Consider the following 251,059-nt stretch of genomic DNA (forward strand, 5'->3'; position numbering starts at 1 on the left):
TTTGGGGACAATGTTACTTGCTGTCTTCTACCAAATGTAAAATGCTGTGATCCCAAACCACTCAGCACAAATCCTATCTGATTAGAGCTGTGCAAATAATGGATTTTGCTGTTCGCTGGCTGGCTATTCTGAGAAATTGAAAAAAAATAGTTTTGAATCAAACTGGAAATGAATTTCTTTGAAATTTTTGATGAATCAAAGTTAAAAAAATTGTTTCAGACTGAACTAAATGTTTCATTTTGATTTTGAGCTTTTATAACGTATTTAATTTATAAAATAAAATTAAAGAAAATTTTGAAACAAAAAGCCATTTAGAACTAAAAAATCAAAATGTCAGGAAAGCTCCAAAATGAAATGTGTCCATTTTTCAGAAATTTTTAAACTTTTTTACCAAAACAATTAGACAATATCGACAAGCATTCGCAAAATGTTTCTGGTCCATTATATCATGGAATCAAAGAATATCAGGGTTGGAAGGGACCTCAGGAGGTCATCTAGTCCAACCTCCTGCTCAAAACAGGACCAATCCCCAGCTAAATCATCCCAGACAGGGCTTTGTCAAGCCTGACTGTATCTGCATTTGTTGCAGGAAAAAAGTTTTAGCTGAAAGTCTTTGCAAGCTCTACTTGGATTGAAGGCTCTATAGAAGATCAAAGTACAGAAGTCAGGAACTGGAGCTGAGATTTCCAAAGTTGACTAGAGAATTTAGCCAGGCAACTCCCATTTTCAAGCTGGATTCTTAATAATTCATTTGAAGTCATCTTATCAGGCTTGCCGTTTGGGGTCAGATAAAACACGATCTTAACCCAGTGTTGTGAACTGCCTCTGAACATGCTGTACCATTCACATGCCAGCTTTGCCTCCTTAAATCTTCCATTGGAACAGTTGCACATTTCTCAAGCAGTGTTGCATCAGAGAAGTTCAGCTCTCATCTGAGCTGCCCTGGGGGCTAGAAATGCCTGACCTATTCAACCCATTTGGTACTTGAACAGTAAATTAAAGATCTTCATTATCTTATTGGATACTTGAATAAAACACTTTGAAACACTGGCATATTAGCAGCAATCAAGTTTTGAAAGGTCTCGTGTTGCTACAAGGAAATTAGCCTGATAAATGGCTCTTTTCAATTAAATAGCTATTTTTTCACAGGCAAGCCCAGAACCTATCATTTGGGGAAGATTTTTGAGTTTTTATGGAAGGTTTTTCTTAAAGGATTGATTTATTTAAAGAGGCTAATTGTAATTGTAGCACAACATTGCAGCTCATAAACTGTCCCAAATTCATTTGCCTGAGAGACATCTTCACTGAGGCCCTATCACCTAGTGGGTAGGGCAGTGGCCCATGAAATCTGTTCCCAGAGTAAGAAAGAACTCACTGTGTGACTTTGATGTGTCATTTACCACTCAGAGTGTCAGTTTACCCATCTGTAAAATGGGCACAATCATACTTGGATATTAAGGGGCTTGTTTAATTTTTGTAAAGTGTTCCACAGTAATGAGAGAGTACCTTTCATCTGAGAATAAACTAATTAATGCTATTAAACCACTTCGACAATAGCTTGATGGCTTCCATCTTGGCAAACATTAGGGAGTCACCTGGGGAGACCTCCTGAGCTAAAAGCATGTATCTCCATTGCCTAGCTAAAGAGCCAGGCTCTGTAGCAGGGGACTGTTACACACTTGTGTTTCCTCTAGACTGGGACATGTAAACACACACTTACCCAGGGGTTATAATTGCACTATAGAAATGTGAAGTATTTTTTCATATGCAGAGTGTATCTCCTGTACCAGTGCACAGTCTATGCATTTACCATGAAAAGTACACACTAGTACAAAGGAGCGAATAATAATACTACTTATATGTTTGTCAGTAGATCTCAAAGCCCTTTACAAAACCTGATAAAACTTGCTTTGAGCATATTTAATCCAAGATAGTAAAATTGTCATTGCATTGTCCATATTAAGATTCATATTGTTTATACTAATTTTAGATCTCAGAAGCTGATAAGCCTCCTGATTAGAAGTCAAGACATTGTTGGAGAGATCAAAACAACACTGTTCTGATATCTGCAGAATGAGAATGAAGTGGACACATGTTTGCAGCAATATGCTATCGGACAAATCATGTGAAATAATGCTTGACTTATTTCCCGAAAACAGGATTGTACTGGCTATGAATTTGGATATCGTATACTGAAATCTGTCCTTAAACGGTGACAGATAACTGTATCTCTGCTTATTAAGCAGGCTAACTTTGGTAGTTTATGACATCAAAGGGACTTCAAAGGATTCAAGTCTCTACATAAAATAATAATATATCCTGCAGTATTCTGGAGTAGGGGGTAGCTCATGTGCTAAAAAATATTTCATTTTTAAAGAACATAGTGTTAAACCTGGGGAACTTTCATTTTGGGTAATTGCATCCTGCTTAAGAGAATTCCTTTTTTTGCAGATTTGTGCAGGGTTGTGCCTCAACTTCCCCATTTGTGGTCCGCACAGTGCTTGGGGATGGAAGTTTCTGTGTCTTCCTTTTTTTACTTTTGTAAACCAAGATTGTAAGCTATTTGGAGCAGGAAGCTGCACAATGGAAAGAAGTGAAATTCTGCTCCAGGGAGAACTAAAGGGTGACTTAATTTGATTGATCCAGGATTTAGAGCCTTATCTCGCACAATCGATCTCAGTAGGAGTTTTGCCATGGGAGTACAGTCAGACCTTTAATGTTTAATTCATTCCAGTCTTCCTATGACTTCTGCACAGGTAGACTTCCTGTATCCATGTGTGAATAGAGCACCAGACTGGGACTTAGGAGAGCTGGCTTCCATTGCTATGGGCCTGCTTGGTGACCTTGGGCAAGTCGCTTCATCTCTCCATGCCTCAGTTTCTCTATTTGTAAAATTGGGTTAATGAGCTTCAGATCGGTCTTTGAGGCCCAGATCCCGTGCTGAGAACAGTGCAGGGCAGACCCACTCTGGGCTCTGTGTGGGCAGACTTCAGTGGTACTCTGGGCAGGCACAGGAGTCCAGTGAGTGCACTGAAATGCAACCACAATGCCCTCTGTGCAGTATGGCTTGTGAAGTGGTGCATGTGGACGTGCACTGTCTGTTTCAAGGGTCCAGTCCTTCAACTTCTTCCCTCCTTGTGCTAAGGACTGACTTACCTGAGTAGTCCCATTGATTTTAATGGGGCAGTCTGCAGGATCTAGCTGAGGGGATAATGCCATGTTTTTTTATGTTACATATGTATGAACTGTAACATATGAAAGGGGCCACTTCCACAAAGGTTTATATGATTGATTACATGGTTTGAAATCCAGTGTGTAAAACAATTGCCGCATCCACAGTATCTGTACACAAATCACATTTTTGTCTCTATGTAGGAGCAGGTAAGTGACTCACATTAAACATGATTGTGAGAATAAGCTATTGAGATTTGAAATGTCATCATAACTTCTTATTTAGAGCTTCCAAATTCTTCCCACCGCTGGCTTTTCTGGTTCGTGGCATCTTCTAGCAGTCTTTCAGGCCCTGTCTGTCTTTACATCAGTGGTTCTCAACCTGTTTACCATTGTGGGCTGCATATATAGCTCTCTGAGAGTTACGTGAGCTGCACCCACACAATATATATACTACCTGTATGTCCCTGAGGATATCATATGTGCTGTTTGGGCCACAGGTTGAGCACCACTACGTTACATACAAGCTTAACTTTACATAAGGGAGTTGCCCCATTGCAGTCCATAGAACCACTTGTGTATTTTTTGTTGTTGTTGGATCCGGGCAATTTAGAGTGACCAGATGACCTGATTTTATAGGGACAGTCCCGACTTTTGGACTCTTTCTTATATAGGTGCCTATTACCCCCCACCCCATCCTGATTTTTCACATTTGCTGTCTGGTCCCCCTAGAAGCAGTGTTTGCAAGAACTGCCTGTGTGTGTGGTGAAAGAGGGTGAGGGGATATGCACATGCATTGTCAGCCAGCTGAAAAGTACAGCAAAACCTAGGGGAAGATGCTTCCAAAACTGCCACAGAATAAAACTCAAACACACTTCCCGCGGTAACTCCGTTGGGAGGTCTGAAAAAAACCATGAGACCTCTTCGCGCTTGGTCCGTATTAAACCCATGGAAGCCCGAGGCTACAGGTCCCTCCCCCAATGGACTACAACTCCCAGCATGCACCAACCGGAGAGCGCATGCCCAGTGGAGGTCAATTTGAGTGGCAAGTTGTTTGTTACACTGTAACACCAGCTGCTTTCTGCACTCTGGAGCTTTTGCTGCCTCTGAGCTCCCTTAACTCCTTTTGCCTCTAGTCCCTTGCTTAGCTTCCCCCTCTCCCCGTTTTCTCTCGCTTTAGATCTCTTTCTAACTTTCACATCGGTTTCTCCCACCCCCCCCCCGCTCCCTCCCCTTTCCTGGAGTCTTAAAGGGGGAGAAGAAGAAAATTAATTTTTAAAAAAACCTCCAATTAAAAAAAAATTATTAATAATAAAAAAAATTACCCCCAACATAGATGAACTACAAATGAGAAAAAGGAAAAGATGGAGCTGCACATTTTAGAGCACAGGCTCAAAGTAGCCAGCATAGCCAAGGAGAGCATCCAGTTGTTTACCTATGGATTAATCAAACTTGCTTTCCTTTCCTCCAAGACCAGGTAAGTGCCAGATAAATAAGGGGAGCAAAATGAAAGATAAAAGAGGCTGCAAGTGAGATCACATTCCCGTGGCTAATTCCATTGCAGAAGCCAGGCTAGCGAGGGGAGGAGGGAGGTGGAAAACAACTTGGTTCCTTTGCATTTTTTTTTCTTCCTTGTCTCCAAACGTTGGGGGGGGTGTTTTATTTTATTTTTTCTTTGCTTTTTTTTAATATATCTTTTGAAAGAAAACCTCAGTCTGTCTGTCCCCTTGTTTTGTTCTTTTAACATGCATATGTCGCCTGGGAGCTGCTCCTTCTAAATGAATGGATGAATGAAAACAGGTGTGGGGAATGTGCGGGGGGAGGAGAGAGGCCATGGAAAGTTTGTTTTTTAATTTAAAGAAAAGTAAATTTTAAAAAAGCAATCGGTCTGGACGACAAAGACGAGAGCAGAAGCAGGAGGAGTGGAGTGGGATTTTTTTTGTTTTTTGTTTTCCCCAGCACTTACTTAAAACAAACACCCCTTACACGATTTGCTCTTTTAAGGGTGCTTTTAAATACTGAGTACTCTGGAGAAAGAAGAGATTGAAGAGCATGCATTGTTGCAATATTACAGTCTTGTATTTTATTATTTATTTGTTAAGCATTGTGGTTTGTGAGAGGTATCTTAAGGGGAAAAAATGCAGTGGCAGGCAGTGTGTGAGAATATTTTTTTCTTATTATTTTGGCCAGTCTATAAAAATGCATGTGTATTCTGCCAAGGTGCCTCAGAGGAAAAACAATTTGAATTTCAAATGCATACTATATCTATATAAAAATATAGTCAGGTTGTTGACATTTGTTGGTTTACATGGATAGAATGGGAGGTAAATAACCCAAACTCTTTTTCAGTTTTCTGAGCCTGATAATTTGTTTCACTTCTCTTCACTGAATCATCCCAAATAGCATTTATATTTAAAGACAGGGGACTTTTGCAGGCAAGAGGAGAGAGAATAAGTTAGCATTATTTTTCTAAATGGTTTCGTTCCGTTCTGTAATGCAATCTGCTCTCTTCAGTAATGCTTAGGGATAAATGGATCTGTTTGTGGTGTAATTTGATTGCAGTCCCTTATCTCTTACAGTTAAACTTCTTGCATTGAAATTTCACTCTGATTTGTGGCTCATCCCAATTGGCTCAACCCTGGCATTGTTTGCAGTGTAATGTATACCAGCACCTTGTTTACTGCTGCCTCTGAATACTCAACAGGGTATTAAAGGCTGAAATCTTAAATGTCTTTTTTAATGTACAGTTTCATTACTAATTAAAAGGGACTGCTAACCTTTGTTCCATTTAATTGCTAATCAAGTCACTGTTTTCTGATGCTTCATGTCAGCATTAAAGTCTTCCATTGTTGTATGCAGTGTTGTTGTAGCCCTGTTAGTCCCAGAGATTAGATAGAAAAGGTGAGTGAGGTATTATTATTATTAATTCCTTTATGTTATGTTAAAGTCAACATTTTGAACCTTTAAATCTGTGGCTCCTAACAAACAGATTCTTTTTCAAGTTCAAAGATTGTCCAGTTGTCTTCCAGCTTGAAGTTACATTTCTTGTCCACAAAATTTGGCAACCATGAATAGATCTAGGGTTGCAATATATGTCTCTTGCATGTGTGTGCAGTACTGTATCTTGCATTTGGGTTGTACTTTATCAGCCTGCAGGTTTCATACTGTTGCCCATCACTATGGTATTGGAGCACCTTCCAAGTATAATTAGAAGCAATAGCAAAGTCCCTAAGAATCTTGATGGAGTCTCTGGCACGTGTTACTTCTCAGGGTCAAAACTCTGCTTGAGGAGGATTTTATGCTTTGTTTTTTAAAAGATTTCATTTATTCCCTCTTTTTTTAATACACATATTGCTGCTGTTGGTAGGGATTTAGGAATAGAAGGTGGCGGCAGTGTAATGTCAATCTTCTGGTGACGCACTCCTTAAGTAGTGTTTTCTGTATACTGTTACCATGCTTCACAGGTGCTTAGGAAACCACGGTCCTTGCCACAAGGAGCTTCTGTTCTTATGGAGGTAGCCCTCACAATGAAGGATCAGGCATGAAAGTGGGAGCAGATAACTGGGTTGATCTATCAACACACTTCCTCTCCCTGTTCTGATCTTCTTGAAGGTGAACATGATGGTGGCTTGATGATTATGAGCCCAAAGCTCTCTACTTACCCACAGGACAGAGTTCCTACTTCTTCCTATTAGTGTTACTGAACCTCATTTTGGAGCGACCAATCTGGAGGATGAGTAGGGAATTGAACCTCCACACCCATTAAGTCTTTGTGCAGAGATATTAAAGGTGCCAGTTGCTGTGGTAGCCTTTGCTATCTGTGTATGTGTCCATTGAGACTTCAGAGTCTTCACCTTTGCTGCTATATTGCTGTTAAGCGGTGATGACTTTTGGTACACATTGGTCTGGGATGGATTTGAGCCAGGGACCTTGTATGAAATGATCAATATCCTGAGATCAGTAGTTTTGAGTTCTTCAGACTGCCTCTCAGTTAGATTCTCATTCTGGGGGAAGATGAGTGAACGGTGGTGAATTCTGAAGCATACATCTGACCCACTTGTAGCCCATCCTAGTTCTCATGCCTTCATCCATTATTCTTTTACTTGAGCTCACATTACAGTAAACACATTTATTTTTAAAAAGAAGTAACCGTGGAAGTAATCTGACGGCTATGAGTAAGAAGGCAGTTAATGAAAGGAAAGAGTGAGACCCAGTCTGAACATGGGATTAACTGAGGCAGGCCTTTTTTTTTTTTTTTTTTTTTTTTTTAGTAAGTTGTTTTAAAATTAGCAAATGTTAATTTTGAAATGGCAGATGGGCAAAGGATAAATAACAGCAAAACTCTCAGATAAAATACAGTGTGAAAATATTTCTAAGAGCCAGGTCCTCAGTTGATATTAATCTCCTTAGGCCTGCTGTCTTCAATGGAGCTACATTGAAATATGAGCCAGATTTGTAATTGGTATAAATCGGTGCACTGCAATGAAGTTGGTAGACTTACAGGGATTCACACCAGCTGAAGATATGGATCATGTATTTTTAATGGCACAGTTGAGATCTGCACATACCAGAACTGAGATCATCACAATTTTCTCCCATTGTTTGCTGTTCTCTTTTTTGCATCAGGTCTAGGCTTGGAAGAATTAGGTTTTTTGTTGGTAAACATTAATTGCACCGTACACACACACACCAATGAAAAAAATATTTCTATCAATGATTATCAGAATTTGCAGATAGGTAAAGTAAGAAAAATGCTGCTTGAAAATTTCTTAGTTTGCTTTCAGAGTATTTACTTGTGTAGTTGACAATTTCTGTGTTAATGGTTATAAAAGTTGAACTGTTTGAATCTGTGTCTACTGTATTTAAATAATTATTTTCTGATCTTTCCTATTGTCTGATCTCCCGCCAGTAATTTTCCACAACTCTGAAAATGTAAATTGCTAAAAATTAAAAAATGTTTAAAAGCCATACTTTTGTGCAACTGTGAAAATTTCTATCAAGACAAATCTTTTTTTTAAAAAGCTTAATAATAAACATCAATATTATTCATCAAAATTATAAAACCAAAAAAACCTGAAGTCTCCCAAGCCCAATTGTGTCTAAATTTCTCTTGTAAACTTCTCGAAGGCAGGAACTTTCTCTGTTTGTACTCTGTAAAGCACACAACATGCTTTTGGGTGCTGCAAAAATCACCACCACCATTGCTAAATCACTTAGTTTTAATATTGCACCCTTTCCCCCTCTTTCTTTTTGTGCATGTTGTCTTTTTCAAGTGCGAACTCTTTGGGGAGCTGGTTTCTTGTATGTCTGCAAAGCACCATGCACGTTTACCTGTGTGGTGCTGTATAAAGAGCAGCTCCTATTCCACCAGCACCAAAATACACCCCACCTCCATCTCCTATTCCTGCTGCGGTGGTAAAAATTAAACTGTTCCTTACAATGAGGTGATGCACCATGAGTGACTTATAGGAGGGCTTTCAGTTTAATAAATCCTATTCACTGGCTGATACGTTGCCCCGTTCTTCACCTTCGCTTTCCTCTTGATTCAGATGTTCTAATTACATCCTCCTCTCCTGTCCAGGAGTTAGAATCTAAATACCCACTCTAAGCGCTAGCAAGGAAGGTAATGTCTTTTGAATGAGTTTTAAAAATAGAATCACAGAGTTGAGTTTGAGTCCTGTGAGACATCTAGGAATGAGGGCCGTGGTGGTGGGTGTCTCCCAAACCTTTTGAGCAAAGATTCATCCTGGAATCATGATGATTAGTCTGATAAGTCCTTCCCTTCTTATCATTCATGATCCAATGCAATTTTACCATGTCTTGAGAGTTTATATATAATGTGTGTGTACTATACGTATGTGTCTACATATCTTTTATTGCTCTTGATATTTGTGGCTTCTGACCAGTGTTTCACGCTATCAACTTTCTGGGGTCAATAGGTCAACATGTACCTCATCCCTTCGGAGTTGTCAAACGGCTAATTAAAAAGATGATTCACGGGTGCTGGTTTTTCAGGAGGGGTGAAGTAAGCATAAGATGATCTTTTACCCTGCCAAACCCCTCATCTGAGACATTGGCCATGCAAGACAGCTCCCAAATGCAAAAATGAGAGAGACCAGAAGAAAAATGAGTTTGAGATGAGGTAGGTAACATTGATGGGATTAATTTTATTGAGTCTCTGTAAAGATTTCTAAACCCATCAGTTGCCTGATTTTCTACTGCCAAGGTTAAGTAGTGAAGAGTGAAATAAACCAGTCTGTGGGTACAAGAAACATTAAACCTTTACAATCTGCTTATGACAGGTGTGTGTGTTTGTGCGTGTGTGTAAATGAAGAAAAATATAATCTCTTCTGATTTCTAGCTGCTCCCTCTGCTGATTGGATGTCTGAGTCTTCAGCAACAGAACAACAATATTGTATAACTTATCGTGGACTGAAAAGAGATGCTGGATTTATGACTTATTGCAACAATCTGTAACCCACTAATAACCCCTTCTTTCAGCTGCTCCCTCCCCTTTCCTTTCCTTCCTGTGACTGGAGGGATGTTAACAGGACACTTCACCTTGAAATGTCTCTTAAAATGTATGTTAACTACTTATGCTAAATAATCTGTTCCACCTTGTATTTAGCAGTGACATTCTGGGTTAAGCCATGTCTACCTGTACAGCGTTGAAGTGGCACAGCTGTGCTGATACAGCTACGCCATTGCAACACATCTGGTGAAGACACTCTATAGCGATGCAGCATAAGCTATGTCTGCGAGAGAAGCTCGCCGGCTGACATAGCACTGTGTACACGACTGCCTATGTCGGTGTAACTTATGTCGCTCCGGGATGGTGCAATATTCACACCCTTGAATGAGATACGTTTTGCCGACATAGGCAGTAATGTAGACATGGCCTTAGTTTCCCAGACTGGAAGAAGAGCTGGGTGTAAGCTCAAAAGTGTGTTTCTCTCACCAACAGAAGTTGGTCCAATAAAAGATACTACCTCACCCATCCTGTCTCTTACATGAACTGTGACTGTCGTGTTTTTATCACGACTTCTTAGTGACAATGTTGTCAAGTTGTTTGTTTTTTAGAATCAACAGGATATTCCCTCAATGTATTGTAGTTTTGATTAGGTCCGGTTTTTAAGGCCTAGACCTATTTGACAATATCCCATTTCTGTTTTATAAAAATATAAACCATTCTGTTTTTTTACAGTGGAATTACCTGCTGGGCATACTAATACATTTATTTAATGCCTCATTTCCTACTAATCTTGATTGCCTCAGTGTTACTGTTTTAATACCTTTGGACAAACATTGCCATTTCTTTTTTCAGAGGAAACACAGCACAGATTTGTTCTTTTACTAATGTTGGCAATAAACAAACTCCAGCTCTGATCTGCTGATAATTGAATGCTGGTAAAGGAAGAATTACACAACAAGAATGTTAGTGACAAAATAACTCTATTCATTTCAGTTTAAAATCAACAGAGCAAAGCTTGTAAGTAGCAGTTATCATTTCTAAGTAGAAAGATCTTTCTTTTCCAGAGCTCAGCTCGCTTTTGTGTAACTAATTAGAAGATATCGTTATTAAGAGAGAAAACAATTGACAAACATGTTTCATTATAGCATAAAGGCACTAAAGATTGTTTGGTTGCAAAAGAGATCTAATTTCCTGTTCGTTCCAGATCTTCTATGCAAAACTTAGTGTACTGGCTATGGCAACTAAGTTCACTTTTGAGGTTTGATGTATGTATAATCATCTTGTACTGCTTGATACAAAGATTTATTCTGCCATCCAAATAAAGCCATTAATGCCTTACAGGCCAGAATTCACTTCCTCACTTTCATCTGTTAAATATATGTAACTAAATATTAAATTAAAGCTTGCAGTTTAGAAGCAGTCCATCTTAGAAGGCTTGTGCTGATAATGTTGAGGTGTCAAAAGTGCTGTTTAGCTCAAGCTGGTAGAATCTAGAAATGATGAAGTCTAGATTCATGCAGTAGTCAAACTATTTGGAACCATTTTTGGGATGTCTTTGGTGAACTAACTTACGGTATTATAGAAATCTCTAAGGACCTGCCTGTCTTGATGGGCAGAAAGCCAGCATGCTTCAGTCATGACAGACCAATTGAGTAAGCTTAACATGACTGCAAAGCTCCATTTAAGATGCAGACTAATATGAAACACTATATAACTGCAGGGAGATGTCGGGAGGGACCGAGGAATTGCAGGCTGTCATTGTCAGTGAACTCCACAATCAATCTGTACTGAGGTGTCAAGGAAGATAAGAAAAAGCTGCTTATATATGTGTAGATTTGTTTTTTAATAAATGTAATTCCAAATGCATTGTGGGTATTTTTCTCGTTGCAAAGTTTGGGCACCTCTGCTAGAGATTTTCTGTAACTGTGTATCCAAAATAGTGCCAGCTAAGTTATAAAATGTAACTTTAAAGTCTTCCTTATAAAGTACTGAAATAGGTGGGTTGATTTTTTTTTATTTGTTTTTAAATTGGTTTACTTGCTCTCAGTGGAATTTCAGAACCTAGAGGTTCTTGCTGGTTCTATCAGTCTCGGGATTCACAGGTATTAATACTAAAAATAGGAACATTTACAAGTTGGGAGGTGGGTAAGCCAGTTAAAACTCAGGTGTGGCTGTCTGTCTCTGAATGTAACAAGTTGTAAAGAATGTATAGGCTTTATAAAACTGTATCTGGGGCAATGTCACTGTCTTTTCTGACCCAGGGTTTTTCAAAATAGCAGCATGTGCCAAAGGATCTTGGTCACAGAGACACCTGAATATTCCTCCCAGTTTTAGGTGGAGGAAGGACTGTCCATTGGTCAGGGTATCAATTTAGAACCCAGCTTCAGTCTTCTATTCTGCCACAGACTTCTGCGTGACCTCGGGCAACTAACCTAGTGCCAGATTTTTCAAGGTATTTAGGCATCTAAAATTCATTTGAAATCAATGGAAGTTCAGCACCGAGGCACTTTGGAAAATCCCACTAAGTGACTGTATGAACTTTCAGATGATTTAGAAGTCTGGTCTTCAGTCTCTCTGGGCCTTAGTCCGCCATCTGTAAAATGGGACTGATAGCACAGGAGTGCTGTGAAGATGAATACATTAAAGACTGAGATGTGCTTAGATTCTATGGGGAGGGAGCCATATGACTATTTAAGGTAGAGAGGAACTCTTGTCCCCTGGTCTTGTTCACAAGCCAGACCATGTCTTAAACAGCGTTTCTGGCTCGCTTATGTGTGAAGTTGTGCACACTTAGCTAGTTCTCTCCTAAAGCTGCGTACGGTTATACTGTGGGTGAGAGTTAGAGGCAAGGCCTTTAAAAATACTTACTTAGCTGTCTGTGGACCAAAGAAAGATACATTGAAACGTCAGTACATTTTGTATTTGTATTTCTAGACAGGCCTAAATTTGGGGGCAAAAGTTAGCAGTATCAGCGGAGACTGAAAATGCTTCCCTGTGCATAAAATTGACACATTCTTCTGGATTTCTGCAGTGCAGTGTGGAGCTGGGATTAACTACATTGTGTGTAGGAAGATGGTAGTTAGTAATGGGATAGAAAAATGAGAATCCTGATGACCATCTACCTGCAAAGGCAGCACATGATTCCCAGAACAAAGGATGAATCAGAGAGGCCTAGTAATTCACAAAGTGTAGTTGTTTCATTGAATCTATACTTACACCTTTTCATATGATGTAGGAAATATTTTTTCTTTTTGCTTTGTATCTGACTGACATGCAGATGTCATAATATTCTGATGGCTTGATGACTGCCATGAACAAATCTCTCTGAAAGTACTGAGCAGAGTCATATCAATTGACTGCCGAGGAGGTTAGAGAGAATGTGGGTTGACCTGGCACCTGACTTGATTGTTTTCCTGGAAAAAACAGTGACGAGGTACAGGTTTAGCCAAATTGATCAGCATAAACGTCTCAGAACCACTTAGTCTCAACTCAGGACTTTGAAAGTGAATCCCGTAGTGGAATCTTGATACCTTGGGATCTAGTGCTGTTGTACCAGCTCCAGGTCTGGAGTCTGACTTTCTCCATACAAAATGCTATTCGAAAAAGTAGAAGTTAACTTTAATGTAACTTTGAGCTGTGTGTGGTTCCCTGTTATCACACAGGCATATTGAGATGTTCTTGTTATCACTGGATGTTTGTTTCACTTGGTGTTACTTTCCATCCAGTATCATTAAGTATGACTGTTAATCTCCATTAAAAATGCAAAAATATTTTACAGCTGAGATTACACAACTTAACCGTTGACTTTGGAAATGGAATATCAAAGCAAGGCTGGAGGTATAAGAATGGGGAGGGGAAGCTGCCTTCTTCATAGTTTTTCGGGCCTTTGAGTTTCCTTATGATGGTTTTGCATGACTCTAGTTCCTAAGCTGTTGAAAAACTAGCATATGCTACAGAGTATTTTCAAGGCTGCTGTCTTAAACCAGAGGTCAGCTCAGGCCTTAGCTTCTTGGGCATTGGACTAGTATAAAGGAGCTTTGGGACAGAGCTCTGGTGCAGAGGGTCTGTGTCTGTTTCCGTACCTGTGAAATAGGGGTAAATGTTATCTCTGTCTCACTCATATTATGCAGATTGATTGATTACAACTTGGAAAGGGTCTATACTGTTTTTTTCTTACTGCAGTTGACCACAATATTAGCCAAACTAACTAGTTAACCCTTCCTTGGAAGTTCTATTTATGTATTTGATGTAATTTAGCAGCAAATATGATGTCTGCACTACGTCCTATTCTATCTTGGTTTGGCTCTGCAATGGTATGCCCATCATTAATAATTATCCTTTGGTTAATGCAAACTACTTGAAACCCTGTCCCTACTACGCTAACAGTCAAGTGTTGAAACTACACTTCACAGAGAATGCTCTCCTTAGTTTTTCTATTGGAAACAAGCTACTCCATGTTCACATGTTTCTTGGTGGTTATTGTACTTCTTGTGTAGGCATTCGGTCTCCTTGAGGTGAATCACAAGCTAAATGAGAGTAATCAATGTAACACTGTTGCAAAAAACACGAATATCCTTCTGGGATGTATCAGCAGGAGTTGGTAAACAGGACAAGAAGTAATTCTTCCACTTTACTCTGCACTAATTAGGACTCAAGTGGACTATTGTCTCCAGTTCTGGGCACCACATTTCAAGAAAGATGTGGACAAATTTGGACAAAGTCCAGAGAAGAGCAACAAAAATGATTAAAGGTCTAGAAAACATGAGCTCTGAGGGAAGATTAAAAAAACTGGGTTTGTTTAGTCTGGAGAAGACTGAGAAGGGACAGAACAGTTTTCAAGTACATAAAAGGTTGTTACAAGGAGGAAGGTGAAGATTTTTTCTCCATAACCTCTGAGGCTAGGACAAGAAGCAATGGGCTTAATTGGCAGCAAGGACTGTTTAGGTTGGACTTTAAGAAAATCTTCCCAACTGTCAGGGTAGTTAAAAACTAGAACAAATTGCCTCCAGAAGTTGTGGAACCTCCATCATTGGGTTCTTTTAAGAACAGGTTAGACAAACACCCGTCGGGGTGGTCTAGTTATTATTGAATCCTGTCATGAGTGCAGAGGACTGCACTAGAAATCAGTGTTTCCCCCATAGCCAGTCTGTGAGATCACCCTGACAGTTTAGGAAGGCAGCAAGCCAGTCCCTGCTGTCAGAAAGGTTGAAAAACACTGGTCTAGATGATCTAGTGAGATCCCTTCCAGTTCTGCACTTCTGTAATTCTATGGCTGGGAAAGCCTTGTGCCAAACAAAGGATAAGATTCTTTAAGGAAAGGGTTTGAATATTATTGTCACTCTACAAATCAGTAGTTCAGAAGCTGTCACAGCTCAGTAAAACTCTGCTTGCATCCCCTTTGTGCAATTATTGGAAAGGGGCCTGGAATGAATGATGCACAAGGAGTCTTCCAGCCCTACAATTTAGGAACTCATGTTGGTTCATTAAAGGCCTGAGCCTGCGCTCATTGAAAAGACTCCTGTTAATTTTGGTGGAGGTCAGATCCATCCATTAGACAATAATTTAAATATGAAAAGGTCCCCAAACTATATGATCAGTGACGGATCACTTATTACTTGATTTTAATGGTCCCATGAAGCAAAGTGGCTATTTGAATGGGCTTCAGATTGTGAATGTGATCAATGGCCTTTAGAGAGAGGCTATTAAAGAAAGCCATGAATGGGAAAAATAGTGCCAAATGCGAGGCATAATAAATGCAGAACACTGTGCATGGTGTGTATACGTACTTGAGCATAAGCTTTAACTTTGATTTTTCCTCATTGTTTATAGTAGTTTGAGGTGTCAAACCACATTTGACAGTGTTTTATGGCACATCACTATTCATCTGCTTTCCAGTTAAATCATTCCCAGTGATTAGAACAGTACTGCAATGTTTTTTTTTTAAAACTCTACTAAAATGGCATAAGTGGGTTTCTAGATGTTCACAGTTGTTAGCTGTCCTAGGCTACAACCTCGTTTGCCTGTGTTGCTGATTAGGCTCTACCGCATATGTTGATAGAGGTTGTGCTTTGCTAGAATTGTAAGAAGGATGTTTTCTTGACACCTACCTACATACCTGTCAGTGTTACTAGTATTATGATTTGAGTATTGCGTTTCTTCACTACTTTCTTGTTTAAAAAAAAAAAATCCAGTAGAGACAAATAGTGCAATCTTAAAAGAGAAAGAAAACCTATTTGGCAAACTCACCAAGAGAGCTACAAAATACACTGGATCAGTACTTGGGTGTGTTTTTTTTTTTGTTTTTTTTTTGTGTTTAAACAAACTCTTGATGATACATTTTGTGCAGGACGAACATAAGGAAAAGGACAATGAAAGGATTTTGTTCTGCTACTTAAATGACTCTTGTACAAAATAAAGTTTAAAATGTGCTTTAAGCACTTGTCAAATCTTTAGTGGGAAGAAAACCTGGTATTGATAACATTTTAATGTTCATTTTATATCAAACTAACTGAGAGGCATAAGGCAAAATTTTCAATAACAACCAGGTCCCATTTCAAAAAGACACTTGACCCTAAGATTCCTTGAAAGGCAGTGGGACTTAGGCTCCAATGTGCCTGTCACTTTTGAAAAATGGACTTAGACTCCTAAATCACTTAAATATGTTGAAAATGTTGCCTGCTGGCTAAAGAATACTTCTCAACCTGCAACATGCAATGCAATGAATGATGAAGACCCAGAATGAGGAACACTCACACAGTTGTCGATGAAGGAAACTGCAAAGATGATATTTTCTGCAGCCTCTTGTAGGAGTAACTTAAAAGTGGGAGGAAAGCTTAAATAATAATGCTTTTAAACCTATGTGTTTGTACAGAACCCATACAATGAGACCCTGATTGGGACCTCTGGATACCACTATGATATACTATAATAAACGTTTGCACTTCTCTGCCCACCCCACCTCTTTGATGATCTCATGGTACATCACAAATATATGTTTCGCTGTGCCTCGGAGAGGTAAGGAAATACTGCTGTCCTTTACAGAGGAGGAAACTGAGGCATAAAGGAGGTTATTGACCTCCCAAAACTCTCTGAACAACTCTGTGGTAGAGACAAGAATAGAACAGAGTTGTCCTGTCTCCAGCTCCTACACTTTCTCTAACAGAATATTATTTTCGTGGGGGGTGGGAACAGCTTCTCTATTTTCTGTTGTACCATCCATCTGAGGTTCTAACGCTTGCCTCTTTTTGTCCTCTTTCACATTCCTAATTCTTCCAGTTTCATTAGTGAAGTACTGTGTTCTTCTTTGCTTGCACCTTGAGAGATACTCAGGTAGAGTTGAAAGATGTTGCTAGAAACCCTAATGGACAACAGAAACTTTCCCAACAGTCATAAAAAACAAAGCTACAAACACACCCATGCAGTGTGTCTCTTTCCAAAGTCAGAATGGTCTTGAAATGGAAATTGATTCATCTAGAAATGAGAGGTGGTGACCAATGACAAACAAAAACATGTGTTTGTAGGGGCGCTAATAGCTGTGCTTCAGGACAGAGAATGTTTCATTTCCCAGTATCAGATGACAGCTGCCATCACATGTACTGAATATGAAGAACACATTTTCAGGCTGCTTTATATAAAATGCTATTAAGACTGTAGTGCTCAGAACAATAACAGAATACTGAACTACCAGCAGGGAGTCTCCAAGTGGACAAGTGTAATCATGCACTGCTCAGCTTTCAAAGGAAATTGCAGTTAGTGCATTTGACTTGCTCATAATAGTGATGCATTGTTTAGCCTAATAACTAAGCAGCTCTCCAGGACCCGGCTGCTCAGCATTGCCATCTCACACTACTAATCATTCTGTTCTCATGTCATCCCAGAGATGAACTAATCACCTGCCACATAACCTTGTCAAACTGGCAGATTGAGTGCACTGTAATTTTTTTTAAAACTAAAGAAACAATATTTCCACCCTTTTTTGATCAACTGGTTCATTTATACACCTTTGTCTTACCATGTGTGGCTTTGCATTAATGCGTAAAAATGTATTTTTAATATAGAGTTGAGCATGGCCTAAAAAGGACTCTGTCAAACTTATTTTTTTCACTATGCACAAAATCTTTCTTAAATCACAGTTGCTTCTAATAGCCATGTGGGAATTGAAACAGGCATCTGTTTTTTTTATGACTGTTTTCCCTCCATAACACATGCTTTTTTTTTAATTGTTTTTTATTAACATTTCTGTGGTGCTCAGTGTTGGATCTCGGCTTCTCTCAAACATTCATGGATTTAACGTCACAGCATTCCTCTGAAGCACAGAAGAATTCCTATTGCTGTTATATACACGTGGAACTTGGAAGCACAGGGAGAGTAAATGACTTGTCCAAGGGCCCACAGAGAATCTGTGGCAGAATGAAGAACAGAACCAGAATAATTCTGAGTTCCAGTCCAATGCCTGATCCCCAAGGCCATCCTTCCATGTTGTATGTACAGTGGCTCCTCATTGAAGGTTTGTTTGTGAGAGAGAGCTGCCAGTATTGAAAGAGCACTCAAGCATTTGTTGTGAGGGAAAGGCTCCACCACCATATAAATGGGGTTTGCCCACACACAAAAAGGGGGAGGGGGAAAGGGCGTGATTTGAACTTGTGATGCTTTGGAGCCATTGAGCTTGACTCTTATTAATGTTCAATCTTTCATTAGCTGGTGCGGATTTAGGCCAGGGGTACCCTGTAGACTTCTGCTGCCATTGCTGTGTTGGTGAGAGTTGTGAAAAAGTGTGATCCCTGACAGCTATAGCTGTGCTAACAGAAGTCTGCAGTGTAGATGCAGTTATACTGGCAAAGTTGTGCTTTCACATTTTGTTCCTAGGAGGTAGTTTCGCTATCCTGGTAAGAAGCGCAGCATTGTCGGCATAGCTCCATCATCACAAGGGGCATTTTGCCAGGAGGGTACTGGTATTCCTGTAGGGTTGAAGTGCTCCTACTGAAGGCATGGCCTTTAATTCTCACCCCATACCCTAGTCCATTATGATCTTTCCACGTTGGAAGGAATGTTGTCTTCTGCCTAGAAGTGTGGGTCTCAATCAGTTGCAACAGAGAATTAAAATAGGAATTCTGTTCCAAGGCTTTATTTTTTCACTCACCATCTTAGCCTGATACGGCTGGGGACATGTGTATTGAACATCTGACTATCATTGAGACATCTTTTCGTATTGTATAAGAAGGTATGGTGTTAGTTGACCATAGTATTTCCAAATAACACAAGAAAATTGTATGGCCATGTCACACACTGACTATGTTGTGCCCAGAGCTTAAGAGTCTACTACTGTTCACAGCTACTGGAGTTACTCCTCTAGCTCAAATGGTAGAGGCCTGTGCTTCTGTTGCTGAAGAACTGAGGCCCAGTTTCTGCTGATAAACCATGGGAGGTCAGGTTCAGTACAAAGTGGTATTTGAACCACTGTGTGCCGCAGATGGCCAAGCTTCCAGCAGTGGGGAGCGTGTAGCATCCTGAATAAGTATGTTTTACCCCAGCTTTCATGAAAGATGAAGGAATACCTGAAACTTTCATCATCCTGTAAAATGGTCAATAGGTTTGTGGTTTTCATTGGAAAGTTCCATATTGTCTCTCAGGGAGAGTTTTATTCTTTTAATATTTGTTTTACTTTTGAAACACACAAACGCACAGTTTTCTACAGTGATAGAGGCTATCAAGCCACCACATAGTATTAGGACCCAGACCCAAGGGTTACATCAGTTAATTATCATTTCTTGGCACTGATCAGAAATAGGGTTCCAAGTAGAAGAGTAATCAACACCCTGAGTGGGTGAGTTACAGGCTAGAGTATGGTCGCACCAAGGAGTTATATTTGTATGACTGCTCATATTGAAATGTTACCAGTTTATGTTAGCAGAGGGTCACAACTTCAAGCTTATACTAACTTCCATATTCATAGACAATCAGGGTTGGAAGGGACCTCAGGAGGTCATCTAGTCCAACCCCCTGCTCAAAGCAGGGCCAATCCCCAGACAGATTTTCTTTGCCCCAGATCCTTAAATGGCCCCTTCAAGGACTGAACTCAACCATGGGTTTAGCAGGCCAGTGCTCAAACCACTGAGCTATTGCTCCCCGCCTCACCCTGCAAAGACACCTGTTTAGTTTAGTATCAGAGGGTAGCCGTGTTAGTCTGGATCTGTAAAAGCAGCAAAGAATCCTGTGGCACCTTATAGACTAACAGACGTTTTGGAGCATGAGCTTTCGTGGGTGAATACCCACTTCCTCAGATGCATGCATCTGAGGAAGTGGGTATTCACCCACAAAAGCTCATGCTCCAAAACGTCTGTTAGTCTATAAGGTGCCACAGGATTCTCTGTTTAGTTTACCCACTCTACGGAAGCAGGAGTGGTAATGTCAGAATAAACGTAGCCAACAGGTCCCTAAATACCTGATGCTGAGTGCACTGGAGACAGTGAGAGTCTTACCCTTGACTTCTGTGGGATGTAGATCAGGCTCTAACTGTCAGTTTAGGTGGAACACTTTGCTCCCACGAAGTGGGCATTAGTAGACTAGAGTTTTCTGTAAGGTCCCTTGGAACAGGTTTACATTGTGCTGGTTAGCACTGCTCCCAGCAAGTAGTTCAGCTGGCTCCAGAATGATTTGATAACTGCCTACACCCAGGGGTACAGTAGGAAGATACTGGTAATCTGCAAAATGGTACAGAAGTTACTTGTCTCCTCGATGCTCTTCTAACTCTGTTTGTAACTCTCTTTGTGGCTGCAGGATTGGATGTTTGTTCTCAGGCTATTTATACACTTAAAAAGCTAGAGCGGCATAGCTATACCACCGTAGCCCTTCAGTGTAGACGCTCGCTGCAGCGATTGGAAAGGTTCTCCCATGCCTATACTTAATCCCCTCCTTCAAAGGCACAGGCTGTCTACCTTGAGCGTTAGGTTGATTTCTTCGCACCCCTGAGCGACATAGCTGGATTGACCTAACTTTTCAGTGTAGAGCAGTCCTTAGTGTGTATTAATGAAATAACATCCATAGTGGAACTATGTCATATTTTCAGAGCGCGACTCCCCACCAGTCTCTGAGACAAAGTGGTCAAATACACAGGTAGACTTCTTGGGCTTGTATAGGCCAGATAAAAACACTACCAATACTGGGGCATAGGAGTGCCTTTGATTTCAATCTTTGGTCTCTGTTTAAGACTCTACTTCTCAGCACCCAGGTTAGTCATCCCCAAAGACATGTTGTTTTTAGTCATCACTCACAGGTAGGGGGGCAGCACCTGTTGCCCAGCAGGGGGAAGAGTGCACAGGGCTTTAGAACATCTCCAAAGGTGAAAGACAAAAGCACTCATGCAACAGTCTGCTGCCACAGGAGGTAGGGATGGGGAGGGTACTTGGAGGGGAGGATGGATGCCAACTGTAGAGCTACTAAAAAGCTTCAGGTTAGCAGGGTATGCATTGCCCAGCTATATGGGGAAAGGGAGGGAGATACCTCTTAGTTTTAAATCCATTATTGGGTTTAGTTAAGGAAGCTTATTAGTCCATAACCAGTTGTGAGCATGGTACTGTTGATTATCATAAATTACCTTTGTGTTTGATCAGGAAAGATCGTGGTTTGAAAACACTCTAATAGCAGGTAAAAACAGCATGCTGTTATTTTGTTTATCCTTTAGGAGGCACATTCAATCCTTCTATCAAGGTTGAATTACCTTGTGTCGGTAGTATTTGAGCTGGCACTGAAACAAGCTGATTTGTGTGATTTGAATAAGGGTAATTCAAGAAGGGGATTAAAGGAGCCTGGCTTGGTATCAGATGGTTTTGCTTGACAATGATGAGACCAGGCCTGTATTACAATAAGAAGAATCTTGATCCCATTGAAATTAATGGGAGTTCTGCCATTGACTTAATTAGGAAAAATGGGGTTGGCCTAATCCGTTGATTGTTCCATACATTATTTCTCCTACACTTAGCACACCTAGTCAAGTTATTTATGGCTTCCTCTTCAGGTAGGCATAGTGGTTTGTGTGGGTGCTGCCTGTTGGTTAGCTATTTCCAAAAGTACAGAAATGGAGATGAAAGATACACCATAGATTTGTGCACAGCATTGAAGCACTGTAGCAATTATAATTTGCTCACTGCAGCATTATTAAGTGAAACTGAGATTTTGTTTTTACAGAGATCCATTGAAAAGTGGTTTGGCTCCACTTTGCTCATCTTGGCAGTGATCAGCTCTGGAACCTTGATACTCTGTGTTAAATTTTGGATGAACGGAAGCTTGTTTATGACTTAGGAGCATATTTTAAAGGGTATTTAGGCACCTGGTGGGATTTCAAAAACATCTAAGTACCTAAAACCCATTTAAATTAATGGCTGTTAGGCACCTAGATGCTTTTGAAAATCCCACTAAACACTTAAATACCTTCTAAAAATCTGGCCTTGATAACATGTCCGCTATACTACTGAAAATTAGTTTTAGCCCAGTAGAAGAATGATGCCTTCCTTCTTCAATGCGTACATCATTGCTAATAAATGTACAGGGGAAAATCACAACTGAGCTTTATCTTCTAGATCTGCTAGCTTCGTAGCCTGTTGTTAGTGAGTTCACCTCAAGTAACATCTCTACAAGGTGGGCTTCAGTATTTTTACCTGTCGATTCATATAGCAATGTGGTCTCTCCCACATTGAGAAGTTTTAAATCTGTGGAGCCTTGTGGAATGGATTCTTCTTATTTCTCTGCAAGTGGAATCATAGAATCATAGAATATCAGCGTTGGAAGGGATCTCAGGAGGTCATCTAGTCCCACCCCCTGCTCAAAGCAGGACCAATCCCCAGACAGATTTTTACCCCAGTTCCCTAAATGGCCCCCTCACAACCCTGGGTTTAGCAGGCCAATGCTCAAACCACTGAGCTATCCCAAGGAATGTTATCCTTATAATGCCATGTAGAGAACTAGTGTGCCCTATTTGTTACATCTCCTCTCCTAAATAATCCTTGACAAATCAGCACACCTGGTGAATATATTTTGAAACGTCCAACAGGAAAACAGGACTTCTCCTTGTGTTTGTTTTTTTCCTAGAAATTTCCAGTCCTTCAGGTTATCTAAAGTTCATCACTGTGCCAAGAACTCTGCCATCCTTATTTTGACCATTTATTTTAATGGTATCTCTCTCTTTCATTAAAGCAGTTTATTCATCTTGAGACCATAGCAGATCTTATGAAAATAGTTTTTTCCACCTTGGATAAGAGAAGCCACTGATGAGTTATTATCTGAGTCTGTTCTGCTTTGGATAGTACCTCTGTAGGGTCAGTCTCTTATTAAAAATCCATTCTTCTCTGGGATTGGGGCTTAGGGATTTGTTTTGCAACAGAAGGGTTCACTTCCTCAACTGGCAAGTATTTTTCAACTTGCTGCAGTTTGATTGGCTGAAAATTTTTCTGTACTGACAATATATCAGTCTGATATGCAAGATGTTAAATAAGAGAGGTTACCTGTTTCAACATATTTTAAAACATTTCATGTGCTCTCTGATGCCCTGGTAAAGGAGGGCTATGTCGATATTAATTTTTATATTTTCTGCATGGGGGTACTTTTTGGACCATACCTCCTTTATTATTCATGGCTTTGAGGCTTTTTGTTCTTGCAGCTAGACCCAAAGACAGATGCTTCAGAGAGAGAAACGCTGCTTATGTTTATCTGGGTAAAGCGATCAGCTGCTGTTCCTGGGATTCTATAGCTCAGGTGAGACAGCTAGCAAGTATAGTGCTTATAAAATGCTTCATCTGGATTGTAAGATCTTTGAGGCAGGGATTTGCTTTTTGTTCTGTGCTTGTACAATGGGGTCCAGAGTATAAGCACTACTGTAATGCAAATACTAAATAACAATTGTATAGTGGGCAGCATGGATGTTGTAGCTCAAATAGAAGTTATGGGTTTGGTGCAAGAATTTCAGGGAGTTCTTTGTTCATGAAGGAAATGATCACAATGTCCCTACTGATCTTAAAATATAGGAATCTATGGAGCCCACACACACACACACACACACTCTCTCTCTCTCCCTCTCCCTCTCCCTCTCCCTCTCCCTCTCCTGACTATTTTTCTTAGTCTGTAGTCGGGGCAGCAGAAATGAAATTCCTGCAGAGAGATGCTTAGCATAAAAACCATGAGACTCATCACACTGGCACATGGTACTGAAGTATGAGCTGAATCTAGAACTGCTTAATAGTTTCCATGGCAGGGCACTTGGACATGTGGGCCACGTTTTTTATGGAAGGTTCTTGAGTTCAGACTTTCAAGGGTACAATGTCCTTTGCTGATTTTTTTCAGCCACATTTGCGAGAAAAGATCAGTTGTCTGTGTGAAGAGCATAGTAGAATCCAAAGGGGGAAGTGTAGAAATTTTGCTTACTGGTAGCAGGCTCTGATCATGACGCCCTTTGGCAGTATTGTCTAGTGAGCACAGGTTTGAGAACTAGGAGCTCTATGAAGTTCTAATCCTGGCACTCTCACTCATGCTTCATAAGTAGGGCCCTACCAAATTCATGGCCATGAAAAACATGTCATGGACTGTGAAATCTGGACTCCACCCTGAAATCGGGCTATTGTAGGGCAGGCCACGGTATGGCCCACCTTACTTCTGCGCTGCCTTCAGAGCTGGGCAGCTGGAAACCGGCTGCTGCTGGGCACCCATTTCTGAAGACAGCACCGCTGCCATCAGCAGCACAGAAGTAAGGGTGGCAATACCATGATTGCAAGGACTTTCCCTTGCAACACCCCACTCCCCACCCCACACACACAACCTCCTTTTGGGTCAGGAGCCCCATGGTTACAATACTGTGCCATTTCAGATTTAAATATGTGAAACTGTGACATTTCAGATTTTTAAAATCCTATGGCCATGAAATTTACCAAAATGAACCATGAACTTGTTATGTCCCTAGGTTCCTTATGGCCTGATATTGTGCCAGTTGAAGCAAAGCTCCCACTGATTTCAGTGGTGTTGCGGGATCAACCTTTTAGACTCCGTTTAGGCTCCCTTAGCTGTGGAACTGGGATATTGAAACACCTCTGCTTTGCAGAGGAGTTGTGAGGCTTGATTAGTTAATGTTTGTGAAGCGGTGAGTATTCATTTCTGTATTACTGTTAAAAACAACAAGGTACTTGCAGAGAGGCCACTAAGTAGGCTATTCCTAGGCCACAGGGGGTAGAAAAATTTAGGAAGTGCATTAAAATATTAACTACAACAACATTAGGGGACTAACAGATTTATTTGGGCATAAGCTTTCCTGGGTAAAAAAAACTCCCTTCTTCAGATGCAACTAACACGGCTACCCCCGATACCTGTATTACTGTTATTTCTTGAGGACTGGCATCAGTAAAGGGAAGTGATTGATTGCAGTAGTCAGTTGGGTCCTTGGAACAGGGGATTGTTGGCTCATCTCATCAGAATACAATTTTACTTGATTATAGAGGATAATGCTGGAAATGCCTCTGCTCTGGGATGGCCACATGTCCAGATGATGAGGTCAGCATTGTATGGACCCTGCTCAATTACTTTGTATGCTGGGATAAACGCTGCTATTTAATTTTTATTTTTTTTCCTCTGGGCTCAGTGATCACTGAATACCACTGTTGTCTGTAAATATAGGGAGTGGGAAAAAAAATAATAGGCTGCATTACTTTTCTATTTTAATTGGAAGTAATCGGTTCATTTCCCACCCTTTCTGTAAACACAGACGTAAATTGAGTGGGAGCAACAATCTTGTCGTGGTTCTTCGAGTGTTGTCCCTGCGGGTGCTCCACTTTAGGTATTCATGCCCCCCTGTGCTCATAATCAGAGATTTGTGGTAGCAGTGCTCAATTGGGTCGCACATGCGCGGTACCCATCTCTTGCCTCTTCAGGCGGGTAAGTGGCGCTGTGTGACCAACCCCCCCTCAGTTCCTTCTCTACTGCCTTTGGCTTTGAGTTGGAGCACTTAGCGGCACCTTTCTATTTAGTTAATTTTGGCGTATTTACTACTGTTATTTAGTTAGGATAGTTGGTTAGTTTTTTCTTTGTCCTCGTCATCTCATTTAATTTTTTTTATTATTATTAATCTCCTTGTTAGAAATTAGGTTTCTGTTGACCCTTTAGAATAGCCAGCCTCTCTGGGGGCAAAAGCATTTCCTGACAGGAATACCTGGTTCTCTGTGTTTAAATGTTGCCTCACCTGTGGGCTCTCCATACCGGTTTCAGATGGACATGCTCAGTCTGTTTGTTGCCTCGGCAAAACACATATAACGCAGAAGCGTCCTCATTGCCACAAGTTAACTGCTCCAACAAGAAATACTAGAAACTCACAACTAAAACTCCTTCTCATGGAGAAGTCTCTCAGACCGGCATTTGAACCTGAGGCCCAGACCCCGCCTGGACAAGCCTCACCAACCATGGCTTCTGACAAGGGTCCCTCCTCCAGCACCCAGGCTTCTGGTCACCCCACTAAAAAAGTGTCCAAAAAGCAGGTAACCATGTCTACAATGCAGGAATCAGCCAAGAAATGCCGTTCCATGAACGGGCACACAGCCTTGGCACCGACCGCACCAGCCGTTCTAGACACCGAGACAGTGAGACCATCCAGCACGGTACCATGAGAGCTAATCACTTTAAAAGAGTCAGCTCAGACACAGACACTGAGGGGAAATGAAAACACCATCCTCAGCAGCAACTCAGGCAGAGCTGCGATCAACACGCAGCGGCACGGCACCGGTCCAGAGTATGCCTCACTCTTGGACCTCCACTGAATTCTCAGCCTCCTAAAATAATATTGTTACTTTCTCAAGTCTGTCATAAGCCAGTAGAGCAGAATTAACAAGGTTTGATAACGTGCAGAAAATAACTATAAAATTAGCATCATCTAATCCTGCCCTTTGGTAACTGTTGATTTAAAAGTGAGATTTTACTCCTGTTTGGTACAGGAGAGAGTTGAATTCTATTCAGGCTCATGCATCATCTACAGAATCGTTAAGTAAATTCCTTTCATTATTACTGGTGATGCACAAACCAGCAGGAACCTAGCGTGACTCAGTATGTCTGCACTGCAATATGTGTGACGACAACACCTGTCAGCATGTAGGTTTGATCTCACTAGGTCAGGTAACTATAGCAGTGAAGCTGCAGCAGCCCAGGCAGCAATAGTTTCTCAAGTGCATACCCAGGATACTGGGAAGGCTTATACAGCATGTGGTACTGCAGCTTCACTGCTGCTGTTACTCATATTGGCTAGATCAAAGATAGCTCAGATATGTCAATACCTGCAGCAGTCACCTCAGGCTAGGTCTACACTGCGCGTAGCTGAAGTTGGCATATTTAGGTTGATTTACCTGGTTGTGAGGACAGTGGCGAGTTGACTGTTGCTGCTCCCCCGTCGACTCCGCTTCCGCCTCGCGCCACGGTGGAGTACTGGAGTTGATGGCATAGTGATCAGGGATTGATTTTATCGCGTCTGCACTAGACACAATAAATTGGTCCCCGATAGATCCATCACCACCCGCCGATCCAGGAGACGGGCGATCCGATCTGCCCTGCCTGACACCCCACCCCACGACACTCCCACCCGGAGAAAATCTTGCGCTGTCCTCTGCAGCCGTCTGAGAGTATGATGGCTCAAAGGGCACTGGCAGCCTCTCTGTTCGAATCTTGGAAGTAAGTTTGCTTTGTTGTGAGCCGGATGATATACAGTTAAATACACTTACAGATCAATTTGTCTTTTGCCATTAGGCAATTTCTTGTTTTATTGGGGCGAGAGGGAAGAGATGGGTTGAAAACATGATGTTATGGGTAGGGGATATTGCCACACTGGTAATTCCCAGACCCTGTAGCATATCCCAGCATGGTGCTCTTGTCCTCACAAAGTTCTGGAACTGCAGGAGCATCGTCTTTCCCTTGTGAGCCCTAACGGAACCCCACTTGATGTGCTAGGATTGCTATTCTAGCTTTGATAAGGTGCCTATTAACCTAGTTTTATATAATGTAAAAAGTCCCCTAATGCTGTTGTAGTTAATATTTTAATGCACTTCCTAAGTTTTTCTACCCCTGTGGCCTAGGAATAGCCTACTTATTGGCCACTCTGCAAGTCCCATCTTGTTCTCTTCCTCCCATACAGCTAGGCATGGAAGGATTAGATTTTTATCGGTAAATGTTGGTTTCAGCCTACATACACAAACCAACAAAAAGATATTTCCATTGATGATTGAAAAACATTGAATCAATTTGTTTAGATAATGCTGAAACAATACAATATAATTAAAATGTGCTAAATACAACATGCACCATATGAAATATGTCAAAATGAAATGAAATAAGTCAAAATGCAACATTTTTATCTTCTCAAAAGAAAATGTTTCACCCTATTGAAATCAGAAGTTAAAGTGATTCGTTTAGGCACTTTTCCTTTAGAAATGTCACTGAAATTGTTGTGTTCCCATAAAACGTTTAGTTTTCAACAAAATTGCCTTTTCTGACAGAAAACCATTCTTTTAACAGACTTTCAACCAGCCCCACAAAACAGTGAATGGCAGATGAGATTGAGTTTTCACATAGTTAAAAGGTTTTTAACAATGAAGATGAAAGGCAGGAACAGTCTTTGTTCTGAGTTTGTACAGTGCCTAGCACAATGGGGTTCTGGTCCATGACTGGGCCTCTGATGTGCTAAAATAACCTTTACTTATTATTGTTATTTTGTATTATCTCAGCAGTGTCCCTTTAATATCTTGATTTATGGAATGGGTACAGATCTGGTCCAGGGTGGTTGAGCAATTTATGAGCACATACAAGGCTTCTTGTTTGACTCATCTTGCTGATGATCTTTTATTAAAGCTCTCTAGGAGCTGTTTTTGAAGACTAAGGCCTCCCCGAATTCCCAGAAAGGGGTTAGTTCTGCTGAAACTGGTTGTGTTTAACAAGTGGTGGTGACCTCACAGGTGGGTCTGTAGAGTGTAAATTGTAGGTTGTGTTCGAGACAGCATTTTACGGCAGGACTGTGTGTAGGGAGCTGGATGGAAAACTTTGTTGTGGTTTAATGTTTAACCATCTTTTGCCTTGGGTGAGCTTGCAGGTTACAATAGCTGGTTTGTTCTTCTAGGCAGAACAGGGCTGGGAATAGCTGGAAAAAAAACAGCTTGATACATTATGGAATGATGGTTGCTCAGGCAGACAGAGGGATTTGCTAGGCCATAGGAAAAGAATGATGCCATGTGCTTGTGCAGCAGGAAGTGTCATTGATACATGGAAGGATCCTAAGGTGATTTCCCCCCCCCCCTCCTCACTTCTTATTGTGTGCAACATGAGTATGAAGAGTCCCTGGATGGCTGAGTCAGCCTGTAGTACCTTGGCTTTTGTTCTTCGCATCCCAGTTCAGCCTGGGGCTCAAAGGAGTGTTGCTGAAAGGGGACCTCTCATTGGCAAGTGCTTTATTTTAGAAACAGCATCCCCAAAGGCTCTGAACAGTAGTAGTAGTTATATTCATCCTAGGACACCAAGATACTTCATAAATGTTGGTTAAGCCACAAAACACCTGTTTGAAGTAGGTGAGGTAGGGTTGCCAATTTTGGTTGTATGTATTCCTGCAGGTTTCTTCACGGGACATAATCTTTAATTAAAGATGAATTTTTAATTTCTGGAGACTCCAGAACAGTCCTGGAGGGGGTCGGCAATCCTAAGGGGAGGGCATACTGTTTTCAAGGTTGCCAACCCTAAATCTTCAAAAATGAGTCAGGCCCTGAAAAATCATGAGGTTATTTTAAAAAATAGTGAATTGTTTCTGAGTTTTCAAGAGGGCTTTCGGTTCACAATTTCAGGCTTGTCTCTGCAATCATAAGGGCTAGTGACTTTAATATAAAATAAAATAAGAAGAAAATTCAGATTTCTACATAATCACCTGACTCCAGGAACACAGGCTTTTAGGAAGATCACCAAATATCACAATAGAATTGCTAGAGTTGGCAACACTGCATTTTGCGGCTGGCAAAATGAGAGGGGGTGACATTCAGGGTCACAGACTGAGTCAGTGAAAGAGCCAATAATAATATTGTCATTATTATTATTTGTATTATCGTAGTACCTAGAAGCCCCAGTCATGGACCAGAATATTCTCATGCAAGGTGTCCTGGGCCAAATTCATCCCTGGTGTAATCTCCATTGAGATCATTAATCGGAGTTTGGCCCGCTGCTTTCACAGAAGTGTGTTCCATCCAGTCATTGGCAATGGGTACTGGAGGCCATGGTGTGGATACCGTGTGCTAATATGGTTTAGGGGAAATCAAGTGGGAAGCCCAAGGATTCTATAGGAAAAGGGGCAGGTGAAATGACTCCCAGACCGGAAATGATTATCATCATGGTCTGTGAGTAATGGAGAACGAAGGTTGATGCACATAGCTGAGAGGGTAACCATGTTCAGGATGCTTTATGTGCTGCCTGAACTCAAAAGTTTTAGGTTTCCTATCTCAGGCTCTGTGTGAGCAAGGTTGGGACGCTTCCTTTATTTGGGATTGGAAGGATTAGATTTTTGTTGATAAATGTCAATTTCATGCATGCAAACCAACTAAAAAATATTTCCATCAATGATGATCTAAACTGACAGATGGGCAAAGTTGGGAGAATGCTGCTTGAGAAGTTGGTTTGATTTAAGGCTGTTTACTCGGTATAGACTGACACATGATGTTGACAGTTTGTGTTTTAATGGTTGTGAAGCTTTAACTTTTGGAATCCCAATGTCTGCTGCCAAATCTCTATCACCATTAGGTTCAGATTCTTTACCACTAAGAAATGTAATTATTTCTGCTGTGGTGGCTAGTGCTTGGATGGATAATATGACTTCACACCTTGGACTGTGGATGGTCAATACCACTTCCACTTTACTGTGGTAGCTTTTGGGAAATCCCTGTTTGTGAGTCTTCAGACTTGATAAATGTTCAGTGCAGTGGACAGGGCAATTCAGGGCTCAGATTCTGTAACCGCTGGTGCCGAATGCATGACGGAGTCCTCCACCCTCGTGACTGCCATCAGGTTTTCAGTCATCCTGCAGGGTGATGCAGGTGCATTACCTGCCATCCTGCCACATTATCCTGAACACTGTCTGAGTGTTGCATTCTCTCCTTGAGCTCTCAGTTCCCCAGACTCTTAACAGGATCTGTGGGATCCTTGTGGGTTTCACACTTGCTGATCCTCTGCACTTTCAGCAAACTTATAGAGCTCCGTGTGGGATTTTCTCTCTTCCCATTGCCTTGTTCTCTTCTCCCACTATTGCTCTGCAGAACTCCTGCACCTTATAGGTGGTTCTGCTCTGCAGGGCCAAGAGCCACTGAAAACTTGTCCTACTCAAGCATCTGGAGGTAAGTAGCAATGTACTTTCATCTATGGTAGGGTGACCAGTTCCTCAGCCTGGTCTCCTTGGAGACATCAGGCTGCTACACCTCTGTCAAAATACGGAATACAGAGCATGTTTAAGCTCCAGCTATTGGCAGGAAAAATAATGCATGGGGTTGGGTGTGGGGATAAGGGAGTACAGCTGCAGAAGTCAGAATACTTCAGTAATTGCAATGGGCTGGTACTGAGTGTGATGGGTTGCCCCCGGAGTGCCACCTGGAACTTGTGTATCACTGAGCCCCCCGACCCACCAGCCTGGGCTCCCTTTACACTGTACTGCTGTGACAAGCTGCCTAGCCCACAGACAGGGAGGGACCGACCCAGCTGCAGTTATCAGTCCTGTATGGGAAGGCTCCAGCGAGCAAACTTCCCAGCTACTCAGGCACGCACCTTCCTCTGGAGTGTAAACCCAAAATGTATACCGTCTTGTGCTGCACAGGGAACTGTACTGCGTAAGCTCATGAAATTTGCCCCCTCCCTCAGTGTGGAGAGGATTACACAACAGATTTCTGCCCCAAGTTAGGACTCTTCCACACTGGTTTTAAACAAAGCAAAACCAAGTTTATTAACTATAAAAGTTAGATTTGAAGTGATTATAAGGGATAACAAAAGGATCAAAGTAGATTACCTAGCAAATAAACAAAAATGGAAACTAAGCTTAATATACTAAAGGGATTGGATATGAAGAGCAGATCCTCACCCTAGGTGATACTAGCAGGCTGCAGATTCTTAAGGGGCAAGCTGCACTTGCTTACAGCTTGGAATCCTCAGGTGTTCCATTCACAGGCTAAAAATCCCTTTAGCCTGGGTCCAGCACTTCCCCCCGTTCAGTCTTTGTTCCTCAGGTGTTTCCAGGAGTCATCTTGGGTTGGGAGTAGGGTGACCAGACAACAAGTGTGAAAAATCAGGATGGGGGTGGGGGGCAATAGGAACCTATATAAGAAAAAGACCCAAAACTTGGGACTGTCCCTATAAAATCGGGACATCTGGTCACCCTAGTTGGAAGTCAGTGAAGAACCATGATGATGTTACTCCCCTGCCTTATATAGCTTTTGCATATGACAGGAGCCCTTTGTTTCACAGCTTGGTTCCCAATCATTGGAAAAATACTAACATCCCAAGATGGAGTCCAGCATCAGGTGACCTGGTCACATGTCCCTGTAGCAGGTTGTCTGCAATGTCCTCAGGAAGGCTCCCCAAGTGGGAAATAAGCTTTTTTTAAGGCTATTGTTCTCCCTAATAGTTCATTAACTTGAATGGGCCCTTCCCAGCCAGCCATCTAGACTGAGACCCTTTTGTCTAATGGGCGTTCCCCATGTATAAACACATTTTTTAATACAGATTCATAGTCAATATTCCTGACTTCAAAAATGATACAAAAATGATACATGCATAGATATAGGATTACCATAACCTTTTCAATATCATCTCCATGACCTATCTTGCATAAAATACATCATAATTATGCCATAATCATATCATATATATATCTTTATGTAGAATATGGAGTGCAGTGTCACATCACTAAAATAAAAAGGCAATGAATAAAAATTAATACTTGGGGAAGGAGGGGCAATGTGAGCCTGAGGCAGAGTTGTCTGGCACTAGTTCTTTGCAGTTCACGGGCCTCTGACTTTGCTGCCACAGTGGTATTTGTGTAGACCCTCTGTGGCACATGAACTGCATGTAAATGTGACAGTTACCAATGGAGCACTACACTCGGATGCAGCAGGTGCAGTGGCAGTAGGTTGGCTAGGTTATTTTATTTTGCAGTTGCTTTGCTTGCGCAGTCCATCATTTATTTTAAGGTGTAACCCGATCCCTTTCGCAACTTTCACAACACTTTTTTATGAGAACATGAACTTTTGTGGGTGTTCACTGTAAGTGGGAGTGGACCAGAGCATCGGACCTTTTTGTTTCACTCTGCTGCATGTGAGCGTTGTTTTGGCACCTGATCCAGTTGTGGATCAGAATGTCATGACTTGGGCCCAGCATTATCAAGTTTGCCTCTTACTCTTTTTGACAGGTGGTTGCAGGCGGAAGCAAGAAGGGAGGCTAACTGAAGATCTGAACATAATTTTGTGTTTAGCTCTTAAAGACGCTCTTCTTGTAGATTCGTATTTCCTCTGGGATCTTCAATTTCTTCTGCAGAGTGCATTTGAATTTTTAACCACATTATGAGCATAAGTGTATATAATCAACCCCCCTACGTACTGTATGAACTTTGTATCAACTTGTTTGAGATTATAGCCTTAGATGCCAGATAGTCTCCTTTTTAAAATTCTCACCTTTATAAATAGTATTTATTTATACAGTACACAGATGTGTGAAGGCACAGATCCCCACCTGAAAGATCTCACAGAACAGTGAAACCTGTCTTAAAACTTCATTTTCGTGTCTGATAAAAATCTGGAACAGAAGAGATTTTCTGTTAGGTTGTACTTGTCACGTATGGGGATTTTTGAAGGAGGAGATGAATTTGGGGAAATAGTCTCTTAAAATAGTTGGAATTTTTACTTTTTGGTTAAATCATCAGGACACTTTGGAAGGGGAGGGAGGGATGAAAGACCTGCATTTCTCTGTAACTTGATATGTGACTATGAGGTATATGCAAAGCAATTTAAAGAGCATCCACACGGCAATAATTCCCCATCTTCCCTGGTAAATCCAGCCGTCTGTTCTGTAGATCTGGATGGAGCTGCTGATGTGTGAATAGTGATTTATGGCAACTTACCCTTGGATTGAAACATGCAGACTTAGTCCAGGTATCCGGGCATTAATTCTGCAGATGCATGAGTTCACTCACATGCAACAAGTTGCAGGATCAGGGCCTTAATGCCCGTTTGAAAAGTAGCCTCCGTTCCTATGTGCTTCCAGAGAGAACATGCCATCTCCTCCGCTAGCACAAGAAATCTGCAGCCAGAACTGTAGGGAAACTGCCAATGGTAGTGAAGTACAGAGAGACTCCAGCACAGATACTGGGAAACAAGCTTAAAAGGAAACTGTCCCATTTGCTGAATAAGGCCTTGATCCTACAGCTGAATCTATAAAATGATTTCATGGGGATTCCCCACACGGTGGATGCCTGTACCCATGAGGCAGGCTTTTGAAATCATTGCAGGTCTGCAGGTGCAGATCAGATTGCAGGAGCAGAGCCTAACTGGTTACAGTGGAAGTTTGGGCAATGGGACTGTTAGGCTGTATCCCACCTCTGCTACTAACTTTCTCTGTAACCTTGGACGTCTCCTGTAAATTCTCTGGGCCTCCATTTTTTGTTCCTTCGGGGATAATTTCCCTACCTCCACAGTGGGGTTGTGAGGGTTCCCTGAAATGTCTCTGAAGTACTTCGGAGATCTACCAGGGAAAGGTGCAGTAAAGCCGCCCAGACTCCTGCTCCAGTGGAAAGCCTCATTGACTTCACTTGGTCTCTACATCAGCCCAGCTGTCTGCCCACATGGGACAGTTTGCGGAATCCAGGCCTAAGTGCTTCTTAAATAGCCGCAGAGATCAGTGTTGCTAATGCGATTAGGTGAAGGGAATAAAATTATATCCTGATAACATGAGTGCTGAGAAACAGAACGTATGAGAGACAGCATCTATTAATTTCTGTTCCTAAGGAATCCGGCATCGCCACATGTGGCTCCTTTCCATCTACCACGTCAGTGAAGTCCGGTCTGCCCTTCGCACAAACAGATGAATACACATAGCAGTCACAGTACTGTCAGTAGTTGGCCTGGGCAGAAAGTGTACCATCTAAGATGGAAACAAAAAAGGTTCATTCGGTTGAAAAGAATGTTTTAGGGTTGTTGGGGTTTTTCTGACAAAACTAAGCAAAAAGCACATTTGGTGGCTTCAGTTCTCTTCCCCCCTCCTTTTTTATCCCCCACTGTTGAAACCAAAAAGATTTGACCAAAATGAAAAATTTCCAGAGAGACCATTTTTGTCCCGTCCCACCCCCTCCCTCCCCAAAAATTGCTCATGGGGGTAGCTGTGGACCGCCACATTTCTAAGGTCTGGATTGTGCCATTTATGGCGTGCAGGCAAACTGCTGTCATTGCTTCACTGGGGCTGAGGGTAGTCTCAGCTGCATGTTTTAAATGGCAATATCAGCACCAAAGAGTGGATCCATTCAGCGTTCAGAGACGGAGAGCCTTGTAAATATTTAGCTGAATGAGTTGTAGAGCTGGTTGAAGATCTAAGTGGGGGAAAAAACTGCAATTTCCCTCCCTTGCTTTTTCATCAAAATTTTGAGGACAAATTTCAGCAGATGTGAATTTCAAAATCATTTCTGCTACCTCTAGAAGCAAGTTTTCATCATAGGGTAATGGAAAAGCTTATTAATGCTTTAAAGGGCAAGTCAAATTATTTTTTTAAAAAAGCAAAACAAAACCTTTTTGCCCTCTTAATGTGCTTTGAGAAATATGTAGTGCTCCCATAGTCTTTAGTAGCTGCTCAGTCTTATTTTTCAATATTGAAACCAAAACAGTGGACTATTTTTCCTTCCATGTATGTAGTAAAAATCCAGAGTCCTAATAAGTGCATTATTTTTATTTAAATAAAGTATTTTTCAAATTCCTTTAATGTATTGTAATGTTTCACTCAGCAAACCTGTGCAACATCTTGTGGACACAGGGCTGAGTTCTGACACAAGATAAACTATATGTCTTCATTTATCTCAGAGTTTTAGCTTCGTGTGCAAACTGGAAAGAAGGGATTCCAGGCCAAGTATATCTCGGGTGACTCAGCGCGAATCCGTGTGTGTGTGTGTGTGTGTGTGTGTGTAATCCAGAGGGATTACAGCATGCACAGATTAAATGCCATGATATGGGGTTGTGAAATTGGAGCAGTTAGTCTGGGTAAATAACATGAAAAGCAAAGTACGTATTTAACCAAGTCAGTAACAAACTGTTGCTGCTCCCTAGTGCACGCTTAACCTGTTCTTAAAACTAAATTTCCGCAAGCCTAAATACGTATTTACCTGAGAAACCACACCATAAATAAAAAAATGATTCTGGTCTTTCTGGTAAAAACAAAATAACATTGCACAGATTGTTCCTTCCCTTTCTGTTTAAAAGCAAGTTATTCAGTAATGAGCCAGATTTTCAAGTGCCCAGCATCCATAAGCGGGGGTCAGGTTTTCATACCATGCTTTTAAAAATGTGGTCACTTATTTCAGTGCTCGAGTGGGATCAGAGGTCTGAAACTTTGGTTATTTTCTGTCTCAGTTCCCCGTCTATAAACTGGAGATGATAATCCTTGCTTTCTCCCACTCTCTTTCTCTTTTGTCTGTCTCAGACTGTAAGCTCTTCAGGGCAGGGACTGTCTCTTATCCTGTGTATGTGCAGCCCCCAGCACAATGGAGCTCTGATGTCCACTGAAGGCTCTCTAGGCCGCACCAGAAAACCAACAACACAGTAATCACTTCAGAACCTGTTTCTCCCAGCTAGCAATGCTGCTGGTGTCGCCTGCTCTGTTATATTTAGTTGTGTTTTTTCCCATCTTTCTAATTATGCTGACACTTACTACCCGACAGCTGTAATCTGGGAAGGAAAGCGGCAGGCTCTGCAGCTGACAACCATGTTGTGCCTTGGCTGCTTGTCAGCCAAGGGCCACAGCTGATCCACTTCCCTCTGGAGACAGGCTTGAATGCCATGGGGGCTGCAGCCCGCGCTTCTCCAGCGCCCATGTTTGCAGGGCTTGTCTTGGAGCTCACCGTCCACCAGTCTTTACACCTTGGGGGTGTATCTCTCTGTGTGGATGCAGTGTAGATCTCTTCAGTGGTGGTAATGTATTTTGTGGGACACGCAAGTAGCTGGTTCGTGTCTCTGCTGTTCTGTAAAGGGCAGTTTCATTTTCTTCAATGGCAGTAGCTCCTCGCTGACCTGGTAGCTGGCTGAGAAGGTGTTACAGGGAGGGAATGAGTGTCATCCCCTTCCTATGTGTAGGTGTATAGTGGCGGGATGGGGGAAGGAGAAAGCGGGTTGCTTTGAAGAAACACCACTGACATGACCGTGCATTGGCATTTCCCCATCAAGGCCAGACTTGATGAGTTTCCATGTAGGTGAGGTTTTGTCTTGAATGTATGAACTCCCAATCCATTTATTGCTGATCCAGGTTCATTTGTGGCTGATCCAGGTTCATTGCTTTATCCTGCGTGAGGGTGTATTGAGTTATGACAATGCCCGCTGTTTTCCTACCACACCCTTTCTGCTGCTTTCCTGGTCTAGAAGATAATCGGAAACCCAAGCACCATGGTCCATCCTTGAACAACTTCCTGTTCAGTGTGTTTCACTCTGTTAGCTAAACCACAAAGCTTGCCAATTTCTCAAGGGCTTTGAGATCCTGCAATAAATGATGCTGTATCTTTTAAATCACATTTCCCATACCACTGCTCTTGCCGCTGGACTGTATTGTAGATGTCGTCTTACTTTTGGGGCTATACAGAGTTGCTATGCCGTTCTAGAGGAACCAGAGTTCAATAGCTAACTGTAGTGCTCTGATATTTCTAGACCATGCATGCTTAGCAGGATGTTTACAGCCTGTATGAGAGAGGTAGAACTATAGCACTGCAGGGGCCTGAGATGGCCCGAGTACATGATTGAGGTCCAGAAGCTCCTAAATTTGAATCCTGGCTCTGATCTATGGCCTTGAGCAAACAGTGTATCCTTCATTTTTCAGTTCCCATATAGAATGATGATATTTACTCACCTGCTTCAGAGAAGAGATGTGAGGTTTAAGTATTCTTTGTCAAGTGCTTTTACAAATGGGAAATGTTCTGTACTGCTGATTGGTAGGAGGTATGATTTAACTGGTCATTTCAAGAGGGTCATGTTGAGTCATGTTGGACATTCCCTTTATTCTCTTCCATTTTGTGAGTGCCTTGCTTCCCCTCCTTTCCTTATGAGCAGGAGACTGGGGTAGCTCTTGCTGCAGCAGGCACATCCCTTTCTGTAGTGTAGTGCAGAGTCCTACCACTGGATCTCTGGGCTGGCAGGCAGTAGTATATTTATCTCTTCCCCTTTTTCAACCAGGACTTCTAATGCTACAGCTCTGCCACAGGGGTATAATTACGTAAACCATGGATGTGTACTTTGGTGCCCAAGCAAATGATGTTGATTTTGCCAATAGTTGAAACCTCTCATTTATTCTACTGTTGAAGTAATATAATTAAAAATGGGACAGGGAGTTAAATTTTGTTTTGCCCAAGCCAATTATAACTCTGGGCTGGTCCAGACTAGGGGGGGGAAATCGATCTTAGATACGCAACTTCAGCTACGTGAATAACATAGCTGAAGTCGAATATCTAAGATCTGATTACTCACCCGTCCAGACGGCGCGGGATCGATGTTCGCGGCTCTCCGTGTCGATTCCGGGACTCCGTTGGGGTTGATGGAGTTCCGGAATCAATATAAGCACGCTCGGGGATCGATATATCGCATCTAGATTAGACGCGATATATCGATCCCTGAGCAATCGATTTTAACCCGCCGATACGGCGGGTAGTCTGGACGTGGCCTCAGTGTTTCTGTCTGTCTGTCTTAAAGTGCCCTATAAATGGCTTGTTTGTTCTATAATGGACAAGGCACTGCAGTGCTGATATGATAAACAACCTCCAGCCCCAAACCCTGTGCTATTTAAAATGCACAGTTATTGGCATAAACATGTGCAGAGGTAATTGGAACCCTGTGTTAAAACAGAGCAAGCCTATGTGGTCTTGACTGGTGGAAAGGTTTTCCTTCTTATTCATGTCCCAGTAGTGCTTTGTCTTGTTCTTTTTACTGGGTATAAATAAAGACTCTGGTAATTCAGCAGAATAAAAAAGCATTCAATGACTGCTCCAAGAATGTTGCTCTAACGCTGGGTGTCGCTGGCCAACATTTACAGTATTGGAATGGAAAATTGTTTTCTTGTGCTGTGTGGAATTGAAAAGGAGGAGCGGGGGGTGTATGATCCTCTGGGCATGGAAATTTTTTTTTCCTTTTTGGATTGCTAAAAGAAGAAAATCTGGAGGAGTTACTTTGCTTGACTGATCTCAGGATTTGTGTGAATTAATAGGAAGCTTCTTCATTAGTTCCTGCAGTGCAGAAAGTGCTGTGCACCGCGGTATTGGTCTGCCGCTGTTGTTTTGTTTGCCTTTCTGGCTTTCAGGTGCTTGTGGCTGTTCTGCTGTCTGTGCAATCAGTGTTCCACTCATGCACGAGGGCTTTTCGTTTTACAGCTGCTAAATATGTAATCACTGCCATCCCCATGGAAACACAGGGACTACATTTTTGACATGATTCTGATTTTGAAGCTTTGCTTACACCAGTAAGCTTGGCCATGAAGGTGAGCTACAGGGCAAGCATCTCGTTAGAGAGCTAAGTGGCAGCTATTGTTTTCAACGCTCTTTGACAGGGTTCAGGGATGGTACCACTTCCCCTTCCCTTTGTACATAGGAGGGGGATATGAAAAAAGGCAAACAAGGAGTTCTCAGAGAGCAGAATGCCTGTGGAAAAGGCTCATCTCCACACCTAGGTTCTAAGCTTTGGTTTGGGGGATGGTTTTGCAGTGTCGCATTTGTTTGTGGCATACATTGACTTGTTCTTCTTTGTGATTGTACATATTTGTTTTTGAGGAACAGCCCTTGTTGGTTCTTTCTCTTTCTTATTTCTGCTCAGTCAGGTTTTTTTCATGTTTCTAAAGGAAATGGTAAGTATCTTTAGGCGCATGGATGCCCAAGAGTACTGGTACTCCTTAGTCGTGCCATTTCCAAGACTCGCTCTTCAGTTTTGAATGTTAACTACCCAGTCTGCTAATTGCTTTCTAGTTGTGAGACTGCCATTCAACCCCACTTCCTTAAATCCTTTCTGGAGTGGGCTTGATTTACCCAGTTGGCTCTAAAGAACGCGTCTGGCATCGGCTAGGCCGGCAGCCTCTTAAGATTACTTTGGCCAATGAGGTTCCTTGCTTACACAGAGAGAAGTAAATCAGGAGTCGCTCCAAGAAGTCAATGGAGTGAAACCAGTGTGAGTGAAGAATCAGACCTTTAGTCTCTGTGGAGTATTTCCTGTTGTTCATATGCTCTCCCGAATACATTTTTTTAATTATCATCTTTGTCCACAGGTCAGGTTTTCTGAGATCAGCGTTGCGTTCTACGTCTTAAACTAATCTTCAAAATTCTACACATGTTTTCCAAGCAGTAAGAATTATTTGCTTACACACAAGATTTTATGCCTCTATTTTTCCTTTCAGAGTGTGTTTGTGAAAGGTGCCGATTGACAGCACAGGTGACTATGAATTCTTCTGGGGTTTTTAATGCCCCAACAGTGGCAAGGTGAGCTTCCCCGTAACTCTGTACTGGAGTGTCTATCTCTTCAGAGTCCATGACTCACTCATTCCGTGCTCTCTTTATTGAGACTGATGGCAACAAGGGGGTGAAGTAGTAGAATTTGTCATCTGGACACTAAACTACAAACACCAATTTATTTTACGTAGGACAATAGCAGGTCTTACATGGCAAAGAATGTTCATTTATTGCCAGCCTGATCCAGATTTGAACTCATGTCCCAAGGGGAAACCTATCCATTCCATAAGCTATTCTCCAGGCCATCCAGCCCCCTTTGCTTTACATGTCATCAGGCTTGGAAAGTTTTTTGTTTTTTGTTTTTTTTTTTTTTTGTAAGTTACAAGCAACTGAGTCACAAGAAACAACGTTTCAGACTGTTTTACAGTTCTGTTTGTTTAGAAGTGGACAAGAAAAGGGATTTAGTGTTGGTTTTGCTGAGAACAAGAGATGTCTTCTTTTAAACCCAGAGGTTACACTTCCAATAATTTATTAAAGTTTAACCACTTTAGAGATGAGTATGTGCTTCAACTGAGATTCATTTTTATGTTGTGTGTACCAGCTATAAAGCAAAAGTAGGGTGCTTTGATGATCTGTTGTTTTTTAACTCCATTAGCAGATTATTAATCTGTCCAGAATCACTAGACAGAAGAGCAATATACAAAATCATCAGAAGAGGCATCTCATGAAATGTATTCTTGATATGGATCATTAATATGTTTTATTGGATGGATTTCTCCCTGTTGGATAGATCTACTGTCCATTATCTAGCATCAGGGTTTTGTGAAATTATTGTTCAGAAGGATCTAGCAAGACTTGTATTGGGCGGAAGGAATGTAAAAGGTTTAGATTTATAGAATTAATGGCTCAGAGAGCTGGAAATGTTAGGAGAAATACTGCAAGTCCTACAGAGGATTTGTATGTTTTTGAAATGGTTTTGTTCCCTGATTTTTCTTTTGGTTGAATGTATATCTCCCCTCTCTCTGGGGCCATCATTATAGATCAAGACATCTTGTAATCAATAGCCTGTCTTTTCCACCAGCCTTTTTGGCTAAAGCCATTCCATGAAACTCTAAAAAGACAGTGTTTTGATAACCACATTCATGCTATTTAACATCAAATCCTAAATGGCTTGAGATCAGGTTACCTGAGAAACAGTCTTTCTCCTCATGATACATTTCTACAGCTGAAATCAGATGTTCTCCAGCTAGAGTCGCCTTGATCTCAGTGGGGTATGACCATTGGCAGGAAGGGGGAGGTAATAGTAGTGCCCTACCTCACAGGACTGATATGAGGATAAATACATTGAGATGCTAAAATACTGTGGGAACAAGGGCCATATAAATATCTAAATTAGATACACAGATGTGCCATCATTTTGGTAAGATGTTAAGCCAACGGTCTCTTTTGTCACTAGATAATAAGGATAATGGTCTTAAACTGTAAACTCTTTGAGGTAGGAACTACAGTCTTTTGAGCAGCGCATATATATATATATATATATATATATATATATATATATATATATATATATATATATATATATATATATATATATATATAATCACAGTGGGGCCCCAATCCCGATTCAGGCTTTGGAGTGCTACTGTCACAAAAATAATATACTTCTCTAGTATCTGTCACCCCAAAGAATCCAAAAGTGCTTTATAAACTGTATACCTACAGCACGACTGAAATGCAGCTGACCCGTAGGCTGCGTGTGGAAGCTAACCAATGGACACCACTCTTCAGTGGGATCAAGAGGGGAAGTTTTCATTAAGGACACTAGTATCAACTCCTATGCTTTTGAAACGTCCTGTAGGGATGTTAATGTGTACACAGAGCAGATAGGAGCTCAGTTTTTAATCCCACACTTCCTAAACCCTGGGGAGTTCCCTATATGGAGTCAGGGGGCAGGTGATAACTTTCAACATCCTGGCCAGCAGCCCCTATTTCTGTAAAATCAGAGCCAATGCCCATAGTGAGTGAGAGCTATTGCTGAGCACATAATGGTGCTACATCTAAATGAGTCCTCTGTAAAGTGTCTTGGGATACACAGAGCTACTGTATTTTAGAATCCGGCTCTGTTCCCCTCGGTGTAGACAGTTATTTGAGAATACAACTAGCAACGAGAATCCCAGGCCAGAGAATGTTACTGTTGCAATAGATTTTCGTTGGTTTGTTTTACAACTACCAAGTACTTGGGCAGAATATTAAAAACTGGGACCAAATTTTTCCAAAGACAATGCTTAAATCAATATTGAGGCAAGTGGTCTAATTTTTTTCCCCCAGGGATGCTGAGCACCTGCAGTTCCAGCTGACATCAGGGGCTTTGTTGACTGCTCTGCACCTCTGAAAAACCAAGCTATTGATCAAAAAACAAGGAGGAATCCTGGTGGCACCTTAGAGACTGACAAATTTATTTGGGCATAAGCTTTCGTGGGCTAGAACCCACTTCATCAGATGCATGGAATGAAAAAAAGTAGGCAGGTATAAATATACATGACATGAAAAGATGGGAGTTGCCTTACCAAGTTGGGGGGTCAGTGCTAACGAGGCCAGTTCAGTTAGGGTGGATGTGACCCATTCCCAAGAGTTGACAAGAAGGAGTGAGTCTCAACAGAGGGGAAATTATTTTTTGTAGTGACCCAGCCACTCCCAGTCTTTATTCAGGCCTAATTTGATGGTGTCAAGTTTGCAAATTAATTCCAGTTCTGCAGTTTCTCGTTGAAGTCTGTTTTTGAAGTTTTGTTGAAGAATGGCCACTTTCAAGTCTGTTGTTGAGTGTCCAGGGAGGTTGAAGTGGTTTTTTTAATGTTACAATTCTTGATCTCAGATTTATGTCCTGTATATTTATACCTGCCTACTTTTTTTCACTCCGTTCATCTGATGAAGCGGGTTTTAGCCCACGAAAGTTTATGCCCAAATACATGTGTTCGTCTTTAAGGTGCCACAAGGACTCCTTGATGTTTTTGCTGATACAGACTAAGGGCTTGGCTACACTCACACTTTACAGCGCTGCAACTGGGGTGTGAAAAAACACCCCCCTGAGCTCTGCAAGATACAGCGCTGTAAAGCGTCAGTGTAATCAGGGCAGCAGCGCTGGGAGCGCGGCTCCCAGCGCTGCACGCTACACCAGTAAGGGATGTGGTTTACATGCAGCGCTGGGAGAGCTCTCTCCCAGCGCTGCCGCTCTGACTACACTCACACTTCAAAGCACTGCCGCGGCAGCGCTTTGAAATTCCAAATGTAGCCATACCCTAACACAGCTACCCCTCTGCAAGCTTTTTATGTGCCTGAATGCAGATCTAGGGGCCTCACTAGGCACACAGGTTTGCCAGTGCTGGTCTGAATTACCAAAGTAGATGCATGTGGATAAATGTGCATAGGGAATAGCCAGCATGGATTTGTAAAGAACAAATCGTGTCAGACTAATCTGATAGCGTTCTTTGATAGGATAACGAGCCTTGTGGATAAGGGAGAAGTGGTGAATGTGATATACCTAGACTTTAGTAAGGCATTTGATACGGTCTCGCATGATATTCTTATAGACAAACTAGGAAAGTACAATTTAGATGGGGCCACTATAAGGTGGGTGCATAACTAGCTGGATAACCGTACTCAGAGAGTAGTTATTAATGGCTCCCAATCCTGCTGGAAAGGTATAACAAGTGGGGTTCCGCAGGGGTCTGTTTTGGGACCGGCTCTGTTGAATATCTTCATCAACGATTTAGATGTTGGCATAGAAAGTACGCTTATTAAGTTTGCGGACGATACCAAACTGGGAGGGATTGCAACTGCTTTGAAGGACAGGGTCAAAATTCAAAATGATCTGAACAAATTGGAGAAATGGTCTGAGGTAAACAGGATGAAGTTCAATAAAGATAAATGCAAAGTGCTCCACTTAGGAAGGAACAATCGGTTTCACACATACAGAATGGGAAGAGACTGTTTAGGAAGGAGTATGGCAGAAAGAGATCTAGGGGTCATAGTGGACCACAAGCTTAGTATGAGTCAACAGTGTGATACTGTTGCAAAAAAAGCAAACGTGATTCTGGGATGCATTAACAGGTGTGTTGTAAACAAGACACGAGAAGTCATTCTTCCGCTTTACTCTGCGCTGGTTAGGCCTCAACTGGAGTATTGTGTCCCCTTCTGGGCACCGCATTTCAAGAAAGATGTGGAGAAATTGGAGAGGGTCCAGAGAAGAGCAACAAGAATGCTGAAAGGTCTTGAGAACATGACCTATGAAGGAAGGCTGAAGGAATTGGGTTTGTTTAGTTTGGAAAAGAGAAGACTGAGAGGGGACATGATAGCAGTTTTCAGGTATCTAAAAGGGTGTCATCAGGAGGAGGGAGAAAACTTGTTCACCTTAGCCTCCAATGATAGAACAAGAAGCAATGGGCTTAAACTGCAGCAAGGGAGATTTAGGTTGGACATTAGGAAAAAGTTCCTAACTGTTAGGGTAGTTAAACACTGGAATAGATTGCCTAGGGAAGTTGTGGAATCTCCATATCTGGAGATATTTAAGGGTAGGTTAGATAAATGTCTTTTAGGGATGGTCTAGACAGTATTTGGTCCTGCCATGAGGGCAGGGGACTGGACTCAATGACTCTTGAGGTCCCTTCCAGTCCTAGAGTCTATGAGTCTATAAATAGGAAGGAGAAGGCAAATAGGATGAGGAAGGGAGAGAGCTGTTCCATCTATTGTTTCTTCATTTAAAAAAACCCCCACGCTAGAATTAAATTTGTAACTAGGATTCATTAATTGTTTCCCTTTTGGGCTGCAGCTCAGCCGGTGTGAACTCCAGCTATATTAAACTGATGTGTAATATTTAGCTCAGGAGTTAAAAGGACATAGCTCACTAACAGCTCTACTGCATTGATCTAATTTGATCTGATTGTTCCAGATCCATTAGTAGCAAACTTTGACTTCTGGTTCCTCCCCATATAGCCTGCTCCCGCTCCCATTGAAGTTCATGGCAAAATTCCCAATGACTTTATGGGCTTGATCTTGTGTCCAATAAAGATGTATATTTTCCTGCCACTGTGCTCTCCCCCCCCGAGTCCTTGCGCTGTTCTGCTCGGGTCCTGAGGAGAGAGAAGGGCACTGCCATGGAGATAGGGAGGGAATTGGACCTTTGGGGGGAGTTTTTAATGAGGTGCACTCGTTATTCTCCTCAGACTATAAATCTGAGCAAAACTTTGTTGTGTTTCTGTGCAGAGGCTTCAGTGGGGGTTAGCCAGAAACAGGGCAATTGTAGCCGGTTAGCTTGTCACGTGTGAGGGCTAATTGCTTTAAAGAAGAGGAACAGGAAAAAGCAGAGGTAAGAGGGGTTAGGCAGAATCTGCAGTTCTCCTCTCTTTTGCACCATCTTCATCTTGGCTTATACATTTAAGACTGTCATGCTGACTAAGGTAATAGCAGAGTATTGTGCATATAAATACAAGGTAAAAAGCGATGAGTAGGATGAACTCAATTCTGCATTGAGAGTGCTGCTATGTCGCCATCAAATTCCTCCTGCCTGATCGCAAGAGAGCGACCTATGAGGGGAGGTGCATAGCTAGCCACTTCATTAGCAGGATGAGCCTCATGCCAAGCACCAGTCCCCGGCTCTTTCTGCTATACCCTGTCCTTGTTTTTTCACTGCAAGTTTACAGTAAAGAGCAGACCTGCAGGGGGATTATGGGTTACCACTGCCTAGTGCAGAGGAATATGCCTAGCAATTAATTGTACTTTAGCACGAGTTTGCACTTGAGCGCAACATCCTTGCATGCTCTGTCATGCACCTGGCACGTCCATAGCCCAGGATAGTGACGTTCTCCCTTGGTCTCCTTCTCTTTAATCAGAATGCAAGAAGCACCACTTTCCATTCTTCTCGTTAACCTGCAACGGCTCCTTATCAGAGAACCAAGGGTGAAGACAAAGGATTCTTCTGAGAATTTTGCAGCAGCCTTTGCACCTATTGGTGGGTCCAGACTCAGCATAGACTTCATAATTGGAGCTTTTTGATTAAATCCCCTAGTCAGCTTTGAAAATGTCAATCCACATCTGCAGAGTGTAAGTTTCATGCTGTACACATGGCAACCTTACGGCCCTCCGATTCCATTAGCATAGACCAAAATGTAATGGACTGCCAGCCCATCTATTGTTTTGTTGCAAAATAAAAAAAAAAATGCAGCGGCTTTTTAATAAAGTAACGTACTGAATGTGCTTGGGGATTTTTTGATCAGCCCAAGAAACCTCTTGGTTATTTTTGGCAACTGCTCTGACTTCACATATGCATCTACTGAATTCAGCCTGCAGACTGTTTCGGTGTGCACAGCTGAGTTAGTCTTTGAACAGACGTCTCGGTCTTTTTGCTTGTAGGTTGCGCCGCTTCCATGGATATTTTGCTGCTCTTCAAATCATCTTCAGATCACTTAAAATAAAGAGAGATGCAGAAGCACATACACAAATGCCTATCACCAAATAAACATTGACCTGGCAAATTTTCCATTAAAAGAAAGTTAGGGCTCCATTAGCTAATGACCAAGACAAAGGAAAATGCTACAGGACTCTCCAGTACCCAGGTGCAGACAGGACATTTGATACTGCTTATTTGTTCTGCCTAGAGTCTTCAGAATTGGCTTTCTCCCCCACCCTGTCACCTCTTCCATAGCTGTGGAATATGGGCCAGTGCTGCTCAGCTGCAGGTTTTTATTGCTGGGGAGCAGAAACAGCAATTTCTATTAGAAGTTGGATCAAAACTTCAGGGATGTTGGGATTCTCTTTCACATCATAAAAGGAGTCATTTTCAGAATTAGCATCTGGTTCCCATTTTGGATTTCAGATACTTTCCAAATGTTGGTATATTCACATGTTTGTTTTGGGTCTCTCTCTCTCTCTTTTTCCTATCCATATGTTAACTGGAAAAGTGCAACATTACAAATCATACCACCTAACTGTTCTATAGGACTTTTCGTCCATAGATCTCAAAAGTACTTTACCAAGGAGATCGGTATCATGATCCTCATTTCAGAGATGGAGAAACTGAGGCACAAGATGGTAAAGTGACTTCCTTAAAGTCACTCAGCAGGCCACCACCTGGAATGGAATCTGGGTCTCCTGAGTCCTGGTCCAGTGCTGTATCCACTAGGCTATACAAAATGGATACATCTGTAGATATTTTCATAAACACAGCATGGTGGCTGAGTGGTTAAGGTGCTGGCTCAACTGCCGTGACTGATGGTCGTGGGTTTGAGTCTCACTCTATCTTATACTGAAAAGCCACCTCTTGTTCACCCAGCTGCCAAATCAGTACCTGATCCATATGGTTAGGGCTGTCAAATGCAGTTGGAAATGATGCTGGTCCCATCACAGTCTTGTGTACCATTGGCTATAAAACTTAAGTGCCTTAACAGTGTCAGCCCAATGAGCCATTGAGGGAACTTTGACTTTAGACTTTGCCAACCCCAAGTATTCAAAAAGCATGAGTCAGGTCTCGAAAAATCATGAGTATTTTTTTTTTAAATAATTTTTTTCTTCTCTTTATTTGTATCCTGGTTTTTAAGCCTTCAGGATTTGTGCTTCAAGGCTTTTCACCTCAAACATGGGAGCTAGAAATGTGCTGTGGATGGTGTTTTTGTTTTTAAAACGAAAGCTGGGAGTCTCTCATCATCACATGCCTCCAGGAGCTGGGACTTTAAAAACAAAACATGGCAAGACTTGAGAGAAAACCGTAAGAGTTCGCAACAGTGAAAACATGCAAGTTGGGCAAGCCCTATTGGAGTTGCAACAAATTGCGGTAACATGGCAAACAAAAGTGACAATGTTCCTCGCTCTGGTTTTCATATTTCTTCACTCTTATCCTATGGTATCGAGAATTCTTGGAATGTTACTGTTCGTGTGTGTGTGTGTGTGTGTGTGTGTGTGTGTGTTCAGAAGTACAAAGAAAATGAGGTTTCTGAAACCATGGTGATCTGTTAGATTACAGAGACTTTAAGGCTAGAAGGGACCATCATGATCATTTAGTCATTTCCCATAGAGTCTGGTTCTGGTTTACTAGTGCATGGTAAATTGCTCTCCACTGTCTGTCTTGGTTGGCTACTGTCCTTGGGACAACTTTTGATACATAATCCAGTTCTTGATTTCTTCACAGAAGAAGCTGACTGGGTAGGAAGTAGCAAGGGGGTAGAGGGTTAGGGGGAGGACATTCTTTGGACCAAACTGCAGACTCCTCAGACTCATGTCAGCAAAGGCTTTTGGCTGACCACAAAGGAAGCTGATTTTATTTAGGTTGCTAATAACTTCTGGAACATTATTGGAAACATCTGATAAGTTACTTCATTCTTTTTATATCATATCAGGGCAGAGAAAAAGTTAGTATAAAGCTTTGCTATATGACCGAGCACAATTGGTCTCCTCACTTCACGGCAGTTGAGCCAGAATTCAGCATTCTTTATCAGTTTGGGGGAATGGCATTACCAAAGAACAACTTGTCTTTACAGTTAGAAAAAGATCAACTTGTTGATTTTGTGTGTGTGTGTGTGTCTCTCTCTGTCTCTCCAATGGGCATCCAGGTTTGCTTGCTCTTTCTCTTTGGTCAGGTGGGTGGTACATATACAGTTCTGGAATGATATATACAGCACTCCCACCTTTACGTGTTTCTGAAAATTCCTGTAGATTAGCAAGGAACACGCACACTCATTTCAAGAATACAACAGCATGCTGTCAGCACTAGTGTTTTGTAATATGGATTGGAAACTGTTAATGTTTGAAACTGAAACACTCTAAATTAACATGATAAAATTACAACAATCTAACCCGAAGAAGTTTTATCTTTAGGAACTAGTGTATAAACACACATACAGAATGTGTGTTTATATATGTGTATATATAATATGTTTATATAAATACTGGAAGGGCCCTCAGATATTCCCATTCATAAATTTACCAAGATCCATCTTAAACTAGTTAGGTTCTTTGCCCTGCTGCTCTTTATTGGAAGGCTGTTCCAGACTAGGGTGACCAGACAGCAAATGTGAAAAATTGGGACAGGGGGTGTAGGGTTATAGGAGCCTATATAAGAAAAAATCTGTCTGGGGATTGGTCCTGCTTTGAGCAGAGGGTTGGACTAGATGACCTCCTGAGGTCCCTTCCAACCCTGATATTCTATGAACCAGATGGCAACCTCAGTTTTCACCCATTTTCTCTGGCACTTTTTTTTTTTCTGGACAAAAATCAAGGGTTAGCAATTTGCCTTCTCTTGGACTTAAAAGAGGAGGGAAAAAAACCTTCACCAACAGATCAAAGAGAAAGGAAGGGGAGAGTGTGTGGGATCTGAACATCCCATTCTCATCTCATTAGGGATTTCTTCTCAAAGTAGAAGAGCTGGTATTTTTCCTAAGGGAATTAGACTCTCCTTAGTACCTTTTTGGTGGAGAACAAGAGCTCACCTTTCACTTGCACTACAACAAGACTGAGCATCTTAAAAAGGAAGAGCATCTTTTGTTCAATTATCTGTCCCTTAAATCCATGGGACCATGATTTTTCAGAGGGGCTGAACACCCACAGATCCGGTTGACTTGAAGTTTGATGTGTTCTAGCTCAACCAGATGGTATGGGCTTGATGTGAAATTCAATGGCCTGTGTTATGCCAGAGGTCAGACTAGGTGATCATTTCTTCTGGTCTTAAAAATCTGTGGCTCTACTATTTCCACAGGGTGCCCAATGCCTCTGAAATCAAATCCAGCATGCGTGGTTTTATTTTTATTACATTTGGCTTGAGAACTAAGGGAAGAAGCTGTAAATAAAACCAAAATAAATATGGATGATCACATTGTGTAAAAATAGATACCGTGTTACATCAACAAAGGAGACTGGACATGTGATATATAGGGTGAATTACAAGTATTGCCATGTCAAAACCTCTTAAATTCTGCCTTTTATTCTCTTGTTTCTGGTAAGCGTTACTATTGTTCTCCTAAACAAATTGCTGCACATTTCATAGAATGGAATTGATTTTTATGTAGCACCGTTCGTTCACTGCATACCACTGATTTGCTATTCAGGGGTCTCCTTTCTGGTCCAGCATTGTAATGAGAGATTAGCAAAGCAATAAGGCTGATGTAGCCAATTCCCTGAGATCAGTCACACGAGGAATTAATCTTGCTCCTAGTCTGCGATGATGCCCATCGGTAGTCGCTTGGGATGCTACGCTGACTTTAGGAACTTAGCTTTCTGGACTTCATTAAACCACTGATTGGACTTAGGGATGTTGAAAGCATTATAAAAGGAAGGAAAAATACAGAGCAAGAGTCTTAACTGAATCACGTGTTAGTATGTATTTATGTGTATGTAGTTATACAAATATGTGTGTTTCAGAGTAGCAGCCATGTTAGTCTGTATCCACAAAGAGAACAGGAGTACTCGTGGCATCTCAGAGATTACCAAATTTTATTTGAGCATAAGCTTTCGTGGGCTACAGCCCACATCATCAGATGCATAGGTAATAGCTCATTTTAAGTAATTAGCCTCTTACAGTTGGTATGGCTACTTTCACTTTTTCATGCTCTCTCTGTGTGTAATATATGTATATCTTACTATGTGTTCCATTCTATGCGTCTGATGAATTGGGCTGTAGCCCACAACGGCTTATGCTCAAATAAATTTGTTAGTCTCTAAGGTGCCACATGTATTCCTGTTCTTTTTGCAAATATATGTGTATTTATTTAGATGTTAAGTCCTATATAATTTATGCAAGAGGGAACTAAGTCCCTTTACTGGGAAAAGAAGTCTGAAATGTTTCCCCACAGTTGTTTTGTCTGGAATAATATAGAAGAGCTGAGCAGAATTTCAAGTAAGAAATTTGGATTCAGATTAATCTGGTGACTCCAGATGCAGCTAACTATTCGTAAATCTAAAACAGATTTTGTTGGTCACCTCTCTTGCTTGTATTTAGTGTCTGCGAAAGAACTGCAGTTTGAGTATATCTGAAATTCATGCAGATTAGAGAAAAACTGCTAAAGGAGAGGATTGTGAAAATTAACCAAAAACTAAACTCTTCTTCCTTGCCTATCCCTATAATCGCCATCCACAGCATGAAAGGCTTTTGGCATCATGTATTAACTTTGTTACTCTTCGCTCTTTTTGCCTCCTCCCAGCCTTCAGCAGAGCAAGAACTGTGTGTACCTGAGTGTAACAACAACAAGAAAGCTTTCTGTTCAGCTGAGAGTATGGCAACACTGAACAATTCAAAGGTAGAATGAGCATTTGGGAAAAAGTTAAATTGTCTTGATGTTAGGGACCCAACTTTTGTGTCAACCAGAATTATATTTTGTGGGGCCTCCCCAGTTTGACGCTCACACTTGGTAATGCTACAAAGATGTTCTTAGAAACCTCATTGTTAACAGTGTGACTGACACATCATTAATGAAAATCCATGTACACCTCCCAGGATAGAAAACTGGAGCAGTGGAGTAAGTCAATTCCACTCAGTTGGGAGTTTGGTGCCTAATCTGCACCAGCGCTGTTGTAAATCTTACTTGGCACTTAGCTGCATTTTGGGTGCCTAAGCGCCTGTCTGAATCTGGCCCTTGGTCTTTATGGTTAAAGTTATTCATCTCACAGGTAATGGTTGTCTGACCAAGTCAGTCAAGGATGTAGAGACAATTCTAAGCTGGCTTCACTTCTCTATCACTGGCTGAATCAAAATCCTCAATCCAAACAGCCCCTCAACATTCTGGAAATTGATGTCCAGATCCAGGGTTAGTCAATTTCTTTGGGTCAAGGTCCAGATTTCTTGGTCAAGGTATTGGCAAGGTCCAGACTCTAGAGAAAATAATACAAAAACAATAACAATAATGATAACGATGATAATAAGTCAATAAAAAGATGTCACGGTCCATTTAAAAGCATCTGGTGGTCTGGATTTGGCCCACAGTCCACCTGTTGACTACCTCTATTTTGTAGCTTGGACCCAAGTGTACTATATAGTAAGGAAATCCTGAAACTTACCACCCAGGCTGCTGGGTGGCCATTTCTATAGGGAGGATACTAAGAAGCCTTTCAGGGGTTTATAACAGTGTTATAATCCAGATGGAAACAGCTGAAAGTGAAATCTAAATAATACTGCATTTCACTGTCATGAGCGCTTAGGTCCTATTGCTTATGCGCCTGAGGATGGTCAAGAGTTTCCTCATGACCACCTAGCATGGCCCATCCTCTGCTCCCCCGTGCTTGCCCATAGGCTGGTCCTGCTCCTCTTTGCTGGTGGATGCCCCTCTTGTTGTGTTTTTTAAGCTTGCTGGGTCTGGACAGAGTCCTATCACTGTCTCAAGCTCTGGGCCTCTAGGCACACTCCCAAGGTGCAGATCCTCTGCCTAGCGCCCCTTCCTGAGAGATGGGGACTCTGTAATCCAGCCACCCTGAGGCTAGTGCAGGTTATCCCAAGCCCCCTCAATGGCTACCCAGAGTTCCACTAAAGCATTGGACCCTCTGGATTATGTGTTTTACCCCTTCGGGGACACATGGCAGTTAAAGCAAGGAAATGCACACATTGTGCATAGGAGTTCTATCTTTTTAATGGCTGGTAACCGAATCCTGAGACCCTGCTCCGCCTCTTCCACCAAGCCCTGTCCTCTGCTCCGCCTCTCCCCCACCAGATTAAAAAAAACTGGACACCAGGGCTTGTTAGATGGCACCTGGGCACACAAGGTGAAACCTGGACTATCAGGGTGATAACCGAATGGGTGACAATCCTAGTGCTCTTCCCCGCCCCCCCCAGTTTCTGCTCACCCCTTGTGTGCGTTGTTAGCCACCGTCTATGTGTGAGGTGGGTAGGCCCCTCTTTCTGTTACCTCCTGCACAGCTGGTGGTTAATAAAGTCCAGTCCTCTCTGTTAGGTGGCCCATCCTGAGCAGGTTCGAGTCCCTTGTCGGGTGATTTGTTGCCTGGGCCCACTCCACCTGAAATCCCAACTGCCACTGGCTCCCTTCGGCCACAGCAACTCGTTGTTTTAGGGGGTTCTGTCTGAATGGAAGACCAGCCAGGCTGACAATTCTTGATTGCTCTTCGCTATTGGTCCCCTGCAGGTGGTCCCACAGATTGTCTTCTAAAAACGCATGGGTAGTTCAGTCTAATACGGAGCGTAAAAGGGGTAATTCTAGAAATGAGGGTATAAGGAGGATTACTATCAAAACAAAATAGGATTGTAGTTTGAGACACACATTGTTCTGTCACAGGAGCTACTTAGAAAATGTGCTCTCAAGCCCCTCCTCTAGATTTCTAGCCCAGGATCTGAGCTGATCCAACCCTGCGCAGTGAGACTTGATTGCTCTAACCTTGTCCCCTACTATCTGAACTAACCAGCATCTCCATTGGCTGTTAGCAGTATGGGACCTAAGATATGCAATTGGCCAGTTGTGATTCAGTCCAGTAGAGGGCGGTGGTGCGCATCTGTAGTAGCCAACTCATTACAATGCTAAGAGCCATATTCATATTCTCTTACACTGAGTAGCACCTAACTCTGCAAATAGCCACTGCTTGTGAAGTAGAGTGCTATTCAGTAAAAAGGGTTAGGATCAGGCTCTAAATATGTTTAATTTTCTTTTGCCTTTTGTGTTTCATGGAACTAGGGTTTTCAACAAGAAGCGCAAAGGGAAAGCTGAAAGGGTCCTGCTGCTGAATAAATTAATGACATGTCCTTTCTGTGGGATTTATTCAATTAAATGCATTGCGGAGAGGGGAGAGGCAAATCCATCAATCTGTAGTCAGAATTTTGATGTGTTCAAAAGTGTTTATGAAAGGCTGTAAATGGATCTTGAAACTGCCCACCAGTTTGCATCCTAAATTAAGTGCTTGAATATTCAATAAAGGGTTTTTTATAATTGTTTTTATTATAGGTTAACCAAACTTTAAACATATATTTTATGTTTTATATGTAAAATGAATAAAGACCATTTTGGTCATTTTTTTACTTCCAAGTCAGTGCAAGTACAATAACCACCCAATGAATGTGTCTTCTTGACCTCTGCCACCTCTCGGTTGTAATCATTGTTTTGGTACATTCAGCAATGCTGTCATTTATTGATACGGTGGTACCAGTGGGCTTCAGCTATGGGTCAGGACCCCATTGGGTTAGGCCAGGGATCCCCAACGCATTATCTAAATGCGCCTGCATCCTGGCCAGCGGTGGAGCATCCGCTGAAATGCCGCCGACAAGTGACGGCATCGAGAGGCGCCGCCACCGAAATGCCACAGAAATTCGGCGGATGCTCCACCTCCGCCACGGTCCTTCATCTGGCACCCGCCAGACGAAAAGGTTGGGGACCACAGGGTTAGCTGTTGTACAGACACAGAACAAAAAGACGGTCCCTGCTCCAAGGTATTTGCAATCCTAGTACAAGGGTTATCATCATTTCCCATGATGGTAACCATGCAGTAGGCAACAATTGATTGCTCCAGTGTGGTGATCACCCAGCAGGGGTTGCTGCATCATGAAAATTTGAGCAGTTGGAGGACTTGAATTGGAATGGCATGCGGTAGAGTAGGCCAGAATTGTGTGTTGGCAGATCAGGGATGGGATTCATGATCCAAAATAGCAGTGAGTGCTGCAGATCTGGACTGAGGTGCACTGGCAGAATTGAATGTCTCCCTGGACTGCTGCAGGTTTGGGGTTGAGCTCTGAGGGGCCGTGGACTGGAACAGCATGAGGGTGTGACAGGTTGAGAGTCAGGTCATTGCTGTAGAAGAAAGGGTTGCGCTGTGCTTGCTCAAATGTACTCAGTGTTTTTTAAAAGGATTGAAAAGCCTGCAAAGCATTTCTAATGATAGTTGAAGGAAGATAATACACTTGGGTTTCTGACCTTCTGATAGGTTTTGAACCTGGGTATCTTGTGATGAAGTAACCAGTCAATGTGTCACCTAGTTCCTTATCTGCCTTTCCCCTCCTTGTCTTGTAGCCAGTGCTGAGATCAAAGGTCCATTTCTGATTTTAACTTGTTTCTGTTCTTTGAGCTGCTTCCTCAGTTTAGCTCTCTGAGTCTGCTTGAAAAACATACTGTTTACTTGCTGCCACAGGTCAATGGCAGCAGGGGAAAAAAATTGGTGACTAAGCCAGTTAACTTGCTGCCAGAACAAAGCCTGCAGACCATATCTCGGAGCACTGGCTTTATGCAAACCTTTGGGCTCAGCATAACTTTAGAAATCTATTATTGAAGCATAGACAGATCTATCCTGCCCGTATTGTCTCTGCCCCCCCCTTTCCCTACCCAAAACAAGTGGGGACTAAGGAGTCATATTTCTAAAACATTTTTACTCATCTATAAAGGTTTTTTATGCCTGCACTGAAAGGATGCTTGGGCAGGTGGTATGCAGCAGCTTTGGAATCTGTTCTTTACCCAGGGGAGTGATGTAGAAAAGAAAAGATGGTGGCATCAGTGCATAGTGCAAATACCCCATCTGGAACTGGATTATTGATCAGTTCATGATTTTTAAGGCCAGAAAGGACCATTCTGATCATCTAGTCTGACCTCCTGCATAACGCAGGCCATAAAATTTCACCTGGTATCATGTGAGGGAAATGTCACTGTTATGTTAGGTATTGACTCAGAAAAAAGGACTGAATCTAGATATAGTATGACTCTGTGGGAATGTGGATTTTAGATATACACCTCTACCCCAATATAACCCGGTCCTTGGGAGACGACAAATCTCACCGCGTTATAGGTGAGACTGTGTTATATCGAACTTGCTTTGGTTCCCCCCTGTTCTTTGTTCCCTGACGGTTCCCTCCAGAGACCCCTGTCCCTAATCACCCCCAGAACCCCACCCCCTACCCAGTCCTCGTGCTCCCTGTCCCCTGAGTGCTCTGACCCCTATCCGCACCCCCGCCCCAACAGGCACTCACTGGCATCGGCAGGAAGCGGAGCAACATGGCCCCAGCCCGCTGCACTCCGCCACCTCCCAGCTGTGGCACTCCACTTCCTGCTGCCGGTGAATGTGGGGAGGTTGGGGAAAGGACACCCCCCATACTCACCTGCAGTGGGAAGTGGAGTGACACGGCCCCAGCCCACTCCACTTTCCTTGCCCCAGCCCCAGCTGTGTCGCTGTGGGAGAGGGAAGGGGAAGGTCCTGCACTTGCCAGCGGTGGGAAGCGGAGTACGGCGGGCTGGAGTCGGGCTGCTCCACTTCCCACTGCTGCTGAGTGTGGGGAAGTTGGGGAAAGGATCCCCTCTGCACTCACCTGCCTGACGGGAAGCAGAGCGATGTGGCCCCAGCCATGTTGCTGGGAAGGGGGTTGGGGAAAGGTCCCGCACTCACTTGCAGCAGGAAGCAGGGTGTCAGAGCTTTACCGCCTTGTATGTGAACCCGTGTTATGTCGGGTTGCATTATATTGGGGTACAGGTGTATTGGGAAATGAGTTTATTAGAGAGATACTTGGTTCAGAACACCCCCAAACTGTGGGAAAGATTCAGACCTGGATCTGAACTTACCATTGGCTTCTATTTGCAAAATTGGCTCGACTGAAATCTTGGATCTGGATCTGGATCCAGACCCACGCTATGCTGCCCGTCTTAGCAGTGAACGTATTTAATTTGTGTTTTCTATTTACATTGAACTAGTTGGAGAAGAAGTGTGAATTGGGTATGCTGTTGAAAATAAGGGAGTCAAAGTACTGGCTCAGACAATTGGGGCACATGCTTCTACATTTTGGCCACATTCCTGCCTCTAGCTTCCTTGAACATGGTGTACCTATTGGATCAGGTTCAGCCACAGGGCATCTCCCATTCAAGTCAAGCATGAATTTGTCCTGTGGGGCCCAATTTTGGATAACAATCTTGTGACGTGGCCTAAAGCTTTCAGAGGCTAGAGTGGGACCACCAAACTGATTCTACTTCTGACACAGTCTAGGCACTTGAGGGTAAAATTCTGTGTGAGGCCTATGTACCACTTGAGTCTCAATAAAGCCTTCTTTACCCCTGTTTTGAGGACTTAAGTGGTGCGTCCTCTGTACAAGGCTGAATTTAATCTTAGTGAATGGTTCTCAGTATTTTTTTTCATTTGTGGACTCCTAGAAAATTTCGAATAGAGATGCAGACCCTCTTGGAAATCTATTGTCTGTGTATATATAGTTGAATTCTGTTCAGTAAGTTTTCAGTCTGAGTCTTTTGCAGACCTGTAGAGTCTGCAGACCACAGGTTGAGAACAACTGTCTTAGCGCATTACCCTTTTATCCAGCATTTACTGTTGTTTAAGTTTGTCTTTGTGCTTATGTAGGGAGTTGAGAAATTAAGTGCTTTTGTCTTGATTATGCTTGCAGTTATTATCGTATCTGATTGTCTGTCTGGGTCAGTGACTCTCAACCTTTCCAGACTATTGTACCGCTTTCAGAAGTCTGATCTGTCTTGTGTACCCCTAAAATCAGACACAAAAATACAAAAGTGACAGTGTGCTATTATTGAAACATTGTTTACTTGCTCATTTTTACCATATAATTATAAAATAAATCCATTGGAACATAAATATTTTACTTACATTTCTGTGTATAATATATAGAGAGGAGTATAAAGAAGCCGCATGAAATTTTAGTTTGCACTGACTTCACTAGAGCATTTTCTGTCACCTGTTGTAAAATTAGGCAAATATCTCGATGAGTTGACGTGCCCCCTGGAAGATCTCTGCGTGTCCCCAGGGTGTTGCACTAGTTTCTAAACCAGCGGTCTTTCTGACATACCAGCGCTCTACTGTTCTGTCTCCATTCCTTTCTGGCTATAAAAATGCAAATGTTGAGCTAAAAGCAAAGTAAAAGCCTCATAAATCATCAAAGGGATCCGCTCCATTCATACGATCTCACCCTCCGCATATTCAAACAGTATCTAGCATTTAAAGAAGACTTTTGTTCCATGAGCATACTTGGTGGAAGAGCACTGAGAATTCAGATTTACATGGGACATGCTAGGCTGGGAAGAATTACTACTTTACACTTCTCGTTCTTCAAAGCAGGGATGCCATAAAGTGGAGATAATGGTATTTACCGTGTTATCTTACTTTGAAACCTGTTCACAAAAAGCAGTAGGTACTGTTCTCCCTCTCAGAGATTATTTTGCCTTTGTTCGTGAAAAACTCTATTTTATTGCTCTCCTAACCAGGGTTCACGTCTTCCTTTTTTTTCCTCTCTAGTTTTAACATTGTCTCCCATTCTTTCCACTTGTGGTGGTCTTAGCACAAGATTTTGCTTATGCTTCTTAAGGACATTTTCATGTCTTCTGTCAGCTGAATACATTTTAAAAACAGAATGCTTTCCAGTACTGCTAATCACTCTTGTTTGCTAGCTCTGGAGAAGAGGGTACGATGTGAGTCGTTCTACCCTCTTCAGTGCCCTACTGGCTTGTATTGTTTCCCAGAGCTCAGCAGTGCTGCTTCCTCCATATTCCTTTGTCATTACTCTGAATGCTGATTTCCCCAGCAGAACAGATTAGTCATGAGGATTTCAGGAAACCTAAAATAAAATGTGGAGCACAGATGAACAAACAATGCTCTTTCCCATGATAATTCTAGTTAATGTACTGAAATGCAGTACACAGAAGAATTTGCATAGACTATGAAAGAAATTGCTTATTTGTATGATAAAGCATGTTGTTTTAAACCCTGTCTTGAGAAGAACCCAACTGTTCCTATACCTTTAAAGTATGCCACGTTTTAAGGGACATTGCTCGTGTCAGTCTCATCCTTACGTATGTTCCACCCATATTTGGTGTCGTCCTCAATTTTGTTGCTAAAAATTTATTTAAACCAGAAATACAGAATCACAAATCTTAGGCTATGGAAAAAACTTATTACACTAAAGGAAGGAATTCCACTGCATGTTAAGGTTCCTGCCTGAATAATTGTGTGTCTTGTGTCTTTGTCATCATGGCACCCCAGCAGTTGTCCTTGGCAGGGTAAGAGGTCTGATTGTTACAGGAGAGAGTCATTATTATCTTCTGGTGGTGGATAATACAATCTCCTATACAAGATTTACTGATGAAAAGCACTTGTGACAGACCCAGACCAATGGGGTACAGGAGTCTGGTAGAGGGCAAATCAGCCAATAAGCCCAAGACCCACCAAAGTAAAGGAGAAACTTTGTCACACACTATGTAGGAGCTGGGTATTGTTACAGCAGAACCCCTATTTTACAAACTGATGGAGGAGTTTATAGAATCGAAAAGTTGATAAAACTGAACATTTCAACATTACAGTAGGCCCGATGCATGTGTCGCAGTGCACTGCATCGCACTGCTTTCTTTTTGTCCTTCAGACAATTGCAAAATGATTTCCAGTGCACTGAAGGCATCAAAATATGAAGGATGTCAGCTTGTTCTTCATCTACATCACTTTCATTATGCTGTTGGTTTTTTTTCTCCCCCCTCCTCCCCACCTCCCGATCAGGTATCTTAAGACCAGACTGCAAGCTATACAGCATGCTTGGTGGTATGCCACCTTGGCTGATGCGAATGGTTGGTGGTTGCACCTTCTCTCCTAATGGCAGGTAACTGCAACCGATAAATATTTTTATACTTCCTGAGGTGTCCGGCCCATCTTTCACTTTGAACTATTGAGAGAAAAAATTGATTTGAAAAGGGATGAAAAAATGACATTTGGAACATTCACTGCTTTCCAGTTAGGATAGAGGCTGTATTATCAACCCCCCCTACTCCACATGCCTTGTGTTGTGCACGTCTCGTCCGATCCTCATGTAGGCTTGTATGTAGGGATACAAATAGAAAGGTCGAGGCCATTATTGGCTAATTTTTTAGCCCCCGAGGTGTTTGGTGATCAGTATACTTGAATTTCTCTAGTGATTTTATTGTCTAAATCCTTATGCTTAACAGGAGGATTATGTGGCGTTGCAGCATTTTGTTTGTTTGCTTTAAAGAGAGATCACAATCCTGTCTGCATTGCACTGATACTAGGTAGATCGGGGTTCTCAAACTGGGGGTCGGGACCCCTCAGGTGGTCGTGAGGTTATTACATGGGGGGGGATCGTGGGCTGTCACCCTCCACCCCAAACCCACTTTGCCTCCCGCATTTATAGTGGTGTTAAATATATTTAAAAGTGTTTTTAATGTATAAGGGGGGGATTGCACTCAGAGGCTTGCTGTGTGAAAGGGGTCACCAGTACAAAAGTCTGAGAACTCCTGATAGATGGTTTGTCCATTGACATTTCATAAGGCCTGAACATGTCGCAGTCTATGGTTGACTGTTTTCTTGGAATATATGGACTTTGCCAATTACAAAGAGAAGAACGTTCTCTCTCTCAAAAAGGAAATGGATAATGCAATAAAATATTAACTGAAAGGGATTTTTGAATTTTTCATGTCAATTCATCTAAATTTCAAAGTAAAGTAGGGAGGGTGGGAAATCTTTTCAGGTACTAAAATATGCCTGCAGCACAGCATCTCTTTTCATTTCCAAAATGCTTGTCCTGTTGGAGAAAATTGAAGATGGAAAGATGTCTGTGCCCGGAGGCGATTACTCTTCGAACTACTTTACCTGCTCCCTCCCTCTTTTTGTTGGGAAGGTTTTCCCAATAGTAAGTACACTTTATTTGTTCCAGCTAAAATCTAAAACCTTACTTAAGGTGTGCACAGACTGCTACTATATGAATGCTTTTTAATTTGACTGAGAAAACAGCCTACATTCATATGTGGTGGCTAGAGGCACTGAACTCTTACTAAAATGCCAGCTTTCCTCTTGGATTAGTTTCAGCTAGAATCATAGGCATGTGGGGCTGGAAGGAACCTCAGCTGACAAGTCACAGCCCAGCAAATACCTTCAGTGCAAAATAAATAAATAAATATTGAGTTTACCAAATATTTCTTACCCAAGATATCTGATATACACATTACGATTATAAGTATGAAATAAGTACACCATGTGGACTATAGTGACTGCCCTTTCCTGCAGGGCTGGCTGAACTCAGCTCCCTGCTCCCAGCTTGTAACCTCCAGGCTTGCAGCATTGCTCAGGTTTGACCCTTCCATTGAGAAACTCTGACCAAGACCACCCGACTGGTGTTTTGTCTAACCCAGTGGTCCCTAACCTGGTGCCCGTGGGCACCATGGCGCCCGCTGGGACATTTATGTGTGCCTGCCTTGTGCCCAGCAGGGAAGAGAAGCTGGGGTCCCACGCCTGCTGGAGATAGAGTACTCCAGGGCTGCAGGCTGTGGGCGCCAGCTTTCTCTGTCCCTAGCAGGCGCGGGGCTATGGCTTCTCTCCGGCTTCTCTGGGGCTGCTGGCTGCAGGCGCCGGTGTTCTTGGTCCCCGGTAGGCGTGGGGCCATGGCTTAAGCTGGAGGGAAGCTGTGGCCCCGCACCTGCTGGGGACAGAGAACTCCAGGGCTGCAGACTTCATTCTATGTTAAAGTAAGAATAATAAATATATTTGGACCAGCAGTTCAACAATGTTTTACTTTTTTTAAATTAAATAAGATGAAAACTGTTTATGATATTTATTTTGTAAAAACTCCTTAATTTTTCTTACAGGTAGATTAAAAAAAAAGAGCAAATTCACATGGTAAGGTGAAAGAGTAATTGCCAAATAATTAAATTTAATACCTTTTACATGTAAAATTACCCTTTTTATCTTGGCGATTCATATATTATGTAATATTAAATATGATGTTTTAGCATATTATTTAATGTACAAATATAAAATAAGCCTTGAAAAATTGCTGGCACCTGCCACACTCTTCTGAAAACATGAATGTGCTACTGGCCACAAAAAGGTTGGGGACCTCTGGTCTAACCTGTTCTTAAAAAACCTCCAGTGATGGGGATTCCACAACCTTCCCTGGAAGCCTGTTCCAGTGCTTAATTACCTTATAGTTAGAAAGTTTTCCTAATATCTAACCTAAGTCTCCCTTGATGTGTATTAAGCCAACTACTTCTTGTCCTACTTTGTGGTCATGAAGAACAATTTATAACAGTCCTTAACATATTTGAAAACTGTTTTCGGGTCGCCCCTCAGTCATCTTTCCTCAAGACTAAATATGCCCATTTTTTTTAACCTTTCCTCATAAGGTCAGGTTTTTAAAACCTTTTATCATGTTTGTTGCTCTCCTCTGGATTTTCTCTAGTTAGTTCACATCTTTCTTAAATATGTGGTGCCTAAAACTGGACCCACTATTCCAGTTGAGGCCTCACCAGTGCCGAGTAGAGCAGGAGAGTTACTTTCCATATCTTACATATAACACCCCTATTAATACACCCAAGAATGATATTTGCCTTTTTTGCAACTGCATCATATTTTTGGCTCATATTAAATTTGTGATCCGCTGTAACCTCCAGATCCTTTTCCTGTAGTACCACTACCTATTTCCCATTTTGTATTTGTGCATTTGTTGTTGTTTTGTTTTCCCCTTCCTAAGTGTGGTACTTGTCTCTCTTGAATTTCATCTTGTTGATTTAAGACCAGTTTTCCAATTTGTCAAGTTTGTTTCAAATTCTAATCCTGTCTTCCAAAGAACTTGAAACCTCTGCTGGCTTTGTGTTATCCACACACTTTATAAGCTTATTCTTCAATCCGTTATCCAAGTAATTACTGAAAATATTGACTAGTAATGGACACAAGACAGACCTTTGCAGGACTCCACTAGATACACCCTCCCAATTGGACACTGAACCATTGATAATTACTCCTTGAGTATGTTTTTTCAACAACTTGTGCATCCACTTTATAGTAATTTCATCAATACCACAGTGTGTTACGTGGAACTGTGTCAAGATACATCATGTCAATGCTTCCCCTCCACCCACTAGGCCAGTAACCTTGCCAAAGAAAGAAATAAGCCTAGTTTGGCCTAATTTGTTTTTGACGTATCCATGTTGGCGATTTCTTTCACCCCGTTATCCTTTAGGTGCTTACAATTTGATTTAACAGTTTGCTCCAGCATCCTTCCAGGTATCGAAGTTAGGATGACTGATCTGTAAATTCCCAAGTCTTTTTTGTTCCCCCTTTCAAAGGTAGGTACAATGTTTGCCCTTCTCCAGTTCTCCCTGTGCTTAAAATTTGTTTTAACTGTCATTGGAATGAGGCACTTTTAGCGGTGGTAAAAGCCAAGCGCATTGTAGGCAGAAATTGTGTATCATCCACCAAGGCACTATGTTAATGAAGAGCTCCAGTCCTGGGGATTTCTTCAACAGAGATGGACAGCATGATGGAGAAATACAAATAGAGAAATATCCACCTGAAGCTCAATTACATTTTTTTTATCTCAACCACAGTTTGAATCCTGCTTTCCCAACTCCATAGCAGCAGGCAGTTGTCGTTCCTTTACTCAGGGAAATTCTTAACCTGGAGAGACCTACATACACTTGTATTTTAGCAGTGCCTAGAGTCCCAGCAAACATTGGAGCCTCATTGTGTTAGGTGCTGTACATTATAAGAAGAGATGGTTGATGTACTGAAGAGTCGACAGTCTAAAGAGACAAAGGATGAGAATGGAGACAGCGGCACAGAGTGGTGTGATTTTTCCCAAGATCTCAGAGCAGTTCAGCAGAAGAGCTGGGAGTAGAACCCATATCTCCTAGCTCACAGCCCCGTTCCCTGTCTGTTAACCAGGGGTGCCCTCCTAAGTACCCAGGAAGGGATGCTGCCTATTAAAGTAACCAACAAATAAATCCATGATCCCAGAATAAAGAAGAGAATGAGTAACTCCTTGAAATTTTGGAAGCATCTAGAATAGTGTTTCTCAACAAGCGATCTGTGGACCAGAGCCGATCCCCAAGATCTCCCTGCCACAGTTTGCTTCCCTGTCAGAAAGTCAGGGAAGCGAAGAAATCTGCAGGGAAAAATAAATCCTGTACATGTGCAGTGGCACAGAATTCCCTTGGGAGTAGTAAATGCACTCATCGGTAGCCATTCTAGTCCACAGTCGTTTTGCCATGTCTTCCGCATAGCTTTACATCTCTGACCAATATTGAGAACTTCTTGCACCCAAATGGCAAGCTTTAGTTTCTCCCATCCTAGAAACAAAAAGCACATGCTATGAACTGTCAGTGTTTTCAGTGTTTCCCACACAATGATTTTTGGTTGAGCACAATAATATCAACTACATACCTAGAATGTTTGGCTTCATCTACTAACGTCATTCCTAACGTGTAGTAGCACAGTACTTATGAATATTCAATTACATTTTATTGCTGGTAGGATTTCAGTCATTTTTTGCAGCAGAAGGTGTTAAAGGAATACCAGAAGAGGAAGAACAGAACACTTTAATACTGATGTGTATTACCTTATTGGGCAGGGGAGAGGAGAGGAAATGTTGTTTACTTGTTTCTGCATTGCATTGTCTGTACAAGATAATCCTCCTGGATCTCGTCAGTAAATACTAAATTTGTTTGTGACTTCGTTAGATATTAGATTGTCTTTTGTGCTGTAAGCCTTAAATCCCACAGCCATGTCTATGATGTATTTCTCATCCCTTTTCTAATTTGTTGAGGATATTTATGTGGTTTGGATAAATCCCATATCTCACTCCACCACCTCTTGTTTTGCACTGAGTTAACGCTCCTGTGGCTTTTATCCTGAAGACGGCTCAGAGGATGCCATTTTCTGAGTTACAGAGAGGAAGCTGTTAAAATATGATCTTCCCCACAGAGAAATGGAGAAGAGTATTGCAGTGGAAAGGAATTCAGGAGCCCCACCGCATCTTTTTTGTGGACATGGTGCATCTGAGTTGATGGGCTCTTTAAAATATCCGTGTAAGGGCGGGGAAAGATGTGCCTGCATCAACTGTATGAGTCTGTTAACTTCGGTGAGAAATGAATTGTCTCCCAATGCGGATGCAAATTGTTTCCTTGCCATTAATAATTCCCTAACTATTGCACCTTTGGAGATTTCGTTACAATCCTCTTGGCAGAGCAAGGATAAATTGACATTTTCGTATAACCATTTGTTGTTCCTCTATAGAGATTTGAAAAACTGACTTTATGGGCACCTCCCAGTCATTAGCGGCGATACAAATGTAAACAATATATTTAAAGAGGCGTTAGGGGAAAAATCCAGCCAGAAGGAACAAATGAAAATCCTTGGATCAGAAGTGATGCATGATTTTACAGTTATCCGCAGGGAAGGATATTAACATCAGACAGTATTTTGCTGCACATTAAAAGGTAGTTTTGCTTTGCAAATAATTTTGATGTTTTTTGCAACTTCTCAGACTGAAATATTCAGCTGTTTTTCTGTGGTGTTTTGGAGTCGGACACAGTTCCAAAATTAGAAATAGAAACAATAAAAGACACTGAGTGGATTGTGTAGACTTTCTGTCTAAGGATTTTTATATAACCTCCATAACCATAGCATCTGAGCACTTCACTTTTTTTGTTTTTGTTTTATTTAATCTTCCCAACACCCCTGTGATAGAGCCCAGTGCTATTATCCTTCTGTTACAGATGGGGAACTGAGGCACAGAGAGACAAAGTGTCTTGCTCAAGGTCACAAAAGAAACTTGTGGTAGAGCAGGGGAATTGAACTTCGGTCTCCTAAGTTTCAGGCTAGCAACATAGCCACTGGGCCATTCTTTCGCTTTGGACCAGATTCTGCTGTCCCGTCCTGCTGCGTAGCTCCATTAAAGTCAGTGGACCAAATTCATCACTGATGTAACTCCACTGACTTGAATGGTGTTTTGACAGGAATGCACTAGTGAAAATGCAGTCAGGCTGTGGGCAAATGAGTTTTGCTTATACAAACAAAGAGCATCTCATTTGTGTGTGTTTACTCCTTCATAGCCTCTGTTCTTATTAGCCACGTGTAACTTGGCATTTATGATAGAGGGAGGAAAATAGATGGTGTTTTATCTAAATATCCTTTCTTTTCTGAACGTTTCTGTGACAGGCCATTGTTGGGAGTTGGCCTTTCAGAGAACTGGGTATTGTAACATCGCTTGTTATGCTATTATGAGGTCCGCCCTGCAGCCAGGAACAGAGACGATGTGGGGGAGAGGAGGCACGTGGGGGTCATGTGTCCCCCCCCCGATTTCTGCCAGGGTTTATTTATATATATAAAAATATCTCACACACACACACACACACACACACACACACACACACACAGCAACCCACACACACACACACACACACACACACAACCACAACCACACACACCAACACACACTCAACAGTTACGCAATGCTTCTGCCCAGGAAATCAATGAGAATTTTGCAGTTGGTTTAGACTGGATTCTCTTTGGGGCAGATAGCTGTCACCTGCTTGGCTCATCTGTCCTACAGCACTGGGATCCCTAGCATTCTGTGAAGAAGGACAGGATGAGGATATCTCTTACTGGTTGCTGACCCCCTTCATCTTTTCCGTAGTGAGATGAGACTAGCAGCAATTTCATCGTTCTAGTCTGAAGCATAGGGCTTAGAACCTAGCTTCTGTTGCTTCATTGAATGTAAATGTTTTAGGAAACATTCCAAGGAGCATTCTTTTTCATTCCATCTGTTTAATTTGGTTGTTGGCTTTTTGTCTGTTTACCTTCCAGCTGTAATGTGCACAGACGCAAACAGTTCCCCGTGAAGCCCCCAAATATATAAAGGATGCTGATGATTTATGAGTAACTATAGAAGGCATCTTTATTTCATGGCAGAAGGATAGTGGAATAAGGCAGCAATTATAATTAGTTACATATGGATTGAGAAGGGCTGGTTTGGCCTGTTTAGAATTCATGTATGGAGAAGTGGATTTTTGTCATATTATTCCTAAAAACGCTTCTCCCAAACACAGCATGTTTTGGGCCTGACTCTACAAGCTGCAGCTGACCTCCTGGGCATAGAAGTCAGTGGGAGTTCAGGATTGAGCCCAGGGCAGTCATGTCAGTTGGGGAAGTTCAGTCCAGGGTGTGAGTATTTGACAAATGAAGGTCTAGGGCTGTGATTTTCAGAGGGACTTAGGTGTCCAGCCTTAGAGTCCGTATTTACTATTTGCATCAGCTGGTGGTGAGGGCATTTAATGTGCAACACTGTTTAGTTTTTATTGAAAGTTCCCCCTTTCCCCCGATGGCTTGTTTCTTGAAAAAGTCTGGAGGTGTGTATGTGTACATCTAGATAAATTAAGGTATGTACATATATGTGCACAGAGCAAGTCTAGCTGATGCAGTGGTTAACATCCATGGCCTGTCTCCCTTCAGGTACCAATGTCTCTAACATCAGTGGGACAGAATGGATGTTAGCAGCGGGTGGGACATCTGCTGCTGTAGGCAAAGCTGTAGGTCCAGTATTTTCAATTGTACTGTGGATCTTCTGACTTTAGAAACTGAGCAGTTAGTTGCTCTGATTGGGTTTTGGTGTGGCCATGTGCAGTGCCAGGTATTTCATTTTAAAGTGAATGCACAGCTGTAATATCCCAGTAGTGTTGCGCTGGATTACAAAACTCGTTGACATTTCTTAATCACCTCTGCAAAAAAAACTGACCTGTAACAACTATGGCAGCCAGTTATATAAGGTGTGGAGCCTCCACAGTGGAGGGTGCTCTTGAGCAGAAGGTTAAGATAGAACAAATGGGAGGGGCGTAATTCACATTTCATATAATTCAGAGGCATGCTAGTAGTATTGTTTCCAGTGCTCATATTAAAGGCACAAATCTGTAAAAGAAATCACCAGTTGCTCGTGCCCTTTACTCATTTATGTTGGATAAAGGTCGTCTCAGATTTGTTATTTTGTTTTGTTAGGGAATTGTTTTATGATGGGATTCGGAGCAAACTGTAACACAAGTGTTGTGTTCAGCGATCGGACAGCCTTTCAGAACTGCCTGTGAAATGGCTAATGAAACCACATTTAAAATACCTAGGATTGTTCTTTCTCAAAATCTGGTATATTTGCTGTGTGCTTGAAACTTGATTTTATATCATTTTGTTGCTTATTGGTTTAAGTTTTTATATTAGTATTGCGTGCTTGCGCGCTCTCTCTCTCTCTCTCTCTCTCGGTAAATTGAGTTACTGTAACACATCATCCAAGTCTATCTAATGTGGTGACAGTGGAGAATTCCACCAACTGTTGGAAAGCTCAAAATAAAAACATGTTGTTTGCGTTCTGCTTAGCCTTCGCAGAATATAGCTCTGTGGCCTGGCATTGTCCAAAAGCTGAAATTAGTATAAGCACGTTCCGTTCCCTCAGAGCCTGTAACTTGGCAAACACAAATCTGTCAAGGTTCCCCTTATGCTTCCCGTTGACCCAGAGAGACAAGTGAATTGATGATGACGGGGTTTGCTAAACTGCTTGACTTTGAATTCACTTCATTTTTTGCTGTAGCTTCATGAGTGTGAAAGTGAAGCAAAGCTGCCGAAGTAGCAGATGCAGTGTAGATGAGCCAAGGGAGTTTTCTTCTGGAGGAAGCTCAACAGTAGTGTCCATGATTTGTGTTTAGCAGTTTGTAAAATACAAAGAGATACAGAAAGTGTTCTTAAGCCTCCAAGTTGGCTTCTTGGATCTACTGTGGTTAGCATTGCTATGCATCATATGCAGTGTCCTGAACAAATTCTAATTTTAAGACCAATTCATTTTACACAGCCAAATGTCCTTTGTTTGACAGAGAAGGAAAAGCTCTGGAAGCTTCCACATATTAGGAGACCTCTTTTTCACATGTAGGGTTTGTTACAAAGCACAAGATGAACTCTGTGTGTATAACAGCGCCTGCACAAACTGAAGTGCTCCCAGGATGAATTCCCATATTCCATATCTGGGCCAGTTGCTGGAAATGTTGCAGCCAGATGTGCCTGTGTCAACTCTGGTTGCTTTGGATGGCATGTTTATTAAATACTTAACTGAGACTGGACAGCATTCAGCTTTTCTTTCCTTTCTTTTGAACGTTATCTAAATGCAGAGCGATACAATGGAACACAATCTAGCATCTGCTCAGTAGAACCAGAATGGCAAAAATGCTTCTGTCAGACAGGCTGAAATTATACAACATTTCAGTGGGAGTCTTAGGAGTCTTGCCAGATAGACAATGTGCCTTCTCCATAGCTGAGCTACCTGCTCCAGTTCTCAGGTAACTTCGCCTCTCTCTGCCACCTCCCACTTCTTAATAGCAACAGTCACGGACTCGGCAGCGAGAGGAAAGGAGGAAACCTTTTACCTCTGCAACAAACTCCTCTTGAGTTTCCCCTTTCTTCGCTCTACAGCCCACATCTCTAATTCCTCAACTCCGCTGACTCTGACCATGATGCTAGGTAGAAGAGTGCATTGTATCCTTTCCAAGTGAAAGGTGTGTCTCCGTAACATGCCCTCTTCCTGCAGATAAGGTTGCGCATTTGTAGGGGGGTCCTGAGAAACCAACGTATTGATTGTGGATAGTTGTATGTTGGCATTGAAAGGGAGGTGGTTATGGAGCTGAGGAGGCTAGGATGGATCTCAGTGTTACCATCAGGATGCTATGGAATGTGAGCTAAGGCTGGGGCAGATGTGAGCGGTGCCTTTACTGCTTTCTTTTTTTCTTTTTCTTCCCCATTCTGTGTGTTGAGGGAAATTACTTGGGCAACATTGACTCAAAACAGATGAACTGATTTTTATGGGAAAATGTGTAGAGAGAGAGACTCACACATTCCAATGTTCTTGAAGGCAAGAGTCTTATTTCCTATTGCCTAGCTTGAGCTAGCAAGCTAACTGTGTAAGCTTCCCCTGCCTACTTTAATTTACCTCAATCAAGACCTAAAGCTGTCCTTAATTTTCCAGACCTAGGCTTCCCCTCTGCAGTAGCTGCCAATCATATCAGCTTGTGTGCTGTGGTTTTGTATTATGCGCTGATTGAACCAAGAAATGCAGAGGTGTGAGAGAAGCTTGTATGCCTTCTCCTTTAATCAAAGCTCTGCACACATTTTGATTCCTAGGCAGTTAGGAGCTCAGCTAACAATTATTCCCACCATATAACTCAGAGGTGCCAAATTTGTGTTGTGACCAAAATAAGAAATCAAGCTGTTGGAGCAGAAGGGAGAGTTTATTATTTACCCTCAGGATTTCCTGTTTGCCTGCAAACACTCAATCCTGTACTCCCCGTATAGTTTAGTGGACTCAGCTGTATGGTTCATTGAGGTTTTTGCTAACTCATCGACTTGATGAAGTGAGTCTAAAATTACTGCAGAACCACCTCAAAAGACACTAATGTCTTTCAGCATGTAGTAGCTCTCGAAGCTTGTGGGGCCAGTGGAAGATGAATGGCTTTGTAATTCTCTTCCATTTTGTGTTCCTTGCCTTTGGAGCATTCAGCAATCTGCTTTTAAACACACAATAAAGAAAGCAGTTGGTTGTATTCACAGCAACATAGGTCATAGAGTGGGAAGCAGTGGCAGCACTGGGCACCTGCAACCCATGCTATCAAAGGGCACCTCAAGGCTGCAAGGGGGGCCCCCTAATACAGTGACATGATGTACTGGAGCTGGAACATGCCCTACCTCTGCGCTACAAAATGACGTTCTCCATGTGGCATGACCTCACATGCACTGTACGTGCGAGGTCACACCGCATGGAGTACTCAATAGTGTAGATCAAAATGGTGTCCTCCGCACAGTTAGGGGTCCCAGAATTGAGCTTTGGAGGTGGGGAGGCCCACATGACAAACACGGCCATCAACTGGATGGAACCTCTTGGACCATCAAGTCCAGTCCTCTGCTATCTCAAGCAACCCCGCTCAATTTATATTCTAAAATTGTTTACACCTAATTAAACTAGTACATTAAAGTGTGGTCAGGAAAGTGTACCTTATTCAACAATTCCCCACCACCCCCCACCACTGACGCGTATTCAGTGTTGTCTGCTTGTGTCAGAGACAAAGCGAGTTTGGCCCCGTTTTTACTGGTCTGAGCAATGCAGTTCCCAAATGGCTGTGGGACAGTGACCCTGGGCTCTAATATGGCTCTCAGAGCATCAACAGAAGTGTTAAAATCCGTCCAACTGCAGAATCATTAATGCTGGTGACGTGTAAGCCAGCAAGATAACTTTTTGATACCAGGTTAAGTTTAGCAGGTGCTAGGGGTTAAGAAAACCTGTACACTGAATGGATGTACATGGATGTCACTGATATAATCATTGTGAACTCAAGAGTGATGTTTTCATGGTCCTAAAATGAGAATAGAAACACACTCTCTGACCTCCCTCCACCTTGAGCAAATTCTTACCCAAATGCAATATGTTCTTTCAGTAATTCTTGCTTTACAACTAGTGGAAGAATTCACTGCCATCTGAGATTCTGACACATGATCTCTGCAATGTTTTCCTGTTGTAGGTTACAACTGAGATGAACGTGCATTTCTGAACAATAAGGATTGAGCATTGAGGCTTCACCCTCGGGTTAGTTGATCCTCCAAAGTCCTGAGTGTTTCCATTAGAGCTGGCTGAAAAACAATAAATATCTTCCATGAGCATTTTTTAAAGAAATAGAAAAACATTCCCAGACACTTGCTGATTTTGGGGTTAAGTGAAAAATGTTATTTCAATTAAAAAAAAAAGTTTCAAATGTAATATTTTTTTTTCTGATTTTGGCTTATTGGGGTTTTGTTTCCCCCTTTTTCCTCACCCTCTCTGGCCCTCCCACCCCATCCCTGGGGAAGGGAGAAACCTTCCTTCCTCCCCAAAATTTTACTTCATTTGAGTCAGTTGAAATGAAAATTTATTTTGTTTCAACTACTTTTTAATTTAAAACCAAATGTTTTTCCCTCAGAAATAAACTTTTCTAAAGCCAACACTTCACCCAGCTGTATTTTCTGTACCCGTAGTGGGAGCCTTCGACTCCTATTGACTAGAATAGTATCCTTGAGAATCAGACCCTGAATAGCAAATGAGACCACAGGAGTGACATGGCTACACTACTGTGGTCTGTCTCATACAGTGTTGAAGAAGGCTGCCAGGCAACTCGCCCTAAGAAACAATGGAGAAATGTCCGATCCGTGAAGTTCAGATGTTGAGTTTTGATTCTGGCCCATCTCTAGCAGATCTAGTCTAGGTGATAAGTGGTGGTGTTCCCAGCAGAAACCACATAGCAAGCTTATGTGAAATAGTGTATGTGATGGGGGGTCAGCGGGAAGGTGGGGAAAGCTTTCAGGTCAATAAATTCTACTTGCAGGTCCATGCCCATGACAAGACATGATAAGAAGATGTGTTGCCTCCAGTATGTCCATGTCTAATCACCACTACCACTTATACATTGTTTTCATTTACTACGTGGGCAAATTGTGTACATTTAGCTCCTTCAATAGTCTATGGATAAATGCTAGATTGAATGCAGTAACACCTAGGATGCAATGCATTTGTCCCTGCAGAGTGTGCCACGGTAAGTACTGCAGGTATTTTGCCTGTTGACAGATATATTGTGGTGGGAGACTTTTTTTTGCTCAGACTATGCCTAATGGATTTATTTAAAACTAAGGAAGCCAGCACTGGTGGACCCTTAGACCTTCTCATCCTTTCTTTGTGTGTCATTAAAGTTCTTAGTACATACAATGTTGTCATGCTCCAGGAGTTAGCAAATGCCTTTCCTTTAATAGGTGAGCTTTATATGTGTTTCCCTTAGAGCGTGCTGAAAAGTTATTTTTTCACTTAAGGTATTCATTTACTAGATATTTGTTAGCACTTGACTTTGATTTGGGCTTCCGATTTTCTCGTCTCAAATGCTGCAAGAATATTTCCCTCTCCTCTCCCCCAAGTGATTTTAGGAAAGGTAGATTTTCTGGCAGAAAGGAAGATGGAGGAAGCCTGTAAAAGCCAAAGTGGCATGTTCAAACTCTCCCTGCTAATTGCTTTTAGTGGGTATGTGTAAAAAATCTGGTGTGGTGAGTGAAACAAAGATCACGTTGTTGGCTTCACGTCAGGGGCAAAGATCTGGAAAATAACACAACAGATCTTCTGCTTTGAGAGGCGAAACCACCATAATTTTGTCATGACACCATAAGTGTCATGACTTAAACTGAATACACATGTTGTTATGACTAAGAAAAGATTGTTTGGTACTTAGGTTGCAAAATAGATGTTGAACTCTTCCACCATTGTAGGTTGTACTTGTCCAACTTTGGAAGTCTAGGTTGACTATGTCTGGCTACAAAATAAGCAAAGGAAATTTATCACAGTTACCAGTCATCATCATTTCAGGCTACTATTAATCTTTCATTTGAATAAGTATTTTGATTTGCCTGGGCTTGCGAGATCCATACCAGAAGGGAAGTTGATGTAATGTTTCTTTTGATGGATGATCCTTTTAACAGAGTAGCAGGCTTCTAGTACAGCAGCGTAAGTTTTGGGGATCAGTAACTAAACCTGGTAAGATGTGAACCTGCAACCTTGAGGCGCCAGACTAAGTGTGCTCCCAATTGACACCTCCATGAAGGGTCCTCTTTTGCCTTTGGAGTTAGTTGAGCTGCACATTTTCTTTGTTATTCTAGCCAACAAGGCAGATAAGTGTTTTGACTAGCAAATAAAGACGGCATTTAGAGACCGCTAATCAATTCGCTCTTTGCAATTTTTCTTTGACTGTACAATATAGTATTAGATGGTGTAAAGTACTTAACATGTTACACAAATGTGTCAAAATGTATTAACAGCATAAGTGTTCTTTGCTGCTCTAAATAAGTTTCACAGTACGTCATGCTAGAATGCAAGTCCTGTCGTCATTCTAAAAGCAGTGAAAAGATTGAGATTGCCAAGAGGGTTAGCATGAGACTCTCTTCTTGCAGGAAAAGATGTATTCTTATCATAATGTAAAGACAGATGCCTATAAATCCCCTGTTGCAAATACGTGAAGACAGACTGGAAGTTGCTACAAACAACACTCTTTTGATTGTTCAGCTCAGATCTTCTTCCTTGCTCTTCCATTCCTATTCAGATCAGCCACGCCTGGGCCTGCTGTCTTCCATATGTGGAGATGCTGGCAGCTCACTTAATCCTGTGAATGCTGTTTTCCACGGACCAAACTGCTTGTCTCTCCTTTTCACGCTTCCCAGACAACAAACGTGCAGCATCATTTCTTTTCGGTCAAGAAGGCTGGACTTATGACTTCCTCTTACAGCCATCTTCTGTGCTGATCTTTTGACTGCCCCACTGCTTCCAAAGCAGTGCCCCTAAGCAGGCTTGACCCCAGAGCCCACTGGTGTCCTGTAGAATTCAGTGGACTTCGGGTCATGTTCTAATTCCTACTAGCCAAGTCGTACTTACTCTGTTTTGGATCTGGGCAGGCCGGGAGAGCAAGTATCTTGGGGATGCCTCCCAAACCTAAGACTCCCAATCCAAACCTGTTAGTTAGGCTGAAAATAAACATGAATGCTTGGTTTGATTTTTCTTTCTCCTCACAAAGGCTAAGTGCTGTTTGAGAACCAAAATTATGTTTCTGCGACCCTAGGTGCGCTTTTCTAAAGCTTCAGTATTGCTTCAGCTTCCACACACAGTAAGTTGGACAGATTCAGCGATGTAATCTAATAATAGATTGGTCTACATGTACTGTGTTGCCAGAAAAAGACACATGTTGTCAAGCAGTCAGAGCCAGCAACAGTGCTGAAGTGGAAAAGTGCTGAAACATGAAGAAGGCAAAAATCCAGAAGAATCCATATATGGTTTGTTTATTAGTGTACTAAAAATATTCCCTCTGAAATGTTTTCTCTCCACACTCACTTAGAGATACTGATGACCTGATGTCTCCTGTCTTCCTCTCCTTGATTGGCTTCAGTGTGATGTTTAGGGATGCTGCTGCTATTCAGTTCTTCCTGAATTGGTATAAGGTGAAAGAAAGATCCTCTGTATATATTGGGTGGAGGATGTATGATGTACAACACAGCATGTGTCACTGTGCAGGAGAGGAATCCAATGTAGGGGTTCATTGTATCACTGATGAGTCTCAAAATGAAGCAAAGTCAGTCAGATGAGACTTCTGAGGGGTAAAAATGCTTACATCACACTCAAAATTAATGTAGATCCTAGTTGTAGAGTATCTAATTTAAGCAGAGCTTTTTGGTTTCTTTTGCCACTGTGATGGTAAAAGTTTTCTCTGTGCAGTATTTATCATGCAGAGTTTTCAGTTCACAAGTTTCCTTTTCCCTTTGTACCAGCGGAGAAGGTATTGTACCTTGAGCTTCGTGGATGTGCACCGTACACCACAAGACTAGTAATATCTTTGATAGAAGTAAAAAAATGATCCATGTTTTAATTGTGACTGCTGTATGCTGCTGACTCTTCGAGGCTTTGCTGGGAGGGGCAGTTTGGGCTTAGGATATGGTATATGGAAATGTCAGTTTGTGAATCACAGGAAGAATGATGTAAGGGCCAGCAACGGTCAGGTTTCAACTAGACCCGTTCTTTGAATGTCATCACTTTATTTAGACGTGTGCAGAGAAAAATGGCATCTGCCATGTGTCAGTGCAATTTCTGGTGGAGCAGTCAATATTTGTGTGCTTGCATTAAAGAGAACTCGAGCAAAACTCCCCCAGAAAGGACTTCCACTGTAAGAAACTTTTCCTGCTTTATGACCATCTCTTCTCTGTATTCAACACGCACATGCCAAGGAGGGCTGTGAGGTAGCAAAGCACCAGCAAATGTTAATCTGCACTAGCATGTAGAACTGGCCTGTGTGGACCCTGAGGATACTCACTCAAAGTTCCCTAGTTAAGGTGGTAGTCCCTGTAACAGGACTATGTTAACGTGCACTAGAGAACTTTTAGAATGTGCCAGCAGGGTCCATGCAGGCTAGTTAGCATGTGACACGCTGGCATGGCTAAAATTTATGCCCCTCTAGTGCAGGCTAAAGCACTGTGTAGAGGATCCCTAAGAAAGTTTGGAATTTGAACTTTTTTGGAACAGACTTTATTTTCACGTAACGTTACTTCTTTGCTTTATGGCTCTTGCCTTTTTCCTCCTTTCCTCCCTCTCCCGCCCCCACCTCATTCTCCTTTTGTCTCACTCTCGTCACCCTGTATTGCCCTTTGCCAAGAAGTCACCAGGAGACTGGAATAACTCAAATGGTAATGACAACTATTGATATCACAGATATAGGGCATGGTTCTGATGTTCTGCCCAGGTAGAACTGGGAGCATACAATTAATAGAGACGGAACCAAAACAAAGCAAAAGTGGTCTGGTCTGATCTGAATAGAGACTTGCAGGTATGTTATTTGGTCACCAAATTCTTCTCTTGATCTGGTGTCAGTCCAGTCAAGAAGCTAGCCATGTTGCAATTGACACGAATTGGCAATCTCTGTGAAGGACTAAATAGAAAATGGAAACTGAATTAGTATCTTCCCATCCCAGGTCTTTTCCTCCAGATCATGGTTGAGGCACACAGGCAGGAGGAAGGCAAAGGAAGTTTGTTCTCTGCCTATGTTACCTCCATCCTGTTGATAAACAGAAAACTGATCTCCAATCAGTTGTTCCAGACATTTTATCCATATCAAATTCATACAGTGAATATAAGCTGAACATTTATTTAAGCTTTAGATGTAAAGTACTGTATGAATGAACCAAAAAAAATGTATACATCCAAGCTGCTGTAAAGTGAATCCAACAAGAACATCCCTTACCTGCAAAGTGTGTGTGTGTGTGTGTGTACCTGTATCTATGTATGTATTTATAGTACGTTGAGTGTGTATATACACTTTTCAGTTTTGCTTGGTGGCGTCATAATGCATTGTAACTTGTTTTATGCATCATAATAAATTTACTTGGCCAGAAATCAAAAGTTTCCTTTATAAGCAAGATTAAAAAATCCTTTTGAGATGTTAATTCATAGATATCCAATGTTGTGTGACAACTCTTTCCCTTAGGACAATAAATCTAGTCTGGGTGATACAAAGGAGAGCACGAGGTCTCATAGGCAGGTTCAAGATTACTAATTATAGAGGAAGCTGTTAACAGCACCTACAGTTAGGCTGTCTAACACTTTCCATTTATAAAACATTATTTTTATACTCTCTTTTATTAGATATTCTATCGCCTCCATTGTTGCAGTAGATAGACCTTTCAAATTTGGCAGAAGGAAAGCCATAGGGCTAGAGAAGTGCCTTTTCTTTGTCCCTCATAATTCCTTTCAAGTTTTGCTGAGCTATTTATCTGTTGAAAATCACCATTTCCTTTCGGTTGCTTGCATTTCTCAGGAAACGTTTTGGCAGCCTGTCAGAATAATCACTGACCATGAACATTCTAAGGCTGAACACTTGCCACCCAAAGCAGCAGCTGCAGATGCTCCCCTGGAAATGTCCAGGAATTGCCAGAGCAGATGTTGCATGGGAAAACTGGGCCAGGATACCCAAACCAAAATCAGCACATGCCTTCAGTGAGCCATCCCTCCATCTGGGTGCACCACATGGGGAAGTGGGGAGAGAGTGGTTGGGCCTAGATCCCCCTGACCACTCAGCAACCCATCCCTATCCTGGGATAAGAGTGTCTTGTCTGACAGCTGATGTAGTTAGTCCTGCAGCTCAAGTGGTAGCTATCAGTGCTGAAGATTCATGATTCAGATCTTTGCTCATGAGAGTACAGGATGATATGGTTCTACATAAAAAAAAAAATTGTACCTTTTTCCTAGGAAATTACATACAAAAAACTATGTTAAAAGAATATTATTGAAGAACTAGAAGTCAAGCACATGAAATTTAGAAAATGCCCAATTTAAGGTTGCTTGTGCATCCTTAACTCTGTCACCTTCTGCCTATGTACTATGACACAGTCATTAATTACATGATCACATATTTTTTTCCCCAAAGGATCCTGCGTTCTCCAGTGCAGATGTTGGATGATTTAGGGGTTAGAAATAACTTGGCCAAACTTAATGAACATGGTCAATCTTAAATCTAGCATTTCCTAGCTTTTGAGTATTTAACCTTGCAACCTAAACAATGTTTATAATAGGATTTTTTGTATGTAGTATGTGTATCTTATGCCTAAATTGTTTAAGATTATGATGATTAAAATCTACTTCAAAAAATATAATGTGGGACAATTCAAACTAAAACATTAGTCTAGATTCTGATCTGAATTTATGCCATCATAAACTGGATTAACTACTTTTTTTCAGTGGACAGTGAAACCAAAGGAGTTACTTGAGGTTTACACTAGTGTTACTGAGATCAGAATCTGGCACTGTATTTGCCAAAGTTAGCAAAACCGGCACTCTAGTTTTTGTTAAGGCTGTATAGAATAGTCCATGAGAAATTAAAATTACTCAGAATTTGCAGTATTTTTGATTACTGGCAGTGTTCACAAATATTCATACCTGGCTATATTGAAGTCTGTGAAAATATTGGGACAGTTTTTTTCATATCATAGAGCGGGCTGAAAAAATTTTTTATATTTCCATGAAAAATGCGAACCAATATTTCCCCCCATGTTTGGGGTCAAGAAGGGACAGATTGGCAGAGACCCTGGGGGTTTTTTTTTGCCTTCCTCTGCAGCATGGGGCATGGGTCACTTGCAGGTTTAAACCAGTGTAAACGATGAATTCTCTGTAACTTGAGGCCTTTAACGCATGATTTGAGGAAGTCAATAACTTAGCTAGAGGAGTGGGTGAAGTCCTGTGGCCTGCAATGTGCAAGAAGTCAGACTAGATGATCGTGATGGTCCTTTCTGACCTTAAAGTCTGAGTCTACGAGTGACGGTGTAGTGAGAGAGAATTGTATTGCTGCTCCACACTGTGATTCCTATGGGAGGTGAGCCCATATTTGAATGATGCAGCGTAATATGACGTGTTTCTGCGATTGCTGGGAAACAACCAGATAACATCTGGATTAATTCATTGAGTCTGGAGACCATTACACGCAGGCGTGTGTGTGTGTGTGAGAGAGCGAGAAAGAGAGATCTCATGGCACGCTGTTAATTGTTTTTCATTTACGTATCCAGAATGCAGATCCTAAAGTTCTGTTTATTTAATATACTATGCTAGGGATGACAATGTGTTTGGTGCTGCACAAAATGGAGAGGCTGTGCATCAGATGACTCTCAGTGTCAAGAGAGGCACAGAGAAGATAGGGTCCTTTTATTTGATTTAATGCTGCTGTTGTTGACTCAGCTTTGCTGAGAATCATAGATGAAGAGCAAATCATCAGGAGGTCCTGGAATGAGGGAAAGGAAAGTGGCTTGGCAGATGGAGTTGCCCCATGCAGAATGCCCTCCCAATGTGGAAAAGGGCTCTGAGATGGGAGGAGAAGGAGCTGTCAGGGCATCATTAGCAGAGTGGAGAGGTTCAAAGGTTCGTTTCAGGACCTTGAAGCTTCAGACAAGAAATTTCAAACGTGATGCCATGGACAAGGGGGAACCATTGGTTTTAAAGAGGGGAGTTACATAGTCAGATCAATGGACAAAGAAAAAGAAGATAGTTTTAGCTGCTATATCTTGGCTGGCTGGCTGGCTGATGGGTCACTTGGCAGGTAAGTGGAAGATCCAGGAATAGAACCCCTAGCCATATAGGCCGGGCACACTGACTCCTTACAAAGAGAGCAGGCAGTTTTGTGGGTACCGTCTCCAACAAACATAAATAACTCCACTCAGTCCATTGGCTAATAGAGTGCTGTCCTGTTCCCCTATGCAGATGCAAGTTCTTCAGTCTCACGGAAACGCCAGAGGATTATACGATCATTGTGGATGAGGAGGGGTTTCTAGGTAAGTCGCAGCACCTGCTGCTTTCTACTCCAAGCTGGGGGCAGAAAGATGCATGTTCACTGTTTTGTCATTCTCCTGATCAGACCATAAACTGAAATGTTTGTACAACGGTTCTGTTTGTAAATACCAGAAACACAGTTATGAAAGATGCTTTGATCATTTAAGCAGCCTGTCTCTGCTGCTTCGCTGTAAAAGACATTTAACATATGGAATGTGAATAATTTGTAGTGCAAGTTGCCAACTTAAAAAAAAAAAAAAAAGAAAGCTGCATATTGGAGAGCTTTTTTGAGGGAAGGGTGTTAATCACCTCATACAAAGTGGTGGTGGACTTCTGGAAATGTAGCAGTCAGTCTTTAACCGACCCAGAGCACCCCCTCCTGCTGTGCCATGGCATTTCTGCCCCCCTCTTCTGCTTGATTCTTCTGTTGTCTGGTACAGTGGTGGCTTGGCTCTGCAGCCAGGTCACATTCTAGTTCCACCCCTTCGGGGGTATCTGTGTCCCAAACAAATAATGTCCGACAAAACAGTGGGAATCAGCACACTGTCTTCTGCCCTTCCTGGGCTCCTCTTGAGTCTCACTCTTCTTCTACAGCAGTGGCTCATAGGGCTCCTCCCAGGAGTAAACCAAATGAAAATGCAAATGAAGCCAATTTCCTCACCCCAGGCTTGAGCGTTTAAGGTATCCCTACAAAGTGTTTTGAGGTGAGCCACCCACACACCAGTTGACAGTCAGACTAGCAGGGCTCGCATTAGCGCTGTAAAAACAACTGTGTAGACAGTGCTCTGAAGTTCTCAGGCTGGAACTCGAGCTCTGAAAACCACTCCCCTGCTTTGGCTTTAGAGCGCAAGCCGCAACGTCAAAGCACTGTGTACACAGCTATTTTGAGAGTGCTAGTGTGAGCCCTGCTAGCCTAAGTCTGTCAACCTGGGCTGGGAGGCTTGCTCCCATTCACTCCAAAATGCTGTGTAGATGTGCCCCATGTCCATATTAACTTCTCCCTCTATCTGGCTTCTCTCAGGCCCTTCCCACAGAGAGAGAACTATGGACCCATCTCACTCCTGGGACGACTCCTCCCAGTTTCACTGACTGGATTGCTTCCTTTGAACTCCCTGAGCCTGAGGCATCCTGAAGGTGTAACAAGGCGGAGCTAATGCAGCTCTCAGGCTCTAGTTAACCCTGCCTCAATTGATACGGGGTTTATACACCTCATCACAGAAGACTACAGTTACCTGCATGTTACCTACTGAACTAGTTCATCATCAGCTCCCCATGAGCATATCAGATCTTGCGCCTCCTTATCGCCCTGAGCCCCCCAATCAAAAGAAGTACTCAAAGATAAATATTTTATAGCCTCCACACCTATAAAAAGCCAAGAAATAGCTACTTAACTCCTCATCCAACCCTTGCAATCATGTCACCTTCTCCATCTCTGCCATCCATAACACACACGCTACCTCCTTTCACGCAAAATGTGCTGCCTTCCACTTGACTATGTGCACTGGGCAGAAGTGCATGTTTTCTCACTGGAATGTTTCATCAACCCTGTGTTGCCAAAAGTGTGTTTGTGAGCTGTAGTTGTTTATTTTAAACGTGTGGGGTTGGACAGTTGCTTAATGGAGGGAACGGTTTGGCTTTGTAAGTGGAAATAATTTGTAATGGTGTTTATCATTTTGAGACGTTTTTATTTGCAGCAGTGTTATTTAGGTGATAGAATGAGGAAGTGTAACACTGCTATTATTAATATTTTTAACAGCTGCTCTTTGCGGTTGCACTTAAAGGTTACACAGTTTGCAAGTTTGAAGACAAAATTCAGTCATTAAAGTCTGAAACAGGAATTTATTCTCTATAAAACTTATAACTATGGAATTGCTACAAATGCCGCCATAATATTTAGGAGTTTTTGTGAGTGCTTATGGCTTAAGAATCAAAGCATTAGGAGGAAAAATTAAATTGCATGCCATCGTTATTAGTGGTAGATTAATAATGTGTAGCAAATGATTATTTCCATGAATTACACCCTTTTTATAAAAGCAGTCATGAACAGATCACAGTTTTCTTGATTGTGAATTGTTGGTTTAAATAATTTCATTAAGTATTCCCTGGTCTGTAAAGTGTTCACGAGAGATGTTGGTTTTGATGGAAGATGCAGGTTACACGGCACTGTTCTGTTCCCCGATAGGAAGAGTGTAATGCCTCTGTTTGTGTTTCTAGAGCAGATGTTCACTGTAACTGATTCAGAACATGTTTCCTGTGAACGTTCTGTAGTGTTTGTATTGTGGTGATCCCCAACTGAGATTTAACCCTCAGCAGAGTAGCATATAGTCCTTGTCCCTGAGAAACTTAGTCTAATGGGAGAGACAGACAAAAGGTGAGGCGGGGAAGAGATGTGCTAAAGATCATAGAGCGCCTCGGTGTCCGGAGCCCCAGTCTAGAGCCATAATCACTAAACCATGCAGGATTTTTAAATCTGCTGCAGTCGATGACATGGCCATCGCCAGGGCTGCATATGTGGCAGTAATATCCATATGGGAATGGTTCTTTGGCCTGGTCTATACTGAGGATTTGCCCCAATTCTAGCCATTGGTGGCCACAGCCCAGGCGCTATAATTGCCCCAGTGCAACCCCTAGTCTAGGTGGGGAAAGTTTCTGTTTGCACTAGTGAAAATTACCCTTGCTTGAAACTGGAGTAAATGCAAAATAGCAGTTTTGCCTGTCTACAATAGGAGTTGCACTGGAGTAATTATACCAATGATGTAATCAGAGCAAATCCTCAGTCTAGACAGACCCTTGTCTTTAGGTAGCTTTGTGAGTCAGTGTTGCCCCAGGACACCTCGGTGAGTCAGACAGTGCCACCACATTCAAGTAGCAGTTCTTTCTGGTATGATGATTTGAACTTAATTTCCCCTTCACAGGCATGTTGGTGCTTTCCTGGTTTCCATACATGAGCATATCTGCTGATGACTGTCCTACTAACACTGCATCCTCTATAACGTTTTGGGTTCAATTACAATGGATTAAGTGATGGTGGTGGTATCAAGAGGATAATTATAGTGGCATTTTAGTCTAGACAATCTTGCATGCATCCATCCATCCATCCACACATACATTTGCTCTTTCTCTATATTTGAATATGTTGTCTGTGGCTAGCTTCTCCAAGCAGGTGGGTAACTGCATTCTGTATCATCCATTACATCTAAATGGTATTTAAGGAGAGCCATAATGCAATAATCCACAAAGCATGACTCACTCCCAGGTAAATTGCTGTGGATGTGTCACCAGTCGGAGACTGAGGAAAGGTGTTTTGGCCCCTGATTGCCCCTGCAATTCCAGAAGCAACTGTGAATGCAAAAGTATCCCCACCATACAATCTGTTGGATGAAAGGGGGAGACAAATGCCCTAATTTCTTCCTGCCTTACTCACAACTTCTGTCCCCCAGCTCATTAATATCACCACTGTCTTGTTTGAATTGAGTTCAAATACTTTGTCCTCAACCGTATTCCAATCTCAGCCAGGCACGGTGACAACAAAGACACTGCACTATCTGGGCCTGATGAAAATGAGACCAAGCTGCAGGTAGTCATTGTATGGATGGCAATTCATGCTGAACCGTGTCCATCTCTCCCCCATCAAACACACAGCAAACAGGTGAGATCATGAAACAGGGCCTCGCAAAACCCAGTGGGACAGAACTCACCTTCTGCATCTCTGATAGTAATGAAAGGGAAGCACTCCAAAGCAATACTGCCTACCCCAACTGGGAACTGGGTGCCAGTTACTAAAAACAGTATCGGCAACGGAATCCAGGGCTACTGACAGCTTGGCTGAATCGCTCCTATGCCTAGCTAGTAATTGTCTACATGCTGTCAAAAGTCGGCAAGTTTCTGGCCAGCTCTCAACCCAGCACACAAACACATTGGGCTAGTGTCTGAAACTCAGGCCTCCTTCCTGAGGTTTTCCCATTATTCTCAAAGAATAACAATAACATCTCAGCCTAAGTTTCCTCTTGAGCTTACCTCTTTTACCATTGTCCCAGCTGAGTCCCTGTCCTTGGTCCCAGTTCCCTTGGTCGGGTTCAAAGCCTTTAATGTACCTGGGTTGGGGTAGCACCTATCTAGGATGGCTGTAAGGTTAAGCTGGCAGAAGAGCTCTACTTTTCTTTGCAGGGTCTTAGTGCTACACTGATACAGCCTGATCAAGGATACGTGAGGACTTCAATTTGTCTCACCATCACCTTCAAAGGGAAGATCAAAGACTAAAGACTTTTTTTTTTTTTTTTTTGAATAGGGGACTAACTTTCATTCATCTGGGAGATGTTTGCACTCTACCTTCCTGTAGAGGGGCATTAACAGTCTCAGCCTAAAATGGGCCTGCTACATCTCATTTTGATTTAAGTACCTGTGACATGCCTGGATCCAACTCAAAGTTGATAGGTGAAATCTTTTCCCTTGGTGAGCAGTGCTAGCAGGAACTCGCCAAAGAGGAGACGTCACGGGTTTTTTCCACAGGTGGACCAACCTGCCTCCAATCCCTGCTGCTGTTCTCCACAAAGTGGGGGATCTGACTCTGTCAACTGCCCTGGGAGAGATTTTGCAGATACAACAGCAAGGAGGATGTCCCATCATCCAACACCCTTTTGAGCCATCCAGACCTCTTCCACTGCTAACAGCAATCAAGAAAAAATTAGGCTGGAAAAATATTAGCAGTTTCAGCTTTGCTTTAGGTTAAGATTTTTGTAGGCTGTCATGTTTGTTAGCACTCCACACTTAATGATGTGCTATAATCACTGTTAACTGCACTGACTAAAAAAGGCATCTCAGGAGTTCATTTGCCTGGGAATAGGAAGAGAGGCAGGCTAGTAAAGATGTCATCGGCATCTCTCCACCTCAAAAAATGACTGTCATTCAAAGCCCTAACCTCCTTAAGCGTTCATTATGATGGAATGAAACCACTCTAGCCTACTTCTTAGCTTTAATTCCCTGGTGGTGGTGTGGGGGTTATATAAACACTGATCCTGATTGGTTCCAGTGGTGATTTCTTGGGTGGTTTCTTTTTACTGGGGAAAGTCCTTGCGCTAGACTGGTAACGCAGGGAGATAATGCAGAGAAAACTCTGTGCCCGAGTTGCTGCTGAGTCATATTAGCAAAAAGCGTTTGGTCATGAGCTTGTCCTGTGTGAAAACAGGTTGACTGGTGCCATCATGTAAAAGAAACAAGGAACAATTTCAACCTGAAAAAACTCCAATTATTGTGGCCTCATTTATGAACTTTCTAATCATGAATTTTGGAGTAAGAGGTGCACCAGTGGCAAAAACCCCAGCGTGTTGGCATACTTCTGCCAGATTACCAAATAAGTGAGTGCTGCTGCATAGTCAGTTCTTTTTATGGACCTGGGATTCACTGACAATAAAATCTTAACATTCCTATCTGGTTCAAGTGATGACTAACCTGGGCTTGATAGGGGGATTATTGGAAAATATCAGTATTATGGTAGAGAAATCCTTAACACCATCTTTCAAGATGTTTAAATTTCAGGAATCTCCAATTTTCAATTGTAGACATGGGAAGAAACTTGGAAGTGTGGTTAAGGGAAGATACTGGGAACCAGGAAACCAGGTTCCTATGTCCAGTGTGACACAGAATTCTTGCGTGACCCGTGGCAAGTCATTTAGTCTCCTCATACATAAAATGGGAAAATGAATTCCTACCTCACAGGGACATTACAAGACAGTCAATGTGTAGGCTTGTAAAGTGCTCTGAAGATGACTCACGTATCATCATTGTATTTGGCCAAAAAAGTGGAATACAGACAAAGCGTATAACAGAGTAGTTGCTATGTTTGTCCGCAGTGGGGAAAAAATGGAGCTTTGCACCCTGCAAGAACAGTGAAGACAGACAAGTCCAGGCCATGCTATACAGGCTGCTCTCGCCTTTCTTAAAAGAACTTAATCATAATGTATCACTGCTAACAATTAAACCTGAAAAATCTGAATCTGAGCCACAACTACAGTTACTTAGATCATTTCCTAGGCCAGGACCCCGCCACACACACACGTGCTCTCCTGGACATTGCGACATTTCTTCCCTCAGCTTTATGAGTAAAAAGACAGACAGTTTGACAACTCCATTTTTGTGAAAACATTCAGAAGGTTTTTGTTTTCATTCCATTGCAGAATGAAAACAAATTTCGAAACCTCCGAAGTTGCCAGCAAATGGAATTGTCATCCTCCAGGTAACTGTAGCCACAGCTGCAGGACAGACTTTGATCCAGAAAAGAATGTCTCCCCTTTGATTATAAGTACTGGAAGGCCTCCTTTGAGACTCGCACATGGACGATGTATATGTGTGTGTGTGCACAATAAGTACAACACCCTCTCTGAAATGCCCACTCCATCCAGTACAGTGATCAAATACCAATTCCTTCCCAAGCTATTGTCTGTTGCTATTTGCTTTTAGACAGGAAAGCCCTGTTCAATAGTTTTTCAACATCAGAGTCAGCAGCCAGCCCTCAATGACCCATTTAGTGCCTCACCAATGAATGGTTTTTCACAGTCTAAAAGGATTAAGTATGTTGTTTATGGTAATTAGGGTACGCAAATTGCAAAAAATCAGCAGATTTCCCACCTCCTGACATAACTTTCTCTACATATCTTGGCAAGGGCTTTGCTCACGGAGTTTGCAGCACCAGTGAATGAACAAGCCCAGATTTTAGTGGGACAGCGTGGGATGGGACACTGAGGACATATATTCTTGGGTTATAGCTGGAAAAAAAAAGTACATAATGAGTTTCTAGCAAACAAATGAAAAGAAAAAGAAAGAAGTAGATACAGTCTGACTCTTAAAAATTACCGTTCTATCAGCTTCTATTTTCCTATTAAATACTTTGCAATAAGAAAAATTATTCGTTTAAAAAAATAAATGGCATTTCAGACAAAATGTTGCTGGACTGGCACAAAGATTCTGTAAGTCTAGACTGTTTCTAAGAATTAGCCAATACATTCCTGGCAGGGTGGGGTTTAACATTTGTGTGGCTTGAACCTTGCAGACTGTGTGGTTGAATCCCACATAAGACTTATACAAGTATTAAAACTTATGAGATTATAAAAATCAAAAGAAATGCTGCAATTATTTTCTTAAAGCAGAGTTCCCCACCCTCCTCAAATTGTTTCAACTTTGCCCAGGGTCAGACAGAGAAGTCAGTGATAGATCTGAATCCAAGAACTCTGGTTCCTTTTCTGACGGGTGGATAACACTATCTTCTTCAGTCATTAAATCAATAATGCTGTTTGCAGGGCAATGTTTTCAAGGAAGACTTAGTTATCCAGGTAACTGATCCAGCCCAAACCAAAACAGTACAGTAGAACCTCAGAGCTAAAAACACATCAGGAATGGAGGTTGTTTGTAACTCTGAACAAAATGTTATGGTTGTTCTTTCAAAAGTTTCAAATGAACATTGACTTAACACAGATTCGAAACTTTACTACGCGGAAGAAAAATAATGCTTTTAACTAACTTAATTTATACAAAACGAGCAAAGAAACAGTTTCCTTCCCTCGTCAAATCTTTTTTTAAAACACTTTCCCATTATTTTTTTAGTTGTTTACATTTAACATGGTACTTTTTTGGGGGGTCTCTTGCTGCCTGATTGTGTACTTCCGGTTCTAAATGTGTGGCTGACAGGTCAGTTTGTAACTCTGGTGTTTGTAACTCACTCTGCGGTTCTACTGTATTTTCTAAGACCACTGAAGCCAAAGCCTGAGGGGACAGCTGGTCAGCCCAAGGGACAACATACTGCCATCATGCAATCAGTGCATGGGAAGGAGAACATTTCCCCCCACCCCAATCTGTTCTTTTATTATACAAGAATTGGCTCATGCTGATGGCCTTTGCACAGGCTACCTGCTGTTAGCCTGAACTTCAAAATTCATCGAGCATAGTCCTCTGCATTTCTGAAGTCAAAAACACCCAAATAATTAAACTGCTGACTCTATTGTAAGACTAGATGGAACCTGCTGTGCTAGAAGGGTGGCCCTGGGATAATCAGATGGAGCTAAGAAGCTCTCAGTCACACGGAAGGGAAAGGCAAACTCTAGGCTGAGGAAAAAGTGCTGAAAAAATACCTCACTGCAGCAAGAAAGTCAGTGTAAGTTTATAATAAAACTCTGCGTGAATGTGCTGAGTTTTATCACCTCAGAAATTCCGGAAATGCAGGTGCTGCTAGGGTCCATCCACCTGCAGACAGAAGGGAGGACTGGCCTATGAGGGTTCCCAAGTCTGCCAGCAGTGGATGGTTTTTTGTCACTTTCACCAAAGCATGCTGATCCTTAGCAAGCCCAAGGCCTGGAAGCTCCCTTCATATCCAAGACTGCTCTCCTAAAGAACAGGCCAGTAAATAAATTAGGGAAGGTGCTGTGTGCCCTCAACTCCCACAGAGCAATTGCCATAGTCGCACAACCCCTGTCTGTGCAAGAGGGCAGAGGGCAGAGCCTCTTGCCAGTCCGCCCTTTGGCAGAAGGATGCTCTAGCAGCTATGTGGCTAGCTCAATACTTTGGAGACCGAAATGTAATTCTCATACAAGCTTCCTGTGTGATTTTGGGCAAGTCACTTAGCCTCTGTGTGCAGGTGTGCTGGAGCAATCAGTACAATGGGGGTGCTGAGAACATTGAACCAAACTGTAAACACTCTATGTGATGGAAACCAGTCCAAGCCAGGGGGTGTGGCAACTCCTAGTTCCAGCACCTATGTCTGTGTGCCTCAGTTCCCCTCTGTATAAAGGGGAACAGCTCACTAATCATGAGGAGTTATCCAATGTTGCAAGAGAACATTCAAGGAAGAGTGGTTAATTAAAGATTGTAAGGCACTCAGATACCAAAGTAATGGGGGCCATATAAATACACTATGGAGACAGATATTACAAAAGGTCTTTAAAACGCTACCTGCTTCCGTTCCTAGTCATCAAGAGTATAATCCTCTTAGACTGGCTCATTTCCATCAGGCTGGCAGACTGGTGAGCCATAGCCTCTTTACTGATAGCAAATATAAACAAAAGGATCCACTCTCCTCTAAATCCCTGCCTAGAAAAATCCGCCAATGGAGCAGCACACAAATGGCCAACCACTACCCGAACTAGGTGAACATGCAGGATTGTCTCTCTCTTTTTCTCTCCCGGAAACATATCTAAATTCTCAATGAATCATTCCACCATTTCAGTTCTAACAAGTTTTTTAAAGTCCTTCATTCCTAAGAGTGAATAGATGAGCAGATACACATGGCATCTATTTATCTTAAGCTTTGAAAAGAGTATGGAAACTGCAGAGATTTGGAGGAAGTCGTGGCCAGCCAAGTGCTTCAGGAAGAGATGTCTGGCTTTTTCATTGGGGTTGGGAAATAAAAATAGATATCAGCACACGCCCGTCTGCTGGAGGAAACAGTGAAAATATCTATTATTTGTACAGTATTTCTTTAAATAGAGGCAAGGAGTGGAAATGGGTCAAAAGACTTTATGAAGAAGGTAACAGGCATAATATATAATCTTGGCAAACATTAATTAAGCACCACAATCCCACTGTGAGGTAGGATAGTTTATCTCAGTTTTACAGGCAGGATAAATTGAGGAAGGGTGAAGTTGTCTTCTCCCAAGCTGACACAGGACAAAATGTAATCCATATTATCCTGATTCGCCACTGGGCTTTAACTGCTAGATCATGATGCCTCCTGCAGAACACATACAAATATCAGGGGAGGAAAGTAAATTTCCAGACAAACAAACATTTCTGAGTAGTCACTTGTCAGTTCCCAAGATGTTTAATTTGCATTTATACCATTACCACCACATCATTTCAAAAGTACACACACACACACATTAGGTCAGTGAAAAGACCAGAGAGATAGAGAGTGTAAGTGAGAAAATATATTCTGCCTAGCAATTTACAGACACTCCTAATGGCCAGAATGTGGTGAACAGGGAAAGGAATTCGTGGTTAGAAATATCAGGTGGCAAATTAATCAACTGTGTCTGAGATACAAAGGGCTAGTTACTGGGCAAAAAGAAAGAAGGAAGAAAAAAAGATAACAGATTTTTTTAAAATCTCTTCATCTACTAGCTTGTTTCCCGCTTGTGAAGATTTTTTTTTTTTTAAACAATATGAACTGAACTAATAATGCTTACTGCTTGTACTAATTTGCAGGCCTGGTTTTCTGTCCATTTTCTACTAGTGGACTGAAAAGGATGTGAAAGCAACACAATGTTTTTCTGTTACTGAATTAGCCACTGGAAGCAAAATAGAAAAACCAGACAGATCATGACTCCAAGGTCACCTGGGACAGAGTATGTCTGAAGAGAACTGGTAACCAGGTAGAGTGATTTCCATATTGAGGACATGTATTGGGACTTGTGAATGTCAAGAACACCTCCCCCTGCCCCCCGCTTCTCCAAAATTTGTAGGATTTTTCAGCCACCAGCTTTATAGCTGTTTTGTTGTTGGTTTGTTTTAACTTGTATATGGTAGTGCCTCAAGGCTCTAACAGAGTGGGACCCCATTGTGTCAGGTGCTGTACAAACACATAGTGAGAGACCTGCCCCTGAAGCATTTACTATCTCAACATGGCAGGAAAAGGGAGGGAGAAAATGAGGATTATCATCTCCATTTCAGGTGGGAAAATAAGGTATAGGGGAGATTAACTGACTTCCCCAAGGTCACACAGAAAATCTGGGGGAAGAGCCAGGAACTGAACTCAGATCTTCCCAGTCCCAGTCCAGTGTCTCAACCACGAGATCCTTTTCCCTCTCTTGTTCAAATCCAGACCAGGCCAGCAGAGTGATTATACTTTAGTGACCTACATGAAATGAGTTTGGTGGTCTCAGTCTAGTACCCAGGAGCACATGAACTGACCCCAAATTGGCATTCACTATTACCCTTCACCTCTGGTGAGCTACGAGCACTCCCCGCACCAGCTCTTTGCTTTAATTCTCACGTCCACCTGCAACACTCCCTCGAGGTCAAAGCCACTGCCCATCACTTCAGCAGGTGAGGATCACACTCAAAGGCCATCCACCTTTGCTGTGGAAACAGCATCTCATCATGAAAATGATGAATGTGGTTCTCCAGATCTCAAACTGCATCACCCAGGTGATCGACCATCACAGTCCCTGTTGATACAGGTGTTGAACAACCGTGATGCAAGCGGAGGTTAAGTGTCCTGTTCAAGATCACATAGCAAGGCTAAGTTGGAGGCAGGGGGTATAAACTCAGGTCTCCCATCTCCCAGTCTCGTATGCTATCCACTGGGCCAAAGCAGCTTTGCATCATCACGATCATTCCACCCAAATTACACAGTGATGCTAACAAGCCCTGAGAAGGAATCTTGTCCATTCCACTTGTGGTGAAAGCCCAGGTGGCACTTGTGGCCTATACGCAGACAGGCTTTATGTCAAGGTGACTATACCAGTGGTATTCCACCTGTGATCCACAGACCCATTAGGATCCACAGACTATGCCTAAGATTTCCAAATGGGTCTGCACCTCCATATGAAATTTTTTAGGAGTCTGCGAGTCAAAAAAGGTTGAAAGCCAATAGACTATATGATGTAAAACCCACCACTTAGTGGGAAGTTATATACCAATTCCTCTGATTCTTAGCCAGCCCCTTTGTACGGTTTTCAGCTGGACAGCCCTCTTTTTTGAGTGGTTTGTTCCCCCATATGGTACTGTGACAAAACCGTGCATGGGCCCACACCATTCCCGGAAGTATCAAATGTCCAGTATTCTGGAAATGTGTGAGTGGTCACCATACTGACCCTATAAGTACCACTGTGAAAACTGTTGGGAAGGGCCAGCAAAAGTTAGTTCCTTGTAAAACTGACTGGCCATATGCCATCCCTTCTCCTTGTCAGCGTGAAGGGGGAAGTCAGAGAGATATTTGGACTTAAAGAGAACTGAGAGAAACCCTCCATGAAGAAATGCAACAGGGAGAAACTTTAGATCCTCTCTTCTCCATACCGTGGTTTCTAGTTATACAAGCCCCGTCAGTTACTGCCATTCTTTAGTTATGCTCAAGCATCTAGGAGAGAAGGCAGATCAGGTAGTGACTCAGGTCTTCATTTCACATCATGCTGTGCAATGATAAAGGAGCACTGTCAAACTGGAGGCTAGATGGATGGCATTTCATTCAAAGCTACCTAAGGAGAACCATCACTAAACCTAATAGTGGACTCCCAAGTGAAAAAGGATGAGCAGAACTGCAGACAAGCCAGCTGGTATTAGATATGGAGAAGTAAAAAGCAGATAGGCTGTCTAAAAGCTGCAGCATAAATGCCAACTGGAAATTCCATTTCAGGAAACACAGCCTCCCCCCTGACCCTAACCCTACCAAAACCACCATTATTTTATTTTGATGGTATCTCCGGGACAAGAACGCAACATTAGCAACTCATTTCCAGGATGTCAAAGAGTGCTGCTACCTCCAGATGTGCAGTTGTGTGTTTCCATTTTAGAGAACATGAAAGCTAAAATGCTTGAAGAAAAAAACATAAGGATGTAAAGACAGCATAGGCTACACACTCAGCTAGCGTAGATCTCTGCAGCTCCATTGGAGATGAAGCAGCAGTGGAGAATCTGGCCTTAGTGTGCGTGTTTGAGGGAGACAGGAATTTGTACCAACCTCAGGAAGCTTCCAGCCAAACCTTTACAAAAATGGAAAGCACAGTAACGGTGTATGTATATTCCCAAGCATAGCACCTCCTCTTCCACCAGGTGCTGAATATGCTATAGGTGACGTGCATGAGCCCCTGACATAAACAACATACTTTGTTGTTTCCGACATGGAAAAGAAGATCTTCATGACAGATGTCATGGTGCGATTCGAAAACAGGTCACCAGCCTTCCACGAGGCCCAAGCTCGGAAGGTGCTGAAATACAACCTGCCGGCCGACACCCTGAGAGCCCAGGGCTATGAGATCAAAATCCACGCCCTGGTTGTGGGAGCCTGGGGCACATGAGACCCCCACAACGAGCCAGTGCTCAGAGCGTGCAGAGTCGGTTGACACTATGCCTGGCTCGTGAGACAGCTCATGGTGTCCGACACCATCAGGTGGTCCAGAGACATGTACACAGAGCACATCACAGGACACCGTCAGTATCAGGTCAAGTAATCGAGAACGCCGGTCAGGGAAATAACCCACTTCCTTCCGTGACGAACCAAGGGACGCACCCCACCCATGTACTTATTCACTACATCAATACTGACTTGGACTCTAAATACATTCCATGGGTGACATACCCGAGATCACTTATCCACTGATGTTTTAAAAACTCCCACACCCCAGTCTGGGTCTATGCTGGTTATGTGCTATGTGTATATTTTATTAACCTTGTAATCGATACTTGTAATCCCTCATAACCCAGGCCTGACCCCAGATGTACAATACCTTCCTTCTTAACTTGTGTGAATTTAATTTTCAATATTAACTTTAATAAAATTTTTACTCCCATTGTGACTGTACTTACAGAGCCCGAACTGAAGAATACTTGTGAAAACCTGGTTCTTGCGGCTATTTCGCTCCCAAGCTGGTGCACATTCCTTACTTGTCTTCAGGGCCGGCTCCAGGCATCAGCTCAGCAAGCAGGTGCTTGGGTCAGCCAACGGGAAGGGGCAGCACATCCGGCTCTTTGGCGGCAATTCGGCAGCGGGTCACTCAGTCCCTCTCGGAAGTAAGGACCTGCCGCTGAATTGCTGTTGAAGAATAGAATGAAGTGGCAGCGGTTGAGCTCCCGCCGAAGTGCTGCTGATCACAGCCTTTTTTTTTTGTGTGTGTGTGTGGCTGCTTGGGGTGGCAAAAACGCTGGAACTGACCCTGCTAGTCTTACAGCTTTCTCCTTAGGAAACATCTTCATGTCTTAAGATACAGTCACGGTTGTATAAGTGTCATGTTCCTGTATAAAAGTCATGAAAACTGAATTAGACACTTGTTTGCTAACTTAAGGCTGCACTATGATTAGAATAGTTGCAGTGGCCAAAGGGCTGCTTGCATGATTAAAGATTGCAACGCTGGAGTTCCTGTTTGGCACCCATGATAGCTGTGTAAAGGGATGGAAAGATCCTTGCACTTTCCCTTTTCCCCAACCCCGCCCCCCCCATGCACTGTGCAGCATGCAAGCAGAACCCTGGCCCTGAGCATCTTGCAATAGACGTTTACTATTTTGCATAAGCCTGAGCTTTGCTAATTTTCTGCTGGGCTTGTTTTCAGCAGGGTTTGCATAATTACACTTTGTAGGGTTTGTTTAAGATTGGCTGATTCGTCTTCAGCTGAAGCTGCCTTGCTCCATCCTCCGATTTAAACTATTGGTCAGTTATCTAATTTCTGCAGCAATAATTACCTGTGACATTGGAATACGAAATATAACGTGTGTAGCTCTTGGAATGTAAATGTATAAATTAAACAGTTCCATAAACCTGGGTTCAAGTCCTCTTCTCAATGGGCTAAAGGGGTTGCTAATAACAGCTATGTGGACTGTAGGTCCCTTTCAGGGACCCCGTCACCCTGAGTTCTAGTCCAGGGGTTCTCAACCTTTTTCTTTCTGAGTAGGGTGACCAGACAGCAACTATGAAAAAAGGGGACAAGGGATGGGGGGCAACAGGTGAGTATATAAGAAAAAGTCCCCTAAAAGGGACGGTCCCTTTAAAAATGGGACATTTGGTCACCCTATTCTGAGGCCCCCCTCCCGACGTGCTATAAAAACTCCACGGCTCACCTGTGCCACAGCATCTGCTTTTCCTTATAAAAGCCAGGGCCAGCATTAAGAGATAGCAAGCAGGGCAGTTGCCCAGGGTACCAAACCACAGGGAGCAACAAGAAACTAAGGCCATGTCTACATCTAAAATTTTGCAGCGCTGGTTGTTACAGCTGTATTAGTACAGCTGTATAGGGCCAGCGCTGCAGAGTGGCCACACTTACAGCAACCAGCGCTGCAAGTGGTGTTAGATGTGGCCACACTGCAGCGCTGTTGGGCGGCTTCAAGGGGGGTTCCGGGAACGCGAGAGCAAACCGGGAAAGGCGACCAGCTTCGCCGCGGTTTGCTCTCGCGTTCCCCGAACCCCTCTGCAAACCGCAGGGAAGGAGACCTGCTTGCTCGGGGGTTCGGGGAACGAGAGAGCAAACCGGGAAAGGAGACCAGCTTCGCCGCGGTTTGCTCTCGCGTTCCCGGAGCCACCCAGCAAACCGCAGGGAAGGAGACCTGCTTGCTCGGGGTTCCGGGAACAAGAGAGCAAACCGGGGAAGGAGACCAGCTTCGCCGCGGTTTGCTCTCGCGTTCCCGGAGCCACCCAGCAAACCGCAGGGATGGAGACCTGCTTGCTCGGGGTTCCGGGAACGAGAGAGCAAACCGGGGAAGGAGACCAGCTTCGCCGCGGTTTGCTCTCGCGTTCCCGGAGCCACCCAGCAAACCGCAGGGAAGGAGACCTGCTTGCTCGGGGTTCCGGGAACGAGAGAGCAAACCGGGGAAGGAGACCAGCCTCGCCGCGGTTTGCTCTCGCGTTCCCGGAGCCACCCAGCAAACCGCAGAGAAGGAGACCTGCTTGCTCGGGGTTCCGGGAACGAGAGAGCAAACCGGGAAAGGAGACCAGCTTGATTACCAGAGGCTTCCTCCTTCCACGGAGGTCAAGAAAAGCGCTGGTAAGTGTCTACATTGGATTACCAGCGCTGGATCACCAGCGCTGGATCCTCTACACCCGAGACAAAACGGGAGTACGGCCAGCGCTGCAAACAGGGAGTTGCAGCGCTGGTGATGCCCTGCAGATGTGTACACCTTCAAAGTTGCAGCGCTGTAACTCCCTCACCAGCGCTGCAACTTTCTGATGTAGACAAGCCCTAAGTTTCTTAGGCTTCTGCTTCAGCCCCAGCTGGCAGGGCTCTGGGCTTCAGCCCCATGCAGTGGGGCTCTGGCTTTCAGCCCTGGGCCCCAGCAAGTCTAACGCTGGTCCTGTTTGGCGACCCCCCTGAAACCCGCCCGCGGCCCCGCAGGGGGTCCCATACCCCTGGTTGAGAACCACTGCTCTAAGCATGTCTTGCACAGCACCCAGCAGATTGTTGGCACTAATAAGTAATAATCTCTCTGGGCCGGGCAAAATGAGTCTGCTAGATCTTCATTTCATATTTGTGTTTCTTTTCTGCTTTTTTTCCCGCTTCGGAGGGGTTGTAGAAAGAGTGGTGATTGATGGAAAAACAAAAGGTTTTAGGCTGAAGATGGAGGTGGAACCAGCAAAAGACGGGGGGGGGGGGGGAAAGAAGGGGTCAAGAGAACACCCAGCAGCAGGAGTCAGAGGACAGAGCATAATGACAAAAGGAGCAAGTAATAGTGTGCTACTTGGAGGTTTAGAAAATGACTGAAAAGGAGCTGGGCCTGTTTGAATGGGGCTGAAATATGCAGCAGAGAGGATCCAGCTGGGATGTATGGGGGTGGATGTGTCTTCTGTGCTGTTTTCTTCCTCTGCCTTTTGCTGTTGTGTTTTTGGTTTGAAAGCACTGCCACCTCCCTCAGAGCAGCTGGAGGGTGTATTTGGGTCACCTTGGTGGAAAGGTCTCTGGCAATATTTGTTCTGGCACCTTCTGCCAATGGAAGTGGGGAAAAATCAAAACAACCTCCTCACACACACACATTCTCTGCTGTTTGGAGTGGGCAGAAGTGCCTGTTCTGAGGATGTTTATGGTGCCTCCCCATGCTCTAAACAGGGAAAAGATATTTTTCCTTCCAACCAAATTTGTTTTTGGAATTTGTATAAACAAATTTTGACTTGTATGCATGCACTAACATGCTGCAGTGCTTCTTGTTCTTAGTGGTTTGTATGTACTTTTATTGCCCTCAGAGCCTCAAACTGGGACATGTATTTATGTATTCAAGAAACCCAAGGCAATCTGTCAGCTACTCAGGTTGTCTCACAATGGAGTAGAAGAAAACTAGTCAGAAAACAGCTTAGTTTTAAAAGCACAGTCTGTGCTGTTTAAGGACAGAGTTTGAAGGAGCTACAGAACATACTTACCAACTAGAAAGAGAAACACCCAGAAGATTGGAGGATTAATAGTAATGTTTCTTACATAGCAATTGCTTTACAAGCTGTGGGCTCCTATCCTGCAAAGACCTGTGAGCCTGTCTAATTTGAAGCATGTGAGTAATCCTATTGAGGCCAGTGAACAACTTGAATGTAAGTCAAGACATCGTTACATACAGCCCCATTGAAATGCAGCTGCCTCTGGGGTGGATGGAGGCAGCCAAGGGAAACAAAGCAAGACTCCTTAGAGTTGAGAGGAGGGAAAGTTAAACAAGGAAACTGAGGCAAAGCCTTGCTCTTATAAAAAGTGCCAGTGGAGTGTTTAATGTCCCTGCTGAGCAGGCAGCTTTGGTTTGTCAGCTCTCTCTTAAACCCTTGCACAGATAAAGACCAAGAACAGGCAAATACTTAAGTACCTTCCAAAGTGGGATTTCCTGAATTGGCACCATGGGGGGAAGCGTGACACCAGTTGATGCTCTCTGGTAAGCATGACGGGCTGTCTGGATTTAGGGCAGGGATTTCAACATTTAAATAAAAACAAGGAGTCCTTGTGGCACATTAGAGACTAACAAATGCAAGGACTCCTCGTTGTTTTTGCTGATACAGACTAACACGGCTACCACTCTGAAACATATCAACATTTAAATGTTTACTTTGCGGCAAATGATTTTTTTCATTAAATTTTGAGGGTTTTTTCCTCCATAAAACAGAATTTCAGCCTGTTCTATAAAGTAGCTGGATGAAGATGGCTTTTTAATTAGCTGTAATTTTATTTCCCCCCCCCCCCGTTTTTCAATTAGCTCATGACAATGGAGTCCTGGTCCATGAGAGGGATTCCTACTCAGTACAAATAGTATTTATTATTTATTAACTTGTTCCAAATACAGTTCTTCCAGTCTGTTTCTCGGCTGTCTTCCTTTGGAGTTGGTAAGTGTGTTCTGTAGCTCCTTCAAACCCTGTATTTAAACAACACTGTGCTCTTAAAACTAAATAGATTGTCTATTTAAATATGTTGGCGAGTTCTGCCTCTAAAGCAGCCATTGCAACTGGTGTGTTCTAGGTGGCAGGAAAGGTATTAAAAAGAGCACATAACAAGGCATCTTATTTCAAAGGTAACCACAAGGAAAAGAGGCTTAATATACGAGTTTGTTATGCACAAAGGTGCAGGCTTAAAGGATTGCTTTATAATGAGCACACAGGATAGCCCATTGAATAGTTACTAGAAATGGTATAATTTCTGTGATGATTAGATAGGGTAATAAATCTGTTGTTTTCCCTGCTTATGTTTGCAGCTTTTAAATGGTTTGGCTAAAGAGAGAAAGAAACTCTGTGGGTTCACAAAATAAAATTAATGCAGCCTTTTTCCATTGAGGGGACAAAAACAAGGCAGTCTATTGTTAATGTAAGTTTGCTGTGACCTGCTGTTCTTTCAGGTTTTGCAAGGTATTGGAATAAGAGCCCAAATCACTGAAGCTCATTAAATGAGATGCCTAAGCCACTCTGCCTAAAAACTGTACCACTTTAGCAGAATGAGAAAGCACGTGATAAAAAGAAGGCCCTTGTACTTATAAAATGCCAGAGATAAATTGTGTGGAAAATTCTTTCAACTAATGGTCTGAGAAATATTCTGCAAAGGCTATTTTCTACCCTTAGTTCTAATTGCATCTTAAACATTCATAGCCCGAGCAACCGGAGAATCACGCACGCTAGTGTCATGGTTCACTTGGAGCAATTTGTTTTATAAGATAATGAACTGTATCAGCAGAAGTTTAAGACAGATGATTATAGTTGAGGCTTGTAGCACTGCCTATTGTTAAGGTTGTCTGACACTTGCCTGTTTTTTTTCCAGTTGCTTATAACTTTGTCAGACTTTAACTGATGTCTCTGCTGGATGTCTGCCTCTGGCTGAATTGTTGTGGAAGTTTGGGGCAGGAATCTGGCGACCTTTTCTTTGAAGTGTTCTAGTGGCCCCGTGCATGGTTGGCGTGTGAACCGCCAACTAGGGCCACCACATAAGGGGACTGGAGCCGCACACACAGTGGGAAGCGATGGGGGGGGGGGGAGCATGGGCGGGGCCACAACTGCCTGTTTGGGGAGGCACAGCCTCCCCCAGGCTATAGTACCCATGCTCTGGAGAAACGACTTGAAATCTGGCTGAAAGGTGGCCTTTGCCATGCCTGTGAAAATCCACCCAAACTCGGCAAGTTTAAAAGCTTTTTGAAAAATCGAAGTTAGCACATGCTGAGTAGAGACCTGCAAGAACTTAACAGCTGAAATCTCTGAGGATTCCATGCTCCATCCTCTCTCAGCTCCTCCTGCTGGCCAGACTGTGCATTTAACATCCTATAGCTCAGGTCTACGGGGCTCCAAAAGACTTTCCAGGTAGTGACTGCTCTGGGGTTGGGGCGAAGCCAGGAACTGTGAATGAAAGCAGAAAGCATGTCTGTCATGAGTTCTCTGTAGCCCTCGCCCTGCCCCCCTGCTGCCACTTAAGCAGCGTGGAGCAGGAAGCAGTGTAGTTTGAATGCAGAGGGGACAAAAGCTGGACCAGAGGAAAAGGAAAGTAGTAGATGAGGACAAGCAGTTCAGTGAGACTGGGATTGGGGAAGGGGGCAGGGAGAGAGAAACGGGACTGGGAGCTAGGAGGGTAGAGACTAGGAGTCAGTGAAGAAAACACAGGGCCCGCGGGTGAACTAGTTGTCTGATCTCAACTGCCCCGCTCAGCTGAGGAGCCGGGGGGAACGGAAATAGGCTGGGACTGGCTGGACAAGGAGACTGGGCTTAGGAGCAAGTGAGGTGGGAATATAGAGCAGGGTGTGGAGAGGAGAGAGAGAGAGATCTGACGAGCCGAGGTGCAGGAGGAGAATGGGAACTGTGACCTGGAGCCAAGGACTGAGGTGGGGGAAGGACTGAGGTTGGATGAGGAGCCCAAGGAGGGAGACTAGAACTGGGGAGCTATTTAATTAGTGCCTGGAATGGCCCCCAGAAGAGCAGTACCCTCTTCCTTCTCCTCGTCTGCCTAGCTTCGTCTCAGAAGAGTCAGTTGCCATGTGGAAAATGACTATGCAAAAAGGCAGGTCTTCCAGCATGCCCTGAAAGTAGCAAAACTTGGGTCTGGCCTCCCCTTGCACTGATGTTCCATAGCCTTGGGTCCTCCACCGGGAGGACACCTATCCTGGGCCACGCTGGCAGCTGGAGTATCCCAGTTACTTAAACACAGCCTCTTGAGGAGCCATCCTGGAGACAGGTGGGCGCCAGCACAGTTAGGGCTTTGTGAAGCTGGGGCTCTTGGTACGTCCTTCAGGAGGAAAAGTCTTGCAGAAGTGGAGAATGACCAAAATGTGACAATCCAGTTCAGGAGGCATCCAGACTCGTTTACCCTAACCAAGAGATTGTGTGAATCCAATGGCAGACACAATGGCTTTGTTCATCAGCACACATCATTTCTGTACTCCCTTTCATGCCATGTGTCGCATGGAGCTTCACAGCAACACTGGGATACAATAGAGTGGAAGTAGTTAGCTCTCCCCCCGCCCCAGTGCTCAGGATTGGTGTCATTTTGTGCAAGTTAAAGCTTCTGCTGGCCCTGTATATTATTTGAAATAGGACAGAGAAGGATGTCTCTGGAAACCCAGGCTCCGCGCATCCTAGCTAGGACACCAAGCAGAATGGAACCGTGCAGGTGGGCAGCAAAATGGTCATTTGTGATAGGTTCATACCTGTTTCATGCCAGACACATCCATCGCTCTGGCTGATGGTGCTCTCTTGCCTTCCTTTGGAAGGGGTGAAACTAATCTCAAGGCAACACTTTGGTGCTAATAGTGGCTCTTGTTCTGCACCCCCTTTCTCTCCAGTCTCCATTCTTCCTCTGTAGAATCCTCACCGTCAGTGAGTTCTAATCTTGCTGTTGATGTCCAAAGAGCACATGTCCGTTTCTCTTCCCTGTTCCTGAGCTAGCCTTGAAGACTTGCAAAATCCGATTGTGGGACACTTTAACTCTTGGTTCCCTGAAGCACTCTGGAAGTAGGTGATTTTCCCCTCCACATTTAATCTTTTAAGATGAATTTAATCCATTCTTGTCTGCAAGAGTCTCAGTAGTGACCTAAAATTCCATTTCATTCTTATTTGCTTTGGGAGTAAAATGTTCTCGTCCATACTGTCCTGCTGTGTCAGATTAGCTTTTAAGAGTTCTGGGGACATGGACCATGTGTTTGTTGTCTTTTCACAGTGTCTAGGGCAGTGGGGTTCCAGCCACGGTTGGGGCTCCGAGATGCAACCACAATACATAGAATACATAATAATACATCTACCTGGCTGCATCTTGTGGAGTAGCCTTGGAGTGAGCTGCTCAAGTCTCTGCTTGAGGAAAATCTGTCTTCCCATCTAGGCTTTGAGGCATCTCATGTCTTGCGTGTGCTCAATGACTGGCATGTGGGCACAACTCAGGAATGTTCACGTGCACACAGGGCTATGCATGTGTACCTTCCTGGAATGGGCTTACACCTTTGTGGTTGGGCCCACGCTCAGTTTGGGGGCACATGCTTAGACAAACATGGGCCCCCTGGTACTGACAGCAAGGAGATAACGGAGTGCTCCTGAATCAGTCTGAGGGAGCCCTGTGCCAAATCTCTCCTTTGGAGTAGACCCATTTTTGGACAGGCCCACTAGGACAGGCACACACCCTCGATGTCTTGACAAATGAGAATTTGAGGCTGTGGAAATTAAAGTAACAAAAGGCTGCTCTGCTTTAGAACACTGACGTTTTTCTCACTTTTAAAGACTTTTGGTTACATATAAATAATTGGAAAAAAGCTTATGTCGGGCAAATAGTACAGGTGATACAATCCAAGTATCAAATCAAATGACTCCAGTCTGGTTTGGCAGGCAGCAATCTGTGCCTTCGGCTTTTCTGCTAACACAGTTCATTTGATTGCTACCTCCCACCCTATCCAGTACCTTTCTGTACCTGTCTGACATGTAGAGTGTAAGCTCCTGGGGCAGGAACTAACCTCTTAACTGACTATACTGTCATTTGCACAATAAGGCCCTGATTGGGCTTCCTAGGTATTATTTTAATGCCAGTAATTAACAGCAGCCATCCTGATTGTTTGCTGTATTCAAAATCTCTAGCAGTTGGGAAAGAGAGTAGGTTTCTATCTGATATTTCTGGGTGTCCTTTGTACACAAGAATCACAATTATCCAAACATTCCTTGCTAAAATATTTGGCACTCCAGATTATGTCATGATATATGATTCAGTAGATGAGTGGATCTGTCTCTGTCTTTAGATTCCAGATTATTTGAATGTATTCAGTGTTCTCCAGAAGTTTGGATACTCAGACTGTAGTAAATAATGCTGATTTGTGTAAGCCCTTTAATCTGAGGATCTCATGGAGCTATTCAAATATATTAGTGAGTTTGATCTCCTAAAACCCCTGTGAAATAGGGGAAGTAGTATCTCCATTTTACAGATGGAGAAACTGAGGCGTGGCGGTTTAGTAGTTTGCCCGAAGTCATACAGTGATTCAAGACCAGAACTGGAACTGGTATGCAGGAAGTCTGATTCCCAGTTCCATTCCATTCCACTCTAATCACCAGTACACACTACCTTTGAACCTGTTAAATGGTTATAACTATATTGTATGCAAGCGTTGCTGAAACTGTGTCAGTCCCTAGATATTGGAGAGACAAGGTGGGTGAGGTAAAATCATCTATTGACCCAACTTCTGGGTCAAAGAAGAAGAGCTCTGTGTAAGCGCAAAAGCTTGTCTCTGTCACCAACAGAAGTTGGTCCAATAAGAGATTACCTCACACACCTTATCTCTCTGCTGCTATATTGGCATTAGATGAGCGCTATTTACCAGTTTACTTTTATCAATAGATAATTTTTCAGACAGACACATTTTAAACCCTTTTAGCAGCTTAGTTTTCCAAACAGTTACATTTTACTCCCACTTAAAACATTTGCTCTTCTGTTGCCTCCAGTGATAATGCTCCATAGCAATACAAATAGCATGCACAGCATGGCAGGAGAGAGTAAACACTGTTTTTTTGGAGAAGGCATTTTATTCTGCACTATATTTGTGTTGTGAATATAGAGCACATTTTTAGTAATGACTTCAAACTGTCAAGTTAATTCTATATAGCTTTGCCACTAGACAGGGTAACATTTTGTCTCTGAAACGTGCCCGGCAATTTGCTAATTATGAAAGAAATTAAGCACATATTTCTCCCAGCCAAATTAGCAACGGGCCACTGTTTGGAAGGATACATAGACTGTCTTAGTCTACCTGTGCAGGTAGGTCTTAGATCGAGTTTGATGGACTGATTCTAGAGTGTAAGTCACATGCATTGTTTGTTCAAATTGTGGGAGCATGTGGAGGCCTCCAGGAAGATTGGGGCGCATTGTGCTAGGCTTGGTATGAACACTTAGGCTATTCTGACACTAGAAACACTGCAGCTGCACTATTATAGCGCTGCTTTTGTAATAAACAGCGTTGGGAAGGGCTCTTCGACCGTTGTAGTAAATCCACCTCTCCAAAAGGCAGGAGCTGGGCCGACAAGAGGTGGGGAAGCTGATACAAATTACTGGGGCCCAGCAGTCTGGAAGGGGGCCCTGCTTTGTTGGCCCTGTTTAGCCAGTCCGCCCTTGCTGCTGATACCCCTCCCTTGAGTTCAGTTAGTTCATTCAGCCCGTGTATTCTTTTATTCCCTTTTCAATTACACATCCTTTTTCAATAACTCCCTACAGCAGGGAGACAGACAAACTGCTCTTTGTTGTTCCTGTGTGGTTCACAGCGGGCGGTTTGCTGCGGACCAAAATAGAGAAGCATTGCAATACCAGCTGCAATCTTCTGTTCGATAAACAGCACCCAGACCATTTGTTTGCTGTTGATTTCCAAGGATGCCTTTTCCATTTGACGTGCACGCACATGAGCAGATATTGATACAGATCCACAGCTACATAGTCAGGTTCATTAAGAGGGGACATAGGGGTTGCGCTGCTTTGTGCGCTTGCCTGGAAAGTAAGAGCTTTGTAGAGAGCTTTGATCCCTACAGCAGAAGAAACCGTCCATCGCAAGCTTTGTCAAATTCCTTTGTCACTGCACCTGGGGCTGTTCCCTTGCAGGTTTGAAATGACCTGTGAATATTTGTTGGTCCTCAGAACCAGAAACCTTTTGTGTCTGTTGAGGTGGGTTTTTCTTTTTCATCTCTCAGTGCTGTGGGTGATCAGATATTTAAAAATCCATTAGTGGCTTTTATAGAGGAGAAGACTACCACAGCAAATGCGACAAAAATACTGGCCTCTTCTTATTTTGAGAGGTGCCTCTCTAATATTTGTCAGTCTCTAACAATAAACTACCTCCTGATTTCACTCGTCAGCACAGACCAAGTGTAGAGTACTGTGGAATGGAGATATCTTGCTATAATCTGTGTGTGTGTGTGTGTTACATATTTAGGTAGATAAAACCTGAGCAACTTTTGTACCAGCTTTTGTCAAATCCTTTTACTCTCTGTTGTTGTTAATTACTCAAGATCATAGTTAGGGCCCTGCCAAATTCACAGCCATGAAAAACGCATCACAGCCCGTGAAATCTGGTCTCTTGTGTGCTTTTACCCTATACTATACAGGTTTCATGGAGGGAGACCAGCGTTTCTTAAATTGGGGGTCCTGACCCAAAGAGTGGGTACAGGGGGGTCGCAAGGTTATTTTAGGGGGGGTCATGGTATTGCCGCCGTCACTTCTGTGCTGCCTTCAGAGCTGGGCAGCTGGAGAGCAGCGGCTGTTGGCCAAGCACCCAGCTCTGAAGGCAGCACCCTGCCAGCTGCAGTGCAGAAATGAGGGTGACAATGCCATGCCATGCCACGCCACGCTTGCTTCTGCACTGCTTCCTTCAGAGTTGGGCAATCAGAGAGTGGTGGCAGCTGAGTGAGGGCTCAGCTCTGCAGGCAACAGCGCAGAAGTAAGGGTGGCAATACCATACCATGCTGTCCTTACTTCAGTGGTGCTGCCGGCGGCGGATCTGCCTTCAGAACTGCACTCCCAGCTGGCAGCTGCTTTTCTCCAGCTGCCCAGCTCTGAAGGTAGCGCTGCGGCTAGCAGCAGCAGCGCAGAAGTAAGGGTGGCAATACCATACCATGCTGTCCTTACTTCAATGCTGCTGCCGGCGGTGGTACTGCCTTCAGAACTGCGCTCCCAGCTGGCAGCCGCTTTTGTCCAGCTGCCCAGCTCTGAAGGTAAAGCTGCGGCTAGCAGCAGCAGCGCAGAAGTAAGGGGAGCAGTTCTGCGACACCCCCTCCACACACGCACACTCACCTCCTTTTTGGGTCAAGACCCCTACAATTACAAAACCATGAAATTTCAGATTTAAATAGTAAATTTAATGATTTCAGCTATTTTTAAAATCCTGTGACCGTGAAATTGACCAAAATGGACCATGAATTTGGTAGGGCCCTAATCATGGCGGTTGGAACTGGCAGAGGCCTATTGGGCATGTCAAGTTATTGTTCCTCCTATAGTAATGTACCTCAATGCTTTTGATCTTCCTCTTCCCCGTAATTTGGACCAACCCTGTAATTTTGTGCACATTTCTGCTGGACTAGGGGACTCCTTCTCTGTACACACAATGCTGCTGTCTTTGTCCTGTTCTCCTGTGCTGTTCCTTACAGGTTCAGCTGTACAATTCTTGCTTATATAAATGACCCTACAGGATATTCCTCCTGGCAATGGCTCCCCTAACAGTGTCTTCCCTGGGCAATGATAGCTTTTAATGCCAAACAGCTTCCCTTTGGCTTTGCTCAGTGTTTGCCGAGCAATGGCATCGATATTGCTCTCTCTGCTCAAAGTTAGGTTTTTCAGACTGTGTGGTAGGGGCGGCTCCAAGTCCCAGCACGCCAAGTGCATGCTTGGGGCAGCATGCCGCAAGGGACACTTTGCCAGTCACTGGGAGGGCGGCAGGCAGCTCCAGTGGACCTTCCGCAGGCCCCGTGGCTTCGGTGGAGCCGTGGGACCAGCAGACCCTCCGCAGGCACGCCTGCGGGAGGTCCACCGAAGCTGCGGGACCAGCGAGTGGCAGAGCGCCCCCCACGGCATGCCGCCATGCTTGGGAAGGCGAAATGTCTAGAGCAGCCCCTGCTGTGTGACAACCTGCATTGTGCCTGTCTGGTCTCCTTCACATGTAGCTATCGGAGGGTTGGTTTTTATTTATAAACCTTGGGCCAGTCATTGAAGCATCAAAGCAGAAGCACTGCAAGACTCTGGATGCAGGGAGAAGTGGGATTTGGAGGATGGAGCAGTAGAAAGAAGAATCCTTAGCAGCTTGCTAGTTAACGACCAGTTATTTGTCATACAATTTTCTTTCAGTCTTTCTTGGAACCAGCTCATTTATTTGAAATAGGACTTGACCCTAAAAGGGCAGAGTTACTCTCACTGCTGTGATTGTCAGAGAGAGAGGCTCTGTCATGTTCAGATAAAGGAAAAAAAAAAAAAAAACCACCCTCACACAAATCAGTGGTGTGATGTGAGCACACGTGTCATGCTAGTGGGCTGATTTTTATTTTTACATTCAGAGGCTGAGTTTAGCACCTGATGCTGCAGTTTTTAGGTGCAGAGATGTGAAATGATGGATAGGGAAGGGAATATCTGTGGCTTTGAAAAGCTTTATTTCTTTCTTTTGGTGTGGTGGGTTTTTTTTGTTTGTTTTTAAATAACACTTATTTTTTTGCAGACCTAGTCCCTGTTGCTCAGCCCATTCAGCTGTTAGGAAGAATGATAAAAACTGTGCCGAGGGAACTTTTTAAAGAACAATTTGAGGAGTACAGATTTGAGATGATCTTGTGAACAGACAAAGAAGCTTCCTTCAGTAGCAATTTTTCCTCAGCTCCTTTTAAAAATAACTTTTTTGTGCCATCATCAGGAGATTTAAAAACCTTTGTGTATTGAGAATTTTGGTTTATGCACAAAATCCCAGCATGTGGCTTTAAACTATAGATAAGCTTTAGTGGAATTTCTATTTTAGGACTGGTTAATTCTTTTTGAGTTTGGCTGAGAGAGGGAAGTACTAGCAAGCTTAGCAACAATATTTTTACTCCATTTGATTTTCTTATAAGGATTTGCCTCCCTTATTTGATGGAAAATGCACTTATTGATCGACTCTCCAGTAAGGAGATTTTCTTTTTTAAGCCATGCTTGGAGGAATTCTGTTTGGACAACTACATGTTATGCTTTACCAAACTAAACAGAATATTTGTGTCTGTAGTGCTGTTATATAATAGCTCTTATATAATGGCTGTTGGTGCCAACTAAAAATATACTCCAAGGTAACTTCCAATTCAATGAAGCATTTAACTAGTGTCCTCTCAAGGTTTCTCCTTCCAGATAAAGGTTCTTTTGCAGACTTTGAGGAATATGTATGTGATGCATGTTGGATCTCAGAGAAAGGCACGTGTAAAACATCACGTGGCATGGACTTTGCAAATTAGACCACTTTCTGTGCAATATTTTAGAGTAGATTTTCCTCCTGTATCAGAGCGAGAGTTAAAAGGATGGTGGCTTTTTCATTAGGAGCTCCTCTTTTCACGACTGTTTTAAGCTATATAGAGCTGAAATTTGGTGCGCACAGGCTTAACACCAATGCAGCTTTTTTGTTGATGGTTTTCTAAACAAGTGAAAATGTAACACTGCCATTTTTAAGCATTAGAGAATTGAAGATCTATTCCAGATTGCTTGTCCCCCTCTTCAAGTCCATGAAGCTAAAAATGAGTGATGGTTAGAAGCTGAAGCTTTGTGTACTCTTCAAGCTCCATTCATCCGTGACTCATACCTGCCTTCAGTGTAGCAGCCCAGGGTGCTGTGGGAAGAATTTGCCCTTTGTTATTTTTTTTTAATCTTAACATCTGAATTATTTAACCTGTTTAAAAGTGGCACTATGCTTTGGTGGCAGCAATCTTTCATCTTCTTTATTTATTCACTCCACTATTTACACACACTGTGAAATCCTTGCCCAAAACTCCCATTGGCTTAAATGGGGCAAAGATTTCACTCCTTGGATGAAAATTTATAGCACTGCCTTGCACTGATGTAGCAGCTGCTCTCTAAGAGTCTTATGCATGTCCTCTTAAGTCATTTCTAGTGCCCCTGGGTAAGTGGTAGTTGGAGAAACTGAGACGCAAAGACATGAAGCAATTTACTTGAGATCATTGTGATTCAAGGAATAGAACCCTGATTCCCATAGTCTTGCTGTAGTCAATAGATTGTGTGCGCAGTTTCATAACCAGACATTAAGGCCAAAATTTTCAGAGTTGGGTGATTAACCTTAGCTGCCTACAATCAGTATTTAGGCATCTTAACATTAGGCACCCAAGTTTGAAAATGTTGCCTTGAATAGGAATTATAGGTGTCAATAGGCATTTCTACAGTAAGATCTATGTCCTCCCGTTTCCACAGAAGGAACCGAGGGAGATGCATCTTGATGGTCTAAGGATCAGGTCTGAAATATCCAACGCCCCTGGAACCATGGGTGCAGAGTCAGCCCAGCCTTTATCCTTCCAAGGTGGATAAGCCGAGTTCACAAGAATAGTCTCCTTGACCAAAATGTCCCCTTCCAAACACAGTTGTTCAGCATGTTGTAGTGGCTGCATTTCAGCAAGTACTTAGGGTGACCATATGTCCAGTTTTGGCCAGGACAATCCCCTTTTTTAAGCCCTGTCCTGGCCGTCCCAACTTTTTTGGCAAAACTCGGCATTTGTCCTATTTACTCTTGCCAACTGATCACAGTGGTGTGCGACCCCTAATGGGGTGCGGAGGAACGTGCGGGAGTGTGTCAATGGCAATGCCAGCCCTACGCGGGAGAGAGGCGTGGTTTGGGCTGGCCCCGTGCACGGGGGAAAGGGAGGCCATGGGCAGTCCCACTTGTAGTGCGGGGGGGTGGGGAGCCTCAGGCCAGCCCTGTCTGGTGCTCCATTTTCTCTTTGGGAAAATATGGTCACCATACGTACTGTATGTGGTGTTGGTGAAGCATTTTGTTATTAAAAGTGCTTTTGAAATGTAGGTTATTACTGTTTGTCATAATCATTATTGCTGCTGTCACTGCTCTGTGGTAGAAGTATAATGCGGTATGGCTAGAGAGAAGTTCTGTGTGAACTTTGTCACCTCTGGAAGAGCAGAAGGTTCAATAAAATGACGCAGAAAACGAATAGCTTCTTATGCTCACCTTGGTTCTGTGTTGGCTCCGATGGCAAGTGCTTTTACAGAGTGCCTGAGAATGTGTTCTGTTTTCAGAAACAACAATAATAATAATAATTCCAGATAAATACGTGAAAATAGGATTTTGTGAAGTATTAAAATGAAGCTTTGAGTGAAACCACCTTCACTCTGCCACTTCAGGCTTCACGCACTCAGCACTCTGGCTGCAGGGTAGGCACAGAGAAGCCCAGTCATTCTTGGAAGACAAGTGTGCAATCAGGAAAGGTGGGCTTGTGATTAAGGCACTGGGCTGGGACTCGGGAGAACTCTGTTCAGTTCCCAGCTCTTCCACAGACCCTGTGAGTGTGTCTACACAGCAAAAAACAGCCCCTGCAGCAGCAAGCATCAGAGCCCAACTGTCTCAGGCTCATGGTGCAGAGCTCAATACAGCAGTGTAGGTATTCAGAGCCTGGAGCCTGATCTCTGAGACCCTCCCACCTTGGCAGTAGTCACAGCCCGAACATCTACATTGCTATTTTTAGCCCTGCAGCATGAGCCCAAGTCAACTGACCTGGAATTGGTATGGGGGGTTGTTGTGTAGCTGTACCCTGTGTGAGTACAGGCAAGTCACTTGTTCTCTGTGTTCCAATCTTTCTTTGGGGCAGTTGGGGGCTAGCGTAATATAAATGCTTATGAATAATGAGGATTATGATGATGATAATTGGCAAATAATTGCATAGGGCTTTGGGAGTTGGCTTCAGGATCATGTAACCTGAAGCTTGTATTCTTGTACTTTGTTGGCGGAGTAGGATGTTGTCTTCAACCACTTGTGCCCATTACCTTTTCTTTAAAATAAAAAGAGAGCAAGAGAGAAATGAGTTCCGGGCCAAGTGATTTCTGCTGGTGTGTCTGTTTGCAGAGGCCACTAACAATTATCCTGCCTGTGTGCGTTAAAGACCAGGTGGCAGATGGTTCTAGAAGTGAAATACAAAATCTATCCAGGGGGAAAAGACATCACCATTAACAATGCCGAGCCGATCCAGCCATGCAGAGTAACAGCTCTATCCTTGCTGTGGGCTCTTTTCCCTGGGTGACGCCCCAGTGCACTAATTTAAGTCGTGGCCATGAATTTTTAGTGCCAGCAAAGACCTGAAATACTGAAACGTTAGCTCCCAGAAGTCCTACAAGTGGACCCCAGAAGTCAGCAGATCTCCTGCCCTTTCTAGTTTATTAAACAAAAGTCCTATAGGTTGAGTGATAGCAAGTAGAAGGAATAAAGAAGGTTTGAAAGAGTTACAAACAAAAGTAAGAGTACCCTTCTGAGACTAAAACTTAATTTCAGCCAGTTACAACTGTTCGATTAGGCAGGTTTCTCGCCTATAATCAATTTCCAGAGACTGTGTTGCCAACTCTCATGATTTTGTCATAAGTGTCATGATAATTATTATTTTGCATAAAGCCCCAGCTCCTAGAGTCAAGTGGATATGTGAGGATTTCAGCCTTCATTCTTAGAAAAAACCCATAAATTTCTTGCCCTGGTGGCTGTGGAGGAAGCATCAGAATGTGATCCCGATGCACCCTAAAGGCTCAAAAAGCAGACAGCAAATAAGAACAGCAAATTTATTTTTGTTACATAATCTCATGATTTTTGGTGAACCTGACTCATGATTTTTTAACATTTGGGGTTTGCAATACTGGAGACTTCAGCCCTCTTGGTTGAAGGACCCATTGTTCTACCGTCTCAAGGGCCTCTTAGTCCCTCAGGTGATGGATAACTTAGGGGTTCTCTGCCCCTCCCTTTATAGTCCAGTAAACCCTTGAAAAGCATCTCTCAAAGTGCACCGACCTTGCTTCAAGAGGCAGAAAGTCTTTCTGGAGCTGCCATCTCCGTCCCCTGGCGAGATTAAGTGGTTGTTTTCTCCACTCGCTCTCATGATGGCTTTTTTTTTAACCTGGCATGTAAATTTTCCTTCATTGTCAAATAGACATTGCTTTGTGATCTAGACAGGCTGCCTCCCCAGCGATCTTGAGAACTTCGATGGTTCTGTTTGCTGCATATGTAAATTGCATTGCCATGGTCTCTGGCTGCCCTGCTTTTCTTTTTTGAGCTGGACAGACGTATTTTCTACTTCATTCAAATACAGAGAACATCCATAACTCGACATAGGGTGTCAGTACATACATTTCACAATGAGATTAGTCACCAGTGTGTCTTTAGTTTTCCAGGGATATAGTACATGACACCTTTTAGATACAGATCATGATGCCAAAGCGTCGGGTGTACTGGTCAAGCCAGTTGAAGCTTTCTGTCAGAGGGAGCCCCTTGGGATGCTCTTAAATTCACACCTCCCACTTTATAAAACTTCAGGCAAATTAGCCACTAGCAGGTCAGAACCCTCTTTCCGGGCTAGGCGTCAGCCACCATATTTTCTTTCCCCTCTATATAAATGGAACCAGTTTTGCTTTGTTTGTCTCTTTACAGTCTCCAGGACGTACCACAGAATACACATAATTTCACCTAAGAATTGTTAAAAGCATTTCACAGTGGCATTAGTGACCAGTATGTTGTTAGATTTCAAATGATATATTGCATGTCCCCTTTTAAATAAATATCACGACAGCAGTGTGTGAAATGTAGTGAGTATCTCAGGCCTGACAAGAATTGCTGACAGAGTAGTGAACTGCAAAGGGGCCTCTGTGTCACACCTGCATATCTTTAAGTATTCACATGAGTTCTCCAAATTAATCTTTTAGAATTAGTCATTTTAGATGTGCAGCATCGTTGATGGGTTGCCAAGGACCCGAGTTTTGTCACCATGACTACTAAAACAGTGTTATTGAGACATACAAACTGTGCTAAAGTTTATTAAACAGAAAATTCACACGGCAGAAATTGAGTGGGTGGATGCTGAAGGTGCATCTGTTGTAGCTGATGGAATTCTTCGGGGTTAATGCTAAAAATTCATCCAGCCATCAAAAGCGGGGCTTCTGAAGAGGGAAAAACACATTCCTATTTTGCATCAAAGAGGCAAAGAGTATTATTTTGTAAATGTCATGTACTACATCTTTCCTTTTCAGTAGATGATGTGTTTGGATTTGAAAAACACTACACAGAATCAAATTGGGAGACTGTGTTTTAGTTCCCCAAGGAGTACTATATGTTTTATCACTCCTTAAGAAAACTCATCCCCAGGGAGGCTGTAGGTTATTGGAATGCAGCTGAACTTTTTGGGATTTGCTGCTATGATGAAGCAGTTGTAATTATAGCAACAATTTGTTGCACTGCAATTAATTGATGTGTCATGAGAACCGCGTATGAGAACCAGGAAGACTTGCTTTTTTCCAACCAGGGAGATGATCTCTTTGGATTGAAGAGTCGTGTTCGGGCCATTTGTTTTCATTGTTGTATACAACACAACACAACACACCACACAGCAACACAAATGTTCCTTTTTGTAATCTTGCTTCACCTTGATGCACACCTAGATCAAGAAACCAGCCCCCTGAGTGCTCCATCTCCTGGCTGGAATTCTACCCTCTGTCTTTCTTTATCGTATGTGATGGAGACGTAAAAACTTTAGAGGTGGAATCCTCAGAAGCACCCAATTGATTTAGGAGCACAGGTCCTAGTGACTTTCCTTGTGATTTGAGCTCCTAAATGACTTAGGTGCTTTTGAAAATTCAACCCATCATCATCTTCTCATTCCCTTGGTGTTGGTCCTCTGACTCCATGTTTCTCCCTTTGGTTAATTGAATAAATATTTACACATTATCATTTGTAGGCTTGGGATTTTACAGACAAGAAAGGAGGCAAGTCCCCTTGCTTGAAAAGCATAAAATCTAATGTCTAGTCTACACTCGAAGCGCTCCAGCTGCACTGATGCAATTGTGCTGCTCTAGCACATCTGATGAAGATGCTCTGTGCCGACGGGAGAGCACTCTCCTATTGGCATAACAAATTACCTCCCGAGAGGCCGTTGCTGTGTTGGCAGGAGAAGCTCTCCTGCCGTCATAGCACAGTCCACACCGGAACTTAGCTTGGTGTAACTCATGTTGCTCGGGAGGTGGCTTAATCACGCCCCTGAGCAACATAAGTGACAGTGTGTACAAGCCATGCGCAAGATGGGTAATAGAAGGGGAAATATCAACATGCCCTAGTGTATGTGAGGTGTTAGCTTCAACCCAAGATGTTCTTTCTGAGTTGATGACATACCTGGCTACGTCTCTGAAATTGTTGTCTCCTGTCCATTTGCTGGACTTGACTCTATCAAATACAGGCGACACATTAACTTCCTATTCCAAGACAGACGCCCTCTTCTTGGGTGAAATGTCCTCTTTGTCACGTGTCAATCGCTCTCCTTAACTTCACCCTTAACACTAGAAATCTTGATGTTCTCCTTGGCCCGAGAGAAGTTTTCCCGCCACATCTCTAATGCTTAGCCACGCTGTGCCAGAATTTGACCTTGGGCAGTCTGCCAAAATTTGTATCTGTGTTTTAATCATTTCCTGTCAGCAGTACAGAACTTTCTAGCCTACAGGTCAGGTGGGCTATGATGCTAAGTTTTTTCACACTAAGAAGTAGGACAACTGTCACCTCATTTTCCTGTACATTTCCAAATTCAACTGAAAATCTCCTTGCATATTTTCAGAACTCCCCATTGATTTGCCCCACTATAATTTCCTGGTCTCATTTCCTGCCCGCGGCTCATCTCTCTTTTATTCATTTCATGTACAAGCATATAGGTGGGGCATCTGGCAGGATATTCTCAGGGGGAGGAGGGCTCCCGGGCTGTGGATCTTACTGTGCACATCCATAACATTGTGAGCTTGCTGAAAAAGACCTCTGTTTGATAGGGGTTTTGGAGAGGGCTGAGCATGCGATTCCGGAAACAATGAAGAGCTGGAAAGGAGTCTCTGTAGATGGCTGGCTAGTTGAGTTCCTGTTGAAATGATGAATGCTCCTGGGATTTTATTGTGTTCGCTAACGATATTAGTGTGCCTGGGGGCTGGGAATCTTTTTATTATTGTACATCCAAATAAACAATTGTTTTAAAAAATTGAAGGCTTCTTTATTTTTGGATTAATCCATTTAAGGCCAAAATCTCATGAAGATGGCTTACTTTTTGAACTCAAATCCAGCCTCAGGTGCTAATACTAACCCCAGATGTAGCCCAGTCGGCATCAGAACATTGCTTCCTTGGTTGCTCTGTAGTACAGTTATATTCCATCCCTTTCTCCACCTCCCACACGTGCATGTGGGTTAGCTACCACATTGTCAGTGCTTCCTCATTTGGAGGTTTCCCATTTAAGCCATTTTGGTTTCCCTCATGTTTTGTTTATACCTCTAAATTTCCCACAAATGGGCAGGCAGGGAACTCCCTCTACCACACTGCACAAGATTCACTTCTCCTGCAGGGGACTTGTATTTCTGCAGCGCAGAGCTCGCCAGAGGTCTGTTTGGGTGAGTAGATCCTATTTATTTTCCAGTTTTCGTGCTGCTCCTTATCTATATGTGTCTTGGGTTGTTTTGAATGTTGTAGGGAATAAAGAATATGCTTTAGGATCAAACCTATCACAGTGAAAATGAATTGTGCTGATTTTTTTCGGAGGCTGGCTATGTCGATCTAATGGTTAAGAGGGCGGGGAAAAAAATGAAGAAGCCTGGCCTACTGTAATTTTGTTTGGGTGAACTGGGTGCCTCCAAGGCATCCAGCAAGATCTTTGGAATCTCATTTTTAATTACGAGTAGTGCTGCTGCTTCTGTGGCACTTAATGTTGGATTACCTCAAAGCTTGACTTTATTTCCATGCTGGAGGTCATAAATACTCCCTCTCTTAATTTCTTCTATACATACCCATACATCAGAGAAGATCAAAGATGGCTTGGAAATGAAGAACAGAAAGGGAGATCCAGAGGATAAAGCACTGGGCAGGACTGAATAGCAGTTCAGTTCCAGCCTCGGCCATTGATATTCTGTGAGGCATTGGGCAAGTCATTTCACTTGCATCCCTCCTCCTGCTCTTGCAGTATGTCTATCCTACAATCACAGGGCATGATTGGCCGGCTTAACTAGACATATCTGAGCTAGTTTTACTCTTGCAAGCTTGGGTTGCAGAGCAGGGAAGCTGTGGTAGCATGTACTTCAGTGCGGGCTGTGCAAACTGGACCAGAACCAAATTAATCACAGTACCCATCTGCACTGAAGTGGCTCTGGGATCCAAGTTCACTAGATTAACCCAAGCTAGCTAGAAGAGCTGCAATCACACCCTATTGATTACACTGGACACCTCATAGACTTACAGGGACTTTAATGGCCAGAAGGGACCGTGTGATAATCTTCTAGGCTGACCTCCTACATATTGCAGGCCACAGAACCTCACCCACCCACTCCTGTAATAGACCCATCACCTCTGCTGAGTTACTGAAGTCCTCAAATCATGGTTTAAAGACTTCTCTGTATCTGTCTTGTCTATTTAGAGCAGCAGGGCCTGTCACTCACTAGTGTATTTGCGGCACATAGCACAATGGGGCTCAGGTCCAGTAGGGGCTTCTAGGTGCTGTTGTAATAGTTACAAGTCATAGTTTTTTTTTAAAAAAGAGATCAAGGAACTAAAATGTTGCTGAAAGTTGCAGCAGCTTTTCGCAGCCTAGGCCAGTGAACTTCACCCTTCTTGCATGGAATCACTCTGATGTTTTAGAGACCAGGTGGGTGAGGGGTAATATTTTTTTATTGAACCAACTTCTTTCAGTTGGTGAGAGAGAGACGCTTTTGAGCTACAGCCCAGACCTGAAGAAGAGCTTTGTAGCTCAAAAGCTTGTCTTTCTCACTCTGCTTGTCTCTCTAATATATTCTTTACTGCTAACTGGTGGTAATATTTAGATGGGCCATTTCATCTTCAGTGTTAGTCAGTCCTCACAGCATTCCTAGGGGGGAGGTAGGCAGCAATTCAGGGGCACTTTAAAAGTGGGAGGGCACTTTTACTGGCCATCAGGATGAGCGATGTGGGGGGAGGTGAGGGGTGGGGTAAGGGGCAGCATGGAGAGTGAGGCCACGGTTTGGGGGCCCCCCCACTCTTGGGAAGCTTCTGCCGCCCCTGCAGCAATTACATCCCAGTTATACACATGGGGAAATTTGAAGGAGAGAAGTTAGAGACTAAGTTTTTGAAAAGCGTCCACTGACTTGGGGTGTTTTCGTTTTTGGAAGCCCAGTTTACAGCCTGATTTTTCAGAGGTGCTGAGCCACCCAGAACTCCCAGTGATGTCAGGTCAGTTTCAGCATCTCTGATAAATCAGGCCATAAGTGTCTTACGTGGGGCATCTCAAATTAGTGGACACATTAGCTAAGGGCTTACTTCAGTATAACTTAAGTTGCTCAGGGGTGTGGAAAAGCCACCCCCCCACCCCGAGCTACCTAAGTTATACTCACCTAAGCATGGATGTGGACAGTGCTTTGTCGGTGGGAGCCACTCCCACTATATAGCTACCACGGCTCAGGGAGGTGGAGTAATTATGCCGAGGGGAGAGCCCGTCTGCATAGAGCATCTGCACTAGCAGTGCTGCAGCTACATCAGCACCACTATGCCACAGCAGCGATTCTAGTGGAGACCTGCCCTCAGTCTTCTGGAGAAAAGTTCTCCCCAGGGAAATGACAGACAAACTCACAGGAAGTGGTAGCTGTGTGTGTGTGTGTAGAGGGGTGTCAGTCTTGCTGGATGCCTGCCACAAAACGGAGCCATCTACCCAGGCTGGATTGGTGGCTCATCTTCTGCTAAGTGCTAACCAAATGCTACAAGAAAGAAAAACAGACTTCTGTCTAAATTTCCTTCCTAAATCCCCCATTGGTTACAGGCATCTCTTCCTTCCTGGGACAATCTCCCCCTGCCCCCCCTATATAATGTGTCTGTCTTTTTATCTATGTCTGGGGGGCAGGAAATATTGTAATAAAATGTTAACACTTGGGCGAGCCTAGCTGTGAGCAGGTGTTTCATTTTTCTTGTCGCAGGCTACATCAAACAGTGGTCAAGGCTGTATCTGGCTTCCCCCTTGCTGAAGGCAGCCAAATCCCCTGCCAGAGTTTCTCTGGCACAACATGGGTAGGGAACAATGTAAACCATTATTGCTGCTTCCTCCCAGAGAGAGCTAAATATATGGAATGCCCTATCTCTAATACTCCTTATCAGGAACCAGCTTTGTTACCTGCTAATTTCCTGAGTGACTTATCAGATCAGCGTGATTTCAAAGTGTTAAGAACATCTGTGCTTGCAACAATTTTGCACTTGGCTGGCCTGGGCCCTCCCTGTGTTCAGATTAGATACAAACACATTCCTGACATTGGACAACCACATGGGCAAAGGAGATGTGCTTCCAACATAGCCTAATAATAGAAGTGTGGGGACCTGTCAGAGGAGTCGGGCTTAACTCTGCAGTTACTGAAGCCTTGTACATCTTTGATATCTAACCCTGCCGGAGTGAGAAGGAAAGTGCACACCTGACATGGATTCACGGGGTCTGATCTATGCCCCAGCCTGCAAACAGGCCCTTAGGAGTGCTTCCCGCAGTGTGCTGGACCTCAGGCATCCACACAGTTCCACAGGAGCAGGCCCATGGCTTCCATCGCCCCGAAACTGGGCCTTGGGGCACCAGCGATGCCTGTCTCTTTCCATGGCCCCACGCAGCAGAGTCCTGCCAAGCCTGACTCCAGTGGGAGGCTTGTCCTTTCCCCTTTCAGGGCGCAATGCTCCCAGTGAGTATTTGCAGTGACACTGGGCAGCCTTTCCAAAACAAGGTGACGATTTATTAGTTACCTGGTGTGCAGCAGGGGAAAGTCCTTAGGTCAGCATAGAGAAACAAAGGCAAAGACCACGTTCAGACTGGCCAGCCAAGTGCAAAATTCTTGCAAGCACAGATGCCCTGTTCCTTTCTCTCTGTCGCAGGTGAGAACCTCCTTTGTCTGTGTGGTATGTCTACACTGATTAAAAACCCACAGCTGCTTGGGCTGCGGGGCTGTTTAGTTGCAGCATAGACATCTGGGCCCTAGCCCGAGCTCAGGTGTCCTCCCACCTTGCGGGATCCTAGAGCCCTGGCTGCAGCCGGAGCCAAAACATTGACACCAGAGTTAAACAGCCCCACAGCCAGAGCCGTGGCAGGCAGGTGTCTAATTGCTGTGCAGACGTACTCTGTGAGATCAGCTCTTATCACGGCCACTTGACACGGGTTCCCTTTGTTCTCCTGCTCATGTCCTGTACCCTGCTCCCGTGCTGACAGATGGAGGAAATCTCTTTCCTCTTGGCTGTTGGTCACTAGGTGTGAATGTCACGACCATTTAGCAAAAAGAGCAAGAAGTACTTGTGGCACCTTAAAGACAAACATTTATTTGAGCATAAGCTTTAGTGGGCTAAAACCCACTTCATCGGATGCATGGAGTGGAAAATACAGTAGGAAGATATATATACACAGAGAACATGAAAAAAATGGGTATTGCCATACCAGCTATAACGAGACTAATCAATTAAGGTGGGCTGTTATCAGCAGGAGAAAAAAAAACTTTTGTAGTGATAATCAGGATGACCCATTTCCAACAGTTGACAAGAACTTGTGAGTAACAGTAGGGGGAAAATTTAGCATGGGGAAATAGTTTTACTGGCTTCCTGGATGATCCACCATTTATATAGGTTGGTTTCAGCCAGTTCTTAAAACCTATTCATATCTCTCCAGACACTTCTATGGGACACACATGCTCAGGCCTCCTGCTCTGCCCTAGGATGAGCATGCTAAGCCTTCCACGCCCTCTGAATAGCAATACCCTGTCACATCAGTCACTGCCACACTTGTCCTTCATAAAAATGTTACAGAAAATTCCCACTCTGGTCACGACACACAGTGAAGCCTTCTTCAATGGCATAGTAAAAGTTGAGCTTAGTCCACGGGCTTGATCCAAGGCCAGGGATTTCAGCAGTCTTGGGATAAGGCCCCAGGGGGGCAAAGCGAATTGTTGGCTCTTGGTAAGTTTGGGGATTTGATGTGACTTGTTTTAAGGGATGCCTCTGACACCTCTAATTTAGATGCTGACCTCAGGGTTATTCCCCACCCTACCTTGGAAGCGAAAGATGAAATATGTTACATGTGTACAGACGTAAGAGGAATGTGTGTAATAACCACACACAGCAGTTTAACTTATTTGCCATTAATATTCTAACCATTTTCCAAAGCAAAGTTGGACTAGCCAGACACCTCTGTAGCACCCAGTAAAGTTAACATTACAGGTTGTATGCTGTGTTACGAGAATAATTTAATAAAAAGAGAGAGAGAATTTGATGTCAGTGGGACTTCAGCACCCACTTGAGGTGTGACCCTGGGTGAGGTTGCTTTCCTCAATTAGAGCTCAGCTGGTTGTAGACGTGGGCAAAGCTCTAATCAAAATGAACTGACTTGCTGCTGTACAGGTTTTTGATGGGTCCAGCTTGCCTTCCATACCCCTGATACAACCAAGTCCTATTTACAACCCAGCTTTACCCTGACCTGATTGCAGTTTGTTATATAGTCAGGATGGTCCCCTGCTTGGAATGTGGTCCCCTGACTTGCTTATATATAGATGATATGGGGTATCCTTAGTACCTCATAGTCATCACCTTGAAAACTTCCTCTGCTTTCCAAGTTTGTGTGCTTCCTTCTCTCTTTTCCTTCCCTTACCTCCCTACACTTGTAGCAGCACCTTTAACAGCCTCCTCTCCCTGTACCACATCGTTTCTGTATATTAGCAGCCCCCCACCTCTGCATTCCATCTTTTTTCCATCTTGCTCGCCAACTTGCAAGGACGTCAGATGACAAGTTTCCTGCAATGGCTTGGGTTATTACTCATATTCAACTGAGATTTCTAGAGTCAAGTATTGACTTTCATAACTGTGACAGTCTATTATTATTATTATTCTCCTCTCCATCATCCCCTCATCTTGCTGAATAATTGCAAGGTGTTAATTGCCTGCCCCAGCAATCAGTCCATTGATCTGGAACACAAACATTCTTGAAATAATTTTTTGTGTGAGCTGGTCTGTGGCTTTCGCAAGTGCCAGTGTTTGTTTCCTTGTTTTTCATTTCCTGCAGAGAAAAGCTTTTGTATTGTTCTTGACAAGATGCCTGTGACTCTTTCAGCTGTCACTCCTTCAGGCCATGTGGTTTTCACGGAAGTCTGCCACTAGTAGTATCCACTTCTTGTATAATTTAAGTGCGTGGGTGGGAATTACAAGTTCTGCTCAATTGTGTTCTTTCTTAGAGATTGCTGCGCTGTGTTTATCGTATGCAGTAACTGCTAGTGGCTCTTACTCACCTAGAAACCTTAGATTTGGGTCAGGTTGGGAGGGGAATTAGGCAGTTTTTGCTGTAGGTCTCTTGAAGTGCCAAGATTTCTTCTTGTAAGTGTAGTACTTCCTTCCTGTAATGTACATACCATAAAAAAAGAAATGAAGGATAATTGCTGCAGCAGTTTAAAAATGTGGCATGCATCACCTGCATCAAAAGGATGGTTTTTATAAGGCTAATAGTTCCGCAAGCAACCTGCAGAAATGTTATGCTTTCACAGTTTGATCAGTCTGTGCTGTGGGGTGGGGGTGCTTTCTGCAGCTTACTTGCGTAGTTTCAGTTAAGCTAGAGGAATTGCTCTTTTCCCTTTTCAAGCAAATACTTTGTTATTTTCTGAACTTCCACCCGGGATGTTCAGTACCGTTACTCCAAACGTAGCGCACGCAGTTCGGGCTTGTCGCCCATTTGAAGTAACTGAGATCAGATGCACACCTGTTTGTTGTGATGGCCAAGGGGGATGGATACAAATTTCAGTAATCAAAGCAAAATGGAAAGCAGGTGAATGTGCCTGTCTTTGTGTTTAAAATAGAGGAATTGATGACTCGAAGGAGAGATGGCTCATAGGACAGAGGAGATCTTTTCTGGGGGTCGTCGCATAACTGGACAGTGTAGCGTGTGTGTGTGTGTGTGTGTGTGTTTACATGGGTTTGCATTTATAGTGTATATAAAATAAAAATCCAGTTCTCTTCACTAGACCTTTTAAAAGTATAGTATCCCATCCTAAAGGCAGCCTGTATTTTAAAGACACAGTACCATGGACAAGCGTGGCATTGGATCTTAGCAGTGAGCTGCTGTGCTAACTCAGATGAGAGACAGCGGTGAAACTAGATAGATGTTAAGGATGGCTCTGAGGTGTACATCCGTGGATGTAACTGTGTAGGAGGGAGGGGAGATGTTTGTGTCATTTCCAATTCCAGCCTTCTTCCACGCTTGGTGGTAAAATACTATTTGGTTTGGCAGATGTCTCTCTTATGGGTTTCCATTCTCTGCCCTTGGCTTGTGTAATACTGTTTCTGGGATTTGGGCACTACTGCAGTAAGTCTGTGAACAAGCAGTTTTTAAGTGAGGAGAAACTTGAGGGTATGCAAGACCAATCAGACTCCCGAAAGGGGTACAGTAGTCTGAAAAGGTCGAAAGCCACTGATCTAGTGGTTCTGATTTGTGTTTTTGCAGCACCTGGGAATCCCATCATGCACACGGACCCTCTTGTAGTAGATGCTGTACAAGCACAGAATACAGAGCCATACTAAGTAACCTCTTTCTGCTTCCCTTTATGATGACCTCACATGAGCGTCATGAAGTTCAATCATGGTTTGTGAAGGACACTGGAGGAAAAATCTCGCTTGCTGTGATGCCTTCAAAACTCTCACCAGTGGTTTGGCAGTTGGCAATTGGTGACTGTAACTCATCCTGCTGACCAGTTTTGTCTCATTGCTACCTTGTGCATCCCAGGCTGTTTGTGACAAACCTGTTGTCTCTTGCCTTGTACTTGGGTTGGAAGCGCCGTGGGGTGGATAGGAGCTGTCTTTTTGTTCTGTGTTTGCACGGCACCGAGGGCCATCAGGTCTTGCTCTATGGCTGGAGATCCTAGGTGTCACGGTAATACAGATGAATAATGATGATTATAAAGAAGGTGACACGGAAGTGTGCAGATTGGTGATATTGGTCATGCACAAAGCTTTAATGTCTGAGCGTAGCCATATGTGGGAGGATGCAAAACATTGTCCTATGGAAAAATGGTGTATAACTGAGCTCACTTGGACCATTTGCGGTTTGAACTCAGCACGTGCAGACTGAGCTTTTGGTGTTTGAGCTGAAAGACTAGTTCCACCAGACGCATGAGTAACTGAGTGAAATTTAGGGGCTTGTTATATGCAGGAGGTCAGCCTAGATGATCTAATGATTCCTTCTGTCCTTAGCAGCTATAGTAGACTCCTCTCCTCTTATGTGGACTTGCTAGTAGAGTGGGACAAAGACCTATCCTCTCCTAGTGTGGGCTACGCATCCAGGAGTTTGGCCATCCTGCATATTTTCCAGGCCACGCAGTTTTGGTGTGTGTGTGACGCAGTCCCATGGTAAGAGCGCTCTATGGAGACGCGTTAATTCCCTAATTCCAAGTCATTCGGGTTGCCTCTGCTCGCAGGTGCTGGGAGGGAGGAGTTGGGATAAACAATGGTGTAATTTGTGAGGTTCCGCCCTCCATCAGGAGAGCTGAACAGTGGCTTTTAAACTCCTTCCTGAGATTGAAAATGGGGGTGGAGATGGGGAAGGAGGAGCTATTTGCAGGTGGATGAGATACTGTAGCTTGCCTCACATGGCTTGAGACCATTTTCCTGTGAGCGGAACTCATTCACGTTGCAAATAGGCTCTTCCCCCAGGGAAATCCTGGCCTTTAATGAAACTTGGGTATCCAGCTGTTGATTCCAGGAGGCTCAGGAGCCATTTATTCTGGTGGTAGATTGAAGAGCTAGAGCTGGGGGCGGGGGGGGAACAGGACTGATTGGATTTTTGCAGCAGCTGCTGTTTTTCTGCCTTCAAGGAGATGGAAAGGGCATGGAGACCCTCACCTTAATGGAGGTGTTGTCCTGTATTAGCTGAGTATGTCTCAGCTAATCCCCTGACTGCGCCAGCACAGACAGCTGTTCAGAAGCTGCAGGGATGGGAAGCATCAGGAAAAATATAACAGAGTTGTAACTTGGAAGTGTACTTGGTCAGATGTACCCTTCCCCTTTGTCAACTGAGTTCTCTGATACAAACCCTTTTCTGAGTGCGCTTGCGTACTTCTGCTGTTCACAACTGCCGGGGTATCCTACCAGGAGAAGGGTGATCTCTTAAGTAACCAGGGCCCCCAAACCTTTACAGGCCAAATCCAGCTTGTTAAAGTTCCCCAGGAAGCCAGTTGTCAGGCAGCCCTGATCACGGAGCATCGGTACACTGCACTCCCTATGCAAAACCCATTGATTAAGTAGGCAGCTGCAGTCCATACTAGCTGCAATTTCTAAATTGGTTTAAAGGGTCATCTCCATGTGGAGCATGCTGTAGAAATCCAGCCTGAGGTGACATATGCCAGGATAACAGCAGCAAGGGCCTGCCCCGCTAGAAAATAGCAAATTGTTAAAATCAGTTTTAGCAGCCCCCGTTATGTAGATGTACAGAAGCAGCTGGGGATCCAGCAAGAGATTGCTAAGCTGCGTAATGAATGGTGGGCAGACACTCCCAGTCAAGAATGTAGATTGTTGTCTCCTCCATTTCTTCTGGTGGTTTGTTTGTTTACTGTTATAAGCAATATCTCTGTCTCTTCTGGCTTAAGGCAGCCCGCTCTTTCTCAGCAATGTCCCATTCTCCATTAGACACCAGGAAAGTCATGCCATCGCTCATTTTAAGAGATGGAAACCTAGAACTGGGCATCCTCATTATACTGAGTGATATCCTCATTTCAGACCAGGTCTGCTCGCTAATGGCCCCATATGCATACTGAGCAGGAAGGGCAGCAACACAGTTGTATGGACCCCTACACGAGAACCCTTCATCAGTTGCCTAGTGTTATCATCTGGGATCTCCAAGAAAGAAAGGAAAAGAGCAGTTCCATTATTATTGATTTTGGTATTGGAGTCCAACCACAAACGCGACCCCATTATTCTAGGCATTGTACAAACACAGAACAAAAAGATCTCCCCTTCCCGGAGGAGCTTACAGTCTAAGCAGAAATCTATGGGCTGCTGCTTACGTCCTTCAGTAGTCAATAATATCGATAAGAGGTGAAAGAACCTGATCTTTCTCCATTGCTGTAAAGAGGTCATCGTCCAGTGGAGCTGCTGCTTGACCATGTGAAAGGTCATTTATAAAAGTTGATATTGGCCAATAACAGTTAGTTCTTCGTGTGCTTGCTCATGTCCGTTCCAAGTAGGTGTGTGCGCATCGCATGCACAGTCATCAGAAGATTTTTCCCCTAGCGACCTGTTGGGTCAGCTGTGGAGCCCCCTGGAGTCGCACCTTCATGGCGGTTGTCATAAACAGATAGCTAAGGGTTAATGTCTCTTTCACCTGAAGCACCTGACCAGAGGACCAATCAGGAAACCGGATTTTTTCAACTTTGGGTGGAGGGAATTTTGTGTCTGAGTCTTTGTTGTCTGTCTGCCTGCTTTCTCTGAGCTTTGGAGAAGTAGTTTCTACTTTCTAGTCTTCTGTTTCTAAAGTAAGGACAAAGAGATCGGTGTATACAGATCCCTCCCGACCCGCCGTCCCTTCAGTTCCTTCTTACCGCCTGCGACGGTCGTTGGAGCTGCTGCCTCTCTCCCTTGTTACGACAAGTGATCCTCTAGTGGATTTTTCCTATTTGTACCTGTAAATAGCTTTTACTGAGTTGGCTAGTGTTTCAGTATTTTATAGTTAGATATGTTTCTTTTGGGGTTTTCCCCCACCACGTTCTTTCCCTCCCAAGGACCGGGGCATGCCTTGGTCTGAAGGTCAGAAGCCTATGCCCAGGGATGACCCTCACAACTCCTGCTTAAAGTGCTTTGAGAAGCCCACCACACTGACAAGTGTAAAATCTGTAGAGGCTTCTGCCCAAGAACCAAGGAGGAGAGGGACTTTAGATTAAAACTTTTTTCCTAATGGTGTCAGCTCTCCGTCCCCAACTGACACAGTCCATGTCGGACCCAAAGCCCAGCACTTTGGTGCAGAGTACACCAGCCTCAGTAAGGGAGGCTGTGGCACCAACAAAGGACTCAAGGTCTAGAGACCCATGGCACAGCCCCTCTCCGGCACCGAAGACAAGCTCTGCGGCTTCCTGACACTGCTCACACTCACTGGTGCCACAGGAACCATAAGAGAGCCAAGAGGGGGCATTCGCCCACCGTTAGAGCAGTCGAGCGCAAATGTGCCCACCAAGTGCGTCCTGTGCCAGGACACCCAGCCCCTCCTCTGGCAGAACTGGCACCATTGACTCTGGCCTTGCAAGGAGGGCTGTTGAGTCCAGTCTTGTTAGACTCCCCTGCACAGGAGAACCAGATGGGGGAGCTGGATCTTGCATCCACCCTGGACACGTTTGAGGCCTTTGGAGCCTGTAGCAGCAGCATCCAGGTTAAACAGCAGCCCCTGTGTAGTTCTTTATTTGGACTAGGTTTCTCAGTTTGTTTTGTTAGTGTGTTTTTCATACATCTAAAAGAGCTGGGTAGTTTATAGTGGGTTAAAGTTGTTGGTTGTTCTCTCCAGTCCCAGTGATGTGCCAGACACATTTGTTTGCTGGAACCAGTCCAAATTCCTGTTGGCGCCTTTAATTGGAAAACAAGGACTGGGATAAACAGGAGACTCCAGAGCTGTAAATAGGTCAAGTGGCCACATGGCACCATCTCTGCTCTATACAAATGCAGCCGAAGACGCGGCGTTGACCAGAGATGGCCATTTTAAGAAGCTTTTCCTCCCACCGCCCCCAAGCATGAATTCATTGCCACCTCTGCTTCCACTAATCAACCCATTAGCAAAAGCTCTCAGTGGAGGAGCGGCTTTTTCCCCAATCTGTATGCCGTGCATCCGTTTAAACAGACAGGTCTGAAACGAGGAGCTCCGCTGGAAGGGAAATCAGTTGGAAAACGGAAGCTGGATAAGCCAAAGAGAAGCAGACTGTTAGTGCAGAGGAAAGCTGTGCTCCTCCTAGAGGTGCTGAGATGAAATGTCTTACACCAGGCACAAAAACGTTGTGTACTAGAAATAGTCTAGGGAATGACTGCTGCCTCCTCTTTTGTAACACTTCCAGCAAACAGTCATACCCAGAAGGCTGGGATTGCTCCTGACTTTACATTTCCTACTGGCAGAGCAAACACCAAGTACATTAGAGCATACTGTTCTGGCTTCTCAGGGAAAATGTATTGTAGTTCTTCGCCAAGACCTTTTGACATGACCTCTCTAGATATCTATGGTTAACTGCAGCTTCTGTATTAGTGATTGTAGTGTACATTATGGTTGGTAGAGCTCATCAGAAAATAGAAAGTATTTTCCTGGAATAAATGTTCAGTTTTATTTTCAAAATGTGGTTTAGTTGTTTCAAAACCCAAAAATTTGTACAGGAAAATGCCAAATTGCTTATGGGGCCATTGAAACTTCAGCAAGTCACACTGCACCAATACCATGTTCTTCTAGCAACTCTCTAGGCTGCTGGTGGTTTTTGTTAACCTACTTGATAATACTGGTTATGAGACACTTCTCTCTGTTTGACATCACAGCCGGGTGGAATGTTTTGATTGATCAGAGTGGTTTGGAATCAGCTTTCTTCATCTCCTAGTTTTTATGAAATAAAGGTTGGACTAATGAGTTTATGATTCACTCAAGGGAAGGGTGTAAATAGCTCCCACGTTTGTGAAATAATAAATGCTCTTGCAGTCAGATGAAGATAGTAACTTGGGGTCATGGTGTGAATTTCTCTATGCGTGTAATCTGTAGTATCCACGTGAATGGTGTGAAATCCAAACCCGTTATTAGGTGGAATGTTGTTTGAATCAGACTGTCACTAAAGAATGAGACTATTAAACTGGATATAGTTACTCACTTTAATGTAGCCCTTCAAATAGCTTTTTCGGATGAGTTAATCCTTGGTGTACAAAAGCCTGAAACAGCATTTGGGGATCTTGAGACAAATTTCGCTTGAAAAATGTATCGATGCACCACAGACCACTAAAAATACAGACATAGTTGTTCCTTATTGTCACGGGCCAAGGCATGAGTGGTCAGGCCTAGTGGCAGTCAGTCAGAGCCAGAGGTCGGGAACCAGGAGTCAAGCCAAGAGCTAGAGTCAAGAACCAGGAGGAGGGCTGGAACAGAGTGAAGGCAGAGCTGGAGCACGGCTGGAGATGAGGCAGACACAGGAGAGACTGCAGCTGCCGATGAGTGCGCTGATCAGCTGTTGGCCAAATGCTACTGCTGGGCTTAAGAGCAGTCCTGGCAATGCTGCTTAGCCACTTAGGGGTTTCAGCTGTGGTTAACTAGCTGATCCCAGGTCTAGCTGCAGGCCGTCATTCCTGACACTGATTATATGTATTAGGGTAGCACCTAGGGGCCACAGGCATGGACCAGGATAGCATTGTGCTGTGCCCTGCACAAGCAGTTCCAAGAAAGAGTCCCTGCCCCAAGGAACTTGGGAAGGGAGATGGCTGGTCATGTTTCTCATCTGTGTTTTTCCTTCATTTAAAAGTAAAGCTTCTTTCCACCTCTTATGGGCTGACAGTCGTGTGTTTATTACACTCCATCTTCTCTGTCTCTGATGCAAAGTTATGGGACTTTCCTTCCTGGTCTCATTATAACACTCAGAACGCACATCTCCCAAGGAAAACGTTAGGCAAGTGAAGTGCATGTTATAGGTGCGGCTGGTGGTACTGCCCATTAGGAAGGTTGCCAGACATTTCCCATTGTAAGACCCTGTTTCAGTTGCTTACAACTTTGTCAGACCTTCACAGTCAGGACTGAAATTTTCCATGCTGGAAGTCTGTCTCAAACTGAATGTGTGGGGGCGGATTTCAGTTAAAATGTTCTCCAAAATGGCTGAACCAAGGGTAGGGGAAAATAAGTTTTACCCATGTTAAAAAACACTAGTAACTATTAAAAGAACCACCACCGCCCTCTGGTGCCTCCACTTTCAAGAGGAGTGGCCTTTGCATCAGGAATGAGACATTTCCTAACTTTTGCGTGCTTGACTTTGCAATCTTAATAATGTTCTTTTTAACATGTCTCTGTGTGTGTGTTCAAGTGTGCAATAATATCTAAATATGTTGATGAGAATAAAGATTTCACAGCTTGCTTTGGGGCGGGAGAGTTGGAATGAAAATTTCAATTTTCTGTGCTACTTTAAAAAGAGAGTATTTAAAGCACAGTGACACACACACTTAAAGTTGTTATGGTTTTAAGGGGTGTGGTGCCACCTGAAGTTCTCCCAGGAATGAAAGTGGAAGATGCACAGAGGTAAGGGAGTGTCTGTGTCTGTGCGCAAACACGTACAATATAAAACTGAAATTTATATTCCACCAGGACCCCTGATTAACCTGTAGTCTCATTTGCAAATAGTCCTGGTTCTAACACATGCTTTCTCTCTACCTAATGCTTTAAAAATGCCTAATGAGTTATATCTCGCTCAAAATTCCTAATGAGCGAGATATAACTAGTGACCTGCCAAGTGCCACCTGTGTATGACTATATGTCTTTGTTCCCATTTGTGAAACTGGAGTGCCCACCACTGTGCAGAAATGTAATTCCAAGACTGTGTTTCTTGAACAGCGAAAGGGGCCTTTCACATCATTACTTTCATGGCTCACACTCGAGGTGCTATCTCCTAGAATTGATTGTGATTCATGCTGTCTTGACTGTTGCCATTAGAAGAGCAGCAAGGGTGACAGATGACCAAAACGCCAGAATAAATTTTTGTGGTTCGCTTTAATAGAAAAAAATGCAGAACCTGCCTGGTTGTGTAAGAATTGATGCATAGCAGTGGAATACAGAAATCTTTTCCCAGAACAAGCCACTGATGAAATCAGAATTAGAACAGGACTGACAGGGGATAAGGTGATTTTTAGTTGATCAAAGTTGTTGAGGGTTTTTTGTTTTCCTTCCTCTTTCCTTCATGCACAGACATGTTTATTCTTTGGATATAATCACTTTATTTTCTAGCCCTAGATCAAATTAAGTCCTTTCATCCATTCGAGCTATTGTGTTCGGGTAAGACACTCGCTAGAGGAGCTAAATACAACACTCAACTCAAACTGAAGCCAAGGACTTTTCTGCCTAGCAACCGATTTGCAACACACTGATGCCTGGAAATTGCCAACTGTGTTCATGTATAGTTTGTCTGGCAAGTAAAATGTCTTTGGTGACCAATTATTAAGCTAGAGGCAAGCAGACATTAAAAATAAAGAAGGGAGGAGAGCTTTGCTTCCCCAAAAAGGTTATTATTTGAATTTTAAAATCCCTGAGGTACTTAATCTGCTGTTAGATGTTGTACAGCTGCCCCGGTGGTGTCCCTGAGAAGTGAGCTGTAGCCCATGAAAGCTTATGCTGAAATAGGCTAGCTCAGAATCCCGGCTGTGAACGTCCTTCTGTGTACAGTATAGAAAGCTTTCTTCACTTCCCTTGCCCCATAGAACCTTTTGCATCCCTTTTATGGCAAGGGGAGAAGCAAGCTGCTTCATTTCCTAGGTCAAAGTAATAATTGGGTTTTTTTCTCCCCTTGTTGTGCATTCTTCACAATTGTACCACGTTGCAACCTAACAGGCCTTTCTCAGTATAGGCCTTATCCAACACCCATTGAAGTCAATGGAAAGACTGCTGGGTGTTGAATCAGGCCTTAGAACCAAAGATAATCCCTCACTTCATTATGAGCCAGGATTTAAAACTGCAGAAGGATGAAAATCTTCCTTTTTTTTAAAAAAGAGCCTTTTTATTGAAATCTGCAACAAAAAATTGTGCTTTCAAATAAAATCCATGGGAGCAGTCCACATTTTGTATCATGAGTCTTGCAATTATTAATGCTTTTCTTAAAGCTCCAGCTACCGGAGTTATGATGATGCATGAGAATCTGAACATTCATGGTTTAAAAAGGTAGGTTTCTAGCCCTTGTGATTGCAGAGAGAAGCTTGAAAACGATGCAATTGTGCCCTAAAGGCTCGAAAAACAGAAGGCATTTAAAAGGAGCACAAAAATTATTTTAAAAAACTCATGATTTTGGAGGGCCAGACTCATGATTTTTGAAGATTTAGAGTCTGCAGTACTGCAAATAAGCATTCAACCGTATAATGAGGAATCAGTTGAGCAGTCGTTTACTATTGGGTAATATCATATAACATATGCAGTTCATCAATGTAATAAAAATTATTCATACACTAAATTAAGATTTGACTCTCACTGCTAGTACTTGTGAGATGAGCCAGTGTATTAACCCAAATTAAAAAATTATTTATGTATAAACAAACAAAGCATCTTTGCTTCTCTCCCTTCACCAATACAAATCTGTCACACGTACATTTTCATCACTAACTAATATGACTCCTAAATGGGTATCTAACTGAAGAAAGATTGAAACCAATGCCATATAAACCAGCCCACAATTTACTCTTTCTAACAAGGGAACATTTTCCTGTGTGGCTGTATCCAACACAGACTCATCCAATTTTCTGTGTAAGTAGATGATATGTACAAAACTATTTATTTTCCAACTACCATTGTTGCCCCTTAATTGTAACCCTTTCATAGAACATTTGGAACAATTTACATCTTAACTATAGGAAGAAAAATTGATGCATTGATATTATATTCCACTTTCTAATATTTTGTATGTGTACAGTGGCTTTGCTGGAGGGACAGTAGTGTGCAGGTGTTTTCCAAACATGAAGTAAGCCCTGCAAGTTTCTCTTTGGGGTAGGCAACAATTTATTATGTCCATTTTCCAAATTGGGGACACCGGGGGAATTAAAGTACAGAAAGATTGACTTGGCCAGGGTCACAAAGGAAAGCCATGAGAGTGTGACGAAGAACTTTGGTGTCTGTGTAATGAACTGCAGTAACTTATTTCCTGGCAATGAATACTTGAAAGTAATTGTCATGGTTGTCTGAAATTGTCCCAAACATATTTCGGAAGAGTATCATTCCATCTATGAATACGTGCTGCAAGAAGAAGCAATTTTCACTCATGCTTCTAAGCCAGTCCATCAAAATTGGTAGTAAGTTATTCATTTTTTGTCTCTGTGTGGTCAACATCTGGTGTTCCTTTAACATCCTGCTGAGGGGAAATCATGTATTCTGTGTTTAATCTGTCTGTACTCGGTGGCGGTTGCAGATTTCAGAAGATCTGGTGAGGGTTAAAGGAGAGAGACATAGGAGTCTGTTATACCAGAACAGAACATAGATCTGTCTAGTCCTATATCCTGACCTCAACAGTGGGTCATAACTAGTGCTTCAAAGGGAGATGGAAAATGGTGCTGTGTTCTGCTGAATGACCACGTGGGTGGTGAGTTCTTGAAAGCGCATTATTTTCCACAGCAGTTCACTTAACATGAATGAAAGTGACGATGTGAACCCTTTGGCTCATCCACGCGTGCCAACAATTAGTGGGTTACCCAGTGAGCTTTGTTTAATGGGGACATGGGCAGCTGAACTGAAAGACTGTGCCTTGCCCAGAGAGCATGCCCTGCCCTGCAGAATGTTACGCTATACAAACCTTCACACACAATTCAAACCTTATTGGGAGCTTCATTTAAAAAAAAAAAATCCAGCCATTACCAAACTTTTCTAAAAATTATTAATTGTCACATTCCTTACTCATCCTTGTTCCGGTCGGGAGTGGTAAGAGAGGTCATTGTTTTGATTAGATGTAGGAAGCATGGGACATCTGGTAGGAGCAAAGGAAATATGATTGAGATTTCCATGCCAGTTCTGCAAACTTGAGAACTTGGAGGTAGCTTCTGAATTCCTAGGTGTTGTTCCTGTCTGCGCTTGCCAGGCATTCACTAGTGAAATGCTGTTGCTCACCTCTATTCAAAGCTTTGCAGGTTATCATTTGGGATTTCTCCATAGAATCATAGAATATCAGGGTTGGAAGGGACCTCAGGAGGTCATCTAGTCCAACCACCTGCTCCAAGCAGGACCAATCTCCAACCAATCCATCCTTGTTCCTGTGTGGGGAGAGGCATGATTAGGGTGACCAGATGTCCGGTTTTTAAAGGGACAGTCCCGTTTTTGGGGACTTTTTCTTATATAGGCACCTATTACCACCCACCCCATCCTGTATTTTTCACAGTTGCTGTCTGGTCACCCTAGGTATGGTTGGTTGCTGACTTTCCACTGGTGGTGAAACACCAGCACTGCTTACTTCCTTTTTCACTTATTAGCTTATTCTGCCTCATTGAGTCTGTGTTACTGTTGCATTTGGTGTTTCCAGCAGCCTTTGGACCTCGCACATTTTACAGCTCTTTGGGCCAGGCACTTCTCTCCACACACCCCCACCCACACCCCCAGCTTATTTGATGCTATTTAGAAGAAATTGTCAAGCCTTCCATCTGTTTGTTTCATTCAAACTGGGGTTGCACTTTTAATTCCAGCTGCCCAGAAGTGGTCATTTAGTCATTTTCCATACTCATTTTTTTAATGTTAATTTAATTAGCAGATGCAGGTTACTTAGGCAAAGAAAATGACTGTACGGCACGCTTCATAGAGTTTGTTAAACCCAATTAAACTAACATCATAAACACTTCACAGTAATTACAAACATAAATGGCCCTCTTCCACCCTCAAGGAAAAGGTTGTAGAGGGATAAGAGGTTCCGTCTTCCCCACTGCAGCCCTCTGGTTCACCTTCCCTGGTGACTTGCAATATGCTTTTCAGATTCATTTCACATAACTCAAAGCTCTTAGATCCATAGAGTTTAAGGTCAAAAGGGACCACCAGATTCTCAAGTGTGATCCCTTGTATGTCACAGGCCATGAACGCCACACAGCACCTGTACGTTAAACCCAGCAACCAAAATTAGACCACCGTGTTACAGCCTTAGGGATCCCAATCCCAGAGTGTGTCTGGCCTGGCTCAGCTCTGTCCCAGCAACCCATTCAGTCCATCAGTGCAAGATGCGCGGCATGATTTCTTTATGGTCCAAGTGTTTGCATGGGACTGGAGACTTTGGGAAAGAGGTGGGAATAGCTTGACTTTTCCATGGTTTAGTGAGATCCAGGGGGACGTCTCTGCTTTAATAGCTTGGTGATGTCAGAGCAGAGATGTGAATATGCATGACATGCAGGTGGCCTTAGTGTGAGCTTGTCTGCTTTGTGTTACGAAGAAGTAAATACATGTCCTAGAAGGAGCACTTTGTTTCTGGAGAGCGGAGCAGGGGTGGGAATAGAGGAAGAAAATCAGTGGCTTATTAAGTCAGACCGGATAATTTTGGGACCTGGTTTCTCCCTGTCAATTGATGTTGTGTTGGGATTTGTTTTGTTTTGCTCTGTGATGCAAAGCGTTGTCTGATCAGAAAACAAGCTCGGATACGTGGCTGAAATAATTTTCCATATGCGGCTGGTGCTGGGGTCTGAAAAGCGATTGGTTGATATGCCAACTTATCCATCTTCTCTGGTGCCTAGTTTTGATGTTGTGCAGCCAGCCTTAAACTCTGCTGTCTCAGTAATTGGCCTATGAAGCTAAATAGCAAAACACAAGAGCAGAGCTCTCTGTGCCTTGTTTGTCATTTGTTTGTTCAGGGTTGTTTTTTATGTTACGTACAATTGTGGCTGTTCAGGGAAGCGAAGTTAACACGGGATTTGTCGATCAGGCTATTAAAGATTTGCAAAACTCTCCCTTACTTATCACGGTAGTACTGTGTATTTATTGCATTACAGTGGCCCTTTTGGGCTAGGTGCTGTGCAAACACACAGTAAGAAACAGGCCCTGCCCTAAAAGAACATACAATCTGAAAAGAAAAGACGGACACTAAGTGGGATGGGAAACTAAGGCATGGGGTGAAGGAACTTGACCAAGGTCACACAGCAAGGTCAGTAGCAGAGCTAGGAATAATAGAGTTCCAGCCCTGTGCCCCTAGCCATTAGACAGTGCTGCCTCTCAGACGAGTGATTGGTCTTTGGAAGGTATCCAAATGAAGTAGATGATTTTGCATTTTGCCAAGGACACTGTAAGAAGGCTATGAGCCTTCACTGCTACTGTTTCTAAAAACACTGCCGTTAACAGAGCTGAAAATGTTGGCCAGCTGGGACCACTTCTACTGGCCACCTTATTTGTCACCTTTGACAACAAAACAAATACTCCTAAGGCTGAGAATTTCAGAATAGCCTGAGATTGAATTGCTCAGTTGCCATTGAAATGAAGGGGAATGGAGTGTCCGAAGCCTGTTGGCATCTTTGAAAATTCTACCTTCTACTTACACATTCTGCAAGGCTCTAGAAAACATGCATGTATGCCTGTTACCTTGCCATCCTCTCTTCGTTTGCTTCACTCACGTGTTACATCTTGTCTTAAATGAAGACTGTAAGCTCTGTGGGGCAGGGCCTGTCTTTCACTGCATGTCTGTATGGTGCCTCGCGCAGCACGGCCCTGGCTTCTTTTGCGGCATCTGGGTGCTGTTGTGATCCAAATAATCTGAATCCCAGATACAAACACAACTCAGCTTTGGGTCCAGGTCTGAACACTGCAGCAGACCCTTTTATCCCTCTGACTGCTCGAACTGAAATCCTGAATCTGAGCATTCCAGGATTACGGAGAAGTTCACAACTCGGTTGCTGAATCTTTCCCTAGTCGTCTGAAATATTAAATTTTTTGGAAAATGAATGAATTAAAAAAACCTATTAATTAAAAAACTTCACCATGAATTAAAAAACACTATTAATGAATTTTAAAAAATGTAAACTCACCAACTTAGAGGTAAATAAAAGGAATAAATATGAGAGTTCTCTGTCTGTCTTAGGTACTTGTATGGCATCTATTACTGTAATATCTGAGTGCCTCAATCTTTAATGTATTTATCCTCACAACAGCCCTGTGAGGTAGGGCAGTGGTTTTCAATCTGTGGTCCGTGGACCCCTGGGGTCTGCGGATTATGGCTAGGATTTCCAAAGAGGTCCACAGCTCTATTTGAAAAATTTTTAGGGGTCTGCAAATGAAAAAAGATTGAAAACCACTGAGGTAGGGAAATTCAATTACCCCTATTTTATAGGTGATGATAATACCTGGTTCTTATATAGCCATTTTCATCAGTAGATCTGAAAGCACTTTACAAAGGTGGTCAACTCTCATCATATCCCCATTTTACAGATGGAGAAATGGAGCACAGGCAAATGAAGTAACTTGGCCAGGTCACTCAGGCCAATGGCAGAGCTGGGAGTAGAACCCAGGTCTCCTGAGTCCCAATCTAGTGTTTTATCTGCTAGGCTATACTGAGGCAGAAAAAAAGCCAACTCACTTGCTCAAAGACACACAGGAAGTCTGTGATAGATCAGGGAGTTGGACCCAGGTCTCCTAGTTTCTGGGCTAGTGTCCAAACCACTGGATCATCCTTCCCCTCTAGTTAGGGGTCGTTATGTATAGAAAGAACTCGAGACAACTGCAAAAAAAAACAAGGGAAAGAGAAATTAGCTGAAAGAGATCAGAGAGAGAACCCAGTAATATTACAGGGAATTGATGCCACCTTTTATGTCACAGCATCAGTGTTGCATCCCACCAGTGCTTTAGCATACGTCTTAGGCTCATAATAAACTTTCTCCACATCATTCCATATGGATTCAGAAATGGAAATGGATCTGATGGTCACATAGTGACCTAGGTTTCTCTGGCGCTGAAATTTACGTCTGTTTTCTCTCCATCTCTTTTCAGAGCTCCCTTCATCAGAACACTTGAGTGTGGCAGATGCTACCTGGCTGGCTCTCAATGTGGTTTCAGGCGGAGGCAGCTTCTCCAGCTCCCAGCCCATCGGGGTGACCAAGATTGCCAAGTCAGTAATAGCGCCCCTGGCTGACCAAAACATTTCTGTGTTCATGCTGTCCACCTATCAGACCGACTTCATCCTGGTAAGACCAAATAAGATGGCCAGGGCTGCTTGTGATTCTGCATTCCCCAGCAGAATTTGCTGGAATGGGGGCAGAGGAGAGGTTCCAACTACACCTTAAAAAAAAAAAAAAAAGGGGCAAGTCATTAAATAATTGAAGTAATGCTAAATTGGGGGTTCACCGCTTTATTGTTGGCAACGTCCTTGGACGCCTACAGCCTGATGTGAATGCCGCTGAAGTCGATAGGAGTCTTCCTGTTGATTCCAGCATCAGGCCCACCGGTAGTTGGACGGAGGCCACCAGGTTCATTTAACCCAACGCCCATCGGATTGCGACAACCTCCAGGCCTTGTTGTTCTGAGCCTGTGTTGTGTGTACATTTTCCTACGGCTCAGCAGTGCATAAGGACACCTGTGATCTGATCCTTTCTCCAATTCAGACAGTGGGAGAGTGGGTGCGTTTTCACACCCCCGTCTCTGTCCCTGTCCTCAGATACGTGAGCGGGACCTGCCCTTCGTGATGCATACGCTGGCTGCTGAGTTCACCATCCTTAGGGTCGTGAATGGGGAGACAGTGGCTGCTGACGACTTCGGGATAACGAATGGGTTTGTCAAGCCGAAAATGGGTAAGGACCTGCATGGGCCGTGCTCATCACTGCTTTTGTGGCGGTGTCAGTAGGCTCCAGAGCTACTGCGGGTTGGGAGCATGGGGGGGCATTTTCTGTATTTCTCAAACTTCCTATGGAATGTTCATGCTATTTCAGGCCATTAATCCTCTTTTCAGCATGTAAGAACACAAATAAAAAGTAAAATCTAAAAATGCATATTCCACATTCTGGAGAAAGCAATTTAGCCTATTTTCATTAGGTCACTTTGGAGCATGGGGGGAGGGCAAACTTTTTGCATACAAATAGGATAATCATATTCAGAAAACCATGACTTTTCCAATGACACCTCACATGACCCCATCTTGTGCAAAATGCATCCTAATTATGCCATAATTACATCATCATGTCACTGTGAAGATTTGGGGTGCAGTGTTACATCATCTGTGATCCACGGAGCTGTCAGTTTACCCTCAAAATGGCATTTTTCATTTTCATCATGAGAACGTTTTAGTTTGATTGGAGTTTGGGTTCCAAGGCCTGTGAACACTCATCAGTCAAATGTCATTTGCACCCCAGGATTACGAAAGATCAGAGAACACCACTTTTTTTTACAGTATTACCATTTTCAGTTGTCACCCCCTCTGACTGCCTCTTACCTCATTTGAATCCATCTGATAGATAGTATGTGCCTCAGGGAATGGGACTGTCCTGGTGTCTCATACAAGGGGAAGCACTTACACAGGGCTTATGTGGCCCCCCCCCCGTGTGGTGTTCTCTCACCTTCTTGTGGTGTCTGGGCCACACAGAGAGATCAGTTACCCAAGGGTTTAGCTGAATGAGTCGTGATGCTGAGCAAATGAATACTGATGATATAGTGACATCATCATCTAAATAGTCCCACAGCCCTAGGAAACCCTTGCTACCCGTCTTGCAATTTGAGATTCCTGTAACTGTCGAAATTTACACACTGACCAGAAGTCCCCACTTGTTTCCAATGTGCCCAGTGCTGAAGGAGGTGTTAATATTCAGATGACCTTGTCATTCTCCCGCTGCTACCTAACCCTAGCAACTGATTACTCTCAGTGGCTGTCTGTCAAGAGGAATATTGCCAAGACCTTGTTGATGTGGGGATGCCTGACTGAAGAAAGCAGCTATCTTTGGGCCTTACCTGTTCCTCGGTTTACCCTGATTTCTAGTGGTAGGCAGTGCAGCAGCCAAGGGCCTTCCACCAAGAAGACAGTGTCCTCCCCTTCCTGAGGGTCATCCTGTTGACCTTACAAAGACTGGAAGTCTGGTCTGTGGCACTGAGGATAACAACAGTGTCTGAGTGGATGTGACCTTGATACCAACTTGGCTTTATATCTCTGTGTGTGTGGTGTGTCTCTCTCTCTTTCAGTTCAGAGGCCTGTTATCCATCCTCTTTCCAGTCCCAGTAATATGTTCTGTGTCACCAGCCTGGATCCAGATACCCTTCCAACTGTCGCTACACTCCTAATGGATGTCATGTTTTACTCCAATGGGTACGTTTACACCAGGAGCCGGGGCACACAACACTCATCTGTGCAAGCTTGTGTGAACATACAAATATGCATCACTCTCTTCAAGACTGGCAGGAATCCAGGGCTGGCGCTGTGCAATATAAAATGTATCCTGTATAGTGCAGGCTTCTTGAGGGTGCAACCGTCGGTTGAGATTTTTTTCAAAGGCCCTTGGGAGATTAGGATGCCTAATTTCCATTAATGGATGCCTGCTTCCTATTTAGGTGGCTTTAAACATTTAAACCAGCAGGACTGGGCATATTGCAGTGTGACAGCATTGGATTGCTACCACCCATTAACAACTTGCAAGCTAGGCTTGAACGGCATCAGATTTCTCTGCCAAAAAGCGGGCCAATTCCTGGAAAAGTTGGACCTAAAAATATAACCCTTCTTCTCAAAATGCACCTGATAAAATTAGCACATTTGTGGCAGGAACGAGAGTGTTAGTCCATATAAAATGTTTGCCCCGTGGCGGAGGGAGGGAAAAGCACAAAACTAGACACAACTTGCTCTCTCAGAATAAGATGAATGCATGAACTGCTTGTGACTTCAGTGGCTGGGTCCTCTTTGAAAGGTTAGGATTTCCAATACACTGCTGGCTGGTGTTAATTCTGTTTTGTTTTGTTTCTTCAGAGTAAAAGACACAGTGGTGGGCAGTGAAGACTCTGGACACATTCGCTTTTTCTCCTTTTCTCTCATTGAGGGTTACATCTCCTTGGTGATGGATGTACAGACACAGCAGAGGTGAGGCCCAAGACTGCCTTCTGCACAGGGCTCATCTGGACCCCAAAAGACCTCAAGCAAAATTTTCAGAAGCACCTATATGACTTAGGCTCCTAACTCCCATTTTCAAAACTGATGAAGGCCAGGTCCACACTACAGCGTTAAATCTATTTAAACAGCGTTAAATCGATTTAACGCTGTATCCGTCCACACTACAAGGCACTTAAAATCGATTTTAAGGGGTCTTAAAATCGATTTCTGTACTCCAGCTAAACGAAAGGAGTAACCCTAAAATCGATATTACTAAATCGATTTAGGGTTAGTGTGGACGGAAATCGAAGTTATTGGTCCCATTCTTTTACTGAGCTACCCAGAGTGCACCGCTCCGGAAATCGATGGTAGCCTGGGACCATGGACGCACACCACCGAAGTAATGTGCCCTAGTGTGGACGCGTAAAATCGATTTTATAAAATCTGTTTTATAAAATCGATTTTATTAATTTCGATTTTACTCTGTAGTGTGGATGTGGCCGAAGGCATTTGGGAGCCTGAAAGTCTCACTGAAAGTCAACGAGTTTTAGGCTCTTAGTTGCCTAAGTCACTTTTGAAAATGGGACTCAAGCTCTTAAGTTTCTTAGGTGCTTTGGAAAGTGTCAGCCCATCATTTGCAGGTTGAACTTGTGCAGACAAGAAAATCTCTCAGAGGAGATTCAAGATTCCCAAAGAATAGGAGCAGAATGCCGGCACCTTTAAATGACACTCTTCTGGCATCGCTTTCACATGCAGTTATTCAGTGCTGTGTCTCATTGTCATGGTAATGCCCTGCATCTTGCCAGTGCAGCTCCAGCTCAGAACACATTTGTCCCGCAAGCCAACAAGCTGACTCGAATAAAAATACTATCCTGTAATGTTTGTGTTATTCTCCAGCTTCCAGTCCCAGATGAGAGCACACAACTCTTAAAGGGCTGAGGGGCTAAAGGCTGCACCAGATGTTGAATTCAGAAGCAGTTTGAGGTGTTGATCACAACCTACGAGGCCATGTCTGATTTGAGTCATGACTGTCTTAGGGCCTGATTCTGCAGGGTGCTAGTTATCTCCTGGGGAAGCGTCTTCAGCTTTCACTGACTTAAAGCTTTCTGTGTCTGGCAAGATCGAGCTCCTAAAGTGAGGAAGGAAAGCTAGGGTACCAGGAGAGGGATAGCTCGGTGGTTTGAGCATTGGCCTGCTAAACCCAAGGTTGTGAGTTCAATCCTTAAGGATTTGGGGATTTAGTTGGGGATTGATCCTGCTTTGAGAAGGGAGTTGGACTAGATAACCTCCTGAGGTCCCTTCCAACCCTGATATTCTATTCTGTGATTCTAACTTGTGACGCTGGGGACCTAGGCACAACAGTGGACAAGTCACTTCATCTCTCTGTGTCTCAGTTCCCCATCTGTAAACTGGCAGTAATAGCACTTCCCTGTCTCACTGGGCATTGTGAGGATAAACACACTGAAGACTGAGGTGCTCAGACATCTCCTGGGGGCCACCTAAATACCTAAGATAGACAGATGGAGGGCAGCTTCTCTCTCCAGGTGGTTCCATGTGTCAGCTAGGGCCCTTGAACTAACGATTTGGGTATTTGGGGAGCAGAATTTTTTTTCAGAAAGCCCCTTCTGTGACTCCTCCCACATTTCCATGCACGTTCTCTCTCGCTCACACACACGGCTTTCCCGATTCAGAGTAATGTTTACAGTAGAAAACCTGAAAACATAGCTTCGTCTGTACCAATTGCCTTGTTTTGCCTCATCAGTTTTTTAATCCTGCTGTTCCTTGTCCATTTCAAACCGAGCAGGTCTATGGCAAAATTCCATATTTTTTAAAAATAATTTTGACAGGTAATATCAGTATATTTTCACAGATCGCACACAATTATGGGATTTAAGCATTTTTTACTGATTTAAACTGTCACAGTTGCAAAAATTGTCAGATAATTGTGTCAGACAATAACTATTTAATGACAGTAGATGTTGAGATTCAAAAAGTTAAAAGCTTTATAACCTGCAAAACACAAATTGTCAATATCACGTATCAAAATGAACAAGTAAACTTCAGTGAAACTCTAAGTTCTCAAGCAGCATTTTTCTTGTTTTGCCTGTCTGTAATGATCATCGGTGGAAATCGTTTTACATCAGTTTGCGTGTCTCTGGTGAAATCAACGTTTAGCAATAAAAGTTGAATCCTTCCAGGCCTAGTTATAGATCTGGAAGAGCCCTTCTATAAACTCTGTAAACCAGCATTTCTGATCTTCACTGAAATACAGATTTATAGTCCAGTTGGCGCAGGGCCAGCTGGGGATATCAAGCGCAGGCTCTGGGAGAGAGTTTTGGTGCAGGTGGGGATGCATGGTGCCAGATCTGGGAGCCACTCACTTCGGGCAGCTCCCTGCAAGCGACGATCTGTCTCAGCTGCTCCTAGGTGCAGGCACGGCAGGTGGCTCTGCAAGCTGCACCCACTCCCTCCTCCCGAGCACTAGCAATGCAGCTCCCATTGACTGGGAACCACGGCCAATGGGAGCTGTGGGGTGGTGTCTGCGGGCAGAGGCAGCATGCAGAGCCGCCTGCCACGCCTGTGCGTAGGAGCAGCCAGGACAGGTTACCACTTGCAGGGAGCCGCCTGAGATGAAAATGCTCCCTGGATCTGACCTCCCACACCCCAACCCCCTCCCTCACACTCCCTCTCACACCCCAACCCCCTCCCTCATAATTAACCAGCATTTTTCACTTACTGGCATCCTCCCCCTCCACCCTAACCTGCTGGATAAAACAGCTTTTACTGTACTTTTAATTGCAGTCTTTCACTTTCCCTTTTTTTCTGATAGGTTTCCTAATAATTTGTTGTTTACAAGTGCATCTGGAGAACTCTGGAAGATGGTTCGGATTGGCGGGCAGCCACTTGGCTTTGGTATGTAAACACTCAGAGAATCAATTTGGTGCAAATATAGCCACTCCCACGTAGAGATTGATGATGAAGAGGGAAAACAGTTGCGTTGGCTAAGCCTGTTTTTTAAGAGTCTTCAGCCTATTGTGGAGTTGAGGAACAAGATTTTAAAAAATAGTTTAGTTCCAACTAAACCCAAGGATAAATGGTCTGATTTTCAAATGGGCTGTGTGTCCGGTATCTCTTGTTGCGGGCTCCCCTCCTGATCAGATTGAATTGCTGGACTATGGAGTTAGCTAAATTTAGGCCCCTGGTTTCAAAAATTTTGTCCAACAAGCTTTCAAGTCATTGTGAAACAGGAAAAGGCTAGGCTGGCTCAGTCCATTTTAGAAACCAATTAGGAGACAGATATTACTCTGATTTACACCAGTGTAAATCCAGGGCAATTGCGTGGATTTAGTACGAATTCTCACAAGTTGTGAGAGCAGAATTGTGATCCTAAATTCCCTCTTAGCTCATCCCATTTGGAAATCAACATGGCTTTTACAAAGTGTATCTGGCAGAAACAGCTTGGAGAAAGTGCCCAAGCTTTTCAGAAGTAACCTGTTATTTGGGGTGAATTGTCCAACTTGAGATCTTTTAAAGGGGCCTGCCTTGCAGAAAATGCTGAGTACACGCCCTTTAAAAAAACTTGGTCCTTTAAAAATGTCTCAAGTTGGGCACCCAGGGATGAAGACACTCAAGATTACACGTTTGAAAATTTTGGCCATTTGCTTAAATATCTGACTGACTTTCGGTGGTGGTAATATCAGCTTAGAGCAAGTGTTCTTGGGGCTTAGGACCAAGTGAGAAGAGTCACTCTGAGCTACTAGAAGTTGGCTTTAATGCAGCAGTGGCTTATCCTTGGATTTCAAGTGAGCAAGGTGCCCGGGTCACTAGGTCAGCATGACCACAGATCCAGGGTTCATGTGAGTAGGGCCAAGGGAGGTCCAGCATTTACTCCTCCTCAGGTGCAGGTCAGATGGTGTGTTATCTGCCGCTAAGGAGCGATGGAGGAAGACAGAGTGCAGGGCACGTGCAGGAGCCTGAATCTCATTAGTGGTTTCTCATTAGTCCCTTACAAATACTTCTGAGTATTAATGTTCTGTGCATACATTTTTGGGGTTTATATTGATCCAATAGGAAAAAGAGGAGGTGTGGCAAATAATGCAGTAAGCTGTTCCTGCTTATAGGGCCTGATCCTGCAGTGCTTAGTCCCATGAACAGTGCCATTGGTTACATGAGCTGAACAGGAGCATTTTAGCATAGGTGGGCCCAATTCTGCAACCCTGCTCAGTTCTGATTCCACACAGGAAGAAAATGGTTGGCTGAGATTGTGCTGTAGGTGTTTGTCTGATAGGCAATCACTCTGTAGGTCAGAAGAGAAGGGTTCCAAGTTAAAATGTCCCTTTTGATCTACTGTTGTTACCTTCCACTCACCTCAAACCAAACATTCCTAAACTGCTTCTGGCCTTTGGACCAAGGACTGGGGATAGGAGCTTTAGAGATGATGGTTATGGGTTAGAGTGTTGATGTGCCAGAATATTTCCAGGGCAAACCTCAGCCGTCCGTGACGCAAAGCGATGCCTGCAGTGCAAGCAGTCAGGCAATGATAGGTAAGGGCAGACTTCGCTAATGATTGAATAGTGTATGATTCAGGGCAGCCGCAGCTGGTAAAGAGAGGGGATGAGAATTAGCGCTCCAGATTGGTTGGGTGCTCAGGCTTTCCCTTACTGAAAGGCTGGAGTTCCAACTCCATTTACCATTTCTTGGAATGGCGGCTGGATACCAGGTGTTTCGCTGTGTCTGTGGATCTGTCTGTACTGCAGTCCTGGGGTGATTGTGGCTAGTGCAGACACACCTGAGCTACTTTAATCTAGCTAGCTCAGGTCCTGGAGCAGTGACGCTCTGGCACCGCGTGGTTCAGTGTGGGCCATCCCTGCTAGCCACAGCTTCACTTCTTCAGGCTCCAAGCTAGCTCCATTGCATCTGCTCGAGCTGCATTCACACCCTAGAATTGCAATTTAGACACACTGGTGGCCTTTAGTCAGTCAAAGGGCCTTGGAAGAGGAGATTAGGTATGCGCTGGGGCTGCTGTGTCACTCCCATTCTTATTCATGATACAAGAAGGTCACAGCCTTTTACTAGTGGGAAGTGTGTCCTCTTGGAGCCCAGTTTATTTTCTCTCACTTCAAGCATCTGCCGTCTCACTTGAGTTGTTAAACAGGCCGTAAATACTGATCCGCCAGCGAAGGGCTTTATGCTACTGTGTGTGATTGGGGGAGGAAAGAGCCTGCACACCGAAGCGAAGGGTATCGTTTTTTGTGTGTACGCACACCCACACCCACCCGGTCAGGTCACTAATTACAAAGCTAGAGAGAGAATAAAATCAGAAGGGAAATAGCACCTAAGAAATGATCAAACAGCCTAATCAATGGAAATGGGTAGAATGACAGAAGCAAAGTGAAAGATTGATATGGGCTCCCCTTTTATAAGGGGAAAAAAATACTATGCGAGTCTGCAGCAGGAGTCCATCATTTTGGCTCACAATATAAATCCCTGCAGTGTTGTCTTTCACGAAGAGTGTGTGCCTGCCAGACCCACGTTTGCACCTTAGTTCTTGTTGTTCAGGGTTTGTCAGTCCCAAATAGATACTAGGTCTCTGCCCCCAAAGGGCTTGCAATATAAAGGGCTTACAACACTTGGCAATTTGTAATTCTTTGGCGAGGCTAGCTAGAGGGAAGACAGGAATGGATGGAGTTTTGGGCGTGGCATTCTGTGATGGACGCCATCACAATAAAGAGTCACCAATGTTCCTGCTTCGGCACAGTTGTCAAGCTGTTGTTGGGCTGCAGGCCTGCAGAGAGGTGGCTGTTCGCATGGGTCTGGCTCCTCCTCACTCTATCTGTTGAGTCTCATTAAAAGCAGCTGAAAAGAGGTTAAATGCTTCCCTGATGTCACTTTTGCATGTAAGCGATTGCTGTCGATGCCACAGGTATGTTACATTATCACCAGTGTGAATGGGCACTAGCCCGTGGACAGGGAAGTCATGCGTGGATGATAGCCCAGGGGAGGTGTCCATGAGACAGGGTCTCTATATTAAAGTGTGTTCCATGCTAAAAAGTTCCCTGCCTTTAGCATTTGGAGTTAGTCATTCATTTTTCAGAGCTTATCCTGTTAGCAGAGAGATACTCCTTCGGTGTTAACATAGTATTTTGAGTCGGCACAATATGTCCACAGTGTAATTCAGCAGCTGTCTGAATCCAGATTAAGTGAAAATACACAAAACACAGTCGAATGAAATAGCCATATTAGCGCAGATGCTTAACCCAGATTCTTCCAGGAAACCCTGGGATTCAAAGGCCAAGTAGTTGGAATTAAGCAGCTGTTTAGGGAACCGTATATAACTGTTGCATTATCCTCGGTATTTCTAATTCCTTTTCTCACTTTTAATCACCCTCAGGCAGTGGCACTGGAAGGCCTGCAAAAGTGAGGGGACCAAGCAGCCGAATTGGGCCAAATTTGAGTGTCATTGAGACCTTACACTTGGGGTTGCAACGCCACTCACTCCCATTTGGCCTGCTGCTGCACTGGTCATACCAGCAAGGCAAGGGCTCCACCGTCATGCCACCCATCACCCAGGGCCAAGAAGGGAGCTTGGGCTCCCATTCTCTTGCCCTTCATTGCCCTTCTGGCAAGTTCAGGTTCTCAAAAGTTGGGCGGGCATGGCCCTTTGCTCCCTCATCCCATCTCCAGCATCTATGCCCAGAGTTAATGCTGGTGGGTTTCTTAGCTCCTTTTTCATCATTACCAGGGGCTAGTCAGACCTACAAGTGCTTTCCCATGGTGGGTCTCTGTTGGGAACATTCTTTCTGTTCTTTGTCTTCCTCTAGATGAATGTGGAATTGTCGCTCAGATTTCTGAGCCTTTGGCCGCCTCCGACATCCCAGCCTATTACATCAGTACTTTTAAGTTCGATCACGCATTGGTAAGTATCTGAATAGCTCAGAGGAGTGGGAAGAAGGGCAGAGCTAGTCCTTTTTTCCCCCACAAGAAAAAATCCTTGGCGTTTCTCTTTACAACTGCTTGTTAAAGGGACTCGGGCCTGCTGTAGCCAAGTATGGAGGGGCCTGAAAACTCTCTAGTGTGTTTTGTCAACTATAGACTGCTTGAGCATGATCTTCCTGATGATTTTCATCTACTGCTGACTGACCATTTAATTCAAGTCAGTGTCAGAGGGATGGGAGCGTGTGCGGTGGGGGAACGAGCGATGCCTCATCTCTAGTCAATTTTTACCCTTCCACCCTGCTGCACCCCCACATCGAAGACTTGGCTACCATGGCTGCTCAGCAGGGCACATCAGCAGCTTGAGGGCTGTCCATTGTTTGAGCCTGGCTGAGGCTGATGGTGGCCTGTAGTCGGCACGCAGGGTAGTTTATACCCCTTTCTGCCATGCTCGCTCGTCTTCGCCCAGTTCTCTCTGGTCCCAGGTCCAGGTGCACGCTTTCCGTATGTGGCAAAAGATGCCGAGTGCTTCTGATTGCAAAGGCAGCTATTTCTTCAAGACCCTTTAAATTATACATTTTACTACCAACGTAGACCTACAACCCAAGCGCTCCTTTACGAGTGACACCAGGGCTAGTGCTGCATCATCTGATTACCTGCATCCAAAAGCCCGCCTCGTTTTCCTATAAATCAGGTCTGACTCGACATGCCAGGCAGATGATACGCAGGTCTTTGCAGCTGGTTTCAGCTACTATTTGTCAAATGTGATGTACGTGCAATGAGGGTTCGGGCAGGAGATTAATTCCTGTAATGTGTCGTACCTGTTGGGATACTGTTGAGATGACTCATCCTCAGGAAAGGGGGAGAGAAACCAAAGCTTTTGTTAGAGTAGGGACACTGTGCTTTGTATGCCCAGTGTTAGCTCAGATACCCTGACTCAAGTGGGGAAGATTGTACCGCTTTTTTTTCCATCTGTATTTTTGCAAATTCATGTGAAAAAAGCTGCCACCTTGGGCCAGTGCAGAAAGAGCCAAAAGCTCCATTTCTCAGCTCCCTAGCTGTCCTGGGCCACGTGATCTGCTACCTTAGAGGCCAGATTTGAAAACCCACCTCCGTTTGATTTCTGTTTGAAGCTGTGCAAACAGTGGGGAGGGAAAATCCGGGGTTGGATTTTCTAGAAAACATGCACACAGTTGTGTGACTGCATGCACAGTTACTACAGTTGCATGCACAATCACCACAATTGTACATACAAATTAGGTGCAGTGTACAAAGTTTGAATAGTGGTGCACCTGCAGGATGCAAGCAGGATGGAGTTTGGCTTGGATTGGTTCCTCAACAGGGCAGAAAATCAGCAGTCCATGTGATAATCTCAGCGAACATAAATCTGTGACTGGGAGGGTTTTTTTTAAATTCTATCCTTTATTGTTTGCATTACAGTTCCCATTACCTCACCAGACACTTATTACACTGCCCTGACTTTTGACCTGTAAAAGCTCAAAGAGCAGATTCAGGGTTTTTTTGAAAAACTAATTACTTCAGCCTTTCACAGTTAACACAACCCATTTACAGCCCACAGGCTGTATGTGTACAGATTAAAAGTAAACATTATTCCAGATAGCAAAGGTCAAATTGTTGTATACATTTGGCTTATTTTCTTGAACATTAACTACACTGATAAGATAAGCCAATAAAACACCATTTTAAAGTCAATACTGTTAGCTTTGCCCTGCATTCCTGGTTGTCATTGTGGGTCCAGGTGCACGCTTTCTGTATGTGGCAAAAGATGCAGAGTGCTTCCGATTGCAAAGGCAGCTATTTCTTCAAGACCCTTTAAATTATACATTTTACTACCAGTGTAGACCTGCTGGCCATTTGCAGCCATGCAATTGCAGTGATTCTGCAGGCAATTTCCTCATCTAAAAGTCTCTCGCCACTTGCCCCCTCAAACCACCTTTAGGCTTTCTTTTCTTGGCCAGGATTAATTCAGCTGCTTAAGCTTCCCACCCAGAGAGGTCTACTGATCACTCGTGCTGACCAGCATAAGTTAGTGTTCTCTCATTTTCCTTGCAACATTTTCTTTCATAACATTGTCCAGAGTCCCTTTTTAACCCAAGAAAATTGTTACATTTGGTCCCTCAGAACTCTCTGCCAAGCTGCATTATTGCAAGTTAGCTTTTACTGCGCCACAGGAAAGCTTACCAATGACTCAGCTCCAGATGCCTGGGCATCCAGCACTGAGTCTTCTGGTTTGAGATGGCCTTTGATTGGCAAGGCCACACCTTGATTCCCGGCCCTACTTCTCTCGCTTGAACTCCACGCTTTGATAACTTGCATGGTTGCAGGGGCTTTGAGGTTGGAGACTGATTGGCTCTGAGGTCCTCCGACTGTGCGAACACTTGGAATGGCTTTTCAGTGCTCTGTTGTTTTGAACAGCTCTCCTAGACATACATCAGCTCCAGTCGACTACAGGGATTCTTCAGGCCCAGGGGGAGATCCCTCTCTATAAAGGCTTGCCAAAATATTTGGTATTCTCCTCAAGAGCACCTCTCATCCTCAATCAGTTCTTTTTATTTAGTGGAGTCTGCCAGAGCTATTAAGATCAAATAGGAAAAAAAAGCAGCTAATTCCTTCCATCCCTTCCCTCCTCTTCCTGATTTATGAAACAACTGTCTAATCCTACCGTTGCCTCCTGGCTCTGCATGAGGGCATCCTACCTAGGGAGAAGGGTGAATCATCTCCCCTCTCTGCCTGCCAAAGGCTGAAACGGTCTTTAGCAGTTGCTACCCTATGTTCTGAGTTGCTTTGAAGCTTGTCTCTGTGAGTAAAGCTCTGAGTTTGTTCCTTGAAAGAAAGACTTTCTCTCTAAGGGGGAGATTTGGACCCTCCTCTCCCTAGATGGAACATTCGCACTGGCCTGGCCAGGCACCGCTGCATATAGATGATGTTTCTCAAGGATTAAATTGCATCTTGTGTCCTTTTCCAACTGCCCCCTTCCTCCCTTCGAGGTCTCTTGGTATCAGAGCACCTGGCAGAAATGAGAACGTTTTAGAACAGCAGATTGTTCCTTGTTTGACCTTGCTCCTTTTTCTCCCCCACGTACCATAGTGAGAGAAAACTTGGTCATTCGAATTGTTAATACATGGCTGAATGTCTGTGTATAGATATGAATAGAAAATCAACTCGTATCTCTTCCCATTAGCTGTAGAATCTGACATGACTGGGAGTATTTGTCCAGTCCCTGGAATTTAAGAGCCTGAGGAGAAAACCACACTGGGAAGGGGTGACAAGGCTTAAAAGTGCTCTCCAAGCCCTGGCATGTAAGGGGTTACAAGGGCCCGGCCTATCCCTTCAATGATCTAGGGTGGGGCTATGAAAGCCATAGGAGCACCTGCTGCAGGGGCAGCTGCCAGGGGAAAGGACGAATCCTCTACCCTCCCAGCCTGCTGACAGTTGTTACCAGGGGTTGTAAAGTGCTTTGCTCTTGTTTTGAAGCTGCTTCGTGGTGTTAAAGCCAGTGCCGAGGAAGGGGCCTTGAACAGAACTATAGCTGGGGCTTTATTTTGCCTTCCCTAGCTGGTTTCTCTACCTACAGATGGGCTTGTTACAGCTATAAAACTTGTTCAGGCAAATGAAGCTCTTGCAGGCCAGGTGAGAGGTTAAAAAGGCTACACCGACGGAAACCTGGATACCCGTGGGGGCAGACCCTTCAAACTGGGACTGTTTGTATTCCTGGCCAGTAAAAAAAAATTTAGCCTGGCTCTTCAGTTGATGATTGGCATAGCTTAGTGGACTTCTTCATTTTTACGCCAAGAGATAGACAAAATGCATGTCCTCAAAGCCCTCTTGCCAAAATTAGGGCTGGCTCTGTCGTCTTGTGATTCTGCCTTGCACAGAAAACTGCCTGATGTGAATTTTACTTGCAACAAGTCTTGGGGAATTCATTGTTGATTTTTGCCTCTGACAGTTAGCCTGGAAATGGTCTATTTGCATTTTCATAACAATGAAGCACTTTCTTGAAGGAGGTGTAAAGGAAAATATCCCACTACAGATCTTGCCTGTGACCCACCTAGGGTTAAACTAAGGGCATGTCTACACTGCAGTTGCTGCTGTTATTGCAGCTTGGGTATGTCTATGTAAGGCAATTGCCCCCGTGACTGTAGTGCAGACATACCCCGAATCGGTGGGATTGGGCAAGAAGATCCATAGGGTGGCGTTTTCAAAGGTGCCAAGGGAGTTGGGCACTCCTCTGCCATTGGTTTTTGTGCATTTCATGAAATGCAGATCTCTTGCCCTGCTGATATTTGAGCAGTGATCATAAACTAACCTGAAACAGTAGAATCAACACTTCGGCTGTATCTTAAGTTAACCATGGTGGCACAGAAACTCATCTTATTTCTGTGAAAGGGTAATGGGACCGTTCCATAACAGGGTATTGACCTGGATGAACACTTTGTTTCCAGATCAAAGTTATAAACATAGGGGTAGAAGTAGCAGAGCATCCAGTGTTAACAGGAGAAATAAACACCTTCACAACAACCAAAATAGTGCCGCGCCCTTCCAAGACTAGACCATGCATCCGAGCATTACAAGGGGCAGCGTGAAGAGGAAGGAAGAGGTTTTGAGTTCGGATTTTAAATGACCAATGCTCTTAAAAAAAAAAAAAAAAAAAAAAAAAAGGCGGAGGGAAGAGGAAAAAACCCTGATGGAAGGGAAGGGAGTTGGGAGAACAGCATTAAATGTCAAAGTGCAAATTTTAAACCAAAGACACGGATGGAAAGCTGAGAGCATGAAAATAGTGCAAAGCTGCATGGTTCTGGGCTGATTTAAAGAGGATTTTGGAAGAGCAGCATGGACAACATTGCAGAAATCGAGGTGTCCGTTTGTTGTAATCAAAGGAAGAAACTCACCTCACCATCAGTAGGGGAGTAGCATTTCCTTGAAAGGATATAGGGGAAAGCCAGGAAGTTTCAAAAGACTATAGCAGGTTTCTCATCCTTCCCCACTCCCCGCTCTTTTACCCACTAATTTCATTGCAACCTAATTCCAGTCCCACTCTCCCAGCGCTAAACAAGCAGTGCAAGGCCCACTCTGGCCATTATCCTCCAGTTCTAGACAGGATATTTAATATTTCACTAGTTCCCCTCCTAAAAAAATACTATGAAGGCCTCAAAGATGCATGTACTGCTCACCAAAGCACCCACCTGTTCCTATATGTTATCCTCATTTTCTCTTCCCTCTTGTGTTTGCCGCCATCTATCATTCTCTCATGTTAGCTTAGGGCCCGATCCTGTAAGATACCCTGTGCAAATTCACTGGGCTCCCCATAGGTTTAAGGATCCATCAGCACCGGACTGGGTCTTTAGAGCGCAAACACTTTGAGACAGGGACATTGTCGCTTTCCTTGCCTGTAAAGCCCCATGCCTCTCTGTGGTGAGAGATAAGCAATAAAAACTCTAAGCCACTCAGAAATATCCCCACATTTATGTCTCCCTGCCCTTTCCAGCTCTTCTGTGAAAGTTGTATCGTTAGCTGCCTGAGGTGAGGCATAGACCATGATGATGCTGGTGGGACTACAGCCCCCTTTGGCCAGACATGGTGTAGGAACGTTGACAAGAGTTGTCAGCTGCATTCCCCTTAGGGGGTCATGACTTTTCTCTTTTCTTTCTATCCCTCATTCCTCTGCGCTGGCTGGTGCTATCAGCATCTGCTCCTCCATCTGGCAGTGCCAAGACACATGTGGTGAGAAGGAGAGTTGTCTGCAGCTGCCAGTGGAGTCACTGCTGATTGCCCAGAGGAAGTGCTTTTAAAAAAAACAGAGCGGCCAACGTGCTCTGCTCCTTGCCAGTTGACTCTGTCACTGCTGGGAAAGACTCAGGAGGGGATGTGGGGGCAACCAACCTGGAACCTAAGAAAAACCAAGTTCCTTCTTTTCCTGGGACTTCCTCAGCCCCAGTACAATGTGCAACCCCACTATCTACTGCCTCGTCATTTGTGGGTAGTGCTGAGAGCCAGCTATCAGGCTGAAACACGTAGGACAAAGCAGCTTGTTACTAAGACCACTAAAAACCAGACTAAGAATGTAAGATGGAAACATCTGTTTTGTATTAACTGTGGAGCTCAAGTATCCTGCCCAAGGTAAATACGATGTTCCCCGTGGTTCACATTAGCTTTGTGTGCTGCCTCCTTTAACTTGCCTCTCTCTCCGCAGTCACCCTTCAGTGGCTTTTACTGGAAACATTCCCTCTCTCTTTGGTTTTCCACAGGTACCTGAAGAAAATATAAATGGCGTAATCAACGCACTCCAAGTCAGCCAAGCCGAAAACCATTAGACATCTTCTGAGCTGGTTGCAGATGCTTTTTTATTATTATTCCTTTTCTCACAGTATTTCTTGAAAATCTGACTCCAAAGAGAGAAATTGAGGTGCCATGAAAAGAGACTGTGAACTGATGAGCAGAAAAGGAGCTCCAACAAGCTTTTTTTTTTTTTTCTTTCTTTCTTTCTTAAAAGTGGGAGGGCGGAGAGTTGTTATGATGGTTTCTTGACATTAGACTCCAAAGCAAAATGCTTTCTTGCTATTTTGGTGTGAAAGGAATTGCAGGTAGAGATGCAGCCTCTCATTGAAATGCAGAGGTATAGACAGGTTGCATACACAGCAGCTTTAGGGAGAGCTTCAAAGCAACACCTGAGGCGGGAGAGCTGGGTTTTTTTAGCAGAGAGCATGAAAAGCATAAAGGAAAGAAATGTGGAATTAAAAGGAAAACAACATGTTGAACTGTATTGCTCTTTCTACTAGTATCAGACTGTATAAAAATGGTAACAATCCCTTATGAGCTATGTTCAGATTGGATACTGTTTTCCTTCACAATTCAATGTTGTGAGAGAGTGGGAAAAAAACTCTTTTTTTTTTTCTTCTGCAATTCAGAATTGACTGCACAGAGAAAATTGCAGCATGGTTCTTTATTAAGAGCTGTCTTCTGCTGATATGTACTTCAGGGGCCTGTGTGAGCCATTGGAGTTATGTATATTAACTCCATTTTCCACAGTCCCCGAACATCCTCTTGCTACAATGTTGTGTCCAGGCATCCTTCCAAGCCCAAGAAAGTTTGCCATTCTCTGATGTCTGTTATCTCATGCCATCCTTTCCCTTTTCCCCGATCCCTAAACTCTTCAACACATAGGGATTGAGGATGGTTGTCATGAGACCCGCTTGCTTAACCAGCCTCGTAGATCCAGGTGATATACGCTCAAATCCACTCCCTTCCATTCCTACTGAGCCACTCTCACTCCCTGATGCTTTCCGCCACATCTCTATTCGCAAGGGTAAGGAAGCATCCGAAAGTCCTGAACTCCTGGAGGCAGCACTGGTTTTATCAGTATAACTCAGGGCTCTGTCGCCTTTCTACACCCACTCATGGCCTTCTGCATCCAAGGCTCTTGGTGAATGTGTTGCCATCCAGCAAAACAGTTGGCCAAGAACTGTGTTTTTGCCCTAACCAGGGGGTGTTGATACCCAGGCCCTTGAGGTTCTAGTTATTTCACCTGCTACCTAATTTCTTTGATGAAACATGATTCTGGCTTGGTTTGGTTTGGCTGCAAAGCTAAGTTCCAACCCAGTGGGAGTTTTTTCATTGACTTACTGGCTTTGAAGCAGGCCCTCAGTGCTGTGTATTTAGAAAAGACACCGAGTTCTACAGAAATGTGCTGAAACATTGACCTGGTTCCTTATCCCAGTATTACCAACTCTTTTGGAGGAAAGTGATGTTGGTCTTTAATACAGAGCCCTACCGCCTGCAGTCCTGCCGGGAGCTGCTTACATTTTGACAGCCCCTTGCAAAAGAAGCGATGAGCCAGTGGGAATGAAACTCAGTAGCCCAACATTTTACCTGGTGCCATGCATCTTCTTCAGCCCACTTCAGAACTGACCCACGGTCAGGACGGGGGTAAAGCCAATGGTGAGCATAGAGCAGGGAGGGCAAGCATTGCACAGGAGTCTGCAATGAATACACCTGAAATGCCGTATGTCCGCAACAACCCCTACTCTGGTGAGACTCAAGTTCTGTGAGGAGGAAAGCCACATTCAGAGATCTTGTTTTATAGGTGGGAAACTGAATTTCCCTGTATCTTTTAACCTGTTTTACCTCTCCCCTACACTTTTTTTTTTAATTAAGAAATTGTGGATTTTGTAGCTTTAGTGAGGATTTACAATCCCAGTGTAACTTGAGAGAGAACCACCTACTCAGACCTGCATCTTGCAGATTTTCTCCAGGCATCTGTTCCCAACCAGTACATATGACACACACACACACACGTGTGTGTGTGTATGTTTATGGTGCACACCTAGATACACACATGCTGCTTACTTGTCATTCAGATTACACAAGGTTTGGGGAGGACTAGGTATTAAGAGCTTGATGTCTGGTTTATCAGAAAGCTCGCTCTAGCCCTGATGTTGCAGGGCCCACAAAGTTAATGGAGGATCCTTTGGGGATTTTTTTAATCAATCTGTTGAACAGTTAATGGAACTAAAGCATCTTTAGGCAATGACACGGATATCTTTCCTTTTTAGACCTTAATTCAGTCCACCATCCCTATTTCATTAAGTGCTTCACTTTAAACGCCTGCATTGACTTAAGCACATGTTCATGGTTAAGCACGTACTTAAGTGCTTCACTGAACTAGGGCCTAAACAGAACATTTTGGTTTCCCTTTAGGCAGCTTTTCAGCCGCCCCATGGAGAACTATAGTAACTCTCGACTTTGGGGGTTAATGCTAATTACTGTTATGACACCCTGTGTCTCTGGATATTTGCTCGAAAAGCTGCTTTCCTCATGCTCTTTTGCAGCATATACACAGACTTGTTCTCAAGTTGTGTAGTGTGATTTTTTTGTTTTAAATATCCCACCTACTGAAGGACTAAAATTGGTATACAAAATAGTTCTATGGCTAAAGAGCTCAAGAGTCAAACCACAAGTCCCAACTGAAGCCTGACTGAGCTGTTGGAATGTTACGGGGGTTTGTTTCATTATTTTTCACAGTACAGATGCTGTAGGGTTTTCATCCATTGGGACAGTGGATGTGTCCCTTTGTGGGACTATGGTTTTATTTAGCGATGCATAGACTCCTTGAATGAGATCCAAACTGCCATGTACTACTTGTCATCCAAGGTTTTTGAGCAGTAGAGCTGCTGACTTTTTTGCAGTGTTGCGCTAGAAAATGTTGCTCCTCAAGGGTATTAGCTATTGGAAAACTATTATTAATTAGTTTACACACTGGAGAGCAATTTCATTTGTTACCCTCTCCGTGTGATATTGCTGCTTCCTAAGGACAAAGATGTTTATATGAAGGGATGACTTGAAATGAGCAGCAAGTTTACTGAGCCTTAACAGAAAGAGAAAAATAATGATCTTGTTATAATTGTTATTTACACTGTACACACAGGCTATTCTAGATGACAATTTTTTTTTTCCGAGGGAGAGGGCCTTAAGTTTATGATGTTTACGGATGTCTCTGGTGTGCTTTAAAACAGTCTTCACAAGGCAGGTCGATATGCGGTATAAAAATGTTAGCCTGGAAAAGTGACGTGATGTGGTATGATATTGAGTGAAGTATCTCTAAAATTGCCATAGGATTAGCTGTTTTTTTCCCCTCTCTTTTTGTCTTCATAACCCCAGAAAACCTCGATTGTTTTGGACAACTGTCTGAATAATTTGACGTGATAGCTAAGGAGCCTTTGAAGAGCCAGTGCAATAGGCAAGTTGCACCCTGATGATGAGAACTAAGCTGTAATTTACAGCTTGGGGAATCAGATTTGTGCTAACTCTGATCAAGTTAATGTGCTAAAATTAGCCAAGTAGCCAAGGCGGTGCAAGTGGCAGGATGGGCTTGCCACCGGAGTACGTATCTAGGATTTCAGCCGGGATCTTACTCAAGGCAGCTAGCCTGTCCGCTGCTTCTCCAGCTTCACTGCTCTTTGTCGCATGCTAGCTTGACCAGCGCTGAAGTGGGTGTGTCAAGCCAAGCTGGACACAACGTCTCCAGCACCAGTATAGACGTACCCTAAGAAACTAGTAAAACAACCAGGTTTGGTGCCAGGATGGCGCCTTGAACACCCTAGAACTAGTTCAAGATGTGAATGGGATCTTGATGGCTTCAGCATATCTCCCTAATTGGCTTGACCCAGGACCTCAGACCCAAATTTGGAGAGAGTTCAGATTGGGATCCTGCACTGGCCCATCTCTAGCTGGTACAAGGGCTATGCGTTGCTTGTATGTTACAGCAGCTGTTAACTCCGCAGGCTACGCTTGCTGGGTGGGGTGGTAACAAGAGGGGGATCCCCTGAACCAACATGTCAGAGCTTTGTTTAAAAAAAACCCAACCCCTTCAGAAAACTCTTTCTTTTAGCACCTGAGGAAATCCAAGTGGATGTACCTTCCTCTCAGTGCTGACCCCAAGCTACGCCACGTACTCCAGTGCTGTGCGTTTTGGAGCCCTGCTGCAGAACCCTTTCCCCTCCAGCATTGCAGAACCCTTATGCAAGGGGCCGAGCAAGGAAATTCAACACACTCTGAACGTGTTCAGGATGAGTGGAATCGCAGCAGTGGGGTAAGGAAAAGAATCCTTTCCTGGGTGTGATCTGGATTGCCACATCCATTTGGCCCTGTTGCTGCCCCTGCAGTCTTTAGCACCTGATTTTGTGCAAAAAATATATCTTTTTAAGGGTTGGGTTTTTTTAAAAAAAGCCTTGGTGTGTCTGTAAGAATCGGTGGAATTGCACTATTCCTTTAACATTACATATATGAGGGAAGAGTGGGAGAAAAGCGTGTAAGAGTGATTCTGTATTCCTTCCGGTGTTCTGCATGAATAAAACCATGGCTCTGCCTTTTACCCGCCAGGTCTGAACCTAACTGCGTGAGGCTCTCTCTGACCCTTTTGCTGTGGAGTTTTATTCAGCTGTGGTTGCTGATCCAGTTGGGTTTTTGAAGCTAACATTACCTGCATGGAATCCTCTTCATTTCCTCCTCTCCTGCTCCCACGCTGGTTCTGTTGCACAAAAATTCAACCACCACCAAAATGTTTATGCGCATCTGTTTCTAAAAGGGGGCAGGGGAGAAGCAGTTCTCAGTCTCCTTCCTTATTTCTCAGAGGCCTTTTTTTCTTAGTTACACACATCAGAGATTTATATTTCTATGTAGCAATGACTAATTTTTGTCATTTTTCTATTGGATTTCAGCTGCAGATTCTTTTTCACTGTGCAAGGGTGCGAGTGTGTGTGTGTGTGCACAGTCATATAAATGTAGCGTGTTTACAGAGAAATACTAGTATGTATCTATTGTACACATGTTTAAACACCTGTGTTTTCTGTTTTTATGGATATATACTATACATAGCATATATACTTGAGCAATATAGGTTAATATACTGTGTGCATGTGTATATTCTAGATACACACTTAGCGTGTGTATATGTAATAATTACTGTATACACATATACATTCACCATATATTTTTAATTCAAGTATATAGGCAATATGAATATTTAGATATGTTGTCTGAATTTCTCAAACATTTTTAGAAAAAGAGAAGCAGCTAATGAAGCAGTGGCTTTTTTCACTTGTAGGCAGAGACCTTTTAAAATGTCCAGGTAAAGTATCTGCAGGCTGATCTTGGTTTTGTCAGTTACAAAAACACTTCTTTCCTTTTCAGTTTGCTGTTTTGGGTGGAAGGCTTTCTAGAAAAGATTGTGTGGTTTGTTTTAATTGCTGCATTGAATTGCTTTCACAAGTAAAATGTGAAAGTTGTGTTTCAAAGTGCCTGTTCAACCCCCCGAGTCCATGTGGCGTAGAACAGGGCATCCACCCAATTGTGTGAAGAAGTGCAGGACTGGGGTCTTGATTTTATTTTATCTTTACGAGTTTATAAACAATTTTTGCTTAAAAGTAACCAGGCAGCTTTCTAATTTCAGCCTGTAGGAGGAGCACAGTCTGGAAAACTGTGAATGAAAACTTGTGACAACCTGCTGCCTTTTGAGCCTGTGTTGACTAAAAAGTCAGTCAGTTCAGTGTGAAATTCTCACAGCACTCTGTGCTAGTGCACTTGTGTTTCTTTGCTGGTGCTTGGGTTTTTTTAACTGGATTTTATCATAAAGGGTTTAGCTTCTTAGAAATAGGCAGTTTGGGGGAGATCTGGCTGCTGCTGACTTAATGGCATAACAAGTTGCTGCTAATACAGGTGTTGCTATTTATTAGAACGTTAGTGTTCATTGTCCTGATTGAAGGTTCAATGCATAATTTTATAACAGGTTGAAGTAGTAGGAGGGTTTTTTTAAAATAAGAATGAAAAATCTTGATGTGGTATTTGAAAGTTTGTTGTTCTTGCTCTCATTATCAGAATCTCCTGACTCCCTGGAGTGGTGTTTGTAAGAACCCAGATGGGAAAGGTACTCTTACCAAAAACATCAACCAGTTTTATTTCCTTGCTTCTGTAAACAGATCCTGTCTAAACCACTTTGAGCTACCAACATTTGTCTGCCCCGTAAGTGCATAATTGGATGTCCTTTTGGAGGTTTGGATGTCTGTCTTCTTGCATCCTTTAAGAAACAGGTTTGGCTTTTGAATAATCCTGGATTGTTGGTGTCTAACTCAAGATTGTTATGGGATTATCTCCTCTTTTCCTTCCTGTTGGAAGGTTTAGTTCAAGTCTCCTATTTTGTATGGGACTTTGAGGTTTCGGAATCTGTGGTAGGCCTTGTTAGAATTAGGATCATCTTAATGGAAGTGTGGTTTCAAGAGAGTGATTCTCAGGCAGCTATTTCCAATGTATCTAATTTTATTTTCCCTCCTAGTTTAGTCTGACTATTCCCAGGGGCAGCCAGAGAATGTTGTTGAACAGAGATGAACTGGGCCTTCTCCCTAACAAAGAACGTGCTGATGTCAGACCGTGCCAAGGGGATGCAAGTGAAGTCCAGCAGCAATTTACTCTTTAGGACCTGCCATACAAAACACACCGGGCTCTTCGAGGCACGTTGTAGAAGAGAAGTGTTACTGGAAGTGAGGATCCCTGGAGCCAGTGAAACCATCCTGGAGTCATTAATCAGGTTCAGTTTATCTAGAATCTTAGATTTTATTTTCTTGGCTCTTCAAGGAACATAAGGGTGTCAAGTAGGGCTCCCTAAGCATGCTGTCTCTGCAGCATGCTTTTGCTAGATAGTAACTTGGAGAGTCACCACAAACCTGGGGTCAGATTCTGATACCGTAAAACAGTCACGTTATCGTTACTCCACAAATAATAATAATAATTGAGTAGTCCCATTGAAGCCAAGGAAACTATTTGTGGTGTAAAGCGCTAATCAGCGTGAGTGATCAGCATTTGGCCCTGAAAAATGTACCATTTTTGTCGTCTTAAATCTTCCATAATACATGAGCATTTTTTGCTCCTGCAGATGTAGATGACATCTGGTGTTAATTGATAGAGCACCATTTACTTCAGTGTAGACCTGGCAACTTGTGACAGGTTGGGGGCCTGACCTGGGATCTTCCTAGTCCTTTTGGAACCCTCATGTCAATGGCAGTAGTTTCACACGCAGGTCCTGGCCCCACACTCTACCCAAGATAAATCAGAAGTGAATGCAGCTGCCAGTGTAAACCCATTGCAGGTGAGATCAGAATTTGGCCCTTGAATCAATAACCAGAATGAAAGCATGTACTGGATGGTTTTAGGTCAGGCAGTGTGTGTGTGGGGAGGATCCCTGTGGGTGATAAATGGTGTCAAGGATTTGTTTCTGACTCTACAAGGCAGGTGACGGATCTGGGCATCAGGGTTTTGCTTCTGTCTATGCAGGGCAGGTGAGGGCTCCTGGCATCAGAATGTGAGGCATTGTTGAGGAGCAAACATGGAAGATTGGTCCCTGTTGCGAGTGAGGCTGTCTCACAGTTTGCAGCAAGGAGAGGTGAGGTGAGATGCAAAACTGAACAATGCAAAAGAAATAATTTTGGTTGTATTACTCTTGTGAAAAGAACAAATATGTCTTTGGTTTAGTCACGAATCGAAGCTGAATTGCATTTTTTTTAAGACAAGCTTTCCCCTCCCCCCCAGTGGAGACCCCAGTCAGAATCAGGTTGTTTTGTCTCTCAGAGCCAGCCTTGAGGAGAGAGAATTAGCCCACCCGAAAGTGGAAACATTGAATAAATCGTTCCAATGCTGCAAACTCTTTCCCAGGAAAAGCCTCAGAGCGTCTCTGAGGTAGGATCTGGGTCACAAACTCTAGTGCCTACGCAGAGCATATTGCAGGATCAGGGCCTCAGTTAATAGCGTTACCTCAGTAGTCTTCTGACCAAAGTAGAGTGGGGGGTTGGCACACTAGTTTAGGTCATGGGACTTGAGGGGGAGGAGAGAGAGCTCCCTCAGATGGATTTGTTTTCTATCTGATTGCCCCTACTCTCTTTATCAGGTGGGGTATTTTTTTTTTGAGGGACAATCCCATCCCTCCTGCCTGTGCATTGTCTTCCTGAAAAGCAGAACCTTAAAAACAGAGTGAAGAAGGCAGAGATGTGGCAAGTAACATCTCATGCCCTGTAGGCCACGCTTTCAAGAGCGCCTCATTCAACAGCTGAGCAATGTTATGGGAATGATGGAAAATGTATGTTGGGGAGATGGCCCTGCTAGCCGCTGGAGTGATTGCGGGGGAAATCATAGACCAGCCAAGTCCAAACTTCAGCAGCTGGCCCAAACAAACATGTCTCCTAGAAGAATTCATTGACGGACAAGAAGCCATTTTCTGGGGGAGCTATATTTTTTTTTATTCTTAACGGTAAGAGAGTGTGTGTGTGTGTGTGTGTGTGTGTGTGTGTGTGCCCGCGCGTGTGTGTGTGCACGCATATGTACTGGCTGAGATTTATGGATGCCCACTTTCCATCTCTCCATGCATATATGCCTCTATAATGTGTCCATTATACAGACACATTATATTAATAGAAATCGAGCATACAGATCCCTTAGACAGTTTGCACTTCTCAGCCAGCATGTAAATGTATATGCACATGCATATGTGTGGTAGATTCTTTCAATCCTTTATTCCTGTGGACTGGTGCTAAACTAAAAATCTAGTATTTTAAAATGATCTCTGCTTTACTTTTTCCCATGCACCTTCCCCCTGCCCCCAAATCTAATCTTCATTTGGCGCATCTTAGTTTAAACCAATAAACATGTGTGCAGTATGTATGCTAATAGCCTTAAATCGGCCCCACTAGACTGTATGCCAATAGAACTGGCCATTTCCCTGTATTCAGAAAGATGATGATGGGCTCTGTTCCCATGCCACTGAAGTCAACGGAAATTTTGCCCTGAGTATGATGGCTCCCTAAGCTAGAACTGAGTTGCTGCTTGTCGGTAGTGACTGGAGAGCCGAGCTGAAACCACAGGGAGGAGAGTTGGGAGCTGAGAAGAGGGTTGGGGCCAAAAGGAGGCCGCAGTGGCTTTGCCAGCAACAGGAGAGAATTGTACGAGAGGAGCCAGAAAACACTTAGCAAAGGCAGGAGGAAGGGAGCATTCTTTTGCTCTTGTCTTTGTACATGAAAAAATAACTCTTTTACTTTAACAAGCATCAAAACCAAAGCCCATAGACTCTGTAGAGGTTACATTGGCCAGGCATGGCCATAAATCTCATAGCAAACGCTCAAGCCAAGATGCAGTGAAACTGGCTCATCTCGCCCCCCACCCTCTACTTAGAGATGCAATTCACCCCATGCACAGGGTCATCTCAAGGCTACATAGCACTTCTGATCCACTTGAAGTGACCCACAGGAGATGGACTGGCCCTGGACAAAGGGGCGAATGTCACCCTCAGTTTGTACTGTATAAGAGGCCAGTTTTCACATGGCCTCTGGTGGCTGTAGCAGGTTGGTTTTGTTCTCTCTCTCTGGTTTTGGTCTGAGTTTGTCTTTGGTCCATTTGATACGTTTTTTATCTGCCCTGAGCTCTGGGGGTAAAATGAAGCTATAGCTGAGTTTTGTACAGCTGCAAGCAGGCTGCCACTGCTTACATAGTAATACCTCAGACACAACAGTTACGATAATATCTGCTGGAGGAGTATGAATGGTTGCAAATGCTCAGGACCAGGGGCATAGCCATGGTTGTGCATAAGCATTTCTAGCTAGAACTCACCCATCTTCTTTCACTGCCTACTCAAAACGCCCATCATATGCCACTAGGGCAATATCACAAAAATGGCTTCATTCGTATTTTTGTTTCCAGTTGCTGCATTTATTGATCAGTGAAAGGCAATGTTTATGCAGTAGGGTTTTTTCAGCATTCCAGTGGGATATTGTGGGTTTGATACTAGCCTTCATCATTTACAATAATAGCTGCTTAATAATCATTCTTACCAGTTATTTTCTAATCTGAAAATGAACTAATACCAAGTTCCTAGTTCTCGTAGGCTTCAAGGGGGATGCCACTGTGCTAAAAAGAGAAACACCTCCAGCATTTCCCTCAGTCTGATTTTTATAGGGAGAGAATTGTTCTGAACAACAATGTTCTTTAAGCAAAGCATGTATGTTAGCCTATTTGCATGCTTAAAACTACGCACATGCTTAAGAGTGGATGCTGGATTGCAGGGAAAGTGGGGGGGCTTTGAATTGAGTGCATCACATGTGAATATGTACCTTCTTTAAAATGAACCCGGTCTCTCAACCTCATACACGTTATTTTCACATGAGCTTGAACGTGAGAGAGGCTATTTCCCCTCTCTTGGCTCAAGCTTTTAGGGGCATTTAACTGCTCGAAAACTCTTAATTCAGGCACTGGTTTGACAGTGGACTTGTAGCTTTTGTTTCTCCTCTGTGCTTCTCAGCCTGTTGTTGCAGCCATGTCAGTGCTGGGCCAGGCTAGCTGGAATATGTTGAACTGCCAAAACCATGGTGTGGAAATTCATCCCAGCTGTGAACAGTTGCGGGGGCTCTCTCAGCAGGTCCCCCTGGTCTATATACTTGGGAGGGTGCACGTGCTGGAAGTCAGCTGTCAAAAGGCTGAAGATGGTGTAATTACACTGGAATGTGGCCTGGTATCTTCAGTTTTTTCATTTCCCGTGATGCAGTACAAGGGAACTAAAGAGGAGCAACTTGTGGAGACCCAAAGCCGCGGGGGGCGCTCTGCCAGTCGCCGTGAGGGCAGCAGGCAGGTTGCCTTCGGCAGCATGCCTGCGGAGGGTCCGCTGGTCCCGCGGCTTTGGCGGACCTCCCGCTGGTGTGCCGCCGAATCCGCGGGACTGGGGACCTCCTGCAGGCAAGCCACGGAAGGCAGCCTGCCTGCCGTGCTTGGGGCGCCAAAATACCTAGAGCCGCCCCTTAAGAGAAGCTTCCAGTTCTTCCTTTGTACGTTAGGACCAGGTAATGTCTGCTCTGAGGTGAAGACCTAAGTTTTACTTCTGTTGTGTATTTCATTTAAAAAAAAATAACTTCCCCTCCCTCAATATCATCATCACCACTGCATCCCTCCGCGGTCGCTCGTTCTCAAATTGGCAGGTTTTGGTGACTAGAGAATGTTTTGACTGAGCAGGACTGGGCTGGCAGTTAGAACTTCAATGCTCCAAGGGCCGGATTCTCATTTACCTCGAAGTCTCTTTACGCCATTCTGGCAATGTCAAGGGAAATTTGAGTGCAGACTACATTCACGCCCACTTCAAAGCCTCTTAGTCCTGCCAGAGCAATGAAAAAAGGGGCCTTTGTATCAACGAAAATGAGACCCCTTTGCTATTCCCATCTTCCTCTGGGTTATTATTTGCTCTGACTTAGTAAAGTATACTGTAGCGTAGGGGGGAGGAGGGAGAATACATTTGTTGGTTTTGAGGTGAGGGTTGTTTTTTAAAACTTCTCTGGGGGAGGTAAGAATGTCCATTTTCCCAGTGTTTTTGATGGCCTCTTCTGAGTGCAATTCTCAAAATATTTCCCACTGCAAAGGCAATCCTTGGGCATCAGCAGATTTCGTCTAGGGCGTGGGACTACCTGCTGCTGCTATTAATAACAACATAGGTCTTAATCCTGCAATTGATGGTAGGTAGGTGACTGCTGCTATCAGTTACAGGATCTGTGGCCTTAGGCTGCAGTGCAAGAGCAGAATACTGACTGCCTCTCCTCCACTTTTGAAGTGGGTAGCAAAATTCCCATTGATTTCAGTGGGACCAGGACCCAGCCCTCTGTCCCATTGACTGTTTCTCTTCATTCATAACCCCCTGTGCGTTACCTGTAGTAACTGGAATTCACTGCGGTCATTAGAGGCACTGAGGAAGGACTAGGGACATGTTTCATGACATGCTGGATACTGTGCTGGCCTTAGATTCAGAGTCTGTGAAGGGGTAGTCTTAGAGGCTGATAGTTTGCTGGTGCTGGCTCTAATTTGGCAGCATTTACTTCCAATGCAAACTCCTTTCTCCATTATTTTTTAGGAGGTGAAACAAAACTCGGACCTCAAGCCCACAATGACAGTGTCAGACTTTAATGACACGCTCCTGTTTAGCGAATGGGCCATACCTCTCCAGTGTTCTCTAACACTACCCTTGGAGGTCATGTATTTAACGCACCAGCTCTCAATGCCGGATGCTGTAAACCTTTACTCACATGAGTAATTAACCTTGATGGCTCCAGTAGGAATAGAGGGCCAGGCCCGAGCTCCTTGGTGGGCCCAGGCCTGGTGGATGGAATTTTGAACTGTGGGGACCCTGAAATCCTGTTTCTGGGTCTGAGGCAAAGAAACCTGAGAGTGAGGCTTTGTGAAGTGGGCTTTGTGTCGGACTCTCCCAACAGCTTGATTGGCATCAGGGTCAATGTGCTTCAAACAGCTTGACCCTAGACTGCACTTGAGAACTTTCATTCGGATGGGCTGTTTTAATGGACTGACCAGGCCAATTCTTAGCTGAGCATTTTGGGACAGACTCTGGTGTGGAACTTGAGAGAACCCCCTTGCAGCCAGAGATTTATGCTAGTGTAAACTCTGTTGCAGTTAGCAGAGTTACTCCAGATTTACCCTACTGTAACTCACATCAGAATCTGGCTCTTTCCCTAGGGCCCTTTGCTGCTAATGGCCATTTTATTCATGTTTTGACTTGCTTGAACAGGGCACTGATCACTCTTTTTCTTGAATTAAAAAATCCAACCCTAGTCTGAAGTATTGGTAAGCAGACTGAAGCAGATCATAGTCAGGAGGCTGTTGTATGGCTCAGGTTTTCTGGCAAATAACCAGATCAGAACCGTGCTTGGTCCTAAGCCTTGCCGATCCTAGGACCTCCGGCCGATCACCCTTCCCACCTTGTGCTTCATTCAGCACATTTGGAAAATTGGAGATTTCAATGATGTTTATCCCAGAGACTCCTTGAACACATGGCACTTGAGCTGAACTTTCCTCTGTAACTTAATCATAAGTATCATACGTTCAGGCCCCAAATGGCATCTGAATTTCTGGCAAACGCTCCTGGTGCTGAAAGCAAAATTGTTGCTGTTATCTTACAGTGGGGTGTGAGGGGCTGAGGGTGTGAAAAGAAACATTTGGTAACACGGCTTTGTTTATTTCCATAGTGTTCTGTCTTTGCTAGTGTCATGCAGATACAGGAAGTTACAAAGCCATTACTTAATTGGAACCATCTTTCTTTTTTTTTTTAATTGAGATAAATTACGTGATGGCTTTTGTTTTTTTTAAAAAAAGCAGAAAGCAGCTAACTTAGGAGGCAGTTCACCCCTATGCAAGGGACTGAGACAACACCTGTGTTCCCTGAGACTTCAATCCTGCACAGATTGATGCACATACGCATGCTGCGTGACAGTGGGGCTGTTTGCAGCACGCAGAATTACGCCCATGTATCAGTCTTTGCTAGATTGAGGTGGAAAGGCTTCAGTCAGATTGAAATGGTTGGTAGCCCTTGTGCCAGTCCTCTGCACAGAGATGAATTTCACCCTGTCGCACTGCAACAGCAGCGAAGGATCTCGTTCTTGTACGAAGCATGGAGCTGGAAGATGGGATGGTTTTGCTTTACATGGAGACTGCACATGCTTATTTTACTTGCTGGTCTTTTGCTGAAACTCAAGATTTATTGTACTGTATGGAAAAGAGAAAAAAAACAAACAAAAAACTAAAGTTTCAAAACAAATGACAGTATATTTTGTACTCTGTAAAGTGTTAATTAAAATGGAAAAAAAAATAAGCGAAACATACGCTGTCTGCTTTTGTACTGATCAAACTGATTAAAATAAAGCAGAGCTTGGCATTGTCTTTATAAGATGTAACTCTCCTTTGTTAAGCCTTTTCTAAAAGGCAACAAATGCCAGGGAAAGAGAAGTCTGTGCTAGGTCTTATTCCAGTACCCAGCTGCTTGCATCAAATGGTGACTAGGCAGCTAAGATCCTGAACATCCTGTTTACCCCGGTACTCACACCAAGCGCCAATGACCTCTAAACAGTCGCGAGGGCCTGTTCATGTAGATCCGATTGTAGGGTCAGAGTTTAGGTGGTAGTAGGCACTGGAAGGCCACTGGCAAAATCTGGCCCTGATGGGTGTAGATGTGACTCTGCTGAACACCTGGAGGGCAGTTCCAACTCTGAAATCGAGCCCTCCATCAGGACGCCGAGTGTGCAGGGAGGGATGCCGGCATTCTTAGTGGTGCTGTCCTCCAGGTGCACTGGTGATGCAGGGCTCACTCAGCTGGAAGGTAAGCGATCCATCCCACTGTATTCTTTGAAAGGAGGAGCCTGTAAGCCTCGCGCTGTTTCTTACGCGGGGCGGATCGCAGTACTGCCTCCAACTATTGCATTGTACAAGTGTCATGAGCACCTTTTGGACCATTGTTATTTAATACTGTAGCACTTATTAATATGTGCTCGCAAACATCCCCTTGCTCTGACAGGTATCTCCCAGGCTATGGGTGTGTGTTTGCCTACACAATCACTGCCCTCTCTGCACTGGAGTCTGTGCTTTGGGAGGAAGGAGGACACCACACAAACCCAAATCTGAGCCTCAGCTTGCCAATCAGGCTCCGTGGAAGGTCTCCACCCAATAGGACCCAGGCCCATATAGATGGGCTTGCGTAGAGGTCTGGGTAAGGGGAGTTGAGGCCAGTGCTTTACCATCCAAAGATCCAAATTCCATTGATTTTCTGCCTCATTCCCTTGACTGAGGACCCCAGCTCGATGTGCTGCAGACTCCCTTAGGCTAGCTTTCATCACAGCAGCGCACAGGCCAATAGTTCTCCAGGCAACTTTTGAAGTACGCAGCTGAGGTCTCCATCCAGGGATGAAATCCAGTATGGATACGTCACCGTCCTTTAACCCCACGCCCCGGCTGGCTGCATTTGCTGTGGTCATTGGAAGGCAGTGCATTGCCTTGTTCTCACTTTGGCCTGGGTGATCTCTTCAGAGATTTGAAGACTGCGAGACGGAGTCGAGTACCATTCCCAGGTAAGAAACTGCCTTTGTTCAGGAAAACAATCATGCTCTGCACCATGTAGTGCTGTGCTTTAGTATCCTCTCTCTCGCCGAGCAATCCAGGAAATCCCCCATTACAATTTACTGTACTCAGCTAGGGTGAAGTTTTGAGGATGCTGGAGGTTCTGGTTGAAATTCACAGGAAACACAACACTCATGTCTCTGTACTGCAACGTGCTGCACAGTTGGGCGTTACAGAGTACAGGTGCAGTTGGTCCCCACTGAATAAACAGTGAAGCATTTGTAAATGGATCCTTAACGAGACGCTTTGCCTTAGTCATTTAGTGCATTTAGAACTGACAACAAAACTGTTCGGTGACGCGCCATCGCATGAGTTACATGTAATGTAAGTCCTGCTGCCTGACAGCTTTTAACTTAAAGCCTCATCCTGCATCGCTGAAGTGAATGGGAATCAGACTGAGACCTTAAGGCAAACGTTTTCAAAGTACCTGAGGTGATGTCTACACTAGTAGTGCTTCACTGGTGTGGGAATACCGTATACTATCCCAGCCCAGTGCTCCAGTGTGGATGCAGCTATGCAGGCTAAGCTGCTTTTGGTGCTCATACAGTAAAACACTGGCAGCTTTGCCAGTACAGCTGCCTCTACACTAGAGGCTTCAGCTGGCACAGCTGTGTCGGCCAGGGATCGCACCTCTTTACACCTGACCGACGTAACGATGCTGGCAGAAGTCTGTAGTGTACACCTGGCCTGAGTGATTTAGGAGCCAAAACCCCATTTTCAGAAATGACCTTGACATGTAAGTAATCCAGGTCCCACTGATTTTTCCATGGGACTTGACATGCCAGTGGCACTGCTGAAAATGGGACTTAGGCCCTTCAGCTCTATTCCCCCCTTTTACACACACCCATAGTCTCATGCGCACACATACGGGTGTGTATATGGCTATAGTTGAGTATACAATACACGTATTCGTATATGCACATATTGTGAGCACTCACAAACTTTGGCAGCAGTTAACAACTTGGTGCGGGTGGGTCGTTGCACCTAAAGCTTAGGACCAGATTTTGCCCTTTGGAAAATCTCAGTGTGTGTGTGATTTTTCTGCAGATATTTGTGCAATGCAAGAGTCGTGCGAGCTACTTGATCTGCTACTGCCTCTCATGTCACTGCGAGTGGAGGAGGTTCCTATCTGCACGTTTTGATACCTAGACCAAAGCTCATCTTTCCTCCCTCCGTGCGTGCTTAGCATTTATGTATTCATTTTCTTTCACCTCCTTGCTAAGATACCATGCCGCCTTCAGCCACAGAAGTGGCTGTTTTCCCACTGGTACTGATGAGCATGGGCCATGTGAACCGGGAACAGTGTTGTTCGACAGATCGTCCACGCTGGAGTGGAATGCCAGGATCCCAGCATCATCATCTCCTGAAGAGCATCACTCAGCGGAGGGGAATGTCGAAAACAAGTGTGGGAAAGAGGCATCTCCCCTGGAAACCTTGTCCTTCCATTCAAGGTAGAGCCGACTTAAAAAGAGACATGAGGTAAAGTTTTCAAAAGTGACTCTACGTCTCATTGGCTTTCAATAGGACAGAGGGCTGGTCTATGTGGGGAAAAGCCTGGAGTAGTTAACGCAGCTTAGCTAGTACACCCTAACCTGCACACAGACACTCTTGGGGCAGGGTAAGAGTGTCCACGTGGGGATTTAGTGTGCTTTAATTCACACCCTAGCTATCTGTGCACTAGCTTCCCCGTGTAGACAAGCCAGAAAGCTCTTACATCATATAGGACCTATTGAAAAGGTTACCCATGCAACCAACTGCCCTCTAGCAGCTAACTATCCAAGTAGGTCCAAAGGTTTTATTTGCAAAGCTGCAAGAGACCTGGATGCATCCCTCTCTGCTTGCAAGATAGCTAGCATGAGCTATTGCCTTGCAGAGCTCTTTCAGCTGCTCCTAGAATCAGACTAAGGAAATAGCAAAATTAATTCCCCATGTAAACACCCTGGTCCTAAAAGCAGCTTACCTTTTTGTTTCTAACCAATAAATTGTTCCTCATTGTATCCACAGTGAAACTTTAAAGCAGACCATAAAATATTTTGCACCAAATTCAGAGATGTCTAAGGATCTTGCAGCTGTCACAGTATGTTGTACATGGTGGACACACAAGAATTTCAATCAGATCTTCATGGTCCTAAAAACACAGGACACCACTATGTGAGCTAATGGAGAATCTCCATTAACTGTTAGCAGTATAGAGCCTATCAAACATGCTTGAGTAGTTCTGAGTCCCGTTAGTAGAAGACAGTGATGCACAGCCTCATGACCAGTTATGTTTAAATATGCACAGATGGTAGGATTTGGTTTGAAATGTGTCCACTTTAACAAAAACTACAGATCCCTCAATAAAATAAGAATTGATTTGTTTGTCAGGTCTTAACGCTCTTCCGGTCAGGGACCATAGTGTTTCCTGTGTTTGCAGAGCGCCTAACATAATGAGGATCTAGGAGCTACCTCAATACAAATAATAAGAAATGTATTTGCTAAGAAGGGGTTTGGGGAAAGAGTCCAAACTCTTAACAAATCAAGCCTGATCTACTGTATTTTAGGCTGTTAATGGCTGGTAGAAACTCCTAGTTTTGTTGCAGGTTAGTTCGACCACTCTGCAGTATATTTATAAGACTAGAGGACGGGAAGTCAAACCAAAGCAGGACTATTTTTGAGGTCTTCACATTCTAGTTCTTAGAATCATTTGTATCAAAGGATTTTTGGGGGGCAAAAGATAGTTGGTCTCGGTGTTGAGTGTGCCTAAAATTATCCTGGCTGTAATAGATTTTATTTACAAACACATGGTTCATTAACACATCCAAGACTATATTTTGCTTTTTGACAGCCCCAGTATGAGGTCAGGGATATTGCCTGAATCTAGCTAAGGGTGGAGCATGAGCCGTCCCAGTAGGATTTGCAGGTGTGGAAGTGCAGAAATGAATAGCTGGAAGGGAGCCCAAATAAAATAGTCGCTCCACTTAGGCACTAGTCATTTTAATACAAATCCTGTAGTTGACATTACAAGCAGAGCTGGCTCCAGGCCACAGCGCGCCAAGCGCGTGCTTGGGGCGGCATGCCGCAGGGGGCGCTCTGCCGGTTGCTGGGAGGGCGGCAGGCGGCTCCGGTGGACCTCACGCAGGCGTTTCGGCGGACAGTCAGCTGGTCCCGCGGCTCCGGTGGAGCTGATGCAGGTGTGGCTGCGGTGGGCCGCTGGTTCTGCGGCTCCGCTGGACCTCCCGCAGACACGCCTGCAGCAGCTCCACCGGAGCCACGGGACCAGCTGACCATCCGCAGAAATGCCTGCGGGAGGTCCACCGGAGCCGCAGGACCAGCGAGCGACAGAGCACCCCCCGCAGCATGCCGCCGTGCTTGGGGCGGTGAAATTGCTAGAGCCGGCCCTGCTTACAAGCTTTCCATGTCTCAGCTGATTCGCTGCAGGCTGCGTGAGTCAGGGAGACTGAATTCCTCCTCACCCTCAGAGATCAGCTATTCCGACAACAGACGCAGCACATGGACGAAGGACTTGAGTTTATCGGGCTATCAGCCCGTTGTCCTACCCAAGTATTAGATTCAGCTGTGCAGACCCTGGGGTAGCACAAGTCAAGATTTGGATTTTCAAAAGCAACTGATGTCTTTGGGCTCTTCAAGTTGTTGGTTACAGTGTAGTATTAATGATTAATAGCTCTTATCACTGGATAATCCAGATTGGGGCCCTGTTGTGCTCGGAGCTGTACATGCACAGGGGGAACTGTGTTTCCTGCCCTGAAGAGTTTTCACTCTATTTTCAGCCAAAGCTGATAGCACAGCGGAATTTGTAAGGCAAATGACTCTTGCTAATCAATGCAATCAAGTAGGTTATTTTTGTTCTAGTTTAAGATATATTCCCTGTGTGCCTTCCCTCTTCTCCCTCCCCCTTTACTGCAGGTATATTTATAGCTGTCTAATTTGCTACTTTGAAGGACAAAGTGGTGCAGAGATTCCTTCCATTGTACTACTTCTCAGCTCCCTACCCTGGGACTAGATTGTTAATTATACTGACAGCTGTGTTCCTAAACAGACGTAATCCGTCAGTCATGGTGTGGGGGGGCGAATGTAAACTTTGCAACCCCTGGGTGCCTCTGACAGGTAAAATCTTTCCTATTTTCCTCTTATCCAACATTTTTAAAAGGCTGATCCTGCATGGGACAGTAGAGGAGAATAGAAGAATATTGAAATGAAAATCAGCCATTTTAGTTATTGAGTGGGTGGACGACTGAAGGAAAGAAAAGGAATCCTCGTAAATGTATTTATAACACATATCCACTACAGGATATGAGATTTACAGGAGGATATAAAGCCCGATATATAATTATGGCCTGGAGCTTGTGCTGTGGAGGAAAGTGCTGGATCTGCAGATAGATGTAACCTGCACAGCATGCTCTGTGATGTGGGGAGGGGACTGTGCGTGTGCAAATCAAGTGTGGCATGTGTCAACGCAGCAAGACACTAGGACAGGAATTTACCTTCTATCCACGAAACATCACCTGAGCCATCAACTAATGCTGCCCTAGCCAGAGTTGGCAGAGACAGTGCCAACAGGCCTAATGGGGAAAGCACCATTGCAAAGGACCCACCGGTCTGCAGCAAGAAAGAGGATTCCTCTTTCCAGGTTAGTTTTGTTTTATTCTGCACCTTTAACTCCTTTGCCTGTTTGTTAACAAGCTGTAGTGGGAGAACAACTTGCCTTGTTCAAGTTTAACCCATAACTGGTACCATAGATGCCATGACTCAGCTGTTCTTTCTAGTCTGGAAAGCGGAGGCTGGCTTGCTACAAATGCACCCCCTGAAAACTAGAGCAGAAGCCAGGTTGTCTAGAGGTTAGACCAAGGGATGGGGAGTCAGGAATTTGCTTTTCCTGGTTCTGTCACCTACAGACTGAGACACCCTGAGGCCATGTCTACATCTAAAATTTTGCAGCGCTGGTTGTTACAGCTGTATTAGTACAGCTGTATAGGGCCAGCGCTGCAGAGTGGCCACACTTACAGCAACCAGCGCTGCAAGTGGTGTTAGATGTGGCCACACTGCAGCGCTGTTGGGCGGCTTCAAGGGGGGTTCCGGGACGAGAGAGCAAACCGGGAAAGGAAACCAGCTTCGCCGCGGTTTGCTCTCTCGGTCCCGGAGCCACCCAGCAAACCGCAGGGAAGGAGACCTGCTTGCTCGGGGTTCCGGGACCGAGAGAGCAAACCGGGAACGCCGCGGTTTGCTCTCTCGGTCCCGGAGCCACCCAGCAAACCGCAGGGAAGGAGACCTGCTTGCTCAGGGTTCCGGGACCGAGAGAGCAAACCGGGAACGCCGCGGTTTGCTCTCTCGGTCCCGGAGACACCCAGCAAACCGCAGGGAAGGAGACCTGCTTGCTCGGGATTCCGGGACCGAGAGAGCAAACCGGGAAAGGAAACCAGCTTCGCCGCGGTTTGCTCTCTCGGTCCCGGAACCCCGAGCAAGCAGGTCTCCTTCCCTGCGGTTTGCTGGGTGGCTCCGGGACCGAGAGAGCAAACCGCGGCGTTCCCGGTTTGCTCTCTCGGTCCCGGAACCCCGAGCAAGCAGGTCTCCTTCCCTGCGGTTTGCTGGGTGGCTCCGGGACCGAGAGAGCAAACCGCGGCGTTCCCGGTTTGCTCTCTCGGTCCCGGAACCCCGAGCAAGCAGGTCTCCTTCCCTGCGGTTTGCTGGGTGGCTCCGGGAATGCGAGAGCAAACCGCGGCGAAGCTGGTCTCCTTTCCCGGTTTGCTCTCTCGGTCCCGGAACCCCGAGCAAGCAGGTCTCCTTCCCTGCGGTTTGCTGGGTGGCTCCGGGACCGAGAGAGCAAACCGGGAAAGGAAACCAGCTTGATTACCAGAGGCTTCCTCCTTCCACGGAGGTCAAGAAAAGCGCTGGTAACTGTCTACATTGGATTACCAGCGCTGGATCACCAGCGCTGGATCCTCTACACCCGAGACAAAACGGGAGTACGGCCAGCGCTGCAAACAGGGAGTTGCAGCGCTGGTGGTGCCCTGCAGATGTGTACACCTCCTAAGTTGCAGCGCTGTAACTCCCTCACCAGCGCTGCAACTTTCTGATGTAGACAAGCCCTGAGTTGGTCACTCAGCCTCCGTATGCTGCTTCCATACTTCACAAGGGCATTGTCAGACTTAATTTGTTAGTGCTTTAAGATCCTCCACTGAAAGGAGCTATAGACGCGCAAAATGTGGTGTTCTATGATTAAGCAAATCTCGGAACTTCAGCCTGGAATCAACACAGATACATGCAGTGACTTCAACTCGTAGGTCCTGCCAGAATCCCAGTGCAAATTTGAGAAAGCTATAACTGCATCCTTTATGGGTCCCAAAGAGTTTATTCTGAGTTGCTCTGCCAGCTATTCAAGCTCAGTCAGCAGCAGCTTTGGCACGAACTATTAAAGGCATCACTTTAAGGAGCACAAGTTTTAAATGTTTAACCAGACTCCACTGAAGTCGAGTTTTCTTGGAGCAACATTTTGAAAAAGATTCCTCCGCATACCTTTTTCAGTCCCCCCCCCCCCCCATCGCATATGAGCAAAACTTGCTTCTAACAGCATTTTAAAAACATGTTTTTTAAAAAAGTAAATGGCCAGATTTTACAGATGCATCTGTGTGAAATCCTTCCAAGAGTTTTACGTACCTGCACTAAAGAATTTACTGTAAAGCTTTTGTGATGCAATGGATCTGATTTATGTGTGTGTAAATTTGGAGGGAAAGGTGCCGCAATCAACAGCACTCGGAAATGATGCCCTAGTCTTCCGCAGAAGATTTCACACAGCATGCGGAGCAGCAATAAGAGTGGCATCGAGCACTCTCATTTAGAGGTACTGCCTCGTTATTATTTTGTTATGTCTTTGTGTTTATAGTAGCAGCTAGATTAAGGCCCCATCATGCAGTGTGCAATGAAAGCTCATAGTACGAAACAGCGCCTGCTTCAAAGTGCATAGACTGTAGGTAGACAAAGCCGCAGAGAAAAGTAGTATGACATTTCCTGTTATGCAAATAGGGAAACGGAGGCACAGAATGATTAAGTGACTTGCCTGGGGTCACACAGGAAGTCTGTGGCAGGGCCAGGAGTTGAATCCAGGTCTCCTGAGTCCCACTGTACTGCTTTAACCACAAGACCACACTTCATCACTACCTCAAGGCCATTCAATGCCCAATGGCTGATGAGCATGGCAGTTTGGATAAATAATGATTTATATGAAGTGGACACCTCTCCATTAGGTATGAGTCTGAAACCATCAATCCATTTCACACAGGCCAACACACCTGGGTCAGAAGGTAACAGCTCTCATTCCCGTAGACCTGCAGGTAGCGACCTGAAGCTAGCATGAGCTATAATCTCTGTGAGCCATCCAGGTGGGTACAAGTCTGATCTCACTGATTCATAGCCAAGTTCACTACAGCAGGCAAGGGCCAGAGAAGAGGAAATGGCAGGGCTACGCCCTCTCTCTCTCCCCCTAAGGAAAGGCTTCCCTCACTCTAGAACACTGAGGTTTCTTTGCACTGTCTCCACACCCATGACCACGTTAGCCAGAAACACCAAAGAAGCTCTTCCAATATTTAGAGCCATCATGGCTCTTTTTCAGGCACGTTAACCCCAAGACAGGTCCCCCTGCATCTTAGCTGCCAAGTCCTGTGGCCCCCTGTGATGTTTCATAGACTTTAAGGTCAGAAGGGACCATTATGATCATCTAGTCTGACCTCCTGCACAATGCAGGCCACAGAATCTCACCCACCCACTCCTGTAACAAACCTAACCTATGTCTGACCTACTGAAGTCCTCAAACTGTGGTTTGAAGACCTCAAGCTGCAGAAAATCCTCCAGCAAGTGACCTGTGTCCCATGCTGCAGAGGAAGACGAAAAACCTCCAGGGCCTCTGCTAGTCTGCCCTGGAGGAAAATTCCTTCCCGACCCCAAATATGGCAATCAGTTTTCCATCCTTTGTCCTCCCTTCTCCTGGCTAACACAAGGGGGAGGGGGGCCTGGGTCAGCTGTGAATGGTGTTTCATAAAGATGGATCCGTGTTTATCCTGACAGTGTATTATTATGAAAAATTGCTCTCCACGGACAAAGCGAGTCAGTGCAACACTTAATTCAGCTATTTACCAAAGGTCTGTAAATGACCTGACACCAAAATGTATATATAGCCTTATTCTATGTTCTATTAATCATTCATAATCACTGTCTGTTTGGTTTTTATAGACCTCTGAATTATGTGACCGGCACATTGGGATTTAACCAGCCTGTGACTTTTGTGATCAGCTGATACAAACTAATAGCTGCTTTTCCACATCTGACTGGCATAGACGACATGTTCTTGTTTTAACGCCTCCTGTTGTGATGTCTTGCACAGAGCGACACCGCAGCATGGGGAGAAAACAAAACTCATCAGCAAGGGACTGGCAGTTCCTTCAATACCTGGCCAGACACACTCTGCTCAGAGAGGAACTGGGTAAGAGGCTTATCCCCATTTTGAATTCCTATATCATGAAGGCAGCCTGCAGCACTGGTTAGAGAAGATTATGGCAGATGATTCTCTTCCCAGCTGTGCTACTAGGATTGAGGGCCCATTGTGCTAGGCTATGTACACGCAGACAGTCTCTGCTGCAGAGACCTTACAATCTCAGTGCACGCTGAGTGCTATTACAGCAGTATTATTTGTAGAGCCTGGGAGTTCCAGTCCTGAACCAGGGTGCCAGGCGCTGTGCAAACACACAACAAAAAGGAGCTTATGGGATTCTAATAAACTCTCCCAGAAAATGTTTTGCCAGATAGGAAACAACTCCTGGCTCGCAATGACTCTCACGCTTGGCCTTGTTTCCGTCATTCAGACAGAACAGCAGCAGAATGGCATCATGCACCCAACTGTGCAGTTCCGTGGCTCTGTATCTGGAGGTGCAGTACAGAGCACGGCTCTGGGGGGACCTTACTGAATGATATATACAGCCAGTAACCACATTGGGTGAAATTCTTGCAGGCATACAGAAGATGTGACAGTGACAAGACCACTGAGCCCCCACAATGCAGTCTCCCTTCCCTTCACTTCTCTTTTGTAACTCTTCCCCAGCAGGGTTGTTGCCACAGATTGTGCTGTAGGAGCTGGATAAATTATTCCAGGCCTTCAATTATTTGAACAACACCTAGAAGAAAAGGATTTTCTGCTTACTTTAGATGTTTTGGTTGAATAAGGGAGGTGTCCTTAGCTTTATGGATTTCTACCCCTGCCTGCCTTCCTTCCCACAGATCCACTGCCCCCTGGGAACTTGCAAGCATCTTTATAAAGGCCGACTCAGAAAGATCTGAAGAGTGTGTACACAATTCTTTCTGATGTCATCAATGTAGTTTTAGTCAATAGCCTTGGGTAAATCTGAAGCCCTTTGGCACTTGATGTCTGAAAAGGCAGAACATGCAGAAATGAGACATCTTCAACCTCAGTGGCTCAGCCTACAAGATTATGAAGGAAGGGTAGAGTCAGCAGTGTCAGACTCCCAGCCCCTCTCCCTGCCCCCTAACTGTGTTCTCTCCAGAAAATAACTCTCCTACAAAAAGACTTTTAAACTAAATTTTGCTACATATTTAAAAACAGTAACAAAATCAAACCCACCCATTTCCCTCAGGAATGAAACTCAACATCTTATGTACCACAAAACAGATGGTCGTTTAGAAAACTGGCAGCAAAATCAAGCTCATAGTACTGCAGGAATAATTGTTTAATCTTCAAGAACTGCTCTGCTGGTGGCATGGGGGCCTTTTTCAGATGATTTATGCTTGTCTTTGCAGAGTTTCTCTGGGATGAAATATAATAGCACTAGGAAGGAGAGGTCGAGTAACACAAACAATGGCTGGAATGAGCGAGACGTGCTGAGGAGAGATGTCCAGATCCTGAAGTGATCTTGCAACCAAGTTAGTAGAACAAGAAAAACAGCTTTCCTCTTTCCTGGCCTCTTCTGATGAAACAAGCCCATAGTCACATCCCTTTGTGGGGACAAAGGTTGGTCCTAGCTCACTGAATAGGCGGGTGTGGTCTCTCTCACATCTCCCCTCCAGAGCAGCCAGTCTCCAGACTGCTATTTTTAAGTGGTTTGGAGAGAGATGGAGGCTCTTTCGTTCTCTTGCCCTATGAGGACATTTAAGTCTGTGAAATTTGTGTTGAACGGTTCTTGTCTGAGTGACGTTTCACTGAATGTTCTGAAAAGAGCAATTCCAACAGGTTCTGAGGGCAGTAACGCAGAGGGGGATTTGTTGAAGATGTAGCGAGGAGGGGCATAGCGTTGGGAAGAGGAAAATACTCCCCTTGTCCTCTCTGCTGCTTGCTTTCTTCCTTCCTTTGCCCTTTATTTGAGTTAAAAAAAGGGGTGGCTCATGAAGGCGAGGCTTCAGCCAGTCACAGCAAAGGCAGAGCTGGTTGAGTTTCATACCACACAATTTGCTTTTAACCAGGAGTCATGCTGCCTTTTTCCGGTAAAGGGCCTCCTAGAAGTGGGCTCCTACTTATGCTGGTAGTTCTGTAATGCACACAGGTGGGGGATAGGATGAGGCCGAAGCTATCTTGCGTGTGTTGAGAGAGGATTTGAAGTGAAAGGTGATCATCACGCTTTTGGAAAACTTTTCCTATTCCAGGGACTAGTGCCCAGGAACACCCGAAAACACCATGTTAATCACAGAAGTGCAGGACTAGAAGGGATCTCAGTAGGTCATGTAGCTCAGACTCCTGCACTGAAGACAGGACTAAGTAATAAACAGACCCATCCCTGACAGGCATTTGTCTAAACTGTTCTTAAAAACCACCAGTGTGACAGTTGCCTGGAATTTGCTCAGTGCTGTGTGGTTGAGGAGCCTGAGCATGATTCAGGAAGCCAGAAATGGTGCAAGCCATATTTTCTGAGTCTTTCCCTATTTGCAATATACAGATATTTACCTCCATCACAAGAGTGAGGCTATATTATCCACTGTCTCCAATGCTATGTAAGTGTGGCTGTTATTGACCATTGGAGACAGTCCTTGATCCAAGCACCCCTGTCCTTTGGGAAACTTTGACCCTAGAGCAGAAATGGGTTGAAATCCTGGCAGCATCCCTCCACCCTTCATAAACGGAGATCTATGTGTTTTGCTGTATGAGGAGTATTAGATGAACCCTTAAAAACCGAAGTCTTGTCTGCACCCATTTCGCATTGACTGTGTTGCCCTTGGGGATTCTATAGCATGTCTCCTAAGGAAAGAGGGTTGTCAAGATGTCTTTGGCCAAAATGTCCAATCTCCCATTGCTGTCTGACTAACTTCACAGTCTGCCACTTACTGCTCTAGCAATATCCCCCGAGCCTTGACTGTTCAGGCGAGCAGTTGTCCTCGGAGCCCAGTTCCATTAGTAACATGCCTTTGGATTTAACATAGTGAGCATGAAGGCTCCAAATATAGATGTTCCGGTTCACTGGCAGCTCTCTCTGCCTCTCTCACAAAGCTATAAACTAGTGTATAGCATCTTCCCCCCACCTGTAGTTGGGCTGCCATGGACGCAGGATGATCCTTCACACATCAGACTCCAACCAGGACTTTCCTTTCCTCACCTGTATTTCAATATTCACAGCATGATGCCGTTAATTAGAAAACAAGGAATTGCAAAAAGAGGACCCAAGCTATCTTCCACTCAGGTAACCTCCTGTCACTTAGATTTATTCCCGTAGCAGGCTGACTAGAAAGCTGCAGTGTTTCCCCAGCACAGCTGTCACTGCTGTTTCATGCTCCCATCGGTACAAGACACCAGCATGATGAGCAAGTGACCTAGGAAATGCAGATCCCAGCCCGGAAGTCATCAGCTTCCACTAGTAATTCCCTTTCTGGTAAGTAGGAAACTGGTCTAGGCAGACAGTAAGAGGCTGGAAGGGCACTGAAGGCTTAGACACAGTTACCTTGCCTGTGTAATGTTGCTTTGTATTCTCACATCTGAATGTTAGCTTGGTGCTTGGACGCTCCCTCTCTGTCAGTGCTGCCGTCTTATAAGTTGATCTATTTTACTGCTTGCTTGTATTCAGTAAAGGGAGGGGAGTAAGGAAGAGGAGTTGGTTCTTTGCCTGTTAGGGTAACAACAAGCTAGTGGGCAAGAGAGAAATTTTAAAATCCAGGTTAAAAAGAGACCCTGAACGAAAAGATCTTGTTAAGGCTTAAGATAAGTTCTGGGCCACTTGCACTTATTAAAGATCCAAAAAGGAAAGCTTGCGTGTCCTGGCATTCTGCCTAAATGTTATAACTGCCTTCCTAAATTCCCCTGTAGCTGCAATAACCTTTAGTAGGCTGCATGCTTCCTGTCCTGACCTGGTGTGTACAGTTGCTGCACGCTGGCACGAGGTGCCTGTTTGAACCCAGAGCAGGCTGCACTTCAGCAGTGAAGGAAATGACCCTCCCAGAGAGTCTGCATATCAATTCAAAGTGCAGTAACACTCTTCAGCCTGAAGAGAGCTATCTATGAATGTACAGGGAACAAAAGCAACCTCTGCCACCAGTTACTGTGGAGGGGTATCTGGGAGATGGCACTGTTTCCCTGTATTTAGAAAAGGAAATAACTGAGGTATTTCAGATAGTGCGGTGGGGTGATCACTGGATTGTTGATGAGGGAAGCTGTAAGGATTTGTCTATGTTTGAATTTTCTGTAGTGCTTAGTTAACACAAGTGTGAATTCTAGTGTAGCTGAACCACCAAAGTTAGTGCCAGGATGAAAACATTTGTTGCTTGTTGTTGTTAACCACAGACTGCAGCTTAATGCTAGGTACAGGTTAGGACAGTAAGTGGATAGCAAATCCTATTGAAAATACGGGGCAGTGTAGGTGTGTGGCTTGTTAGTTACCCTAATTCAAACAGCCCAGTGTTAGCTATGACTAGCAATAAACATGTGTCTCTACACTTGAATTTTCAGTCATGTTTTAACATATTAATACAAGTGTGGACACAATGGGTAAAATTTTCAAAAGCACCTAAGTGACTTAGAAGTCTAAAACCCCTTGACTTTCAGTAGAGCTTATCTTAGTTTCTTTTGAAAATTTGAACCATCCTGTATTAGTTTTATAAATGTATGTTTATTATTTATTTATTTGTATTATCATAGTGTTTAGGAGTCCCAGTCATGGACCAACTCGATGCTGTATAAACACACTGTTCCTGCCCCAAATAGCTTACCGAGCTCCCCTATAGATAAAAAAATTATACTGAAAAATATCCATCATCTTGCTTTTCCTTTTTTATGTACTAGCACTGATGGATTAATACTACTTTAATACAGTCCCTGGATCAAACCAGCGCAGCTTTCTGCATGGAAAAATTGTGCCTCTCTAAACTGGTTAGAGCATTTTTTTTAAAAAGTTAACCAAAAAGAATAAATATAGATTCATTTACCTGAAGTTTCCAAAACCTTTTATCATTATAAAGGATCATTAGAGATGATGAATAACTCCACATGAGTAGGAGGCAAAGTTTTGTTGTGGATTATAAACTGGATAATGGGACCCTACCAGATTGTGTCTGTACCAGCATACCAGCAGGGGGAATACACTGCTGTAGTCTAGTATGAAAGGACCTATGGGAATTTGTCATTAAAACTCCCATTGACTTGCAATGGGAGCTGAGCACCTAATTAATTTAAGCTCCTTTGAACTCCCAGATGAAAATGTCTTGATTGCCTGATGCTTCTTTACCATTCAAGAATGGTAAAGCCATGTTTTCCTACCAAGGCAAGAGGAAATGTTAATTAAATATAGCAGCAGACTTCTGCAACTCAACAGTTCTTTCTGAAAGCTCTGTGGTGCCTGGACTCTCTTCCCATTATGTTAGCTGTGTGCTGAGACCTCGTCTATCATGCTGCCCAATACAGTTTCATTGTTACTGTGTCAGTCTGTCACCTCCTCCTGTCTTATACTCAGATTGTAACTAACTCCTTCGGGCATGGAGTGTCTGTTTTTGCACAACGCATAGCACAATGGGATCCTGATTCATGACTGTGGCTCCTATGATCTATTATTGTTATAATACTCTCTTGATGGCTCCTTCTGACCTTAAAGACTATGAGTTATCTACTACTACAGAGTTCTGGTTCTTGTCTCTCTCCAACCTACTCCTGTAATATCATCTTGTTCCCCTCTAGGATTTTCACCCTGGTTGGAGATGGCAGCATCTGTTGTTCTTCAGGTTTCCTAACTGTGCCGCCTTTGGTTGGCTGCCACCGAAGGACTGGAATGTGGTGAGTATCCCCATTGGAGGGGAGCGTTATGATATCTTAGCCATTTATGCCTTGCTGCTGGACTCTGTTTACCTGCAAAGAACTGAGGCTGATGCTGTTGGCTGGACAAGTGCAGCTGCAGTTGGATGTTCCACAGAACCCTCACTGCCTGCCCAGGCAGCTTTCTGAGGTGATGTACAAAGAGGGAAGGTTGGGGTATGCTGGACACAAGCAGGCAGGTGGAGTCCATGCTGACAGGGTTGCGTGACTCAAAGCAAATGAGCAGTCCAGCTCCAGTTTTTATAGGGATGCTGAGAGAGCAGCTTAGATGTGGGCAACAGCTGGATGGACATATGAATGGTTGTTTACTGGGCAATTACCTGAAGGGATTCAGTGTGTGTAGGGTAGAGAAAGGAGCAGAAGGGACTGCTGAGCTCATGGCACATCATGGAAGAAGTCAGGTGATGTCATGTCCTGCCATCTCCCTCTGGGTCTGGTGTGCCCACTGTACTCTAGCATGGCCAGAGGTACAAAGGTGGTGTCTTTGCTACCCCCAAGTCCTGGCCCTGGGTTCATTCCCTTGTGCCTGGACTTTTGCAAAGATACTCCTGCCAGGTTTCCCAAATCCACCCTATTCCACTACAATTGGGACTCTCCGCCTTGGCCTAGATTTTCAAAAACAGGAGCCTCAAGTTGGCAATCTCATGATCTATTTTTAGGTTTCTAAGTGTTTAGCTCGTGTCAGCCCCCACTGGGGAAGGAGGGCAGAGGCCATGCACAGTTGGCACCACTCTCAGCAGTTGTGTGTGGAGATGTGAGTGTGAAGAGTTAGAACCTTATAGACAATTACACTCATCCTGAAACCCAAGGCATCATACCAGTGCTGCTGTAGTATAGACATACCTAAATGTATAAATTAATGTAGATCACTGCTCCTTTCTTCCCACACCTCAGTGTATAGAACACACACAGGGGCTCTCACTCCAATCTATCTGTGGCACTGAAGGAACGTGAAGTCCAATGGTGGAGCGTTAACTCTCTGGAGGAAGGAAAGCTTTGTCTACCTACACTGGAGCAAGACTGTGCTCTGCTTTCATCTACTCACAGGTGAGTGAAACATAGTGCAGCTCTGCTTCGTGTGTAACACACAAGGACATGGGTCAAACAGTGCATGACCGGTACCAGATGCTGAAGAATAGTTCTGCCAGAGTGTATTAGTCAGTGTGTATTTATTTCAACCCATAATACAACTTTTCTTTTAGGAAACATGGTTGGCTAAGGCCATCACCCCCTGAAAGTGACAGCAGTGATGGCAGTAGAGCTGTAAACGAGTATACATCTGTACAAGTAAGTGCACGTAATACTACGTACTGCAATTTCCTCATGGAGGAACAGTAAAATGGTCATAAAACAGCTCCCCTTCTTGCCTTAATCCTTACACATTAGCAGAACATTGCTGCCTGGAGTCTTGGCAGCAGGGTGGTTGGACTCTTCTCAGCAGCCAATTAAAAATGTCTGATATGCTCATCTCTTCACCATCCCTATGGGAGGAATGCAAGGCTCTCTCCCCAAGAGTAACTGGAGGCTCTGGACATGAAAAAACAGTTAACAAAGTTCCAAGCATCGCAGAGGTTCTTCACTCTTTCATTAAGGAGAAGCCTTTGTGCTCATGTTCAGTAATATAATACTGCACACAGGCAGCATGTGATCATCTTTTACCAGCCATTCCCCATGCATAGCTGAGGTACAGCACAGCTGTTAGATAAATGATTTAACCAGAGTTACCATATGATCAACTCCACAAGCCACATCAACTACCTCGCCTGGGATTGTCACCTGGAACAGGAAAAGAAAATTTGCTTTCAGGCTCTTTCTGTCTGTCACCTGTGTGCATGCACCCATATCAGCCAGGCTGAGTTGCTTTTAAAGTGCAAGCTATAGAACATTTTGGTGATGAGGTTCAGTCTGGGAAATTGAGATTAGATTGAAGCAACGTCAGCTCCAATCACAGGCACAGAAACAGCCAACCCTACAGAATTCATCAACATGCTGTAAAACGCAGACTCTAATAGTTTTCCATGGAAGCACATAATGCATTTATGGAGCGAGCAGAAAGCTCTAAATCAGACCTGGTTTGTTGGGAAATGCAGGGGATTAGAGCCCCAGCGCATCTGTTCTGAAAGCAGCACTTTGAGTGGAAGGGGCATAGACTAGAACACAGCAAGATGATTTGTTTAAGCATCATACAGGTTGGTGTAGCTAATCACTGAGGACAGACAGAACAGTTAAAGCCTGGGAGACTCTTCATGTTTGGTCTCAGTTCAAGGACAAGGGTGAATTTTTGAACTGGGAACACAAGCAGGTTAGTCATGCAAGTTATATTGAGGTCTTTAAGAAGAGCTGAACACTAGAGTTTCAGATGAGCAGTCCTCAATGAGGAATGAAATAGCTGCTGATAGCTATTATCCCCCCTTAGAAGGCAAAATATTGCTGTAATTATGGTAGGTGGGGGGAAAAGGCAAACAGAACACTATATATGGGGGCGCTCATGCTGCACCTCTTTTAAAGGAAGAGTAAGCTGCATTGCACCCTATTCCTGACCATTTTTAATGAACACACCACTGCCATCTACTTTGCTAGTAGCTATGTCCAGCGAGAAATGGAATAGTTAGAATTTATGCACTTGGCATTTGTGCCTGTTAATTACTGTAGAAATTTAACTACCATAATATAATTTTGTAGCAAATCTTAACTATCAGAGTTGTAAATACTTCTTCCTCACTTATTTAAACTGCACTTCTGCACAAAATGGTCCCTGCTTTAAATGTTTTTTCCTTCTCTCCCTTATTCTGTTTTTAAAAAGGATATTTCATGTGCCCAAAACTATATGCATGTGCCATGTGCTTAAGTGAGCTTTGCTACAGAAGCCTATCTCGAGTTACCTTAAAGGACCCTGAGTTTGAGAGTGACAGCTTGAAAATCTTGTCTGAAATGCGCAGACACTTTCAAACTCGATGCTCCATGGACATAGGTATGGGGATTTTTTCTTTAATTTAAATGAACTTTCATACCATGTTTGACATAATCTTGGCCATCTCTGCTTGACAGAGCACTTAACTAGAGCCCAAATCTCTGTTCTCCTGCTACAGTACAGACTAATTATAAAACGCCAGAACAACTGGAGACAACATATGGCTCTGACCTGACTCCATCCCTTCTGGTCAGGTAGTCTGAGAAGGAATTGATAAGATCATCTTGCATTTGAAGTGTTCATGTTACTTTCAGTGCCAAAATCCCCAACTAGGCACTGAGTGGGTGAGGCCTCACTACCCCTAGGGCATGGTTGTGCTTGAATGCAGTGTACTTACCCTCCATGGGAAATACTGGTCTTCCATTCTTCCAATCCCCAAGCACCCCCTTATATTCTTGCCCCATACAAACAGCTCTCCTCTGTCTGCAACAAGCAAAAAAAACCTGGGTCAGATGGCCTTTACAAAGGTCTTCACATATGAAGTAAGTAATTTTATTTATGAAGAAAGGGATTGCAGATGTGATACTTATGGAGTATGGCCTTCTAGTCAATAACCAGAGGGTTATAAATCCAGGAGGAAAAACCCATAGGTCCTGTAAGTTTAGTTAATATTGCTCTCTCAAGTGTTCTCTTGTCTTCACAGAAGAGCTTAGGGAACAGAGGCAAACAAGTTTTTGGTCTGTATCTTTTCTCCTCCACCCACCCAACAGCTCTAAGTGCAGGATTTTATTTAAAGGAACAGCCTGGCAGAGTCCACTAGAGAATTCTGAAATTCACAGAAGCTCCAGGTGCTCCATCCTCAGTCTGAGTCAAAGCAGGAGCTGCAAGGACAGAGGGCAGTGATGTGACCTTCAAGATGTTTAACTTTACGCATCAGCGCAAGAGCTACAGTGAGCCCCGTAAGCAAAGATAGTGCAATCTAGCATAAAGCCACCACTCCAAATCTGATAAATCTGTTCCTTAGGAGTGGTGGCTTCCAATCAGGGCAGAGCAAAACTGCATTCAGTACATTTAGAGAGGTCTGAGGCTTCTCACTCACTGTAGGTGCTCTTTGAAAATGTTACCTGGGTCCTCATTTCAAAAATTATTTATACCAGTGAAAGAACTCTGGGTAAACAAAGCCTAACTATTTCAGCAGGGGTGTGATTTTTTTTAAAAAACTGAAATAGTTAGAGGAAGAACCCCCTGTTTGGACACAGTTTTACAGCTATTCCTGTATGAGACTGGAAACACCCTGCACCACTTTAACTATAGCAGCAGCAAGAACAGTACAGCCTGTGAGCATAGACAAGCACTTAGGTGCTTGTTTCCCATCAACTTTTAATGAGACATAAGGTCCTAGGTCCCATTTTCAGAAGTGAGTCAGGTGCTTTTGAAAATGTTATACCTTGGTGCAATGACATGCACTCTCCCTTTCTTCAGTCAATGTGCCCCCAACGTTATGGAAAGTCACTTGAAGGAGATGGTGTAAATTTTCCCATTTGGCTACAGCTCAAGTCCAAAATTCAGCCAATATCAAGTTATTTTACCTATCACTGAGGGAAGCTTTTGCTCTTGAGATAGAGTAGCTACATCAGCTTCTGAGGTGCTGACCTTTGTGAGTTAACAAGTCTTCATTTTCAAACTACAGTATTTTCTTCACATACAAGCTTGATTTATTATAGTTACAGCTGCCATAACAGCGCTGCTGAGATTGTCATGGCAGTATTTGCATGGTAATGCTGTGGTTTCAGTTAGTTCAACTTGCACATATTTGCTGGCTGCAATTTAGAAAGGGAAGGGGCACAGATCTGTTTTACTGAACACAGATTAGGAATTTATCGCAGCAGTGTCTATAGAGGCCAGGCTGCCATCTGTCATTGAGATTGTCTGACTGAAAACATGATCAAACCCATTGCATTGTTTCAGCATAGTATTTTGGAGGTTTACATTTCACGTTTAAGGAGTGTTTTTTAGAAACCGAAACATCTCAGTAAGATTTTAAAAGGGGAACAAATTGAAGAGAGAGTTTTGCCACTGATCCATGGCCTGGAAACTTACTGTTAAGTGCAGCAAACTGGCTGAGTCCACAGCGAATGCGAGAAACGCGGGTGTCCGGACTGAAGTCTGACAAGCCAAAGAGGGTGGGTGGGATCATTTCTGGAGTCGCTGTTTCCATCAGGTTTGGTCCTTTCCCAAGAATTCCATATCCCCAGACAAAGACATTTCCTTCTCCTGCATTACAATAAAAACAAATGGTGTGAGTACATTCACTATTATGAAATTAATACAGGCTCAAATCTAATTAGACCCAAATTGCTATTTTCTTTTTCTTTGGGCTTGGCAAGTCATTCTGACTATTTAAAAAAACACAATGTGTTTCCATTTGGCTCCTTCCTGCATTTGAATTCTCTCTAACTTTGCCATGGATCATGTTCTGCCTCTGAATTATTAAAAATGAGTGGTTTCAGTTTGTCTCTGAGATATACCTTGGGCACTGCAGGCCTGTTCTAACATACAGAGACACTTATGTCCCAGCATTCTTAACCTCTTGGATTTGTGACGAAGCCCTGCACTAGCCAGCTCTGTTTCTGGTGTGAGACTTGAAAAAGAATTCTTCAAGTTCAGAACTTGTGAAAGCTGCCAGATGGACAGTGTGGAAGAATTAAATCATATAGACACAGCAACAGCAGTGCATGCTCCCTGTGCCAATATGCCTCAGCTCTGACCTTCAGGAACTTCTAGGGCTAAGTATTTCATTCCTAACACCTGATTCAAGCCCTCTTAAAATAACAGCCTGTAAAAATTCTGAATGTCAATCATCTGTAAAAGGCATAGCAATAGTGTAAAGTCTGTTTCATCTCCCACTGTATTAAATCCAGCAGGAGCCCTGCAACAGCAAAAATGAACTCACCGTTTACAACAGCATTGCCTGTCCCTCCACATGCAGCATCCTTTATCTTCCCAATCTTGAATGGTAAATGCCTTGGAACATTCACCTATTGAGAAAAAACCAAACAATTCTGACCTCAGAGAATGCGTACACCAGCAATCAGAACCTGGACATTAACTGATGGTTTTGGAAGTTTCTCTTAAGGCAAAGAATCTAAACAATGTATACAGAATGTCTGTTGTACAAGTCACCTTTCTCCCCTGTATCCATAGGATTGTTCAGGCGGTTACGTAAACTATGGATGCTTCCTCCATCTGCTGGACAATGAACTATGTTCAGTTGAATGAGGCCGAAGGAGAAGACAACTGATTGGGGAAAGTGGCAACGCTGAAACAATCCACCTTGCACTACAAAAGTGAAGAATTTTAAGAGGTGCATACCTAAAGGAATCCAGTCATCCCAGAGCTGAATTACTAGATATGACAAGACAGCTAGCCACTCAACAGGTCTGTTTGCAAACACTCACCAAAGAGACCAGAAGGCCATAGGCTGTAGCCCTTTTGTGACAGAGTTTCTAAAACACTGGAAAACCTATAGTTTAGTGGGTGTGAATGCTCAATGTTAGATAGATGAGCATTTCCTTTTCCAGAATAGTCATTACCCAAACTTGGCTCTAAGACCACATCTTTGGTGACCAAGCACTCTAACCCCATTTCCAGTCGCTCTCAGTATCCTCTCCAGGAAGCCTCAGATTGGAACAGTCTGACCCCAGGCTATTTAACCTACTAATTATCTCAAACATCCTTCCAAACTAGATAATTAGCCATAAACTGGGGAAACATCAGGATTAGCAAAGGGAACTAAACTAAACATTTACTAACATGGCATTAGTTTGATGGTCTGCTCTTAATTTTCCTTCAAATATAGCTGAATATTAATTAACTATTAGAATATGACCTCTCCACTGAGCTGAATGAGGCAAACATCTGCTTAATTACCAGAGTGCCACATTCAAGGCTGAGTCAGCATTTCAAATCTATTTACCATAAACATTTGCTCTAAGAAGAAATTTACATTTGTGAAATGACCCTGGGGGATTTTTGTAGAAGTCTGTGTTAGAGCCAGTAGGGAGGAATGGATGCAATTTATATGCTTCTGGTACTCTCAGAAGTTTGAGTGAGGCTAAATTTGTCAGATTACTTTTTGCTCATGTATTTGAAAAAGGCTTACAAATAAATTTGAAATGGATGATTTTTTAAAAAAACCTGAACAGTCCTAAGTATAAAAGTACTCAGGTCTCAAAAGAGGTGAGCGTCATCCCATTTTACTGCTGGGGAAACTGAGGCAGGACACGCCTGCCCAGTCATCCAGCAGGCAAGTAGCAGAGCCAGGGATAGAACCCAAGTATCCTGAGTCCCAGTCCAGTGCTCTATGCAGTAGACTGCACTGCCTCAGAAATGACCTAGTATTTCTGTTTCCTGACTGGATGCCAAAAATACACAGCTCACACATGACTGAGGCTGAGCTTTCTGCAAACCTTCTTTTCTGTAAAAGCCATCAGCAGAAGCCAATGTCCATGAGGAGCAAAGGTGACAGAAGCAAATTAAATTTTAAAAAGCAATTGAATGTCTGGACTTTTGTCTGTTTTTTGCAGTATTCACTCAGCCTCAGGTCCCTGCTGTAGACTCAAACCTTAATAAAGGGAAGCGTTATTTGTATGAGTAATATTTTTCAAAAACTACAGATTTCTAAATCTCTTTTAAATGGGGTAGGCAAACATTCACCATGAGCCTTTATGGCCCACTGAGTCATGGTATAATGAAAATCTTTGTTTGTGAGCTATCACCTTGCAGCGATTGTTTATAATCTGACAGAGGAGAATTCCCCACTCTACAGCAGGCAGTAAGTGCCAATTCATCTTCTGTGGGGATTTCAGCAAGCCAGCATCAACATACAGCTATGACGTTATCAGCTGTGGCTATTTTAAGAGATGACTTTGTACTGAATTAGAAGTTGACTGACACCATTATTTCCTGCCTTAAAATTAATGATGGGATGTTGGAAAGGATTCAGGGTTATATATAAAAATATGACAAATTTAATTTATTTTATGCTTAATGGGTTTCGGCAGCTATATTTTAAAATGTTTAAGTATATTGAATCACAAGGAGTCTATGCATGCTATGGGTCTACACTCATCTAGGAAACTATCAGCCCTGACATCAGACTGACAAGTATAAAACAGAGAAGTTCTAAGTGTTCAACTTAGAAAAAAAAATGTGTATCTGCAGATTTCAAAGAGTTTTACAATAACTGATCCAGTCCCTGTGCAATTGATTCTCATCCTTGTCATACGTATGGAGAGAAGGGGACACATGTGACTTGTCAAAGGTCATGCAGTGATTCAGTGGCAAAAATAAAACAAGTCCAGCAATTCTGTGTCTTGCCTTGGCAACTCCATTAGGCCAGAGACTGCTCTCAGTCACCCCAGTGTACATCCAAAATCTATCCAATGAAGTTGGGCCCACGCAGCCCCACCCTCATATGTTGTCCTATAGGTATAGCATGTAGTTAACCTGTGCTGTGTCTCTACCCTTTATGGCTGGGAGTTTCAGAGTTGCTTGAAGGAATTAGGTGCTGGACTCTTGTTGAAATTCACAACATACAGCCTTCAATCAACTCTCCCTCTGGGACAAAGCAACAGGAGGGCTTTGCAGAAAACTCAAGGCCAGTGAGACACAACTCATTTGACAGACTTAGGAATTTAAAAACAGAAGATTTTAACAACTTTAAATTGGCTCCTTTGAGTGGGGCCTTCTGCCACTTGTTATTTGGTTCACAATGGGAGGGGTGTGGCTGAATCCCAGCCAGACCAGGAAGCAACAATGGTCAGGACAAGTTAAAAATCATTTGCTTCAAGCCAGGGGGTCTCACAGCTGTTATCTTTGGGGCCTTTGTCCCCTTGTGATTTGACTTAGTGCAAGTGGAACTACACCTTAAATCCATTTAGAGATTGACACTGGAGCAGAATGTGGCCCCCTATCTCCTCTGGGAGGGGATCCTGCACAGAGCACATGATTCCAGAGTTCCCAACTGTGGTGGCTACCTATTAGATTTCTGAGGGGAGTTCAAGGTGTTGCTTTTTTTCCTATGAAACCCTAAATGGTATGTACCTGCCTACTGGAAGGACTGATTACTGCCAGAGCTGCAGACAGAAGAGGCACTCCAACTGGAGCACCTCTGGTTTGCAAGCTGGCAGGGCCTTCTCCAGGACAGGCCCTCAACTTTAGAGCATACTTCCCTTGCTTGGCCTGAAACAGCCCTAAACCGTGGGCTTTCAGGGCAAAACACTAATACAAGCAATACAATTATTCCTGGATGGTAGGACTTAGTAATTGTGGGTGAAGATACACTGCTAGCTGTGTCACTGTGTTACAGTGATTGTGTTGTCAAAGGCCCCTGGAGCAGGGAATAGCTACTTATTTTATAGCTTCATGTACAGAACAGTTACAGTGAAGCAGGTCAGGATTGACAAGGCCCTGGGTGGGATGATTTAGTTGGGGATTGGTCCTGCTTTGAGCAGGGGGTTGGACTAGATGACCTCCTGAGGTCCCTTCCAACCCTGATATTCTATGATTTTATGTAGATGCTCCATTATTTACATAGTGCCCAACGGCTAGCAGGTGAGTTGCAGATAGAAAATCATTTTAAAAAGTCATTTAAAGTGAACATTGGAACATCTGACCTAACCTGTGTCATCTCTGTGATGGATGCCAGCTGCATGTATTCGGAGTTTCCCCACCCAAAGAGGTCTCCTTCATCAGATACAGCCAGACAGCTGTCCCCATAGGTGGCAACCTGCACGATATTTACTCCAGCAATATCTCCGCCCAGTTTGGTGGGCACACTGGTGATATTGTAATGGCCAACACCTGGCAAGGAGAGAAAGAAAGACATGCTGTAATGAAATGCTGTACTTGTTCATATTAGAAATAAGGCAGACACCATGCACCTTATGGTGCCAGTCAACACAAGGCATCCAAAGACTGGATCTTTGGAAGCAACATCAAAAAGAGAAAACAGTGCATCTGCTTCTGGAGATCTGTTATCTCAAGGCTAAAGCAAGGATTTGAGTGATGAGTCCCTAGCATGCCTCCTGTGGAGACCGCAGCTCAAATCCTATGTTCTAGCAGTTTGGTGGCATTATTCAAGAGCCCACCGTGTATATTACAGAGATCAAACAGTTTGGTTCCACTGTCTCTCTCTGTAGAGAGAGATGCTCTGCTGTTACAGGCCCCAAAAACAACAAGGAGTCCGGTTGCACCTTAAAGACTAACAGATTTATTTGGGCATAAGCGTTTGTGGTTAAAAAATCCATGAATCTGAAGAAGTGGGTTTTTTTACCCATGAAAGTTTATACCAAATACATGTTAGTCTTTAAGGTGCCATCAGACTCCTTGTTGTTTTTGTGGATACAGACTAACACGGCTACCCCCTGATTTTTGTTAACAGTCCAGAGTATTTCAGAGCAGGATAATGCCACACTAAAATACTTGATCTTAATAGGATGGTTAAACAGGAATTAGCTCAGGGAAGCCCTATGGTCTGTGTTATGCAGGAGGTCAGATTTAGATCACCACAATAGTCCCTTCTAGCTTTAATCTATGGAACAGCTGCTGACAACCTGCATTTTCAATGGGAGTTGCAAGTGCTCAAAATCTCCCAGGCTTTTGTGCTAACAGGGCTATTTTTTAAAAAAGGCCCAGCACCCTTTACTTATCTCAAGTGAACAGTGATGAGCCCTCCAGTCATCTTTTTCTTATGACTGGGCTGCTATGAATCATTCTAGTACCAGCCCCACACTCTTCTTTCATGTTGAGCAGACAAGTTAGTTTCTTACCTTGGTACCCATGATCCAAGGCAAGGGAAGGCCTATCACCCAAAAACATGCATTGAGAACTAGCAGCAGCTGTAGCTAATGCAACTATTCCAAGCAAAGTATGTTGCAGCAGTTCTTCCTCCATCTGCTACAAAGCCAACCACTTCCTACTCTGACTAGTGACTATCAGCTCTGATGTAAGACAAAGGAATCTTTCTGCTCACATTTGGAATTCAGACTGATGCGTGCCACCCTGTATTTTGGAGGTGTCTGTTAAAAACAGTGAGGCTACTATACAATGGATTATGTAAAGCATGCATACTCCAATTCACCACTTCCCCTCCCCACTTTAAAGATCCTTCATTGCTATCACCAATCAATCAGGTTTCCCACCAGAGTCAATTAACTCCCCTCCTGAATCAACCAAACAGGTCACTTTTGAGTGGGAGAGAGACCTGTTCACCTGTGCTGTGGGTTCAGCACATTGAAACAATACTAACTGCACAGAACTCCCATTCCTCACAACATCTCACAGACCAATTGCCTAGAAAAAAGTAAATGAGCTCTCTTGATAGCATGGGTCTAGACAATTCAGGAGTGAGACCAGGATCTGGATCAAAAATAAAATGACAACATGACAACGCCTGGGGCTTGATGTGACCGGTCATCACACTGCTTCATTGCGCTCATTTACCTCAGCAGGCTCCTGAGCTAATGCACATGCCAGCACATCTAGGGCTCCCAGGGGACCTATCCCCCTGCTGTGGAACAATTTGTTCACACACCACTTGTGATTAATGGCTGTGTGCGTGCGCTAATGAAAAGATGCAAACAAACTAACAACTTCCACTTAACAGATGTCTGGTCCTGCTCTGCAGAAGTGGCTAAGACAGTCCACACTACCTAAAGAACCATGTTTAAACACTGCTGTGAAACATATTGTGACCACCCCTCCCCTGTGTTAGAACATGGTTTTATCTTGCCTGTGCAGATAGATGTGTTAGCGAATGCTGTTTCAAACCCAGCTGAGACCCAGGCTAAGATGGGGTTCCTAAAACCAGTTACGTTTCCTGTCCCCTCAGAAACACAGGTGGGTCACGGCGAAGAGGCAGGCTGGTATGGTGACAGGCTGCCTGGGGCCAGATGGAAAGCTAGTTTGGGAGTGGGGACACAAACTGGGGAGAGCAGTAAGAGGAAGCAATAGGCAGCATGATGCAGCCAAACAGGAGGGACAGAAGAACAACCCAGCTTAGAGGGCAGCAGGAGCAATTCAGAGGAAGGCCTCAGAAGAAGCCCCCAGAGACAGGAGAAGCTCTCAGGAGAAGGACCTTGGCCACAGCTCCCTGCCTAGGACAACAAAAGCAGCCAGGAAGGAAGTCTCAGTCAAGAACAGCAAGTTGAGGGATTGGGCGGGGGAGAGAAGAGTCTGGAACAAGGACAGCAGCAGTAGGTAAAGGCAATATAGAGCTGGATAGGTAACCCCGCCCTGTGAGGGGGCACAGCCTCACTCAAGTGGAGAAGAGGCTAATGAGCAATTCTGGGCTCAGCCAGCACTGAGCAGACATGTGTGAGGCTTGCTGTGCCTGGAGGGAAGCAGCTTGGGAAAGTCTGCCACAGGAAGGGGTGGTGACCGGGTGGGCAGATTCCTGTACTCAGTCCTGGCTACAGGGACAGATTAGCATAGAAGATGACAGTTGCAGACCTTGATGCCCCTGAGACTGCAGGGACCAGGTACAAAGTGGGGGTGACCAAAAGGAGGAGCAGATTTTCCCCCTCTCTGGGGAAGAAGAGGGAGAAGGACCTTTTTGTTGCTTGGAGAATCCCTCGTGTGCCATGAACAGGGGAAGGACTCTGTAAGCAACTTAAATCGAGGTCTGGTGGAGACACCCACCCACCACACCCCAACTAGAGTCCTTCCCCATTGCCACTTCTCATGTCTCGCCATGGGTGTGGGGGGAGTCTTAAGGTCAAACAGGGCCTAAAACTTAGCAAGGCCAGAGGACATTCAAATTTCCCTTCTAGCTGCTCCACTGCCCTCCCAAAAAATAAAAGGAATAGGCTCAGCTCATTCAAAAAAGCAGCAAGCGTGTAGGGTATTGTCTATATACTGTATATATAACCTTTTTATCTTGCCTGTGTGGACAGAAAAGCGTTTCATGTCAGGGCTCACCAATACGTTGAGATGGGATCGCTGTGACTATTTCAAGCACTATACAGCAATCCCATACCTATGCACTGGAGATAGAAATATTCTCAAACAGGTTTTGCTGGCAAGACAAAACCATGTTCTAACACAGGTCAGTTGCAATGTACCTTATCTCTACTTGCTACCACTATTAAATATCTGGCACTCTGTCTTACAGTCAGTTGAGCAGAGCAAACACTGTTCCAAGCTTTTACTAGTATGTGTTGGATTTACTATACAGCAACTTCAGCTCAGCTTCCACTTTTCTGAAAGACCTACCTGTTTGCCCATCAGCTCCCCATCCACAGGAGTAAACCTCGCCCCTCTCAGTCCTGAACAGACTGTGATCCTGCCCACAGACGACCTACAGGCAAGTGAAAAGCTACGTCAGATCATGCTGAGAATTAGTGCACCCTGACATCATGTGCGGACCTATGAATGTGAACTTCTTGTATTCAACATGCCTGTTCTCTTTAGCCAGAACTTGACAATTTTTTGGCCTTCTGTCCAGAGCAAATACAACAGCTGCATATGAGAGAGAAGGTCAAAACCACCCCAATACCGGCCTTGGTGAACACAGCAGAATTTTGGCTTTTGTCTGTAGTGAGCACTCCTGAAGTGACAATCTAATTTGTTGTGGAATTCTAAACAACACAGTGAACAGCGAGGCTCAAGCATGCAATACCCCAACATCATAAAATGGCCTCTGCGAATGACAGAAGAGAAGAGAACTCATCGCAACTGCTAAAACACCTCCCCCAGAATGGTATTTTCTGGCTCATGTCATGTCAGCTACACCGTGAAATTTGATTCTTTGACTTAAGAACTACAGCAACCTGGAATGTCCCTCTGCTGCTCCACATCTGTTCTGGAACTCAATCCCAATACCCACACCTGTCACGGGACTGGTATGAGCTATTCCAGTGATACTCAGACTGAGGCTCGTGAACCGCAAGTGGCTCTTTAATGTGTCTCCTGCCGCTCTTTGCAGCACGTGACATTAAAACATTGTGTGATTTAATTATTAACCAATCTAAGTTATTAACCAATCTGGATGCTTTTACTATTATTAACCAATTAAGTTATCAACTTAAACTAAATTATTAACTTGTTTGCTAATGTATAATTTATATATTATACATACACACACACTAAATATTTTATTTCCCTGTCATACTGTTTAAATATGAATATCTAGTACTATAGTAAATTAAGCAATGAATTCACACAACTGTGGCTCCCTTGGGTAATGCTAATTGCTAATTTGGCTCCTGAACCACTGAGGTCTGAGTATCACTGAGCTAGGGCCAAAATTTCCAAAGGCGAAGCCTAAAGTCACTCCTAAATCACTGGGTAAATTTTCAAGAACAGCGAGCACCTAAGAGCAAACACCAATATCACAGGGAGCTGCTAGGTGCTCAGCACACCTGAAAATCTGGCTAGTGATTTTTAAGAGTCTAAATGAGGATTTAGGCTTTTAACATTAAAGGACTTATTTTTTGAAAAATTTGGCCAAATATAATGGGGTCCTCTCCCACCCACTGGCCTGGATTAGTTACCTTGCTGTCTAGGCGGTCACTTGGTGGATTTTATGGGGCAAATTTTCCCAACTGCGCACATGCAATCCAGGTAAATGGCCATGCAAATGGCCAGCTGTGCAAGTGAACCGACCACTTTGTGCATGTAATCACTGCAGTTGCATGAAATAGCAGGGTAATCATGTGTGCTAATTAGGCCTGACCCAATCCTAGAAATCCTCATCTAGAATCTGACCTTATGTGGAATCTAGTTGGCAATTTACAGGGAGAATAGTCTCATGGTTAAGGTGCTGGATAGCACTTGGGACTTCACAAATGAAAGGTCTCAGTGTCCAACTGCTGCAAACTGATGATGGTAAAAGGAGAGGTAACAGACACAAAAAAAGAAAGCCGAGATGACTGAGAATGGTCAGGGACAGGCCTCTCATAACAGATAACACTCCTAAATGCAGCCCAAAGAAATTCAGCAGCAGAGGGTGCCCATCAACTAAGGTCTGATGTTTCCTGCTCCTATCTGGTCCTCACAGGTATTCAGACCCAGCAAAGTCAATCACACTAGTTAGGCAATGGGCAATTGCTCAAGCCAAGAAGAATCAAGCAGTAAGGCCCCTTTCCCATTTTAGAAGACATCGGTTGACCGACCCCCATCCTCAGACAGGTTTTAGATTGAGAAAAGGCTCTTACTTGCACAACCCTGCCGTCAAACTTCTGCAGTCGGTGAATTAGATGGCTCTCACTACATCACCGGCAGAGAAAGAGAAAAGGTAAAACAAAGGGAAGATTTCAAGAGTTTGCAACAAACTTCCAGAGGCTTGCTCTCTGTCATAAACATACAGCTACGGGTAGCATAAAATCCCTCTTTATCCTGAAAAGGGTTAAGAAGCTCAGATAACCTGGTTGGCACCTGACCAAACAGACCAATAAGGGGAGAAGATACTTTCAAATCTGTGGGGGGAAGGTTTTTGTCTGTGTCTTTGTTTTGTTCTCTTCAAGTTAGTAAGGAACCAAGCAGGAAAAATACATCTCCTTAAGCATATCTGGACTAAGCCTCTAGTATTGCACAAATAGTAAGTAATAGCAAAGAAATGCGTTGGGTTATATTTTGTTTTAGCTTGTGAATTTTCCCTGTGCTAGAGGGAGGTTTATCCCTGTTTTTGTAACTCTCAAGTTTTGCCTAGAGGGGAAATCCTCTGTGTTTCTGAATCTTTTGTTATTCTGTAAAGTACTTACCATCCTGATTTTACGGAGGTGATTCTTTTACCTTTTCTTTAATTAAAATTCTTCTTTTAAGAACCCGATTGTTCTATTGTTCACCTGTACCAACTGGTGAGGATATTATTCTCAAGCCTTCCCCAGGAAAGGGAATGCAGGACTTGGAGTCCTATTTCCCCCAAAATATTCCCCCAAGTGGTCCTTTTCCTGATTCTTTGTCTAAATCACTTGGTGGTGGCAGCATACTGTTCAAGAACAAGGTGGAACTTGTGCCTTGGGAAAGTTTTAACCTAAGCTGATAAAAATAAGCTTAGGGGGACTTTCATGCGGGTCCCCACATCTGTATCCCAGAGTTCAGAGTGGGGAAGGAACCCTGACACGCTCTTTGCAAAACATTTGGTGAAGACTCCCTTTCTCCATGTACTCAGAACACTTAACACTATAGAGCACTTTCCATCTTCTGAAGGGAGGGAAATGATGTCCCCTTTTTATAGATTAGTTTAAGTGATTACTCTAAAGCAATAGAAGTTCTACTTGGTAGAGATGGTACTTTTCTCTCAGGAGCTCCTGATTCCAGTCCCTAGATTATACCCAAACCACTAGATTATACTGCCTCTCCAAATTAATTTAGCACTAGTCTACCTGTTCTCACAGTACATTACCTGGCACTACATTAGTAGGGATGGAGAAAAGCTGTACTAAAAACCTCCACTGGGGAAAGGAGTATAAAGTAAAGAAAACAGACCTGTAAGAGTAGAGAATGATAGTCTCAACTGAGGAGCCAAGCAAAGCAAGGTCGATTTTGATTCTGTCACAGCTGGTGAACAGAATTTTTAAGTATCCGTGAAATATGGTTACCATCTAATGCTGGGAAGTGACCACTTTCCAGCATGAAGGCATCAAAGAACAACAAGCTAAAATACTGATTAGGCTTCCTTACGTTTACAGAGAGCATGTTACTTTGTGGATTAAGCACAGAATTAGGCACCAGCAGCTGCTGAGTTCCAGTCCATGCTCTGCCACAACACCTGTGACTGTGAGTGAGTGAATCCCTTTGGCTGTGTCTCCCTGTCCACATACGGAGGGATAACAATACTGCCCTCCCCTCACAGGAGTGTTTGGAGAATTACTGTCTGTATAGTATGTTTTACACTAGAGAGCCCTACTTAAGTGCCTATTACTATTGCTCCTTCCCCAGCTGCAGATTCAGACTGTGCTGTAAAAGGACTTCTTGTTCAGGATCAAATGCCTGTTTCTACCATTTTGATTATATATACACACTGACACACCTGGGCACTATCACCATCTGGGAGGCTAAAGATTGAAAACTGCCTGCAAATCACACTGGTCTTGAACTGTTTATGTAATTTGATATTTTCTTGCTAACGTCTGTGGAAAAGGAAGCCAGCTGCTTATGCCTGTTTTATATCTCAAGAGCATGGTGACCCCACAGTGCTCAGGCCCTGAGGCTTTACCCACAGTCCCAGTGGAGGGTTAGACCTCCCAGGCATGAATGGTTAGTTTTTGGACCAGGCAACCTTGACCAATGTCCTTTCACAGTCACTTTTCCTCACCTAGCTCCAATTGAAAACTAATTATAGGATATATTCTATTATGCAAAAATAAAGGGTATGAATTTGGAGGGGTATTCTCACCTGTAAATTTCACCTTCAGTAACTTTTCGGCCACACTGCCCATAGGAATTGTTGCCCATGCTGAAGACTGAAAAATAACAATTGCCTTTATGTGACTTCCATTTAGCTATGAGAGTTAATATCAAAACATTTATTCTCTCACAGATGTTGGCTCCTAACTGCAACATGGCCTGCAAAATCCCAACATACACCCAAAATGCTTAGCTCTCAAGCACCCACAAGATGATCTTGAACCATCTCACCAGGGTTCACCTAAATATGAGAGATTCAAGACATTTCAGGCAACAATGTCTAAGCAGTAATGTCATATGCACTGTACTGGTACCAGGAGGCTAGTGGCCATTCCTTCATAATTGACTAGCTCATTCCACTGTTGCCTAGGAGATTTAGAAATAAGATCAGCATTTCCACAGCAGCACTAAATCAAGTGATCAATTCTCCCAGGGATCAACGGCTGCACTGGGATGCTAAATATTGCGCCGAAGTTGGTGTGCTAAAGAATTCTCAGGACAGTTGAGAGCCAGTCAACACAGGGGTTCCTCTATATAGAGGCGCATTAATTCATTACATTTATGAATGCAACGTTCTACCCAGACAAGTAGCACTTAGAGGTTTCACAAACAAAATGCCATAGCTGTTCGAAACCTGAATTAGAAAATACATCCAGCTGAAAAAGACAAAATACCCTACACTTAATAAGCCCCAGGGCTAGACAAACAAACCATATTTTAGAATACTTGTAGATGTTTTTGTACTGCATCTTGTGCCAGATGGAACGCAGAATGCAAAGAAGATTTAAGCTTAGAACTTCCCCTCCACTGAACAATCCTGCTTTAAGGATTGAACACACACTTCCATGTGCCATATTTATACAGTCAGGTATGGGTTCAGCTTTTAAGGAAAGAAAAAAGAAAAGACTTGAGCAATCTGTTGTCCCTTGCCACCACTAGAAGTGATATTGTACCTCCTTCCTTGTCCGTCAGGATCAGTGAATGAGCTCTCCCGCAAGACACCTGCAAGACCCGGGTCTCCTGGGGAGTGTCCAGTGGTAATGGAATGGGAGATGGTTCCAAGACGTACTCATAGCCTTTAGCTTTAAGAAGGAACAGACAAATCAGAAATTAACAACTTCTACAAACTGAACTTGGTGTGTGTTTGCTGGCAGATTGTATTTATAAACACACATTGCCAAACAGGCTCCTATGATAGGTAAAAGACAGTTTATGATCCAGAAAGCAAAGATCCTAACCAGAGTGAAGGGGTGACCTGGATCTCTCTCATACTAATTGCTAATAGGAAAGGCTTGGAAACAGCAAGCACTGGATTCTGCTCAGTAAGCAATTCACAGAATGCAGGAGTTTGGTGGCATTAGATTTTAGGTGCCCACATTCAAAGAATTTGAAATTTTCATTTCAGCAAAGCAGTTAAGTATGTTGGATGGATTACTGACGAGCTTGAAGTTAAGCATGTGCTTAACTACTTTGCTGACCTGGGGGCTTTGTGACTCTGACACAATGGGAGAAAATATCCCAAGTCAGTGTGGAAGGTGAATAGGGAGCCTCATGACACCATACTTAAAAGCACAGCAGATAAAAATTCCTCTAGGAAAAAAGAATGCAAGGAACAGGCAGCAGCAAATGTGGCTTCACAAGGAATCAAAGATGTAAAGGTTTTTTTTTTTAAATATTGTACTAGAAATGAAAGTTGGTATCTCAACAGAATATACAATTAGTTTAGGCCATACGGGAAAAGAAAAAAGCAGCAAAAATTCAAAATATAATTAGTGCTAGTCAAAAGGTTAAAGAGAGATGAAGACCTTTTACAAATGTATCAAAGGAAGAAATTATACTAGAGGGAAAACGACTCCCTTAAGATCAGACTGCGATATCTTTACACACAGTGAGTAGAGGTACCTTACGCCACAAGTCATCCCACTGATTGACTAGGATCTCTTGTACGGCCACATAACCTCTTTGTGGGTATCAACAATCTGGATCTTAGTAACTGGAGGGGGCTTGCAATTCAAACAACAGGAAATGCAATACAAGAGACTGCCTACACAGAGGCAGGTTTCACTGGGAAATAGCCATTCTATCGCTCTCTAATGCGGCCACATCACCATCTCAATACCAGAAAGATATTGACAGGCTGGAGGGAGTTCTGAGACTTAAACTACACTACAAAGCTAGGTCAGCTAGAAGTGTGTTTAAAAAAGAAAAAAAAAAAATCACATCCCCTAATGAACATCGTGACGCTGGCAGAACAGGTGCCGGCTCATGCCAAAATCCCCATGTCTCAATCGAACACTGACGCAAACATAGCTGGAATGAGGTTGACTCACCTGTGTGTTAATATGGTTAAAATCATTCTAATACCTACAAGAACATGTTTAGGCTTTATAAAATGGTTGTGAGTTGCTGCATGCATTAATCTAACTTACAGCATCTGTATCCCATACAGTAAGGTAATACTTGTAAGCCTCTGTGACTCTATGTAAATCACCAGACAGGAGAGAGAGATTAATTACTATGAAGTGCTGATCTGCAACACAAGATGTTATATCCTTCCAACAGTAAAGGTCCATCAACACCAGACAGACTATTGTGGGATGTTAAAGAGGACAAAAAGACTTGTTCTGCTCTCCTCCCATGCAGATAGAATCAGATTATTAGAGTTGGAAGGGACCTCAGGAGATTATCTAGTCCAGCCCCCTGCTCAAAGCAGGACCAATCCCCAACTAAATCCTCAAATGGCCCCCTCAAGGACTGAATTTACAACCCTGGGTTTAGCAGGCCAATGCTCAAACCACTGAGCTACCCCTCCCCCCATGAGTCATGCAAGTGGATTCCTCCTGTCAGCTGAGCTTGCAGCTCAGAGCACATGGCAGGAGAGGATGCAAACACCAAACAAAAGGAACTAGGCATCTCTACACTGCTTCAGCTCTGGTGGGGGGAGGGAGTGGAGGAAAAGAGGGCAAGGATTGTCTAGGCATAAGAGCACCTGATCTACTTAGCCTGGGTTAGCTCTAAAGGACATATAGAGCTTGCTTATTGTAGAAGCGTCTATTATCTTTTGAAACATATAACTGTTTCTCATTTGTGTGTGTATGTTCACCTGGTTTCACTTGGTAAGTAACTCATTTCCTTCTCCTATCTAATCAACCTTCTTATAATTTTTATAGGCTTGGTTACAAGTGTTGTCATTGGTGTGAGATCTAAGGTGCAGGTGACCTGGGGTAAGTGACTGATCCTTTGGGACTGAGAGTAACCTGAATATTGCTGTAACTCTTGCAGTAAGGAACCATCTGTCATAGAGACATGCTCACGTGGGTGGCAAGATAGATCAGAGTGCCAAGGAGACTGCCTTTGACTCCAAGTTAAGGCTGTTATAGAGCCTTAGGAGTTTACACTTGACAACTGATTGGTGAAATCTAAGTATATAAGTCACAGCCAATCTGGGGCTTGTGTCCTGGTTCCTAACAGTTTGCCCTGAGATTGGTGCTCCCACTCTTGAGCTTCTACAGGCAGCATTACAGTTATGTCAGCTAGAAGTGGGGGGGGGGGTGTCACATGCCCTGGTCAGTATAATTTTGCTGGCAAAACCCATGGTGTAGACACCTGCCATCAGAACAGTGCTATTGATGGTTTAGTGAATATTGTTCAGGGAGATGTAGCTAGACCAGGGCACACACAAAAAAACCTTTTGGCCTCCACTTGGGGGCTCTGTCAACAAAGCTATACCAGCAAAGGCTCTGTTGTGCACACAAGCCCAGAGAAGAGCAACCAAAGTGATCAGATAGCTGGAGAGGAAAGAGTAAGAGGGCTAAATATTTATAGCTTGCCCTGGAGTTGGTTAGGGGGTGGGGAAGAGATTATATCAGTCTAATAAAACTGAAGGATGTAATTACCCAGGATGGAGAAGAATCATTTAGTGTGGTAACTGAGGCATAACTAGAAGTAATGGGATGAAGTTAAAGGGAAATTTAGGCTGAATATCAAGAGAAAGATTCCTAACTTCGAGACCTCAGACTGGGGTGCTTCAGTCATCAGCCATGCTCTAAAAGGGAAAGCATATAACTCTAACATTAAAATCCCCAAACTTATGAATGAGGCAATGAACCAATGAAATGGATGGTACTTGATGATTCCATGAACAATGATGTTTTCCCTGAAGATGAGAAGAGACACATCTTAGAAAAAGCTCAAACATGCCTGGAAGCATTTGAAGATGGAGTTAAGTGTGTTAGGTGCCTAGACTGTGGTGGTTTTTAAAAAAAACAAAACAAAAAACAAAAACCAGACTTTTAGGTACCAGCCTTATGCCCCCCAAACCAGCTGAGGGAGAGGGGAAAGGAGGCAGAGGCCTCCTGTGAAACCTGTAGCTTGGCAGTTTGGATACTCAGCCAGGCTGTGGGCAAGGCTGGTGTAATTCCCCCACGTGCCTGAAAAGAAGGGATTTGAATAGACATCTGTCAAGTTGAGTGTCCTCATTACTGCACTAAGGATCACTCCATCCCCAGCAGCACAGCTTAGTAACCAGACCTCTACACTATAGGGGGTCAGCTCAGCATTTACTCTTTATTTGGACCAAATAATTGCTAATTAAAATGGAACAGCTTCAAGAGGAAAGCCTGAGGGAGCCCCACACCAGGACCCCACCTAGCCCAGAACTTAGGAGATGGCTGTTGACATCCTACCAGGCAGGCAGAAGGGGAATTGAACAAGAGAAGAAAAGCAACCCACCTCACAAGATCCCTTAGTTCAGCACTTGCGAGATAGCAGATCCCAGTTCACATCCCTTCTCAGTCGGTAGCCTGGGGAAACAAAGCAGACTCACCCCCACTCCAGGTGAGTGCCCTAACCAAAGAGTAAAAGTTAGGAGGCAGTGACACCTCCGCTGAGGACACTGATCTAAGAAGAAGTGACAGATCGCTGTTCAAATCCCAACTCCTCCTGAGGCCAGGAGAGGAAACTGACCCAGGCTCTGCCAGATCCCAGGTGAATACACTAACCATTAAGCTAAACATCATAAAGGAGGCCCTGGCCTCCCCCGCTGCCTTGTGTGGTTTTAGGTGCCTACCCAATTGAGCCCCCAAGGGAAGATAAGCAGCACAATGGTTTGAGAATCATGCTGGGGCTTAGGCCTGAGGCTCACAGGATAAGAGAAAAGGTCCTCTCACAAATCAGTAACTGGCTAAAAGATAGGAAACAAAGCGTAGGAATAAATGGTCAGCTCTCAGAATGGAGAGGGGTAAATAGTGGCATCCCCTAGGGGTCTGTACTGGGACCAATCCTATTCAATATTTTCATCAATGATCTGGGAAAGGGGGCAAACTGAGGTGGCAAAATTTGCAGATACAAAAATTACTCAGGATACTTGAGTCCAAAACAGACTACAAAGATCTCACAAAACTGTGTGACTGGGTAACAAACTCTCAGATGAAATTCAATCTTGATAAATGCAAAGGTACACACACATTGGAAAACATAATCCCAACTATACGTATAAAATGAAGGGGTCCAAATTAGCTTTTACCACTCAAGAAAGATGTCGGTATCATTGCAGAGAGTTCTCTGAAAACATCCACTCAATGTGCAGTGTCAAAAAAAAACAAAAACAAAAAAAAAACACCACACAACAGAACGTTGGGAACCATTAAGAAAGGGATAGATAATAAGACAGAAAATATCATATTGCCACTATATAAATCCATGGTACACCCACATCTTGAATGCTGTGTGCAGATGTGGTCGCCCCATCTCAAAAGAGATATTGAAATTGGAAAAGGTTCAGAAAAGGGCAACAAAAATTATTTGAGGTATGGAACAGCTTCCATATGAAGAGAGATTAAAAAGACTGGGACTTTTCAGCTTGGAAAAGAGACCACTAAAGGGAGATATGATAGAGGTCTATAAAATAATGACTGGTGTGAAGAAAGTAAATAAGGAAGTGTTATTTACTCTTTTACATAACACAAGAACTAGGGGGTCACCAAATGAAATTAATAGGCAGCAGGTTTAACAACAAACAAAGGAAGTATTTCTTCACACAATGCACAGTCAACATGTGGGATTCTTTGCCAGAGAATGTTGTGAAGGCCAAGACTATAAGAGGGTTCAAAAGAGAACTAGATACATTCATGGAGGATAGGTCCATCAATGGCTATTGGGCAGGATGGTGTCCCTAGCCTCTGTTTGCCAGAAGCTGGGAATGGATGACAGGGGATGGATCACTTGATGATTACCTGTTCTGTTCATTCACTCTGGGGCTCCTGGCATTGGTCACTGTCATAGGACGGATACTGGGCTGGATGGACCTTTGGTCTGACTCAGTAAGGCCATTCTTACATTCATGTGCACAGGCAGAAACGCAGGGACTAGGGAAGTTTTAGAGCAAAAACTTAAGCACCAACAGGGTTGGGAAGCAGCTGTGCAGGGGTTTTGTGAACTGCGGTGGTGCCTAAACCTGAGATTTAGGCACCCAAGTCCCTTTCTAGCTCTAGTTATGTGTGCTCATGGTGTGGAGTGAGTGTACCCACTCCTAGCTCCCCAAATTCCACTCGGAGTGCCTCTAGCAAGAGCTGAGCACATTCCCCAGCTCAGGCCTGCTGCATCAGCGCTATCTGTAGCTCCAACTGCTGGAGTTCTCAGGCTAGTTTGACCCATTGCAAAAACAGATCGGGGGAAGTGCAGGGTCTAGTCACCAAGGGACCCCAGAACTGTAGCCCAGATGCTGCTCTGGGTCTTCATCTGGCAGAGCAGTTCTCAAGCCAATCTGGCTCTGCGTTTGCATGTTGGAGCACTTTACCGTTAAACACGGCTCATTCGCTGGGAGAGGGAGGGAGCTGGATCTCAGAAGTCCCTTAACCATGACCTTAAATTTACACCACAAATGGTACCACAGACCTTCTACTAGCATACAAATTTCCAAGCCAATCTGACTCTATGAACTTCAGCACACTTTGAATGTTTACCTACTGCAGCCTGTGTGTGGCTCTGGCACCCGTTGGCGTTCCCTGTCTTGCTCACAGGAGCACCACTTTGTAAAACCAAACTGAAAATCTACTACTGTTTGGATTATTGGAGTTGGAGCTATGGGTTGGCCAGCTCAGGGGAAGGCTAGTAAGATACGTTCATTGTGCACACTGATAATTTTCCCCTCGCTTTGTGCAAAAGTGATTTCTTTCCATCCCAAGAACAAGCACGAAATATCAGCTGCAGTGTTTCAGTAACCCACCTGCATGCTGTCATTTATCTGCTTGCTCCCATTGCCTACACTGGGCAGAAACACTCAGATCTGATCACTCCTCAAAGATGATACAACAGTCTAGGAGGGAACCAAATCTCTGCCTGTTGGTGATTTATACATTAGGACCACTACTCTGAATTCAGGGCATTGACAGACCTGATGTAACCAGAGTGTTAATGAAGGGTGGAGGGATAGCTCAGTGGTTTGAGCATTGGCCTGTTAAACCCAGGCTTGTGAGTTCAATCCCTGAGGGGCCACTCAGGGATCTGGGGCAAAAATCAGTACTTGGTCCTGCTAGTGAAGGCAGGGGACTGGACTCAATGACCTTTCAGGGTTCCTTCCAGCTCTATGAGATAGTATATCTGTGTGTGTGTGTGTGTGTGTGTATTATATATATATAAGCAGTAGCTGAATCAAGTAGCTTTTGCTCAGTAGCACTAGCAAGATTTGAAGGTAGGTAACTGCAGCTTTTTCAGTCAGCAGCCTACGTCTCACCGGTATTTTTATTTTACAGTGGTAAGCAGCAAGCATCTCTGCATAATGTGCACTATGAGTTGTTTGCTGAGAACAAAACCAGTGAGAAACTGCCGCCAACAATGGTTCCTTCAGGCAGCACCTGAAATGTGCAAATTATCAGTTAGGCTCATGCAACAGTACAATATCTTCATGTGTCGCGTCAACAATGGATGACTGATAACTAACCCAGGTCATCTTGTTCCTAAACTGATGGTGCTGCCACTTGCCCCAGAAGCCATCCTTACTTCTGGGCAGTGCAGCGGTGAGAGTACCTGTGCAACAAGGAGGTGGAAAGGCCACAGGGAAGATTTCATGTGCTCCAATGCATGCAACTGTGACAGTGACGAGTGTAGCAACAGAGTACTGAACACACCCCACACAGATTCTGAGGGGGAGTAAACATGTTTCAGCTATCTGCAAATTACTGTGACTACTTTTGTGAGTAAATATAGCATGAAGGGGTGTTACATTATACATTCAGTAGCCAATAGTCAGATGTATGGGTTACATAAGAGTACGTGGTTATACTTCGTTACTCACGCGATATATTCATACAAGACATTCTTCAGCCCTTCTATTAAGAGTCTTTACTGTTATATAAGAAGTTTACATGTACTGTCATTGTATTCAGTGCTAGTAAGAAGATCATTACAGTTGTTCCATGTGTGCTTTAGACTTTCATCTCTGGCCAGGCAGACAACATCAAAAATATGTTTTATAATTAGGGAGCAGGGGGTCTTGTCTGCATAATTTTATAAAGACAGCAGAAAGATAAAGCTTTTGTCAAATCAGACCATTCTCCAAATAACAACAAGCTCATACTGTCATATGCTTTAACGAAAGGCTTTAACGAAAGGCAAAAAAAGTATGGGAAACGTGCACACAATATATCATCTGGGGCTAAATATTTACCAAGCCTTCCAAAGCAGTACTATGTTGAGTACATAGTTGCATTCTCAATTGTATTTAGAAGCTATCTGCCAATTTAGGGCAACATTAAACTATGTTTCCATGAGTTAAGGCCCTTTTTGTGATTTTATGATTTGTTCGGATTGGATGCCCAATAATGTTAAAACATGACATGACACGGAAAAACAGCACCACTTCTAGCATCTACAACCACCCTGGCGATAACCACCAGATATGTGCCTAACGTGTGGTAGCAAAGACATTTTCCTAGCTGATCGGTTTGCCCAAAATGGGTTTGGGCTGGTACACTACAAATACAAAATACATTTATAAAACCACTCCATGGACAGAACTAAATTCTTTACATGACAGAACACTAAAAAACCCTCTCAGCCTCCAACACTGCAATTCAATCATAGTCTCCTCCCCATCCCCGCTAGCTCTCCACCCTCAGGAAATGCCTAGGTCACTCTTTCTTAAAGGTCACTCAACTCCCTTAGGATTTAGACTTCTAGAAACATCTGCAAGTTTTCCAATAGCTTATTTATGACCCCTCAAATCCCTACAAGAGCTGAGATGCTTACTTCGATCCTTCCTGCTTCTCTGAAAGCCAAGCTGAGAATCCTTGTTCAGCCCCATGCCCCAAACTTTGGTAATGTCAGTGGTTTTTGAGGATATTAGTGTGAAGCCATAGCCACATGCTGCAGAGGATACCTTTAAGAAAAAAACAAAAAAATTGAGTTATAAATCTGCTTTGAAGCTAATTTGATTTTATAAACTCAGAATCATGTTTATTTAGACCACTGCCCCCAATTCATGACAAAGGAGTCTTCTGGGTACAGCCCTTACCAGAGGGTCATCAATAGTCCTTAAGCTGTTGGAGTTTAAGAATAAAACTCAAACAGCTGCTAGACAAGCTTCTAAACCAGGTGTTCTCAAACCAGGGATCGGGACCCCTCAGGGGGTCGTGAGGTTATTACGTGGGGGGGGGAGTCATGAGCTGTCAGGCTCCACCTCAAGCCCTGCTTTGCCTCCAGCATTTATAATAGTGTTAAATATATAAAAAAGGATTTTAATGTATAAGGGGGTGGGGATCACACTCAGAGGGTTGGTATGTGAAAGGGGTCACCAGTAAAAAAGTTTGAGAATCACTGTTCTACACACTTGTTCATTTAGCAACTAGTCCAATAGTACTGTTTGTTGTTAAAGACACAGCCTGATCTAAGCTTAAAAATTAGATCAACCTAGCTATGTGGCATTGGACTGTGAAAAATTTCTCACCCTGATCACTGTAGTTAGGGTGACCTAACTCCCAGTGTAGACACAGCTAAATCAACAGAATAATTTTTCCAATCATCTTAGGGCTAGTCTACACAAGCAGCATTTGGAAAAAAAAAACCACCTTCATGAGAGGCGTAGCTCCCAGCGCTGATGCCTTGTCTACATCAGCGCTGAAACTTGCTTCGCTCGGGGGGAGGGGGGGTTCACACCCCTGAGCGAGAAAGAAAGTTGCAGTGTTCTAAATTGCCAGTGTAGATGAGCCCTTTGCTACCACCTCTTGGAGAGGCGGATTAACTACATTGATGGGTAAAAAATCCTTCCGTGAACATGGGAAGCATCTATACTACAGTTCTATTGTGGCACAGCTGCACCACCATAGCTCTGCCACTGTGGCAGCTGTAGTCTAGACATGACCTAAGCAGTACATATAAAAGTTTTGCTAAGTCATCATCATGTCTGTGGAATGTACGAGACAACCGCAAAGTAGTCCAGACTAAGAGAGACTATGCACTGCTGACCCGATCCTTCTTGCTTCTTTTCTGAATAAAAATCGAGGATGAAAATTCATTCTAAAAACTTTTTTTTTTTTATGCTTCAGTAATAGCACTGTATGGACACAGTACTCAGGTGCAAGTTTAACACTCTAGGAAGTAATGACTACTGCCAGATTCTGGACAGCCCAGGCTAGATTTAAGACCAAAAAGCTGTTCATCTTGATAAGACTAGAGCTCTATCAATATACCTAAATTCACAAATGCAGCAACCCCTGCAGTCCAGTCTTGGAACACTTGGTGGAGCATCAGTCACACAAACAAAAGAATGAGAAGCAGGACACAGAACATCAACTCTCTTCCACTTAAGCACAATTTGAATAGCAGAAACTAATAGGATTTTGTTTTCTCAACTAGTAAGTAGTTGGATTTAAAAATAGAAATAAAGACTAAAAAACCATTTACATAAATTTAAGCCCTCCTTGGCAGAGTGCAAGCCAACAAGCATTAGGCTAAAGGAGATGAATGAATTTAAACAACTTCTTTAAGATGGGTTTCTAATTTCTTCAAAGTGCAAAGATACAAAAAAGCAACTGACTATGGGTATACTTTTCTTCTGGGGGGTTAAAGGAAACCCTGAGCTCTCTAGCACTGCCATTTCCCGCGTCTCTGTTATGGCTCTGGCAATATATATACCATGCTAAAGCTCTCTAGACAGTGTACAAACTCCATGAGGCACGTACCATCATGTGTGTTTCCACAGATCCAAGAACAATGGAATCACATTCCTGATGGGAGCCTCTAAGTACTATCACAGTGCAAACAATAAACAATGATAGGTATGACACAAACTCTCCTTAGGAATATTGACTCAGCTACAACAATGGAATTAAGGTAAAACTGTTAAATTAACCTCCAAAAGCTTCATATTTTAGGCCAGAAACTGCCAAGTCTGATTCACTGAGATAAAATCAGTGGATGTATTGTACCATTTTAAGGAAGTTTTTAAAATCATTTTCTTATAATGAATATGTTGCGCTACATTTTTCAACATGACATTAAAACCTCAGACCTTATCGCTTTCATTCAAACCGGCTTAGAGTCCTGTTACACTGAGCTAGCATTAACAGTCCTTTGACCATAGTAATTATGTCTCACTAAAACACAGAAAATATCTTCATCACCAGAGAAAAGGTTTTACTCTTACTTTAAAATAAATCCCCCTGAAGGGAAAAAAAAAAAATCAGAGACAGGAACAAACGAAATGATTAGACCAAAACCTGAGGTGCTAATTTTGCAGCTGGTCCCTCCCACTATAATGAGCTGAGCCAAACAATCAAGACAAAACACCTGTGATCATGGGAGAAGTTAGGATCTGAACATGTTGACTAGGACACATCTCCACCCCAAAGTGTCCTTCCAATAATACTTAATGAGCCTCCCAGCTCTTATCACTCACCTTCTCAGCTGTGTCCAGGCGGTAGGGTGTGGGCTGTATCCTCCGGCGCTTTTTCCAGCCTGCATCAGGCTTAACAAAGCTGGGGATCCCGAGGGCCCCAGCATGACAGAAACCCCAGACAAACACCCTCTCCTTCCGCTTGGACCTCTCCCCCACATACTGAAAAACTGGGGCAGAGTCCTCAGCTTCTCTCACTTCTCTGCTGCTCCTGGTCTTGGCTACCTTGGCAAAGCCTCTGGAGAGACCTTGCTGCAGCAGCAGCCCCCTCGGGGGCCCCAATAACCCCCCCGGGGCCCCCAGCACCTGCAGCCCCCTCGGGGGCCCCAATAACCCCCCCGGGGGCCCCAGCACCTGCAGCCCCTTCTGGGGCCCCAATAACCCCCCCGGGGGCCCCAGCACCTGCAGCCCCCTCGGGGGCCTCAATAACCCCACCGGGGGCCCCAGCACCTGCAGCCCCCTCTGACCCACCTGGGACCCCAACGACCCCCTCCGAGCCCCCTGAAGTCCCTGCACCAGCAGCCCCCTCTGGGTTCCCAGGAGCCTCGGCCAGGCCCGGCTCCCACTGAGGAGCAGCGGAGCCGGAGCCATTGACCCAGCAGAGCCCGACACGCCCCCCTCCCCCCCCGCTCAGCCGGCAACGCCACAAGCTGCTCTACAGCAGCGGCACCAGCTGCGCGGGAGCAGCCATCTTGGCGACCCCTCACCTTTGACCTCCAGGTGCCCTCCCCGAACACAGGAGGACGGACTCGCAGCGCGACTTCAGCGTGGGTCACGTGGGCAGAACGTGCGCCGGCCATGACAGCAGAGGCAGCAGCTCTTCAGCAGCCCCCTTCGAGACCTGTCAAATCTCGCGATGTCTGATTTAAAGGGGCCATGCCCAAATGTTGGGGCCCCAGCAGAGAAGCCTAAAAGCATCCTGCAGGGGCCATACTGTAACCACCCAAACAAGCCCTGGGTCCCTATGGGGGTGGTGCTGGCCCTGCTGCACCAGGCCCCTGGAGCACTGGACCTGGCCTTGTGGCATAGCCGTGCTGAGCATGCCTGCCATGACAGGAGCCAGCCCTTCTGTCCATGAACAAAGGCAGGAGGCCTGGGCCCAGCTGTCCCCATTTTACCATGCACCCCAGATCTTGTTTTCTCCCCGATTTAACCTAAACCTCTTTGCTGCTTTTTCACATAGACGGTGACTGCATCCATTGCTGCTCTGCGCCGCGGACACACCCCCTCCACTGAGCTTCTCCTTCATCCCATTCCAGCCCATCTCTCTCCTGGCATCTGATGCCACAGCAGCTCAGAAGAAGAGCCTGGGCATCAGAGTCTAAAAGTATGGTGGAGAAGAACCAATGCAGGAAAAACCTCAAAAATGTTTTAATATGGAAGAAAAAAACAACACACTGAATAGAAACTCAAAATACTTGGAAAGATCTCACTGGCCCTCTCTCTCAGAGGCACACAGCTTGGGGAAGAAAGGGACCTACATACTTACATTGCAAGCTCAATTGGGCAGGCACTGTCTTTTGTTATATGCATAAAGCAGCATCTATCACATTAGCTTACCCTGTCTGTAACTGAGGTCTGTAGGCACTACCATGCAGTTCAGCCAACTCTCACCAATTTATCACAAGTCTCATGATATTTGGTATTTGGTATTTTTTAATGAAAGCTGAGGTTCTTATGCAGCATTAGTTTCTAGCCTTCGTGGCTGTAGAGAAAAGCTTGTAAACTCAAAGCGTAAAGCCTCAAACATCAGAAGGCAAATCAAAGGAATCACAACATTGTGGTTTAAAAATCTCATGATTTTTAAGACAATCTGGTGATTTTCATGGGGCTGACTCATTGTTTTTAAACACAATAGAAACAATAAATAAGAGTCTCTACAGGTTTTTCTGTTTTCCCACTAGAAGGCAGGAGGGAGCCAAATTTTGTTAGACTATAGCAGCCCTTGGACACTTACCAAAAGTTATCAGTTACAGCCATAGATTGCTACTGTAGATTGCCAGATTGAATTTCCTCTTTGATATCAACATCTTTTGCAAGAGGCCTGTGGGAAACCCACTGTGCAATTGCCACTGCATGTTGGGAAGGGTCCGTCAGGAAATCCCTTTCTTCAGCAACTCTTGCAACATGTCACACAACTTCTGCTGAACATGCAGCATCTCTTAGCTGCAGGAGACCAACTGCAATTCAGCAGCTCTTTTCTCTGACTTGTTTATTAATCAGTCATTTGGCCAATACGAATGTATTACACACATAAAATGCGTTTTCAAACCACAGACATATTTAGCTAGTAGAACACTGTACAGGATTAAAAGAGATTTATGTATTAACTTTACATGGGAGTCTACTACAATAATAGTCACCAAAAATGGCTATATTACAAAGCAAGCTAGTAAGTGCAAACTATATTATCTAGGTTCCAAGTACAAATGGTGGGGAAAGAATCAGTTAAGAATCTCTCTTATTGCTCAATGCGAAGGAAAGCTGAACACCTTCATCTACCATGAAAAAAGTCAATGAGAGAGGAGTTCACTCAACACCTCATATGATCAGTGCCTTGATTAATTGTAAAGAGGAGTAAAGACTGACAGATTTATTTAGGCATAAGCTTTCGTGGTTAAAAATTCTCACTTCTTCAGATGCATGGAGTGAACCTCCTCATCAATTATTGGGAGTGGACTACATGCACCCTGACTAAACTGGCCTTTAACATTGGTTCTCCGCTTGTAAGGTAACTCCCTTCTCTTCATGTGCCAATATATATTTATGCCTGTATCTGTAATTTTTACTCCATGCATCTGAAGAAGTGAGGTTTTTACCCACAAAAGCTTATGCCAAAATAAATCTGTTCATCTTTAAGGTGCCACCGGACTTTTCATTATTTTTGTGGATACAGACTAACATGGGCTATCCCTCTGATACTTGATCAACTGTATTTTGTGTAGCAGTTCATAGTAAACATTTTTTTAAAATGTGACGGTCACTAAGTATATCTTGCCGAATTCTGTCCTTGTGTGCACCAATGCAGGCTCATTGTACTCCCTTGGATTACACAAGTATAAATGAAGACTAAATTTGGCCCATCAAGTTTAGAACAATTCAGATTGGTTGAGAGACTGAATTATATGGGGAACCTCAACTGAAGTGCCATAACCTGTAGCTCTGAGAAACACTGAACTGCCACTCTTGTAGAGGTGCTGAAATTCACCAGAACTGTCCAGTCTGGCTACAGAGTCCTGGCAGAGAATAAGCATCAGCTTTATTTTTTTTCCCCCCCAATGGGATCATTTGATCTTGCTCTTCGTGCTCTCTGTACAACGATTCATAATCAGGTCCTTACTGGGTCGTGGCGGAACAGCCGGTTGGGCCTTGGACACGTTTTCCACCATTTCATTTTTCTCTCCTACAAATAAGACATAAAAATATGTGAAAGTTCCATGTCAGGCCCACTTTAATATCTGTGCATATTGGTCTGGGACTTTCAGAGAAGGCCAAGTGACTTAGGTACTCTACACTCCCAATGGATTTTGATCCCAGCATCAGTGTTTGATGTCAGTGAGTCCAAAATCTAGTACTAAATCGGGTCCTTCTAAAGGGAACATGGGGGCTGAAAAAATGGTTTAGAATCTGCGAGGGATTTGTTAGTATCAACTCCCATAAAGCCATCACACTCTTGTTCTAAACATTCAAAAATTTCCATCTGGGGAAAGTATTTTTCCCTTCCTCCTCTCTATGTTTTTCTGTGGTTTGCTTTATTCCTGGATTTTAAGGCCAGACAGGATCATTAGTCTGACCTCCTGTGTAACACAGGCCAGAGAATTTCATCCACTGATATCATATGATAATTTACTAAATATGGGCTCAATCCTATATGAGGTGAGAAGTGTATCTTGAAAGGTGCTGAGCATCCTCAATTAGCCCCTAGTCAAAGCAAGAACTAAGCACATCCTTAACTTTAAGCACCTCCATTAAGCAGATGCTTGGAGTCAGGCTCATGTTTATATGTTTTGCTGAACAGGGATGGACACATGCTTAAAGCTCTTTGCTAAATCGTGGTTCTAAAAAGGTGCTCAGCGCCTTGTAGGATCAGGCCCTAGATTAGTTGAGGGGGCTGATGTCACAACATTTAGATTCCATACTACTTTTTGATTCACCAAACTGCAGGCAAAGGAGCCAGCAGCAGAGTTTGGATCGAGTTTCAAAGTTGTATCTCAGGTAGCTGGCTGGCTCTTGCTCAGAATTAGCTGATTGCTGGATGTGGGATCGGGATTCAGGAAGGAATTTTCCTCCCAGGGCAGATTGGCAGTAACCTTGGAGGGTTTCACCTTCCTTTGCAACACGGGGGAACGGACCAGTTGCTAGATTCATCTGGGTATAACACAATCAATTCTCTGCCATTGCAGGGGGCTCAGGCACTGGGTGCACCTGGGTTCCTCCTGTTCTCTCTCTGTGGTTCATAATAGTCTAGTATCTCGAAGTCCGTAAAACGCTTTGGTTTAATTTTGGTTGTTGTGTATGGAGTGTGGGTGGCCTGTGTTAGGTCAGATTAGACAATCTGCTGATCCCTTCTAGCCTTCTAGGTCTGTAAAGTCTGGATCCAGATGTTTGGTGTGGGCCTCTCTCTGGCTAACTGGATGTGCTACTTAGCTTGCTGTGTTGCTCCACGCTCATTGTATAGCTTCCCATTCACTAGGAATGTCCCAAATGCATTACTGGGCTTTCCATATATTGCCTCCCATTATTTGCAGGCATTTAAGACGTTTTAGAAATCGGAAATCATTAGTTTCCACCCTTTGGGGTTTAGTACTGGCCCTTCTGGGGCCTGCCCTATTTCCACCTCCATGATTTTTCATACTCTCAATGCCTTGCTATTCCAGAAACGAATCTAAGCATCTCTTGAACTCATTCCATCTGTAGTCTTTGCTTCAGTGGCCTTTCCCTTTTACCTTTTCCATATATGTCTAACTCTTTGTATGAAACCCACTTCCCTATTTACTGCTCATAGAAAACTGCTTTGTCAGGATTGCAAGAGATTGTAATCACCATCAGATTCATCAGGCCATTTCATAATGAAGACCATTTCTCTAGAACCGCTCAGTCTGTACTCTTCTAAAGAGAATAAACCAAACTCCTTTGTAGCCTGATGCTTGTAAGCGCTAAGCACCCATAGCCATCAGTGAAGGCAATGGGAGGTGCACATGCTCGGCTCCTTGAAAATCTGACGCTTGGCCATTCCTTACAGTCTGGATTGACCTGCCATTGATTTGGTTGCCCGGCACTGCTGTAGAAGTGCTGTCTGCAGCTCAAAATTAGACCAAGTGGCCATCACTAGCTCCGGTGTGTGGATTCTCCCACTGCCACAAACACCCCTGAGCAACCTCAGCAAGGTATGAGGACTTGCAATGTGGTGGGTAGACTAGGAAGCGTAGTGATATCCACCAGCCCGGAGGCCTAATACACACGAGGGTCTCCTTGAGTACAACCATCCTCCCCCCTGCTGTACATGACACAGGCTTTCCGTCTAGTGAGTATGTCAGATTGAAACTTACTAATCATGTTGGACTTGTTCTGGAGCTTGCTCTGCGTCTTCATCTTCCTATACTTCATGCTGTTCCGTCTGTATGTCTCCTGGCTGATCTGCTTCCGGTTTTGGTTGTGGATGCTCTTGACATTTCGGATGGTCGACCTGCGTTGAGAAAGAGTGAATCTTTCAGTTTTTGCCATTTTAACTATCTATGCTTTCTTACTTACAGGTCCCCACTGCGGGAACCTTCCCCTCTTGTAGGCCTGGCAGAGTTTCATCCTGTGGAGAGCATTCTCATTGGATTTAATTTACGATTGCTTTGGATTATCCCAGGCAAAAGGACCATGGATTAGTGTCAGCAACTGTGAGCAACCTTATGTGATTTGTTGTGTAAAATCAGTCAGGCAGCATCTAGCTGCTATGAACGAATGCTTTAAAAAGGAATAAATAAGTGTGAAGCTAGGATATAATTACAGTAAACAACAGCAACACTAACTTAGCTCTTCCATCGATCTCAAAGTACATTCCTGAGGAAGGCAAGCATCAGTTACTTGTTATCTAGATCACATAGCAGGTGAGTGGCAAAGTGTCCCATCCATTGAGCCACACTGCTCACCTATGCCTCTTTATGTCAATTGTTTCTGGTATATCACCAGTGTAATTCCAGTGTAGGAATTCATGGCTATCAGGGCATTCACACTGTGCGTGTCACACACACACTAAAATACTGGTCCCTTTGATATCAATGGCAAAACGCCCATAAATTTCAATGGGATCAGAACCTGGCCCATAGACAGATCAGATTACATGATTTAGGAAGCATGGTTTCAGCCTGTTGTTTCCCAAGCTACACCCATCACACACAACTAAAGTACTGTACAAAGTGAAAATAAACATGAACATGAAGACATGGGGCTGGATTCCCAGCTGAAATAAGATAGCATGCTGCCCCTGGGAGTTCTGAGCAGGTGTTTGCCTCTCTTCTGGGATCTGAACTAAGACCAACTCATTTTCATAACCGGTCCATCAAACAGCTATGAGCAGATGGCACCTACTATCTATCCTGGCTATTTTTTCACATTGGGTTCATACTGTTTATCTAAGTGGAAGAGGTTTCATATTCCATTACCATACCTCTACTCACTCCTAAAATTTCAACACAGTTCACATCTGTGAAATTACATGCACTCATTTCATAGCTGCCCTAAGTAGAAGCAATTTTCTTCACAATGGGAGGTGTGTACACCTTACAAGGGCTACTTTGTTTAATGCAAGTGAACAGCAGAACTTTTGGGTGCTTATCCAGACTGAACCCAAACTCACTGCTTTTTGTCGGTTCATCCTTCACTCATAATATCTTTAGGAGTCTCTCTCTCTCTTTCTATATAGTGACAACTGCGAACTTCAGTGACTGGTGCCCTATAGATACCTTAGCTTGACTAGATTTTTACTGCATGGACATCAGTGGGGCTATGCCAATCCACACCAGCTCAGAATCAGACCACAAGCTGGATTTGCGAATTTAGGTATGAAACCTGGCTTGGGATGAAATGAAGAGAGACAGTTCAACTCTGCACTTTCCAGCAGTTGTTGCTGCATCAGCACCAGAGAGTTTAATTACCTTTTATTTTTCAATCAAAATAAAATCCCTTCCATTAGCTCAAATCCTCCCATCAGATTAGCTAGTTTGGCAGCTCCGATTAGTCAAATCTCTGCTCGCTTTTCAAAGACTCAGTGAACACAGTTTGAAAACAGAATCCAATCTGAAAATTAACCAAGATTATCCCCAGAAAAGAAACTTTGCAGGCAGACACCTAGAAATAAATCTGAGTAGAGACAGTCCTTGAGTGAAGTCTGCATAGGCCTGTGCTGAAAAGAGTTTAGCATCCTCATATCCCAACATCATCAATGGGAATTGAAGTTACTCAGCAGGCACCTTGCAAGATTCGTTCCTTCGTCTTTCTTCTCAGGAAGGAAGCCTTTTAGCAACACTCTTGCCCCACCCCTCACATAGCACTTAAGCAGTTCCTCATTTCTAGGGCAAGCGACAGGCATTCCAACCCACAGCCTGGTTTGCTTCATCACACTTTCTCTACGGAACAAGCAGACCCTGTTTGCCCATCCTACCGTCGAGGAGGGGCGCCTCTGTTTCTCAGCTCATTCTTCACAGGGTTGTTCTCTTCCCCAGATTTCTGCAGATACATGGATGGGTAGTAACCGGTGATTTCTTCCTTCCTGGGGTGTAAAATAACAACATCACTTACACGTACAGCTCCTTGGTCATCACGACTGCATGTCTATCCAAATCAGGGGAACAACTTACCAAGGGTCTTGGAGGATTCTCCATCACGGACAATTTTAAAATCGAGATGGGATGTTTGTCTAACAGGTCTGCTTGAGGAATGATTTTGGGGGAAGTTCTGTGTTCAGGGTTCTACAAGAGGTCATACTAGATGGTCCTTTCTGGCCTCGGAATCTATAAATCTATCTTCCTGGCAGTTTAGCAGTTCTGGGGGGATTATTTTCAACCTCTAGTGGTGACAGCTGACAAAGCAACCTGCTCCTCTTCTCCTCCATCTCAAAAGCTGCCTGCAGATACCTCAGAGAGTCTGTCCATTCTAGAGAATGAGCAGGTAAAATCACTACACTGAGAAATGACTCATATCTTTTAAGGCCTGATCTAAATTCCATTAACTTGAAAGGGAGTTGCATTAAGCCCTTCAAACAAAGCTCATTGTGTCTTAAAGCATCTGTTTTATTTAAGCAGTAACAATTAAGGCAGAAAGCATTGCTTGAGGCTTAAAGACCATCAGGGAGCTGCTGATGCTCTATGGCGGAAAATGCCCTGCGCCAAGATTGCTATAGCAAACTAACAGATTCTGCCCCCCCACCACCACCGCAGACAGTTACAATACTTGGTGCTTCTATGGCACTTCACATCCTCATTGTTTGTAATCAGCAACTAATGAATTATCCTCACAACATGCCTGTGATGTGGCTTTTACCCGTCCCATTTTAAGAGTGAGGAACCAAGGCAGAGAAGTTAGGTGACTTGCCCTGGTCACAGGGGTAGTGGGTATTAGGAGCCAGCATTCAACTCCAGCATTCCTGCTTCACAGGCCTCTGATCTGAGCACACAGAACTTCTCTCTGGATTGGGAGATACAGTTTCAAAAGGCACCTAGTGGTGCTTTCAATGCCCTAAATGTTAGCCAATCAGCTGGCTAGAATCCATCTCAATGTACCACTAATTCTACGGCATACAGTAGATTATTACACACACACAAACTATGTTACAAGAGTATTATTAAGGTTGCAAAGGCAAGCACTCAAAGGTTAGGAATTGCCAGAATTAGGATGGCCTGTAAAGCCTTAATTTTGACTCCCAAATGCAGTATGATACAGTCTATAATTCGGTGCTCACATCCTATTTTTTCCACAGGCCCACTGCCTCATTCAGTGCACAGATGGATGGTGCTCACTGAATGAACAACTATTCAGCATTGTTGTCTCTCCTTGTCGTTGAAATGGATGGTGCCAGGCCTTGTTTACTGCACACTATTCAAACCCGCTCTGAAGACAGAAGGACTCATTTCCCTATTGACTTTTCTCCCTTCTGGCTCCTAGTCCCAGTCTCCCTCCTCATGCTGCCCCTTCGCCCAGCCTGGTTCAGTTGTCCCCCTGAACTGTGTCTCTTTGTCAGTTCTTATATTCCACCTCCCACATAGACCCATTCTCCTTACCCAGCAGGTCCCCATCTCCCTCAGCCCCTAACCAGCCGCCTTCCCCAGTTGTGATTTGCACTATCTGAGGAGCTAAACCTTCATGCTTCTTCAACTCCACCCCCTTGGCTCTTTCCCCCTGTGCACTTAAGTCAGGCAGCTTCCTCTTCCATGCATCTTGGCGCTAGCCGCAGGGTTACTGAAAATACTTGAGACAGCCTCCCTGTTTTCCATTCCTATGCCTTGCCCCAGCATGACCCACAGCAGAGCTGCAGTTTCAAGCGAAGTCCTGCTCAGAGGAGGCTGGAATAGGATCACTGTGAATGGAATCTTCAGGGCTTTTAGCTGTGCGATACCAAGTTTCCTCTGCTGAGCAACTGCCAACTACTAGTTTTGAGAGGCTTATAACTTGGCCCAATTTGTCATGGGGATGGCAAAAGGCACATCTTTGACACAAAGGTGACACACATTTTAAGGTCCTGCTCCAAAGCATGGAGGCACTAAAGCTTTTCAAGGAAAAGGTCTCCCAAATAGTTTAATATGGAGGGGGGAGGGAAATCAATGTATTTTTCCCCAGCCTCATTCTTGGGAACAGCTGAATGTTTGGGGTGAAAATTCCCATCCCCCCAAAAAATCAATCAATCTGAGGCAGACACCTAGCATGGCAAATTTCAGCCCCAATGATGAAAGTCTGGCAAAGTTATAAACAATTGAAAACAGGGTCTTATAATGGGAAGTGTTAGCCAACCTTAATAATGGGTGATGCTACCAGCTTCATCTATAAAAAACCACCCTATAATTCATGTTGGTAATTAGATTGAATGGCCAGGTTCTCTATGGCTCCCCTCGAGTGGCCCAAAGAACCAAATCCCATTTACCATGACATGTCATTTAGATTTCTCTTACCTGACAACCCACCAGCCATCAAGTAGCTTATGGATAACCTCTATGGCATCTCCTTCTTTCAGCGTGAGCTCATCATCCTCAGCAGCTGTGTAGCCTTTTCTGACAACATAGAGCTCCCCTGAGCACAAGATAATAGAATCAAAGGCTTAAAGGGTGCATTAGGTGTTAATATCCAAAGAAAGGCTCCTCAGTGATCCAGGCCACAGCTCCGGAATGACCGAGACAATACACAAACAATTTATCCCATTTTAAACAAGACCCAATTTGGATCCAGAGCTGGGGAGGTTCAAGTGCTGGGGTTTGATTTGGGCCCTGAGGTCAGTAGCGAGGTACCTAAACTATAAGCATCATTGATCGTGGTGCCACTGCATGGGAATTCACACAGTACTGGCTATACTCCTGAAGTCCAGCCCTAGAACATACTGGCTCACTGCAAATTCAGAGAGATGAATCATCTAAGTGCAGTTTCTCCTAGGATTACTCCAGAATCCTGGTCAGGAACATGGAGATGTCCAGTGTGGATCTATTGGTGTGAGTTTGGGATTTTTTACCTGCATAGTTAGGATCCTGCTCTTCAGATTCATCAGGACCTTCCATAGGCTCCAGGTAAGCAGCTGGGACCCAGCCACGTTTATTCTTTAACTGACAGAACCACCAGCCTGTAACAAAGCCAGCCGCAAACAGCACAGCAGTCAATACTATTCATTTACTCTGCAGGCTGCAGCTCCCAAAACTGTACAAATAAAACTCTCACCCCAGGCCTGTGAGCTAGGGGCATCGTCATTAACCCAACTGGACAGAAAGGGGAAAGAGAGAAATGGAGAAGTTAAGGGACTTCTTTGAGGTCACACAGAGTCACTAGCAGAATAGAGAATAGAATCCAGGTCTCCTGGCCCTGTTCTTTATCTGTGGGACAACTAAACCGCAGAACCATGGGACAACCTATCTTGATATTCATTTTCAGGGGTTACTGTTGTGCCTCTCCTACCAATGAAGCACCAGCAGCATAATTGGAACTGTCTATGGCTTCTAGGCCTAGAAAATCTGATAAGATTCCCTAAGGCCCTGTCTACATTTGGAAGTTTATCTAAGTAGCTGTTCCAGAATATTCTAGAAAACATTGATGGCAACCTAACAAAACCCAACCCTGGCTCTTTTAATTGACTATTGGACTGGTCATTAAGGGACCTCTGTGTGGAAAGCAATAGGATGCAAAGGAGTGGAAGGTGGACCGAGAAGAGCTGTTGTAAGAATCAGTGGGGTAAAGAGGCTACTGTGTATGTACAAACAAGTCGTGCATCTGCCTCTGAACACTTCACAGTGACTTGACTGGGCAGGATGGGAAGTAATCAGTGTTTCCCTGAGTAGCTCCTGTATGTCTCAGTTTAGAAGTGATTCTTTGTGTCAATCACCATGACAACAGGAGAGGGGAAGTCCACTTTTGTTTTGCAACCATGCAGACCGTAAATTTAGAATGTTATTTCCTCCCTTGGCACCAATCCCAGGAATCATGAGGGAAGCTCAAAGGGCTTTCTAGGATTGCATCACAGCCTCACAAAGAGATGTCCCCTGTCATGTGACCTTCACTCAGGGCAGGATTGTGATCGTAGAGTGCTTGCTGTCTTTACATGTGTGTATATATATTTAGAAATGCTCTCAGCTTCCATACTTAGGGCACAGAAGTTCTTAAAACACATTTTGATATACAGATGCTCACTTTATTGTTACCTTTGTGCTGTGGTAGCACCCAGTAGCTCCAGCCCTGGACCAGGACCCGGTGCTCAGTGTTGTACAACTCAGAATGAAAAGATGGCCCCTGCCCCAAAGAGCTTCCCGTCCACATATAGAGTATGTTGCAGGTCTACAGCACCGTGCAAGTTTTCACTTGCTGAGCCACCCCTCAGGAGGGAGGCAGGGGCTGTGATTTACAGACGCACTGGAAGGAACTCCTCCCTGCACTGTGGCTATGTTGCAGTGGTTGTACTGGATAGAGTGGCTGGAACAATTTGTATAGCGGGGGTGCTGAGAGCCGTTGAACCACACTGTAAACCCTGGATATGATGGAAAGCACTTCAAGCACCCCTAGTTCCATCACCTCTGCACGGGGGCCACAGAGCAGCCAGGCGGCTTCCCTGCAGGGGTACCTCCAGCACAGAGGCCTCCCTGGTGGGTGCAGAGATTCCCCCATCCCAGCTACACCTGCTGCCCCAACAGCCCAAAGCGGTTGGAAAGGCACATTGCCTCCCCACTTGGTCTCTGCTGTGGGCTCAGGACTGGCGCCCACAAAACTGTCATAGAATGAATCAGTGGCAGAGCCAGGAAGGGAAACCAAGTGTGCTTAGCGCTCAGGCCTGTTCCCAACCCACTAGGCCTGGCTACTTCTGTGAAAGCAGCTCTACAGACCTAGAGATAGGCCCAACACAAAAATCCCTGTCTCTACAATGGGCTGAAACAACAAGCTGGATCCAATCAGCCCTGAACTTTGCAGCCAGGGCACATCCCTCCAGAGCAATGGGCTTTACCACTTTCACTCTTCTCCACAATGTCCACCATGTCCCCTGTTTTCAGAGCCATCTCGGTACTGGAATTCTTCTCATAGTCAGCAATAGCTCGGTACGTCTGGAGGATGATGGGGCCAGTAATGTCTGCAAGAGAGAAGCGGGGACAGGATTTCATGAGCTCCTTTAATCGTTTTCCATCCAGCAGTAAAGCTGTTGATCACCCGGGAAGAGGTTGCGGAAACTCCACAGAACTTCAGTGGAAAGCCCAAAAGTTTCTCACTTCCTAAGGGGTAGCAGTTCGGGTGTTCTCACCACCCTCAGCAGCAATGGTCTTGGAGTTCCTCTAACAAGGGTCAAGAAAAACAGCAAGACAGCCACTGTGGCTTAAGGGCCCCAAATGATTATATTCATAACAAAGTAAGCAAGCAGTAGTATTTAGTATGTTGTATAAATGTTCCAGAAAATATTTGCCCATCACAGGCTGCCATCACTCATGCATGAACCGTCACTAAACATTTGCTGCCCCAGGCAGACTGGTTCTGCTGTAAGGCTTCAGTTCTCCCATTGGCAGTAAATGCTCTGCAGACAGCAGTAGCAATGGAATAGCAAGTAAGGTGACTCTGTAAAATATGCACTGGCCTACAGATCCACCATTATCAGCCTGTCCTGAGTGGGAAATGGCGTTTGCAGAAGGGAAGGGAAGCCCCACTAGCCGAGCAGGCCCCTGGCTGAAGGTTTGAAACCTTACAAGGAAAGAAGAATGGGTTTGACTTTCAAGGAGACCTAGCCTACCCGCTCCAGTCATGCATGGGAAGCGTCTAGAATGAAGACGGATTCTGTATGAAAGGAAAAAGGGCAGCGTATCCATGTTCTATCGGGTGCCCCAAGCACGAAGAGAGGAACTTGGTTTCTGTCAAGTTCTATTGAGAAATAACACTACTGCAGCATAAGGCCCCAGTTCTGCAAACAATTTAAGCATGTGTTTCAGTCCATCCTTACTGGGCATATGCGCTTTGCTGGATCAGGGCCGACCGTGCTGTTGGACTGCAACCTCCAGTACAATGTGTTCATTCCGAGTGCATGAGTCTGGCACTTAGTGCCACAGTGGGTCTATATTGGACCCGCTTTGAGGCTGCCATCCCTTCAGGCTGGCTTGGAACCCTCCATTCGCCACTCCAGGGGCAGCTTCTCAACTTACTATACCCACCCTCCAGGCCACTTCTGCAGAGAAGGCCATGCTGCTCGGTGTGCAGCTGGCACCTCCTGCTCCATGGCTGAGGAGATTTGCCTTGCAGCAGGGCCAGCCCTTGTACCAAGGGGCAAGGAAGCTGATGCTGTGCTGAACACTGTCCCACCCTAGAGATTGTTCTTCCTCTGTAGATATTTTCCCACAGTGCTGATGGAACCATGTGCTCGCTGTGGCTAGAGCGGTTGCTTACCAGCATCAGAATAAAAACCACAACTACTTCTTACCTGCAACGTTTTTCTTGGATTCCTTTGGCACTAAATATGTCTCTGGTTTCTTGATGCTAGATAAACAAGAGTGAAGTCAGTTTAATGCCAGTGGGTCTTGACTCTGTTTTCTCCCCGTTCCTATCAGCAACAGGGTTCCCTTCCCTCCATACAAAGAACATAAGAACAGCCATACTGGATCAGACCCATAGTCCATCTAGCCCAGTACCCGGTCTCAGACAGTGGCCGGTACCAGAGCATCAGGGGAGTGTACAGAACAAGGCAATTTGGAAAGATCCATCCACTTTCCCCTCCTCCTGGATTCTGGCAGTCAGAGGTTTAGGGTCGCCCCGAGCACGGGGTTACATCCCTGACCATCTTGGTCATCATCCCTGCACCTCCAGGTCTAGTGTAGATGTACCCTTGGAAGACAGGGAAGGCTATTAGAGGGCTTATCAACTATTTAAAGAGATAGTACCCAATTCCTATGCAATAAACAATGAAAATAACCTCATCTTTGGGCCGAGGCCAGGCCTGAAATACTTCAGCCCGATAGTCACTCAATCTTTCTGAAAATTTGACCTGGAAACAGGGGCTTAGAATGGAAATGCGCAGGCAACATTAACTATAGCTGTTAATAGTGCTCTGGCTATGTAATATATTATATCATATCATATATTTTTTATATATTCTAGGATATTAGTCTCCTATTATAGTAACAGAAGAAATCTGATCATGTTAATCAGAACATCAGCAATTGAATAGATGAGAACTCCTCCCCTTCTCGCTGGGGTAAAGACAAACATAAGAAAGTTGCATACAAATGTGTATGTTACAAATTTAACATCAGTTTGAGTTAGATTCATAGGTTATAAAGCCAGATGGGACCATTGTGATCATCTAGTCTGATCCACTGCCTAACACAGGCTGCAGGACTTCCCTGCAATACCTCCTGTTTCAGCTAGAGCAGATCTCGTAGAAAGATACCTAGATTAGATTTTTAAGTGGTTAAGACACCCTGAGTTCTGGTAGAAGTGGCCGTACTCACTGGCTGTCTGCGGGTGGGTTCAAGTCATCAGGCCTGACTTTGAAGAAGTTCAGAACATGGGAGCATCGGGAAATCTTGTGCGGCAGATTCAGCAAGGTGTAGCAGTATTCAGTCAGCGTGCCTTGTCTGTTCTGTGTAGATCGGTGGCCATCAAACCATTTGGGTGCTAGAAAAGAGCAAAACCAGGGAGACTTATTTTTTGTGACCAGCGCTTTTGGTAGAGCTGTCCACGCAGTCACCTCGATACCGAATATCAACCTCAAAAAGAGCTGAGTAGAACCCAAAAGGTTCTAATCTATAGTGACTGTTACTCAGATGGCTTCTTGCTCCCTTTTAAGGTAATGGAGTTTGGGAGCATCTCAAAGCCTCCTTAGATGCCACAGGGGACATTTCTGAAAGCGGTGGCTACTGCTGACACCAAATGGGTGCCATCAGTGCAGCTACATCCCAAGGGTGCTTCGGAAAAACGTGTCCTTGGCAAACATTTTGAAAGGCCCATCGTAAATACGGACCTACGTCTTTTAAAAGTTCTGCTGCCAGAGCACAGAGTTCCTCCCTTTGTCAAGCCAGCAGCAGAAGCCCGGTCTGGCAGCTAGTTGCACACCCTGGATCTAAGCAGAAGCTCTGCAGTGAAGACAGACACAGCAGCTTTGTGGAGAGAGTACTAATCTGAGCAGATTGCTTTCAGCCCCCACAAGGGAACAGGCCGACGGAGAGAGGAAGACCTCATGTTAGTGCTGTGGTGCTCTAACGTAATCCCCATAGCCATCACCAGGGTAAGCCCACCTCAGCTTCTTATGGGTCAATAGATTAGAACAAAGCTGACAGCCTTTGTTCTAAATGGTCCTGCTTCACTTCTGAGAGGCTGGGAGATCACCTCTCTCTCTCTCTCTATCAGAACGCAGGCTGAAGCATCATAAACACAGTCCTGGAGGACGAAAAATATCGCCCACCACTTCTGAGCGATATCATTACACCAACTTTACCACCTCTCCCCCCCTGCCACCATAGACTGCGCTACGTGGAGGTGAAGTAACTATGCCCAGGGGAGAAGCTCTCCCGTCAGTGTAGGAGCATCTTTCTTTAAGCACTCCAGTGCCAACGCTGCGTTTTAAGCCATGACCCGCTCTAAGGTCACTGGGGAAGAATGCAGCTGAACAGAGAAGTGAACCTGGGTCTCCCAAGCCCTAGTCGAGTGCCCTAACCACTGGCCCATCCCACATCTCAATTTCAAACAACTTCCCTGTGCAGCAGGACCGTGCTATTGCCACCCTTTGGCAGGCAGAGATCTGAGACACAGAGAGGCTAAGGGGAGCTCTAGTCTTAGAACGCTACAGCAGTGCAGCTGCAATGTTAAACACAGCTTCGCTGACGGAAGGGGTTCTCCTGTTGGCACAGGTAATCCACCTCCCTGACAAGCGGTCGCCAGATCAATTTAACAGTTCTTCTGTCTACCTAGCGTTTTATGCACTGGAGGTTAGGTCAGTATAGTTACATCTTTCAGTGGCATGGATTTTTCACATCTGCAAGAGATGCACCAATACCAATGTAAGTTCCCAGTGTAGAAAAGGCCTAGATAACTAAGACCACACAGGAAGTCTGTAGCAGAGTAGGGAACTGAACTGAGTCCCAGGTAGTGCCCTAAGTAGGACCATCCTTCCTCTCAATTCCACATGCCGTTGAACTGCCATGTGTCTCAGAGCAGCAGTGATCACACCTCAGACTCAGTGACAGGAGATGCCCTGTTAACAGAAGCCCTACACCTACTGAACAGAAGCCTACAGCTCTTGGATTTAATAATCCAATTTAATCAACTGGAGGGAGAAAAAGCTCCTCAAACCAGACTATGACCAGGAGTGGACAGGTGAAGCTAGTTACTCAATCTGAGCTAGAATTCGTTGTTACATATTACATTGTTTACAGATTGTTCACACAGGAGGGAAAAGAGATGGGGTGTATGGGGAAGGACGGAGATATGAGGATGTGCATTAATTCTTTAACTCTGCAGTAGGAAGACCAGCAGCAGGGAGGCTGGGCTAAGTTCCTGGCAGAAGGTGGAGAGAAAATAAACAAACTATGGAGATAATACAAGGAAATTAATGTCTCTGCAATTTTTACTAGGTCACCTCACCCAGTGTGTTTGCATTAGATAATGAAATGATCAGTACATTGTCTTGAGCACTCTGAAGAACACAGGTGCATGCATAAGTTACAGCCCAGTGCAACCACTAACTTCACCCATTAACAAGGGTAATTCTTTCAGTTCCTCAAATCAATACTACTACGTGCCTGTTCTGAGGCACACCCATGTGCCTTTAGGCAAATCAACACTATAAATATACTGCTTGTTACTGTGTTCAGGGGGCAGGCAGAGGAATGAATCTCAGCACTTTTATGGAGGGGTGCAGTTTGCATTTTGATTCATTCTTTCCAGGGAAATAAAGGTCTATATTGAGATAGGTCTTTTGAAGGTCACCTCGGTACCTCACTATCAAATGTTATGGGAACCTGTGGTTTTTTTGTGTAGGTGGAAGCCAAGAAAATTCCCTTCTAACCTATAGGGTCCCCACCCATAAACATGTATTAACCCCTAGCCAGGGACTATATTTCCCTCCCCCAACCTATGGGCACACTGCCAAAGAGCTCGGCTCCCACGTAGGTCAGATTTTCAGACACGCTCAGCATCTAGCGGCTCCCATTGTTCTCAGCTGTTCCTGCTGTACGAATAACTTCATGCATATCCTGGCACAGACAACACACCACAGGCGTCATGTTATCTGTGTCAGGCTTATATTCATTTGGGGTCTTGTGCACCGTACGGCACGTTAAAGACTGCACATTGCTGTGGCAACTGTAACTCTCACGTGAGTCCTTTGAATTTTATAATGGAGAGTGGTTTCCTGCTGTTTATTTTGCACACCTACAGGCCCTATCTAAGACAACAGGCCAGAGCTTCAGCCGTGGCTCCCCAACATACTAGTAATGATTTCTTAATGGACTTTTTTGTCTGTTTCTTTAGTTTATTGAGAAAAGTGGAACAACAAATTTTTCCTGCTCACGTGACTCAGAAAGGTCTGAATGGATTTCATTCAGAATTTCAGCGAGTCCTGTGTTTTACCAGAACTGCTGTGAGGGTTACAAGCAGCTCTCCTGGCTATGCTGGTGGATCTTACAACTTCCTCAAAATGTACAGATGATGTTTCTGGGGCCTTTCAGCAAAATCAAGACACAGCCGCTACAGTCTGACTATAGCAACAACTTTGCAAAGGAGGCAAGAATTTTCATGCACCAGGACAGGAGACAGATGAACATACCACTTTGTCTTTCCCTTTACGACCACCATCTTTCACTGCTAAATCCAGCAGACCAGATGTTGGGCGTTCCTCATATCAAAGGGATTTCATTAAAAATAGAGCAACAAATGCTGACAGAGAAATATGACCCCACCCACCGCAGCTATTACAATAACTAATGTCAACAAAGTGAAATCATCTTTGAGAAACTACTTGTGTTTAAAACTGCTTATGAGGGCAGGGGAAAGTACAGCGGGGACTTTGGGGACATTCCCCAGCCAATGGCAGTTAGTAGGTTTGCATTTACCCAAAGGTTACTCAGATCAGTGACAGGGACTAATGCCAAATCCAGCTCCCAGTAAAGTCCATGGGCAAATACCTCTTGATTTCAGTGCAAGCTTGATTGAGTTCTAATCCTGATCCACTTATTCACTCAGGTAACTCCAAGAAAGAATTATTAATGGGTATTTCTATGCATGCATTCCCTCAGAAGCATTCATGAATGAATCCTCATAATCACTCTGAGGAAGATAGGTAGCATTATCCCAGTTTTACAGTGAGGTGCAATGACTTGCCGAAGACTGGGAACAGAACACAGATCTCCCGACTCTCATTGCCTTAACAAGTAGCCACAAGACCTGAAAAGCTTTCTGCCTGCCAAGGATGGTGCTCAGGCTGACATGGGTTTTTTTCAGCGATTGCTCATCCATCCCTAGATTGCAAGAGGGAGACGTGGCTGGGACCGAAAATGGGTGTACATTAATGTACAACTTCCAGGGGCAGCTAGGCCATTTTCCCTGCAACTGCCAGAAGTTGAGCTATAGACAGTTAACTGATCTGTGATCTGAAACAGTAGGTGAAGCGACTGTTTTATTTACAAAAGTGACAAAGAGTCTTGTGGCACCTTATAGACTAACAGACGTATTGGAGCATGAGCTTTCGTGGGTGAATACCCACTTCGTCAGATGCGTGTGGTGGAAATTTCCAAAGGCAGGTATAAATATGCAGGCGAGAATCAGTCTGGAGATAACGAGGTTAGTTCAATCAGGGAGGATGAGGTCCTCTTCTAGCAGTTGAGGTGTGAACGCCAAGGGAGGAGAAACTGCTTTTGCCAAGACTGTGAATGGCTAGCCAACCACAAAAGCAGTTTCCGCTCCCTTGGTGTTCACACCTCAACTGCTAGAAGAGGGCCTCATCCTCCCTGATTGCGCTAACCTCGTTATCGCCAGACTGATTCTCGCCTGCATATCTATACCTGCCTCTGGAAATTTCCACCACACGCGTCTGATGAAGTTTGTATTCACCCACCAAAGCTCATGCTCCAAAACGTCTGTTAGTCTATAAGGAGCCACAGGATTCTTTGTTGTTTTTACAGATCCAGACTAACACAGCAACCCCTCTAACGTTTTATTTACAGTAATTTAATTGGTTTGTTTTTTCTCTTTTTTTAAAAACAGAAGCATGTCAGTTCACCTAAAAGCACCTACCAATTCTGCTGAAATGACTCTAAAAGCACTGACACACTTTGCAGCTGTATCCTGTTTTTCTAGAGTTGATCACTTACACTTCAGGAAATATACAACAAGAAGTACACCAAGTCCTTTGTGGTGTTCATTTAGCCATGTCTCCCTCTAGTGCAGAGTTCCAGTTACTACAACAGTCTGCTACTCACACCTAATGGAGTTACTGTATAGTTCCAAAGGTCTCAGGTCCCATCCCCGCTGAAGACCATGGTGTCTGTGTGTATGCAGACATATTACATGGGGGCTGCCATCCCTTTTCATTCCAGCTTCCTGCCTTGAAGAGATTGGCTGCACTATACATCTGCTTACCTGGTAAGTGAGGGATGATCCTATTCTCAATGTTGATGTCCCCAGATTCAATGGGAAACATTTCTTTCAAGGATTTCTAGCATAAGAAGAGAAACCAGTATTAGGTGCACAGTTCAGTCAGCATATCCAGGCCAAATTCCATCAGACTCCTAGAATGCTCATCCCTTGGGCTCAGGCTGAGGACACCGGTAAAAGAGACCCAGGCCCTGATTTCCAAAGGCTTCAACTTGGTCTCTGGTTGCACATCCAATTGAGAGCTTAATTTTGCATCTCATTTTATAGTACCTAGACAGCTAACTGGCTGATTGTGCTGACAAATCAGGTAGCTAGCATTAAAAGGTCAGATCCTGAGAGCTGATGGCACTCAGCAACTTGCAGGATTGGGCACCCATCAAAGGACTTTAGGTAAAAAAATTTCAAAAGTGCCTAAGTGACTTAGGAGCCAGGTTCCATCTTTTCAGAAGTGACTTTTAGGCACTTAGGTGCCTCTGTCCCATTGTCTTTCATTGAGATTTTGGCTCCTATGTCTCTTTTGAAAATAAGAACGTTTTACCCTTTAACACTGAGTTCTTAATACAAATTGTAAATAAAGGCAAAGAAATCATCATCAAATAATAGTCTGCCCCTATCTGGGGACCAGAATACTTTCCAAACTGGAATAAAGCTTCACAACACTTGTAAGGGAAGGCGTACTATCCAAGTGTTACAGATGGATAAACGTCGTTCATGATTAAGTGAACCTGAAACCATCAACATACTGCAGCAGCAGTAGGCTCTTCTCGTGCGTGGCACTGGAGATAATGAGTTAGAGAAGCCACTCTCCCAGGAAGGCCTGGGACAGGATGTCTGTACCTTGTGGTAACCAGTTCTCCTGAGGGCAGTTGGTATCCAGCTTAACTTCTCACTTCATTGGAGTAAAACGTTGCTAGAAAGAAAATTACTTCCAGACTCCTCTGTCTGGTGAATGACAAACCCCTGCTTGGAAGGTGCTAGAAAAACGGCCCAGAGCCTTCTTCCAAATCAACCTAGTAAAGGCTGCTACTTAAGTGGCTGAGGCCACTTAATTCCTGTCCCTCTCCTGAGGAAATCTGATCACATATGCTCTGAGGTCACCTGGCCCAGACTGAATGCTACAAGTTTTATATTAGGGTTCTGAAAACATATGTGCAACTTCCACTGAGTCACTGTGAACCTTCCCTCACCATGCATAAAAAGCATAGGCATCCCCATAGCACAGTGATGAGCGTGTTATAAAGGTCTCGTTGGACAGAATATGGCCTCAAGACTGAAGGGGAGTTCCAAAGAGGATGTTCTCAGTGGTGGCAGATGACAGAACAAGGAGCAATGGTCTCAAATTGCAGTGGGGGTGGTCTAGGTTGGATATTAGGAAACACTATTTCACTAGGAGGGTGGTGAAGCACTGGAATGGGTTACCTAGGGAGGTGGTGGAATCTCCATCCTTAGAGGTTTTTAAGATCCGGCTTGACAAAGCCTTGGCTGGGATGATTTAGTTGGTGTTGGTCCTGCTTTGAGCAGGGGGTTGGACTAGATGACCTCCTGAGGTCTCTTCCAACCCTAATCGTCTATGATTCTATAACCATACCAGAACAACCTGCAGAGCACTCTCCAAAACGGACAGAATTTGGCCTTTGTTTTTGCCTTTTAAGCTCCTCCAGGCCGCTGCCCCCGCAAGCCAGACTTAGCTGAACCAATACGAACCAAGAGTTGACTTACATGAAATTCATATATCTCGGTAAATTTTCGATAGACTAGTTTTTCGGTTAGATCTTGCCATTTCACCAGGAACATGTAAACCTATTGAACAACAAACAGAGTTCAGGTTCTGCAGTTTATTCTGTAGGACCCCAATTTTTACAGCCATGTAGAAACAATCGTTTGTAAACCATTTTCCAAGAGACACCAGGTAGATAGCCTTGTTTGCACACACACACTCACATACTCAGCATGTCTAGCTACAATCCATCTCCAAACCTGTGTCAATGACAATCCTCATTTTTCTCTATTCACAGAAAACTCAACAAGCATATACAGTACAGCAGTTTCTAGCATAGTCTGGTACAAAGGGCCGATTTTCCTATAAACAGCCATTCAGCAGATACCACATGGGACTCCCCTATCCCCCACTCCATTGACACCACCCATGGTGCCAGTCTAGACTACCTGCTTGTCTGCTCCTCTCAAAATACCCCTGTGCTTTCTTCTATACTGCCCCTAGTAATGGAATGCCCTCCAGAACTGATCCATGAGGCTAAAGTCCCATTCTCTTTCATATCACTTCTCAAGACAACCTTCTGCTGCAGTGCTTAGAAGAAAATCAGCCAACTCTGTAGAGGCTCAGCTGCAGGGCAGTTGAGTAGAGGCAATATTTAATTACAAAAACCTAAAAGAAAAAATAGAACTGGTTGAAAACTCCTATTTTATTTCCATTAAAACTTTCATTTTTTTTCCCATGCCAAATAACTCAGAATGAATTTTTAAAAATTTTCATTTTGGTTCATCAAAAAATTGAAAATTTCATCAAGGCAGAACTGTTTTCACAGAACATTTTTATTACAGTGAAACTTGTTTTCCCACCAAAAAAAAAATGTTGATTGAAAAATTTCAGCTAGCTCTCCTGTATACAGAAAAGAGATTAGGGATTGAAAAGGTTAGCCAGAGAATAGAAATACAAGAGAGACTGGGGAGAAACAGAGAGCTAGGGGAATTGCTTTTCCAACAGTGGCAAGTGATCACAAACTCCCCGTGACACGCTCCATGTTAAAGCTAGAGGTGATGTGAGCCATGGCGTTCAGTTCCAATTTGCCCCAAAGTTCTTGGTTCTGAGCACCCCTCATTTTGTTTCAGCCTGTTACTGGACTGGCCAACCTGAGCCTGAGGAGGAGCCAGAATTTACCAAATTACATTACCAAAGAGCCACAGTAATACATCAGCAGCCCCCCATCAGCTCCCGCCCTCCAGCCTAGGGTGACCAGACAGCAAATGTGAAAAATCTTGGGGGTGGGGTGGGGGGGTAATAGGCACCTATGTAAGACAAAACCCCAAATATCGGGATTGTCCCTATAAAAAAAAATCAGGACATCTGGTCACCTTACTCCAGCTGCCAGCACCTCCCACCTGCCGGCAGCCCCACCAGTCAGCACCTGCCGCAATCATCTGTTTTGCATGCGCAGGAGGCCCTGGGTGTGGGGGGGGAGTAAGGGCATGGCAGGCTCGGGGGAAGGGATGGAGTGGGGGCAGGGCCTGGGGCAGAACAGTGAGCACCCCCTGGCACATTGGAAAGTTGGCACCTGTAGCTCCAGCCCCAGTCGGTGCCTATGCAAGGAGCTGCATATTAACCTCTGAAGAGCTGCATGCAGCTCCAGAGCCACAGGATGGCCACCCTTGGCCTATTACAAAGATAGGAATCAGTCAAGCAGGTGAGATCTGGACCCAAACTCCCCTGAACACTTGAGTGTTCAGGTCTGGAACAGACATTTCTAACTACAATCCAGCCTGCTGTCTCAGCTCAGAAGAGCAGCAGCCTTCCCCGAAATGTTACTTTTAAAATCTCTCTTTCAAGGTGTTATTTAAAATTGAAGGTAAAACAAAGGCAAGAGGAATTATACCTAAAGAAAAAAAACCCTTCAGTTTATTGCTCTGCAGTGTAATCTCCAAGTACTTACATAATGTTGGCTGGGAAAAAACCTTTTCTCGAAGCCCAGCAGCTCAATGTGTCTGATGTACGTATCTTCCATGGCTGAGGCTGGCCCCTGTACTGAATGCTAGAATCTGGCTGGTCAGCTGGGGGTAAGACAGAGCTGTTTGTCTGGATGCTCACTGCTGCCCTCTCCGCCTGTGCATCGGGCAGCTTCTTGTATCCACGCTGAAAAGGGGAAGTTGCACTGAATTGCTTCACCAATTGTTGGTTTTATTAGTGGGCTGTTTCCTGCTGAGAGTCTGAGGACCAGGAACTAAATAAATCCCTCTACGTTCAGCTCTCTCTTTCCTTCTCATCACCAAAAGTCTGCAGGAGCCGTGGGGAAAAGCGAAGATGCTGTGAGAATCAGGATCCAGATGCCTCAAGAGGCGACTGAGAGGGCTTGAACCCCAAATAAGCAACTGAATGAACAGGCCGTCTACCATGTTATTGTGTAGAAAGAGATGTCCTTTTGGGACAGCACGTGATGGTCATTAGGAGATCTGTGTGCAGGTTTGGGTTACGAATGTAGGCAGGTGTCTATGTGCAGAACATTGCCACTGGAACCAGGGTGCAATGCAGCATCACCGTGCAGCAGTTGGGGGAGAAGGGAGATGCAGAAAAGGGCCCCTCCCATACTGGTGGTTGACATGAAACTAACTCCAAGCATCGAGCATTGTACAACCCAGGGAAAGGCAATGGTGGAGCATGGAAGTTCATGGAAAGTCACTGACACGGACGAGGAAACCTGTCTTGGGAAACTAAGGAAGGAGGGAGCTTCCCCCAGTCTGTGTAAGCATGAATTACCGTGGGCTGAGAGAAAGAAAACCACCACTACCTCTGTTACAAGGGAAGGGTTTCTCTGAAGTGAAGGCAATCCAGAAACATCTGAGCAGGGGGCTGTCTGGGAACCTCTGGCTCCCCTCTAGGGCAGAGGGCATGTGAGAAACTGCTCAGAGGCAACAGGTAGCTTGTACTGGAAAATGGAACTGAGCTAATACAGCGGTGTAAAGCCTGAGGTTGCATCTTTGTGTTTATTTTCTGTGTAACTTGGGTTTGCTTTTCCGCACTATTTCATCTCTAAATCGTTGACATTTCTATTACATAAACTGTTTGTTTATTTTTACCCTAAGCAGCCCTGATGTGCAATCTACAGCCAACCAGAGACTGATAAGTTGGGGCGGGTTTTACTCCCGCGAGAGTGATGAACCAGAAGGGAAAAGTCCCAGTGTCTGGTAGTTAAGAACTCAAGGAGACAGATCTGGACCAAAAAGGCTACTGAGGATGCCAGGGTGAGATCCTTATGCTTACAGGCTGGCTACTGGAGTCAGAGCTCTGAGCATTAGCAGCACGACATTAAGGCACCTGAAGTTACAAGGGAGAACCCCATAGTGGTTGGGGTGATCCCCAAACATCCCAGGGGGTGTAGTCGTTACATGAGTTGTACCCCAATATCAGCAACCATGCCAAACACTTGCAGTAACAGACCCTAATGGATTCAAAGTGAGGAAACAAAGTAGAAGGTTTATTATTTTCTTTTGTTTATTTTGGATTAAGAGAAACAGAACACAGAAAGGGGAAAGTGAGCCAGTTAGCGTGCTTGGACACTGTTGACAAAGAGCAGCGTGGCAGCTTATGTTTGAAATACAGTCCTCCACTGGGGGAATTCAGAGAATCAGGTGCTAAGTATTTTGAATGGGAGGAGTAGAATGAGGGAGATGGACCCGGGCTGGGAAACCAGCCAGACCTTATTCCCTGAGAGCTGGCCAGATGGCAGCTCTTCAGGGACGAGGTGGCACATGACCTCCAGATGGCAGAGCTCAGAATGCAAGAGGAGAAAGCTACCGAGGGGGCAGAAGAGGAGGCCCACCGGTGACCAATGGAGGTGATGGAAGCAGAGGAGTGAAAATACCAGTGGCCGATGGAGGCACAGAAAATACAGCTAAGAGTGCAGGAGCAGCAGAAAGGTATTCCTCAGCCTGCAGGTAATCACCCCCCCACACCCCCAGCCTGTATTGATACTTAACTGTCTTTATAAGAACATGCCAGGCCGGTGGCATCGTTAAGGACAAATCATTGTCTATACTGATCCCCAAAATTTCAGTAAAGATTTCCAGGTCTTCACTGGTTTGGGCAATGAACTAGGACAAATATAAGCAAGCTGTGCTGCTAAGGTTTCAAATTTCTCCAGAATCATACCGTGTAAAGTTTAGGGAGCTAGAGAAGCATGACAATATCAATCACGAGGAGTTTATGCACAAAATGTGTGATTATACGGAAAATATGGGCAAAAACGAAAGGGCCAGAAAGGGATTATGAGAAATAAATCAACCTATTTGCCCAGGAACATTTCTTTAATGCTTGTTCAGATGAAATCAGAGCTGTCCATGGGAAAAGCATCCTGACCTAGTGAGGGTGGCTGCACGGGCTGCCGATTTGTATTGTGGATTGAAAGAAACCCCCAAAGGGAAGGAGAAAGGCCCAGATTTGTTCACGGGAGGAAGCCAAGGCCAAATATACCCCAAACAGGTACCCCCAAGTAACCCAGTTACAAACCTCTGGCCTAGGATGTAGGCCCAAAGAAATGCCTGTACTGAGAATATGAGGAGATAGTTGCCTCAGGCTTAAGTCCCAAACAGGTTAACACAGCTATGGTGACCTCAGGACCTAACGGGGGTGTTGGTAAACTTTGTAAGGTCTGAACCTATGGAGGTGGACAAGATGTTCATTGAAGATGCCCAGGTTGATGGCAGGGTATGCTATTCCTGGAGAGGTCAGCTGTGCAGACTGCACTGGTTAAAAGGGAGATGGGCAGAGAGTCTGACATGCTCCCAGGGGGAAAATGTCAGACTCCTCTTTATAGAAACTTGCGAAGTCACAGCATAGGCAGAGTTGGAATGGAAGGGGGCGACATATGCTCTGACCATGGGAATGTCGGATGATATCCCTGCAGACTCTAGCTGGAAATGACATCATATCTGTGCCAGGGGAAAGTATGCGCCCCAGAAGCCCTTTTGCCTGGCCCTGCGGAGGAAGACAGAGAGGACAGGAAAACGCCTTTACTGGGCAGGGGCTCATTCCCACAGGGGGGCACCAGCCCCTCTCAGTGAAGCAGCCCTGCAAAGAGCTTTTGTTAAGGGTCAGGACTTCCCTATAGATCATTAAGGGAACAGTGCATAGCACCACCTGTGCAGAGGATAATAGGGAAGAGGGTAGAATATTTAAGGAAGCCCCAGTGGGAAAGAACAAAGGCCCCGGGGAGCCCTACAAACAACACCTATTCCCCTAAAAGCACAGGGCAGCGTTACTGAGGGTAGCTAATGACTGCCATTTGCTGGTCATCCAGGAGTAGACAGACACTGAAATGCTTCAGAGGAATTTTTATTGGCCCACTATAATCCTGGGCAGAAAGGAATATTGTAAGTCCTGTGACTTGTGCCAAAAGTGGAAAAAGACGAGAAGTCTTTGCAAAGCCCATTGCAACCATTGCCTCTAATTGGAGCAGCATTCCATAGGATTCCCACGGCCATTATGGACCATCCTCTAAGCTGCCCAGAAATGGAAGAACATACAGTACATATTGGTAATAGTTGACTTTGCGAGCAGGTCCCATGTATTCTCTGAGTCATGGAAAAGGTATGGGGTAAAACAATGATTGTCTGCCCCAGGTCATCCAGAAACAAATGGATTAGCTGGAAGATTTAATGGGACACATATATCCATGCTAACAGTGTGTGTGGACAGGAAGGCAAACGAACTGGGACGTGCTACTGCCTTTACTATTGTTTGCTTTCAGAAAAGAACCCCAAGAGTCAACAGGATTCTCCCCATTTGACTCCTGTATGGATGGAAACCTAGAGGTCCCCTAGACCTGGTCAGAGAGTCACGGGAAGGTAACTGACTTAGAAGGGTAACCAGTGACTGAATTTGCATTCAAATTCAGGGCAGAGCTAAAATCCATAATGGAGTTGGCACAGCATACTCTTGAAAAGAGCCCAACTGTACAAAAAGCATGACATGGCAACAGGCATGTCAAAGAGCCTTTGATATGGGTGATTTGGTATTACCGTTAGCCCCTGTAAAAAAGCATAAAATACAGGACTCAGGGTCCCTTCGAGGTGGGAGAGAGACTACATGAACTCATGTACCAGGTACAGAAACCCTATGGCAGGTTTGGGTTACCCCAAACTGTCCATAGGAACAGACTGAAAGTTTACGGTAACAGAGAGGCTCTGGTAAACATAATATGCTGTGCAGATGAGGACCACAAAGTATCCTGTGGTCTGCACCTCTCTGTTTATGGAGACCTCTGTCAGTGGTTTCAGTGACTCAGCCAAACCCCACACAGTCTGTAGGTAACACAAACAAAATGAACCCCTTCCAGGGTAGACAGGCCAACAGAGACCTATCGCAAGGCCTCTCTGTCTTTAAGCAGTCTCATAGTCTTTGCACAGTCCTGGCCCTCGTATTGAGACATTGCTCTCTCCCTGGAGGCAATGGTTTTGCCCTCTCTGGGCCTTTACGGCCCCAGCTGGGCCACTAATAATTCAGATCTTCTTCCAGGGCTGTGTCAAAGTCCAACATTCAGGCCGCTTCCCCAGTGGCTAATGGTGGAGAATCTGGGCCCACACACTACTCTGTGTTCCAGCCCAAGGAACCTATGAATAGCAGCCACCCGCTGCATCCCTTTGATTACTCACGATGCTGCTACATTTCCCTGTGTCACTTCCCTGCAACCCCTCCACACAGGCTTCACCCTTACTCAAGAGCATACAGCAAGTCCCAACAGCCAGCCAGGAGCTCCCTCTTGCTCCCCTGGTCCCTGCCAGCAACTGCTCAGTCTGTGGTTCTGCAGTCCCCTCAGCTCACCAGAAACACCATGCACACTCCTCCAGCTCCAGGCAGCAACAGACGCTGGTCTCCACTGCAGCTCCTTTTATACACCTGATGCCTCCAGCAGGGGACCGCTGAGCCTGCTACTCCCCGCCATAGAAGGGCTAACCCCAATAGAAAAAAAAAAGAGTCATGGCTGTGTTACAAAGCCAAAAGGTGTTTTCTAACAAACCTGGTCTCACTCACCACAGAGACCATCACACTAACATCAAGGAGCCATGCCCAATAAGTAGGAGAGTTTACAGGAATACTGACAGGATTCAGTACGGTTCTGCTTCCAGGGTAATAGCCTTAAAGGGCTTGAGGAAACTGCTCTCTGCATATGAAATGTCTTTACCACACTAACAGATCTTGTATGACCAGCCTGTTGGTTAAGACGGAATGCCTCCAAGATAAAGGATTTCAGAGGAGGCTGGTAGATCCAGATTCAGTCACACAGGTGTAAAACAGGGTATCTCCACTGAAGTCATTCTGGATCTGCATCTGTGTAAAAATGCAGATTAGAATCTAACCCATTTTGTATAAGGGTTAATGTCCAGGGCAAAGAGCCCCTTGTGGTAGGTGCTAGGTAGACCCTTAGGGCAGTCCATTTATGGACAGAACTGAAGGGGGAAGGTCACTCAGTAAAATCAGTCTTTACCAATTAGTCACCCATCAGTCTAAGGGGTGCCTCCTTAGGATCTGTTTCAAATCTACCACACACTGATCTGGCCCAGTCTCATAGCATATCCCATCCCACCCACACAGTCTCATTGATGTTGATGCATATTTATTTACAACATGTGAACTACGCAACTAAGGAGTAGGGATAAGCAATGCTCTTCAGAGTCTGAGGCAGGGGTGGAGTCCATGTCAAAAAGGAAACGGGAAAGGGATGGAAAGTGGCAATGAGTTTGATCAAGAAATAGGCTCAGTCTGCAAAATTCAACTCTGGGTCTAGATCTGGATGTCTGACACCCCCAAAGTGTATGTGGAGAGAGGGAGGTTGGATACACAAGGGTGGAAATTCTGGGGTCAGATTTTGAACCACTTCTCAAAGCTCAGGTGTACTTAAATTGGAAGTTAAAGCCCATTCTCCAGTCTGAACATACGAATCACTTGGGAGAATTATCTGATGTTAAATCCAGCCACAGCCGAGGTTTTTCATTTCCTCAAATGCCTGGGACTGGCCCTGTGGGTCACACCATTCAAAGCACAGCTGAACTTGTGTCTGAAGAACTGACATGAATTCCTGGCCTTGAACATTCACGATGATTATCTTCTCATGAAATTTAAGCTATTATTGGATGACATAACCAAATCGGGTGTGTGTGTGGGGTTTAGTCTCCTTTGTTCTCCCACCGAAGGGTTGGTCCTTTTTATTTTAATCTGGGTTTAGCACTTAGTGGCCAAAAATTGAAGTGGAAAGAAGACAGAGCAAGAGAACAGAAGAGTGTGGAGTATGTGGAAGTAGGCAGGTCATCAGGGATAAGGAAAGAGCTGAAATGTGGAGGGGATGAGATGGGATAGGAGGAGAATAGAGAAGTGATAGACAAACGGAGGAGAGAAGACCCTCTTTTCTGTTCCTTTTCCAGTCTTCTCTTCCTATCCCTTCTCTTCTGAAAAATCACCTTCAATTCTACTCGTTTCTCCCTTTCTCCTTCTCCTCCGGAAAGGGTAATTTTATAAAGACACCCTAACTTAAAACATACACACACACGCAATGGCTCATGACACTGCAGCTAGGAGCTGTAATGTTTGGGGCCCATTAGCTTAGGAAACGCTAGCATTTTGATTGAGCAGGGCAGATTTGGGTCTCCAAACAGCTGCTCTGAGCTGAAATTCCATGGGCTCTAAGCTATGTGAGACCTTCAGTGCCAGGAAGGACTAATGGAAGTGGGAGATTTCTGCTGGCTTGAGGGGCTTTCCAGACAATCCGAGCGCAAGGGGTCCATGTGATCCCCAGCACAGGGATAATCCTGCAGGTCATCTTCACATCTGGCTATTGTTCTCAGGCTTGAGGAAGGGGTGAGAGAGGACAATGCAGGTTCATGGGATAGAGCAGCTGTTTCCAGCCCTGCTGGACTGTGAGGTATCAGACCTCAAAACAATTTGCAAGGAAAAAAAAAAAAGCTATTTTCAGCTAGCATTGGAGGTTCCTCAGTATTAATAATCATCATTCTCACCCTCCAAGAACAGGCTGAGTCACCGTCCTAATACAGCCTGGCTTTCCTGGTGGAAGGGATGTGAAAACATAATTCCATTAACATTGGGACAGCCTCCAAAAGTTAAGCAGCCTACAGAGAGCACGATGCAGCAAAAAGATTTCAGAGGCATTCATCTAGAAATACTGCCACTGGTCAGCAAAACTACCACTCCAAACAACGCACCTGACCACACCATGGATGCTGTTAGAGGTAAGAATGAGATGTTCAGGCTTTTCCCTCTGGCAGTTTAAAGGAAGTCAGGTTACTCTGAAGAAAAGCAGGAGTTTGCTGTCTTTAGCCTGGACTAGACTTCAGTGGGCTTTGGATCGGGCTAACTCAATCATTGAAGATCAGGATTGGAAGAGACCTCAGGAGGTCATCTAGTCCAATCCCCTCTCAAAGCAGGACCAATCCCCAATTAAATCATCCCAGCCAGGGCTTTGTCAAGACTGACCTTAAAAACCCCTAAGGATGGAGATTCCACTACCTCCCTAGGTAACCCATATTCCAGTGCTTCACAACCCTCCTACTGACATAGTTTTTCCTAATATCCAACCTAGACCTCCCCCACTGCAACTTGAGACCATTGCTCCTTGTTCTGTCATCTGCCACCACTGAGAACAATCTAACTCTATCCTCTTTGGAACCCTCACCCCTTCAGGTGGTTGAAGGCTGCTACCAAATCCCCCCTCACTCCTCTCTTCTGCAGACTAAATAACCCCAGTTCCCTCAGCCTCTCTGCGTAAGTCATGTGCCCCAGCTCCCTAATCATTTCCGTTGTCCTCCACTGGATTATCTCCAATTTGTCCACATCCCTTCTGTACTGGGAGGACCAAAACTGGATGCAAAACTCCAGGTGTGGCCTCACTAGTGCCAAACAGAGGGGAATAATCACTTCCCTCGATCTGCTGACAATGCTCCTACTAATACAGCCCAGTATGCTGTTGGCCTTCTTGGCTCCAAGGGCACACTGCTGACTCATATGCAGCTTCCTGTCCACTGTAATCCCCAGGTCCTTTTCTGCAGAACTGTTGCTTAATCAGTCGGTCCCCAGCCTGTAGCTGTGCATGGGATTCTTCCTTCTTAAGTACAGGCCTCTGCATTTGTCCTTGTTGCCCTTCTCTCAGCCCAAACCAGCAAAGCAAAACAATTCCCTCCCCTTCTTGGGAAGAGCTCCAAAATCCTCCCATGGACTGAGGCCACTGGACTCACATGAGATACCCTGCCCTGAACACGCAGCATTCACATGCCCAAGCCACAGGCTGTGCCTTCTTCTGGCTGCAGTCGAGAATTCCCCTTTTCTTTCTGTTCTTTCTGCAAGCATCTGGGGGTTTCATTTCTTACTGAGAGATTTCAATCACAATTGGCCTAAATAATGGCAGCCACTTCCCTGGTTCCGCTCTCTGGAATCCAGGTCACCTGCAGTGATGCTGGATCTTCCTTGGCCTTCAATAGAAGATTCTTCAGTTTTGAAGAGACATTTCTGTCTTCAAGCATTTCCTGTCACCTAATCTAAATATGTTGGCCAGTCTCTTGACTTCAAGGTAAACAGGAGCTTCTCAGTGGGCTTTTTATGGCCCCTGCACAGCCCAAGTGAACCTCGTACTCCAGAATCATAGTAATTCAATGAGGGGAAAAATGTGTTTGTCCCACAGGGAACAACCCTATGTAAACTACAAAGCAGTGCTTTGTCCAGACCAGCTTTAGGTGGCACACCAAAGACGACACAATACGAGATCCCTGCTTTAGCCAGATTCCTGACGTGATATACAAGTTAATGGCTGGGATTTTGTAACTCAGGCTGAAGGAAAATATTTCTGGTTTGGGGAAGAAATCAAAGACCACAGCAGGCTTTATATCAAGGTAAGGAGGGGGTGAGGAGCTGAGTGGAACGAGGGAGCAGAGGTTCTCAGTGAAGGATGCTAGCAGAAGGCCATGAAAGCAAATCCTTAGAGTTGGTAGCTAAAAGGGATTTTATTGGGATTCTCCTGAGACTGTGATTTTTTCCCAAAGCTCAACAGAGTTTGACCCAGGCCTCTCTCTAGTCTCTGGTTCACAACATTTCCCATTTGGCATCAGCAGGGCCTTAGGAATTTTCTATCTAGAAATGGTACTTTTCTGGCCCCCAGCTCTGAAGCCTTCAAGCACCTCACAATCTTCAATGTCTTCAGCCCCACAACATCCCTCGGAGGCAGGGCAGTGCTCTTCTCCATGTTACAGGTGGGGAACGGAGGGGCAAACAGGCTCATTGACTTACCCAAGGTCACGCAGGGAGCCTGTGGCAAAGCAGAGCATTAAAGGCAAGTCCCCAAGTCTTACGCTAGTGGTCTAACCCCTGGACTATCCTTCCTGTCAGTTTTCCAAATGCAAATCTATTACTATGTGTACAGCAGTAGTACCTAGGAACACCAGTCCTGGGCCCCACTGATCTAAGCCCCACACAGAATCCCCACCCCAGATGGCTCACTAGCTACACTTCAAATAGGATGCCATAAGTAAATGAGCAGGGGTGGATTGGGAGGATGAGGTAACAATAAAGTCTGTACCAGTCCGTCTCTTCTCTCCAGCTGTCCACAAATGAACCAATCGCAGTCCTGTTGCAGGAAGTCCCCCAGCCATTTTTTCCACCACATGGGAAGGAATAATGGGGACTGTTCTGGGTGAAGGATAAATAACATCCCTCAGTCCTGCTCCCCTCCATATCCACGTGATATTTTATGCAGGCTCTAGAACTGGGGAGGGTGCTTCAGTGCGAGTCTATGCAAAACCTCTTCCTGCACTTCCTTTCCCTGGGGCTAGGGATGAGCACAGGCCAGAGGGATCCCACCAAAGGGGAAAGGTCCAAAAGGCTCAGCTGCTCTCAAAAAGCCCTGTGCTGAAACCTACCCACCTCCTCGGGCTGCAGCGCAAGCAAAAAGCAGAAGCAATTTTGCTGATGTTGCAACACCAAGAACCCTCCTTGCCCCAGGAGTTTCAAAGCTGTACCCCATTTATATGGGACCTCGAAGCCATCCCCAATGTCCTCTGACAGAAACAGGGCTCGAATTGACTCCAGTGGCAAAGGGCAGGGCCACCAGAGGGATGACTCTGTTTTATATTTTAATTTGGCTTCAGCAAACTTACAGCCTTAAACAGAGAAAGGGGAACTGAGAGCAGACGCGTTCGATACCAGGCCTGTGCTGACATGCTAGAGAGAGAACATGATGTGTGTGCTGTGTGTCCAGAAACACCCCACCTGGCTAAGGCAGGGCATCCCAGAGGAGTGCCAAGAAACAGGGCCAGTGCCAGGAATGGGCTACACAGGCGGCAACCTAGGGCACAAGAGTTTTTAGGGGGAGCTCCTGCCCAGACTTTTCCTCCCATACCAGCTAACCGAGCCTGACACCATCCCACCCTTGGGAGGTGCCCCTAAAAACGTCAGCCATGGATCTAGCCAGCCTTGCCACACCCTCGCTCCAATCCCCACCCACTAGATACTGCCGGGGTTTAATAACAACAACCGTGGTAGTGGCCATCCCTGCCAAGAAAACCTGTATATGCCACCGAGACCAGCCCGGATTTCAGAGGAATCCCCTCTGCTTCGCTCACAATGCCAGTTCAGTTTTTTTCCCTCCTCCCACATACCCAGTCCAGTTCTCTTCCCTCCTCCCATCTCTGTGCCCTTTTCCAGGCAGCATCCTACACACAGGATGAACTCTCAATGCCAGTTCAGTTGGCCACCTGCCTCTCGTTCAAAGATCTCTTGCCCAAGTCCACTTTCCTGCCCCTCAAGCAGTGAGCGCAAAACCATCAGGATAAAAACCCCAACAGTTATTCTATCTGGGGTGGGGTGTGTGCACTTACATGGCCCCCATTATTGCAGTACCCAAGTACCTCACAAACTTTAATGCATTTATCCTCACACTACTTCATGAGGCAGGGCAGTGCTATCACTCCTATTTTAGAGCTAGGGAACTGAGGCACAAAGAGACTAAGTGATATGCCCAGGGTCACACAGCGAGTCTGTGGCAGGGGACTTAACCTAGGTTTCCCACGGTCTCAAGCTAATCCCCAACCATTCTTCCTCTTTGGCCCAATTCCTGTGACCTGAGGCCTTGATCCCACAGTATGTGGCATGGGAGTAGGCCCATGCACCCACATGCAGTCTCCGACTTTAGAGAGTCTCACAGTGTGGATTGGGTTTCAGTATCGGAGACTACATTTCTCTCTGCTGGATTTCCCCATGCATCCTCTCTTCTAATACAAGTTCTCTGGGGGGCAGGGACTGGTTTTATGGCTCTCTTGTACAGCACTGAACACAACAAATGAAAAAAAACCTTGGGATTATTCATGGCCTTATCACTTGGGTCCAAAGCAGCCCAGAAAGTGGAGGAAAATTGCAACACAGGGCCTGCTTGGGGGCTCAGACTTTGGGGAAGGTTATGAGGCACGTCCATCCCGTTCCCTCACCAACCACAAGCTGAGGCAGGAAGCGAGGAGCACGTAGCTGATGGCTCTGCATGCCTCCCCTGCTTTTATTGTGAGAAGAAACGAGGGACCAGTTTCCAAGAAACTTGTGACAGTGGTGGTAGCAATAGTCATTTGCTACTAGTTCACTACACCCACTATCAAGCAATGGATGAGCTAACTGCCCCATATCTGGCAGCGGCTTAAGGGGGACACTATCAGGACTGGCTGCCTGCAAATCTGACATATTGTAGCTGCAAAGTGACAAAAGCCTGTGGTTTTGGTAGTCTTGCTCATCATTTGCTACCTGACAGCCTGCTGGGGTAGCAGTAGAGTTTATGAGGCAACTTTATGGTGGGAAGGAGAGTGGTGGGGTGGTCACTCCACTGACACCCTACATTTGGCCCTATGCCCTTTGCAGGCCTCCAGTCCCTGAAGAGAAACAAAGAAAGCCCTCAGCAGCTCAGCTCTTCTACCTAAGGGGGCATGGGGGCAGGAGTTTACAGGCACACCAGCTGATTTGTCTCCTTTTCCATGCTGGGTTTCTTCCCGACCTCTAACTTCATGAGTGCCTTGAAGGGGGCTGGAAGAAATGATGCAAGGATCTGAAGGTAACCACGCCAGCATATTATCCCACACAACAGTCATAGCTAAACAGGGTCTCCCCAGGTGGGACCAGGATCTCTTAAAATGAAGTTCTAAGCCAGGCTGACCAGGCCCTGCCCTGGTAGTGGGCAGCAGAGAAGAGCTGGCAGTCTCTCTCTCTCTCTTCGCAAAGTGGCAGGGGCATTCTGAGCGGAGTGGCCCTGGCTTTGGAATTCACTCCTAACGCTTGTGCCAGAGCTCCAGTGTGGCAGTCTTTAAAATTGGCTGCAAGACGCAGGTCCATTGAGGCTGGCATTTTAACAGGTGGGGGATTCACAGTGGTGGGCAAGAAGGGTTCTAGTTTTGGAGTCCAAAGACTGGCCAGTGGTAACATTTGATTGAAATCTTTGTATTAACGCCTATTTTATAATAGTGGGTGTGCTGAGCAGCATCAGTACTGAGCAGATACTTCATAGCATGGAATCAATTTTGTTTCTTTCCCCATTTCTGGGTTGTAGCACAGAACACTGAAGGAAATGGCCAACCAAATAGGGTTTCCTGCCATTACCTTGCTTGTTTAGAGCTCCAGAAGGAGCAAGATGAGTGCTTCTGTCCTTCAAGGGAACAACCCCACGTACCAACCACTCCTGCCTTCTAGCCCCGCATGTATATGTGACACTGATACCAATAAATTTAACTAGCCTTTCACCTTTCCTGTTCCCCCACAGCAAAGAAAGAAGCAGCTTCCTTCCCTGATATCCCCCCTATACACTCAAAGGTCTATGGTACCTGATGAAATGTTGGCAGCAGAACGGCGTCTCTCCCTGTTGCCTCAGCAAGTCCAGCTCTGTAGGCCAGGCACTCACTCCCCGGCACCTGCTGCCAGCAGGCCCCAGCTGGAGCCAATTTAGATTCTCAGGTGTGACAGTCAACAGCCAAGTAGAACTCAGACAATGAGGGAACCGCTGCTGCACAACACAATATTTAGCACCTTGAATCAAACATGAATCATCATAACCCATGCCCCCAAGCCCAGTACTTTACAGATCCACATAAATAAGCCACCTGATTTATTACAAGTAGGTAGCCAATGGTTGTAAATATAGCCCCCCAGGCTACCAGAAGAATTCAGTTTCAGGACTTGGGGGATGTTCATAAAGACATCCAGGCCAGCAGTTGCTAGGGCTGCCACAAACATTATGGTACATAATGTTTGCATATTTTCCAGTTGAAAGCAATGTAACAGTGTAAATCAACGGTCTCAAACTCAATTTACCTTAGAACCAGTGCCAGTCCTCAAATTCTGTCAGCGGGCCAATGATGTCACTCACGCCACCCAGAACCACTCCCCCAAACTCTGTCCCACACCTGCCTAAGGCTCTGGGAGGGAGTTTGGGTGGGGGTGTGTGGTCAATGGGGAGGGGGTGCAGGCTCTGGGATGGAGTTTGGGGGCATGAGGGGGTGTGTGGTGAGCAGGTGCAGGCTCTGGGAGCGAGTTTGGGGCAGGGAGGGGATGTGTGGGAAAGGGGTGGGGGTGCAGGCTTTGGGAGGGGATAGAGGGTTTCAGTGCTTACCTGGGGCTCTTAGGTAGGGCGGGCTAGGGGGCCTCTGTGCTCTAGTGCCCCCAGGCATCGCCCCCCCAGTGTCCTATTCGCTGCAGGGGTGCTCGGGGCAGGGGCAGCGCACAGAGGCACAGCCCAGCCCCGGGCCACAGCGGGGAGCTGGCAGACACATGGAGTGAGCAGGCAGGAATCTGCTCAGCTCCACTGCACTGCTGGTGGTGGGCAGGGCCCCAGGCCATTTAAAAATCACTCTGGGGACGTGCCGGGGGGAGGGGAGCACCCAGTGGGGGCAGGTGGGGCCGAGAGACCTGGCCCCAAAATTGCTGGAGCCCTGCGAGCCACATTGGGGAGGTTCTTGGGCTGCAGATGGCCCACGGGCCAGCAGTTTGAGACCCCTGGTGTAAATGGAGCCTGAGATCATGAGAACAGATAAGATCTAATAGAATCATGTGCTGAACACGCCTATGAAATACATAGAATATCAGGGTTGGAAGGGATCTCAGGAGGTCATCTAGTCCAACCCCCTGCTCAAAGCAGGACCAATCCCAATCTTGAGGTGCAAAACAAAAATAGGGGAGGATGGAAGCAAAAGGTAAAGGAAGAGAATGCCAAAGAGAAGGTACTTTCAGTAGACACAGTCCTGGCATTGTAAATGGAGAGTTCACACTTCGGTCTCGTCTGCATTACAGAAACGTGCACTGGTATAAACACATCACTATAATTACCTGGGTGCAAATGCCTAACGTAGACAGACAGAGGGCACCTTATGAAATGGAACCACATTGCTAAATCCGGGGATGTCGCGCTGATGCAGTTCATCTAAAATTGGCACCACTGGTTCAAATGCTCACTCCTAGTAGCCAGGGCCTCAGGTTCTAATATCAAGCGACTCCCCCTGACGTTAGCTGCCAGGGTGGTGAGCAGGGTGAGAGAGGTCATCTTATGTAATAATGTGCCAGATCCCTCAGCTTTAGAAATCAGACCCGACTCATTGAATTACACTCACGAACGATAAGAAGCTCAGCTTCCAGTTACAAAGTTTCCAGCCCTCATTCTTGCAGAGGAAAGCTTGAAAACATGAACCCTAAACACCACAACACAAACAAACACCAAATGTAATTCTTAAGATCTTTAAGCCAATTTTGTGATTTTAGGGAGTTTAACTCATGATTTTTGAGCACTGGGAGTTGTCAATACTGAACCAACAGAGATTGGCACAGAGGTATGTACACATCAGCCTGCCTCCGTAAAAGGCAGATAACTGCATCCTGTACTGCTAGCTGGGATGGAACCTTTATTATCTGGTTGCCACAAACCCAAGTACAGCTGCAGCTTCTTGCTGAATTTCAAGGGTATCCCTATAGGGCGTGCACTGCAGTAGTCTAGCCTGGTATGGTAAAGATGTAGATAACTGTGTAAACATGGTTTCTTAGTGTTACTTTAAGAAGGGGCCTTCCTCCAAAGGGGCCTTCCTCCAAAGGCAAACAAATTCAACTTTATCCACCATTTTCACTGTATTTGATTTCTACTCTATTAATAGCGGGTATTCTCATCAGACTTAGAAACTAAAAGCATTTTTTCTACTGAACACTCCTTTTGTATAATTGCAGCCTAAGTTCATGCCAAAATTTAAAATGAATTGCAGAAAATCACTATGTGACTGGAAATTATTTAGTACCTTCCTTCCTGTTTCCCCACACTTTTAGCATGAGGCAAGAAATGAAACTAGACTTCTGGCTCTAATTGAGGCAAGATGCTTCTATAATGGGACATGAAACATACCCTCACCACTTCTTCATTTGCCTCTCTGGCACATGAGCAGTAGTTACTCTAAGTTGCAAAAAGACAGGAAGCCATGTAATTTGAGTAGAGCAAGTTTTCAAGGGAGCGATGATTCAGGCTGAAAAAAAAAACCAAACTAGTAATACAGTATGCAAGCAAACAGGTTACGATTTTCAAACGTGGGTGCACAAAGGCACATAAAGTGACCTAATTTTTACAGCTCCCATTAACTTCAGAGTTTTACATACTTTAGTGGGGACTACAGTGCCCAGCAACTCTGAACAATCAGAGGGCTTATTTGAATTGTTTGCTCATAGGTTGTGAAGTCCATGTTAAGTGTATTCATTTGAAATTAACAGCTGTAATTAAGAATGTATGGGCAATATCTAGAAGGGGGGTTTCAGACATAGTGCAGAATATTTTCACTTCATGTTTCTCCTTTCAGCCTTCAGTTATCTTGGGTCTGGGATCTGTTATAAGTGCTACACATGCAGAAATACTTACCTCGGCTATGCAACAGGCACTATCATAGAATCATAGACTATTAGGGTTGGAAGGGAAGTCAGGAGGTCATCTAGTCTAACCCCCAGCTCAAAGCAGGACCAAATCCCCAGATTTTTACCCCAGTTCCCTAAATGGCCCCCTCAATGATTGAACTCACAACCCTGGGTTTAGCAGGCCAATGCTCAAACCTCTGAGCTATCCCTTCCCCCGAAGGCTGACAGCTTCCAACTGTATGGCCCCTTACTACAACTACATCCATCAGCTTT

General features: G+C 44.2%; 3 protein-coding genes and 1 long non-coding RNA gene across 5 annotated transcripts; 2 read left to right on the forward strand and 2 right to left on the reverse strand.

Annotated features, from left to right (window-relative positions):
* The first annotated feature begins 4,217 nt into the window (after positions 1 to 4,217).
* CASTOR2 (cytosolic arginine sensor for mTORC1 subunit 2) lies at positions 4,218 to 165,981 on the forward strand. Of its 2 annotated transcripts, none has more exons than XM_030536584.1 (10): positions 4,218 to 4,648; positions 79,882 to 79,952; positions 135,876 to 136,069; positions 136,540 to 136,672; positions 138,051 to 138,174; positions 138,826 to 138,936; positions 141,776 to 141,858; positions 145,767 to 145,861; positions 152,145 to 160,687; positions 164,318 to 165,981. In XM_030536584.1, the coding sequence occupies exons 1-9, from the start codon at positions 4,536 to 4,538 to the stop codon at positions 152,208 to 152,210; spliced, it is 990 nt and encodes a 329-aa protein (XP_030392444.1). In that variant the 5' UTR covers positions 4,218 to 4,535; the 3' UTR covers positions 152,211 to 160,687; positions 164,318 to 165,981. The 2 variants fall into 2 exon arrangements, with proteins under 2 accessions (XP_030392444.1, XP_030392445.1); XM_030536585.1 differs by having other exon boundaries at positions 152,145 to 159,826.
* A 4,734-nt stretch (positions 165,982 to 170,715) lies between these two features.
* On the forward strand, positions 170,716 to 183,178 carry LOC115636462. The gene is made up of 10 exons (XR_003996948.1): positions 170,716 to 171,994; positions 174,090 to 174,202; positions 174,641 to 174,740; positions 175,588 to 175,837; positions 177,166 to 177,288; positions 179,070 to 179,222; positions 181,514 to 181,609; positions 181,872 to 181,873; positions 182,543 to 182,695; positions 182,851 to 183,178. It is a non-coding gene; the product is annotated as an uncharacterized LOC115636462 (long non-coding RNA).
* A 72-nt stretch (positions 183,179 to 183,250) lies between these two features.
* On the reverse strand, positions 183,251 to 211,452 carry RCC1L (RCC1 like). Its single transcript, XM_030537021.1, has 11 exons — positions 210,865 to 211,452; positions 208,218 to 208,347; positions 199,925 to 200,053; positions 198,961 to 199,027; positions 196,778 to 196,829; positions 194,835 to 194,919; positions 191,242 to 191,423; positions 187,513 to 187,597; positions 186,660 to 186,833; positions 184,957 to 185,042; positions 183,251 to 183,424 (listed from the first exon to the last, which is right to left on the reverse strand). The coding sequence occupies exons 1-11, from the start codon at positions 211,450 to 211,452 to the stop codon at positions 183,347 to 183,349; spliced, it is 1,656 nt and encodes a 551-aa protein (XP_030392881.1). The 3' UTR covers positions 183,251 to 183,346.
* Positions 211,453 to 213,713: 2,261 nt separating this feature from the next.
* NCF1 (neutrophil cytosolic factor 1) lies at positions 213,714 to 235,033 on the reverse strand. The gene is made up of 11 exons (XM_030536897.1): positions 234,822 to 235,033; positions 232,873 to 232,953; positions 231,139 to 231,214; positions 226,014 to 226,179; positions 224,987 to 225,042; positions 223,535 to 223,657; positions 221,564 to 221,671; positions 221,013 to 221,130; positions 218,513 to 218,620; positions 216,411 to 216,547; positions 213,714 to 214,264 (listed from the first exon to the last, which is right to left on the reverse strand). The coding sequence occupies exons 1-11, from the start codon at positions 234,891 to 234,893 to the stop codon at positions 214,146 to 214,148; spliced, it is 1,164 nt and encodes a 387-aa protein (XP_030392757.1). The 5' UTR covers positions 234,894 to 235,033; the 3' UTR covers positions 213,714 to 214,145.
* Positions 235,034 to 251,059: the final 16,026 nt, after the last annotated feature.

This window comes from Gopherus evgoodei, chromosome 17, assembly GCF_007399415.2.
Source record: "Gopherus evgoodei ecotype Sinaloan lineage chromosome 17, rGopEvg1_v1.p, whole genome shotgun sequence".
Classification (NCBI taxonomy): Eukaryota; Metazoa; Chordata; order Testudines; family Testudinidae; genus Gopherus; species Gopherus evgoodei.

What these genes read in the sequence shown, in the direction of transcription:
- NCF1 (XM_030536897.1), bottom strand. Translation starts at nt 234,893, where the DNA reads ATGGAAGATACGTACATCAGACACATTGAGCTGCTGGGCTTCGAGAAA. An exon ending in AGAGGCGCCCCTCCTCGACG is followed by an intron (nt 216,548 to 218,512) that starts GTAGGATGGGCA and finishes TTCTCAACGCAG; the next exon opens with GTCGACCATCCGAAATGTCA. An exon ending in GAACAAGTCCAACATGATTA is followed by an intron (nt 214,265 to 216,410) that starts GTAAGTTTCAAT and finishes TCTTATTTGTAG; the next exon opens with GAGAGAAAAATGAAATGGTG.
- CASTOR2 (XM_030536584.1), top strand. Translation starts at nt 4,536, where the DNA reads ATGGAGCTGCACATTTTAGAGCACAGGCTCAAAGTAGCCAGCATAGCC. An exon ending in GATGTACAGACACAGCAGAG is followed by an intron (nt 138,937 to 141,775) that starts GTGAGGCCCAAG and finishes TTTTTCTGATAG; the next exon opens with GTTTCCTAATAATTTGTTGT. An exon ending in CGGGCAGCCACTTGGCTTTG is followed by an intron (nt 141,859 to 145,766) that starts GTATGTAAACAC and finishes GTCTTCCTCTAG; the next exon opens with ATGAATGTGGAATTGTCGCT.
- RCC1L (XM_030537021.1), bottom strand. Translation starts at nt 211,452, where the DNA reads ATGGCTCCGGCTCCGCTGCTCCTCAGTGGGAGCCGGGCCTGGCCGAGG. An exon ending in TTGACGGCAGGGTTGTGCAA is followed by an intron (nt 194,920 to 196,777) that starts GTAAGAGCCTTT and finishes ACTTGCCTGTAG; the next exon opens with GTCGTCTGTGGGCAGGATCA. An exon ending in CCATCACAGAGATGACACAG is followed by an intron (nt 187,598 to 191,241) that starts GTTAGGTCAGAT and finishes TTTTCTCAATAG; the next exon opens with GTGAATGTTCCAAGGCATTT.